The sequence below is a fragment of the Bos mutus genome, chromosome 25, assembly GCF_027580195.1.
Source record: "Bos mutus isolate GX-2022 chromosome 25, NWIPB_WYAK_1.1, whole genome shotgun sequence".
Lineage (NCBI taxonomy): Eukaryota > Metazoa > Chordata > Mammalia > Artiodactyla > Bovidae > Bos > Bos mutus.
In genome coordinates, this window is record NC_091641.1 from 34,251,971 (window position 1) to 34,499,896 (window position 247,926).

Sequence of the window (247,926 nt, forward strand, 5' to 3'; positions counted from 1 at the left end):
CCCAATCCCTCCCAGCATCAGAGTCTTTTCCAATGAGTCACCTCTTCGCATGAGGTGGCCAAAGTACTGAAGTTTCAGCTTTAGCATCATTCCTTCCAAAGAAATCCCAGGGCTGATCTCCTTCAGAATGGACTGGTTAGATCTCCTTGCAGTCCAAGGGACTCGCAAGAGTCTTCTCCAACACCACAGTTCAAAAGCATCAATTCCTCGGTGCTCAGCCTTCTTCACAGTCCAATTCTCACATCCATACATGACCACTGGAAAAACCATAGCCTTGACTAGACAGACCTTTGTTGGCAAAGTAATGTCTCTGCTTTTGAATATGCTATCCAGGTTGGTCATAACTTTCCTTCCAAGGAGTAAGTGTCTTGTGCTGCAGTTCATGGGGTCGCAAAGAGTCAGACACGACTGAGCGACTGAACTGAACACCTCAAAGAGAGGAGTTCTTAAAAAACAGTCTTTCCTGGGATGGTGATGCTGAAGGCCCTGGGACCATGCTCTGAGAACCTGCTTTGGGGTGACTTGTATAATGTGGATCAGAAAGTGCTAGAGAAGTTCTGGTGACCCCCGGGGGAAAAGGGGACAAAAGAGTTTTTCCATAGCGCCAGCCCTGGCAGAACCTGGGAGCCCATTGTACCCTGGAGGAGGCAACCAAGAGAAATGGTACTAGGGTGGAGGTCTCAGATAAGGGCCCCTTGGACCCCCCACCACCAACCAAGACTCGAGAGCCCTGGGTTCTCAGCCTTCTCATCTCAGGTTCCCTGGAGCTCTGCTCTAATGCTATATGGTTTTGATATGTTTCCTCTAGATGTTATTATTACAGTATTATATGCACATGATAAAATTATTATATGCACAGAAAAAATTCAAACAGTACAGCAGGAATCGACACACTTTCCATTAAGGGCCAAGTAAGTACTTGGTAAGTACTTTTGGCTTTGCAGGCCTTGTATATAACCTCTGATCTCTATTGCAGCTATTAATTTTGCCTTCATCTGGTGAAAGTAGCGATAGATAACACACATATGAATGAATGCTGTGTTCCAACAAAACTTAATTTTTTAAAATAATTTTATTTATTTATTTATATTCCTCTTTGGCTGTGCTGGGTCTACATCGCTGCCAGGGCTTTTCTCTAGTTTTGGCGAGCAGGGGCTATCTTCCGTTGCCGTGCACAGGCCTCTTGGGCTTCTCATTGTGGTAGATTCTCTTGTTTCAGAGCATGGGCTCTAGAGCACAGCCTCAATAGTTTTGGTACAAGGGTCCAATTGTTCTGAGGCAAGTGGGATCTTCTCGCATCAGGGATCGAACCCATGTCTCCTGCAATGGCAGGAGGATTCTTTACCACTGAGCCACCAGGGAGGCCAAAATTTAATTTTTTAATATGGAAATTTAAAACAATTTACTGGAGTTTAGTTCATTTACAATTTATGTTTAGTTCAGCTGCTCAGTCGTGTCTGACTCTGCGATGCCATGGACTGCAGCACGCCAGGCTTCCCTGTCCATCACCAACTCCTGGAGTTTGCTCAAACTCATGTCCATTAAGCCAGTAATGCCATCCAACCATCTCATCCTCTGTTGTCCCCTTCTCCTCCCACCGTCAATCTTTCCCAGCATCAGGCCTTTTCCAGTGAGTCAGTTGTTCGCATCAGGTGGCCAAAGTATTGGAGTCAGCTTCAGCATCAGTCCTTGCAATGAATATTCATGACTGATTTCCTTTAGGGTGGACTGGCTGGATCTCCTTGCAGTCCAAGGGATTCTCAAGACTCTTCTCCAACACCACAGTTCAAAAGCATCAATTTTTTGGCGCTCAGCCTTCTTCACAGTCCAACTCTAACATCCATACATGATCACAGGAAAAACCATAGCCTTGACTAGATGGACCTTTTTGGCAAAGTAATGTCTCTGCTTTTTAATATGCTGTCTAGGTTGGTCATAACTTTTTTTTCCAAGGAGCAAGTATCTTTTAATTTCATGCCTGCAATCACCATCTGCAGTGATTTTTGGAGCCCAAGAAAATAAAGTTTGTCACTGTTTCCATTGTTTCCCCATCTATTTGCCATGAAGTGATGGGACTGGATGCCGTGATCTTAGTTTTTTGAATGCCAGGTTTTCAGTCAACTTTTTCACTTTCCTCTTTCACTTTCCTCTTTCCTTTTTCAAGGCTCTTCAGTTCTTCTTTGCTTTCTGCCATAAGGGTGGTGTCATCTGCATATCTGAGGTTGTTGATATTTCTCCTGGCAATCTTGATTCCAGCTTGTGCTTCATCCAGCCCAGCGTTTCTCATGATGTACTCTGCATATAAGTTATTATTGTCACCCATAATAAGCAGGGTGACAATATACAGCCTTGACGTACTCCTTTCCCGATTGGGAACCAATCTGTTGTTCCATGTCTGGTTCTGACTGTTGTTTCTTGACCTGCATACAGATTTCTCAGGAGTAAGGTAATGTGGTCTGGTATTCCCATCTCTTTAAGAATTTGTGTTAGTTCAGGTGTATAGCAATTATCTACTTTATATATAGTAGTATTGAATATATGGGACTTTCTCAGTAGCTTAGCAGATCGAGACTCTGGTTCGATTCTTGGGTCAGGAAGATCCCCTGGAGGAAGAAATTGCAACCCACTCCAGTATTCTTGCCTAAAAATCCCATGGACAGAGGAGCTTGGTGGGCCACAGTCCAGTGAGTGGATAGGACTGAATGATTAAGCACAGCACAGTATATATATATATATATATGTCAAGCCCAGTCTCCCAGTTTATCTCTTACTCCTTGAAATAAACCTTATTTTTAAAAACAAGTACTTGCATTTTTGGCCAGTGGGCCTTAGTTTACTAATTCCTGTGGAAAAGTAAAGTTAAAAAAATTAATAAACAAACATGGAATCTCCTCCTGTTCCCAAATTCCTCCAAGGAAACCACTGTTAATTTTCTTGCATATTAGTATTGTGGCTAAAAGCGCAAAAGTCAAGTTTTTATATAAAGGCAAAATAAAACAAGCCAGGTGGCATCATAATTTTCAGTGAAACCCAAAAAGCCCAAACCATTTTTTTACTCCCTTAAATACCTTGAATGTAACAGAGATTAAAAACATGCTTTTTTAAAATGTATTTTTATTTGGCTGTGCTGGGTCTTAGTTGTGGTATATAGGATCTAGTTCCCTGACCAGGGATCGAACCCATCCCCACTGCCCGCGGAACACAAATTCTTAACCACATCACCATCAGGGAAGTCCGATTTTTTGTTTGTTTCATAATTTTACTTATTTATTTTTGGCTGTGCTGGGTCTTCGCTGCTGTGAGAGCTTTCTCTAGCTGCAGCGAGTGGGAGCCACTCTCTAGGTGTGGTGTGAGGGCTTCTCATTGCGGTGGCTTCTCTTGTTGAGCATGGGCTCTAGGGCTCGTGAGCTCAGTACTTGCAGTTCCTGGGCTCCGGAGATCAGGCTCAACCGTTGTGGTGCATGCGCTTAGTTATTCCCAAGCATCTGGGATCCTCCCGGATCAGGGATAGAACCTTTGTCTCCTGCATTGGCAGGCAGATTCTTTACCACTGAGCCACCATGGAAACCCCCACGTTATTATTATTATTTTTTAATTGATAAAGCAAGTCAGAGTTGATAAATAACAATGGAAACGATTTAACATAAATGGTTCCTATCTTTAGGATAACTTAGTAGGTGTTCCAAAAATGTGTGTTGCATCATTTGATTTTAAAAAATACTCCAGAATGATAAGCATTCTCCTACAGAATCAGGGCAGTTCAAGTTAAATTTGGCCCAGTTAATTTAACCCAACATTTGAGCATCCATGTAGATTTATTAATTGCAGATTTATCTTCTTTGTCCTCTGCTTTTGAATTTCTACTCTCAGAGTATCTAAGAACTGAATTCTGTATTAATTTACCACTGCCTGCTTGCATTTATCTTCTTGGGACATTACTTCAAGTCAATAGCAGAATTAATCCAGGAAAAAACAAGGTTTTTAGGACTCAGCTAACAAGGACAGTCTTTCTCTAGGCCTTGAACATTTTTATTGTAAGAAAAAAATATCTTGATAACACCAAATCCTGAAACACATTGTTCCTTGCCATTTAAAGACACTATACTTGTTTAAAAAAAAAATTCAAAAGGCTCTCTCAAAATGTAGATTCTTAAAATATTGACAAGAGTTTCCTTTCTACTTTCCTTTGGTTGATGTGCTGAGCAGGAGCAGAGATTATTTATGAACAAAAACTACTCTAAAGAAATAATTATTAATATGGGATATTATCTTAAAAAAAAAAAAGAACAATCCCCAGGGTGCCTGGCACATAGTAACTGCTTGATAAAAGCTGTCCATTTTGTATGTAATTTTCTTTAAAAGGGACCTCAGTGTTCTCAAGTTGGTTGCCTCAGAACCTGAGACTCTTTCCCTATCAACCTTGATACCAAATGCCATTATTTTAATTAATTTAAATTCCCTGAGATCCCATCTGGCAGATAAAATCCAGTTGCTGCTTGCAACAGTCACTGTACTCCAAACAGTGGTGCAAAAAATCTGCTTGTTGCCAGCATGTGTATTCATTGAGTCAATCAAAATATTACTCCGTGTAACCTCCCTGGTGGTCCAGGGGCTGAAACTCCACATTCCCAATGCAGGGGGTTCAATCCCTGGTCAGGGCATTAGATTCCCACAGGCCATGACTAGGGCTTCCCTGGTGGCCCAGACGGTAAAGAATCTGCCTCCAATGCAGGAGACCGGGGTTTCATCCTTGAGTAGGGAAAATCCCCTGGAGAAGGGAATGGCTACCCACTCCAGTATTCTTGCCTGGAGAGTTCCATGGACAGAAGAGCCTGGAGGGTTACAGTCTGTGGGTTTGCAAAGAGTTGAACACGACGGAGCGACTAACACTTTCACTTCACATGCCACAACTATGACCCAGGGCAACCAAATAAATAAACATTAAAAAAATTTTTTTCCTGAACAAGAATTATGGAAGGAAAGACCTATTTCCTGAGCAGCCATAGAGCCTAGTATTAATAGCTTAGCTGTGCCCTGTGTCTACGTGTCCTAAGAGATGGGAGACAGGGGATCCAAGGATGTGACAACCTCACTGGCCAGGGGACCCACATCACGGCCTTAAAGCAACGTTCCTTTTTTTCTGCCTTCATCCAGACCTTGAGTATGGAGGTGCCGGAGAAGCATTCTGCATTTGTTGCAAGAGTGAATGATTGTATGTGAGGTTAAATACATTTTACTTTGAACGCATGGATGTTCTCCACCTTCATTTTCAAATGTCTTTGAAAATAATTTTCCAGGTCTGCAGTTTATTTTTAGGCCAATTAGGAGAAGAGTAAGTTGAGTCATTGAACAAGCTAATGCCAAGTCTGGAGGCATTTGTGTTTGTCACAGCTGCCACCAGCATTCAGTGGGTGGACCAAGGATTCGGATAAACATCCTACAGCGTGCAGGGAAAAAGTGAAGTGTTAGTTGCTCAGTCGTGTCCGACCCTTTGCCCTCCAGGCTCCTCTGTCCATGGGATTCTCCAGGCAGGAATACTGGAGTGGGTTGCCATTTCCTTCTCCAAGGGATCTTCTAGACCCAGGAATGGAACCCTTGTCTCCTGCATTAGCAGACGGATTCTTTACCATGGAGCCACCCTGGTTCAAATCTTTACCTTATTTGTTTTTATTAAAGTACATAAGATAAAATTTACCATTAATGACATTTCATCCATTCACCATGTTATGCAATCATCACCAGTATTTCTGGAACATTTTCACTACCTTGCTCCCAGAAACCACATATCCACTCAGTAGTCATGCCCTCCATCCCCATACCCAGCCTCTAGCAGCCATTAATCTGTTTTCTGTCTCTGGATTTGGCCATTCTGGATATTTCATATAAATGCACTCATACAGTATGTGGCCTTTTGTGGCTGGCTTTTTACTCAATGTAATGCCCTCAAGGTTTATTGAAACAGGTATACATGCTTCCTTTTTAAGGGCTGAGTAATATTCTTCTGTAGGATACATCGCCTTTTGTCAATCTATTCATCTGTCCGTGGAAATTTGGTTGTTTCCATGGAAACAATCTTTTGATAGGAAACTATCATGCCTCCTGCTGCAATGAACATCCGTGTACAAGTTTTCATTTGAGACCCTGTTTTCCATTCTGCTGGGTACATCCCCACGAGTGGCATAGCTGGGCCATCCTGTGCCAAGTCTATGTTTAACCTGTATTAAGAAGCCCTTCCCTTGTTTTTTATTACCTCTTAGCCCTTTCCTTCTTTGCGCCTTGGTTTCCTCTCCTGTAAAGAGGGGTGCATGGTTTTATTTCAAAGGGCAGTTGAGAGGACTAAACGAATGAGTTCCTGTAAGCCCTTGGCCCAGTGCCTGGCACGGGGAAGCACTCAATAAACACAAGCAATTACTATTGCTCTTGCCTGATTGTGGGCATTAAGATGCTCAAATACAAAGCATGCTACCTGGCTCTTTGAGGAGTTACTTATTATTTGGTTTACAATTCGTGCTAAGAAAATTCTGTCAAGAATGTGTGTGATGTGACAAACTTCTAGGCTGATACTGGTCAAACACGAGTCAATTGCCTTTTAAAACAAAGGGATGGTGGAGCTTCACTGGTGGCCCAGTGGTTAAGACTCCATGCTTCCAATGCAGGGGGCGTGGGTTTGATCCCTGGTCAGGGAACTAAGATATCCAATGTGCTGTGAGGCCAAAAAAATAAATAAATGATAAAACGAAAATAAAACATGGCTTCCCTGGTGGCTCAGTGGTAAAGAATCTGCCTGCTAACGCAGGAGACCCAGGTTCAATCCCTGAATTGGGAAGATCCCTGGAGAAGGGAATGGCTACCTGCTCCAGTGTTCTTGCCTGGGAAATCTCATGGACAGAGGAGCCTGGAGGGCTACAGTCCATGGGGCCACGGAGTTGGACACGACTGAGCCAGTGATACTTGATTGGTAAATGGCAGAGACTGAATTTAGTCTTGTCTTGGCTGCACTTGGTTTTCGTTGCGGCACGCAGGCTTTCTCTAGTTATGGCGAGCGAGTGCTCAGGCTTCTAGAGTTCTATCCTTGCTCCAGGAAGATCCCACATGCTGCAGCTACTGAAGTTCTCACCTCCTAGATAGAGCCCGTGCTCCACAGCAAGAGAATCCACTGCATTGAGAAACCTGAGCACGGCAACTGGAGAGCAGCCCCTGCTCCCTGTAACTTGAGAAAAGGCCGCACAGCAATGAAGACCCAGCACGGCCAAAAAAATAAATAAAATAAAATTATAAATCAAATTTATAAGACTCACAGAAAGGAAGGTTCCTGAAGATTTGGCATGAGCAGTGCCATTGAAAGGTGGCCTGTATCTCTTTTCAGAATGAGAAGATAGTGTAAACACAGATTATGAGGGTCCTGATTCCAGTGGGGTGGGGGGATTTCACATTGCAGGTATCAAATGAGTTGCTTAGCAATGTTTTTTTTTTTTTTATTGTGGCAATTTGGAGCCACACTGCTTGGGTTCAAATTTGGACTTCTCCGTTATCAGCTGTGTGACCTTGAGCCTGTTACTTAACCGGGAGCCTCAGTGACCTCCTCCATGAAACGGGCATCAGAGCACCTGCTTCTCACAGGGTTGCAGTGAGAGTGAAATGAACTGGGTAACACATGAAGTGCTTCAACAAGTTCCTGCCTCACAGTAAGGGCTGTTTAACGGAGCACTTACATTGTTTTTTTTCTTTTTTAATTACCCCATTGTTCCATAGTCTTGGGTTTCCCTGGTGGCTTAGATGGTAAAGAGTCTGCCTGCAATGCGGGAGACCCAGGTTCGATCCCTGGGTCGGGAAGATCCCCTGGAGAAGGAAATGGCCACCCACTCCAGTACTCTTGCCTGGAAAATTCCATGGACAGAGGAGCCTGGTAGGCTACAGTCCATGAGGTCGCCAAGAGTCAGACACAACTGAGCGACTTCACTTTCACTTCCACAGTTTTACCCTTTTAAGAAGATCTGACCAAGAGGGGTGATAGTTGTCTGACAAATTTTCCTAAAACGCAAACAAACAGAAACAGGAAAAGAAGGCACCCACGGTCTCACTGTCTCTCATTAGGGCATCTTTGTCTTTAAACTTTGAGGCAACCCATTCAAAGCATCTTTTTGTGAGCTGTTTCTTTTTTTTTTTTTTTGAGTAAACGATATCCCAATATCTATAGCACACCAGCCAACCACAAAAAGAGTTTGCTTTAAGGTTTTGCGACTTCCCTGGTGTCCACTGGTTAAGTAGGACTTTGCCTTCCAATGCAGGAGGTGCAGGTTGGATCCCTGGTCAGGAAGCTAAGATCCCACATGCCTAGAAGCCAAAAAACCAAAACATAACACAGAAGGAATATTGTAACAAATCAAAAAAAACTTAAAAAAAAATGGTCCACATCCAAAGAAATCTTAAAAAAAAAAAAAAGAAAGGCATTAAGATTTTGTTGCTTCACAGCCCAGAAGCATATTGGCCACGTGACTTCATTAGCCACCCCCATGGTCACTCTTGAGAGTCCCTTGGACTGCAAGGAGATCCAACCAGTCCATTCTGAAGATCAGCCCTGGGATTTCTTTGGAAGGAGTGATGCTAAAGCTCAAACTCCAGTACTTTGGCCACCTCATGCGAAGAGTTGACTCATTGGAAAAGACTGATGCTGGGAGGGATTGGGGGCAGGAGGAGAAGCGGACGACAGAGAATGAGATGGCTGGATGGCATCACCGACTCGATGGATGTGAGCTTGAGTGAACTCCGGGAGTTGGTGATGGACAGGGAGGCCTGGCGTGCTGCATTTCATGGGGTCGCAGAGTCGGACACGACTGAGCGACTGAACTGATGGTCATTTTTGCCATTTGTTTAACTCAGGCAGCCCTGTCCTTTTCACACAGTGGATTAGGGTTAGGCCTATGAATAGTTTTGAGTGAAAGGATGATGTGTCAGGAATGGGGAGGGGCTGGGGTCTCATCCATTCTTTTACAAGAACCATCTCACAAGCTCTGGATGGGAAACTTTGGGAAAAGTTTTATCTTTTCACTTGGTTTCCATAACAGCCCCTTTAGACAGAAACTAGCCTCCCCATTTCCTTGATAAGAACCTTGAGTTCTAACAGGTTGGGTCAGTCTCCCAAGTTCAAGTTTGCGGAACCCCCTTGGACCACCTGGTTCCGCACCCTAAAGCCCCTTACCCTCCCGAACTGCTTACTGCTACACGATCTTTACCGAATGCCTTATCTCTATGCCCACATCCTCACTAACCTTATGGTTACGGGTTTAAGTTGTATCTTTCCAACTATGGATTATAACACTTACACTGAAAAAAAAAGAAAAAGAAAAAATGTGCTTGGTACTCCCATTTCTTCTTTGACATGTCCATTAATTTATTTTAGACTCTGATGAGAACAAGTAGGTAAATAGTCTGGGTGGGTCTCAAGAAAAAAAAACCTGACCAGCTGTTTATGCCGAGTCATGGCTGGGGCCCTGGGAGCAGCAAAATATGTTTTGCTCAGACAGTAGTGATAGGGCGGCCCCTCCCTACTTGGCTCTACCTACTGACAAGGCAGCTGGTCCAGAGGTTCCAGTCTCCCCAGTTTTCTCTCTCTTTCTCTGGTCCCTTGTTTCTCGGAACCAGGGTAGGGGTTGTGAAATTTAAAACAAATTGGCAGTGATCAGAAATAGTGCCAATCCTCTTGCCCAAACAGAGTTCTCCAAACAGCTTCTTTGAAGCATCTTGGCATTAAGGCTCCCAGGAAGCAGGCTTTCCGCAGCTGATTCACATCTTCTGCGGAGTTCTTTCCCAACAACCCCTTCTGCGTGTAAAGGGGCTATAATAATTCCACTGGGCAAAGAAGAAAACACACTAGCATAGCCCTCAGGAATAACTGAGTCTGGGCCTTCTTGGTAGGCCTCAAAATGCACTGGTCTTGCTTTCCTAGTAGCCATGGGGGCCTAGGGATAAATTCTCCACCTGCCATCCACTCCTCTGTGAAAGATGGGCAAAGGAAGAAAAGAGCAAATAAGTATGAAAATCCATCTGAGATGCCTTGAAAGCAAGCAGGCACTGTCTTTCCCATCTTTGCCCCAGATGGCTCCTAGCTCCTCACATGCAGTTAGTAAGCATCAGCTGGGGTGGAAGCATTGATTCAACCTTTATTGAGCATCTGCTATGTGGCAGGCACTGTGCTAGGTTCTGTGGACAGAGCTGTGAGAAAGATAATTTCTTTCATCAAGATGCTTCTAGGAGTGGACAGAGATTATTTACACATGTTCATTTTGTTTGTTTGTTTTTCTCTTTTTGCTGTACAATGCGTGCATGCTAAGTCGTTTCAGCTGTCAGACTCTTTGCAACCCCATGGACTGTAGCCCACCAGGCTCCTCTGTTCATGGGATTTCCCAGGCAAGAATACTGGAGTGGGTTGCCATTTCCTTCTCCAGGGGATCTTTCTGACCCAGGGATTAAACCCTGGTCTCCTGCATTGCAGGCAGATTCTTTACCACCTGAGCTACCAAGGAAGCCATCTAGGATGAAGGCTGTAGGGAATAAGAGAATGCTAGGAAGTACTATGAAAGTAAACCAGTTCCCAGAATTGTCGTCTACTCTGTGGGTCCATCTTTGTATCAGCATATGACTGTGGCCCACATCTGCTATATATTATATATCCCCACCTCCCTAAGTGACCTCTAGGCTCTCATACCATCTCCACACATTTCTACCCCTCAGTCCAGACTCCTGTTGAACTAATTTCTTCACACCTCCATATGGATAATGTCTGGGGCTTCCCAGGTGACTCAGTGATTTAAAAAAGAAAAAAAAAAAATCCACCTGCCAATGTGCAGGGGACTCAGGAGATGCAGGGTCGATCCTTAGGCTGGGAAGATCCTCTGGAGGAGAAAACAGCAACCCATTCCAGCATTCTTGTCAGTAATATCCCATGGACAGAGGAGCCTGGTGGGCTACAGTTCATAGGGTCGCAAAGAGTCGGACATGACTGAGCAGGCATGCACAGATAATATCTAACAAGCACTTCAAATGTAATACAGTAAAAAAAGAAGAAAAGGCAAACACAAAAACAACAACCCCCTCCCAGCTCCCTAAAGCAAAGCCAGAAAAACCTCTCAATTTTACTTCCAAACCTGTGCCTCCCCCAGACTTCTCCCCCATGTTGGTAATTGGCACCATCATTCACTTAGTTGCTGAAAACAGAAATCTGAGAGTAATACTTGATTCTTCTCTGTTCTGTCCCACCCAACTCCAGGCTATCAGCAACTTGACCTGCCTACAGACTAACCTGTTTTCTCCATCTCCACCCCCGCCCCAACCCCAGGCCACTCCATCTCTAGCACTCTCCTAGACTATGAACAGCTTTCACTCAGGTCTTTTATTCTCATTCTCATCTTTTTATTTTTAAATTTTATTATATGTTTATTTGACTGTGCTGGTCTTAGTTGTGGCATACAGTATCTTTAGCTGCAGCGTGTGGGATCTAGTTCCCTGACCAGGGATTGAACCCGGGCCCCCTGTGTTGGGAGTGTGGAGCCTTAGCCACTGGACCCCCAGGGAAGTCTCCTCATCTTGTTCTTTTTTAAAATTTTATTGCAATCTGACCCATACCATATAATTTACCCATTTAAAGTGCACAATTCAGTATCACTATATTCACCGAGTTGGATAATCACCAGAATCAGATTTTAGATATTTTCATCACCCCGCCCCCCTGAAGAAACCCTGTACTTTCTAGCAGTCACTCCCCAAACCCTTAACTGTCCTTAATCTATCTCTCATCTCTATAGGTTGATTTTCCTGCTCTGGGCATTCCCTGTCATTGGAATCATCATACACTATAAGATCCTTTCTGTCTGGCTTCTTTAACTCAGCACAGTGTTTTCAAGCCTCATCCAATTTTTTAAAAAATTAAATTTATTTTAAATGAAACGATGAATATTTTTCACGATAAAAGGTATAATTCACAAAGATAGGCATCATAAATCATTAAACACCTAACAACAAAGAAACAAAGATACATATAGCAAAAAATCAGAATAAGAGGGAAAAGAAAAAATACATAATCATAGTGAGACATATTAACATTTCTCTGAGAATATTTTATCAAGTGCAGAAAAAATAAGAATAGGAGCATCTTGAATGATGTCATTAATAATTAAAATATAATAGATTTACATTTAATTAATTTAAATTAATCCATTCTTCATTGCCAAATAGTATTTTACTGTACTGGGTGTACCACATTTAGTTTAACCATCATGCAAGGTATTCCCTACTCTTATCCTTTTTTAATTCCCGGGGTTGGTTCTGAACCCAAGTGATGAAGATAAGGTTGGCCAGTGTGGAACCCGATAGGCACCATTATCGTTGCCTGCCACCCCTTCCACCAGAGCGGTCCTGTCTGCCCTCCCCCAAGTGAGAAGGGTTCATTTGCATCTGAGAACCTTTCATTAGCATTTGTGGGAATAACAACACCTCTTCCTAATCTGGGGGGTGATGCTGGGGCTGGACTGATTCGTCGTGAAGTGGTTCCTTCCCTCTTGAATGTCACTGCTTGGGTCCAGCAAGAAATTTACTGGTGGGAAATGCTTGAGGGGTGGGAGGTGGGGGGCTGGATCTCATCACATTTTAATTACACATTCATTCAACAAATATGTATCTGAGTACTTGCTCTGTCTCAGGGTGCTTGGGATACCACAGAGAACAAAACATTCTTTTCCCGGAAGGGAGACGGACAGTGAATCAAGTAGAGAAAACCAGAGAAAAATGCAGGGACAGAAGATGAGCAGATAGAAAATCTTCCTGGTCATTTGAGGGCAAAATTATATTCTCCCTGGAGACGGTCACTAAGACATACAGTAGAGACGCAGAGATGTACGTATCCTCCACTCCCTTCTTCATCCACACTGCCTTGGATCTCATCAGAAAGTTGAGACCCCTATCGCCGGTCTCCCAAGGAATGGGAAGGAGGCAGGCCCTAAAGGATCTAAGCCAGATTGGGTTGATGTGAAGGGAATCAATTGATGCCAGATCAAGAGATACTTTGGCTGGTTTTGAGGGGACCAAAACCTGGTGTCTGGTTTGGGCTACAGTGAGAAAAGTTCTCGCACAGCGCGGTACTGGGTTGAATGAATTACACATCTGTTTTCAAAGAGGTAAAATAATCATCACCAGGACCAGCAAGGGCTGACCGGCACCGGCCACTCGCTCCGATCGGGCCGTCTTCTGCCGAGTCCCCGGGCGACATCAGCCAACCTTCCCGCGGTCACCGGGCCCCGGGCAGGGTTTCGGCCCCTGCATCCCCCGCCCCCCTCCCCGGACTGCCCTGGGCTTCCTGGATTGACCACACGCCCGGCCGGGCACCTGCCGGGGCCACTCGCCCCGCTAGGGCTGGGGCCCCCGGGCGCGCACGCCGGGGCTGGGCCGCGAGGCGCCGGGGCGGGCCCCTCGGGTCGGGAGAGGCCGAAGCGGGCGGCGCGGGGCGCGAGGCCGCTGCGCTGAGGGCCGCGAGCGGGCGGGCGGGCGGACCCAGGCGGCGGCGGCGGCGGCGGTGGGCTGGCCGCGCCCCGCTCCGCCTCCCCGCTCCGCCTCCCGCTCCCGCTCCGCCCTCCAGCGCGGCGCCCTCCCGCCCGCTCGCTGCGCCGCCCGCCCGCCCGCTCTCGTCGCTCGCAAGCTCGCTCTCGGGCCCCCCATGCGGATGTGACATTTCACGCCGCCGCCATTTTGAGAGCGAGCCGAGCCGAGCCGCCGGGCGCCGCGTCCGCTGCCGGAGCCCCGACGACGACGCCGATAAGGCGGAGGCCACAGCGCCCCGAGCGCGGCCGGCCCGTCGCCCGCCCGCGCCGCCGCCGCCGCCGCCGCTCCCGCCGGCCCCCCGGCTCCGCAGGCCCGCCGCGGCCGGCCAGGCCTCCCGCCCGCCGCGCCCGGCCCGAGGCGGGGCTGACTCCGCGGCCCCCGCCCGGCCGCCCTCCGCCCCGGCCGGCCCGCGGCCCCGCAGCCCCGGCCCCGGCGGCGGGAGGCGGGACCCGCGGCGGCGGCGGCGGCGGCGGAGCGGCGGCTGAGGCGGCGGCGGCCGCAGCAGCGAGCGACGAGGCCGCCCGGCCCGACCCGCCGCCCGCCCGCCCGCCTCGGCGCCGAGATTGGGCGAATCGCGAGCAAGCGCGTGCGCGTCTCCCTGCCTCCGCCGCCGCCCGCCGTGGGCCGCCCCGGGGCCGCCGCCGCCGACGACGCGCGCGAGGAGGAGGAGGAGGCCGCCCGCCGCCGCCGCCGCCGCCGCCGCCGCCCCGGCTCGCCGCCGCCGCCCGCCCGCCGGGCCCGCAGCCCCGGCCCCCGGCCGCAGGCGAGGCCCAGGCCGCGGCCGACATGAACCACCAGCAGCAGCAGCAGCAGCAGCAGAAAGCGGGCGAGCAGCAGCTCAGCGAGCCCGAGGACATGGAGATGGAAGGTGAGGCCCCGCGGGCCAGCCGCGGCGGGGGCCGGGGGGCGCCTTCCATTGTGGCCGGGGCGGGAGGGGCGGAGAGCCGCGGGAGCCACGCGAGGGGCTCGCCATCTTTACGCAGGCCCCGGGCGGCCCGCGGGCCTCGGCCCGGCTGCCCCGGCCCGGGCGAGGCTGCACCGTCATGCCGGGGGCCCGGCGGGCGGGGGGCGGGCGGCGTGCGCCCCCCCCTCCCCTGCGCCTCCCCGCCCGCTGCATTGTCCGGCCCGCGGGGCCCCCCGGCGCCCTTCCTCGCCGGCACAAAGCGTCCGGAGCCCCCCGAGTTGTAAAGGAGGGCGCTCCGGACCCGGCCGCGGGGGGACGCGGGCGCTTGCGGGCTCTGCCGTGCGCCCCGGCTGGGGAAGCCGGGCTCCAGGGAGCTGTGTCCCCCACGGCCCCGGTGGGGCGTCGCGTGGTTTCCCCGCTTACGCTCGGGAAACGAGATCTCCGTGGGCTCCGGGGCTCGGGCCGCACCTGCTCGCGCACGCTCTCTCCCCCTTGGAGAGCTCACCGGGGACTTCGAAGCGGGCCCCCCCGACCCCCCACCCCCACCCCCACCTCGATCGCTCCGTAGCAACACTTGCTGGCCTCGGGCTTGGTTTGGAAACACCTGCAAGGGGCGCAGAGGCTCGCAGCCTCTGGACTGGCCCAGAATTCGGAACCGGGCGCGCTCTTCGTTTCCGAGTTAAGCCGTTTTGCGGGGAGTTAGGTAACCTGGCTGTGTGAGGTGCCTCCGGCCAGGTATGCGTTTGAAACTACGTGACCCCCCTCCCCGCCCCGCCCACAACACACACACACCCTCTCCCCAGCCTACGACTCCTTACCTCTGAATTCAACCTGACTTTAAAGGTAACTTAATTTTTTGCCTAGGTGCCGGCAGTTTGTTTCAGAGTACCCAGCTTTGAGATGATAACAAGGGCTTGGTAATAGAGGTTTGATGTAGAGGGTCTGGACAGGAAAGGGTCTTGCTTAAGCTTACATAGCGCAATCAGTGCTGGTGGTTCGAAGGCTCGTGGCCCAAGTGCTTGAAAGGGCAAAGTGTAAGAAGTATTCAGAGAGGGTCCTTAGCTATTTCGAGAGGGGGACAGACAGGCAGGAGTCAAAAAGAGGGCTTCTGAATGAAGGGGGTATTGAATGAGCTGTACTTATGTTGCTTTTAGCCAGAGATTTTGAGCTGCGGAAATGAACAGGGGCGCTAAGGAAGCGTTCCTACCGTGGGGTGCTGCACTCTGGTTGGTGGGAACTCTCACCGTGACTGATACTCCCCTGTGAATAACAAGGGGCGGCCAGCAATTCAGTGTGCCCTGAAAAAAATTGGTCTACAGGATGGCAAAAAGCAAAGTGGTGGAGATGCCGGCAGAAGGCACTTCCCACTGGGATTTCAGTGGCCACTAATGCGGGACAGGGCAGCGCATCCGCGGCCAGGCTGGGGCTGTGTCTGACTCCAGCAAGGCAGTAACTTCATAGAGCTTTTGTCATGTGTCACTAAGCCAACTAGCCAGAGGAGTACATTGCCCGGGAGGATTTTGAATATTAAAAAAAGGGGTTGCTTTTTAGTGTCCTTTTTAAGTATCAGCCAATCAAGACAAAAACCCAATATTTATGTTGTCTTAGCACTTTTTTAAGTCTTTTGAACAGGAAGGAGAGCTGATCAGCATGGACCCCACTGCAGAGCGGATTTCTGGTGTAGAGCTGTGTCTCTGGGAAAGTAGTCATGTCCACAAGTTTCAAGGGCTTTTCTCTAAGACCAGAGAGTGTTGAGTGGGGGAAGAATTTTCAGAAGTCATGCCTGCTTTTAAGACTACTTTATTTTTTCAAGGAGTTTTAGGTTCTCATATCCAAGTTTGCGTTGGAAAAGTCACCCATAAAATCACTAATCTGCAAATTTACTGCCATTTCAAACTGGATCGCAGAGGTTGTAGTTTATTACTACTCATTCCATAAACTTACAAGTCTTGTTTCTTTCAAGTGGGTCTCTGTCCTGGATTTATTTTCCAGAAGGTACCTTGTCTTTGTAGGGCTTACGGTCGTCACCTTGTCCTGGTAGGCTTATGGCTGTCAACACCCTGTGAGCACCTACAGGTGAGATAGCCGCCCCTGTCTCAGGCAATCTCTGTCAGCCTTTCTTAAGCCTTCCCACTCCTCAAGTGTGCTCAGTTTATATATTGTACTTTAGGGTCGGGAAGAGCAAAAGAATACTTCCTATTAAAAAGGGAGAAGGGTGGGTTTGTGGTGATCCACTGTGCCTGGCTTCATAAGCCAGGCTCTGAGAATGACTCGCACCTGTTTGGTGTTCACCTTGGTTCCCATAGACTCAGCAGCTGAAAGCTGTCAGGGCTCTGGTCAGCTTGAGGAGCTCTGCCCTTGAGGAGCATTGCTTTCCCACTGCTCCTAGGCAGGGTGGTTTCAAAGGAGCCGGGAGCCGGAGAGGCTGGTAAGATTGGCGCATTTCCCCTATCAACAGGTTAATTGGCTCTCCTCCTGCTCTGCTGTAAAGGGGTCGCATTTATTTATTTTTTTCTTGACTGACTCTGCACAGCCTTTGTATGTCTGCTGGAGAAAAACTGCCTAGGCCAAGTTATTTTTAAAATGTCTTGTTTTGAGCAGTTGGGAAAGTTCGGAAGGGCAGCGAGGGAAAAGATGGGGCGGGTATGGTGGCAGTTCATTGGGGTCGAGACCACATGTTTCCTTCCTGTGAGGCCTGTGCACGTTTTTCAGGTTGGGAGGCAAACAGCATCGTGGAGGTGTGGCCTCTGTCGGGGCCTGGCCAGGAATGAATTTGCTCGGCAGTTTATTTACGCTCCAACTCAGAGGTAGTGCAGGCCAGGGGGCTGCAGGAGGGACCCGCACTGGCCTCTGCCCTCTGGAGTACTTGAGAAGTGATAATCAGGGCTGTTCATGCCCCCTCGGAGTCAACAGGAAGTTTCCCCAAGGCCTGCCTCCTGCTCTGGGCTGGCTGGCACCAGTGTCGGTACCTCGATGTCTGCTCCCTGGTGAGACTCTGCTGCCCGTGTGAGCAGTCTGTTTCTGAGTGTCATCTTTGAGACTAATGGGGACAGACAGTTTCATTTTGTACTTTTGTACAAAACTTTTGTACCGCGCTCAGACCATTGCTATCAGGACACCAAGGTGGGAGCAAATGAATGAGTGTGGTCTACCGTTTCTGAAAAGAATTCGTCACTGACTGCTGTGTCTTTTTGTTTGGGGTGCCCCAGTGGTGGATTTCTTTTTCTTTCAAACCTGTGTGGGTAGATTTCACAGAGTTTCAAGTTACTTTTCTGCTGAAGCAGGTTTAGGAATAGAAGGTGAGTTGTCTTGTGTACATGCATCCCAACAGACTACACCTGGGCATTTTAGTCTAAAGCATGTTTCCTTTTCAGATAGCTCCGTGACAAGGCAAAAGTCAGATAACATGAGAATATAGGTTATCCCCTCACAGTAGCTTCAGTTGTAAAAGAACCCTACGAAGTGAGCATCAACTTGGAGAAACCAGGGGGAAAAAATGGAAGAATTTAGGCCAGACCTAGAAACATCTGACTGTGATGTGAGCCTGTCAGGTTTTGATGGGTTTGGAAGTTACTCACCACAGGCATTTACCCTCCTGATTCTGCCAGACTGCTGACTTAAGATAAACAAAAGATTGATCAAGTTTTATCACACGTATTGGGGAAGAAGTATATACCTTCATCTTGGCTTTTTTGGGGGTGGGAGTGTAGTCAGTTTTGTGGAAAGGGAGAAAGAAGCTATTAACTCAAGGAAGGCAAGTGGAGTGAGAGCGAGTACAGGCTTAGTGCCAGGCCCGAGTCTGAGCGTGGACTTTGCCATTTAATTACTGTGTGACCTCAGCACGTTGCTTAAGCTCTCAGTTGTTGCATCCTGGAAAAGGAGGTCGGTGGGACCCTGCAGGGTGGTCCTGAGGGTGGAGGCATAAAGCACGTGTGCAGTGCTGGGCACGGAGTGGGGCGCTGTCGCGTTCAGTCACGGTATGGTGATGGCGACAGGGTCGCACCTGGGCCGGCGACAGGCGCAGGTTAACCAGGCGCACAGGCGGGGCTGGTTGGCATTCGTGGTTCTGCAGTAATTATATCCTAACATGGATTAGGAAGCAAACTGACCAGCCTCGGTCCAAGCAGCATTGTTTATGAATGGGCTTGATGTTCCTAAGTAGATATTTAAACTTAATTATAGAATATTTTAAGAAAAGTGCAATGGGCTCAGGAGGAGAGGATGGTGGATTTGGTGCGGTGGGGCACTGCTGGTGACACCTGGGCAGCTTGGGGGCCTTCTGCTGAGGGTATTACTTAACCATTATCCGGTATCCAGAATTGACATGGTTGCCAATCAGGTTTGTCGCAGGGAGGCCAGGTCACAGGAGTGTCCCAACCTGGGAGTTGGCCCTGAATTCTTGTCTCTAAATCCCACATCCTGTTACCAAGCCCTTTTGGTGTTCCACCCGCCAGGCCCCTGTTGCCTCATGCCGGGACTTTGCAATAGGCCTCTTAATGTTCCCTGCTTCCTCTCTTCCCCCCACGGCTGCCTGGTCCCCGCCCTGCTTAAAGGACTCAGGTGGGCTGCCTTCCTCATGCAGGTGATGGCTAGTTGCCCAGGCCTACCGATGGGATCCCTGACCCGGTTTGTGCTTCAGGCTCCGAGTGCGCGCGCACACACCTGCACTGCACAGGGTTCAGCCGTGGCTCTCAGGCCCTGCTCTTGCATGGGTAGTGTCTGCCTCTCCCTGACTGCACACGGCACAGAGACCCCAGGAAAGAGGCTCAGAAGCCCGTCATTCATTTCCCCAAACTTGTCTGGTGTCTCAGGCACTAGCCTTGCATGAGAGCCATGTCTTTGACCTGTGGGATTGCCACTGTATCCTCATCTTCCTCACCCCAGGACTGTTCCTTTTCTGTTAAGTGTTTCTGTGGGAGACACTCATTCAGGAAACGGCAAAACAGTAGTACCGGAGGTGGCTGGCTGGCCAAGTCGGTGTGAAAGAGAATGCCGAAGCCATAAACCAATTTCGCTTTGATAGCTGCTAATTCAGTTTTATTGCTTTTAACGTTCAGTTGCTTCGATTGGCATTTTTGATCCTTTTGCCAGGAAAAAGTCCTTTTCCACACACAGGGCATCAATGAACCTTAATGATGTTTCCTTTTGAGTATTTTTGAGTTTGTTATTGTTTCTGTTTTTTTGCCTGAGTAGTTTGTAGCCTGGCTGCTTCTCCTTGATTTCCAAGGCAAAGGAACTTCAGAGACTGGCGTTGTAACATGGTTTTTCTTGACATGTACTATGACAGTTAAATGTTAAAATGTCACCTGCTTCACAAACTTCTTGTTTTGAACTAATTTGGACTTAGGAAAGTTGGAGGAAGCAGGATTTTTAAGTGTCAGGCGTAGGCAAGAAAGTCAGTTATGCCATTCTGGTAGTAAGTTAACACACGACTCGGCTAATGAGAAGTCACATGTGTTGAAACCCTCTTGAAGAGAAGCAGGCCTACTTCTGAGCGTTGGTGGTGTGGACTTGGAAGTTGGCAGTGGAGGTAACTGGGAAGTTTGTCGTGTAGGGAAATACACCGACCTGGATAAGAGTGAGTGCTTCCAGAACTTAACGAAGATGCTGGTGTGAACTAGAAAGAGCCAGGGTGTGGGGATGAGGGGAAGGGGCGTCCCGGGGTCACAGCTTGGGGAGGAGTGTCACTGTCATTGGTGCTGGGCAGAGAAGACCCCCAACTGGAGGGCGCACTGTTTGTGTGCGCTGGCGGGGGCTGGTGCTGCCTGCTGCCCCTTCGGCTGGGGCCCCTGTTAGCACGGGCACAGCTGTTAGTGTTCACAGAGATGCCCGGGTGTCCTTCCAGGGAGGGCAGGTCACCCGATTGACCGGGGCTTTCTCTTACCCAATGTGAGTGAGCACGATGTCTGAGTCTCAGGGTGGTGGGTGGTTTGCCCTTCTTTTTGTGTCATTTGGGGGGTTTGGGTGGACTCCGGGAGTTGGTGATGGACAGGGAGGCCTGGTGTGCTGCAGTTCATGGGCTCGCAGAGTCGCACACGACTGAACTGGGAACCTAAATGATAAAGAGGGAAGTTTCTTTCCTTGTGCAACCACAACAGTTCCACGTGCTTCTCCCGCCTGGCATAGGATATTTGAAACCCAGGCCGGCCCGCCCTCCCTGGGCGAGGGATGCCAGTGACTGGTTTCCCTGAGGTCTTGCTACTGGGAGGGCAGCATCCCGTGCGAGGTGCCAGCACCAGAATATCGACCAGGGGAAGGTCTGACTCGTGCAGTAAGTTGTTAAACTGGCCTGTGCTTGGGAGAGGGGTTGTGTGAGATTGTTGGGGTGATCTGTGATGCAGAGCACCGTCACATCCAGGGCGTGACTCCAGGTGTCTGGGTGGCAGTCTGACCTCGTGGCTCCCTCCCACCACCCCCTTTATGGTGCTTTCAGAAGGACTTGAGGGGGCTTTTCTCTAGGGTATATAGGCTGAGCAAACTAGGCTTATGCACCTAGAATTGCAAGTACATTTCATCAATATGACTTTGGGGAATAAATTACGTTTCAAGGCTCTTAATTGACCCTGTGCAATTGCGGTTTTCAAACAAGCACCTGTAATAGTCTTTAGCCTGTTACATGGTTAGATCTCCAGCTCCTCCTCTGAAATAGTGAAGGGCAGGTAGTTTTCTTTCTCTAATTGAAGTAGAGTTGGTAGTAGGTAATTTGGAAGTGCTTGCTTCTTAGAGTTGGTAGTTTGTCAGCTTGGAGGAGAAACTATTCAGTCAAACAAATTGGGTGTGAATTGGTTAAAGACATTCCTCAATCCCTAACCTCAGTTCCTCTTCTATAACCATCATAGATGGACCAGTAAGAGTTTTTACCCACGAATCTCAGCCTTTCCCTCCTGTCTTAAGCTTGTGCGGGCAGAGCAGATGGGGCTGGTGTGCCTGGCCCTCAGGATGTCCCCTAAGAAGCTGGTGGGTGAAGTTGCTGAGCTGAGCCCTATGCTTTGGGCAGTCCCCCTCCTCACACAGCTCTGAGTGACGTCCAGCCTGTGCTAGCCAGAGGGCTCCTCCTCTTTCTGAAGCACTCCAAGTCTCCTGCTGCTACTGATGAGGACAGATTAAACCTGTTTTCCTCCCAAGCCCCATGCTGCTGGAGAAGGCTGCTCGGGGTCTTGGGAGCAGGAGAGAGGATGCTCAGGGTGTCCCCTGCGTTGTGCAGTAAGGTGGCCACTGGCCACATGGTGGCAATCGCAGTCCTTCACTGACCAGCCATGCTGCAGGGCTTCGGTTGCCGCCCGTGGCCAATGCCACCACCCGGGACGAGCAGATACAGCCTGTGTCTGTCCTGCAGAAAGTGTTCGTGGTCAGAGTTCACCTAAACAGTCTGGTTGGAGCCTTAGCTAGCTGTGTTTCTGGTAGCGTTAGTGTCACGTTGGGTGTTGGGAAGACACAGTGTGTCCTGGAAAAGCTAAATTAAAATGAGTGAATAAATAGTTCCTGGGCAAATGCTACAGAGCAGGCTTTCTTTGGTTATTTGTGGTGAAGATCCAGTTTGTTTGTCTTTTTTAAATTTCCAGTCCGCTTGTGGACAGTTTCTTTCTGTGTTTGGTAAGCAATACAGGGTAAACAAATTATTTAAGAAATGAAATTAAAATGCATATACAGAATGCACACCCCACATCATTACTAAAAGTCACATTTCAGCAGTTATCACTTAGAACAAACACATAGGAAGAAAGACTGGCAGAAGTTCTATATGTCCACTGAAAGTGTGTAGAGGCCATTCGTATGTGGAGCTGTGCTGTGCCCCTGTGACTTTGTCATGCCCCTGTGGTAACTAAACAGTTTGGTGTGAAATAGCAATTCCCCATATTAAAAGCTTACTTGCGCACTTGGAAGGAATGCCACATATACGACTGGTCTTGTTTGTTTTGTTTTGATAATTTTGGCTGTGCTGGGTCTTCATTTGCCTTGCTGTACAGGCTTTTCTCTGGTTGTGGCGCGTGGGGCCGGCTCTCCAGTTGCGGGTTTTCAGGGTTCTCACTGTGCTAGCTTCTCCTGGGGAGCACAGGTCTAGGGCGCTTGGCCTTCAGTAGTTGCAGCATATGGGCTCAGTTGGGACTTGCAGGCTCTAGAGCACAGGCTCAGTAGTTGGGGCGCCCGGGCTTAGTTGCTCCTCCACGTATGGGATCTTCCCAGACCAGGGATAGCACCTGTGTCTCCTGCATTGGCAGGCGGATTCTTTACCATTGAACCACCAGGGAAGCCCACTGACTAGTTTTCAAAGTAACAAGTAATCTTGCTCCTTGGGGGCCACCCTTGCTCCTCGGGGAGCGTGTTGGTTCAGGCCATCTCGATGCCTGTTTTACCAGCCGTAAATGGTGTGCCCGTGAGTCCGGGGCTGTGGAGGTGTGCGTCGGGAGCCGTGTGGGCACATGGCGCACTCTCCAGTTTGACGGTGGGTAACTGGCCCGTGCTCGGATGTGTCAGCAAAGTCAGGTCGCTGAAAAGTCTCCTCCCTTGCTTCTCGTTTCTGTGAGGCCTGAAGACGGCACCAGCCTGCAGGCTCCTGCAAAGGCGCCCTTGGTCCTCCCCACCCCACTTTTTGCTGGGTCTCTCTGAGCACCAGGCCTGCTCCTGAGTCCGCCGCACCCTGAGCCTGCTGCAGGGCTTCTGTCCTCAGATAGAGGACCCTCCCGACTGGCGGTGCCATGCTGGCCGCCCCCTGCACTTGAGTGAGGGCTCCTGGTGAACATGTGCAGGGAGGGCTGGCCTAAAGGGGTGGGTCAGTAGAAGCATGAGGGTGTTGTGCTCAGGCGGGAGGTGGCGAACAGCACCGTGGCTTGGGACCCAGCGGGAGAGGATCTGTGGCCCCAGAATCGTGGCCCACAGAGTCTGTCCTGATCCCCTGGAAGCTGTGACCACTACTGCCTGACAGGGTGCTTCGCAGGTGTGGTTAAGTTCAGGATCCCTGCATGGGGAGATGTTGTTCAGTCACGGAGTTGTGTCTGACTCTTTGTGAACCCATGGACTGCAGCACGCCAGGCCTGCCTGTCCATCACCATCTCCCCGAGTTTGTGCAGACTCATGTCCATTGAGTTCATGAGGCCATCCGACCATTTCATCCTCTGTCGCCCCCTTCTCCTCCTGCCGTGTTTCTTTCCTGGCATCAGGGTTTTTTCCGGTGAGTCTATTCTTCGCATCAGATGGCCAAAGTATTGGAGCTTCAGCTTCAGCCCTTCCAGTGAATATTCAGGTTGATTTCCTTTGGCGTTGACTGGGTGGGGAGGTGATCCAGTGTTAGCCAGGTGGCCCCAGGGTGATCACAGGGCCCTCCTTCCCCTGAGAAAGAGGCTCGATGTGACGTGATGTGAGAGGCCGCTGCTGTCTTGAGGATGGGTAAGGAACCCAGGAGAAGCAGGAGGAGACCAGGAAGCAGGTCCCGCCTCCAGAAGGAACCTTGCCTTGCGGATACATTGATTGGAGCCCAGGGAGGCCCATTGTGGACTTCTGACCTCCAAAGCTGAAAGGATAAGTGTGTGCTGTTTAAGCCAGTGAGACTGTGGCGATGTGTTGAGCTGCCGGGAAACAGGTCAGGGTCCAGGGAGCGGATGAGATGCGGCAGGCAGGTGTCCTGGAAGCTGCACAGAGGCTGGGAGAGCATGGCCGCCCCTCCCGGGGCCAGGCCACTGGACGTGGGGGCTGTGCCTGCGTCCGCTCATTGGCTCCTTCCCACAGCTCTGACATAGAGGCAGCAGCATCCCCATTTCACCCCTGAGCAAAACAGAGGTGCTGAGCACACTCCACAGCCTACCAGGGCTTGGTGGCAGTGGCAGGCTTTGAATCAAGCCAGCCGGTGGCACAGAAATTTGCATCTCGTCACATTCAGCAGACACTTGGTCATGACGTCGTGGTCATCCCCCTGCTGCCCTCTCCAACGGTTCCTGTCTCCCCGCCCAAAGTGGCAGGCTGCAGGTGGGCTCCTTAGGTCGGAAGGTTTTTGTGTGGTTCACCACATGCTTTGAATGTAGAAGGCAGCTCACTGCAGAGTCAGCTGGGGCCGCCTTCTGCTTGAGCACGTGGAGTGTGGTGGGTGGCAGAGGGAGACTCGAGATGTTTCTGAAGGTAGATACCTGCCTTCCTCACTGAATCAGGTCCTCAGTAACGTGAGCCTGAGCCAAAGTGAATCACCCTAAACAAACCATTCAGGGCTCTGGGAGTCTGGAGAGATTTAAACTTGAGAAGGCAGGGAACCTTGTCTGCCAGGGCTCAGGGCACAGACCGCAGCTCTGTGGAGCCACAGGTTGGAGCCCCCGAGGCCGCTCATCCACCCCAGTCCTCCGGTCAGCTCACCCACACAGCCCTGCCTCCGCTCGTGAGCAGATGAGGCTCCTCCAGCCACGCAGATGGCACCATCCCGGCTGTCCCCTGACTCTGTCTCCAAGCTGTAGCCACTTGAATTCGTCTCCTCAGTGCCGCCTGAACCATCTGTTTCTTAAGGCAGCAGCTTTCACCAGGTGGAAAGAAGACAGGGTCGGAGGGGCCAGAGCCGGGTTCCTCAGCAGGCAGGGGCTGAGAGGCCAGCCAGACCCCTCACTCCTGACATCCAGCTAGCAGCGTGGGGGCGTATCCTGCAGGTCCTCCTGCTGGGCCTCTTTTCCTGACAGTTTTAAAGGTTTTAAACACAAGATGGATACACACATACTGCTAGTACGTTCACCGCTGGGTTGGCCAAATTGCGACCTTGAAGCACGTGGTTTGGGGGTGTCTGGAGAAGGTGGAGATAAGCGAGGTAACTCAGGGGCATCCTCGTTAAGACCCAGAACGCAAATGATCCGTAGAGGTGACTTGTTCCACCTCAAGGCATGTGGCGGGCAGTGATCCAGACACTGCCCCTCGGGGTCCGGACTGGTGGTGGCTGTGGGCTCCTGCCAGACGCCCAGGTCATGGGTGTGGTGATGTTACAGGCAGGGTCCCCAGGAGCTGTTAACAGTCCTCAGAATTCTCCTCTAGGTGGTCACTGCTTACCCCGAGGGCTCGGGGAAGGAGTGAGAATCACAGATCCGAGAGTTTTCTGTGATAGCCAGTATTTTCTTGGGAATCAGAGGTTATTATCTAAAATCTTAATTTCTCTTTTGATGAAGTTCAGTCCTATACTTTTTAAGGGCTGCTGTTCTTAAAATATTGCTTTCATTGTGGCTGTGTTATTGGAGGGCTCGTGGTCATGTGATTTTGCTTTAGAGCAGACTGATGATTACACCCCTCACTCCAGAGGCCAAGAGACCCAAGTCTCTGGGAGGGTGAAGTGATTGAAGACTCAGCTCTCCAGTCTCACCAGATCTGTTCAGGGGCACGTAGCACCCATGGTCCGCTGCTTCACAGCGGTGGATGGTCTCCATCGTCACAGACAGTTCTAGTGGCCAGTTGCTGCTCCAGATCCAGCCTGTGAACTGGTTTTGGGAGACTGCCTTGGAGTGGATTGCTCAGAGTAACAGAAAACCAAGCATTTTCTTCTGTAGAAAACCCAGGCAGAGGGATCTGCAGACTGACTCCCCTGAGCGCCTGTTCGCCCTTCGCCTCAGATCTCTACTTCAGGCGCTGGCCCGGGTGCTTGACACAGAGGAAGAGGGGATCAGGTGTCAGCCGGAGGGGAGTCCGCGGGATCTAGATGGCCCCGGAAACACACAGTTAATGGGGAGAGAGAGGGATGGCCGCCACAGAGGTGAGGAGCCCGGGCTCTGAGCGGGGAGGGGCTAGGATGTGAGCTCTGGCGACTCGAGGCAAGAGTGGCAGCGGTCTGGCTTTGGGTGGATGGAGGCAGAGCCCTCTTTGCTTCTTGCCCGGGCGCGTGGATCGAGCCGTGTTTCTCTGCTCTCCCCCGTTCGTCTCTGAGGCCAGCGGCATTCTGTTCTCTCCACTGTGAGCCGCCGTTACTACCAGATAACTGAACGCACTGCGTTTTTATGTTTTAGTTTCAGTAGGCCAGGAAGGGCCACCGTGCTCAGTGCCACTTAACCTTCATTTTACCTGCTTTGGGAACTATTGTAAAGGTTAGATTTGCATCTGCCTGTCTGCAAGTCTCTGAAAAAATGTCAGTCGTCACCACAAAATTTAAAATAACGAGTTATATTGATGATTCCCATCCGTCACAATTTAAACCACCCATTTAAAGCATCCAATTTATTGTGACAGTCAGCACAAATTTTGAACATTTCTGTTACCGCTAAAGAAGTCCTGTATTCAGCCCCAGGCAGCCCCCGGTCTGCCCTCTCCCTGCCTGTTGTGGACGTTGTGTAGCCGCCTCACACTTCGTGTGGCCTCTGGCGTCTGGCTCCTTTCTGTAGCACGAGAGGGAAGGATCAGCGTGCTGTCTGCTGTCCCTTTTTATTGCTCAATAGTATTCCGTCCTGTGGAGCCTCGCTGTGATTTGTGTGGGATCAGAAGATGTGCAGGCTCTCATGATTCTGTCATCTGTAAGAGGTTTTATTCAGTGTTTTTAAAAGGGACTTGGAACTTTGTTGAGGATGTGATTCACCGCCGAATCTAATCAGCCGGGTGGTGCGGGGTGGGGGTGTATCAGTGTCAGTGGAGGGCTGTCAGCAGCAGTAGAGCTGCATGGCGGCACTTCCTAGGTTTCTCCCGCGCACAGCTCTGTGAGTTGCTGACAGTCCACTGGCGCTGACACGGGAGGCCACCTGGCCCGTGGGCTGCGAAGGAAGATGGTGGCAGGTGGGTGAGCGAGGCTGGAGCACACCCCTGTGGGCTTCTCCCCGCCTGCTGGTGCTGTCCTCACAAAGCGAAGGGGCCAGGAGGCAGACCAGCACCGGGCGTCGGGCAACACAGGGCTCCCTTGCTGCACCCTCCTCACTGCTGGAGCTCCGCAGGGAGGGGCCTGGGGTGCAGGGTCGCTCGGGTGGCAGACATCCACCAGGCGGCCTGGTCTCGGGGCTGTCACTGCTGAGGACCCCGGAGAGCTGCTGGGTAGGTGGGTTATATCTATCATCATTTGCCAGGTTAGAAATTAAAAATTAGTTATTCATTTAGAATAAATCAGTATGTGGTAGCACATTTAATACAGTGGGTTTTTTTTTGGCCATGCAGCACAGCCGTGGGATATCAGTTCCCCGACCAGAGCCTCTGGCAGTGAGAGCACAGAGTCCTAGCCACCAGCTTGCCAGGGGACACCCACACGTGCAGGAGATGCTTTCCAAAACGAAGTTTAATGAGGAATGGCATTGTTCATACATTTTGCAGATTCATTGTCAGGCTTGATAGGAGTCAGCTGGATTTTCATATCTGCTTTTGCTGACAGCTGCAATGTAAATTTTACTGGAGATATAAAGAAACCCAGTCTTAAAAAGGTATATACTTACAGAGGTACAGCCTCGTCAGGTAATTGTGGCAGTTCGTTCATACTGCACCACAGTTTGGTAGCAGCTTAGGTTCATTGCAACATGCACTTTGAAAACTCTGAGTTAACTTTTCATGCTCTATTACATTAAAACTCATTGGTTTGTCTTGAACTTTGAATGCTGCATTTCTAATACCATTCATTGGTCATTTGAAAATTCTGATTCACAGTTTACAGACCTTTTAAATGTTGGTGTATTTCACTGTACAGTTACATTAAAAAGTCCTTAAAACATCACATTTTCATTCAGCCCATCACTGTTACCTAATTGGGAGCAGGGTTGTAGTTAAATCTCCAGAAAGCTCATGGCACAAAGAGTGGTGACTTTCTATCTATATGTTAGAGTCACCACTACTTGGCAGGTGAATATGAAAGTCACTCAGTCATGTCCAACTCTTCGAGACCCCATGGACTACACAGTCCATGTAATTCTCCAGGCCAGAACACCGGAGTTGGTAGCTGTTCCCTCCTCCAGGGGATCTTCCTGACCCAGGGATCGAACCCAGGTCTCCCACATTGCAGGCAGAGTCTTTACCAGCTCAGCCACCAGGGAAACCCAAGAATCCTGGAGTGGGTAGCCTATCCCTTCTCCAGGGGATCTTCCCGACCCAGGAATTGAACCGGGGTTTCCTGCATTGCAGTTGGTTTCTTTCCCAGATGAGCTACGGGGAAGCCCGCCCAGTGAAGATGGTTGGATGATAATTAGCGACTGGCAGCCGAGTTGTCCACAGCAGCTAATTCCAGGTTCAGGCAGTGTTGGGTGGTCCCCCGCAATGGGAAATTGTCCTGTGGTCCCACACACACACTTAAAAATATGTAGAATGTATTTTTATGGATACATAAAAATGTATAGGTTCCATTAAGATGAACAGATATTCTGTGAGAATTCAAGGAGAGGACAATTAAGTAGAAATAATTTGTAATTTTGATTATTTTGCTTCCTGCTCCTTCCTCATGGCCAGCATTCTACTTCCTATTCTCTTTGGGTCTTTCCCCTCACTTTCTCCGTTTTCCAGTGGCTTGTGTGGAACACTTGGAGGAACTCTGAATTTAAACATAGCTTTTGAAACAGCACACCTTATTTATGTACCCGAGTTCACTGGAGCAGAGTGTGTATCTGACCTCCCGTTTTCCTGGCTTCTTGACGTACCCGACTTCCCAGAAAAGGAGCTGTGCTGCAGTCATTTCTGTGCACGACCGCCCGCGGGTCCTGGGGTGGAAAGACTCAGACCTGCATCTTTTGTGCTCTGTTTTCTTTTCCCATGTGGATCAAGTTCTGAACTCATAACCCAAGGTGGTGTTTATTTAGAGAGTTGGTAAGTCACTTTCTTCTCCTTGCCCTACAGGTGTTTTTCCCTTGGTTTTACATATAGTGAGCTTGGCGGCTGGGTGTTGCAGCTCGGGGGCAGGTCTGTGTGTGCCCCCTGGCCCGGCGGGGCCTGGAGCAGCCCCTCACGCCTAGCTGCCCTTGTGTCTCTGTGCAGTCTTGTCATCTTGCAGAATCGTACAGCTTGTAACCTGATCAGTAGTTCGTTGCTTTTTATTGCTGGGCTCTATTCCACAGAGGGACATCTGGGTTGTCTCCAGTTTTTGGCAGTTACAAATGAAGCCACTATAAATACCCATGTTCAGGCTTTTGTGTGAACATGAGTCTTCCTTTCTCTAGAGGAAGGTGTCGAGTTGTTGGGTGAGGCGTGCTCCGTGGGGAACTGCCCACCTGCTTGCTGTCCGTGTGCCTGGGTCCTCTGCACCGCCGCCTCGGCCTCGCCAGAGGTTTCATCTCAGTCATCTTACAGGTGGCAGTCGTTTTAATTCACAGATATCTGATAGCTCAGGCATACATCTTTTTGCTTATTTGCCATCCTTGTACCCTGTTTCACGTGTCTGCTTAAGTATTGGGCTTTTTAAAATTCTTATTACTGTCAAGTTTGGGGAGCTCTTTACGTATTCAGTGTAAGTCCTTTGTCAGGTGGTCTGCAAATACTTTCTCCCAACCTGTAGCTTGTCTGTTTTTTCCCTTAATGGTGTCTTTACAGAAAAGTCCATTTTATCAAAATTCTCTTATTGATCTTGCCTTTTGGTGTTATGTGTAACAATTCTTTGCTGGGTATCACATGATTACTTTTTAAAGTTTAAATGTTTGTTCACCTAAGGTCCATTATGAGTTAGTATTTGAATGTGTGAGGTTGCAGTTTATTTATTTTTGCCTATGAACGTCCAACTGTTTCTTTACTGTGTGTTGAAAAGACTGTCTTTTTTCCTCTGAATTACTTGCACCTTTGTCAAGAATCAGGCAGTAATGTTGAAGTGGGCCTTTTTGTGGACTCTCCTGTTGTGTTCTGAGTCTACCCCTTTGCTAACACAGCTCCGTCTGAGCTACTGGAGCAACTCAACTTATCCTTTCAGAATTGTTTCCCTTACTGTGCTGGAATTTGACTGGAATCGTGTATCAACATACCAATTGATTTGGGGAGAACTGAGGTCTTCACCCCGCCTTCCAGCCCCTGAACGTGGTCCGTCTTCTGCTCTGGTGACTTTACGTGGGAAACTAGTCTTCCTCCCACTTTCTTTTGGCACTAGTTTTTTTAGAAGGTCTTGGATGTGAGTGTTCCTTGATAGTCTGGGTGGGCCCCCCAAAAAGTAGGGTCAGGCCTGAGTGGGAGTCCAATGGCATCAATGTGGGGAGAAAAAAAACATCAACCAGAAACAGCTTGGTCCTCCGTCCCAGACTGTTCTGTTTGTGGTTTTATACCAATAAAGGAACTCCCCTGACATGGGCTGTGCTTGACTGGCTTGTTAAAGTTTTAATTAGCACAGTCAGAGTATGTATTTTAAAATCTCTCCTCTGCTTCTGACCCCATTCTTCAGTCCCCGGATTTCCTTGTCTCTGTGAGTAGAAAATGCAGGCGTTTAAGGGCGGGTGTTGCTGTCTGCCCAGGTGTGCAAGGCCGACCCCCATGGTCACAGATAAGGGAGGCAGTCCCTCTGTGTGGGTCTGCTGGAGGAGCCCCTCCGCCTCTGCCCAGAAGGGCAGCTCCGCGCCCCTTCCTGCCTGCTGCAGCCTGGCTGGTGTGCTCAGGCTGCAGGCTGTGTTCTGCTCGTGCCTTTTCTCTGTACTGTGGGGTTACAGAGAGTCCTGGACAAGACTGAGCAACCCAACTGAACTGTAAAGGCATGTGTACTTGCTGAGGCGACAGGAGGGCAAGCAAGGCTCCGTCCAAGGGGTGAACACTGTGTACTTAATGCACGAGGGGTGTTGCTCTGCCCACACGCACTGCTTTCTCCCCTAAGGACTTCCTGCCCAGAGTCCTCTCTGGGTGGACATTCTCCCTTAATAGTCTTGCTTTCTTTAAAACTACACGAATGTGGGGTGAGTTCATACACACAAATAAATTTTATAGATAAATGGGTTTTTCAAACACCACAATGGATTTTTTTTTTTTTTAATTTTTGGCTGTACTGGGTCTTTGTCGCTGCGCAGGCTTTTCTTTAGCTGTAGTCACGGGCTTCTCACTGTGGCAGCCTCTCTCGTTGCAGAGCTCCCAGGCTCGTGGGCTCAGTAGTTGAGGCGCACGGGCTTAGTTGCTCCCCAGCACGTGGGGTTTTCCCCGACCAGAGATGGAACCCGTGACTCCTGCATTGGCAGGTAGATTCTTTACCACTGCACCTCCAGGGAAGCCCCAGAATGTTTATTTCTAGAGAAATAGTGCAGGAAGTAGAGCATTTACACCTGCCTCAGGTGTTTAGCTTCAGTTGGGAAAGAATCCGCCTGCAGTGCAAGAGACCTCAGATCAAGTCCTGGGTTGGGAAGATCTGCTGGAGAAGGGATAGGCTACCCACTCCAGGATTCTTAGGCTTCCCCTGTGGCTCAGCTGGTAAAGAATCCGCCTGCAATGCGGGAGACCTGGGTTGGATCCCTCAGTCAGAAGATCCCCTGGAGAAGGGAACGGCTACCCACTCCCGTGTTCTGGCCTGGAGAATTCCATGGACTGTATAGTCCGTGGGGTCGCAGAGAGATGGACGCGACCTCCACTTTTACTTTCAGGCGTTCAGTGCACACAGCAGTTGCAGGCAGAGCCCTCGGGACGGCTGTGCTTTCTGAAACTGGTTTGTCCCCATGCAGAATGGCCTGTTTCTATTCAGTTCTTGTGCCCTCCTCCCCCAAACAGTGCAGGTTTATTGAGATATTCCATATACCCTGCAATTCATCAGTTTTTAATAAACGTATTCACCCATCACTGCAGTCGGTTTATGTTGCCTAAGAGGAACCCTGTGCCCCTCAGCCATCGCCCTTCCGGTCTCCCTCCCAGCTCTGGGCAGCCACTGTTCTGCCTTCTAACTCTGGAAATCACTCTTCTGGACACCTGATATAAACGAATGGAGCCACACCACATATGGCCCTTAGAATTAATGAACACTTGTGTTTTATAAGGTTTTCTCTGTGAAGTATGCTGAAGTGTAAGAAACATGCTTGTGTACAATTTGGGGCATGTATGCTAGTTTTCTGAGAATAGGTGTCTAGAAATGACATTCTGAGTTATGACTTTGGCTTTCATAAATATCACCTTTGGGGAGAATGATTTGACTGTAAGTTTAGACTCTAGCCACTTGGCACCCATTTTATGATATGAGACCCTCCGCATCTGTGGGCATCTCCAGTATTTTTCACTGTTGATGTGGTAGTTGGAAAGGGGTGTCCTGTTAATTAGGGGGGGTTGGGCATACTTGTTACTTGTATTTCTTCGGGACCTCTCCTTGGCTGCAGTTGGCTTGTGTTGTCTTGGCTTCAGCATCTCGTGAACCCTCTGGCTGCTGTGGGCTGCTCGTAGTCTTCCTCCGTCCTGGAGCGTCCACATCGTGCCCCCTCCGCTGGGCTTGTTGGCGCTTGTTTTCCTCTCCGGCAACCGGACAGCCCTACGCAGTAGAGCAGATGAGACCGGACATGTAAGAAAGCAGCTGGGACGTAATTATAGGTTCCTCGGTTGGGCTGGGTGCACGCCCCTCTCTGAGCCTGGCCAGTGTCCACGCCAGTCTGCAGTCGTGGTTTGTGGGGCAGACGTGATGGCGGGTTAGCACGGTCCTCCAGAGAACAGACGATTTTTGCATAATGAAGCCAAACGGAGAGCCCCAAACAAATAATCTCATTTAAGGAACACAAGTTTATCCGTGGCCTTCCTTGGGGCTTTATTTTCCTATCACTGATGTAAATCTGAATTATTTAAGAGTGTGGAGCCCGCTGTTGGACTTCAGCACACTGCTTCTGCTTGGAACTTTCAGGCTCTCCGCAAGGCAGGAGCTGAGAAGCCCCGGTTTAGCAGGGAGTGGGCTTTCAGCTCCCTTCACGGAGCCAGAGCGCATAAAAATTAAACCCAGAGCACGTGTTAACACAACTTAGTGTTGATCAAGTCACGGTCTCACTGTTAACATGGCCAAAGGAAGTCCAGAATCGCTGGAGGCTGCCCTGCCCAGGGACCAGGGCACGAGAGCACAGAAGCTCTCATGCACGCATGCACACACACGAGAGCACAGAAGCACGCTCTTTCTCACAAACACCCACACGAGAGCACAGAAGCACGCGCTCACACACACACGTGTGCGCGCACACACGAGAGCACAGAAGCTCTCTCTCACACACACGCACACACTAGAGCACAGAAGTTCTCTCACACACACACGTGCACACATGACAGCACAGAAGCTCGCTCTCTCACACACACACACACACACACACACTCTCTCTCTCTCTCTCTCTCTCTCGTGAGAGCACAGAAGCTCTCTCTCTATCACACACACACACACACACACACACACACACCCACTTCCTCCCAGGATCAGCTACGGACGGATGCCTGGGCCCGCGGTGGTTGGACAGGCTCAGTCAGATGGCTGCCTGGGGCTGGCAGCCAGGTCCAGACCCGGGACCTCTCAGTCCTGACCCCCCTATTCCGAGTGTCACGTGCTTCCGGGCCACAGGTGGTTCCTCTTGGGACGGGTGCTTGTGTGCACTCGGGCGTTTTCAAGGCCCTGCCCGCCCTCTGCCCAAGCCTCACCGCCTACCTCCTCCCGTCCCCGCCCGCGGCCTGGCTCCTGTTCACTGTGGAGCCTGGCAGGTGCTTCTCGGGACCTCTGCCCGGCCGGCCCCGTCTCTGGTCCCGGCCTGTGTGTCTGTCTGCCCTTCTGTCACCTTAGCCCTTGTGTCCAGGATCTGCTTATCAGTTCTCCCCACCGCCCGGCCCAGCCTGCTTTTGACACATCTCGACGCTTGCTGGGAGAGGGACTAACCTCTGTGAGAGGAGGGCAGCCTGCTTCGCCTCCCAGGTGGGTCGTGTGTGCAGACCAGTGTCAGGAAGGGAGTCCACCCCCTGAGGGGATGGAGAGCCTGCTGGTGTGATAGTGGATTCGAAATGACTTTTTTGAAGTGTAGTCAAAGTTTTCCATTTCTAGGAGGTTTCACAGAGGGAGGGAGGGCGTTTCCTCACAGCCCACGGAAACTGTGGTCCTTGTCCGACTGGGCTGGGATGGGGCGAGCTTGTTGGCAGAGCCTGAGGGCTCTGCTGCCTGGTTGGCACTGGCTCTTTCCCACCCAGCGGTTGCCGGGGTCGTGAGAGCAGACAGCTCAGACTGGCCATCCCGCCCCATGTCTGTGTCCTTGGTGACCTCCATGTTCTGCCCAAGGATGCGTCCTCTGCCTCTTCCCGTCTGTGCGAGGCCTGGCTCGCCCCGAGACTCCCCCAGGGGGACCGGAGTTGACACCGAGCAGAGTTCTCCCACAGAATTGTAGGTTTTGTAGGAGTGTCCGGAATTGTTTCCCAACACCCAGGAGGTTCTGGCTTCTTGGGGAGTGTGACAGCTGACACCTGTGGGTCTCTGCTTTTGTGGAAGCCTTATCAGACCCCCTCCTCCCCATCCTCTGCTGGCAGCGGGGCCCCAGCTGTTGCCTGCCCCCCACCCCCACTCCCCACCACGCCTTCCTCTAACCAGCCTAGCCTCTCAGCCGGGCTCAGCAGGAGTGGTTCATCTTCTGTCTCTCACCATTGAGTTATTAGTTGCTTCTTTGAGCTCAGAGCCAGGGGTTTTGTGGATCAGAAGCTTTGGAAACCTAGTGTATCTGAATTCTTGAGAGAGAGCGATGGAGCTGAAACAGGATGTGTATGCACACCTCTGTTCGGACCTGTGCAAAACTCTGCTTCTGGACCACTTTGCCTTTTGAAGGTGATCATCTCAATTGATGGTTGCTTGATTATGTGTCTGGGCCTGATAACTGTGGGCAGCTTTAAAAAGAGAATGCTGAGCGAGAGCTCCTGGAGGTTCTATGCAGTCACTCTGATGTGGCTGAGAGAACCCTGCCCTCCCCTCCCCCCACCCCAGCAGATTCTGCTGCAGAGCCATGCAGACATGGCGGGGAACTGCGCACTTGGACCAGAAGGTGACTCGCAAGCCCAGAGGGGGCCTCATGACTCCGAGAGGAGAGGAGGGGGACCAAGCAGAAGCCTGGGGGCTCTGACCTGGAAGTCAGGGTGGACTGGTGGGGTGGGGCTTAAGCTGGGCTGGTAAGGCTCTGCTTGACCCATTCAAGGAGCCGTTCATGTCAAGGTCACCGTGGTGTCTGTGGCCCTCCACTTACCCTGTCTGCCCTTTTTAAACCGAGTCATGGGTTTTGCTCACGGGGTTGTATCACTAGTTGGGATTTTGAGGAGAAGTTTGCAGGGATGGGGCGTTCCTGAGCGGAGAGCGACTGAGGCATGGCTGGACCCTTGTGGCGCAACTAGCTCCTGGGGGCAGCACATGGACTTGGTTGGAAGGCCGTGAGGTGTTATTGGGATTGTTTGGTTCCCTCTCCCCAACCTTTTTGGGAGAAGTTTGTGAAGTGATGAAAGATGTCAAGGCCATCAAAGTGGAATTTTCTGTTTTTCTCCTCCTGGAGTGAGATTCAGGCGCTAAATCGGGACCACCTCATTTCCATAGCAATTGGCCGGCTCTGGGTTGTGACATCACAGAGGTCTGAGAAGAGTAAAGCTGGATATAGATAGGCACAGGGAGCCCCAGTAAAAAAGGAGGAGATACAGGCTTTGTAACTAAACAGGGGACCCTTTTGTGTTTCTAAAGTCACTCTTTTAAAAAGGTATTTTGTGCCATATGGGTATATTAAAATTTGCCACTGATACTATCACAGTGCTGTTGTCAAAAGGCCTACTAATCATGAGTAATGGAAATGATCTGTTGTATTTCTGGGCATCATGTGTATATTTCAGAATGATAATCACCCCCTTCCCCTCCCTGACACTTAAGTGTACCGGAGACTTGGTCTGTATATTTGAGGCATTCTCTTTTGTCAGTGGTGTTTCTAATCGTTGTGTCGTCGCTCATATTTGGCCGAATGAGAGTTAACATATCTGGGAAAATTCCAGCTGAGCAAGATAAGAAATTCAGAACAGGATCAGTTTATATGGTGATAAATAAACATAAATGCCAATCTTGCACTTCTTCCTTGATGATATAGATAGCCTTATCATTTAGGATATTTCTGGAAGCCTAGTTCAGATTGTGATATCAGGCACTTCCATCATTTAATTCTGGTCCAGGGATTTACTGTGTCTTAATTAAATTTTTAATCCTTTTGTTGAACTAACTCGTTTATGAGGAGCTTGTTTTAACTGGATACAGTCCCTTAGGAGCTAGACTTGAGTTGCCAACCTTTTCTCCAAGGGTCCCGTGCCAGTTGGTTGGGAGGGCCTGTTGCTGACAGTTTCCCCATGTACGTCATGGGCCAGCCAGGGGCCTTTTCTGCAGTTTGACAGCCACCGGCCTGGAGCACTGTCACCATGCCTGTGAAGTGTGGGAAATTGGTCAGCCCAGCAGGAATGTGTACTATGTACAAGATGGGACGGTGCTCAGGAGAACCTCATTCTAACTGTGGAACCCTACCCGCCTTGCCTTTAGGAGCCAACTTCACGTGTGCACTATAAACCAGCTTTAAAGCTCTTCTAAAGACCTGAGGAACTAAAGTCAAAGTACCAGGCACATGTCGAGCAAATGGCTTCAAGATTCCTAGTGCATTCATGTGACGGGGGTGTGTGTGTCTGTGGGGGAGTCACTCTACTGCTTCAGAACCTCGTGCTAGTTTGTGTTCTAGTCCGTGTTTGTTTATTGGTGTAAAGGGCAATAAGAATTTATATAGTCTTATTCCAACAAAACTTTTATCTCTTTGATAGCTGTGATGATAGATATGGCATCTTCATTTTTAAAAGTGTAATAGTATTAACTCAGGACCTCATATAGGTACACTGAGAACCTTTAGTTCCCCGATCAGGGATTGAACGTGGGCCCTGGGCAGCAAAGGTGTGAGTGCTAACCACTGGGCCGCCCGGGGATTCCCCAAGAACCTTAACAACCCGCTGTATAAGACTCCACTGGTGGGATGTGCTGTTTACTTCATAGGCCTTTGTAGGATTTTTCCTCAAAATATTTTTTGATGGTTTGAGGTAATTTAGGAGGGTAAATGTAGAAATTTCAGTCAAAGTACATTTTTAGCATATATGGCTCAAGCTAGATAAGCAACGGGAAAAGGAATTTCTACTTTCCTTCTTACTTTCCAGTTTTTTTGTCAGGGTGTCATGATTGGGGGGCCAGTTTAAAAATTGTGTTTTCATAAACAGCTTTTATTGATACCCTGACAAAATTAATTAAATGTATATATTGATATTTAGTGGCTCAGCTGGTAAAGAATCTGCCTGCAATGTGGGAGACCTGGGTTTGACCCCTGGGTTGGGAAGATCCCCTGGGGAAGGGAAAGGCTACCCAATCCAGTATTCTGGCTTGGAGAATTCCATGGACTATACATGCATCGCAAAGAGTCAGATATGACTGACTTTCACTTTGGGCTTCCCTGGTGGCTCTGCCTGTAATGTGAGAGACCTAGGTTCAATCTCTGGTTCGGGAAGATCCCCTGGAGATCCTTCTTGGCAACCCACTCCAGTGTTGTTGCCTGGAAAATTACATGGATGAAGGAACCTGGTGGGCTCCAGTCCATTGGGTCGCAAAGAGTCAGACACATCTGAGCAACTTCACTGGTTTATTGATATTTAATAAAACAAAAACATCAAGACTGGCAGTGGTCTAAATTTGGGTGGTAATACCTGTTTCTTGGCTTCCAAGGAACTCTAAGGTGTGTTTTGAGATACTCAAGGAAAAAAAGGACGGTTTATATTCAGGAATTATTTGAGAAATGTAACCTGAAGTTGAGGTCTGGAACTTGCCTAGAGGAGAAAGGGAAGGGTGCTGTCCATGGTGCTGAATCAGACCCACTGCTTGTTGGAGTGGTGGGAAGGCTCTGAAATACTGAAGTCCAAATACACAGCTATGTAGCTACTTTAAAAAAACCACATCTCCTGTTTGTAGCTGGTATTCTTAATTTCTGTTGGAGTGTTTGAATTGCCAGGGAAAGCTGACCATACAAGGAAACACAGAACATCATTAGTTGCAGTAAACTGTTCTATATGCCAGAAGGACAGGATTAAATTAAAAGTATGGCCATTTTGACCAGTCAATCAAGTCAAAGTAGTCAGAGTCACTCAGTCGTGTCCGACTCCATGGACTGCAGCCTGCAAGATTCCTCTGTCCATCAGATTTTCCAGGCAAGAATACTGGAGTGGGTTGCCATTTCCTTCTCCAGTGCATGAAAGTGAAAAGTGAAAGTGGCCCTCAACCCAGTGCATTTCAACTAAGGTGTCATCTACCACCTCCTTAACGTTTATCAGACACTTGAATAAGTAACGTCCAGCCACTCCTTGGAGATGGTTCCCTTTTTCAGACACTGGGCTGCTGAAGGGCTCAGGAGCCTCGTGGTCCTGGGCTCTATTACTAGAGCCTTTACAACCTTCCAGAACCTCCGTGTCCCCCTTTTCCTCACTCCTTTCATCCTCCGTGGGTTCTTAGAGGCTATTTAAATTCTAATTCCTGCCAGAAGTTTAAAAAAATTTTTTTTCTTTTAAACCATGGCCCTGTGTCTCAAAGAAGATTGTACTTAATGAATGAAGAGGGATGGGAGTGTTACAGTTGGAGTTTACACTTCATATTTGCCAGTTATTAGTTAAAAGTTTTAAATCCTCGCTTCTGATTTTATATAAATGTTTTCCAGGCCAGCCTTCAGCAAGCATTCTGCTAGTCTCAAGATCCTTTGTAGGATCTTTGTCCATTCCCATCCTCCCAGGGATCCCCTTTTCAAATTCCCCACACCCCAAAATGCCATTCCTGTTCTCTGGTATGGATACATACTTTATATGATTGAAGTGTCCAGTAACAGTTTAGAATGAGCTTGCTATTTTAAGGCACATGTATCCATGATGGAAGATTCTAACGTATGCTGTTTTAAACCCCCCACCCCCAAACAATATTTTCTCTAGGATTGAGTTTGAATGAGTAGAAACCTTTTTCAAAATAAATTTCATTGCAAATTCAGCAGAGTATTGTGTGTTCAGAACCCACTTAGCATTTTGAACGGAACAAAAGTTTGTTTCGCAAACATACCAGTAAGTATCTTTTGGGTTAGAGCACAATTATTTGGCGTGGTTGGAGCTTACTAGTGACTGGAAGTCGTCCAGAGTACACATATGTTTCTGTTTACTTGATGCAAGCCAGGAAGGTAAAAATCGTGGAATTTCTTTGTTTCTTTCAAAGCTGGAGATACAGATGACCCACCGAGAATTACCCAAAACCCTGTAATCAACGGGAATGTGGCCATGAGTGACGGGCACAGCAACACGGAGGAGGACATGGAGGACGGTGAGTACCCGGGCTTCGTCTCCTCGTGTCGGGCAAAAAGCGGTCGGAAGCAGACACCTCTTCCGTGAGGACTGTTGAGTCTCTTTAAGAGTAGCTAGTTTTCAGGAAGTTGTATCTGAGCAAAATTTAGGAGCCTGGTTTGGTTTTGAATTTCACGATTGCCCGCAAATGTCAAGGTAAGTTGATTCTCCCCAGCCTAGGCGAGAAGGTGGAAATACAGAAGTCTGTAATTGACGGGTATTTGCTCAGGCCTGCAGTTAATTTTCCAGCCACTCCTAGTACTCAGAACAAGTACCTTACTGTCCTTTCCTTTCCGTCTGCAGCACGCTACTTCTAGACACGGGAACGTGGCTTCCCATTGCACTCCTACTGTAGCAAGTGTATCAGTTGTAGCTGATGACCCCTCCCCCCTCCGGTTAGGTTCGAAAACCAGAATCGAGCTTTGGGCTTCATCCCCCAGACTGACTTTTGGTCTTTTATCTTCTCTGCGCAAAGTATACACATTTGTACATGCATGGGCATTTTGGGCCTAGGGAAGCACTTTCTCTCGAGGCTATTTCTTCGTTATGCCTTATCAGACGGGTGTGACCTGTGCGTTTGCCAGGTCAACCCCACGAGAAGGTAGCAGCCAATAGTCACTTTATGCGGCCCCCCGGAGTCTTGCAGTGTAATATGAAACCGTGTTCTGTCAAAAGCGTGTCCATCAATCCTCATGAGGGTTGTGTCCTTCCCAGGGGTGTAACGGGGCAGTTGAAAGAAACCGTCAGTCACGGGCTGCACCACCAGAAGGACTGCTGTTCAGACCTCCTGCCAAAAGTTCAGCCTCCATGAGAAACTGCAGCCGTAGTTGAGAGTTCTCTCACAGTGCGCTTTACCCCTGGCAGCGGGCTGAGGCCATATCTGAGGAAGGTAAAGAGGCGTGGTCTGACCCGCTGCTTTGTTACCTGTGGAGTGCGCTTTCCACCGCAGACGAGAGGGCGACGGTGTGGGGTGGCCCCCCGGCTGCGGGGGCCCTTTGGTTCCATCGCAGACCCTGGAGAGGCCAGCAGTGGTTCAGAGAGCGCCATGGGGAAGGCCCGAGGCAGGGGTCGATGGTAGCCTCTCCCAGAGCAGGGAGCCGCCCCAGCCAGCCAGAGCCCTGCCCTCAGCTGGTTCCACAGTGCAGGCTCGTCCTGGCGTCGCCCCAGGTGTCCTTGGGGAGGGAGGGCTCGGGAGGAGGCGCAGGTGTGGATCCAGGCACAGGCTTCCGAGGCCTCCATGGCCTTTTGGTGGGTCCTTCTTGCTCAGAAAGGGCCGTCCTGTACTTTTTAGGTTGCTGTGTTATCCCCTCCTCCCCCCGAGTCGTGACAGCTCCATATGTCTCTCATAGTGGCTAGAAGTTTCCCGGGGGCCCCAGATTGCCTCACCTGAGAACCAGTGTAAGGAGAGCACAGTGTACACAACACCCCTTCCTTTTAGGCCAGTTGTACTAAATTGTTAGTAGTCAATGATGGCGTTACGGAACCTAAAAGCAGAATGCTCCTACTGTGAATTATCAGCTGGAAAAAGCACTTTACAGGACAAAGTAGCAGTGGTCTTCAATACCCTTTGTTCCTGGTCTTCTCAAAGGCCCAGGGGCAGGAGAGTGAAAAGATGGTATCTGTGGGGTGGGGGGCCGCGGTGATAGTTATTTTGAACCATTTAATGGCAGAAATGTGTGTGTGAAATTGTTCAGAAATCTGCAGAAAGTGAGAGGAGTGCTGGGTTAAGCACGTGTCTTTACTGAGTATTTGTGAGCCGTTAGCCTCCTAACATGTTTCTCTGAAAGCCCTTTTTGTTGTTGATGATTCCCCAAGCCTCTGACACGCTAGCACCCTTTTTTCCCGAGTCTCCTTTGGCGGCATAATGTAGGGAGGGCACACGGTGTGGCAAACCGCAGGGTAGGAGCCTCAGTCCGCACAGAGACGCCTTCGTGGCAGGGAGGCTCTTACACGGCAGTTGAGTGGCTGACAGCAGTGGTGGGAGAAATATCCAGTTGAGGTAGAGGGATTGTAGATACAGGTGGTTGGTGCCCGTGGAGGATAGTTGTTTTTGTTTTTGTTTTCATGGGGGGGGGTGATTAACTGGGATGTGCAGAGATTGGTATTAGAACGAATAATTGAGGTTTGATACAGCTTCTGCCAGAGTGCCCTTTGGGGGAACCTCAGGCCCACCTTTTGGGGGACCAGGTTTTCTGCCAGGATATGTGAGGGCAACAGGCGGCACAAGCTCGCCGACAGACGCTGGCAAGGGCCAGTCAGTGCCCCGTGGTGCTCAGGCAGGTCAGAGTCTATTTGGATGAGGCACTAATCCGGCAGGGTAGGAGGTAGTCTTTATAATCCCAAGTGTACCACTTTTACCCACAAGGGTTTCACTTTGAAGCCATTGCAGATAGAGAAAGCTGCATAAATAGTCCATGGAGTCCTGGGTACCTTCCACCCGTTTTCTCTCCTACCTCCTCAGAGGACGGTCACCAGGCCAGCCCTGTCCGCCAGAGTGAGAGGGGCTTCCTGTCTGCCTGTCTGCCGCTCTGCTGTACCCCCGCCTGTCTGGACCTGCTGGTACTTAGTACAGGTTCTCAGCTGCTCCATTAGCGGGAAGAGCTTGGGGGGCAGCTGTGCTCTGGTCTCGGCCACCAATGCCATGGGTACAAAGGGCTTGAAGACGGGGTGGTGACATTTTTATTCACATGAAATCTCACATCAAACCTCCTGATTAGCATATTTTGGAAGATAATCCTGTGCCTTGGGTGTGAGGCAGCATCTCACATCTGGTGTGTGATTCAGTGAGTGTGAACTGTGTGGGGGAGGGGAGGAGAGGGGAGGAGGCAGGCTAGGGCGGCACCAGGAGCCCTGGGGGGCTGGCCTGCTTCCGGACCCACGCCAGGTTCCTGTGGTCCTGTTTGACTAAAGTGTGGGGAGGAAGAGCAAAAAGGCATTTTTTTGTATAAAACTCGTCCTACAAAAACCTAAATGGTAACTGAAAGTCACGTAGGTGGGGGCTTGTGACGTCATGTCTTTGGGTCCCCGGAACATGTCCTGTCATCACCAGATAGTGGCTGGTTTAATCGGGCTCTGGGTTTGGTCCCCTAAACTCTTAAGATGGCTTTGGTCACTGTGTTTAGTGTCCACAGCTCTTGGGTCCTGAGACCCCCTGTGATACCTTGGATAAGACAAGCTGCTTAACCTCAGCAAGCCTCGGTGTCCCCACCTGTAATGTGGGAGCTGAGTCGCACCTGCCTTGCCTGGCTGCGGGGTTTGGACACTGCTCAAATACGATGTGTGTGGCTGTGGAGGAGTGGCCCACTTCTCTCCCCAGCGTTCTGGACCACATTCTCTGCAACAGGCGTTTTGCCTTTTCCGTGGACTCTTATGTCGGGAACGGATGAGGGTGACCCCTGCAGAGGCCTGAATGCATCGCACGCCATGCAGCTGCTCTTGCTTTGAGGGCCTCTGCAAAGAGCCGGGTTATGGGTAGTAAAACAAGTGGGGACAGAGCCTTTAAATGGAGGGAAAAGCGCTGTTAGCACATCCTGTGGGGTTTTCTTTCTTTGGTGAAGAATATTACCCTCTCATGAGGATTGATGGACATGTTTTCTTAAGAACAAACTCAGCCACAGTGGAGGCAGTTTCTGTGTGCGGAGAAGTGAAGTGTGAAGGGCCTGGGCGTGTTCTCGGCACCCTTTCCCTAGGCCTGAGAACCCCACTTGTGCCTGGGCTCGGAGGTGACAAAGTAGCCCCTGCTGCTCAGCCAGAAAAGGCCCTCCTGTTACTCTGTAGGTCACGTGTGGCCCTTGGCCCCTGCGCCTGTGAACTGTCCCTCCTGCCATGAGACAGGCTTATAAAGAGCAGGGAACTGCTTGGAAAGTTGTGTAGCAATTTGTCCTCCCCGCTGCAGTTTTTGAATGTGCTGGCCAGTAACAGGTTTTTTTTTTTTTTTGGCGGGGTCGGGGGGGTGGTTGGACAGCTGCAGAAGGCTAATGGGTTATCAGCGCTTATTATCACTGCCTGGGGTCACTTGAAATGAGTAGTCACCAGCAGAAAAGGCTAGAATTCAAAATGTGACTTTTTAGTTTAATTCTTAACAATGCTTTGCTTTTTATTGGAGGAAACCTTGATTTCTTAAGTTGGCCTTTGGTCTTGCTGAGTAAATTTAACCGTTCATTCTGTTCATGTCCAAAGGAATACCAGTTTCTTCATTCTTTTTTTTCCCCCCAAATATTTCCCCTTAGAGAATCTAGTGTGCTATTTCACCGAAATGGTGAACTGGTGAAGTTAGTGTTTATTTTTAGCTAACTTCTTAGGAATGGTCTTATCTCTAAGCAGTGCTGCACTTCCCAGGAATGGGTGTCCCCACTCCTCGGAAGGCCCTGTTTGCCTGCACATCCATGTCTCTTCTCTACACTCAGCCCAGGTCTCAAGCCCTTTTCTTTTCCTCCCGAAGCCCTGTCCTTGAACAGATGTGACAGAAGTTTATTCCTTTCCTCCGGTCTCTCCACTCGCTGCGGATTACTTGGGAATTAAGACAGAGTAGAGTAGACGTTCTTAATCACACTGAGCCGGTCTGGTGGGAAGGCAGGTGTGTGTTGCTGGCCCTCTGAATCTGGGGTTTTATTCACACAAACTGTATGTCATCTCACAGTTTAGACTGATACTGAATTGGAGATGATGCTCTCCTTGCCCCAGAGGGGTAGGCTTCAGCAGTTGAATCGCCATCGTAGAGAATTGTTTATCCCAGGTTTGTCCTGCTTTCAGTGTTGTCCGGCGGTCCCCGGGCCCTGTGATTGACAAAGCGTTCTCTTGCAGACACGAGTTGGCGCTCCGAGGCAACCTTTCAGTTCACTGTCGAGCGCTTCAGCAGACTGAGTGAGTCGGTCCTTAGCCCTCCGTGTTTTGTGCGAAATCTGCCATGGAAGATTATGGTGATGCCACGCTTTTATCCAGACAGACCACACCAAAAAAGCGTAGGATTCTTTCTCCAGTGCAATGCTGAATCTGATTCCACGTAAGACAGTTTAAATGATGCAATTACAAATCCACAATTAGTTATAAGCCAGATTGGCCTCTTTGAATTTTGGATTTCTCTGTGAATTTCCTTGCTGCCTCTACATAGCAATTTGATTTTCAATTAGATTCAATACATTTCCCTCTTTAAAAACTCACTGGTAGGTATTATCTCCAAACTAGAAAAGGTGTATATTTTTCCTGCAAATAAAACACTAAACTTTGTGTATGTGAGAATCTACCTGCCCGTGTAACATGGAATTAGGGCCTCTCTGGACTACCGTAATTCTTATCCTACCAATAACTGCCAGAGGGGAAGACGATAGTTAAGGAAAACTCTCCAGGCAGACCTCCGCACTGTATGTTAACTGACTCTGTGGGTTATTTGGAAACTTAAAGACCAAGCTCTTGCTGCCCAGTGCTTCTCAGCAGCGGAGTTGAGTGATTGTTTGAGGGGATCCCAGCTCACTTCGTCTCCTTGCCTCATTCTCCATTGACCAGCCCAGGAGAAGGCCGCCTCCCTGGCCCACATCTGCCTGCCGCCCCCAGATCGTGGCCCTTGGCACCTCAATGCAGATCCTCCCGAACTGGCTCCAGCAGTCTGCTGCGGCCCTGGGGGGACCCAGCTCCTTTCATTTTTCCTCTTTACCTGAGTATTTCAGAAGCCAGTTTTAAGGAGCAGTCAGGGCCTCGGCTGTGTTTTTACTTCTGTGTTCAGTTCACATTACAATCTGACCTGATCGGACAAGCCTTTGGGCTGGATTTGTTTAGTCCAGCAGACAGCCTGAGCCTGAGCAACAGCTGGTTCAGGCGCAGCCCGCACAGGGGGCCCGAGCGGACAGCAGTTGCTGCCCCTGTGCTCTCAGGTGTGCGGCATGTCAGAGGTCGTTGAAGCCATCCTGTGAGCTCTGAGTTGGGTCTCAAGCATTTAACGTGCAGTCTGCCCCGGACGTCTGCACCTGCAGTCGCTCCCCAGCGGCGGGGTCCTTCTCGGGGCCCCCTGCACAGCCCAACCCGGGAGCCTCGCAGCCCCGGGGGAGGGGCAGGAGTGACACTTTAGAACCTGGGGCTTTAGGTCTGTCCATCTGACAACCAAAGGTTCATCATTCTTCAGTGCTTTTCAAGCAGCCCAAGCGTATGTGATACTAGAACTGCTATCTGACCAAAAAGCTATCGTCTCTTGTCAAATCTCAGGACGCTATTTGAAGTTCAAACGCTTGTGTTTTATAGATATCAAGAAAAAACTTGAAACCTTTTAGAAATCAAAAAGACATAAAACGTAGACTGAAATCCCTCCAGACTACACAGGGGCACCCCGGGACCCTCTTCACTTCTTTCTTCATTAAAGATCGACATGTGTGCCCTTTATTCCATCTAAAAAAAAATAGAAGGAAATGATACGGGCGATTTTGTGTGCTCTTAAAAACGGGGTCGGTGTGGGTCAGCCTGTGGACTGAGGCTCAGGTCGCCCTCCTCGCACAGGTCTTGGTCCTGTCACGCGCAGGCGGTGCTGAAGATCATCAACTACAGAGATGACGAGAAGTCGTTCAGCCGGCGCATCAGTCACTTGTTCTTCCATAAAGAGAACGACTGGGGATTTTCCAATTTCATGGCCTGGAGCGTAAGTAGCAGTTACTCAGACTGAATCATCCGAGCCCTGATCCTCGCTCCCTGATCCTTGATTCTTCAGCTCCTCTGTCCATTCGTTTCGGAATCAGAAACATTTGCTCTTCGAGTTGGATAGGTAACTGAAAACGGGTTTCCTCCCAATTCCTTGCTGAGGTTTTCAGCAGCCAGTGTTCTAATCAGACATTGTAAGATAAAGTAGTCTAGCGCTTTTTGGATAGGCTAGATTTCCTTTAAGAAAAATAATACTGAGGCTGGCACGGTGCGGGGAGATTCCAGTAACCAGTGAATTCTCACGTCAGCGCTTTGGGGCTGCTTTTGCAGGAGCAGAAGCCAGTAGGACGTAGGAACACCCTGCTCAGCTCTCTAGAGTGTTCTTGGTGGCCTCCTGGGACCCTGCCTGCTAAGCAGACATGGAGGCCTTGGGTCTGAGATGTGGTCTCCCCCAACTCCTCCAGGAGGCATCCAGACTTTGGCTGATTTCATTCAGAGGACAACATTATTGAAAATAGGCCAGAGCACTGCAGAACTAGAAAGCACAACTTCAGTGTTTTGAAAAAGCAGTATTTTAATCTGTTAAGTACCAGGCACCAGGGTGATTGTTTGAAATGAAGCGAGCATTCACGTGTTCTCATGCAAGTTGGACATTCTTTTTTTTTTTATAGGAAGTGACTGATCCTGAGAAAGGATTTATTGATGATGACAAAGTTACTTTTGAAGTCTTTGTACAGGCGGACGCCCCCCATGGAGTTGCGTAAGTTTTCCTTTGATTGGGTGCTGTAGTGAAAGGAGTGAGCAGAGGTGCCTCTGTCAGGAGAGACGCACCCTTTCTGTGCTTACCCTGTGGCACACACACGTGTGTGCCAGCTTCACGTCGGTGCCTTTGTGTGGCACATTTATCAAGCAGTTTGTATGAGCCTGGGCTTCCCTAGTGCCTCAGATGGTAAAGAATCCAACTGTAATGCAGGAGATCTGGGTTCCATCCCTGGGTCAGGAAGCTCCCCTGGAGGAGGGCATGGCAACCCACTCCAGTATTCTTTTCTGGAGAATCCCACGGACAGAAGAATCTGGTGGCCTACGGTCCATGGGGTCACAGAGTCGGACACGACTGAGCAAGTAACACAGTTCCGTGAGCCAAACACACTGCTGGGCTCTGGTGACTGTAACTGTGGTGAACAAGGCAGCTACGGTTTTACAGCCTCAAAGAACTTGGGGACCCGTCGGGCAGAGGAGTTAATAACAGTAACTACGGCAGCATATGCGCTTGCTATTTTGTTGGCGGGTTGGGCAGCGCTATGATGTGATGGTGGGGAGAGGGTGGGCGGCTGGGAGGATGCGCTCCTTTCCCAGGTCTGGGAGGGCTGTGTACAACAGCAGGGTTTTGGCCTTGAAGAATATGGAGCTTTGGGTCCTTGATCGGTAAGAAGGGAGAGGAATGGGCAGGGTGTCAGGGGAGTCTGCAGGGGCCACCGGAGGCTGAGCTGGTGCGTTGGGATCAGGTTGGAGCTGAACGGGTGTCCGAGGCCAAGCACTACAGCAGCACAGTGCCGTCTAGGAACGAGGCGAGCTCAGGTGCCCTGCCTGCTCACGTGTGTTCTCTTCCCACGTGGCCCTCCTCTGGCAAGAGTGCGTAGACTGACCTGGGTGGCTTGGTGGCACTGGGAATTTTAAAAAACAAATGAGATTTGTTGGTTTTCATATTAATTGGGCTACTTTCAGAGAAATCAGACTCTCCTTTTTGAAACACACACTTGAATTGTACACTTGAATCCTGTTCAGATATCCGGGGTCAAGGGTGGGCAACGAGGTGGTATTTCTAGTTTTTTGTGGGGGTTTTTTGCCCTCGTTTTAAAAACGTGTTCCCCTATACTTACGATATGTCTTTTAACCAACAAAAATAGCAGATTGGGTTTTTCAGACTTAGCAGTCAAAACTGTCTTAAGAAAACCTAATACCCGCAGTGTTAGAGTCTTTGCTGACGCTGACCTCACAGGAAACGTCTAGCATCGGCCACGTGTTCGCATTGTGCAGAGAGCGAGGGCTCCTCTGCTTCCTGTTACTGCGGGGGCTTGTGGGGGTGCTGCAGACGGTTCGCTGTCCTAAGCAGCCAGAGATACAACGGACTCGAGAAAAGGCTCTAGGAGTTGAGGTCTGATCCTGTCACCATACCTGTCCTCGCTCGTGTATGTGATACTACAGAAAAGAGGGTTTCAGCGGTTTCTGCCTTGTACGACCAACGTGTGTGTGATGCGTGTGCGAGGGAGCCAGTCTGATCGCAGTATAGCTTGTATGTGGGAGCAGTGCCCTGGGTACATGACGGTCACGCAGCTGCTCCAGTCAGACTGAGTTCCCCCTAGTCCCCGCACTTGGGTGGACCACATGGGTGACGTTGGAGGGAGCCGGGTGAGCAGGACTCCTGGCTTTGCGACCAGTTAACTCCCTTGGAGGTGGGTGCTCAGACGTCACCCCGTGTCAGGAGAGGGGCGGAGGTGGTTGCACAGAGCAGCCGGCCCCAGCCATGTGGCAGAAGCGTGGGGGCGCAGCCTTGCCTGAACCTCAAACTGGTTTTGTAGGTGGGACTCAAAGAAGCACACGGGCTACGTCGGCTTAAAGAATCAGGGAGCGACTTGCTACATGAACAGCCTGCTGCAGACTTTATTTTTCACAAACCAGCTACGCAAGGTAAATGGATGGTGTTTCTCTCGCTCAACCTTCCCCAGCCTGCCTTCTCTGTGCAGGATTCTGGGGCAAGAACAGCCCAGCCCCAGGCTTGTCTCCAGGGAGGGCCCTGCCTCATGCTTACACGTAGCTTCATTCCTCCGTGTTCAGACACTTGTGAAGCCAAGTGGTGTTATGAAAAGCTTAGTACAGCCAGCAAACCTAACTTTATTAGGCTAGAAATAATCAAGCTTTTTTTTTTTAATATGAGTCAGTAGTAGCAAGATATGAAAAGTTTTATATGGAGGGTGATGAGTTGAAAGACTGCTGACCAGTAGTCTGATTTTTCAGTTTTTATAGATAAAATGTAAAGTCTAGCAGGATAGTTCCTTGTACTTTAGGAAGGCCATGAGAAGCACACACACATTGGCGGGTCCGCTGGCACTCCTATTTGCATCGCACTGGTCTTCCAGGGAGCAGTAATTACCTCGATAGGATTAGATCAGAGGCTGTGTGGGTAATTTCAGTAGCGTTGAAGATTTCATCAGTTCTTTTTGTTCACATGTCAAGTTATGTTAAAATGTTGCTCTAAGAAGTATGAAATAGAAGTGATTCTCGTTGGATGGTACGCAATGACTAATGTTTAAAATTGTTTTTGCATTTTCTTGTAACTTCTAGATTATCTCTAAAGACGTCCATGATTGTTGGAAGACTATTCTGGCTCTGGGGGGATAGTGAGAAGCTCTGCCCATCTACCTGAGTTGTTGTGGTAGAAATGATACTTTCACATAAGATTCCATTTTTACTTCTGAATTGCTTCTTTTAGGCTGTGTACATGATGCCAACAGAGGGCGACGATTCATCCAAAAGTGTCCCTTTAGCATTGCAAAGAGTGTTCTACGAGTTACAGCACAGCGATAAGCCCGTAGGAACAAAGAAGCTGACCAAGTCATTCGGGTGCGTGTGGGGAGACCTTTCCAGCTAGTGGGCGCAGAGGGGTTGAGAGCAGAGCACAGGCGCGCAGTGGTGTCGGGGCATTTTACCAGTGTTCTTGGTTTGACCTCTTTGTAAATGGGGGCTCTTAGAATTTTGCTTGAGAACTAATGCACCACTTAGGTTTGCCTGTCAGGAAAAGGATACGTAATGGTCTTCAAGCTTTCTGTGCGTGTACTTGCAAACTCGACCTCCTCGCGCAGTAAGACGTTCAGAACAAGAGAAAGTTGGGAGCGTTTTGGTGTCCGGATACAATTCAACTTGGCTTTGAATTATAACCCCCCAAATAATCCTCTAAATTAGTTTAAGAATGATGACTGGTGATACGGTGTAGTTTGTTAACTTAATCTTGTGTGAAATTTAGAAGTTTCAACGTACATTCATTTTATCTTTCTAAGGTGGGAAACGTTAGATAGCTTCATGCAACACGATGTTCAAGAGCTCTGTCGAGTGGTGAGTTTCCTGCCGTAATTTTTTCCCTCTTACATTTCATATTTCGAAGCACTGTCAGAAGTTGTTACCAAACAGAACCTCAGACCTACTTTAGTCACTGTTATTCCAGTTATGCCCGTCTTTGTTCAGGACCAGGACTAGGCTAGAAAGAAAAGATGGCGCATATCTCATTTAAAGGCCAGAAAGACAGAAAATGATTTGGTAGGAAAGTGTGAGGGGAAACCATACAGGTAGTGGACTGTTAATTTGTTAAATTGGCGTAATCTACCAGTTAGTAACCCGAGACACGAGTCCTGGTGGAGGCAGACCTTTGTGTGGGTGATTCCCCCCCAAACCGCCTCTGGTCCCTAGCAGGCACCCACTCTTCCAGTCGTGATGCAAGACACGCACACACACGCGAAATGGCAATTCAAGGTGATTGGCTGGGCAAGGTGTGTTTTCTTTTTTGCAGCACTAGCTGGATTGAATCCAGTTCATTAAATATCCATGGACAAACCAGTCAATCCTGTTGACAGGCTCAACCTCATTAATCTCTTGGTGTGGACCAATACGAGTTAAGTTTAGTGCTCAATTTACATGCTTTCCCCAGAGGTAAAATGATATAAAGACGCTTCTGAAGGCGCTACAAGTTACTAATTCATTCCGAAGGCTGTATAGGGGGTTAATCCCAACTGTTGCATGTAGTTATTTTTGTAAATATCCAACCAAGAAAGAAGATTTTGTATGTTTTTGATAATTGCATGCTAAAGGTCATAATATTTATAGTCTAGAATTTCTTTGACCATTGAAATTTCCTAGTCACGTTTCAAATTACTGCATAATGCTTAAGCGTAACATTTTCTGAAAGCCAAAACTTTCTCTTCCAGTTGCTTGATAATGTGGAAAACAAGATGAAAGGCACATGTGTAGAAGGCACCATACCTAAATTATTCAGAGGCAAGATGGTGGTATGTGATGACCAGTTTTAAACAATGATTTGTGTAAAAATGTTTCATTGTCCGTATTTTGACGCTTAATGCTTAAGCCACCTTATTTTCCTTATTTGTAGTCTTATATCCAGTGTAAAGAAGTAGACTACCGGTCTGATAGAAGAGAAGATTATTATGATATCCAGCTAAGTATAAAAGGGAAAGAAAAATAGTAAGTTCTGTGTACATATAGCACAACCTTTTCATAATTCATTGTAATGCTTCATTGATGCTAGTGGTTTTTATTGAAATACACTATAGAGAATGGCCCAAATGACGAATGTATCTCATGAACACAGACAGATAACCCCACTCAGGCCAAGAAACTAAAACGTTTGCTAATTAAGGAAGACGTTGGCCCTTTGCTGCCACTGCCTGCCTCTCCTCCCGGGGAACTCGGCTTCTAACATCCTTTGCTGGGTTAGTTTACAAGGACAGAGCACATAGGACATAGTCTTGTAATTGTCGGTTTGCTTTCTCTCAGCGTTGCCTCCGTGCACTTGTGACAGCAGTTACCTGATCGTTTTCCTTGCTGTGTAGTATTCCGCTTTGGGGATATAACACAGGACTTTGCAAGCCATTCTTTTTGAGCTTAACAGAAGCAGCCATTTATCCCTGCCACCCCTTAGCAAGGTGTGAACACTTGTTCCACATCCAGTTAGTCATCAGGATGGTGGAAGATGGTGCTGTCTTGGGTTTGATTTGCATTTGCCTAGAAGTCAGGGAGAGTTCACCTCTTCAAAAGCTCATTGGTGATTTGGATATCTCCTGGAACGTGTGGAATGTCGTTCACGGTAACTTGATGTCCGTGTCTGCTAATCCTATGATTTCTGGATCTATCTCCGTCGACTCGTTTTTCATCACGGGCTGTGAGTTCCAGCCCTGTTGCCTGTCCAGTTGTCTTTCATCAGATGCCAGCTGTCGTGATTTTTATCTTGTTTGTGTTGGCTGTTCTTCACCTCTGTTCTGGGGCACATTTCAGTTATATGGAGATAGTTGATGCTTTCGAGGCCTATTTAAGCGTGGTCTCTTGCTGCAACTGTGGGGTTCAGTTGTCCCCACAACTGAGGCAGTATCTGGCAGGTTTTCTGCCCGAGGTCCCGTCCCTGTGGGGCTTTCTCACTGTGGCTGCAGAGGGCAGGGCTGTTCCAGGCTGGGGTGAGCTGTGGGGACTGACCCTCCCTGGTCAGTGCTCAGCAAGGCTCTCGGAGAAGCCTCAGCACATTGCCTGCGCTCTCCTGGGCCCTCTATCCTGCAGAGGCCAGCTGCCTGGGGCCTCTATAATCCCCACACTCTCTGCAATTCTGGGGTTTCCCTCCTCAGCGCTGCCACCTGGAAGGTCCAGAAAGTGAGCTGGGGCCTTGGAGGCTCACGGGGGTCCTGCACTGCCTTCACTCGGCGTATGAAAGAGGTTGTTGCCCTTGTAATAAGGTCCAGTGCGGGGGGCGCGCTGCTTGCTCCGCATCACGACCACCGTGCTGCTGCTTCCTCATGGCCTCTGGACGCTGGGCTGGGTTTTGGGGCTCTTCCCGCATCTGGGGCTCACTTTTTTTGCTCTTGCCATCTAGCCATTTGTTTAACAGAATTTCATAATTGTGAAATCCAGTGTTTCACTCTGCTTTTTGTGCCTAAGAATGCCTTCCCTGAAGTCATCAGACAATTCTTTTATCTTTTCTGTTGATCTCCAATCCACCCAGAGCAGTTCCTTTCTACTTGGGGCCAATGTGGCCCTGAGGTGTTCTGCCTGCCCCTGTCAGCAGTGAGCCCTGTGTATCTGTGTAGGCCTGTTTCTAGACTCTTGTGCTGGTCCATTGGCTACCATCCTTGGATGAATTCTGGGTTCTTCCTTTTCAGCTTTCTGGTGGTATAACTGATGCAATCATAAAGGGTTAACAAGTATTCATCATGATTTGATGTGCATGGATATTGTGAGGGAGTTACTCCCTGTCTAGTCAGTGGACCCATCCATTATTTCACTACCATTTATGTTTTAAATTTAGGGGGTGAGAACACTTAGGTTCTAGTGTTCAGAGTTACACGTGGCCGCATTCTCGGCTGTTTCTAATGTTGCTGATGTTGTTATTAATAAAACATCCACTCCATGTTATCATAAGACAAGATAATGTTGTAAGATATTACGAAAAAGCCAAACAAATTTTCTGGCCAACTCAGCAGCACCCTGTTTGCTTAAGAGTGTACACATTTCCCTGGGTCAGTGAAGGCGCAGACCTGGGAGTTCGTGTTCACGGCTGCGGTTGTTGGTATGTTCGTTCCTCTCTGGCACCTGAATTGAGCGGTTGGCTGTGTTATAATCGAAGCTTAAGTGATAACTTTGGCTGACTTTCCTCCCTCTCTCTCCTGAAAGTATTTGAATCGTTTGTGGACTACGTGGCGGTAGAACAGCTGGACGGGGACAATAAATACGACGCCGGGGAGCACGGCCTGCAGGTAACTGAGACTGTGGGCTGCTGTCCCCTCCGGTCCTGGTGCTCTGTGTTCAGACCCCGCGCTTAACCACGAGCTGGAGACCTCCTAGAGTCTGTCCACGCGCTGCTGGTGTGGAGCGCGCAGAAGGATCGTGTTTCTCAGTCTGGACGTGACAGCAGAGAGCTGGTCTTGTCGCTGGTGCCCGGCTGGGGAGGCCGTGGGCAGGAGGTGGCTGAGCCTCCTGTGGATTGGAGGCGTGGACTGTCACCCGACTCCCCTGCCCCTCCCACTCCATCCTATGCTGCCCCTGACTCAGCGCGTCCTCGGCACTCTCCTGTCTCTCTGGGGCACAGGGAGAGCTGCTCAGTCACTGGACTCCACTTTTGGTGGCTGGTGGCGATGGTGCTTGGCCTGCCTTTCTTGCTAGTTTTCTGAGAATCCTGACTTCCAGCGTGAGGAGCGCGTTTCTGTTGTTGCACAAGCGCTCGGTGTCCCCGCCTCTCTGCCACTCGGCCTTGCAGGAACTCCGAGGGGCCCTGAGGGTGTGACCCAGCCACAGTCTGCGGTCACAGGGTGTGGCCTGCGGCCTGTGCAGGCTGCCGGTCAGGCTGCTTGGTGGATCAGCAGCGTCCACATGGGTCCAACCACCCGGCCCCGTAAATCTCAACCGACTGGCTCAGCTAATTCATGAGTGTTTCAGACTGCCCCGTGTTTACCAAGCTTGCTAAAGCAGTGTGTGTGCGAGTGAACCCGTGTTGCAGTGAGCCACAGACCTGCTGTCCTCCTACCGGGTCAGGCCACTCGGGGTGCTAGGGTGTAGATCAGGAAGTCTCTTAGGGAACATGCTGCTGTATACTTAGGAAACACAAGTCACAAGAAGCGCCCTTACCCACACTGAATGTTTTAGAGTCTGGGTGAGCAGTATGTGTATTAGAATCAGAGTCTCTGGAGACAGTGGCCAAGAAACAGGAGCCTTCTGTTATTCTCCCGAGTGGCCCCAAACCATGCCCTTCCTTTGCGTGGCAGTGGGTTCCTGGGTTTTTGGTTTTCTTCCCAGAACTGCCCTGTTCTCTAAATACGAGAATGTACATCAGAGAACCTTGCCACATAGGTGTGGCTGCTTGTGGACACCCGTTCCTCCAGGTGGGCGTTTCCTCACGGGTGTTGGACCTAAGGTTCACAGCTCAGAAGGAAGGGCTGATGGCCTGGTGGCGGCTGGATTCGGCCAAGGCTGCTTTTAGTGAGGAAAGAGCTGGCCGAGGCGGAGCGGAGGTGGGGGAGTGAGATGGGGGCTGGGCAGGGGCCGTGCCAGCGGGCAGGGGACCTTGCTGTTAGCAAGAGGGAGTGTGTTCAGAAGTGGGAGTGGACGGCCAGCACTGACGGCCCCGGGAACCAATAGTGCCCACAGGCAGCTTTCCTCTCTTCCTTTTGGTTTTCTCACACTCCAGAATTTCAGAGTCTAATGACTGTGTTTCTAGGGCAGCAAGCGAGACTGCGACTTGGTTTCCTTCCCCGTCCTTGTCACTGGGCAATAAGATAGTGTGATGCAGACTGAGAGGAGATCTCACACGTAGAGCATTTACAGGCCCCCGTACCTGTCTCCCCAGCAGACGTCCCCTGCGTGTTCCCATCCTGCTGTGAAATGCTTTGGTGGCTGGGAGAAGTAACCAGAGGCGAACTAAACCTGCGTTTCTTTTTCAATGTTCAGGAGGCAGAAAAAGGAGTGAAATTCCTGACGTTGCCCCCAGTGTTACATCTGCAACTGATGCGGTTCATGTACGATCCTCAGACGGACCAAAACATCAAGATCAATGACAGGTAATCTGGAGTGGGCTCGTGAGACTTAAGATTGGCCCAGCATCCTGGCTCGGGAGTAGGCTCGGTGGCTTGTTAAAGTCTTTGTATTCTCGCTGTCATCTCTCATTTGTTTAGGTTTCCCCTCTGCCTAGGTGTCCCGAGACAGACACCTCAGGACAAACTTTTCTGGGGGTGGAGGGGGGCAGTGCACTGGGAGGCCGAGCCTCACGGCACGTGGCATCTTCCCCGACTAAGGAGCGAACCCGTGCGCCCTGCACGAGGAGCGTGGAGTCCCAACCACTGGGCCACTGGGGAAGTCTGATCTCACTTTTGAAGGGATGGCTTCAGGGGCTGTGAACCCATGTTTGCTGCGCAGGGAGCACCTCTGTCTATCCTTAGGCAGATGATGCCCCGGGGCGGGTGCTTTCTGCTGCTCAGGCTCTGCTTGCCCTAGAAGTGGGGCTCGATATCCCTGTATTACTTTACCCAGGATTCTCCAATGGCTTGTTGTCTCTGGGTTCCTATCGACTTGCAGAATGTGCTGGAATTATCAGGGCTGCTGGTGTTGGTGGGTGTGCTCCCCCCGCCGCCCCATGTGTTTTCTAGGCCCTTAAAGCACCTGTAAAAGTTTGGTACCCCACACAGCTTCATCTGGTTCAGCAGACAGAACTCGGACCGGTGACTCTGTACCCCTTGGTCAGAGGGTACTGCCTGATAGTAACCGGCCTCCTGGACGTTGGCCGGTCACTGTCGGGGAGGGCGAGGCTCGACCACGTGGCCCGCAGCAGCCGGGCCTGCTAGTCCGCCCTTGCCCCTCACCGCGGGCCCTGAGATGGCGGAGCTCCAGACCAGCGGCCCGCAGGCTGGTCCACCCTGCCGCGGAGCTTTGTGGGGCCCTCACCTTGGTTTTCTTCCTGTTAGAATCAGTTGCCGACATTTTTTCACGTCATGAGCTGTCACATGGAAGTCCTGATTTCTGGCATCTGAGGCTTGATTGGAGAAAAGTGCCTGCAGAGTACTTGGTACATTGCATGATGCCGGCCCCGAGTCCCTGAGGGCGGTGTGAGGTGGGCTCTGCCTCCCACCACAGTCCTCCAGGAGATACCCACTCCCTAGAAAAGGCAGTGTGTTTTGTCGCAATATCCTGGAATTAGGGGATTCCGGTCAGTACTCTGCAGGCATTTTTCTCAAATCAAGCCTCAGATTTTTGTCAATGTGCGAGTCCTCTGAAGGAGTTCTGGGGACCTTGCATGTCAAATTCCCTGCCCTCTCCACATAACAAGGAGCCAATGAATTAGAGAGCCTGGTAGCAAATAAAACCTTACAGTGAAGTATCTTACCGGAAGTGAAACCTGGATTTCTCTTTAAATGCTTTTTTTGTTTTTAAATAGGTTTGAATTCCCTGAACAGTTACCACTTGATGAATTTTTGCAAAAAACTGATCCTAAAGACCCTGCAAATTACATTCTTCATGCGGTCCTAGTTCATAGTGGAGATAATCATGGTGGACATTATGTGGTTTATCTCAACCCCAAAGGGGATGGCAAAGTAAGTCTGGGTCCGGGGGTGGGGTGGTCAGGAGGCTGTGTGGGAATTCAGTGACGATGGCTTTAGATTTGGCGTTAGCGGCGAAGGATTCCTTCTTGGCCTCTGACGTGCCTACACATTCTGATCTGTGTTAACTGCTGATACTTTCAAAGTGGATTTAAGTTGTGATAGTCCTTTATATATACAATCTTAGTATCAGACATTGGATCTGACAGGATCCCTTTACGTCTGATGCTTATCATCTGTGGCCCTCGAGGGTGGGGCAGCGACTGATGCTTGTTCCCGCGTGTGCCATGTATAATGAATGCTCTGGCTTTGCCTGGTTCACGTGGATCCCATCACGTAACCTTCACCAGGCGGAGCAGATGCGGGTCTGGGGGGTCTGTGTCCACGCCCAGCGAGGAACAGAGCAGGCTGAGCCCTGCTAGTTTAGGCGGGGACCCCCACGGCCAGGTGCAGAGCCTGCAGCCGAAGGCGTTAGTGCCCGGTGGACTGAGATGGAGCCTGAGCTGAAGCTGGGCTGATACCTGAGCACCTTATAAAAACTGTCCGTGGGTGGATGTCAGCAATTTCCCCGGAGTTTGGGACGAGGAAGGCGAGAGCGCTGGCGAGTTTCTGCAGGTCGCCCGTGGCAGAGGATGTGTTTCAGGGAAACGCCACCTCCTCCTCTGTGTGCCTCACCCCTGTTGTTCCCGTCACAGTGGTGTAAGTTTGACGACGACGTGGTGTCCAGGTGCACGAAGGAGGAAGCCATCGAGCACAACTACGGGGGCCACGACGACGACCTGTCCGTGCGGCACTGCACCAACGCCTACATGCTGGTCTACATCCGCGAGTCCAAGCTCAGTGAGTGCGCCGGGCGCCTGCCCTTGCCGGGCCAGCTCCCCTCCGGACGGCGGGCGGACGCGTGCAGCTTGCCCTGCCTCCTGGCCGCCTGGGAGCAGCCGGCATGGGCCCGTGGGTTTGGATGTGGACTGAGGGTGGAGAGCGGCGCTGCCCTAAAGAATGGCTTTGTTTGTGCTGGCGTAACGCACAGAGGTGAAGGCAGGTGCCTTTGTCCCCCAGGTGAGGTTTTACAAGCTGTCACCGACCAGGACATCCCTCAGCAGTTGGTGGAACGATTGCAGGAGGAGAAGAGGATCGAGGCGCAGAAGCGGAAGGAGCGGCAGGAGGCCCATCTCTACATGCAAGTGCAGGTCAGCCTCCAGCTGGCACGGCAGCTCCGCAGACCTGGGCTTCCTCCCGAGTACGGTGCCAGGGCAGGCGAGCCCCGTGAGCACACAGCCTAGGGGACGCTCAGGCTAGTCCCCTGACCGTTTGGAGTATTCTTACCAATTCAGGGGGCGGCTTAGATGGATGGGAGAGGTTCTCAAGCTGCCAGAGAAGGCAGCGGTGTGCGAGCGTTCATGAAACGGGCAGGGGCCTGGAGAACAGCGGGTGAGCAGGGCCCGGGAGAGTGCTGTCGGGGTAGGCGAGGGCTCCTGTTGGTTCATGATTTAGTTGCAGTTAGAAAACAGGCAACTGTAACAAGTTGACTGACCATCTGGGTAAAAGGTACGTGTGCATCCTGGCTTTATAATTGGGGATTCTTACCCAGGTGAACTTGCAGTTAAAGCTTGCAGATAAGTTTAGACTGGCTGCATAGAAATGTTCGGTTTGGTCTTTTCTAAATAAATGAATATCTGACTTCATGCTTGGTCATTTGGGGTTTCTCTGCGTGGGGCTTCTGAAGAAGGCAAAAGACGAGTCGCTCTTGCTCTTAGCGTTAGAACCTTGGCTTCCGTCTGTGTGGCCTGGTTCTGTTCTGCCTTTTGGGTGTAAACCCTGGCCTGTGTTTCCACGCCTCTTGGCAGATTGTCGCAGAGGACCAGTTTTGTGGCCATCAAGGGAACGATATGTACGATGAAGAAAAAGTGAGATACACTGTGTTCAAAGTGCTGAAAAACTCCTCGCTTTCGGAGTTTGTCCAGAACCTCTCTCAGACCATGGTGAGCGCGTGTCCCCCTGCGGGTGGTCCTCTCCCTCCTCCACCCCCGCGTGTGGGTAGTCACCCCCGGGGCCGGCCCTGCTGGGCTCCTTCCCTTCCAGTTGTGCCCTCATCGGCTCCCCCTGCTGCCAGCGCACCGCCGCCCACACCCGTGGGGAGAGGTGTCAGCATCACTTATCCCCCTTCTAATCATAGAACCATCACCTTGATGTCAAATGAGATTACAAACTGATTGTGCTTCAATTAATTGAACTCTGAATATTTCCAGGGATTCCCGCAAGATCAGATTCGGTTGTGGCCCATGCAGGCGAGGAGCAACGGCACCAAGCGGCCAGCCATGCTGGACAACGAGGCCGACGGCAGCAAGACGGTGAGCGCGGCCAGCGGCTGGGCTGGGCTTGCGCGGTGCACGCTGCGGGCCCTGCTGTGCGGCCTGTGGCCCAGGGGCGAGGGATTGGACTTGTCAGTTACTCAAGTCTCTCTCAGCCATTTAAGTCTCCTAAACCCGGCCTCTCTCGGAAATAGATGATTGAGCTCAGTGATAATGAAAACCCCTGGACGATATTCCTGGAAACAGTTGATCCGGAGCTAGCTGCTAGTGGAGCCACGCTACCCAAGTTTGATAAAGATCGTAAGTGCCCCCCTCGCCCAGCCTGGCACCCCCAGAGGGCAGAGTTAAGTCCTGGACCATCGTTCTAAACACAGGGCTAAGCATTTTCTCACAAAGAAATCTCACTAGTCCCCAGAATACTCGTTAACATCTCTATGGTCAGGTCAAGTCAGACCGACTATGGGCTGTAGTATCTGGCGGGTGAAGAGAAGGTGGCGGCCACTGGTCATGTCCCCTGCTCTGCTGCTCTGCACGTGACAGGGGACGGAGCAGGGTCACTCTCAAGGGCTGGCAATAAATACTTGGCACTTTGTGGGCCATGACCCTCTGCCTGCCATTGAAGCAACCAAGTGGCCCTGCTGCAGCACAACTTTATTTACAAAACAGGTGGGTCTGAGTGTGCTCTTTTGTATTCCTTCAAGTGGTCACTTCTCTGGCAAAAACGCAGACACAACCCTGAACAGGTACCCCCTGGTAGCTAGTGAGTTTAGGGTCTCGAAACTAGGTTTCCTACGTTCTCTGCACTTTCTCTCATCTTCGCTGCTTCAAATGCAGCGCCTCCTTGGGGTTCATGTTTGAAATGACGCTCCAGTCCTGGGCGCAGCCTCTAAGAACCCTTGTGGCACGCAGTAACCACCAGTGCTCCATGCTGTCGGTTCAGTTGTTCCTGAAGCTTACTGTGGATATGTATTAGCATTGCACTGACTGGAAGATCCCAACACAGCCTGTCTGTTAACCCTGCAGATGATGTGATGTTATTTTTGAAGATGTACGATCCCAAAACACGGAGCTTGAATTACTGTGGGCATATCTACACACCAATATCCTGTAAAATACGTAAGTCTGACTGCAGTCGCCTTCCGAGCGGGTTTTGCTCAAGTCGCCACATGTCGCAGCCTTGGATTCCTTATTTTTCTTGAACCTAGGTGACTTGCTCCCGGTTATGTGTGACAGAGCAGGATTTATCCAGGATACTAGCCTTATCCTCTATGAGGTTTGGATCCTTATTTTTCTGTAATCCTCTTGTCGGTGGTGGTTTGGGAAGGACAGGTCCTGTCTGTGTGGCTCCCCTGAATTTGCAGTGTGAAGACCACAGCCAAGTGGGGTGGTGTCAGGATTCTCTCTGTCCACTTCTGACTGTCCCCTCTGGGTGTCCATGATTATTATTAAAAACGTAGAGCTGATGGAATTGGGTGTAGAGGAAGGACATTCAGTGTGTGGTGGTATTAAACACTGGACAGGTGTTGCGTTATAACCATACCGTTTCTTTCACTGCAGGAAGTTAAACCGAATTTAACAGAGAGAATTCAGGACTACGATGTGTCTCTTGACAAAGCCCTCGATGAGCTAATGGATGGTGACATTATAGTGTTTCAGAAGTACGTACCCTTTGAAGGGCTTTTCTCTCTTTGCACGAAGATCCAAAGTCCTGGAACCAGAAAACAGATCACCTCTAGACCCTGAGACACGTTTTGTTTGATGTTGGCAGCGTGTTGAGCCTCTTGAGTTTGGGAGTTAGGGGTGGTGAGCTTTTTCTTCACTGAATGGTTTTAGTTCCTAAAAATGGCGACAGTGAGCGTGATAACTATTTGCAGGGGGACAGAGGTCTTTATGGAATAGCGAAAGTGTTGTGTTTTCCTGAAAACATGAAATTCCTTAGCCTGCACCTAGTCGGGTAATCGCTTAAGTCTGTCTGCTTGAGAGCCAACAGGTGTGTGGTCTGAAGGCAGCCTGGTGACACAGCCGGGCTCCTGCGGCCTTCTGGCTGGGCAGGACAGTCCTGGACCCTGGCCACGGGGAGGCCACCGCACACGGGGCCAAGAGTGGGGCAGCAGACTTCTCCTTAAGGGCCAGGCAGTGAGGACTGTAGGTTTAGTGGTGACGGGCTTCCTTTGAAGGAAAGTGCCAGCCCACCGAGCCCCGGTCAGGGAGGGGACCCTGCACAGCTGGCAGGGTGGGCCCCGCCGTGCGTCCTGAGGCCTCCCCCTTGTCCAGAGGGCACCGTTGTGTTTCGGGAGTGAGATCAGGCGTGGAGAGCAGCTGCCCTATGCCGCTCAGGGCACACCTCTGTCCGCGGTGCCCTTTTCCTGGTGGCCGGGCAGGCTCCCGGCTTCGGGAAGCGCTGGCCTGAGTTCACATCTGCAGCGCTCGTGCCCCTGTTGCTTGGGAGACGGCGCCTTTTTAAAACAAGCGAACAGTGAACCTTGGCCTGGACTTCGATCGTCTGTGTTTCTCCCGCTTCCCCAGGGATGACCCCGAAAACGATAACAGTGAATTACCCACTGCAAAGGAATACTTCCGAGACCTCTACCACCGTGTCGATGTGATTTTCTGTGATAAAACGATCCCCAACGATCCCGGATTCGTGGTGACGCTGTCAAACAGGATGAATTATTTCCAGGTATTGGATCAAACACTCTTCCCTTCAGATTCCACACCAGGAAGACTGCCTTCTTACGTTAAAACTGTCTTGCCCATGAGGCTGTGCAGTGGATTTGGTTCTGGGGGAGGGGTTACTATCCACTGTCTGAGGAAGTTCCTGCTCCAGGCTGGTTGGTGTTGTCGGTGCCAGAGGACCAGAAGCAGTTGTCCCCTGACTCCCCCGCCCCCAGCCATGTTCTCTTCAAGATCCTCCCTACCCCTGGCATAAGGTGGTTTCAGAGATCATAATTTTAACAGCAGCTTTGCTTCTGTTTTAATATGCGGTGTGAGCTATTAAAATCGTCTAAAGAAAATATAGACGTCCCCATTTAAAGTGAAAAGTGCTTCTAAAGTTCTTCCTCAGATATGCTGTTCCCGTGGATACATACTAAGAAATATAGTTTATTCCTGTTAAATAGTAAATTTCTGGGGCATTTAAATTCTGGCAGCTTATGCCCCATTTTTTAAGAACATTAAGCAGTCAGTCAGTGCTAAGTGCATGGGCCTGGCTCAGTCTGCTCTGCGGATGGAAGCCTCACTCTCTGCTCCCCCCCAGGTGGCAAAGACGGTCGCCCAGAGGCTCAACACCGACCCGATGCTGCTCCAGTTCTTCAAGTCTCAAGGGTGAGCCACATGCGCAGATGCCCGCCGTCGGGTCCTGCCTGCATGCTTCCCGTAGCCCATCCGTTAGTTAGAGCCCTCGATGGACACAGCTCACAGCCGGCCACCTCGCCTTGCCTAGTTTCAGCATAGAATTGTCACCACTCACATCTTGAGCCCACTGTTCCAAGGCGTCAGAATAGCTGGCAGCCTTGTCTAACGCCAGCCTTACTCTAAAGACCGCACGCCTCCCCTCCCGTGTTCTGGCTGGGCCCGTCCCAGCCGGGACTCCGTGTACCGTTCAGAGAACGTTCACGTGTGACAGACGCAGGACTGGGGACCAGGGATGGGGGCCACGAGCAGGGCGAGGGGGCAGGGCGGAGTTTGCGTTGATGCTCACTCCCAGGTGTGTGTTTCAGGAAATGAACGAGCCTGTACTGACGCACTGTTTTCTCGTGTAGTTACAGGGATGGCCCGGGCAACCCTCTGAGACATAATTACGAAGGGACTCTGAGAGACCTGCTACAGTTCTTCAAGCCCAGGCAGCCCAAGAAACTGTACTACCAGCAGGTACGCGCCCGAGCAGCAGACCGTGGCCACGGAAGCCCCGGGTTTCTGTTGGGGCGGGCCTACAATGCCTTTCTCTTTTCTTAACAGCTTAAGATGAAAATCACAGACTTTGAGAACAGGCGAAGTTTTAAGTGTATATGGTTAAACAGCCAATTTAGGGAAGAGGTAAGTATTTTCGTGATATGAAATTTTATTCTTATTGTGGCTTGTTTATTGTTTCTCTCTACTTAGGCCTTGAAAAACTCCTGGTAACAGGGTCAAAGGGCTCCCCTGGTGGCTCAGCAGGAAAAGAATCTGCCTGCAATGCAGGAGACATGGGTTTTATCCCTGTGTCGGAAAGATGCCCTGGAGAAGGGAATGGCAACCCCACTCCAGTATTCTTGCCTGGAGAACCCCGTGGACAGAGGCGCCTGGTGGGCTACAGTCCATAGGGTCACAAAGAGTTGGACACGACTGAAGCGACTAAACAACAAGACCTTGATAACTGAAACAGCCAAAGAAAGCTCATAAGCCACTGCGTGTGTTAGAGACCCTGCCCCAGAGTCTGAGAACTAGATGGGAGGTGGGGTGAGCTCTGTCCTCCCCCGGCCCCCGGGGCTGCAGCGGAGTGACGGTGTGACGGTATCGGGGACTGCTGTCACCGACGGGGACCTGGATGCTCGGCCCTGGGGCCGGCAGCCTCTCCTGGCACCTTGCAGGCACCCTGCCCCGTGTTAGGTGGCTCTTCTGGCAAGTCAGACCCCTAGCCGTTCGCCTCTCTGGCCCCACTGGGTAGAGAGGGACCTGGAGCACACGGCATCAGTGTTGCCCGCTGCGTGCCCTGTCCCAGTGAGGACACAAGGTCCACCCTGGGCCTTGTCCTCTGTCTCAGCGTTGACAACTGGACAGGCTCTTAGTGACTGTTCGGGGGAGAAATTCTGAGGAGCTGTCCTGGGAACCGTGAGCTTTTTGCCTCAACATGGCCTTTGATAGATGCACAGCGCTGTGGGGTGGGTCCCAGGCTGGGCGGGTGGTCTGCGTGAAGGTCGGTGGGGAGGTGTTGGAGCTGAGTGCACAGGCCCCGCATGTGTCGTGGTTCCCCTAAAGCCTTGATCTTGTCATTTCTTAGGAAATAACACTATATCCAGACAAGCACGGGTGCGTCCGGGACCTGTTAGAGGAATGTAAAAAGGCTGTGGAGCTCGGCGAGAAGGCATCAGGGAAACTTAGGCGAGTATTTCCCTAAGGTGGAGAGGTTGGGGTGGCCCCAGCCCGACCCCACCATTGCCCCCGACGCATCATCACTGTACTCAGCTTTTCTGTCCTTGGCAGCAGTTTATTTAAATATTTCATGGTTTTTCCCTCCCTAATTCTTGACACTAATTAGCAGCAGTGCAAAGGGAAATTCAGGCAGAAAAAGCCAAGCAGAGAAGAGTGAACTCAAGCAGAATGATCAGCTGAAACTGGAAAACTTGGGGCTCGCTTGTGTTGGGGAGATCGGGTCGCTTCTCCTCCATTTCTCTCATGTTCGGGCCGAGGGAAGAAGCACCAGATTTGATGATCAGTTTTTATTTCCGAGAGTTGGGTGCGGTTCTTACCACTTGTCTTTTGGGCAGCACAGAGGATGAAACAGTCTTTCGGGCTGTTGGTCCCCGGAATGTTTTCTTTGCAAAATTAACAGAAGAATGAGGCCTTTATTATCTAACGAGTGAGAAGAATATCACCAACCCTGCTTACTCTGGAACCATTGTGGGAAAGGCCTGCACAGGTCCCTCCCCGGGCCCTGGCCTGAGGGTCCCCTTCAGACTGGCCTTCCCATGCTTTCCTAGGGGACCCGTGGCCAGTGTTCTGTCTGCTCCCCACGGATACCTGCTTTTGACACTTCAGATCTTCATAAGGACAAGCAGATCTCCATAACTTTGTAATAAAACCCTTGTAGAAAAGCATTTGTTGGTTTTTCCCCATGAGTTTGTATTTTCTTCCTTGCTTTGCACAGGCTGCTAGAAATTGTAAGCTACAAAATTATTGGTGTGCATCAAGAAGATGAACTATTAGAATGTTTATCTCCTGCGACGAGTCGAACGTTTCGAATAGAGGTGCGTGTTCTCTGACTGCAGTGGAGGGCGGGGGTTGGGGAGTTGGGAGGGGGTTGCTATGACCTGGTGGGAGGTGGGGGCCATGGCTTGTTCAGGTAACCAGCGACTCCCAGAACATGCTGCCATCCCTGGGGTTAATTCTCCCAGGTTTTGAAAATTTAAATGTTGATAGAGTAGACCTGACCTAAAAGCTGCTGTTTCAAGTGTCCGCTTCATTTGGTGACATGAGTACGTCCATATTGTTGGACAGTTGTCACCGCTGTCCATCTGCCCCCAAGGCCCCCGCCCCACTCCCCCACTCCCAATGCCTCGCTTGTTCGTGCTTAGAAATTTATTTTAGTGGTGGGTCACTACGTCTAGTCAGAAATTATCGAGCCCTGTTAATTGTAAAGCGGCTGAGATTGCCCCAGTAGCTGCAATGATTCACCATTTAGTTTCTTAAAACTCGGTGTTTTCTTTGAGGTTTAGATCTTTCTTCTGACTTTAAACCCTCATCATTCTCATGAGCCCCTAACGTGACCTTGTGGCAAAAATCTGCCCTCGCTTCCTTGCTGGAGGAACGAGTCAAGAGCTCGGGATTAAAACGTGCAGCGCTGTGTTGGCCTCAACCGAACGTCTGTCCACTGTGTGTGTCCCCAGGAAATACCTTTGGACCAGGTAGACATCGACAAGGAGAACGAGATGCTCATCACGGTGGCTCATTTCCACAAGGAGGTGTTCGGGACGTTCGGGATCCCGTTCTTGCTGAGGATACACCAGGTGAGGTGCCCTTCTGCCGGCTGCTGGCCGCCCCGGGTCCGCCCGCCTGGTGAGCCGTGTGAGCATACGTGCCCTTTGTGGTCCGCAGGGCGAGCATTTCAGAGAAGTGATGAAGCGGATTCAGAGTCTGCTGGACATCCAGGAAAAGGAGTTTGAAAAGGTACACGCTTCTTGGAAACCGGCAAGTCATTTGTCGGGTGGGATGCTAAAGTCTTGACTTTTTTTTTGCCCGCGGTGTGAGTTTCGCTGCTCTTTGGAATTAACGCAGTTTTCTGGTTTTGTCTGTCAGTTTAAATTTGCAATTGTGATGATGGGCCGACATCAGTACATAAATGAAGATGAGTATGAAGTGAACTTGAAAGACTTTGAACCTCAGCCTGGTAAGAGCCCTCCCGCGGAGACGCAGGCCATCGGGGCCCAGGGGGCAGGTGGCCCTGGGTTCGAGGGCCAGGCCTCCCTTTCCCGGCTGGGGAGTGAGCCTCGTTCTCGTCCTCTGCGGAGCAGGGAGGGACAGCAGCCTGCCTCCGGTGACTTTGGTGGGTGTCACACGATGGCAAATGGGGTAGCACCTGACAGTGCCACGCGGGGAGCCAGTGACCTTGGTGGGGTGCAGGGTCCCGGCTGTGGGACCCATGCTGCCCAGGAGGCCCCTTGACCTCTCCTGACCCCAGGGCCCGAGTGCTGGCTCAGTGGTCTGACTGTCTCCTCTCCCCACCAGGTAACATGTCTCACCCTCGGCCGTGGCTCGGGCTCGACCACTTCAACAAAGCCCCGAAGAGGAGTCGCTACACATACCTTGAAAAGGCCATCAAAATCCATAACTGACTTCCTCCCCGGGGGCGGGCGAGGCGGACCGCGGTGGGTGTGCCCCTTACCAACAGCCGGGAACTCTGGTGCGTGAGCACCACCCCACGTCTTCAGCAAGAGGATTTGCTGCTGGTGTTAATTTTATTTTGTTGAGGCTGTTCAGTTTGGCTTCTCTGTATCTATTGATTGCCCTTTTTGAGAAAAATGAAGGTGTTTTTATAAAGCTTGGATGCCAATGAGAGTTATTTTACGGTGACCACGATGCCAGGCGCTGTCAGCGTGTCGGGGAGCGGCCGGCGGGCGCGGCGCTGGGCGGGCGCGGCTGACCCCCTCCCCGGGGCCCGGCCGCCAGCCCGCAGCTAGGAAGTCTTCTGTTTAGGCTCGTCTGACGTCTTTCCCTCAGTTATACTTTCAATGACCTTTTGTGCATCTGTAAAGGCGAAGCAGAGAAACTCACAACCTAATAAATAGCGCTCTTTCCTTCACTGGTGTCCTGTCGCCCCTTCCTGGGTCTCCCCGGCTGCCTGGGTCTTTTTAATAAACTCGTCTCCCTTCCGTCAGCCCCCGCGTCCCACAGCCCGTTTGCAGAGCGGATGCACTGAATACAGGCTTGACCAGACACTTTGGGGTCTTTTTATTCAACTGAAAAAAAAAACACTGTTCAAATCCAATTAAGGTGTACTATGCTGCCTCTGGGCAAACCTAATGATCTCAAGAGTTCATTCAAGCAGGTGAAAAAATTATAAATAGACTCGTCTGCTTCAAATGGGACAGACGGAACCAGGAAAGGAGGGCCTTTTAGCTAAGAGGGTATGCCCACTGGTGTTCGCAAGCTGTTGACTTTGTATAAAAAAAAGTTAAAAAAAAAAAAAAAGTTAAATAAAAAAAAAAAAAAAAAAAGGAAAAATGAGATTGTATATTTAATGAATGAACATGTACAATTGACCATGGGGAGGAGGTGGTGGCTTCTGTCGGGTGACTCTGAGTGGCCCCCACTGATGTTGACATTCATCGTGTGTGGCTTTCTTTCAGTCCGGCCGTTTCCTTTGGAGCTGACGCCAGCCGCGTGTCTAGTTTTGAGTGCAGTAAAAATAGAATCAGCAGATCACACTTAGTTTTCATCCTTTTCCAGTACTTTTTTGTTTGTTTGTTTCTGTAGCAGCAGTGTACACCAACTCTTCCTGTATATTGCCTTTTTGCTGGAAAATGTTGTATGTTGAATAAAATTTTCTATAAAAATGATAATTCAGTGAGTTGACGTGGAAGTTGAGGGAGCCATCAGCTCTCCTTGCAGGTAGGCCCGGGGAACATTTAATCACTTCATGGCAAGGTTTTGGGCGTTCTTGCCTCCTCTTCCTCCTCCTGTGGAAGCTTAAGAGATTGAGGTTTTCCAGGCAGGAGTCTAGTGCACTAAGATGACCGTAAATACGGGAATGGCCGAAGGTGTGGTCCAGGGGGAGGTGGCCTCGCGACCCCCACCTGACACAGGGTGTCCGCTGGCTGCTCTCCACCTGGGGGAGGGCCTTCCTGCCCGGGGCCCCGCAGTGACCATAGATGGCGCTGTCTTCTGCAGAAAGTCACTCTCTGGGTGCGCAACTTTGAACATTTATTAACGTATTCGGGATTTTCTGGTTTTTAGGTTTTGGCCGATGGTAGATGATGGTCTTGGGTCACTGAAACTTACTCCCAAGTTATTAGAAGGCTTTTCTCAAAGGCCATTTCACAGTGTGGGTGGTCAGCACACATTGCATGCGATTCTTTTCCATTCCCTCCCAGCCATAGCCTTGAGTCCAAGTTCATAAAACCGATGGGGGTAGCGGGGGCAGGGTGGGGCTGAACCTGAAAATAACTCCTCGTTTGGGGACCCCAGAACCACAGTGTATCGTTCTCGAGGGGCTTGAGGTTCCTGTTACTACCAGAAGCAGTACAGTGGGACAGTCTCCTTGATTAGAGGAGCAAACTGTTTGCAAACATCCATTTCAAATGTCAAGGTCAAACCACAGATCCCTCTTGCGAGATGGGCGATACTGGCATTTCCTCAAATAGGAAATGGCAACCAACTTTAGGATTCTTGCCTGCAAAATTCCGTGGACAGAGGAGCCTGGCAGGCTACAGCCCATGGGGTCTCAGAGTTGGACAGGACTTGAGCGACTGAGCGTGTGCTGGCATCTCTGCCAGTCTAGGCCTTGGCGTCCTGACCACTCACTGCCCGGTAGAATGACCTAAGTCATGGCGGGTTGGGGGATGCTCTGTGCCCCTGCCCAGGGAGAGAGCCACATGCCCCCAGTGTCCACTGAGTATCTAAAATGTGGCTGAAGTAGCAGAAGGTGAATTTTGATCACTGATTTAATTTTTTTAAGTTTATTTGGCTGAGTCAGGTCTTACCTGTGCCATGTAGGATCTTCCAACATGGCATGGGCTTATGTTCCTGGTGGTGGTGGTGGTGATTTAGTCGGTAAGTCATGTCCAACTCTTCCTACCCCATGGACTGTAGCCTGCCAGGCTCCTCTGTCCATGGGATTTCCCAGGCAAGAATACGGGAGTGGGTTGCCATTCCCTTCTCCAGGGGATCTTCCCAACCCAGAGATTGAACCTTGGTCTTCTGCATTGCAGGTAGATATGTTACCCACTGAGCCACCAGGGAACAATCAGGCCAGAGTCCCTGGTACTGCAAGGCGGTTTCTTGACCGCTGGACCACAAGGGAAGTCCCTGGTTTAGTTGTAAATCGCCACATGTGACTGAGGCGTCCTGACCACATTTTCCTCGCTTTGTGTGGTGACGGTAAGATGAGCTCCTTGGAGCCGTCTTGAGTGAGTATATAAAGCCGTCATTAGTGCGTGAGAGTTTTCTTGACCTCCTCATTAGAGGAAGCCGTGGGGGCGTCCAGGGGCAGGGTGGGAACCAAATGAAATAAGGGCCCAGTTCCCCAAGGTCCTCCTTCAGCACCTCGTGCCCTCTGTTAACTTCTAATGAGACCTGGAAGCAGGGTCCCGGGCACCTTGGGGAGCAGGGTGATCAGAGTGGTGTCTGCACGTTCAGAGGCAGGGTCCCTTTTCAGCAGAGATCTGAGAGGTCGCTGACCTGCTAGCGTTGGAGGGGGGCTGGCAGGCATCATCAGTGGAGGGATCCCGGGTGGTGTGTGTGCAAAGTCTCTCAGTCGTGTCTGACGCTATGGACTGTAGCCCTCCAGGCTCCTCTGTCCATGGGGTTCTCCAGGCAAAATACTGGAGTGGGTTGCCATGCCCTGCTCTAGATCTTTCCGACCCAGGGATTGAACCCGCGTCTCAGGTCTCCTGCATTGACAGGGAGATTCTTCAGCACTAGCGCCACCTGGGAAGTCCCATTCACAGCAAGATAGAGCCAGTTTGATACATGTGCCGACTGCAGTATCCTCGCCTGGAGAATCCTGTGGACAGAGGAGCCTAGCGGGCTCCATAGGATCGCGAAGAGTCAGACACGACTGAAGTGAGTCAGCTCGCATGCAGAGTTCATGAGATGCTGTGGGAGAGAACCTGCACTCAGAGCCCCGTGGAGCCTCGCCCGGTCCCTTCCCCACAGCAGAGAGGCGGCCCTTCATCCGTTCAGACCCGGCGCTGCGAGGGTTGGGGCTGCTGTTGGGCTGGTTCGTTCTACCCCACCCCGTGCTGGGCAGGCGGTGGATACACGGGGTGGCAGCGAGGCCGCGCTTGGCTCTCCTGACCCTACGGTACCTCTGGCAGGAAGCTGTGGGAGGCATCCCCAGTGCCCGCCACACTGTGGCCCTGTGTTGGGGTGGGGGTGTTCTTTGTCTCGTCTCTGGGGGGCCATGTGGTTGGGAAGACCTGAGCAAGGGTCCTGATACCGGCTGTCACCACTGAGCACACCACATGCCAGCAAGGAGGCGAGTGACCAGGACAGGGAGTGAGTGAAGCCCCCTGGCTGGGCACTCGGCCTGCTGAGTGCAGAGCCGGCCCTGAGACCCACACTCTCTGCCACCCCTTTCTGAGTGCCGCCTCCCTGCTAGAAGGAGGGGAACCCCACTTTAAGATGAGAGCTTTGGGAGAAAGGGGCTGGGCCAACCTCCTCTGCCTCCCCCAGCCTGAGCCCCGGCCCCTCCTGGCCGGCCCCGGAGGTCGGTTCAGATGAAGAAGGAGCTTGGGAAAGCCTCAGGGAGAGAATGGGGTCCCATGCGCCCCAGCCTGGGTCTACAGTGAGGTCTGGGGACCCAGAACCAAGGCGTGGGACATCAAGGGGTGGGACTTCCCTGGTGGTCCAGTGGTTAGGAATCCACCTGGCAGTGCCGAGGATGCAGGTTCGATCCCTGTTTCGGGGACTAAGATCCCGCATGCCTTGGAGCAGCTAAGCCCACACACCACAACTAAGACCCAATGCAGCCAAATAAATATTAAAAAGCAACAAAATAAATAAACTAAGAAGTGGGAAGGGTGGTCTAGGTCAAGTCATTCAACGCAGTGAGTGAGGAGGCTCTGGGATGATGGGGACTTCAGGGGCTGGGCCAAGGGGACAGCCTGAAACCCACTGAACCCACCTGTGCACAGAGTTTGAAGCTGAAAAGTCTGGATTTTTTTTTTTTAAGTTGACACTGGGCAGTCTGAGTCAGAGAGGCCTGGAGTGGCTCCCTGGGCTCATGGAACACTGCTGGGGAGCTAGGCAGGGCCTCGTGGGTGGACCATGGGGACTGAAGCAGGCCGATCAAGGAGGGTCCGGGACACCACCCACAGCCGGCACTGTGATGGCCATGGGACTGAACGCTTCTGCCCATGGACCTCTCTGGAGGTCCGAGCAAAACCCAGCAGGTTGCCTGATGGGTGCAGAATCAGACCGCCGGCTGGAGCTCTGCAGATGGGTCTGGGTCCAGGCCCGGTTCTGGCAGAGCCAGGCAGGCCCAGTGACTCTGGGCTGCCTGGCCTGGGTGCCTCTGTGGGGCTGTGGGCCTCCAAACCACAGATTGACCACGTCCTAGCTCCACACCCCTTCCTCGGGGTCGTGGTGGCCCGTGAGCCCGCCTGGCCTCCCTGGTGGTCAGTACACACAGCTGGTCCACTTGGTGCCCCCCATCCTGATGTATTATGAATGAGTTGGTTCTCAGGGCTAGATGCCTAGTTTGTGTCAGATGTTTCATCTTCATCTTTATATATATACACACACACACACACTTTTTTTTTTTTTTTGGCTGCACTGCGTCTTCATTGCTGCATGGGCTTTTCTCTAGTTGCAGCGAGCAGAGGGCTACTCTCCAGCTGGGATGTGTGGGCTTCTAGTTGCGACAGCTTCTCTTGTTGCAGAGCATGGGCTCCAGGGTGACGAGCTTCAGTAGTTGCAGCTCAGTAGTTGTGGCCCCCAGACTTCAGAGCACAGGCTCCGTAGCGGAGGCAGGCGCATGGGCTTAGCTGCTCCTCGGCACGTGGGATCTTCCCGGATCAGGGATCCCCTGTGTCTCCTGCATTGGCAGGTGTATTCTTCACCACTGAGCCACCAGGGAAGCCCAGATGCTTCATCTTCTAACCTTAAAAATCTTAAGTCCCAGGGGCTTCCCTGGCGGTCTGGTGGTTACGACTCTGCGCTTCCTTTGCGGGGCGGGGGAGGGCATGGGTTCCATCCCTGGTCGAGGAAGTTCTGCATGCCTCCAGGTGCGCTGATAAACAGATGGGTCCCCGTTTGGGTGTGGAAGCCAGCTTCCCGTCTGGCAGCTGGTGCCACTCCCAGAGTTCAGGGCTCTCCCGGGTTTTCCGGGGCATCTTGGGGGTCCCCAAGATGGGGGGTTGCCGCCAGCCTCTCCGGGGAGGCTGACACCCAGATCCAGAGAAATCCGTCCCCTACGGGTCCTTTCCCCCTGCTGGCGTGACATGCTCCACCAGCGCCATCCCAGCAGCGCCAACCACCTGAAGGCCGCACGGTGCTTCCACGCCAGCTCACCGGCCACGTCTCCACTCTCCACACAGGCCATCCCACCCTGGCACCTCTTCTGCCTGTGCAGGAGCCTCGGGCCGGCAGAGCTGAGGGTCCAGCTCCCCGTCTGGTCACTGGATCCAGACTGGCCGTCTCTCGGCCTCAGCTTCTGCATCTGCCTTCCCAGACGGTGCTGAGCAGGGACGGAAGCAGCTGCCACCTTTTGGTGAATAAGCCATAGCTCAGTGACCATCCCACCTGACTACTCGTCCTCCTCTGCCTCTTAATTCTCCTGCTTCTGCCCATTCTCTAGCAAATTCCTTTTAATTGAAAAGAGGAGTGAGTAATATTTGTTATAGTTTGCAAAACTGAAAATATGCCTTCAGGGGATTCCCTGGCAACCCAGTGTTTAGAATTCTGAACTCTCAGTGCCAGAGGTCCTGGTTTGATCCCCAGTTAGGGAATTAAAAATCTCATAAGCTGTGCTGTGTGGCCAAAAATTAGAATAATAATAATAAAGACATGGGGAAATGCCCTATGATGCAAATTATTTTTTAAATTTATTTTTAATTGAAGGATAATTGCTTTACAATATTGTGTTGGTTTCTGCCAAACATCAACATGAATCGGCCATGGGTATATATACATCCCCTCCCTCTTGAACCTCCCTCCCACCTCCCACCCCATCCCAGCCCTCTTCATTGTCACAGAGCACCAGTTTGAGCTCCCTGAGTCATACAGCAATTTCCCACTGGCTGTCTATTCCTGGGTCGGGAAGATCCCCTGGGGGAGGGCATGGCAACCCACTCCTGTATTCTTGCCTGGAGAATCCCATGGACAGATGCGCCTGGCGGGCCAATGTACATGTTTCCATGCTAAGATAGAAATTCTTTTTTAAAAAAATCCCTTCATTCATGTGACGTTCAGCCCGTGCCCCACTTGGCCTTGGCCCCAGGCCAGCAACACGGTACCCAGGAGTGGCCCACTCAGAAGCCAACTTGGGACCTTTTTACGTCCTAAGCATTTGCCAGATTCCTCCTGCATAGCTTCCTTCACAGGACAGAAAAGCTGCTCTACTGTAGCCTCGAGGGAATTTAAGGGATTTAAAGGATTAAACCTCTTGTTGGGGACTGGGCACAGAGATTTGGGAAGACTGGTTCCCTCATCCCAGCTCCCAAAAACCCACCTGTCCCTGCCAGGACCTGGGGTCACCGGGGTCTGGGGAAGTGACAGAGACCCAGGAGCCAGTGATGGGGCTGGAAGGAATTGGTGGGGAGAGAAGGGGGCAGGCACGGAGTTGCAGGAGAGGCCAGGGACAGAGTCTGGACGCTTGGGTGAACACTTGGGCTCTCTTGGTTCTGGCTGGCTGGAGCTCAGGGGAGCAGGAACCACAAATGGCCTCAAAGGGACCCCATGTTAAGAGCCTGGTCCCAGGATGGACCTCCCTAGTGGTCCAGTGGTTAAGACTCCACCTGCCAGTGCAGGGGTCACGGGTTCAATCCCTTTGCAGAAAGATCCCACCTGCCGCAGAGCCACCAAGTCCCGGGGCCACGACTACTGAAGCCTGTGCTCCACCGCAAGAGAAGCCACTGCAGGGAGAAACCCGTGAACCGCAAGGAAGAGCAGCCCCCGCTCACCCCAACTAGAGAAAGCCGGCACACAGCAGCCAAGACCTGACCCAGCCAAACATAAGCAAACAAACATAAGCAAACAAAAAGGAGCCTGGTCTTGAGGGTGGTGAGTACTAACTGGGCGGTGTCAGAGCCAAAGGTCCTAACTCTTGCCCTGATAATCGCGCTTACTCTGTGCCAGCCATCGCCACAGGGGAGGACTAGGAGGCGTGGCCAAGGCTTGGGAGCTGGGAGACACCATCAGGGACTCTAGCCTCCTTTAAGGAAGAGAGGGGTAGGGGAGCAGGGAGGTAAAGAAATCACTGCAAGGCAGAGGGGACAGGACCCAGGGCTCGTGCAGAGAGGGGCTGAGGGCTGAGGGATAAGAGGAGGTGATGCAGAGAGGTGGCCGTGCCAGTCTCATCCACCAGGGGCACCTGAGGAGGTGGGAAGATGAGTGACTTGGAGATCTGATGGGTTTGGGGGGACCTTTGGGCATCCGGGGAGGGCTGTGGGGTACAGGAGGTGAGAATGGAAACCTCAGGAGTGGCTTGAATAGGGAAAGGGCTCAAGACAGGACCCTGGGGTGGGGGGGACAGCAGGCCAACAGGGTGTGCTGAGAGGATGTGCAAGACGTGGCCAGAGCATCACTGCCGGACAGGGGAGGCGGCAGGGAGGGCCCGGGCTGCCGAGGGTCCAGGCAGGTCAGGAAGTCAAAGTCGCTCAGTCGTGTCCAGCTCTTTGTGACCCCATGGACTATAGAGTCCATGGAACTCTCCAGGCCAGAATACTGGAGTGGGTAGCCTTTCGCTTCTCCAGGGGATCTTCCCAACCCAGGGATCCAACCCAGGTCTCCCGCATTGCAGGCTGATTCTTTACCAGCTGAGCCACAAGGGAAGCCCAAGAATACTGGAGTGGGTAGCCTGTCCCTTCTCCGGTGGATTTTCCCAAGCCAGTTATTGAACCCAGGTCTCCCACATTGTAGGCGGATAGTTTACCTCTGAGCCCCAAGGGTACCCAGACAGGTAGGGAAGAGAGCAAAGTGCCCGGAGGATGCGGGATTTAGCCAGGGGAGCTCACAGGCTCTCTGCCAGCATGAAGGGCAGGTGCGTCTCTGCAGGTTACCTGGCTGGAGTTGCAGAGACGTTGTCACAAAGACGATGGAGCTTGACTGATAGAAGAAGTGTTAGTCACTCAGTCGTGTCCGACTCTTCGTGACCCCATGGAGTGTAGCCCGAACCAGGCTTCTCTGTCCATGGAATGCTCCAGGCAAGAATCCTGGAGTAGATCGCCATTCCCTTCTCCAGGGGATTCTTCCCGACCGAGGGGTCAAGCCCAGGTCTCCCACATTGCAAGCAGATATTTTTTACCATCTGAGCCAGCAGGGAAGTCTGATGGGAAAGAGTCGTGAAGGAAAGAAGAGGGTGGAGCCTGAGAAGGGAGGGCCACTATGCACACCATCCATCGGTCAGCCCCTCAGTGGTCAGTCAGTACAGGGCACCTCCCGTGTGCCAGCGCTCACCGGCCTCCCCTGGCGGACAGACGTGGGCAGACAACAGTCACTTAGTCAGCATTTATTTCACAGGCGTTTGTAGAGGAAGAGCTCCTGCCGACACACGGGGCACGTGTGCCTCACGTCCATCAAGCTGTCCACGCAGAAGGGGACGAGGCAGCAGCCCAAGAAGCACCTGCAGCCTCGGAAGCAGCGGGGACTTACCGGGGGCCAAGCCAAGCCTGCGAGCCCCCCACCCCACCCCTGGGGCTGCCCGGCCAGCAAGGTGGGCTAGGAAACCACCCCTTCCTCCATGCCCCATGCCAGCACCCCACCCCAAACCAGCAGGCTCCCAGCACGGATGCCCCGGGCCCCGGCAGAGGCGAGGGGGGACCACTCACCCAGCCACGAAGATGCCGGTGCACAGGAGCCAGGTGAGCACGCCTGGGACCGGGGTGGTCACGGTGACGATCCGGTTCATGCAGTATGGACACGTGAACTGTACGGGGTCTGGGGAATGCAGCCTCGGCACCCTGAACAGTTCTTGGGGGAGGGACATGTCAGGCCCTACGGAACACCCCCATCCCCCTCATCCTGTATCCAACACGGGGGGCCCGCCCCACCTGCAGTTTCTCTGTGCTCCCCTGAGCCCCCCAGGCCGTCCCGATGGGCCCAGCTTCCCCCTTGCACTACCCCCTACCCACCAGCCTCCAGGGCTCAGGGCCCTCGCTCAGTTAAGACCTCCAGCATTTATTTCACAGGCGTTTGTAGAGGAATAGGTCCAATTTTTTTTTTAAAAAAGCAATAACTCTAAGTGACACCCTTGGGGACGCAGTAGCTTGAAAACAACAACCCCCTATAAAAACTTCCTTTTGGTATTCTTGCCTCTTCTTGCCCAAGCACAGCATTTTTCTGGGGTGGGGGTTCCAGAAAAAAAAGCTGATCTGTATTTAGCTTTTTTAAACAGAACAACCATTTTTATAGTCTTGGGTGTGCAGAGAGGTGAGGTCTTTGGTGGTGGCTGAATATTTTGTTAAGAAAATAGGATTCCAGGGAGTTTTCATGCTCTAGACGGAAGGGTTGGTGTCTGGTCCGGGTGGACTGTCAGGCCATGAGGAGGAGCCTATGACCGTTATAGACTTTGGGTTCCTGAGGGGCCGAGGGGAGGGGGTGCTGGGGTTTGGGCTGTAATGTGGGGTGCCACCCTCACCCCTAGTTTGGCAGGAAACCAAGGGAAAGAACTACGTTTGGCTAGACGGGGGTGACCCATGGTTTAAAGCTCACTCTCCCACACTAGACTTGACAACCCAGCCCACCAGCTCTCAAGCTTTTTCTTTATTTAGAAATCCCTCCCTCACCTCTGGATTTCCCTGGTGGTCCAGTAATTGGGACTCCACGCCTCCATTGCTAGGGGCACAGGTTCGATCCTTGATCAGGGAACTAAGATCCCAGAAGTCGCTAAGCAGTGCAGCCAAAAAAAAAAAAAAATCTCCCCAAAGCCCAGACCCTACACGGTTGGGTGGGTGGGTGGTGTCTGAATTCCTCTCTTTGGTTTCAAGAGCGATGGATTTGCAGAGTCGAGAACAGGGCTTCTTTTCATAGACATTTCCTGAGCACCTACTGTGTCCCAACCCCTTCCACCAACGTCTGCACATCAGAGAGAAGGCCGTGGGCAGTGCGGGGCTCACAGCTGTGGAGGGAGGGATCACACCACTCGGGAGGCAGGACATACACCTTCCCAGAGGAGGTGCTGTTCGGACAGTCTTGGCGAGTGGTCGGGGCGGTGCTGGGTGTAAGACAGGGAAAGCCTGGGGAAGGGGGTGTGGAGGCGGCGAGGGGGAGGACAGCAGGAACACTCACCTGGATAAACAGACATGGGGGGGGGAGGAGGAGGCGCTCCAAGTCCTGGAGGCGAAGGAGAATAAGGAGGAGGAGGCCCTTGGAGGAGGAAAGAAGGAGAAACACCCTTAGACCCTTAGAAGGCTGACTGCATGCCAGGTGCTGAGCTGAAAACTTGGCTGGTCTGAGGCAGCGACCCATTTTATAGGAGAGAAAGCTGAGGCCTGGAGGGATGGATCAAGTTGCCAGTGGGATTTCAGCCAGCAGATGGAAGAGCTTGGATTTGAACCCAGGCATTTCCTGACCCCACTCTGCTCTGGGTGTCATAGGATGCAAGCTCTTCTTGAAGGCAATGCCGGGGGCTTGAGGCTGCAGAAATAACACAGACCCCATAATCTATCCTTCTCTTTCTTTCCTTCTTTTTGTAATCCCTGGAGAAGGAAATGGCAACCCACTCCAGTATTCTTGCCTGGAGAATCCCATGTAGCTTGGCAGGCTACAGTCCATGGGGGCTGCAGAGTCAGACATGACTGCGTGACTAACACTTTCATAATCAGCCCTTATTATGTGCCAGACTCTGTGCTGAACACTTCACGTGCCTTACTTTGATTACTCTCGCCAGAACACCAATAAGGTAGATTGTGGCATTATTCCAATTTTGCAGATGTGGAAGCTAGGCTCAGAGAGGTTAAGCAGCTTGCCTGACATCACCCAGCACAGACGTCAGAGTCAAGGATGGAACTGAAGTTGGCCTGCTTCCTGAGCACAGGATCCTAAGTGCCATGTTCCTTGCCTCTGGTCAGGACGGCTCCAGAAGATGCAGCATTCCATCTGCTGCTTCCAAGAAGAACTGTCTGGGCCCCAGGCAGGCTTCCTTCTTCAGCCTTGTCTTCCTCCTGCCCTACCAGGGGCTCAGACCCTGCCTCCCAGGAGTCAGCCCTCGGCCCGCCCCCGGGGCCCTGGGAAGCCTCCTCTCCCAGGCCCTGGAAGCAGGAGTGAAGGTGTCTGGAGGAGGAAATTCTGGGATCCCAGGTATCCAGAGAGGGGTCTGGAGGGGAGGAGGGGAACCCCCGAATCTTAACCAGTGTGGCTGATGGGTGGGGTCCCTGTGTGTTTTCACTGGAAACCTCTCCAGGGCTTTGCATGGGGACCTGGTCCTCTCAGGAAAGGAGTCTCAAGGCTTGAGGAGGGCACCTGGGCTGTCCCCCACCCATGCCTCCTCCCAGAGTGGGGGCAACCGGAGAACAGGAAGCCCCTCCCCACTTCCCACCACTCAGTCTAGGCTCTGTGGGGCCCGGGTGGTTTCTCTCCCAATTGGTCCCTGCAGCCCTGCCTGGGCTGGAATTTGTACCCATTTTACAGATGCACAAACTAAAGGTCAGGAATTAAACCACCTGGCCCGGGACCACCAGCTGGAAAGTCCTTCTGAGCTCAGACCCGGTTACTGACTGCCCAGCCCTACATCCATCATCTCTTTGAACCCTCCTAACCCTTTCTCAGATGAGAAAAGAGGTTTGGGGACTTACCTGAGGCCATGGGAGCGTGGCCGGGACCTTCCTCCCCCCTAAACCCCCAGGGCATTCCAGGTTGCCTCTGGCCCCTGGGTGGGCTGTGGGTGGAGGGGCATGTCATACCTGATATGGGGGCGTCATCAGTCTATGGATAGTTTGAGGGTACAGGCCGTGCCCCACCCTGATGGGGCCCCACCTTGTCCCCATCAGGTCTCGTGGTCCCCGGGTGGGCGGGGGCAATGTGACTTGTGGGGTGAGGACGGGAATCAGACCCAGTTCAGCAAGGGGACCCGTAGCCTCCCTGCCTGGGGGCCCCTGCAGTCAGCGTGTCACCTGAACAAGGAGACCCTCACCTTGGGCGTAGTACCCTCCTGGGGCCCAGGAGGTCTGTTCCGGCAATGGTGTCGAGGCAGCTTTGGGTTCCAAGCTCGGAGCGGCCCGGTGCTGGCCTCGGGAGGCCCCCATCCTGCGGCCTGGCTGTCCGCAGGGGAGGGGAGTGCAGGTCACCCCAGGGCCTCTTGCTGGGCCTGGCTTGGGTGGAACAGCCATTGTGATGTGTATCCTCCCAGTGGCCAGGGGGTGGGGGGGGGGCTTGGTCCCCATTCCCTGCAGGAGGGGGCGGGGTCTCCACGGGCCCAGCTTGAGAACTCTTTAGAGATCAGATGACACCCCCTTCCCATGCTGCAGGCCCATCAGAAACTGGCCGGGATCAGAGGGCAGGGTGGGAGCCTTAAAAATATGAATCTGGAGGGCTCTCCCGGTGGTCCAGTGGTTAAGAATCTGCCTTCTAGTGCAGGGGACGTGGGTTCACTCCCTGGTCGGGGAACTAAGATCCCACATGTCGTGGGACTTCTGAGCCCATGCCCTACAACTAAGATCCAGTGCAGCCAAATAATAAATATTTAAAAAGATATATGAATCCGGGACTTCCCTGGTGGTCCAAGTGGTTAAGACTCGTCCGTCTACTGCAGGGTGCTAGGTTTGATCTTTGGTAACTAAGATGGTGCATGGCAGGGTCAAAGAAAAAAGAGCAAGTTATTCTGTTGTGAGCAATTCATTCATTCAGCCCATGGATGCAGAGATGTAGCTGTGAGGATGTTCACATCTTCTTTAGAAATGCTGGTAGGTGTATGTACACAGGTACACACGTGTATATAGACATATATGTGCTGAGTCACTTCAGTCGTGTCCGACTCTGCAACCCTATGGACTGTAGCCCGCCAGGCTCCTCTGTCCATGGAATTCTCCAGGCAGGAATACTGGAGTGGGCTGCCATTCATTTCTCCAGGGAAAATTCCCGACCCAGGGATGGAAGCTGCGTTTCTTAAGTGTCCTGCCTTGGCAGGCATGTTCTTTACCACTAATGCCACCTGGGAATACACACACACACACACACACACACACACACACACATATATATACACACACAGAGACACAAGCACACACACAGGTGTGTATGGATACAGGCACACAGTTGTGTGGATAAACACGCAGGTCCTATGCACGCACAAACGTGTCAGTCTATATGTCACCTCATGGGCTAGCTTCTGTTGTTTAGCTGTGAGTTAGGGCAAAACCCTAACTCCCTCTAACCCTCCATCCTGCGGCTTCCCCATCTGTAAAATGGGGGTAAGATAGCTACTTCATAGGGTTGTTATGGGATCAAATGCCATAACCCAGGTAGCGGGTTCGGCGCAGGGAGTAAAGCCAGCATTTTTACTGGGAGATGATCGGTGACATGAAACAGCCGGAAGAGATGGTCCTGACTGTAGGGGGCAATCTCCACGCTGGGGCTGGCTCTGAGCTCCACCTAGGGTCATGGCCAGGAAGCGCATAGCTGGGCTTCAGGCACGAATTGATGTCTGTGTGCTTGACCTGTGTACTTCACGGCTTCTCATTATGCCTCCAGAATGTCCAAGATAGTCTAAGATAGCCCTGCTTCTATCTGATTGGCAGAAACCAAAAGTTACGGTGAATGGGAAGGGGCGGGGAACCAGTTTTCCCATACAAGAACTAGAAAGTGGTGTTGGTCATATCCAACAGAATGCCCAGGTGGCACAGTGGGAAAGAACCCATTTGCCAAAGCAGAAGAGACATAAGAGACTCAGGTTCGATCTCTGGGTCGGGAAGATCCCCTGGAGAAGAGAATGGCTACTCATTCCAGGATTCTTGCCTGGAGAATTGCATGGGCAGAGGAGCCTGGCGGGCTACAGTCCATGGGGTGGCAAATATTTTGGATGCGACTGAGCACCTGAGCACACGTACATAATAGAATTACAGATGGGTGACCCTTTGACCATGCAATACTACTTCTAGAAATCCATCCTAAAGATTTGCTATTGTTCAGTTGCTCAGTCGTGTCTGACTCTTTGTGATTCCAATGGACTGCTAAGGATAGGCTAGCCAAAGTATCAGGTGAGGTAGGTGCCAGGCTATTCAGGGTAGCAACGAAAAACTAGAAATAACGCAAATGTCCATCCATATAGGGACTCTTCAGCTACCCAAAATAAAGGGAGAGAGGGAGGAGAGAAAGGGGTAAAGAGAGAAAAAAGAGGAAAATCTTCATATATTACTATGGAGCAACCTCTCCAGGATATCTTGTCCAAAAACAAACAAGAAGATATGTGTTTTTATGTATATATAGTACTCTTTTTTTTTTTTTTTGGTCATTACCATGTGGCTTGTGGGATCTTAGTTTCCCAACCAGGGATTAAACCAAGGCAACAGCAGTGAAAGTGTTGAGTCCTAACCACTGGACCACCAGGGAATTCCCTATATTTAGCACTCCTTTCAATGTAAGCAAACAGAGAAGGAGATAAATAATCTCCAAGAAGAAATAAAAGAAGGATTAATTAAGAACTAAAATGGTTAATGTTGAAAATGGAAGCCGGTTCTCTCTCTCTTGTTCACGAGTTTGACTTTGGAACCATATCATTATTTTTACTCATTAAAAAGGAAGTACATCAAAAAGAAAAAAGCAACACCAAAAACGGAAAGCAACTGAAAGCTAACAAATGTGATCATGTATCAAGAGTTCTTACACACCACGAGGCATGAAGCACGAGCTATAAAAGAAAAACTTGAAAGACTAGTTCATCAAAGCACCTGCTTCTTAAAAGATACCATCTATAGATGCAATAAAAAGGCAAGCTACAGGTCAGGAGAAAATATTTACAGGCCAAAGGACAAGTATACAGTGTATGAAAGAACTCCTTCAACTCAATAACTAAGAAAAACTCACAATATTAAAACTGGGCAGAAGACCTGAACAGACACTTCACAAAAGATACAGAAATGACCAACATGCACATTAAAAGATCCTCAGCATCCCTATTCAGCTAGGAGATGCAAATTAAAAGGCTGAGTTACCAATGGTTAAAATTTATTTTTTATTTATAAATAAGTTGGAGGGAAGTGGAGTCTTTTCACTTGGTTATTGATTGATCGATCGATTGATTTTTGACCGTGTGCCATATGGGATCTTAGTTCCCTATCAGGGATTGAACCTGCTCCCCCTGCAGTGGAAGCCCGGAGTCTTAACCACTGGACCACCAGGGAGGTCCCTCCATTGGTTCAACTTTTAAAAACAGACAATCCCGAGTGTTGACAAGCATGCAGAATAACTAGAACCCTCCTACTCTGCTGGTGTGAGTGTAAAATGCTTCATCATTTTGAACAAACCGACAGTTTCTCCTGAAGGCAGACATCCACACACCTGGGACCAGGAATTCCACTCCTAGGTCTTAGTTTTTTTATTTTTTTGCCATGCTTCATGGCTTGTGTGACCTTAGTTCCCTGACCAGGAATTGAACCCTGGTCCTCAGCAGTGAAAGTGCAGAGTCCCGACAACTGGACCGCCTCTAGGGAATTCCCTCCACTCCCAGGTTTTCACCCAGGAGAAATAAAAATACATGTTCAAAAAAAAAAAAAAGGGCCTGTATGAGAAAATTCATAGTAACTTGATTCATAATAGCCCCAAATCTAGAAACAACCAAATATTTGTCAACAGGTGGGTGGATCATCACATCATGTATATTTATTGCAAGGAATTCTGCACAGCAGTGAAAGGAATGAACTATTGGTATACTCAGCAAGATGAATGTGTCTCAAAAAATGATTTTGAGCACAAGAAGCCGGACTCAGAAAAGTATGTCTCCTATGAGCCTATATATTTGAAGTTCTGAAACAGGCCAAGCTGTGAGAGGCAGTAGATATGGAGGTGCCGCCTGCAAAGGCAGAGAATATGGGCATGAAGGTAGTTGTGCCTGGCATATCAGAGCCACTTACATCACAGACACGTTAGATTTGTGAATTGTTACGAATGGGGTTATTCAGCTGATGGAGAAAAAGCGCCTTAAGGAAGCCCTTTCCTGATTCCCACAGAGATTTTGTCTTCCTGGAAAAAAGGCATCTCCTTTGTGGTCTGGAGCGCCTCTTCCCGCTCCATCTCCCCTGCGAGGGGGCCCTCTGACCCTCTCTCTCTGCAGCTCTTTTACCGATTCCATGGTTTTCACACCCGAGAGTCTTGAAACAGCCAGTGAGGCGTGCCTGCTCAGTTCTTTCTGCCGCCGCGTGGTGATGCCTTGCCCACTCCCTCTTCTCGCTCTGTCCCCTGCCCCGCCCCGAGCCCCGCCCCCTCCCCCGTCTCCTTCGGACCACGTTATATCTCTGTGTGCATTGTGATCTGTGGTTTGATGCCTGCTTTCTGCCCTCTGCATGCCCCAGCTCGCATATAGAGGAGGAGCTGCACAAATACAGATTGACTGTGTGAATGAATGAATGAGCTGCCCACCCCATTTGGCTTAAAATCCTTCCGATTTTATGGCCCAGGGCGCAGGGGGCTTTGCATAGGCTTGAGGTTATACATCTCGGGATGGAGTTGGGGACCGCCTCCTTCTCTGGAGATTTTGGGGCAGTGGTCCCCATAACGCAGGGCTGGGACACCGGCTGGTGCGTCTGAGCTCGGACACTCTTAGGGAAATGAAGAAGATGCGCCTTGTTCTTGGTCTCCGGCCATCCCAGTCATCGCCACCAGGAGGCAGCACCAGGCTGCGCGGGGCAGCCTCGCTTCCTGCCTCAGGGCTCCGCTGGCGGAGAGGTCCAGCGTAGGGAGGCCCAGGATGCCGAGCCGCCCCTGCCACCTTCCCTTTAAGGCTGGCCTGGTGCCTTCATATTGCTCTGGGGCTGAAGTTTCCCGTCCTACGTTGTCCCTCCTCAGGCCAAGCTGCAAGAGGGCTAGAGGCCAGCCCCAGGCCACGCGGCCCCTTGGACCCCAGTCCTCGGCACCCAGATCTGGGCATGGGGCGGGCCTGAGGCCTGGCTGGGCTCCTCCTGGGCCTTTTTCCTGAGGATGAGTTCTCCGTAATCAGCCAGCCTACCTGGTTCAGTTTTGACAGCTCTTACCTCTGCCTGGGCTTGTCCCGTTCCTGTTTAGTTGGCTTGGTCATTGTTGACCCTAAAACTTCAGCTTTGTGAGGGCAGGCTCAGGGCTCCTGGAGGAGCCCTTTTGTTGTTGTTTCTTTGTTTGTTTTTCACCTTTGCATCCCCTATATAAGATCTGGCAGGGAGGAGGAAGAAGATGGTTAAAGCATGGGTTCTGTCTTTCCCAGCTGTGTAACCCAGGGCAGGAGTCTTCACCTCTCTGAGCCTCAGGTTCCTCCTCTGTAAAATGGGTATCAGTTCAGTTCAGTTACTCAGTCGTGTCCGACTCTTTGCGACTCCATGGACTGCTGCACGCCAGACTTCCCTATCCATCACCAACTCCTGGAGCTTACTCAAACTCATGTCCATCGAGTAGGTGATGCCATCCAACCAGCTTATCCTCTGTCATCCCCTTCTCCTGCCTTCAATCTTTTCCAGAATCAGGGTCTTTTCCAAGAAGTCAATTCTTCCCATCAGGTGGCCAAAGGACTGGAGTTTCAGCTTCAGCATCAGTCTTGCCAATGAATATTCAGGACTGATTTCCTTTAGGATTGACTAGTTTGAGCTCCTTGCAGTCCAAGGCACTCTCAAGAGTCTTCTCCAATACCACAGTTCAAAAGCATCAAAAGTAATAATAATAATCACTTATTGCTAAGAGTCTTAGGCAGAGAAGGCAATGGCACCCCACTCCAGTACTCTTGCCTGGAAAATCCCACGGAGGAGCCTGGTAGGCTGCAGTCCATGGGGTCGCTAAGAGTCGGACACGACTGAGTGGCTTCACTTTCACTTTTCACTTTCATGCATTGGAGAAGGAAATGGCAACCTACTCCAGTGTTCTTGCCTGGAGAATCCCAGGGATGGGTGAGCCTGGTGGGCTGCCATCTATGGGGTCGCACAGAGTCGGACACGACTGAAGTGACTTAGCAGCAGCAGCAAGAGTCTTAGGAGGGCTTCCCATGTGGCACAGGTAGTAAAGAGCCCGCCTGCCAATTCAGGAGACATAGGAGATGTGGGTTCGATCCCTGGGTCGGAAAGATCCTCTAGAGGAGGGCATGGCAACCCACTTGAGTATTCTTGCTGGAGAATCCCACGGACAGAGGAACCTGGCTGGGTACAGTCCATGGGATTGCATAGAGTTGGACACGACTGAAGCAACTTAGCGTGCACACAAGGGTCTTAAGAAGATTCAAGGAGACAGTTTTACCTTGCTGGCTGACCCTTCATCCATGCCTACCTTCTATTCCATTACTTTGGCCACCTGATGTGAAGAGTTGATTCACTGGAAAAGACCCTGATGCTGGGAAAGATTGAGGGCAGGAGGAGAAGGAGACGACAGAGGATGAGATGGTTGGATGGCATCACCGACTCAATGGACATGAGTTTGAGCAAACTCAGGGAGATGGTGAAGGACAGGGAAGTCTGGTGTGCTGCAGTTCATGGAGTCACAAAGAGTCAGACACGACTGAGCGACTGAACAACAACAATCAGGACAATAATACATGAAATAAGCAGAGTCCCAAAAGCCAAGGCGGGGGCAGAGGGGTGGACAGGCCATCCTGAGAATGGAGTGAACCTGGAGTTCTGACAGCCGGGACTCCTGGGGGGCCCTGGTCCTCTCCTGCTTGTGACCCTTGATACCTCCCTCACCCTCTCTGCACGCTGCAGAAAGAAAGACTCTGACAGCCGGGGTTGCTCAAGGGGAAAGGGAGATGGGATGTTTTTTTTCCTTCCTGCTCATTGTTTTCCCAGAAGGGCCCAGCTCTTGCAGGGAAGTGATGAGATAAGGAAGAAGGAATCTGGAGGAAGGAGTGGTAACTGTAATTATTGTGCAAGTGATGGAAGCCGGGCTGGTTTCCCAAGGGGCTGGGGGGTGTGGGTGGGGGCGGGGGGCAGATGGAGAAGCTCTAATCTAGGGAGTGGTTGTGCTTTGCCCAGTCCTCCTGTCCATCAGAGGGGTCATGGGTCAGCAAGAAGAGCCTGGAGCCCTGGGTTATACAGGGATGTCACCTAACGTCTCTGGGCTGCACTTCCAGCCCCTGTCTGCTTTCTCTTCCTTCCAGTTTGTGGTGAGCTGGGGGCAAGAGGCATGGGAGGTAGATGGGCTGCTTCTGACTCTTGGTGACCCCATGGACTGTAGCTTGCCAGGCTCTTCTGTCTGTGGGATTCTCCAGGCAAGAAGACTGGAGTGGGTTGTCAGTCTCTCCTTCAGGGGATCTTCCCAACCCAGGGATTAAACCCACATCTCTCATGTCTCCTGCATTGCCTGGGAGGCTCTTAACCACTGGTGCCACATGGGAAGCCCACTGTAGGTGCCTCCACTCTAGGTTCCACCGCTTCCTGGGCAGAGGGTTGAGAGTGGGGGGAATTCTTGTCCTCTGGGCATCAACGGAGGCCGAATCTCTGAAGAGTGAGCATACCAGATAGGGGTGACTTCTTCCCTAACGACTGCCTTCCATTCTCTGCCCTCAGAACTCTGAGACTGAACCCTGAGGTCTGCCTGGAGGAGGCGGCAGGGGGACTATCTCTAGATCCAGAAAACCTTTGGGGGAGAACCCAGAAAGCTGTGTAGTGGGACAGTGTGAAGTTTTACATGTTTTTAACTGTGTGTGTTTGCATAGGTGATATGTGTGTGTGTGTGGTGGGGGGATATGGGTGTTGTGTGTGGTGTGTGTGTGCATCAATACCTCATTGTCAACTTAAAAAAATGCAGAACATGAGAGTTGTAAGTTAAGTTTTATTTGGGGCAAAATGAGGACTGAAGCCTGGGAGAGAGCTCTGAGAAACTGCCCCAAAGAGATGGGGGGAAGGTCAGTATATATGCGATTTTGGTGAAGGGGGAGTACATGCGATCAAACACATATGTTTCCAAAAGGTTTCTACTGGTCTCCTGAGGCTTTTGGTAGTCACAAGGAGCAGTCATCACCATAAAGGATTTTAATGCTTTTCTAGATACAAGGGGATGCAAAGGATAAATACATATATATATATATATATATAAAGGGGATACAAGGGATATTGGGCTCCTAAAATCAGTTCCTGAAAATATTTAACTATCTGAAGACCTGTTCTGCCAGTTTTCCCCAGAGCATAGAGCACCTCCTTCCTGCTCTCCACCCTGAACTCCTTTCAGGGGGTGTTGAAGGTCAGCAGCACGTGATTTAACTCACTGCAGAGGTAGATAGGTAGATAGTTCAGTTCAGTCACTCAGTCACGTCCGACTCTTTGTGACCCCATGGGCTGCAGCACGCCAGGCCTCCCTATCACCAACTCCCAGAGCTTGTTCAAACGCATGTCCATTGAGTCAGACATGAGATAGGTAGATGGCCGCTGGCAGTTTGTAGGCGACAACATTCACATGGGGTGAAGGGTGAATAGTAGCCACGGGTGATGGGACAGACTAAGTGGGGGGCACGCACTTAGTTCAGGGTGGGTGGACGGTCCCCTCAGTGAGCTGTAATGACCAGAGTGAGGCAGCCTGAGAAGATGCAGGGGAAGAGAGTGTCCCCAGATCCAGATGCTGGTGGAGCTAAGTTCACCCACCATCTGTGGCCCGAGAACCTGCAATCCTAGCCCAGCACAGCTGGCTGGGGTCACTTGCCCTGCTCACCAAAACATCCTGAAGATATAAAGTGGCTCTTCAAAATGATGGAAGAATTAGAAGGAAACAGGAAATGCCACAGAGTATTTGTCTAACCTTATCAGCTGGGCAAAATCCCCAGAAGCAGCAAAAAAAAAGTTTGGCTGAATTTGACCACGTGAAGCTGGTGGGCCCTCCTGTGGCTGCAGGTGATAATGATGTCAGTGGTCAGTTGTAACCAGTAAATGTTACTAGTGTGGATGTTGCTAGTGGGGGAGATGTGGTTGTGTGGGGGGAGGTGATTTCTGACCACCTTGACCTGCCTTCAGCACAGATCCTAGCTAGCTAGTTCATCCAGAACTGTCCTTGACCTGTGATGTTTTTTCTCCTTAGTAATTTTCCATCCATCATGCTTCCAACCCACTTTGGCTATAACTTTCCACTTTTCCCTGCTGCATTTGGAGTTGAGCCCAATCTGTGCCAAAACCATCCTCGTTTTTCAGTGGTCCCTAACTTATCCCGATAGTCCTGAACAAAGTCTGCCTTACCTTTTTAACAAGTGTCATGAGTGATCTTTTCTTTAACAATGGTTGGCTTTATAAATGCTTTAGAAAGCTCATTCTGCCTGCTGCAAAGAAAATTGGAGCGTAGGCATGGATGTTAGGGGGAAGGTAGAACAACTGGGTGAAGGCTGCTGCTCCTGGTGAGATGGGAGAGGCTCAAGTCATGGGGGGAAGAAATAGGTACAAGTGGGCAGACATGGGGCACACTTTGGAGGGAGGAGTCTCCACTCATACCTGCCTTAAGCTCTCTCCTGGCTGCCATCAGTCCCTAATTGAGACACTTGAATTTAGTGCATTCTGACCCCATGCTCCCTTTTCTCTCTCTCTCAGCCCCACCAAACTCCTTCCCACCTCAGGGCCTTTGCACATGCTCTCATCGCTCTCAGGAATGTCCTTTTGTCTGTTTAATTCCTGACTTTCTGGAAGATCGGAGTTGTAATCACTGGACAACCGGGAAGTCCTGGGGAAGTTTTAAGTTAAGGGTACATGCCTATTCATGAAGAGGCTTGAGCAGAGGCGAGTACTGCATCAGATTCGGGCAAAGGTCAACAGAGGCCATGTTTTAGTTGACAGATATCAGGAAGGTCAACATCTTCATGTCTTTGAGGTGGTCTCTGTTTTATGGCTGAACTATTGTTTCTTAACTGTTTTTTCCCTCGTTCCTGCGTTCCCTCACTTCCCTTAAAATCATTAATTACCGAGCCCGGTTAAAGAACAAACACTGTGGCTAGGCTTCAGATCACAAAACAGCTTAGGCCCAAACTGGCTTCTCTTATGTCAAGGAAGCCGTACCTGTGTTCTTCTCCAGGGAACCCCTAACCTGACCATACAAGAGAGGCAGGGAGAGTTGGTGGGTTCCAGGAAGGACCCCTGTGCCACCCCAGTTCCTGGGCCCTGTTGTCCCAGACACTTAAGAATATCCCTCCCCGCATGCCGCCCCTCAACTACCAGCTGGAGCCTCCATCCAGGGTTGACTTTCCTTTCAGGGCCTGCTCTGACTTGCTGGGTGTGAGGAGATGGGTCACCTGTCTGTGCCTCGGTTTTCTCTCCTGTAAGATGGGAGTAAGTTCATTTACCTGCAGACACAGAGGACTCAAGGAGCTGAAACTAAAAACAAAAGGGATGAAATCAGTTCTCCCAGTTTCGTTGTTGTTCTTTCTTTGCATTTTTTTTGGTTTGCTTTTTCTCCCTTCGGCCACTCTCTTCATCTCTTCTCTTCATACCTGTATCTTTTTCTTTCTGCTAAAACGGAGGAGGTTCCCGGGGCCCATCAGGATTCTGGAGCGAAGGTCAGGTCGGGGACCAAATCCGACGCCCTCGGCTCGGGGAGGGACTCGCTCGGGCGCGACGACCAGATGCTCTCCTTTTTTCTCGGGAGACTTCCGGCCGGGGCTGTGCAGTACAGACGAGAGCCCGGGCCACCCCCTACCCACCCGCCCCAGGCCATGCGCCCCGCGCTCCCGCCAGTCCCGCGCGCGGACACAAAGGTCCCGTAGGGACTGGTCCCGCCCGCCCCGCCCCTCCTCGAGGCCTCGGCCCCATTGGCCGAGAGCTCCCGGGGGCGGGGTCAGGGGCCGGGGCGCGGCAAGCCCGCCCCGCCAACCACGCCCCCTCCCCAGCTCGGTTCCCCGCAGTTGGAGCTGAGCGCCTGGTGGAGCGGAGCGGATAGCCAGGTAGGGAGCTTCTCTGAGGACCCCAGAGGGGCGTGGTGGGGGTGCCCTCGCCCCGATGGAGGCCCAACATCCTCGGGCATGGGACCTCGGCCTCTTCTGCCCCCGCTGCCCCCCATTCACCCCCACTCTGGAGGGTCTTCCAGCTCTCCGGCTGGGTCTCTGGGCCCCTCGGAAATGGCCGGGCGGCAGTGGCCTGTTTGGGCAGCGCGGGTTACTCATCCCTGCCTGGAGGATGGTGGGTGTGGCAGCAGCCCGCGGGATTTCGGGCGGACGTCTGGTTGCATTTCCCGCCTGGCCACCTGTTTTCTTGGTGCAGAAAAAAAAAACCCTGTTCTCCTCCTCCCGCGCCCCCACCCCCACCCCTCCCCTTGCTTTCGCTGGATGGAGCTAGATGGGGTGACTCGCGCGGGGCGGGGGCGCCGCTCGGGGAGGTGGAGCCAGCCCCCAGCCAGGCCTGGCCGCGCCAGCTGCGGGCTCGGCGGTGGGACCGCTGCCAGGCCTGGCGAGGAGGTTGGGGAGGGAGGGGGGACATCCTGGCGCCGTGCGATTGGCCGCCTCTAGGGAGGAGGAGTCGCCGGGCGCTCACCCGGGGTGTTTGCGTCTGGATGGGGGGGCCCCCGGGGCTGTGCAGAGAAACTTCACTCGCGCCCACGGGCTCCCTCCCTGCCGGCCTCTTTGGCAGCCCAAGTTTTCAGGCCGGAAATGCAACGGTTTTTTGTTTTGATTTCTAAAAAGGAAGCCCCCAACAGCTTATCTGGGGTTGGAGTGGATGTATGTATTGGGAGTAGGGTGGGGGGCCGGATTTCAGCCCCCTCCAGGCGCGATCTCTGTTCCCACAGGCAGGAGGGTCTCACTGCAACATAGAGGGCTTCTCTTAGCCTCCGTTTCCTCATCTGTAGGCTGGGGATGTAAGTTTCCCTACCGTAACGGGGTGTGTGAGAATAAAAGGAGATGGCTGACCCAGGACTGCGGTGGGAGAGCTTTAGCTACTGTTACATTTTTCACTTGCTTTAAAAAAAAAAAAAAATATATATATATATATATATATATATATTTCTTGGTCTCTTCGTTCCCAGTCTTGCCCCTCCAATATTTTTCTCTACCCTGAACGCAGGGGGAACTTGTAAAAACAGGTTCAAATCAACCCCAGGCTTAAAATCGCCTATTGATGTCCTCGTTGTCGTTTCAGTCCCAAACTCTTCACCAGAGTTTTCTGTTATCTCCCTCCCCCAGCCAGACCGTCCCAGCCCTTTTCTGGCACCCGCTCTCCCTCCTTGTCCCTGAGCCTGTGTCCCTGCGGACTCCTCTGCCAGGAATGACTTCCCCATGGCCCCTGTAGGGCTTGAAGCAGGCGCCCCTTCCTCGGGGCCAGGGACCTTCTCCAAACCCCCTCTATGCTCGCCTTTCCCGGGCAGCCTTGATGGCCGTGGGTTCTTAATGCTGTGGTCTTTATCACCCTCCGGAGCCCCAACAGAGCAGAAACAGGGCCTGTAGTATCGCGAAGCCCGGCCCCGAGAAAAGCTCGGGAAAAGCTGGGCCAGGCCCATCGCCGGGCTCTGAGGGAAGAGGGAGGCCCTCTCGGGAGGGGAACGGTCTTTGTCTCACCGAGTGGCAAAGTCAGGGCATTCAGGGCATTCGGTTTGTGTCCCATCAGCAGAGACGGACGTGGGAGGGATTATTCTAGACGGCCGGAACCTGGCAGTGCTACCATTAGCGGCTCGACTATTGTTGCCTGAAGCCTTTGTATCTGGCACCCTCCTATACAACACCCTCCGTCCGCCAGGCTGGGAGGCTACACCAGGACCGTCCCATTTGACAGATGGGGAGACTGAGGCCAGGAACGGGGGAGGTCGCTTGCCAGGGGGGGTCACAGAGGGAGCGAAGAGCACAATTAGGCCTGAGACTCAGGTCTGATCGAAGCCCTGGATGGAGGCGAAGATGGAATACAGGAAGGCTGGAAGTGGGGGCGATGGGATGGGGATGCAGAATCGGCCTCGAGTTACCCACAGGGGCTTGGGCGCCTCCCAGGCCGTGGGCCGGGCCGTGCCGGGCACGCTAACGGCGGGCCTGTGCCGGAGGGCGCCTTGGCTTCCCGGTCGCTAGTCCTCGGGTTTCCGGCCTCTTCCCAGCACTCCCGGGCGGCCGAACAGTTCCCAGCTGGGCTTGCCCCCCACCCCCACCCCCACTGAGATGCACGGACATCTCAGATGCACCTCGGTGCCGTGTTCGTATTTCTCTCTGCTGCGGCGCGGCCAGCTCCAGCCAGGCCGCCTCTCCCTCGCGCTCCCTCCCCTGATTCCATCCCCCCAACTCCCCTGGACCCCTGACCTCCCCTCGACCCCTCCCACCTCCCGTTGCCAGGCTCCACTTCCCCCTCCCAAGTCCTCGCCCCTCTCCCAGGCACTGCCACTCTCCCTGGCCCCGCCCTTCCTGGCCCCGAGCCTCTCCCCTCTCCCTGGCACCGCCCCTCCCCTGCCACGAGCCCCGCCCCTCCATGGCCACGCCCTTCCTGCCCGAGCCCTGCCCCTCTACCTGGCCACGCCCTTTCTGGCACCTCGCCCCGCCCCTCGCCTTGTCCCCGCCCACTGGCCCCTCCCCTCCCCTTCTCTCTTTCCCCCTGCCCCCTGACCCCTCTCTCCCCGATCTGAGCCCCGCTCTCCCCAGCGCAGCGGAGGGCAATGCAGCCCAGGCCCACTTCGGGGCTCTTTTCGTGAACCTCTTCCTGTTTCCTGGGACCCCGCTGTCCTACTGACCCGTTCGGCCCAAGTGCCCCCAATCTGCGGGGTTGGGCCTCAGTTGCGCTGGAGGTGGAGAGGGGAAGGGCGGCGTCTCTTCCTCAGTTTACAGGTGAGGCACCTGGGTGGACTAGGGTGACTTTGTGACTCATCTGGTGGCCCTCTTATGCAGGCTGAGAGGTGGGCCGGGCCAGTAACCCCATAACCAGTACTACTCCATGTCAATCTTGCCTTGCTGGTGGGAGCTCCTTAGAAATGCAGAATGTGGGACCCCATACCTGTCTTAAGAAAGTGTTCTGTGCTGTTCCTATCCATCGTGTGGGTGGAACTCATTCCCACCTGCCGGCAGGGGCCTGGCCTCCTGGCTAGGAGGTATCTGAACATGGTACCCTGCCCTGGCCTCCCCCATCCAGAAACCCAGGGAAGGCTCCACACCCCATTTTTCAGAGTAGGCTTGATGGGATCTGGCTTTGCTGCCAGGCTGAGAAAGAAGCTCAGTTCTTTCTCCCACCCCTATCTTTCTGCCCTCCAGGGCCTGAAAGCTACCAAGAATGGAGGAGCCTTGTGAAATGAACTGCAAACGTCTCACTAAAGTGTAAATGATTGATAGCACTGCCAAGGATCCCTTCCTGGAGTCAGCAACCAGTTACATGGCTTAAGACAGACTTGTCCTTATTTATTTATTTTATTTTGGCTGTGTTGTGTCTTTGTTGCTGCGCGGGCTTTTCTCTCATTGAGGTGAGAGGGGGCTACTCTTTGGTTGTGGTGCAAGGAATTCTCATTGTCGCTTAGCTTCTCTTGTTGTGGAGCACAGGCTCTCGGGGACTGGGGCTTCAGAGGTTGTGGCTCCTGGGCTCTAGAGCACAGGCTAAATAGTTTTGGCACACGGGCTTAGTTGCTCCTCTGGACCAGGGATCGAACCTGTGTCTCCTGTATTGGCAGGCGGATTCTTATCCACTGAGCCACCAGGGAAGCTTCAGACTTGCCCTTGATATGACTGGTGGGGCTTGAGGCCCAGAGGGCAGGATGGCAGGGGCTCTGCAGGACTGGGTAGGTCTCCAGTCCCTGGATGTGTGGGTTGGTGGAAGAGGGGCTGGGAAGACCAGAGCCTGGTGCCCGGCTGAGCTCTGTGAACCTTCCTGGAGGACCCATAGGCCTGTGGGAAATTCCCAGGCTATTTTGGGCTGAGGCCCCCTTCCTGCCCTTTCCCAGGGTAAAGGCCTTGCTGGTGTTGGGGGCTGGGTGGCTCCCTGCACCCCTCCCTGCCCAGTCCATTGGTGTTCACATGTATGCACGCACTTGTGTGCCTGGCTTCACACACATGCATGTGTACACATACACGTGCACCACACACACAGCCACACACATATACACATGTGCATGCACTCATGCAGAAACGTGTGCACACAGCTCAGCAGCCGTAACAGGCCTTGGGCATGACACCTGGTCTGAATTTGCTGCAAGCCTGAAGCCCATCTCAGGTCTGGCCTAGAGCCTCAGTCTCAGGCGACCCTCTGCAGACTGCCTGCAGCTGTAGGGAGTTGATGAAGCTGTAGGGAGGTGAGAGGTCCCGGAGCAGGGGCTAGTGGCAGAGGGTGGGCCCTGCCTCCTCCAGGGTCAGCTTCAAGGCCCCCCGCTGGCGTTACTGGGAGAGCAGTTGCTGGTTGGAAGTGTGAGAGTGGGGGGGTGCTGCACACCCAGCGCCCCCATCTGTGTTTGGGGGGGGCCGCAGCCGACCCCAGAGCCGGCTTCTGGGTGACTGGCTCCCCGCTCCACGAGCTGGTTTCCTTATAGCTGGACTTTAACCCAGGCTTTCCCACACAGAGGCCCTTCACTCCTCCCTGTCCCTGTCCCCCACCCCCGCAGGCCGGTGGGGGTGGCTGGCTCCCGTCCAGGTCTACACCGGCTTCAGCTGTGCTCTGCACGGATGGCCCTCTGGAGGCGCGGGCAGGGTGGTGGTTGAAGCCCTTGCTCCCTTCCCCGACTCTCTCCTGGAGGCTCTGCAGTCCTCCGTGCCTCATTTTCTCCCATGGCCAAGTGCGCATGCGCGCAGCCCGGACCTGCGGCACAACTGTGCAGGGCGCCCAGCTCACGGTGCACGTGAACGCCAGTGGGGGCTCCCGGTCCTGAGGCTGGTCAGGGGGACCCTGCTCTGTCCCCAAGCCGGGGGCTTCCATTGGAATCTCTGCAGGACTGGGTGTCCTGGGAGAGTCAAAGGGGCTGGGGAGGAGAGAGAAGGGGGCCCCAGCTGAGACCTGCTTTACAGGGAGGTGGGGAGGGGGGAACAGTCAGATGGATGGACATGAGCAAGAAGAGTGGAGACCCGTGGGGATGACGATGATGCCCTAATTCCTGAGCTGGCCTGCCCCTCCACCCACCCATCTCCTGCCTCTCACCCTTCCTTCCCCAGCGATCCCCCAACCCCCAGTGTCCTTGCTGGCCTTTAGTCACACCTGCCCCTGCCAACCTCAGGGTCTTTGCACAGGCTGTTTCCACACTGGGAGAACCTGCCCCTGTTTTACAAATGGCCCACTCTTGTTTGTTTGCTTACCCTTTTTGGCTTTGCTGGGTCTAACTTGTAGTGCACGGGCTTCTTGTCGCGTTGGCTTCTCTTGTTGCCGAGCACGGACTCAGTAGTTGTGACTCGTGGGCTTAGTTGCCCCACAGCATGTGGAATCTTCCCAGACCAGGGATTGAACCTGTGTCCCCTGCCCTGGCAGGTGGATTCTTAACTACTGGACCACCAGGGAAGCCCTGCTGTCTGAGTCTCTACTGCCTAAAAACAGGGCCTGCCATCAGGCGCATGTTTGTTGAATGACTTTATGATTACGGTTATAACAACAATTGTAGCTGATCCTTAAATGCTCACTCGTACTGGGTGGAGGGTGTGCAGAATGCTTAAAACATGTATTATGTCATTTCAACTTACTGACGCTGGTGTAAAGTCAGGACTGTTAAAAAAAATCTCTAGGTTCCAGATACAGAAACCAAGGTCCAGAGAGGTCAAGTAACTTGCCCAAGAGCTGGAAGGGTGGGATTTAAAGTCAGAGGTTCCTGACAGCAGGGGAAAGAGGGAGATTTTGGGTGGGAGTGGGGAGGGCTGTTCCCCACCTCACCCTGGTGTCCTCAGGTTTCAGTGGTTCCTACCGGCTGTCCTGGGTGTGGGGCCCTCCCTTTTTCTGAACCGGCCCCCTTCCCAGAACCCCAGGCATTGGAACATTCTAGGACTCTATGACCTGTGCTGGTGGGTCATGCTGGAGCCTTGACCCCAAGCTGCCGGGGCCTTTCTGAGGTGGGGGCTCCCGGGACTCGCGGTCCTCCCTGGCCGCGGGCGCAGCTGAGAGAAGGGTCAGGAGGTACTATGTCGCTTCCTCCAGGGAGCCAGCTGGCTGTCTCCCCTCCCAGCCAGACGGAGCTGAGTCCTGAAAGGGGAGTGTGTAGGGGGCTTCGGGGCCACATGGAGGGAGCCAGTTCGTCCTCTTGGGGGGCAGAGGTGGGCCTGTCCCCTGAGGAATCAGGCCTGGCTCTCAGGCAGTTTGGGTTGGGGGCAGAGGGGCATTGCTGGGCGATGCAGATTGAAAGCTGGTGCTCTGGGCCACATAAATGCCTGCAGACCAGGAAAGCCAGGGCAGTGGCGGGGGATGGGGGTGGTGGTAGGGAGGTGGGCTGGAGGCTCTGGTTGTCAGAGCTGCTAGATTTCTCAAACCTAGCTGGAAACGTTGCCTGGGGGAGGGGGGCAAACCTCTGGGATGTTTAAAAGATAGCTCGTGCTTTAAATATGAAAACCTTGTGTGAACCTCTCAGAACCCAGCAGAGCAGCTCCTGCCCCACCACTCCCTGTGAATGGCGGGGGGAGGTGACATCCTGGGAATGAAGGGGGATGATATCTAGTCAGGCTCCTCTCCATCCTGGGGCCGGGGGGCCCGCACCTGCCCCACCTGAATCCCCGACACCAGCCCTGAGCAGGTGCTGCATGACGCCCACCCAGCTGCACCGATGTGCACAGTTGATCCCAGACAGCGGAAGGGACTCAGCCAAGGCCCTTTGGGTCTTGGGCTTTGGCTCTTTCTTCATGGCCTTGAGCCAAGGCCACCAGCAAGTTGGGTACAGTGGCCATGTGCTGCTCTCAAGACAGGAATGTAGATCCTCTCTCTCCAGCTGGGTCTGCCCCTGGCGTCTGATGTGTGTTAGGGGTCACAGAGGGAATTCCATTTCTCAGCAGCAGTCAGAGACTCAGGCTGGGTGGAAATGAACTTTAAGGCCTGGATCTGAGTCAGGGGCCTGGTGGCTGGAGATGCTGCCTTTGAAATGCCCCTGCCCACTCCCCCTGCCCCCTCAGGGTTCCTCCTGGACGCGGACTTGACTTGGGGTCCGAGCCCTTTTTGATTTGTGTCCCCGAGTTTCCTGAAGGAGCACTGAGTGCGAGTCCCTTTTTCGCTTCCCCTTCCCCATAGTGCCCGGCACTTAGTAGGAGTTGGGAAATGTTTGATGAGTGGCCGAGTCCTCATCCAGGTGGTTGGCACTGAAGCATTCCTGCGTGTCCTGTCTGCCTCCCTCCCTCTCTCCTTCCTTTTTCTCTCTCTCCCTCCCTCTCTTTCTCAAGAATTTGCCAAGTGCCTGAGTGTGCCAGGGCTTCCCGGGTGGCGCTAGTGGTAAAGAACCTGCCTGCTAATGCAGGAGACCTAAGAGACTCGAGTTTGTTCCCTGGGTCAGGAAGATCCCTTGAAGAAGGGAATAGCTACCCACTCTATTATTCTTGCTGGGGAATCCCATGGACAGAGGAGCCTGGTGGGCTATATAGTCCATAGGGTTGCAAAGAGTCGGGCACGACTGAAGCAGCTTAGCTCGCACGCACGCTGTGTGTGCCAGAGCCTGTGCTGTGTGTCCTGGGGACAAAGGGGGGGCCAGTGGTGTCCTCGTGGCGTTTTTGTGAGGAGCTGTCATAGAGGGAGGCACACGGCTGCAACAGGAGCGCAGACCAGGCGCCTGCCCCGACTGGGACGAGCGGGCACGTTTCTGGAGCAGGTGACGTCCACGCCGAGTGAGCCTGGAGCCTGCATTCCACAGCCAGAGGAATATTCAAGTCTCAGATGACACACTGTCTGGCGTGAGCGTGGGGAGGCATCTGGAGAGCCCCCCTAGCAAGGCGTGAGTCCCTGAGAGCCCCCGTCTCTCTCCAGGTCAGCCATGTCATCTGAGCCTCCTCCTCCATCCCAGCCCCCCACCCACCAGTCCTCGACTGGGCTGCTGGACACCCAACAGGCCCGGGATCGCTCACCGTCCCCCCTTCGGGGCAACGTGGTGCCGAGCCCACTGCCTACTCGCCGCACCAGGACCTTCTCAGCGTGAGTCTCGGGCTTCCCCGGACAGGTCGCCTCTGCGTCCCTGTCTATCACATGGGAAACTTGTGGATTGGGAAGGGGATGATGGTGAGAAGCTGGGCAGGCACCTTGTAAACCCCGCACCGCACCGCCCCCAGGCCCCTCCTTGAGCCTGTCGTGAGCTGTGGGTGAGGGGTGAGGGTGGCCAGAGATAGGAAATCGCTGGGGTCTTAGATCATCGGGCTTTAACCACACACCAGTCCCTTTTCCCTGGGAGCCCTTGACCTTATCAGCTGCAAAACGGGGACGGTAGCAGGGTGGCCACTGTGCTGCAGGAGACCCACATGGTGCCTGGCAGGTGCAAAGCTCAGGCCAACATGTGGAGGCTGTTGTTAAGTTAGCCTTCAGAGGGAGGGATGCTCAGGGGGATTTTGCTCAGACAGGGAAACTGAGGCCTGAGAAAAGTTTGCCAGCATCATTCAGAGAGTCACTGTCACCAGGGTCTCTGAGTGGCTCCCAGAGTTGTGCAGTGTGTAACCTGCACAACTGTGCATGGCGGCCCTGCCCAGAATGCCCTGGGGCACAGCTGTGGGTGGGAACTGGGAAGAGCTGGGTGTGCTCTGAGAGCAGGGGGCTGTCCTAGAGGGCTGGTGGGGGCCCCTCATGCTCTCCACACTCTCTGTCAGGACGGTGCGGGCTTCCCAGGGCCCGGTCTACAAAGGAGTCTGCAAATGCTTCTGTCGGTCCAAGGGCCACGGCTTCATCACCCCGGCTGACGGCGGCCCCGACATCTTCCTGCATATCTCCGAGTGAGTCAGCAGCTGATCCGGGTGCTCTGGGGCTAGGATGGGCGCCGTGGCCTGGAGGAGGCAGGGGGAGTGTGTGAACTCTGCTGGGTGGGTGCCAAGTGTGATGAGGTTGTGTGGGCCAGGCTTGTGTGACAGTGTTCAGGGCTGAGGGCGTGAGTCTGTACGTGGTGGTGGCAGCGTGTGAGACACTGGAGGCGACTGTGTGTGTGTGTGTCTGTGGGTGTGCACACGTGTGTGTCTCTGTGTGCATATGTCTGCGCACGTGTCTCTGTGTGTGTTTCTGCGTGTGTGCGTGTCTCTGTGTATCTGTGCGTGTGAGGTGAGAACCTCCTTTGGCTTTCCCTGGTGGCTCAGCTGGTGAAGAATCTGCCTGCAATGTGGGAGACCTGGGTTTGATCCCTGGGTTAGGAAGATCCCCTGGAAAAGGGAAAGGCTACCCACTCCAGTATTCTGGCCTGGAGAATTCCATGGATTGTAGTCCATGGGGTCACAAAGAGTCGGACATGACTTAGTGACTTTCACTTTCACTTTGGGGTGGGTCTGAATGCCTGTGTGTGTCTGGCGGGCAGGCCTGGGTGTCCCTGGGAGTCCTGTGAGCCTGTGTTTGGCCTGGGGGTGGGTGCTTGCACTCGCCCTGGGGGCCCTGCCCTGGTGAGGCTGGGGGGTGACTGAACTCTGCTCCAGGAAGGAAGTGTGGGGCTGGACCCTCTCTACTGCCTCTTGCTCACTGACGTCCTTCCTTCCTGAGTGTCTGAAAACCCTGGCAGGGAGAGGAGGTGGGGGGCACCCAGGGTGGGGCCCACACATCCTCAGCCTTGGGGCTGGAGGGCGCCCTGCAGGCTGGCCTCCACCTCTGGTCTTCTAAGCAGCCTGCAGGTTTGTGGGGACCTAATCGGCATCCCTACCCCATCCCCATCTTTGACCTCAGCAACCCCCACCCCAATCTTTTTGTCAGTGGCAGGCAAAGTACCCCACACAGCAGGCCTGACAATATGTAGAAACCATGTTTTGAAATTAGGCTCCTTTTGCAAATGTCTGCTGAGATGGGAGAGTTACCCTTTCTTACTCTCTTCCAACATCCCTACACACCTGGTCTTCATAGACCCCCTGTACAATGTAGACACGAGGACACTGCTAAAGCAACGCCTTTTGACATACATATGAATCATACGTGGATGTAGAAGTACATATCTATATTGGCTCTTATTCTGGAAGGAGTTATAGTGGTTGACAAGGATAGACACAATGAGCCAAGAAAAATTAGTAAGGAAAGCAGGGGGTTGGGGCAGAGAAGAAAGATGGCATTTGGTTTCACTGCTAGTAGTGGGCTGCACCTTTACTCCTGAGCTTCCTGGTGGCCACAGCAAAGAGGGCAGCTCCATTTGCAATGTGATTCTTCAATCAAGGCCATATTATAGTCCCAGGGGAGAGCTCACTGGACTTGGCCTTCAGGATCCGAAGGGGATATTCCTCCTGGGGGGTGGGGGGCAGTGGGTAAAGCCAAGGGGGCATCAAGATGGGGACCTCTTCATCCCGGGTGAGATGGTGGCTCATGTCCTGTAGAAAAAGAGGGAAAAGGACTTTCTGGAAGGCTCCATGGGATTCTGAGGAGCTGAACAGCAGAGGTGCAGCCTGGTTTCCAGGACTCCTGGACCGGGCAAGGGGTTGTGGCTGCTGCTCAGGAAACCCCCGTGGAGTCATTCCCCAACTCTGATTCTTAGGCTCAAGACTGTCTCTCCTGGCTCTTCCAGCCATAAGCCCCAGGGTGCCCATGTGTAACTGCCCTGTGAGCATACCTGGGGGCGGGGCTCCATCTCTGTCTCCACAGCAGAGGTCCCGGGAAAGGAGCTGATTGGGTCAGGGGACCCTCAGTCACGACCGAGGGCCCCAGTGGCTCCGCCTGGTGGTGGGGCAGGGTTGGGGGCAGCTCCTCCCCCAGGGGCAGGGGTGGGAGGGCAGCTCCTCTCCCAGGGCCGGTGTCCCGGCTTCTCCCAGCGCCAGCCCTGAGTGTCTCTCCTCGCCCCGCAGCGTGGAGGGGGAGTACGTCCCCATGGAAGGCGACGAGGTCACCTATAAGATGTGCTCCATCCCGCCCAAGAACGAGAAGCTGCAGGCCGTGGAGGTGGTCATCACCCACCTGGCGCCGGGCACCAAGCACGAGACCTGGTCCGGCCACGTCGTCAGTTCCTAGGAGCGGCCGGAGGCACCCTGGCTCCCCAGCTCTGGGGAGACACCCGGGGCAGGAGGCAGGACCAGACGAGAGAGGACAACTGTGCCACTTGAGATGGGGCATCTGAAAGGGGGGGGAGCGTGGTCCCTGTCAAGTGTCTCCTGGAGGAAGGGGTTGGAGACAGGGGAAGGCACGGGGGTGCCCTCGGCCACCAGCAAGCCTCCGACCACCGCAACCAACACCTCATCATCTGAAAAACATTAAAAGCATTGAAAAAGGAGAGGCGCTCCCTGGTGGCTGAGTGGAGGGTCTGAGCCCCGCCCAGGGGCCGGGTCGGGCGTCTTCCCTGGCCCGCAGTCCCTCCCACAACCGCTCCCCCCGCCCCTGCCCCCGCCCCCGCCCCGGAATTGAAGGCTGAGAACCCCCAGATTGGTCCTCTGGGTAGTGACATGGACCCTGAGTGATTTCCCAGGAAGAATTTTCACCCGGAGCATGCGCACCACCCCGCCCTCCGCCCACATGCGTGAGCCTCTCCTTGGCCCTGGGCAGAGCAGACTTCTGGTTCTGAGCTGGTTGTTCCAAGGGGCTGGGGGCGGGGAGCACGGGGCGTCTTGGTGTCTCTGCAGCAGGAGGTGAAACAGCTGCGCGTCTGGCAGCCCTAAGTCCTCCATGTGGCAGCCGTGTGCTTAGAGGCGAGTCCTCGTTCTCTTTGAAGCCTGGTCCTGCCTGTCTGTCTTTGGTTGAGAGATCCTGGCTCAGCCACCCATCCGGGAGGTGGAGGGGAGGGGTGGGGAGTGTGGAGAGGGGGAGGGTCTTTGTTTCCAAAGGGACCTTTCTCGGGATCCATCTAGAAAAGAGCAGGTGGTTTGCTTCCTGGGAGCCTGGCCAAGTCACAAGTTGAAGGAGAAATAGGCCTTTGGTGGTGTTTTCAGGAAAATTGGTGTGAACTGCTTAGGATTTTTTTTTTTCTTTAAGAACTCAAGCTCTCACCGGAGCCAGTTCTGTTTGCACTTTACTGTTGACATTGCAGACCTTTGTGGATATTTCCAGTAAACAGATCCTTAAGGCTTTCCTTTGGTGTGGCTTGGTTCGGCTTTAGTTGTGATTTAAAAATAGAAATAGCTGGGAAATATGGGAAAAACATATTTAACACATCTTGAAATATGTGGCCACACCCATGAAATATGTAGTCAAGGGTCCATTTGGCAATACAGGGAGGCGTGAGCCCTTGAAAGGTAGTGGGGCCTCATCCAGTGTATCTGAATTTCTGCGAGGGGGTCGGAGGCCAGAGCTATTTTGCTGAGGACCAATGGAGTTGTGTGTGTTTTTTAAAGTATGCCTGATTTACAACACAATGTTAGTTCCCCGTGCACAACACAGCGATTTGATATTTCCATACATCACGAAATGACCCCTGGAGTTGTTTTTAAGTAGGCGAGTAAATGTTGGTTACAAGTGCGCAGTGAAACGTCACAGTTAAGGAAGCTGATCTTTTTTCCCGGCCTGCAGTGCCCCCTTGAAGGGTCTTCCCCACTCTGCCTTCTGCTGGTCCGCAGTGGCCGTCTCCCCTCCAGCCTTGGACGGTCCCCAGGTGGCCCCCAGAGACCCCTGTCTGTTGGGTATGGACCACACTTTGAGTGAAGTCACTCATCCTTGAGAGACCCATCCTTGAGGTTGAGAGCCTGCGTCTTTGCCACCCGCTCCCTCAGGCGACTTCGCTGCCTTGCCCTCACCCTGGTACGTGGTTGGGGCTCCACGTGACCCCACCAGCCTGCTAGTGGGCTGGAAGTCGGATCTGCTCCTCCAGGTGACACGTGGGTCCTCTTGCTGGGAGACTCCTTTGTAAATGCTCCATTCTCACTTTGTGTTGTGAGGGCTGGAAGGGACCCCTCCCCACTCAAAGCACAATCTTGAGTTATCCCAGAGGCTCTAGGAGGATGGATAGTGTTGGTGACCAAGCTGGGGACAGAATCCGGATTCCTGACTCCAGGTCTTTCCTCTCACCAGCACCTTTCTCAATAAACTGTTTTGTTGGAGAGTCTGGCGTTCTGTGTCAAGGTGGAATCTGGCTGCGGGGAGTTCTTCCTTGAAGCCAGCAGGTGGGGGGTGGGTGGGAAAGGGGGGGTGCATCTCCCCAAAGGAGGCTGATACATTCAGTTTTTTTTCGGGGGGATGAGTAAGAAAGTGGGATCATCCATGCCTTGTTCCTTAATCAGTACCCTCACATGTAGGTGAGCTGAGCAAAGGGATATGGCTTCGTGACAACAGAAAATGCCACTTGGTTGGCCAGCTGTGAAGTGCCCTGCTGATGCATTTCCCTGTTTCCAGTGTGAGCACGCGCTGACAGGGGAGGTGGCCCAGGTTTGGGGTTTCCAAGGGCATGTGGGTGGGTGGGGGGATTGCAGTGGGGCAGGAGAGGCTGGGAAGGTCTTCCTTGGGCCCCCTGCCCCTCGAGAGGCAGGTGATGACTTTGGGGTGGTGCGCAGGCGAACATCTTTAATGTAAGAGCATATTGATTGTCAGAGCACATTAGGAAAAATTATGACCAGCCCATCGAACTCGTTCAGGGAGAGGCTGGAGCCGGCATTTAGCACGAGGGAGGGTTCGGTGGCAGCCAGGGTGCAGGAGACAGGAGGAGCTGCAGAAAGGGGTTTTTGGGTCTGTGGAGAACGGGCGGATGGGCAGACGTGGAGTCCCGGCCGAGGGGACCCTGCCTGGGGAGATGAGGAAAGAAGCCCCCGGAGAGGAAGTGAATCTGGGCCGCCGAGGCTGCCTCGCCTCGCCCAGACGCACCCAGATGTCTGCCCGGTCTGCCCGACTGGTTCTTCGGCCGGGCCTCCAGTCACTTCCTGCCCGGGAGCTGGACAGACCTGTCACGCAGATCCCTCCCTTGGGATCAAGTTCAAGCCCCCTCACCGAGGTTCATAAGGGCCTTCCTGGCACCGGTAGCTGCTGGTGTGGTCTTTCCCCTGAGGTTTCCTATGCCCTCGAGCCCAGGTCAGCTTCCAGAGTGCTGGGGTAGGGGTGGGGTGGGGCCTGGGGAAGGGCCAGAGGGAGGCGGGAAGCTTTCTTAACAGCCCCAGGCTGACCTGGGGTGACCTCTCTGCTTCCCTTTTGCTCAACACTGAGCTACTGTGTTTACATCTCTTGCCGCAGTGTCTACTGTCCTGGAACCTCGAAGGCAGGGAGGGACTTCCCTCACCTGTCAGGGTTCACACTCTGCCTCACAGGATTTTCTGGGGATGATGAAGTGAGCGGCGGCTCCCACTCTTCCAAGGCTCTTATGAAAAGTCAGTTCAGTTGTGTGTGTGGTGGGGACTATATCCCATCTGAGCCTCCATGCTCACTCTCGTCCAACTCTATGCTATCCTTTGCACCGTAGCCTGCCAGGCTCCTCTGTCCATGGGATTCTCCCAGCAAGAGTACTAGAATGAGTAGCCATTCCCTTGTCCAGGGGATCTTCCAGACCCAGGGATAGAACCTGGGTCTCCTGAATTGCAGGCAGATTCTTTACCATCTGAACCACCTGGGAGAATGTCTAAATAAAGAAGAGATGGATGACATAACTGGGGGAGCTTGGGCTGGGCTGGACCTGGGATAAGACTACAGAAGCAGAAGGATGGCGGGAGGTCCGAGGTCATCTGGAGAATGGGAAGCAGGTTGAGGGAATTCTGACAGTGCAGGGTGGGGGTGGGGCCGGCCTTGGGGACCTGCCCAGGGGAGCTCCAAGCAGGGCAGGGAAACAGCACACCCTCCACCTCAGTTATAAGGGTTGCGACAGTCTGAGTAAGGTTAAGACTCAACTGACATAAGAAGTTACAGAGACTTGTAGGGCCCACTGGGTACTAACCCAGAGGACAGAGAAGCATGAAGGGTCTGCGCCAGTTGCAGTTACCACCCTGCAACATCGGGGAAACCACTGCATCGAAAAGAGCGACTCTCAGGTCCCAAAGGGCTGAGCTTTTCCCCTAGAATCTGAGTAGGCACCGGCTCATTGAACCACCCAGGGACAAAACAGGAATCGGAATGAGAAACAGGAACCAATAAAATCACTTTAATTTGCTACTTTTCATTTTGAAAGATCATTACAGTATCATTTAAAATCCAGCCAGGAAAGATGCCCCAGGACTGCTGAGTCCTGGGGACCACTGAGAACGGTCACCCTAGCACGTGACTGCGGGCGGGGCCGGTGGGGGCTGACCCCCAGACTGGTGCTGCTTTTCTCTTCCAGGCTAAGACAAGCTGGGCTCAGGGGAGGCTAGGGCGGAACCAGGTTCCTCTGTGATGAAGGCACCTGGTGGGGACCAACTAGTGGGGTGGCAGAACACCCCTCTCCAGTTCCCCCACCCCCAGATTCAGGTTCAGGTCTGAGAGCCCCAGCAGAGGTCACGCCTGGACTGACCCCACCCCGGTCTGGAGGGACCAAAGCTGAACAATGATGTGTGAACCGTTTTCTTGGAAAGCTCACGTCCATGCTCTGGGTGAGGGCCAGAGCTGCTGTCCTTCCAGCCACAGGAACTTGCAGGAGGCAGGAGAGAGGGGAGACTGGGTTAGAGGCCTGACAGAGCTGCTCCAGCCCTGGGGTCAAAGTCTGGGTGAGGGAGTGAGGGAGGGGGCGGGCTTATTATTCAAAGACCGGGCTCCAGATCTGTTAGCAGCTCAGGCCCTTCCCTGATCCCTGAGGAGTGAAGTGTGAAGGCCTCGGCACTCGCGGGGCTGGGGCTCAGAGCAGCATCTCGGGCGGCCTGCGGGCCAGTTCTCGGCGGGGCTGTTGGTTCCACCGTCCATGTCTCCGGAACCAACGGGCTCCAATGTGTAGTGGATATGGAGCTACCCCGAGTCCTCAGCGAGTGACGTGCAAAGTCCCAGGGGTCAGTGGTCACTGGGCCAGCACAGACACTCATGGGCTTCATTTCTGGAAATGTCTTAACTGTCTGTGCTGGGGTCGGCCTCATCATAAACGTCCTGTCCTTTCTCATCAAGAGCCCCCTTCCAGTGCTGATGCAGGGGGTCCCAGCATGAACATCTGTTACATTTTCCACGAGACCCATGAAGAGGGAGGGTCCAGGCTCACTCATTTCATTCTCTCTGGACTGTTCTGGAATGATGGGGAAGTTTAAAAACAAAACCCCCAGGGGCACTGTGACTGCACGTATCGGGTAGAGTGGGGGTGGGTGGGGATGTAACTCTCTGCTGGAGGCAGTCCTGGGAACCGTTCTTGACAAGCCTTTTTCTCTGGCCCTGAAAACGGAGGGCGATTCCCCTGCCCAGCGGGGATGGTAGCGAGGACTGCAGGGTGGGCTGGGGGGAGCCCTCCCACAGGGAGCAACCCCTCCCATGGGGTGCAGGCCGGTCAGCAGAAGAGCTCCTCGCAGATCCTGCGCGTGTCCTCCGGCGCCGCCACCGTGTAGCCCACCGTCCTGGGGTCTGTGAAGATCTCGTGGTCATTCCCGCCCTGTGAAGACACGAGGCGGATGCAGGCGCCACCTGGTTTGTCCTGGGCCTTGGCCCCTGCCACCCCGGCCTGGGACCACCAGAGAAATGAGGACCTCGTGTTTTACTGGGAGCATCTCTCTGCAGCTACCATTCCAGGAGAGGAACAACCCGGTACAGTTGCTACCAAGAAAGGGTTTTTCACCTTCCCTTGAACTGCCTTCAGCTAGGAACATGTAATTATGCCTGTGGAAGAAATCACAATGTTCCCGAAGACCTGTCTAAGGCTTATTTTTCTATCAAGAAAGCAGCACAGTGGGTGACAGGAATCTCACAGCCATCGATTTGCTTTAACCGCACCCATATGTTCCTAACAGGTCACAGGGAAGGGCAGACGGGCCAGAGCTGCGCTGCCCTTGAACTTCCTGGGACCATGGACATGGTCCATCTCTGAGCTGACGCTGGCCACGCGTGTGGCTGGCCTGACAGATGCATGACTGGCCACGCGTGTGGCTGCGTGTGATTTATTAAGCTTCAACAGGCCCACGTGCCTGGAGCCCGAGCCTGCTGACCTGGGCTCAGATCCTGGTTCCAGCACCGGCGACGGGGGTGCTGTGGGCGGCTCTCCGTCTGTGAAGGGGGGATCGTGGCGGAACCGTGCCAGAGGTGCGGAGGCCACCGGTGGACGAGCGGTCCTGGGGCAGCCCCTGGGGCTCAGCGAGTGTGGGGACCTGTTTTCTTGCTTCCCTCACCCACTGCGCCCCCAGGAGTTGAGGGCACGTGTCTGGAGGACCTGGGTATGCTAGGGGGAGGGGGTCCGTGATCGTGGGTCCCCCCAGCCCCGGAGCCAGTGCCGCACCTTCCCCAGTCACACCTGTCTCAGGGAAATGCTGCTTCCACACCCCAGGCCCTGCCCCTGCTTTCCTTCTCATGGAAATTCCTACACTTTCCTTATAAAAATGGATAAGCAGCCTAATTCAAAAATCTTAAAAAAAAAAAAAAAAATCTGACAACTTTTTAAACGACTGACACCTGAAATTACAGCTGCTCTCGTCTTTGTAAGAACCAGCCACCCCCAAGCAGAAGGTGGAGGTAGTGAGGTTCACAGACCCAGAACAGTCAGCTGCCGGGGCCCAGGTGAGCTGGGTGGAGCCACTTTGGGAGCCGTGACCTTGGAGCCGTGCTGGGGAAGGTGCATTCCCAGAAGCTGGCCAGGCCTTACGTGGGCCTCACAAATTTATGTCCCACAAAAGGACTCTGGTCAGCCAGCCAGCTCCCACTTCATAGCCAGTGTCTCCTAGACAAATACGTGTGTGGGACTTCCCTGGTGGTCCAGTGGCTAAGACCCCGCTCTCCCAAAGCAGGGGGCCCGGGGTTCGATCCCCGGTCAGGGAACTAGATCCCACAGGCCTCAACTAAGGATACTGAGTGGCGCAACTAAGACGCAGCCAAATAAATAGACGAGTAAATATCTGAAAAACAAAACACCACCAAAACAAGTATGTGTGAAACCAATTCTTAAGATGAAACGAAAGGTTTCTCTTAGGGCCGCCCGGGTGTGGGGAAGCCAGCACATCGCACCTAACGGCATCTGACAACAAAGGGAGAACCAAGCCCTGCCCCGTGCAGACGCCCAGTGCCCCCAGGCATTCTCACTGCTGCGCCACTCACGGACCCTGGAGGGACCCTGGAGGGAGGCAGCACCCACGACCCGCCTGGCCTGGGCTCAGAAGCTCGAGGGACAGTGGCAAAGTCCACTGACAGGCTGCCTTCCGAGCTGGTCTCTGAGACCCACCCAGACGGCTCCGCTGGCAGCTGTAAAGAATGCAGGGAGGGGCCGAAGGAAGGGAGGCGACGGAGAAGACAGTGACCGCCCATCCGGGAAAGGCTGCCCCTGAGAACCCGCAGGGAGGAGGGGGGGTTCACGCCAAGCCTCCAGGGAGCCAGGCTTCACACCATCAGGTTCCCATCACAAGAGGGTCCTTCTGGAGAACGGGTGGGGGCAAGGTGAGGACTCCAAAGGGGGAGCAGAGGAGGTGCCTGCCGCCAGGCAGGGAGCAAGGCGGACAGAAGACACCACCTGGGGAGCAGGACCTCTGGGGCAACCAGGCTCAGAGCCGCCACACCCACCCCCTGGGGAGGGCGTCCCGTGCGGGGACAGCTGGGTGCCCACCACAGCCTCACTTGGCGTGAGCATCCTCCAGCCCTGATGGCGGGGGTGCGGGCAGGTAGGGGAGCTGTCTCTGGACCTGAGTCAGCCCCACTGCTATATAAGCCACTGGCTTGTATCGAGCCAAGGTCCAGATATTCAGATCACCTGTGAAAGCGGAACCGCCCACAGGCCTCTCCCGCGGGGACCTGGCCTCAGAGCACAGCAGGCTCCTCCTGGGCGGCACAGACCTCGCCAGCCAGACTCGGAAGGAGGTCGGGAGAAGCAGAACCCAAACACCAAGCTAGTGAGGGCACCGCCCTCGAGAAAAATATGGCTTCGGCTTCGGTAATAACGCTTCGGAGGACAGGAAATAGTGGAAATTTCAAAACTGGATTTACATATGCACCGAGGTTACCAGACTCAGCTTCCCCAAGCTCCAGAACAAAGCTCTGGTTTCCTGGGAGAAGAGGGAGGGGGCGGAAGGATGAATAAGCGGTTGTGTTTCCGTTGGGGTGAACCTGGCCGGCCTGAAGGAGAGGCCCTGGCTCAGCCCAGGCCGCCCATTAATATTTAATCCCAGAGAGGCCAAGGTCTGGGCTGCAGGGGAGAGGGTTCCAGTGAAACTTGATTATGCCGACGCTGGAGATAAAGAAGGGGAGCAGGGCTCAGTGTCCCCGACCCAGGTTCCCGCAAGCCACAGACGCGACATGACTTCCAGGGGGTCTGGGCTGCGTGGACACCCGCCCACTGCACAGCCAGGCTCTGCGGCTGCACGAGGATGTTTACCCCGGGGAGTCCAGCAGGCACTTGGCAAATCTCTACTTGTCAGGGGTACAAAGGCCTCCAAGACCAGGCCTCGGCCCAGAGCAGGGATTCGCCCCCTGGTGGCAGGTGACAGTCACTGCAAGAGCTTAAAAAATTCGTCAGAAAGACTGGGAAAGAACAAAAGATGGGGGGCCAGAGGCCTGGGTAACTCTGAGAGCTCCCACCTCAGGGTGTCTCCAGCCACCTGAGGGCCAGGCGCCTGGGGCTCGGGCAGCAGGCCGTGGGTCTGGGGGCTCCCCACCTGACTGCCATGTGTGCTGTTCTTCGTGGGTGAGAACAATCTCACTTTGCCGACAAAGGCCCGTCTAGTCAAGGCTATGGTTTTTCCAGTGGTCGTGTATGGATTGAGAGCTGGACTATAAAGAAAGCTGAGTGCCGAAGAACTGATGCTTTTGAACTGTGGTGTTGGAGAAGACTCTTGAGTCCCTTGGACTGCAAGGAGATCCAACCAGTCAATCCTAAAGGAGATGAGTTCTGAATATTCATTGGAAGGACTGAGGCTGAAGCTGAAACTCCAACACTATGGCCACCTGATGCGAAGAACTGACTTACTGGAAAAGACCTGATGCTGGGAAAGATTGAAGGCGGGAGGAGAAGGGGATGACAGAGGATGAGATGGTTGGATGGCATCACCGACTTGACGGACATGAATTTGAGCAAGCTCCACGAGCTGGAGATGCACACGGAGGCCTGGTGTGCTGCAGTCCACGGGCCAGAGTTGGACGCGACTGAACTGATTTGACCACAACCTCAAACAATTTTAATGTTTGAAAATGAATGCCCTTAGAGAATAGTACTGATTTCTTTTTTTTCCTAGAAAGAAGTAAACAGGGTAAAAAATAGTAAGAGCCTGGCACCAGGGACCTGAGGTTTTGAAAGGAACCAGGTGACTCCAATGTGGCCTCCAGGGCCGAGAACCAGTGGTTTCAGTCCTAGTGATTACCAGGCGGCTCAGTGGTAAAGAACCCACCTGCCAACACAGAAGATGCAAGACACGTGGGTTCGACTCCTGCATCGGAAAGGCCCTCTGGAGGGGAAATGGCAACCTACTCCAGTATTCCTGCCTGGAAAATCCCATGGACAGAGGAGCCTGGTGGGCCACAGTCCATGGGGTCACAGAGTCGGACATGACTGAACAGAACGTGCACACACAAGATGACCCGGCCAGGGGTGGTGGAAAGCGAGCTGGCTGTTGGGCTGAAGTCCCTGGATGACTGACCCTTCTGGTCTGCTGATGGCTCTGGCATATCCTACCTCTGATCCATAAAAAGGGGTTTAGAGCTGTGAGGGGTCCTGGCTCGGGAAGCTGATGCTGTGAACACCAGTGCCCCCTGGGGGCCCGCTCTCCCTGAGCAGGAATGCTGGGGCGGGCCTGGTCCAGTCAGCCACCGTCCTGTCCTCTGGCCCCGGGAGGCCATGGACTGTCGTGTCTGGAAGGAAGGCGGGCCCCTGGTGGACACCTGGAACCTGTGGCTCCTCTGCACCCCATTCTAGCTTTTGCTCTTCTCAGCGGGGGCACAAGGGTCTTCTCGGCCAGGCTGAGACCCTTTAATCTGGTCCAACCTCCTCCTCCGGGGGGCTCCCCTCACCCCGCTAACAAAGCCTGCCATCAGCCACCTGAGACCTAGTCCTTAGATTTCAGCAGACAAAGGAGTAGTGAGTGAGGCGGGTCTAACCCCAGGACACAGTGCTTTTGCTGGGGGTCCTGGAGATGCCTTGAGATGCTGGGCACAGCGAGGAAGTCCTGACTGAGGCTAAAGACCTACAAGCATCTCGAGGGTGGCTGGGTACCACTCACAACGGTGACGCGTCATCCGCCCTGTGGGCCCCAACCTCACAAAGCGTCCTCAGTCCCAGGTGAGCCTTATCCTAACTTCCTTAAAGGCAGTGGCTCCTGGATGCAGGCCAGGCTTACCCACTGCCTGCCCTATTAAGACCACACTTTGTTCTCGAGCCTTCGGAAGGGGACCCATAGCCCCAGTGGACGGCCCAGGGCACTGAGGCCCAGGAAGAGACAGACTCACTTGTGGTCACTGCGCCAGGCTTCTGGGGGCGCAGATTTGGGTACTCTCAAGCCCATTGCCCCTCTCCACCACGTGGGTTTTAGGGAGAGTGATCGCAGTGCTTTGGAATGAGGGGAGAGAATGACTAGGGAGGGGCTTCCAGAGCCCACTCAGGGGCTGACCCTCTGTGGGGCCCCAGCCTTCCCCAGCTGCGGTGGGGACGGGGCAGACCCCGTGGAAGTGTCCAGCTCAGGGTCTGGCGCTGAGGAAGTACTTGAGAAGTTTCGTCTTCTTCCCTTTTTCAATTAGACAGTTTAAAGTTTTAGTTTTCAATAGATAGCACCTTCAGGCAGTTCAGAAATGTAAAGAATCGGATCTGGTCACAGCGGGCAGTCCCTCTCCCCTCCTCACCCCTACCCTCACAGTTAACTCTGGAGTTTGTTTCCGGGTATCTTTTCAGACTCCCTGTGTGTCCGGACGTGCAAACGTGAGGAGAGAGGACTTCTCTGTCTTTAGACAAGTCATGCAGCCTGTTACCCCGCTCTAGCTGTTTCAGGCTACCTGGCATTGTGCTGTGTTCACTCTGTCTCCTCCTGTGAAGGGTGGGGTCCTAGCTGGGCCGGCCCCTCTCTGAAGCCCTTTCTACACATGGAGGGGAGAATTGCGAGCTGAATCAACCAGAGCGGAACTGCGGAGTCAGAGTCCATCAGTGGGTAGTGCTCACGAAGGGTTCAGATGTGTTTTCATGCTGTAGCGACTTAAAGCCAATATGTTTTTTACAAAAAGCATTAAACAAGCAGAAGCACTGTTGCCTGGGAATTCAGGAAGGCTGGGGATGATTTGGCAGCCCCCCAGAGAGCGAGGCAGAGTGGTCTGGGTCTTCTTCCCGAGCCCTGGCTGTCTCCCTCCCCATGGCAAACTGAGGCCCCAAGGCTGGACCCAGGGCCTTCAACCTGAACTCTGAGCTGGGTTTAGGACACTGGTTGTTGTGACTGCTGGAGAGGATGAGGGGGTTCCCAGCACTGACAAGAGTTTAGAAAAGCAAAGGCCAGCCTCTTACTTCTCCCCTCTGCTCTCTGGAGGTGCTCAGGGTGGGCTGGGGGTCGGGGAAGACATGGGGGACCCCATACAAAGTCAGATCCCATCAGAGGGAAACTGAATCTGCTGAGCTTGGCAGGGAAATGGTTTTTCACCCAGTACTCAGCTCAGGTGCCACCTCCCTGGAAGCCAGCAAAGACATTTGCCTGGCACAAAGGGAAAAAACAGCTTTCAGAATGTCTGTCACCGAATAGGAGAAGCGTAAAGCTAGCGCCTGAACTGCTCTGTGCGTCGGGACGGTAAAAGAGTTAGAGGGCTGGGCAGCTAACTCCCATTTCCGGGAAAACCACTGACAAAGAAGATCAGAGAAGAGGGCCAAGGATGACGCAAGAAGGGTTCACCACAGTGTTCGTTACGAGAGCAAAGAGCCGCAACCCAAAACGGCCTCTGCTAGGGAAGTGGGTCAACAGACTGTGCCTGAACGCTAGAATGTTATACGGCCATCAAACGTTTGTCTTCAAAATATATTCCCTGATGCAGGGGCGGGAATGAAGTATGTTGAGAAGAAAAGCAGAAACGAAACGAGTGCACGTGCCAGGTCCACAGCTGGGGTCATGGGCAGACGTGCGAACAGGCTGGGCGGCGGGCCAGCTGCGACTCACAAGTGCCTTCTACTTTCCTCCTCATGCCGCTTCTAATTTTCTACAATGAATGCCTATTAATTAAGGATTGAGTCGGGGGGAGGGGGACCTCCATTTCGCAGCACCCATTTTTTAAAGGTACGTAAGATTAAAAAAGAAGGTAACTGATACACTACTATGTGTAGTAAAGAATCCTCCCGCCAAAGCAGGAGACACAGGGATTTTTCAGTCCCTGGGTTGAGAAAATCCCTTGAGGAGGAAACGGCAATGCACTCCAGCGTTCTTGCCTGGGAAATCCCAGGGACAGAGGGGTCTGGTGGGTGACAGACCACGGGGTCACAAAGAGTCAGACATGACTCCGTGACTGAGCACGCACGCACGAGAACCAATTGCATAGCACAGGGCACCCTACTCAATGCTCTGTGGTGACGTAAGTGGGAAGGAAATCCAAAAGAGAGGGGTGATGTGTATACACAGCTGATTCACTGCTGTACTGCAGAAAGTAACAGAACATTAAAAAGTGACTATACTCCAGTAAGGGCTTCCCTGGTAGCTCAGCTGGTGAAGAATCCGCCTGCAATGCAGGAGACCCTGGTTCAATTCTTGGGTCGGGAAGATCCTCTGGAGGAGGGGATGGCAACCCACTCCGGTATTCTTATTCTGGAGAATCCCTGTGGACAGAGGAGCCTGGTGGGCTATGATCCATGGGGTTGCAAAGAGTCGGACACGACTGAGTGACTACGCCCAGCACAGCACATACTCCAATAAAAGTTAAAACAACAATAATAAACCACAAAACAGACTGATGTGTGGTAAGGCAGTGGTTAAACAGACAACTCTCTAATTCCTACATGAAAAATTCCCCAAAGAAGTAGTTTATTGATTACCTCAAGGAGTGCACTCCACTCTGCAAAGCCGCAACTAAGGCCTCAGATGGCTGTTTACGCAGCAAGAAGGCCATGGTCACAGAATATTCTGTCTTGGCCCGTCTGAAGAGCCTGCTTCTCAGACTACAAGGACCGGCTCAAAGCTGGGGGGACGGGGGAGGTCTCTGGCCATCCCTTAGATCCTGGGGGTAATATCATTCGCTCGCTTTGCCTCAGACAGTGACTTTCTTCCCCCAATTCTTTGCCTGAATTCAAAAGCACTTCTGCCTCAAAGCATTTCAACAAAAGGAGGTGGTTATAAACCGTTTCTCTCCATCACTGAGAGAAAGGCTCAGTGATACAGCTCCTGAGAAGCACGGGGTTTGCTGGGGAACAAGACAGAACTGGAGAGACGGTCTGTGGACTAGGAAGTGTACTCATTGTGGGGAGCTGGCTCTGGGGTCGCCAGCTCTATCGTTAGCTGTGTGACCTTGGGAAGGTAACCTCACTGAGACCCAGGTTTATAATTTTTTTTCCGGCCACGCCACTCCGTTTGTGGGATCTTAGTTCCCTGCCCAGGGACTGAACCCAGGCCAGTTCCCTGCCCAGGGACTGAACCCAGGCCCGCGGCAGTGGAAGCTTGGAGTCCCAACCGCTGGACCACCAGGCAAGTCCCCCAGTTTTATAATTCAGAAAGCAGGCCTTGAGACTATACTATCTGGAAGTCCTTTCCTGCAGGAAGACTAGCACGTGGAGCTCTTACTGAAAAAGGCAGGTCCACGTAGAACGCGTGTGCTACGTTGCCCAGTTGTGTCTGACTCTTTCTAACACCGTGGACTGTAGCCCGCCAGACTTCTCTGTCTGTGGGATTCTCCAGGCAAGAACACTGGAGTGCCATTTCCTCCTCCAGGGGATCTTCCCAATCCAGGGATCGCACCTCCATCTCTTACGTCTCTTGCACTGGCAGGTGGATTCTTTAGCATTAGCACCACCTTGGAAGCCTCCCATGTGGAACAGACTTTGGCAAAACAGCAAAACCCTGGGTTTTTGCTGGAGGAATTAAAGACTCCATCCATGCAGTCTTTCTGCAGCACTGGCTGCTGCAGTGCAGCCACAAAGCCTGAGACAGGAGCCTGACAGCAAGGTAGCTACCACACTGGGTGGCCCGTGGGGAAGCAGAGGGACACGAGGTGAGAGACGCTGAAGGGAGGCGGCCCTTGGCTGGGCAGTGGCCATTAGGGGTGCACCTCCTCGGGGCCTTGATGGCGGCAACGCCTCTTGGTCGGGCTCGCGGAGACCCGCCTGTCCTCAGGTGAGCCCCGAGGCTCTGGGGAAATCCCTTCAGCTGGCGCTGGCCTCTCCACACCGGGCTCTGCTCTCAGCCCCCAGTTCAGATTCAGTCCTGGACCCGGGGTTCCTGACCGTGCCCCCGGGACGGCCCCCTACCCTGTGAGTGATGCCCAGATCTGACCCTGCACCTCTCATCTCTCCTGAATGTCAGACCCACGAGATTCCCATTCTCCTACCATTCAGGGCTCCTCGAGCCTAATCAAGATGAATGCCTCTGGGAAAAATACGGTGAAAAATAAAAAGGGTAAGGGCTTTGAAACGCAAAGAGGGTATGATGACAGCCCCAGGTCTTGTTCTGGAAGGTGCTCGGGTGGGCGACACTCAACACCACACTGAAAGGCTCTATCCTTACCTCCAGAGGCGGCAGGTGTCTGAGCGCAGAGACACCCCGCAGGACAGAAGCCACCACCCAGTGTCAGCCAGGCTGCCGGGCGAAGTGTGTGTGGTAGGGGGAAAAAGCCCCTCTGTCTGTCCTTCCCCTCAACCCAAACTGAACAACATGGCTGCTAACACCCTTCCATACTTACTGGCATGGTTTTGTCACCGAAGAAATAGATGGTCTTATAGCCGTCCTTCTCCACATGTCCCAGGCAGTACCTCTTGTCCCAGCCATCGGGGAAGACATCGAAGCTGATCTGGCCTCCTGCCGAGCGGGGTGGGAGACACACAAGCCAGAGATGCAAAGGAGGTTAATGATGTGTCACTGAAAAAAACATGTACTTCAAGCTAGTCTGTAACTGGAGCCCCAAGGTTGACTTTTATTACCCTGGCTTGCTAATTACCATACTTTAGGGGTAACTTCAATCACTCCAGTGTTCTCGCCTGGAGAATCCCAGGGACAGGGGAGCCTCGTGGGCTGCCATCTATGGGGTCGCACAGTGTCGGACATGACTGAAGTGACTTAGCAGCAGTAGCAGTAGGGGTAAGTTCTAGGAATTTGTTTTTCCCCTAAATAATTGTTGCTGTGGTTGTCTTATTTTTAGTTAAGGTATGGATATATACATATATTTTTTGATGTGGCTCATTTTTAAAGTCTTTACTGAACTTGTTACAATGTTGCTTCTGTTTTATGTTTTGTTTTTTTTGGCCCGGAGGCATGTGGGATCTTAGGTCCCTGACCAGCGATAGAACCTGCCACCCCTGTATTCGCAGACGAAGTCCTAACCACTGGACCACCAGGGAAGTCCCTAGAAATTAATTTTGGCATTACACTTCCCCCGCTCCCAACATCATTTCACTTAAAATCTAAAAATCTGAAGTCTGAAGAAGAGACGCAGCATGCTGACTCAGAGTGAGAACCACATCTGCCTCTGCAGGGCAGGGTCAGACACTGAAGCAGCCTGGCACGCACGCTGCCAAGGGCCTGCTGCAGCCCTGCTCACCTCCAGCCACACCACGCTCTTGCTGCGTCCTCCCAACAGCAGGATGCACCCAGCTTGCTGTGCAGGAAAATGAAAATCCCACAGACAGCGATTTTCCACACAGCTTTCATGGGCAACAAAAAACCCTTTCAAGGCTTTGTCGGGACACTTAACAGCCCATCCATTTATCTTTTACACAGAGTCCCCCTGCAGCTCTAGTTTTCTGGCAAGTGTATGCTTGCTTATTAGAGCTGGTGAAAGGAGAGGGCTTTAAGAAACGGCTCACCAGCACTGACAGTAGAAACCTGTCTGCTTAAAGCTGGGCGTGTTCCACCTGATTGCAAGGTGGAGACGCCCAGCACTGCAAGAGGGGCTCTGCATCAGACACAGAAACAGCCGCGCGGGCCGGTCACTGTCGGCAGAAGCTCCGGGAACCTAGACGAGAGCCTGCTCCTTTCTGGGCCCCATTTGTTGATCTGTAAAATCAGCCCAAGTGACTTCTAAGGTTCTCTGCTGGTCACATATTACAGGATTTCAGACACATTTGACTTACTTGACCTAACGGGCCCCCTCCAACCCCTGCCCTGTCCCATCTCTTCTATGGAGTCACCCACGTGCTGTCCTCTGCCCAAAGGTGTGCGGATAAGTTCTTACTCTTCAAGCGCACGTGTGTGCCTGTGTGTGTGTGTGTGTGTTCAGTCAAGGCCTGTAGCCCTCTAGGCTCCTCTGTTCACAGGGTTCTCCAGGCAAGAATGCTGGAGTGGGTGGCCATTCCCTTCTCCAGGAGAGCTTCCTGACCCAGGGATTGAACCTGAGTCTCTTGCATCTCCTGCCTTGGCAGGTGGATTCTTTACCACAAGTGCCACCTGGGAAGCCCCTTCGTCACACACAGTTCATCAAGCAAGATGCTCTCGTTTTTGAGCAGAAGAAGCATTGGGAGGAGAATCCTGCTGGGTGAGGATTCAGAACCAGCAGCCTGGAATTCATCTTCTAGTCTGGCAAGTTGCTGCTACGGCTGATTCTGCAGGAGAGTGGTTTTTATTTTTCAAAAATTTATTTTAGGCTGTGCTGCAAATCTGGAAAACTCAGCAGGGGCCACAGGACTGGAAAAGGTCAGTTTTCATTCTAATCCCAAAGAAAGGCAATGCCAAAGAATGCTCAAACTACTGCACAATTGTACTCATCTCACATGCTAGTAAAGTAATGCTCAAAATTCTCCAAGCCAGGCTTCAGCAATACGTGAACTGTGAACTTCCTGATGTTCAGGCTGGTTTTAGAAAAGGCAGAGGAACCAGAGATCAAATTGCCAACATCTGCTGGATCATGGAAAAAGCAAGAGAGTTCCAGAAAAACATTTATTTCTGCTTTATTGACTACGCCAAAGCCTTTGACTGTGTGGATCACAAGAAACTGTGGAAAACTCTGAAAGAGATGGGAATACCAGACCACTTGATCTGCCTCTTGAGAAATCTGTATGCAGGTCAGGAAGCAACAGTTAGAACTGGTCGTGGAACAATAGACTGGTTCCAAATAGGAAAAGGAGTAAGTCAAGGCTGTATACTGTCACCCTGCTTATTTAACTTATATGCAGAGTACATCATGAGAAACGCTGGACTGGAAGAAACACAAGCTGGAATCAAGATTGCCGGGAGAAATATCAATAACCTCAGATATGCAGATGACACCACCCTTATGGCAGAAAGTGAAGAGGAACTAAAAAGCCTCTTGATGAAAGTGAAAGTGGAGAGTGAAAAAGTTGGCTTAAAGCTCAACATTCAGAAAACTAAGATCATGGCATCTGGTCCCATCACTTCATGGGAAATAGATGGGGAAACAGTGGAAACAGTGTCAGACTTTATTTTTTTGGGCTCCAAAATCACTGCAGATAGTGACTGCAGCCATGAAATTAAAAGACGCTTACTCCTTGGAAGGAAACTTATGACCAACCTAGATAGCATATTCAAAAGCAGAGACATTACTTTGCCAACAAAGGTTCGTCTAGTCAAGGCTATGGTTTTTCCTGTGGTCATGTATGGATGTGAGAGTTGGACTATAAAGAAAGCTGAGTGCCGAAGAATTGATGCTTTTGAACTGTGGTGTTGGAGAAGACTCCTGAGAGTCCCTTGGACTGCAAGGAGATCCAACCAGTCCATTCTGAAGGAGGTCAGCCCTGGGATTTCTTTGGAAGGAATGATACTAAAGCTGAAACTCCAGTACTTTGGCCACCTCATGCGAAGAACTGACTCATTGGAAAAGACTTGGATGCTGGGAGGGATTGGGGGCAGGAGGAGAAGGGGACGCCAGAGGATGAGATGGCTGGATGGCATCACTGACTCAATGGACGTGAGTCTGAGTGAACTCCGGGAGTTGGTGATGGACAGGGAGGCCTGGCGTGCTGCGATTCACGGGGTCGCAGAGTCGGACACGACTGAGCGATTGAACTGAACTGAACTGTGCTGTGTAACACGCAGGATTAGTTCCCCGACCAGGGATTGAACCCATGCCCCCCTGTTTTGGGAGTGCAGCGTCTCAACCACAGGACTGCCGGGGAAGTCCCAGGCGAGTGCTTTCCCTCTTATGGATGGGCCACCTGTAAAATCCTGCTGCCCATCAGCAAACTGAGCACTGAGTCCAAGAGCTGAACTTGGACTGGGCCGTATGGCTGTCACCAGCCCCATGTGGCTCATGAGCCCTGAACGTGAACTGAGTCCAAGTCCAGAGCACACTGGCCCACAGCCACCTCCCAGCATGAACCCCTCGGACATATGGTACCTATGGAAAACGTGAGGCCTTTCCCAGCAAACTCTTTTCGCAGATCCTCCACGAACTTTTGTCTTATGTTTTCTTTCTGAGGAAGACAAAAAGATACAGAGTCTAGAGCAGTAGACAGCAGGCTTTCTTGGCCACAGACAGGCACACCACGTGTCCGCATGCCCGGGCTATTTCAGGAAGACTCACCCGATCGAGCTCGTAGAACTCAATGCGTTCTTCCTGGCTGCAGCTTCTTCCGATCGGCGACACGTTCAGCATCCCGTTACGGAACTCTATGAAAGTGCCCCTGGGCGGGAGGGGAAGGGGAGAGGGGTCCCGGAGACACATTTGAGCAACATGGCAGAAGGACAGATGGGCTAAGAGGCAGCCAATTCCACAGGCAGAGGCGGGTGCGGTCAACATGTGGAGGAGCTGTGCTGGGCCGTGGGCCGTCACCAGCCCCACGTGGCCCGTGAGCCCTGAACTGTGGCTGATCCGATCGGAGATGAGCGTTTAGAGATTTCATGTGAAAAAGTGTAATCCTCACTAATAAGGCTTTCCTTATCTTTTAAAATATTTACTTATTTGGCTGAGCTGGGTCTTAGTTGCAGCATGAGAGACCTAGTTCCCTGACCAGGGATCGAACGTGGGCCCCCTGCATTGGGCGCGTGGAGTCTTAGCCGCTGGACCACCAGGGAGGTCCCGATAACGCTTTACATTGACTGCATTTGACATGACTGTATTTTGGATACATTTGGTTAAATAAAGCATATTAAAATGAATTTCACTTGTTCCTTTCTTTCCTAAAAACCAAAAAACCCAGGACCGCAGAAAGCTCAAAAAATATATTACATTTCAGCTGGACAGTGCTGCTCTTGGGCAGAGAATGTTACAGCGAGCAAAGAGCTATGGAAACAATTACTAGCTCTTCATGCTCCCCGAGGAATCTGAAAGTATCTATCCAGACATCGTGGCCAGTGATTTAGTGAAATGCTGCTTTTCACCAAGCAAAGAGACACAGGAAAAGCTGCTGAGGATCCCAGGTGAGCTCAGTAACACTACTGTGAAGATGAGCGCCAGGCATGGGGCTGGGACCAGATTCCAGGCCAAGGCAGGCCACAGTTTACCAGGTGACCTTGGGCACCGCTCTGAGCCTCAGAAAGGGGCTAAGGGCACTCGCTCTAAGCCCCCAAAGGAGCTCCTGAAATCTTTATGTAAAAGTACTTTGCTAACTGAGTAGCAATGGATACTCAATCAGGTAAAGTGAAAACGGCAAAGTCTCCCTCACTGGACCCTCCCCTGCTGTGCTCCACTTGCAGAGAAAGAGGCAAACACATGTACACTGGAGACACTATCCCAACCCCCGCCCAGCTGACCTGGACTCTCAACAGCCCGGCTGGTCCCCCACTCCGTCTACATGTACACGGGGGTGGGGGGCAATGGTTATCATTCGGGGGCAGGGATCCTAGGCCTGTGGGTCCTAAACTGTCAGTAAAAGAGCTCTATTGTTTCCCCAGCTCAAGGACACGTCATTACTCTCATTCCCGAGAAAGGGAGGGCGGCTGATCCGTTGTTGAATGGCTTCTAACACCAGGACTAAGGCAATCGATCAAGCATTCACTTCCCCCCTGATGATCTGGACTATGTGACATCTCACTGCACCTGCCTGACCTATGCGGGGCACAGAGTGAGGCCCACGAGAAATGTGGGCAAACGCTGCTCAGAGGGTCTCAGCTCTGCCTCCTGAACCCACCGGGAACCCTGGGCTAATTCAGTCGCAACTCTGCACGCTGGTCTCTCACTAGACGACATCCTCTCTGAGAACGGGAGTGGATCTTACCCTCTTTTTATTTTCCCTTAACGCTTAGCTCAAAGTAAAGACTGAACTGACCTGAATTTCTAATTTACGCAAATGTCAACACCACAGGGTAACGAACGCTCATAGGTCACCTCCCAGTTCCAACAAAAACGGATCTTAAGGTCCGTCCGCCTCATCCACCCCGCTTCCTGGGACAGACGAGAAAAGACGAGAAAACCAAAAGCCCCGCCCTCTGAGAGGAGGAGCCGAGCAGGGCCACCTGATTCAGGAAATCAGTCTTTAAAGCGCAGCATCTCTTGAGATTCAATTGCCGTTTCAGAAACGTTTCACCTCCTAATCACTAGGGTGTCACACAGTAAGTGCAGAAAACAGAAGAAAATGAAAAGTATTTCAAAGAAACCACCTGTAACCTCATTACCCAGAAACAGCCACCGTTAGCATCCGGTCCGTTTCCTGCCAATCTTTTAATTGTGGCATGTGTGCATGTTACTATTATTATTTAAAAATGGGAACTGAGATGATAAGTGTTTGGAGCAAGAGGCAGGTTCACAAATCAATGTCTAGAGAGGTCAGAAAAATGAGACAAACAGCCTGTGAAAGGCTGGAGATGGTGGTGGGGGGCAGCACTGTGCCTGTGCCGCTCGCCAGCTGCTGCCATGCTGAGGGCCGGCATTGAACTATTGGGTCTTCAGATGCAACAGAAACCGGGAGCCCGGACATTTAAAATCAGACTTTCAAATGACAGCCCTGGGACTTCTCTGGTGGTCCAGTGGTTAAGAATTCACCTGCCAAGGCAGGGGACACAGTTCGATCCCTGGTCTGGGAAGATTCCACATGCTTTTGGGCAATTAAGCCGGGAACTCTAGAGCCCTCGAGCTGCACACGGAGTCCAGTGCTCCGCAACAAGATGCCACTGCACCGCACCTGGGGTAGGCCCCGCTCGCCACAGCTAGAAAAAAGCCCATGCGTTGCGGCAAAGACCCAGCACAGCCAAAAATGAATGAATGAATGGATGAAAATGAAAAAACGACAGCACTTAATTCAGATTGTATTGAACAGTGGGGGCCAAGTGAACTTGGATCTGGGGGGTGATTTGGCCCGGGGGCCTCTAGTTTTGACCCCCCAGCTGGGGCTGATGCGTTTCCCACGCTGCTGTCACAGGCAGGGGCCTTGACTGGCAGTCTTTGAAAGCATTGAGCTTTCAATTCCTGTCATGTGGACATGCCATCATTTATATAATCATTTGTCCACTGCTAGGACTTCTCTGGCGGCTCAGACGGTAAAGCGTCTGTCTACAATGCGGGAGACCCAGGTTCGATCCCTGAGTTGGGAAGATCCGCTAGAGAAGGCAATGGCACCCCACTCCAGTACTCTTGCCTGGAAAATCCCATGGACAGAGGAGCCTGGTAGGCTGCAGTCCATGGGGTCGCAAAGAGTCGGACACGACTGAGCGACTTCACTCTCACTTCTCCTTTCACTTTCCTTTAGTCCACTGCAGGCCTTGCAGAAGGTTTCCGGTGGCCCCTTGTAAGCACTGCACTGTGGAGTTAACTGAGCCCCAACCCGTCAGATGACGTGACGCTATACTCCAGCAGCACCTCGTTGCTAAGAGCAAACCTACCTCTTCTTCGGGAGCTTGATTTTCGCGATGTAGCTCAGACAGTAGTTGATTAAATCCTGGATTAGGGCTTCACCCAGGTGACCTTGAATATTCTAGATAAAGAAAATGTTGATGTTACTTAACACAGTGGGAGATGTTTTCAAATGGCTTTCCAGCCAAGCCAGGTTTTCAGCCACCGCGGGCCGAAGGTCACCTGGCGGGGCTGGGTGACACCCACACTGCCTTCCTCCTCTCCCTTTCTTATTTGCTGAAAACATTGGGCAAACCAGAAAGGGCTTCAGTCAGAACCATTTCCTGCTTCATCACTCAAGATTTTTATGTCCATTATCTCTCAAAGTACTTCCTGGAAGCCCCAGAAGAGTTTATTCATTGCTGCTTTTATCCCATTAAAATATCTGCAGACACGGATAGAAAACATATTTGTTTCACTTCAGTTTCCTCTTCTGTCTGAACAGAATGATCCTAATGGTAATAAGAGCTACACAGGACTGCATGAAAAATGTCTGTAGCAAGGCAGCCTGCACTGGTCTCTGCTACCAGAACAGAAATATTAATTACCCTTAAAAAGCAATTGTAAAAATTAAGTTAGCAATTTGAAATGTGTAATCGTCGCATGGTTCAACATCCAAAATTTAAAAAACGAGAGTGAAAATTCATTACCATTCAGCCCCTGGAGGCATTTAAGTACCTTTCCAGAAAACATTTGACTAGTAGTCTGTCGTAGTCTGGATACTTACAAACCTACCTGTTTACACAAGAGTTTCCCATCTCTGTATGCTACCAAGCCATTTTCTGGAAACACGTAATCATATTTTTTAATAACTGCCAACAAAACAAAAGAAACTTTAGAATGCAATGAATTGAACCTTGTGTTTCTATTTCTTCATTAACACGTGGCCAACAAAACTGTTAAACTCCAACACTGACCTATCTTAACAGATTGGAAGGGTGGAATAAAGCTCCTTAAAAATTTTTTTAAAAGACGCTTTGTTATCAATTTAACAGATGACAACTAGGCTGCAGACTGGAGAGTTGGTGGTGGGTCACTGCGTGTCTCTGCCTTCCGCCTGTTCATTTGTAAAGGCAAGTGAAAGCCAACAATGGCTCCCAAACCCCACTGTAACCTGCGTCATCCGGACAGTGAGGAAAACCTGCCGAATTTGAGGCTATGTTCCCGGAGTTTCTGAATCAGAACCTGCAGGGGCCGGGTTAAGAATCAGATGATCTGTTTTCAAAAAAGCTCTTCAGGTGATTCTTAAGACCACCCACATCAATCTTGCCTGCGTTCACCCTGTCATTTCAGTCGTGTTCGACTCTGTGTGACCCCATGGACTGTAGCCCACCAGGCTTCTCTGTCCACAGGGGTTCTCCAGGCAAGAACACTAGAGTGGGTTGCCATTCCCTCCTCCAGGGGATCTTCCTGACCCAGGAATCGAACCCACACTTCCTTCATTGGAGGCAGATTCTTTACCGCTGAGCCATAGGGGAAGCCCATATCCATGGATGGTCTCAAACTTCAGGCGCTTGTTATAGTGCAGATTCCCAGGCATGGTGTGTTGGGTGGGGGCCAAGCGCTGCATTTGAACGAGGTCCCCAGGTGATTCTCATATAGGTGGGTCTTTCACTTTCTTCTGGCTCGTGACTATTTTGAATCTGGTGTTTCCACTCACACTCTGAAAGGTAAGACACTGTCCTACACTAACAAAACCTCTCTGAGCCTGTAGTTAAATACATGATCAGAGGCAGAAAGGGCAATCAGGACCAGGTAACAGGGTCTTAATGTGCCCCATTACGTTGTTTATACAGGCTTCCCAGGTGGGCTCAGTGGTATAGAATCCACAGGGTTGATCCCTGGATTGGGAAGATCCCCTAGAGTAGGAAATGGCAACCCACTCCAGTATTCTTATCTGGGAAATCCCATGGACAGAGCAGCCTGGTGGGCTACAGTTCATGGGCTTGCAAAGAGTCAGACATGACTGAGTAAATTAAACAACAAACAACAACATGTTGTTTATGGTGTTTCTAAACAGAGCACCTACAAGGACAATTAGTGAAAGAGGAACAGAAAGCTTTGTTTTGGGCGGCACCCCAAGACATGCGGGATCTTAGCCCCCCAACCAGAGACTTGAACCCATGACTCCTGCAGCGGAAGCATGGAGTCTGAACCACTGGGACCATCAGGGAAGCCCAGAACAGAGGGTTTTAAAGGGCCCCCACAGATTACTCTTTTAGTAACCGGTCGGATACATACAGCCCACACAGATTTTCACTGGAAGGTATTACGTCTCGAGGAGTGGTTCTCAACTGGGGGTGACGCTGCCCCGAGGGACATCTCTGGTGTCTGGAGGCACGTGTGGTTGTCACCCTGGGTGAGGGGGCGCTGCTGGCATCAAGTGAGCAGAGGCCGCAGATGCTGTTCAACAGCGTCCGATGCATCGGACAACAGAGAGTTCTTGGCCCCTGACGTCAATGGTGCCAAAGAGAAAGCTCAGGCCCTCGAGGTCTCCACCCACTGTTTCTCACAGGGCCCCATCTCAGGCACCCCAGCGGCCCTGGGGCCATGAAGATGAATAATCCGTAGTCCCAGTCTTCAAGACAGACAGAAGCAGACAGTCTCCAATACTCAGCACTACATAAGCAGCTCTAGAATCTCCTGAAGGCAGTTGCTGAAGTACGATTCCCAGGCCCCGCGGACCCACTGCGTCAGTCTCTGGCTTCCTGGGCCTGGGGGTCTGGATTCTGGTTCCCTAGTCAGGGAGGAGCCTTGGGTGACTCTGGGAAACACTGAGCAATCGGACAACAGAAGTAGGCGTGAAGACCCACAGGACCCCTCAGCACCCAGGTGAGCAGGGCGTCTGGATGGTGCCCAAACTGAGGCCAGGAAGGCAGTTAACAGATATCAGCAAGAAGGATTCCAGGCCGAGACACAGACACCATTCCTAGGTCCATCTGTCCACGTGTTTGAGTACCAAATGCTTCACCAGCAGCTCCAGAAATGTATTTATAGGATTAAAAAAAAAAAAAAAAAACAGAAAAACTAAGGGCAGAGAAAATGTTTCCCCATCGAGGAAGCAGGAAGGCTGCCCCACAGGCAGGAGGGTTCAGGGCTGTAACCACGACACTAAGTGGCGACAGGTCCCGATAACCTCACAAGAAGTTACTGTTTCACCAAACCTAACGAGCAACGCAGAGCCTACCGTCATCTCCCAGCTGCTCCTGAACTTTCTCAAAGTCCGACCCGCCGACGACACCAATTTTGATCTTCTGCCTCAGTTTTTGCAGAAAGCAATCCATGTCTTTGGTAATTTTCTGCATTTCAAAAAGGAAAATAAACAGTCAGGAGACATGCAGGAATCGGGAGATTAAGACCCCCAAGAGTAACGCAACCTTTACTCTCCTACTTGTCTATCTGCTTCTACATCTACAGGTAAGACCAACTGTTTGGCTGTGCTTTTTGGACACTGGGGGAGTCCCTGGTGGCTCAGATGGTAAAGCGTATGCCTGCAATGCAGGAGACCCGAGTTCTATCCTGGGTCGAGAAGATCCCCTGCAGAAGGAAATGGCTACCCACTCCAGTATTCTTGCCTAGAAAATCCCATGGATGGAGGAGCATGGTGGGCTACAGTCCATGGGGTTGCAAAGAGTCAGACACAACTGAGTGACTTCACTTTCACTTTTCACTTAGGGACATCAAGGTATCAGAAAAAAAAAAAAAAAAAAACTTGTTAAAATTTTTACCTGGCTTAAAACACACAAATAATACAGTAACAGCTGTTGTATTTTGCTCCAGCTTGTTTTTCTCCCTGTGCATTTATACTCTTGTCTGTAGGCACATACATAAAAAAAAGGTTCTACTTTTTGAAACACCAGTTGGACTCAGTGTCTGTCTTGCACAATGACTTGCTTTCTCAGTATTAAGCTGTGATCCTTCCAGAACGCACATAGACCCATTCCTTTCAAATGCTACACTGTACTGCATTTATGGATTCAAGTTGTGGCTAATTCCAACCCATGTGCTAATTCGAAATAAATTTTCAACTGAGATAAAGTGACATCCCTGTGTTAGGCAAACCACAAAGTATCTTTTAAACCCTTGTTTCATTGCTGCTGGCAGTCTTAATGGTACACTTACATGGACACATATCTTCATAAATAAAGCTGTGATTGTACACTTATCTTTACAAATAAAGCTACCAGAAACTGAAAGCAAAAAAATCCACTTAACTTCAGTACAAAAACGTCTAGAGTTCAATCTTCTCTTTTTCTTTAAAAAGCATTAAGAGTAGTACATGCATATGGTTAATAAAATTGTGCAGAAGGGCTTCTAAGAGAGTGCAATCTTTTCCACATCTTCCGGTGGAGTCTTGACCTAGTGGAAAGTCTAGTGGCCTCTGAGTCAGTGACTCAAAACGGGCCCCAGAGGCCCCCACAAGTTGTACTCAGACATGAGCTCAGAATGGGAGGAAGTGGGGAAGAGTCCTGTGATCGCAGAACATTAAAAACGCAACACTAACAACAAACACAACACCTACACCTTCACACAGAAGCCAAAGGTACCATTTATTTTTGTCTGGACCCTTGTGAGCGCCGATGAGCTGAATGGTCTGGCAGGTCAGCCAGGAGACATGCTCAACACGCATGGGTCAGAGAGGCACCTTCTCCCTTCCAGGTGGCAGCAAATATTTTTCGACAGGAAATAAGACCCAGCTGCTTCTGACCACAGTCGAGCATGTAAACTACCCCCCACCGCAGGAGAGAGATATGGAGTCAAGTAGCCACACAGCAAAACTGTCACAATGCTTCTTTTTGTGGGGGGAGGCGCACACCAGAGAGGCCTTTTTCCATTTATTTAAATATATTAAAAAAATGTTTTTACAATGTTGTGTTGATTTCTACCATACAGTGCAAGTCAGCCATAATCACACATCCACCCTCTCCCTCCCCTCCAGGTCATCAGAGTGCCAACTTCTCACCAGCTATCCATCTTGTTTATATGCTGTTGCAACTTTCTCCATTCATCCCACGCTCTCCCTCCCTCCCCCCGCGTCCACAAGTCCATTCTCTGTAGTAGCTGCGTCTTCATTCCTTCCCTGCAAATAGGTTCATCAATAGCACTTTTTAAGGTTCCATATAGGCACATAATATATTTGTTTTTCTCTTTCTGCCTCACTTCACTCTGTGTGACAGGTTCTAGGTTCATCCACCTCACTACAACTGACTCAAATTCATTCTTTTTTTATGACTGACTAATAGTCCTTTGTATATATGTATCTCAGCTTCTTTATCCATTCACCTGTCGACAGACATCTAGGTCGCTTCCATGTCCTGGCTGTTGTAAACAGTGCTGAGATGAACACTGAGACACAGTGTTATGGTTTTCTCAGGGTATATGCCCAGGAGTAGGGTTGCTGGGTCATATGGTAGATTTATTTCTAGTTTTATCTCCATACTGGTCTCCATAATGGCTGTATTAGTTTATACTCCCGCTAACAGTGTAGGAAGTGAAAGTGAAGTGAAAGTCGCTCAGTCATGTTTGAGTCTTTGTGACCACATAGACTATACATATCCAGTCCATGGAATTCTCCAGGCCAGAATACTGGAGTGGGTAGATGCTCCCTTCTCTGGGGTATCTTCTCAAGCCAGGGATCAAATCCAGGTCTCCTGCATTGCAGGCGGATTCTTTACCAGCTGAGCCACCAGGGAAGCCCAAGAATACCAGAGTGGGTAGGCTATCCCTTCTCCAGTCAATCTTCCTGACCAGGGTCTCCTGCACTGCAGGCGGAGTCTTTACCAGCTGAGCAACCAGGGAAGCCCTACCAGAGTAGGAGGGTTCCCTTTTCTCCACACCCTCTCCAGCATTTATTGTTTGTAGATTTTTTGATGATGGCCATTCTGACTGGTGTGAGGCAATACCTTATTGTAGTTTTGATTTGGATTTCTCTAATAATGAGTGATGTTGAGCATCTTTTCATGTGTTTATTGGCCATCTGTCTGTCTTCTCTGGAGAAATATCTGTTTAAGTCTTCTGCCCAATTTTTGATTGGGTCATGTTTCTAAATAACTCTTTAGTTATGAAAATTCAAGGAATCCTTTATAAGTCATCCCAGACAAAACAAAACACAAGGAGCCCAAAACTTGGAATTAATGTGAAAAAATATATATATAGAAGACTTCCTAGGGATAATTAAGGAAAATTAAGGAGCAGAAGAAGAGTCAGAAAACCAGGCCTGCGGGCCAGAACCAACCCTCTGCTTGTTTCTGTACAGTGACTGCAACACAGTCATATCCATTCATCTCTGTGGTGTCTGCAGCCATGACTACAGGGGTGAGCAGCTCTGCGAGCCTCAACCATTTCCTACCTCCTGTGGTGGGGCTAGGGGAGTTTAGATGCTCGATTGTGGTCACAAGCAGCTTTTTACAGAGCAAAGTTTGCTGACCCCTGTATAAAATCACTTTAGGGCACTGCTGATCATTTCCTTAGGTGTGATCACAAAGTTGTGGTTCCAACAGAGGTCCCTGTCAAGAGCTGCAGGTGTAAATATTCAGGGGTGAAGTACCATTATGACTACAGCTTCAGAAGTGATGCAGCAAAGATTAAAAAAGAGAGCGAGGACTTCCCTGGTGGTACATTGGGTAAGAGTCCACCTGCAGGAGACATGGGTTAGATCCCTGATCTGGGAAGATTCTGCATGCTGTGGGGCAACTGAGCCCATGCACCCCAACCACTGAGCCCACATGCTGCAACTGTTGAAGCCCATGCGCCCAGAGCCTGTGCTCCACAAAAAGCCGCCACAAAAAGTCACTGCACCCCAAGAAAAAGTAGCCCCTGCTTGTGGCAACTAGGGAGAGCCGGAGGGCAGCAACAAAGACCCAACGTGGCCAAAAATAAACCCATAATCAAACAAACAAACAAACAAAACCCAATTGTTGTTGAATCTAAGTGATGTGAATATGGTTCTTTGGGGTACTGTTTTTTTCCCCCAGCGATTCTGTTCGTTTGAAGCTTTTCATGAGAGAAAGCTGGAGAACAGTCCACCAAGGCTTGTGCCCTGCTTCTCTTTGCAGGCTTCTAAGAAGTCCAGTGGGCCTTAGAAAGCATCACTACGAACAAAGCTAGTGGAGGTGATGGAATTCCAGTTGAGCTATTTCAAAGCCTGAGGGATGATGCTGTGAAAGTGCTGCACTCAATATGCCAGCAAATTTGGAAAACGCAGCAGTGGCCACAGGACTGGAAAAGGTCAGTTTTCATTCCAATCCCAAAGAAAGGCAAATACCAAAGAATGCTCAAACTACCGCACAATTGCACTCATCTCACATGCTAGTAAAGTAATGCTCAAAATTCTCCAAGCCAGGCTTCAGCAATACGTGAACCGTGAACTTCCTGATGTTCAAGCTGGTTTTAGAAAAGGCAGAGGAACCAGAGATCAAATTGCCAACATCTGCTGGATCATGGGAAAAGCAAGAGAGTTCCAGAAAAACATCTATTTCTGCTTTATTGACTATGCCAAAGCCTTTGACTGTGTGGATCACAAGAAACTGTGGAAAATTCTGAAAGAGATGGGAATACCAGACCACCTGATCTGCCTCTTGAGAAATCTGTATGCAGGTCAGGAAGCAACAGGTAGAACTGGACATGGAACAACAGACTGGTCCCAAATAGGAAAAGGAGTTCGTCAAGGCTGTATACTGTCACCCTGTTTATTTAACTTATATGCAGAGTACATAATAAGAAACGCTGGACTGGAAGAAACACAAGCTGGAATCAAGATTGCCGGGAGAAATATCAATAACCTCAGATATGCAAATGACACCACCCTATGGCAGAAAGTGAAGAGGAACTAAAAAGCCTCTTGATGAAAGTGAAAGTGGAGTGAAAAAGTTGGCTTAAAGCTCAACATTCAGAAAACAAAGATCATGGCATCTGGTCCCATCACTTCATGGGAAATAGATGGGGAAACAGTGGAAACAGTGTCAGACTTTATTTTTCTGGGCTCCAAAATCACTGCAGATGGTGACTGCAGCCATGAAATTAAAAGACGCTTACTCCTTGGAAGGAAAGTTATGACCAACCTAGATAGCATATTCAAAAGCAGAGACGTTATTTTGCCAACAAAGGTTCGTCTAGTCAAGGCTATGGTTTTTCCTGTGGTCATGTATGGATGTGAGAGTTGGACTGTGAAGAAGGCTAAGCGCCAAAGAATTGATGCTTTTGAACTGTGGTGTTGGAGAAGACTCTTGAGAGTCCCTTGGACTGCAAGGAGATCCAGCCAGTCCATTCTGAAGGAGATCGGCCCTGGGATTTCTTTGGAGGGAATGATGCTGAGGCTGAAACTCCAGTACTTTGGCCACCTCATGCGAAGAGCTGACTCATAGGAAAGGACTCTGATGCTGGGAGGGATTGGGGGCAGGAGGAGAAGGGGACGCCAGAGGATGAGATGGCTGGATGGCATCACTGACCCGATGGACGTGAGTCTGAATGAACTCCGGGAGTCGGTGATGGACAGGGAGGCCTGGCGTGCTGCGATTCATGGGGTCCAAAAGATCTGGACACGACTGAACTGAACTGAACTGAAGTCTCATCTGCTCTTAGATGCAATGGCATTTCTTAGGAAAGCACTTAGAACAGCAACATTCTACTAGCATGCTGAAATGCGCAAAGCTCTGGACACCACTGGTTATATTTTACCTGATTAGGTCATATCCTGTTCCAGCAGCTGCAAGAAAAGATAATCCATTTGTTTGCTTTTGGATTGCCTTGTGCTTATCAGTGTTTGAGATGTTGTTTATTGAGGAAGGGAAAGGTTGTATAATGCAGATCTGTTGCTAAATTAGCTTTATTTTTTACCTGGAGCACCTAGTGCATAAAACTTAGATTTTTTTTTTTTTAAGTGTAAAAATCATGTTAACCAAAGAAATGTTTCAAATGTTTCAAGGGAATACACTGCAGGTTGCCTGGTTTTGCTATTTCATACTTTGTGCTTATATGTCCTGATTCCTTCTGGGAATCAGAAGCATGTTCCTGAATGGCAGACCTAGTAACCAGAACAGCCTCCACCTTGAAGCCTTGGCAGAAAATGGCAGACTTGGCAAATAACAATACCCTGAGGCCCAGAGACTTTTATCAGATCTTGTATGGAAACCAAGGTCATGGTTTCACTGTGTCTGTTTCCTCATTTAAAATGAAAATAACTACCCTATTTGGGATGAAAGAGGGAGAAAGGTTAAGAGGCTCTAATGATATTGTGTAAGAAGCCTTGGAATGTAAACCAAAGATCATTACAACCAAAGGGCCAAACTGAGCAGCAGTTTTATTAGAACACAGCTATAGTGTCTATGTATGGTCGATGGCTGCTTTTGCATTAAAGTCGAGTAGTTAGTACTGATCATATGGCGGGTAAACACAAAAGTATTTGCTACCTGGCCCTTTACAAACAATGAATTACTGACCTTGGCTCTGAACCACTATGGGTTTTTAACAACTTACAAGTGTGCGTGGATCGTGGACTCTCAGAGTCAAAAAGGGCCTTTGGAGAACTTACAGTTGAGTAGAGATCTCTTCAAAAAAATCAGAGATACCAAAGGAACATTTCATGCAAAGATGGGCTCGATAAAGGACAGAAATGGTATGGACCTAACAGAAGCAGAAGATATTACGAAGAGATGGCAAGAATACACAGAAGAACTGTACAAAAAAGACCTTCACAACCCAGATAATCACGATGGTGTGATCACTGACCTAGAGCCAGACATCCTGGAATGTGAAGTCAAGTGGGCCTTAGAAAGCATCACTACGAACAAAGCTAGTGAAGGTGACAGAATTCCAGTTGAGCTATTTCAAATCCTGAGGGATGATGCTGTGAAAGTGCTGCACTCAATATGCCAGCAAATTTGGAAAACGCAGCAGTGGCCACAGGACTGGAAAAGGTCAGTTTTCATTCCAATCCCAAAGAAAGGCAAATACCAAAGAATGCTCAGACTACCGCTGGTTGCACTCATCTCACATGCTAGTAAAGCAATGCTCAAAATTCTCCAAGCCAGGCTTCAGCAATACGTGAACCGTGAACTTCCTGATGTTCAAGCTGGTTTTAGAAAAGGCAGAGGAACCAGAGATCAAATTGCCAACATCTGCTGGATCATGGAAAAAGCAAGAGAGTTCCAGAAAAACGTCTATTTCTGCTTTATTGACTATGCCAAAGCCTTTGACTGTGTGGATCACAAGAAACTGTGGAAAATTCTGAAAGAGATGGGAATACCAGACCACCTGATCTGCCTCTTGAGAAATCTGTATGCAGGTCAGGAAGCAACAGTTAGAACTGGTCGTGGAACAACAGACTGGTCCCAAATAGGAAAAGGAGTTCGTCAAGGCTGTATACTGTCACCCTGTTTATTTAACTTATATGCAGAGTACATCATGAGAAACGCTGGACTGGAAGAAACACAAGCTGGAATCAAGATTGCCGGAGAAATATCAATAACCTCAGATATGCAAATGACACCACCCTATGGCAGAAAGTGAAGAGGAACTAAAAAAGCCTCTTGATGAAAGTGAAAGTGGAGTGATTTCTGGGCTCAAAATCACTGCAGATGGTGACTGCAGCCATGAAATTAAAAGACGCTTACTCCTTGGAAGGAAAGTTATGACCAACCTAGATAGCATATTCAAAAAAGCAGAGACGTTATTTTGCCAACAAAGGTTCGTCTAGTCAAGGCTATGGTTTTCCTGTGGTCATGTATGGATGTGAGAGTTGGACTGTGAAGAAGGCTAAGCGCCAAAGAATTGATGCTTTTGAACTGTGGTGTTGGAGAAGACTCTTGAGAGTCCCTTGGACTGCAAGGAGATCCAGCCAGTCCATTCTGAAGGAGATCGCCCTGGGATTTCTTTGGAGGGAATGATGCTGAGGCTGAAACTCCAGTACTTTGGCCACCTCATGCGAAGAGCTGACTCATAGGAAAGGACTCTGATGCTGGGAGGGATTGGGGGCAGGAGGAGAAGGGGACGCCAGAGGATGAGATGGCTGGATGGCATCACTGACCCGATGGACGTGAGTCTGAATGAACTCCGGGAGTCGGTGATGGACAGGGAGGCCTGGCGTGCTGCGATTCATGGGGTCCAAAAGATCTGGACACGACTGAACTGAACTGAACTGAAGTCTCATCTGCTCTTAGATGCAATGGCATTTCTTAGGAAAGCACTTAGAACAGCAACATTCTACTAGCATGCTGAAATGCGCAAAGCTCTGGACACCACTGGTTATATTTTACCTGATTAGGTCATATCCTGTTCCAGCAGCTGCAAGAAAAGATAATCCATTTGATTGCTTTTGGATTGCCTTGTGCTTATCAGTGTTTGAGATGTTGTTTATTGAGGAAGGGAAAGGTTGTATAATGCAGATCTGTTGCTAAATTAGCTTTATTTTTACCTGGAGCACCTAGTGCATAAAACTTAGATTTTTTTTTTTTTAAGTGTAAAAATCATGTTAACCAAAGAAATGTTTCAAATGTTTCAAGGGAATACACTGCAGGTTGCCTGGTTTTGCTATTTCATACTTTGTGCTTATATGTCCTGATTCCTTCTGGGAATCAGAAGCATGTTCCTGAATGGCAGACCTAGTAACCAGAACAGCCTCCACCTTGAAGCCTTGGCAGAAAATGGCAGACTTGGCAAATAACAATACCCTGAGGCCCAGAGACTTTTATCAGATCTTGTATGGAAACCAAGGTCATGGTTTCACTGTGTCTGTTTCCTCATTTAAAATGAAAATAACTACCCTATTTGGGATGAAAGAGGGAGAAAGGTTAAGAGGCTCTAATGATATTGTGTAAGAAGCCTTGGAATGTAAACCAAAGATCATTACAACCAAAGGGCCAAACTGAGCAGCAGTTTTATTAGAACACAGCTATAGTGTCTATGTATGGTCGATGGCTGCTTTTGCATTAAAGTCGAGTAGTTAGTACTGATCATATGGCGGGTAAACACAAAAGTATTTGCTACCTGGCCCTTTACAAACAATGAATTACTGACCTTGGCTCTGAACCACTATGGGTTTTTAACAACTTACAAGTGTGCGTGGATCGTGGACTCTCAGAGTCAAAAAGGGCCTTTGGAGAACTTACAGTTGAGTAGAGATCTCTTCAAAAAAATCAGAGATACCAAAGGAACATTTCATGCAAAGATGGGCTCGATAAAGGACAGAAATGGTATGGACCTAACAGAAGCAGAAGATATTACGAAGAGATGGCAAGAATACACAGAAGAACTGTACAAAAAAGACCTTCACAACCCAGATAATCACGATGGTGTGATCACTGACCTAGAGCCAGACATCCTGGAATGTGAAGTCAAGTGGGCCTTAGAAAGCATCACTACGAACAAAGCTAGTGGAGGTGACAGAATTCCAGTTGAGCTATTTCAAATCCTGAGGGATGATGCTGTGAAAGTGCTGCACTCAATATGCCAGCAAATTTGGAAAACGCAGCAGTGGCCACAGGACTGGAAAAGGTCAGTTTTCATTCCAATCCCAAAGAAAGGCAAATACCAAAGAATGCTCAGACTACCGCACAATTGCACTCATCTCACATGCTAGTAAAGCAATGCTCAAAATTCTCCAAGCCAGGCTTCAGCAATACGTGAACCGTGAACTTCCTGATGTTCAAGCTGGTTTTAGAAAAGGCAGAGGAACCAGAGATCAAATTGCCAACATCTGCTGGATCATGGAAAAAGCAAGAGAGTTCCAGAAAAACGTCTATTTCTGCTTTATTGACTATGCCAAAGCCTTTGACTGTGTGGATCACAAGAAACTGTGGAAAATTCTGAAAGAGATGGGAATACCAGACCACCTGATCTGCCTCTTGAGAAATCTGTATGCAGGTCAGGAAGCAACAGGTAGAACTGGACATTGAACAACAGACTGGTCCCAAATAGGAAAAGGAGTTCGTCAAGGCTGTATATTGTCACCCTGTTTATTTAACTTATATGCAGAGTACATCATGAGAAACGCTGGACTGGAAGAAACACAAGCTGGAATCAAGATTGCCGGGAGAAATATCAATAACCTCAGATATGCAGATGACACCATCCTATGGCAGAAAGTGAAGAGGAACAAAAAAGCCTCTTGATGAAAGTGAAAGTGGAGTGAAAAAGTTGGCTTAAAGCTCAACATTCAGAAAACAAAGATCATGGCATCCGGTCCCATCACTTCATGGGAGATAGATGGGGAAACAGTGGAAACAGTGTCAGATTTTATTTTTCTGGGCTCCAAAATCACTGCAGATGGTGATTGCAGCCATGAAATTAAAAGACGCTTACTCCTTGGAAGGAAAGTTATGACCAACCTAGACAGCATATTCAAAAGCAGAGACATTACTTTGCCAACAAAGGTTCGTCTAGTCAAGGCTATGGTTTTTCCTGTGGTCATGTATGGATGTGAGAGTTGGACTGTGAAGAAGGCTGAGCGCCGAAGAATTGATGCTTTTGAACTGTGGTGTTGGAGAAGACTCTTGAGAGTCCCTTGGACTGCAAGGAGATCCAACCAGTCCATTGTGAAGGAGATCAGCCCTGGGCTTTCTTTGGAAGGAAGGATGCTAAAGCTGAAACTCCAGTACTTTGGCCACCTCATGGGAAGAGTTGACTCATTGGAAAAGACTCTGATGCTGGGAGGGATTGGGGGCAAGAGGAGAAGGGGACGACAGAGGATGAGATGGCTGGATGGCATCACTGACTCAATGGACATGAGTCTGAGTGAACTCAGGGAGTTGGTGATGGACAGGGAGGCCTTCATGCTGCGATTCATGGGGTCGCAAAGAGTCGGACAAGACTGAGCGACTTATCTGATCTGATCTGATTATCACTAGATACAGCACTTGTGGCTCAGAAAGGTAAAATGATGCGGCTAAGGTCACATACATTCCGTGCGTGTGAATTCCAGAGCACACTCACCACTGCTACCATCCGGCCTGAACCAAGCAGGGTAGAGACAGAACTTGAAGACAGTGAGGCCACTTGGAACCAGTCCCAAGTTTGAACGGCTGCTGTTCAGTGACTGATTCATGCAAGGGGGAGGTCAGAATGAGCGTCATCCCAAAATTTGTGCCCATGGCAACAAAATCTGGAAAAGAGAAGTTTCCAGGAGTCCAAGGAGACTCTCAACAGGCAGCCTGTAGCAATCTAGGTCTTATCCATCACCCCACTCCACTGCAGGGCTGGACAAGGCAATGGTGGTGGTGGTTAATACTTATTGAGTATTATTGAACCCAGCCTACCGTCTTCAAGATACTTTCATGAACTTATATGATTTCATTCGACTCCCACAAACACCTCAAGGAACAGGTCACCTCCCCACTTAAAGCCATAGATACTGAGGTTAAGTGACTTGCTCAAGGTCACACAGTTGTCAGGAGGTAAAGCTGAGACTCTACTAGGCCGGTCTGACCTGAAAACCTGTCTTTCACATCAAGCTACAGGCACAGACCACAGTGATACATCTGAAAAGGGCACACAAGCTGGTAAAGGGGCTGAGCTGGGTTTCACAGTCAGGGCTGACGGTGAGAGTCCAGAATTTTTTCCAAGCCAACACAAGTTCCTTGCTCTCTTAGAGTTTTCGGCCTGTCCCATCTCTCCGAGCACCCTGAGGTCTTGCAGATCTGGCTAGGGCTTCCGTCTCAGCCCTCCAGGGAACACAGAGTAGAGTTCAGTCGCTCCAAAGGGAGGTGGGCGGTCCCTAGCCGCCCCAGATCGCCTGCCTGGGCGGTCTTTAGCCCTGCCTGGGAGTAGTAGGGGGCTCTGCACCGGCTACTGCCGGGCGCCTCTTACCTGCCGCGGGGCCGTCAGGGTCCCGTCCACGTCGAAAAGGCAGAGCGCTGGACCGGGCGCAGCCATGACCCTAGTTTCCACGCGCACCTAACAGGACTCGCTGGCACTTGGACCTCTGCCCGGAACTTCCGGGTCCGGCCCCCGTGCCGTAGGGCACGCCGGGAGGAGGAGACTCCACTCCCACAATGCCGGCCACTAGCGGCTCTGGGATGTGCCCTGGACTACAGGTCCCAGAATGCAACGCGCCTCTACCCTGTCCTATTAGGGCCCAGCACGCGCTCTTAGCGGTTCCGGGAGCAGGTGGATTCACTTCCGGCACCGGGCAGTGGTTCCATGGTAAGAAAGCGACTGGTGGGGAGCGAGGGAGGTGATGTGCTTTGGGGGTCCGGGGCACGCCTGGGGCAAGTATGCAGACGCCAGGGGTTCTCATTCGGAGAATGTGCCAGAGGGACATCCGCGTGGGTTTTAATTTTCTGCTTCCCGCCTTACTTTGCCCTCCGGTCACGTGGACCAACAGCTGGCAATAACTAAAACTCACTGAGCACTCGGAGTGCATTAAGTGCGTTTTGAAGTCTTTCAAACCATCATCACATTCAGTATATTCTGGATCCCCGTTTTTAAAGATGAAGAAACTGAGGCCCAGAGAGGCGGAGTAATTTGCCCAAGGATCCACAGCTGGTGACTGTAGCAGTCGGGATTGGAACCCAGATCTGACTCCACCGCCCAAAATATCTTTCACTGCACTATTCGAGGTGTGAAACTGCGCCTCATGAAACCCTAGCGCAGCGGGTTGATTCCTCCATCCCTTCCTCCTCCTTCGTTCAACCCCTTCTCAGTCTAGGCCAAGAAATAGCGTTTCATTTCAGACCCCAAGAAGACGCTTTAATCTAACCGAGAATTGGGAAGTTATTGTGATGACTATCTCCCGGGTTTGTTCCCCACTAGGACACTGATGGCGTTTCCTGCCTGAGGAAATGTCACACAGGCTATGGATTATTCAGTGGCAGCGTAGAGCTGTCCTTTCGCAGGATAACTGTTGAATGAATGAAGGTTGTACCTCCTTTCCCATATTTACTTGAACTACCTGGAGGAAGGAGGACCACTTTTAAAAATCAGACTCTGCCCCGCCGACTGACTGTGGGTCTTTGGGTACATTGCTTGCCTTCTCTGGGCTTAGTTTCCTCCATGATAAAGTAGAAGTGGTGGTTCCTGGGGTGCACAGCTTTCCTGAAGATCTGTGAGGTAAAGCAACAGAGGAGCCTGATGGGCTGCAGTCCATGGGGTCGCAGAGAGTCAGACACGACTTAGCAACGAACAACAGCAAACAAAGCCACTGGCTTTACCTTTCTTTCCATGTCTGGCAGTAATGCCGATCTCACAGGACTGGCCTCTGTGTGAGGGGCTTTGCACCTGTCCCTTGAGTGATCCGCATGGTTGAGTTCCCTGAGAGAAATGGTCTCCCTGTCTCCCTTCCAGGCTGCCGTCCTCCGAGCTGTGGCGCGGTCGCCAGGGCCAGCCGCCTGGGGCCGGCCCCTCCACCGGCTGTGCTGCTGCGGTGGGCAGGATCCCAGGAGGTGGGTGGGAAGCGGGCCGCCCCACTCCAAGGAGAAGCCACTGGGCCCAGAGACGGAGAAGTTCCAGATGGTGTACCGGTTCGACGCCATCAAGGCCTTCGGGTACCTGTCTCGGCTGAAGGTGGCACAGACGGCCCTGACGGTGGCCGCCCTGCCACCGGGCCTCTACTGCTACTCCCAGGGCCTCATGCCCTTCAGCTCCTTGTGCCTGGCGGGCGGGGTCGCCGGCTTTGCCCTGGCCATGTTGTGCTGGATGAGCCATTTCTTCCGGAGGCTGGTGGGCATCCTGTATGTGAACGAGGCGGGCACCGTACTGCGGGTGGCCCACCTGACCTTCTGGGGCCGGCGACAGGACACCTACTGCCCCGTGGCCGACGTGATCCCCATGACGGAGAGCCCGGATCGGCCCCAGGAGCTGTTCATGCGGATCCAGCAGTACAGTGGGAAACAGACCTTCTACCTCACCCTGCGCTACGGGCGCGTCCTGGACCAAGAGCGGTTCACGCAGGTGTTCGGGGTGCTGGACGCGCTCAAGTGAATGGCCTGGAGCCCAAGTGGATGCCGGGAGCCCAGGTGGATGCCGGGAGGCCCCGGTAGGAAGGCAGAGAGTGTGGGCGGGGCTGAAGGACTGGGTTGGGCTGCCTGGAAACTTATGTCTGTGAGAAAACTCACAAGGTAGGCGTTAGTAGCCGGGTTTAGGAAAGAGGCCCCGAGTGCAGATTCTTCACTGGACTTGCGTGTGGCATCGAGATAATGGCCAGAAGTTTCTGATAGGTTCTCGGAGAAAGCAATGACAGGTTTGCTCAAACCATCCTCTGCTGTGAAATCGGACAGGTATGGGGGACTTGTGTTCGACTTGTGTTCTGTTAGTTCTCAAAGCCAGGTTATGAAGTCTCTCAGAACCTTAGTTTTCACGTCTGTAAAGTGGGAAAAAAATCCTCCTGGTCTCCTGGGATGGTTGGATGTCACTGCTGATGCAGAGCTGGTGGCTTGTTGAAGGGGTCCCAGGCAACGGGGAGGGATTTCGCTCGCCCGGTGCTGCGCCTCCTGGTACACCCAGCGGCTGGAGGGGTTGATCATTTAGAATAGCCACAAGGGAAAAACCTTGTTAACTGTGCGAGATGCTGGATGTTAACTTACTGTAATTTTACTATATATATATATAAAATCATTATATTGTATATGTTAAATAATACAATGCTATATGCCAATTAGATCTCAAAATTAGAAAAAAATGGGGAGTATACCTTACAAATACATAAAAACAAAAGGCCCAGATTATTTGATTCTTTTAAATACTTTTTATGCAAAAAAAGAAAATGAGTAATTGCAAAATATTCCACTGAGTGGATGTAGCTGGTCCTTTTAAATGATTTCCATTTTCCATTGTTGTAAAGAATGTCATAAAGATCAAATATTTGGAGAGGTTTCCTTCCTCTGTGTAGACTGAAAAATGGCATTTTGAGAAAGATGACTTTATCATCAAGATAACATGAAACACGTTTTTTTTTTTTGCCTGTGTGTGCTCAGTCGAGTCCCACTCTTTGTGACCCCATGGGCTGTAACCCACTAGGCTCCTCTGTCCATGGGATTTTCCAGGCAAGAATACTGGAGTGGGTTGCCATTTCCTCCTCCAGGGGATCTTCCTGACCCAGGGATCAAACCTGGGTCTCCTGCATTAGCAGGTAGATTCTTAACCACTGCACCAAGTTAGATCTTCTTAATCTACTGCATTTCACAGAAGCAAGTAAAGCATATAATTCAAGATGGTTTGGGGCTTCCCTGGTGCCCCAGTGGTGGAGTTCGCCTGCCAGGGCAGAAGATTCAGGCTCGATTTGATTCCTGGTCCAGGAAGATCGCACGTGCTGCATAGCCTCTGGGCCCATGCGCCACAGCTGCTCAGCCTGTGCTCTGGAGCCTGGGAACCACATCTACCAAAGCCCACATGTCCTGGAGCACCTGCTCTGCAATAAGGGAAACCACTGCAGTGAGAAGCGCAGCTGGAGAGTAACCCCCACTCTGCAACAAGAGAAAAGCCTGTACAGCATCGAAGACTCAGCACAACTAGAAAAAAAAAAGATAATAAACAAACAAACACAGTTTGTTACCGAAGGCTTCCAAGTCAGCCAGTCATCCCAGACCTCTAATGCTGGGTGTAAGGCATCGTATGTAGTTCAGAAAACGAGGGGATTTGGGGCCTTTGTGGGGCCGACAGTGTCAGTGGGGAGGAGGCCGGATGCTAAGTGTATGTGTGTTAGAGACAGGGAAATGTGCAAGGCAAGAGAAGAGTAGGGTGGTCCAAAGCAGAACAACAGCAGGGGGTGAGTTGGGGAGCAGGGTTCAGATGGCCTGGGGCCCGGACCTTGAAGGGCACCCCAGGTGTGAGGAGGAGGTGGGCTGCGGGAGCAGCAAGACTGTCCTGCCTTGGACAGGAGCAGGATGGACACCCTTGCTCAGGGAGGACCCTGATTTGGATCCATATCACTGTGGGGAAGCTTTGCTGGTCAGAGAAAAAGAGAACTCTGAAAGCTTGGGAGCACTTCGGAACAAGAGGAAGCGGCTTTAATTTGTATTTGTCTTTAGTTAATGATGCAAGCGATAGGACTAGGCTTATTGTGGGTTTGTTGTTTCCTCTGTTAATTTTCTCCGTAGGTATCTACATAGAAGTCTCTCCTTTAACAGTTTCTTCCTCTGTGTTAATTTCTGCCAGTCAGAGGCCATGGTCTGGGTGGGTGGGGCTGTGATTGTGTGTCTCAGATGTTTGGGAATGCTGTCCAGCCCTCCCCTCACCCCCATTGTCAGCCACGGTGTGTCTGTGGGTTCCCTAGGTAGAGGGGCTGTGTGTGCAGTGGAAGGCATGACCCAGAGTCTGGTGGTGGGCCTGGAGGGTCCCAGAGGGCTTCAGACCCACTCAGAAGTGCCGGCTCTTCGGGGTAAATGGCATGTGGTTCCATTGACAGACTGTTTTATACCGACTTTAAAACAGCCAGAACCTGACTGCTCTCACCTCCGCCAGCCCCGCCACCCTGATCCACGCTGCCCTTGTGGCCTCTAGATTATTGCAGCTTGCTGCTTCCGTCCTTACCCTGCTAGAGCCTGTTCTCACAGCAGCCAAAGTGATCCTTTGAAAAAAGAGGATTGCATCACTTCTATAGAAGTTGAAATTCTTACTGTGGTCTATAGGTCCTGCCTGGAGCATGGCCTGGACTCTTCCCCCAGCTTCCTTGCCTCATCCATAGCTCTGTGCCAGTCACTTCACTCGGCTGTATTTCCCTTGCTCCTCTTCCAATAGTCAAGCACCCTCCAGCCTCAGGGCCTTTGTAATGACACAGTTCCTCTGCCTGGAAGCTTTTCTCCCCAGATATCTTCTACATAGAAGTCTCTCCTTTTCCAGTTTCTTTCTCTGACTTAACCCTCAAGAAGTTATAGTGTGGAGACTTCCCTGGTGGTCCAGTGGTTAAGACTTTGCCATCCAGTGCAAGGGGCGTGGGTTTGATCCCTGGTTCGGGAACTAAGATCCCACAAGCCTTGCAGCCAAAAAGCCAAAACAAGCAAAAAACAGAAGCAATATTGCAACAAATTCAATAAAGACAAAAAATGGTCCACATCAAAAAAAGACTTTAAAAAAAGTTTATGGTGAGGATTCAGTTATACAGAAGACTTGATTATATAGTTGGAGCCTGGCTCTACCCTTCCCTCACCTGCTCATCAGATGCCTTCAACGCCTGTGAGCCTGTTTTCCCAAGGCTGTGCTATTTGATAGTCTGTTCCTATAAAATGTCTTAAGGATTAATGGTTTGACCTTGACTTATTAGGGGCTTCCCTGGTGGCTCAGAGGTTAAAGCATCTGCCTGGAATGTGGGAGACCGGGTTTGACCCTGGGTTGGGAAGATCCCCTGGAGAAGGAAATGGCAACCCACTCCAGTACTCTTGCCTGGAGAAACCCATGGAGGGAGGAGCCTGGTAGGCTACAGTCCATGGGGTTGCAAAGAGTCGGACACGATTGAGTGACTGTACTTTCACTTTCACTTTTGACTTACTACAACCCAAAATGAACTCAAATAAGCCTATTAGGATACTTGTAAGCACTTCCCTGGTCAAGCTTGAGGCTAATTCTGCAATGCACCCAGGCTGGGAATTTCTGAAATAGATGGTCAGGATGGGAAGCACCAGAATAACGTGTCTCTGTGGATTTTGTTTCTCTCAGCCATTTTTTCCCCCCCTAAAGGTTCTCAATCTGGGCTCCACGTGTAGAATCACCTGGAGACCTATAAAAAAAACACCATTGCCGAGTATTCTTGCCTGGAAAGTCCTCTGAACAGAGGAGCCTGGTGGGTTACAGTTCATAGGGTCGCAAAGAGCCGGACATGACTGAGCAGACCCGCAGGCCCAGGCCCATGCCCAGCTTCCTTAGGTGATGGTGATTTCCATGGTCATCTAGGTTGACAGTCACAGCCCAGAAGTGTCAGCGCAGTGGGAGATGAGAGCCTAGATTCTCACCAGTTTTGGCGGGAAGAGCCAACTCTACCCACTCCAGTATTCTTGGGCTTTCCTTGTGGCTCAGCTGGTTAAGAATCTGCCTGCAATGCTGGAGACCTGGGTTCGATCCCTGGGTTGGTCCAATCTCTGGAGAAGGGAAGGCTACCCACTCCAGTATTCTGGCCTGGAGAATTCCATGGACTGTATAGTCGCAAAGAGTTGGACACGACTGAGCAGCTTTCACTTCAGTCCGCTTCCAGGATGTGTGGTTTGCTTGCACAGTACCAGCAGAGGGCGCACAGAGCAAATGCATCATTCCACCCCTTCATTCCTGCTGCGCCCCCCTCTCCCCGCAGCCCCCCACGATCCCGGGTCACCCTGTGGCAACAGAAATGGGTTAGGGCCTCTGCAGTGCACCAGCAGGGCAGCACCCAGGAGCTGTCCCCATGCCCCAGATTAGCAACAACAAAACCAACAGGAAATGGGGTGACCTGTAGCATGTGTTTTCACATGGTAGTTGCTATGGACTGAGTGTTTGTGTCCCCTCCTAAAATTCGTATGTAGAAACGCCCCCGCAGCCGTGTGATGCTGTTTGGAGGTGGGGCCTCTGGGAGGTGATTCTTGTTAGATGAAGTCATGAGGGTGGGGCCCTCATTATGGAATCAGTGCCATGTGAGGACAAGTAGGAAGAGACCCTCACCAAGGACCCAACCATGAACTTCCAGCCTCCAGACTCGTGAGAAATAAATGTTGGCTGTTTATGCTGCCCTGTCTATGGTATTCTTTTTTTTTTTTAATTTATTTTTGTTAGTATTTATTTTTTAAAGTTATTTTATTATTCTTATTATTATATTTTTTGGCTGTGCTGTGTGGCATGTGAGATCTTAGGATCTTAGTTCCCCAACCAGAGATGGAACCCATGCCCCTTGCATTAGAAGCCAGAGTCTTAACCACTGGACCCCCAGGGAAGTCCCTGCCTATGGTATCCTGTTTGAGCAGCCTGAGCTAAGACAGGGGGTCCTGCAGACTGCGGTGAGTCAGCTGCAGCCAGGGGCATTCACAGTGTGCAGAGCTGGGAACTGTTGTCTTTACTATGCCAAAGCCTTTGACTGTGTGGATCACAAGAAACTGTGGAAAATTCTGAGAGAGATGGGGATACCAGACCACCTGATCTGCCTCTTGAGAAATCTATAAGCAGGTCAGGAAGCAACAGATAGAACTGGACATGGAACAACAAACTGGTTCCAAATAGGAAAAGGAGTACGTCAGGGCTGTATATTGTCACCCTGTTTATTTAACTTCTATGAAGAGTACATTATGAGAAACGCTGGACTGGAAGAAACACAAGCTGGAATCAAGATTGCTGAGAGAAATATCAATAACCTCAGATATGCAGATGACACCACCCTGTGGCAGAAAGTGAAGAGGAACTAAAAAGCCTCTTGATGAAGGTGAAAGTGGAGAGTGAAAAAGTTGGCTTAAAGCTCAACATTCAGAAAACTAAGATCATGGCATCTGATCCCATCACTTCATGGGAAATAGATGGGGAAACAGTGGAAACAGTGTCAGACTTTATTTTTCTGGGCTCCAAAATCACTGCAGATGGTGACTGCAGCCATGAAATTAAAAGGCGCTTACTCCTTGGAAGGAAAGTTATGACCAACCTAGATAGCATATTCAAAAGCAGAGACATCACTTTGCCAACAAAGGTTCGTCTAGTCAAGGCTATGGTTTTTCCAGTGGTCATGTATGGATGTGAGAGTTGGACTGTGAAGAAGGCTGAGCGCCAAAGAATTGATGCTTTTGAAGTGTGGTGTTGGAGAAGACTCTTGAGAGTCCCTTGGACTGCAAGGAGATCAGCCCTGGGCTTTCTTTGGAAGGAATGATGCTAAAGCTGAAACTCCAGTACTTTGGCCACTTCATGTGAAGAGTTGACTCATTGGAAAAGACTCTGATGCTGGGAGGGATTGGGGGCAAGAGGAGAAGGGGACGACAGAGGATGAGATGGCTGGATGGCATCACTGACTCAATGGACGTGAGTCTCAGTGAACTCCGGGAGTCGGTGATGGACAGGGAGGCCTGGCGTGCTGCAATTCATGGGGTTGCAAAGAGTCGGACACGACTGAGCGACTGATCTAATCTGATCTGATCTGATGCATGTGTGTGTGCTAAGTCGCTTTCAGTTGTGTCCAACTCTTTGTGACCCTATGGGCCATAGCCCACCAGGCTCCTTTGTCCATGAAGATTCTCCAGGCAAGAACACTGGAGTGTGTTGCTATGCCCTCCTCCAGGGGATCTTCCCCGCCCAGGGATCAAATCCAAGTCTCTTATATTTCCTGCATTGGCAGGTGGGTTCTTTACCACTAGCTCCACCTCGGAAGCCCTGTCCTTCCTCTCTTGGTTATCGAAACTGAGCCTTACCTTGTTATAGGCCCAGGTAGTCCACCCCCATCCCATCATAAACAGGCACATTTAATGCAATCCCCAAAACAGATCTGATGGGCTTAGCTGCTTGCAGGGGGCCAGCCTGGGGCAAGTTACCCAAATAACTAGGAGCTTGCCCTAGGCTGCTTTAAGAATTCAGGACTCATGAGTCCTGAATGGAAAGCCACAGGGTCCTTTTGAAACCTGGGCAGAATCCCAACTTTTATGGCCTTGTTTTGACTGTGCAGCATTCATTCAACTGTAAATTCTTGCCTGATGAGGGTTAATCAGGCAGGGCCAATACCATCTGGCCGTGTCTGTACCAACCCTAGAGACAAAGCATCCATTTTACTGATTAACTGTTGTAAGCTACCCTGGGATCTGGTGGGACTTGTCTCCTTGTTGGGAAGTAGATTTTATATTTAGAGCTATGTGTGAACTCCATGCTTGGAGATCAAGTGGCCGAAGGAACCAGCATGTATTCAGCACCTGTTACTTGTCAGGCGATGATTATGTGCTTTTCTTGAATCCCCCAGCAACGGCTGGAGTTGGAGAGCCGGAAGTTGCACGAGTATGGAAAGCACCATGTTTGGAAGCAAGACTTCTAGCTGGTTGGAACCCCAGCCCTGTCACTCCCGGGCTGTGAGTTTGGGCCAGTCATTTAATCGCTCTCTGTGCTTTGGTTTCTTCCTTTGTGAATTGATGACACTCAAAGCACCCACCGAAGGTGGTTGAAGGGACTGACTTCCTACACAAAAAGCACTTAAAATAGCGCTTGGTCCAGGAAAGCCCTCAATAAGTGTCAGCTGCATTACCATGATCCGTCTCACTCTGCGGGTGATGCTCAGAGAAGTGAAGGCACTTGCTCAAGGTTGCCCAGCTAGAAAGCAGCTGATCATTCTCCTGCCTTGTCCTGCCTACTCCTGGGGGCATGCGGGAAGAAGGACAGAAAAATGGAAACAGTAACTGTTTTTAACAGAAGTCCTGGCACCTTCCACCTACCTGCCTTAGGGATATACATTCAGGAGCTTACACTAATGCTGGCCAGTTCAAGTCCACTTTCTTAGGCCAGTGGCCAGAATGGCAGAGAGAAGTGTCCTGAGTGGTCGCTCCTCAATCAACCCCATGCTGATGGAATGTGTGCATGCACACCCCCCGCCCCCCACCATGTCTCAAATCCCCGCTTCTAGGCTGCATGATGCTGGGCAGGGTCTCCAACCTATCTGAGCATCAGGCTTCTCAGTTTACAAACAGGCTGCCACATGCATAGGCGTGTTGTGACAATTACAAAGCCCCAGCAGAATATGGGCTCCCCTGGTAGCTCAGATGGTACCTCAGAATCTGCCTGCTATGCAGGAGACCTGGGTTCCATCCCTGGGTAGGGAAGATCCCCTGGAGAAGGGAATGGCAACCCACTCCAGTATTCTTGCCTGGAGAATCCCATAGACAGAGGAGCCTGGAGGTCTATAGTCCATGGGGTCGCAGAGTCAGAAATGACTGAGCAACTCACACTTTCACTTTCACCAGAATATTCTCACAGGTAGCAGATGCTCAAACAAATGATAAATATTATCATTACCTGTGATTATTCTTAAAAGCACATTTAATGGTAGATATTACTTTCCAAGTGCAATTATTTCATAGATGTGTTGGGTGTCCCAGCCAGAAGGAACACTGAAAATCCTGTGATCCAAACCATACATTTTCCACGTGAGAAAAATAAGGGCTGTGTAGGGTTACGGAGCCAGCTGGGCACAGAAGCGAGTCAGGAGCCCACGACCCCTGCCTGGTTCCAGGTCAGGACACCAGGAGGACAGGAGAGGCAGACTTTTTTTTTTATCTCTCTTTCTCCCCGCCCCGCCCCTGCCCCCCCCGCCCCCAGGTGCTGACTCAGCATCTCTTCCCCGCTTTCCCATGCTGCAACCTGCCTGTGGGCTGATGCCAGCTGGTCCTCAACTTAACCACCTCAAGCGGTGGCAGAAAGAATGTGGTTGAATTGGTTTGGGGTGGGGCACAAGCATTAGGAGTTTTACAAAGCTCTTTAGGCCGACTCCAAAGTGTGTCCAGTGTTGGGATTTCCCAGTGGCTAAGACTCCACACTGCCAAGGCAGGGGGCCTGGGTTCGATCTCTGGTCAGGGAACTAGATCCCACATGGCACAAGTTAAAAAAAAAGATCTCACATGGTGCAACGGAGACCCGGTGCAGCCAAATAAATTAAAAACATTAAAAATGAAGCAACACAAGGTACCTAGTGTGGACTGTCAGTGTCCTGGGCTCTGTGGGTTCTGTGCTCGGCCTCTCCCATTACTGGGAGAGATCCCATTGGATCTCCCAATCCAGCCCATTACTGCTGTCCTGGTCGGGCCACCCAGTCATTTCAAGGCCACAGATTCCCACCTGGTGGTCCAGGCGCTCTGATGTTCACAGTGGGCACTCGGGACATTCTTTCGAGAATGCACGTTGATTACCCCCTTACCCCAGCCCTTCGGTGACTCCATCACTGTGTGGCAGGCCCAGCCTGGCTCAGAAGGCCCTCTGGATCCGTGCCCTGCCTTCTTCTTTGGCCTGGTCTCCAGGCTCTTCCCGTCTCCCCTTCTTTGTGATACAGTCATGCTGAACGCCACAGACCTGCCTGCCTCACCCAGCCTTCAGCTGGCTGTTCTCTTGGTCTGGAATGCCTTCTACCCCTCCTCTGAGTCATTGGAGCCGTTCTCACTCAACCGTGAGGTTGAAATTCAGGGGCCTAACTTCCACCATGCCTCGGGCCTGTCTTTTTTTTTCACAAACAGCATCCTCCTGTATCCTGGTCCTTAGACAGGCCCATGGCAGGTGAGCCGAGGACCACACCTTGTCCACCCCCGACACGTGGTATACCTTAGATGAACTCTGATGAACTGAATGGCCTCAGCAGGCTTCCTGAGCCCAAGGCAGACTTAATGCAGGCACAGAATTACCCCAAGACATCCTGAAGAGTTATGATTAAGCACTTTTATCATACGTGCTTAATAAGAACTTGTCAAATGAGTCCTTACCAAAACCATTTCTAACCAAAAAGACCACTTATACGCAGATGTTTCCATTATAAACATTTTGTTTTTAATTTAAGAATACTGATGAACACAGGAAACAGATTGAATTCATGGAATTGGGCATAGGGTCATCCGTTACATCGTGACGCGTTAATTTCTTTATCATTTATTGGCACTGTCAACAGAATACTGTAAACAAGATCATTTTGTATGCGGGTAAGTCGGCGAGGTTCCCTAGCTATGGTTTTCTACCATGAGTTGATATATAGATAGATATAGACACGTATAGATATATAGACAGATGAATGTTGTACACAACTTTGCATGGTTACTGAGTGTCAGTAAAAATTGTAAAAAAAAAAACAAACACCCATTTATAATAAAAGTGAGGATGTGCTAAGATTTGCTATTACTGGACCTCGTTTTTCTGTAAAAGGGATGAGATTTCCTAGCGACATGTACTAAACTCCATGGCACTACTGTGGGATGGATTCATTTCCAGACCATAGGTCAAAAAAACTCTTCTGCACCTGTTTTCTACTCTCCCTGTGTTCCACTAACCTCTGACAAGTTTCTTGAACACTGCTGAGAATCTTTACCTTGAAGTTCTTCCAGCTAGACCCCCCACCTCCAAAAGAGGATGTCTCAGGAACTCACTCAGCCCTGAGTCAATGAGAACTGGCTGATAAATGGCTTAAAAAGTTTTCTAAGAAGTAACTTCCCTTGGTAAGGAGTGAATAAGTCTGGCTGTGACTCTCCAGATTAAAAAAAAAAAAAATTTCATTTATCTGTCCATGCCCTATGGGGAGAGAACAAAATATTGGAGCCAGTCTCTCCACCAAAGAGAGCCATGTTTCTGCTTGGGCACTGGCTTAAAAACCTTTTGGACTCCAGGAACCTCACAGTTTGTTTGGATCCGATGCTGTTTCTCCAGAGAAAGCATATGTGAAGTATGGTTTGGTTTGCATTTTGCTTGTTTGTTAAATAAGGCCTTGAATCTTGGGATATTGCCTGTGGAATCTGGATCCCCTGTGAAAGGTGTGAGGCTGTGAACGGACGTGTCTTTGCATATGCTGTTCCCTTTCTGCAACACTTCCTTGCCTTGTCTGCTAGGTGAACTCTTACGCATCCTGCAAAACCCTGCTTAAATGTCACTTTCTCCTTGGACCCTCCTCTGACCCTTAGGTGGATCAGGTCACACCCTCTGATTTCCTGATGTTCCCACACATACTGCTGTTATGGCACTTGCCATTCTGCATTGATTGTTGGTTTAAGAGTCTGTCGTTCCCAATGGGAGGGTGAGTCCCTTGAGAGCAGGGACTAGGTTTTATTTCACCTTTGGATTTCTAGTGCTTAGCACTGGGCCTGGGACAGAGCAGGTATTTAATGCAAGTTTCATGAATGAATGACTGGATAAATAAATGAATCTACAAGTGAGTGAAAGTTGTAGAGAGAGGGAACTCCACTTAGCTGGCAGTGCGCATGCCCTCGGACACAGCAGAGCTCCTTAAAAGCAACAGATTAGCACTGAGTGCAGGATGTGGGGTGAACCAGTATTCACGGATCTGTCCGTGTTCTTGTTAAACATGTGAGTTTGCCTTTCACTCTCGGCAAACATAGGTTGATGACCAAATCTGCTGAACAGTGGAAGCGGGAAGAAAAAAACCAAAGCACTTTGAGATCTTTGGATGATTAGTTATTAAAAGAGAAAAGTGCTGAATTGAGATTCTTGATCTGCCCGGCTCCCCAAAACAGTCAACCAAGGCATGAGGAGACCCCAATGGCTTCCTTTTGGACAGACTTCCTTCATCTACCCACTAAACCACACCTCATTGCTCTAGGATGACCTGCTGCTCTGTTTTAGAAGCAACTGAAGTCATATCAGTTGCAAATTGTCTCATCTCCAGGAGAGACCCCCCTGAACCTCAGCCATTGTCCAATGAAGCGTCCTCTAAGCATCACCTGCCTGGTCCTCTCACACTCACGCGTGGCGGGAAAATCTCACTCAGAGCAATAACGACAAGGAAATCGCCGCGCCCTGACAGGCTGCATTTTCCTGCCTGGAGCTCTGTGTGTTTAATGCATGACGCCTCCCGCAAGAAGAAACCTGGTCCTGTAACCAAGTCCCTCTGACGGAGCGGAAAACATTCCTGGGGCACTGCTCACATGTGGAGCAGAGGTGGATGAGCAGAAGCTAGAGAAAGGGTTTCCCCCCGACCAGGGGTCCAAAGTCAGACCCCAGAAGCTGGGAGGACAGGAAGGGGGGGGTGGTCTCTGCTGTCCCCGGCCTGGGCTGACACTCCCGGGAGTGTGTCCCAGGGTGATGGGCTACAGCTTTCCTTCCCAGGAGGGAGGTCTGGGCTGACGCCTAACAGGAGGGAGGGGACTTGGGGAATGAGAGTGGTGACTAAGACTGGTTGGTGATGCCGCCCAGAGATTCTCCCAGGATGAAACCCCATCAAGGAGAGAATTCACAGTTTGGAGAGAAATCCCCAGATGCATCGGGGGAGTGGCTAGAAGACCCCCTTCCCACAGCCCAAAGCTCAGTCTCATGTCCCTGCCATCCTGCCTTCCCATGCTCTGTCCTGCCCATCACTGCACTGCCCATGGGACATGCTCAGAGAGGGATGAGGGGGACATGAGACTGTTTGCATAGGACAGGGGAGGGAGAACCAGCATCCTCCCCTCTCTGAATGTGTCCCTTGAGTGGAACGGAACCCAGGAGCCCCAGCCGCCAGCCCCAGCAGCAGGTGTCATTCCCTTGACTGGCTTCAAAAGGTATTGGGGGGGTTCCTGGTGGGCAGTTATGTGGCCAGGACCCCCAGGGACCATCCTAAGACTAAGTCCAGGGCTCAAGCAGAATCTCTGAGCTGAAAATCAATGTGCGCCACCGGCTCCGCGGAGACGGAGACCCCAACCAGCCCCTCCCTGCCCCCAAGCCACCAGAGACATCCCCTCCTTCACAAGTAACCGTTCAGTTTATGCCTTCACCTCTGAAACTTTGAGTGAAAACATGAATTAGGCGAACTAATCAATTGGACAACGGTTGAGGTCAGGCCGTCCTCAGAGCGTGGAGGAGAGGGCTTCTTTACTTGAAGTCAGCTAGGATGTCACTAAAGATATTGAGGAACAGGTGGGCGTGGTGATCTCGGAAGACCAGAGTGGGACGGAAGCGGATGGACTTGTCGCCGCAGCCCCCCAGCATCAGGCCTGGAAGGAGAGGCAAGGGGTGGGTGGGTTAGGGGCTCGGGCTCAGAGTCACCTGCTGGGGGTCCCCTGGGGGCGCGGTCACACAGGGGTGCTACCATCCATCTGGACTGTTTCATCCTTCCGCTAGCCACCCATCCAGCCTTCTCACTGTCTCCCATCACCCAGCTCACCCACCTTCTCTCTTTCCTCCCTCCCTTCCAACTGCAAATGCCAGCTCTGTTGCCCCAAACTAGCCCTGCTGATGGAGAAACCCTGAGACCAAGTCCCTGCCTTCTAGGAACTCACGGTGCGGCAGGGAGAGAAAATAAGTAAAGAACTAAATTACAGCACTTCCCTGGTGGTCCAGTGGTTAAGAATCGGCCTGCCGGTGCAGGGGACACGGGTTTGACCCCTGGTCCAGGAAGATCCCACATGCCACGGAGCAGCTAAGCCTGTGTGCCACACGTGCTCTACAGCCCGTGCTCTGCCACGAGAGAAGCCACCACAGTGAGAAGCCTGCACACCACGCGGCTAGAGAGTAGTCCCTGCTCCCTGCAACTAGAGACAGCCTGAGTGCAGCCAAAAGTAACTGAATAAATACAATTATGAAAAAAAGTAAGTTACAAAAGTGTGGGCAGGTCAGCAGCATGTCCAAGAGATGGAATCTGCTTATTATTATTATTTTTTAGCATACGGGATCTTAGTTCCCCAATCAGGGAGGGAACCTGTGGCCTCAGCAGTGAAAGTGCCGAGTCTTAACCACTGGAGGCCAGGGAGTTCCTGGAATTTATTTTTAAAATCTATTTATTTATGGCCTACGGGAATCTTAGTTTCTCGGACCAGGGTTTGAACTCGTGCCCCATGTAGTGGAAGCGCAGAGTCTTAACCACTGGACCACCAGGGAATTCCTGGAATCTGCTTATTTTATTTTAAAAATCTATTTATTTATGGCCTGCGGGAATCTTAGTGTCCTGGACCAGGGACAGAACCTATGCCCCCTGCAGGGGAAGCGCAGAGTCTTAACCACTGGACCATCAGGGAGTCCCCAGAATGTGCTTATTTTAAAGGGTGACTTCACCTTTGACTAGATTGGGGTCCTTGCCTGGGTTGCACAGAGTCTCTGAAATTTGTTTTTTTTTTTTCCCATTCTCAAGAGGAGATGAATTACCCTGCCCTTCAGGGTTGCTGCTGGGATCCTCTAAGATGGTCCATGTGGAAGACACTGGCTTAGACACCCAGCAGGCACTCTGATCTCCCCCACTTAAAACTTCCAGGGCTCCCATAGCTCTCAGGAGAAAGTCTGGAATCTTGAACCTTACCCACCTGAACCTGATTCGCCCGCCGCCGCCTCTGTCCCTTGTCACACTCTAAGCCCCGTCTCACCCAGCTAAAGGAACACCTCCCTCCCTCTGCCCAAAATGCTCCTTCTCACCTTCTTCACCTGGCCAACCGGTATTCATCCAGCAAAATGCTGCTTCCTCCAGGAAGCCTCCCCTGATCTCCTGGACATTTTCCCTAGCTATTTGCTCTCTAGCTCCTTTTCTTCCATCCTAGGACTTAAAACTGTAATAGGTTGTTTCTGAAATATTCTCTTTGATGTCACCCCTTCCTGCTAGATTGAAAACTCCTTGAAGGAAGTTTTCCTGATCCTTTCCAGCATAGGCACCACTTACCTCGGGGAATATTGCCACATGAATCAACATACAAATAAAGCTCCCTGGTAACTTTCTCTTCTTTTGAGAAAGGAGATTCAGACTATTTTTAGTCCTGTGAGGGTTCACCTCTGTGCCCCAGTGGGCCCCCCACCAGGAACTGTGGTCACTGCCCCCGCCTCCCCGCCCCCCGCTGCCCAGCTGCCTTACCTTTGCTTCTGGCTACTGAAATGAGTTTATTCCGCACGGATTCGTCTGGAGTGTCGAAGGAGCAGAAGGTGCCTCGCCCTCTGACTCTGCTGATGAGCTGGGGGAACCGGGCCTGCAGTTGGGAGACAAGACCGGCATCAGTGCAAAGGAAGGCAAGACTTCTCTGGTGGTCCAGGGGTTAAGAATCCGCCTGCCAATGCAGGGGATGTGGGCTCCATTCCTGGTCCGGGAAGATCCCACGGCCTGTGGGGCAGCTAAGCCCCGTGCACCACAGTGACTGAGGCCCGCATCCCAGAGCCCGTGCTCTGCGGCAAGAGAAGCCACCGCAACAAGAAGCCTGCACGCCGCAACTAGAGGTTAGCCCCTGCTCACTGCAACTAGAGAAAGCCCACGCAGCAACGAAGACCCGGTGCAGTAAAAAGAAAAGAGCCAAGGCAGCCATCAGTCCATGTGGACCCCATGGCCACTGGGCTCAGGGCAGGGACAGCCTCAGAACAACAGGATCCTTGCAGAGCCCGGCCTGCCCTGACACGTCCACACTCCGGCACCGACAACTGCAATTGGGGCCCAGCTGTCCCCCCAGGGGACACAGAAGTGTCCGACATTTCCCCTGCCACCCTGGCAATGGGGGACGGAACGGGCAGCAGGTGGGAAGGTCCTTCTGCTCCCATCCTTCCCAGAGGCTTTTTCTAGCACCTGCTCCCACCCAGCCTCAGTCTAAATGCAAATCCAGTCCAAGAAAAGAAAAAGAAATCCCCCTTCAAGCTACACGCAGCACAGTTGGAGGGGCTCAGCTGTCTCAGCAGCCACACTTAACCCCTTCAGCGTCTACAATCAGGCAGACCTGGGTTTAAAGCTTCCCATTCCCATCCAGAAAATGAGAATCATATTCTTCTAACTTCAACTTGTTCTGGCTTAGGGGTGCCAGAAAAAAATACAGGACACCCAGATAAATTTCAGATAAGCAAGTTCTTTTCTAACTTTTATTTATTTATTTTTGGCTGTGTTGGGTCTTCCTTGCTGTGCGAGCTTTTCTCTAGTTTTGGTGCGTGGAAGGCTACTCTTTACTCGTGGCGCGTGGTTTTCTCATTGTGGTGGCCTCTCTTGCTGCGGAGTACTGTAGGGAATATGCTATGCACAGGCCTGTACTATAATTAACAGAGCTTCTTTGAAAAATAAGAATGACTTTCTCATCACCCCCAGGCAAAGCGCTAGGAGCAGTAAAAAGTACATCGTGGAAAAACATCTTGAAAACAAGATGGTGAAGTACTGATGTGACTGATGGAAAACCATTAGTGACTGTTCCCAGAGCCTTGAGGGAGTTGCTGAGAAAGGGTGTCACTAGCCGAAGGGCTAAATAAAGTCATGGAAGGCCTGAAGGTTTGACACTGAAGACTGTGCATTGTATATCTTTATCCTCGATTTGAGATTGTAAAGAACAGATATCTCTAGAGCACATATCAGGAAAGGAAAAAGGAAAGTGAAGTCGCTCAGCTGTGTCTGACTCTTTGCGACCCCATGGACTGTAGCCTACCAGGCTCCTCTGTCCATGGGATTTTCCAGGCAAGGGTACTAGAGTGGGTTGCCATTTCCTTCATTGGAAGGACTGATGCTGAAGCTGAAACTCCGATACTTTGGCCACCTGATGCAAAGAACTGACTCATTGGAAAAGACCCTGATGTTGGGAAAGATTGAAGGCAGGAGGAGAAGGGGATGACAGAAGATGAGATGGCTGGATGGCATCACCAACTCGATGGACATGAGTTTGAGCAAGCTCTGGGAGTTGGTGATGGGCAGGGAAGCCTGGTGTGCTGCAGTCCATGGGGTCGCAAAGAGTCGGACACAACTGAACAACGACAAGAGCTTGCAATCTGTCCCCCTGGAGAGCACTGCTACGGAGTGATCAGGGTGTAGAAGATGGTCCAGGGGAGGGAACAGGCGGCACACGGGTGGGAAGAAGAGAGGAGTGTTGGGGAGGTTTCTCAAAGGAGGGATGTCTGAACTCAGAGGAGGATGTTTGAACTCTCAGAGGAGCATCAGGAACCGGGAACAAGATTGGAAATGAGGGGTAGGAAGGCGCTCCCCTACAGAAATGGTGCAGCCCATTCAGAATCACTGGGGCAGTGGTGCGATGCCACCCTGAAGGGCTCAGCTGTTGCCCCAGGGGCCGTTGGGAGCCATGGGTGGGGTCTTGGAAGGTTGGGGTGGGGCTGGGGTGGTGGAGTACCTGGAGGTCAAGCAGTCCTGTGAGCAGGACCTTCCCAGCATGGGCTGCGTTGTTCAGCAGGTCCTCTCGCTTGATGACATTGATGACCTCGGCCAGCAGCAGGTTCTTGGATGGGTCTCCCAGCCACGTGTTGAAGATCCGGTAAGGCTGGAATCAGAATCAGATATCACGGGTATCAGAAAGGTTCCAGACGTAGCCTCAGACTCACTTCTCCCCATTTAAGAGGAGAGAGATCAACTCAGCAAGCAGCTGCTAAGGGCTGGGAGGATAACACATGGTCTCAACAAATTGTTTCCATCACAGCAATCTTGTAGGTCTTAAACACGTGTGTGCTAAAGTTGCTTCAGTCATGTTCGACTCTTTGCGACCCTATGGACTGTAGCCTTTCAGGAGTCTCTGTCCACCGGATTCTCCAGGCTAGAATACTGGGGTGGGTTGCCCTCCTCCAGGGGATCTTCCCCACCCAGGGATCGAGTCTGCGTCTCCTGTACTGCAGGCGATTCTTTACAGCTGAGCCACTGGGGAAGCCCTGTGGGTCTTCTAGTTACTCCTATTAGGGACACCAACTCATCCATGCCCTGGAAAATCCCTCAGTCCTGGGGAAACTGAGACAGTTGGCTCCTCATCACCACAATCCTTATTTTCACAAAGGATGAGCTGGGGTTCCAGGTGAAGTGATTTGTTTGTGAACATACAACACTTTGGTGGAGTCAGGAGTGGACCGATGGCAGCCTGGCCCTTAAAGGCCGCTCCTTTACTCCTCTTTCAGGCGTCAATGCAGCCCAGCTGAAACACACTGCCCAGCCCCTCTTGCAGTTAAGAGTGGCCATGTGAGCAGATCTTAGGCAAAAGCGGGAGAAACAGAAACGTTGTGGGATTTCTGGGAAAGCTGCTTAAGGACGAGAAGTGGGCCACTCTGTCCTTGCCTCCTTGTTCCTTCCTACTGCCTAAAATTGAAATTTGAGGGCTGGAGCCCAAGTAGCCATTTTGGATCATGAGGTGACCTTGAGGGTAGAAGCTATATGAAGGTATGATGGAAGGAGGGACCCTGGGCCCTGAGAGAGAGAGAGAAAGAGAGAATCTGTATGTACATATGGCATTCCAGTAAAGTGGTTAAGAGCATGAGCTCTGGGTTTATATCTTGACTTTGTCACTTAACCGGCTGTGTGACCTTAAACAACTTACTTAACGTCTCTGTGCCTGATTCCTCATTAGCAAAATGGGAGAGAAAAATAACATTTACTTGGTTAGATGTTGTAAGGATTAAAAGTACAAGCAGAGTATTTAGAACTGGGTCAGAGACAAAGGCGCTGTTCACGGCAGCAGCTATTGACAATATTTTTGCTTGTGCACAGAGAGAAAAATCAGAAGCCTGAAGATCGACTGCTATAAAGTCAACCCTGCAGAGAGAGCTGGGGTGACTGTAACCATTGCCTTTAAATTAGGTTGAGAAGAAATAAGGCTTCAGAAACTTCTGTGAGACATTTAGGTATTTACTGAGTGCCTTGTTGGTGAGAAAGAAGCAATTAAGAGAAAGCAACGCCCCCTGCCCTGGAAAGCAAAGGTGGGGACAGACAGGCAGGGTCCCCACTCACAGCGTTGGGCCGCAACTCCTCCTTGTGGAAGAAGCCCCCGGTCATCATCTTCTTGCTGAAGGTCATCACGTCCGCCGGGTCATCCAAGCCCCAGTGCTCGTGGGCCCAGAACTTGCCGGTGCAGCCTCCTCCAGTCTGAACCTCGTCCACCAAGAAGGCACAGCCGTGCTGGCGCAGGCGGGGTGAGGGAGACATGAACACCGCGCGCACCTCGCCCACCTCGGGCCCCCCCTCGGACCTCGGATCCCCGAATCCAGCCCAAGAGCCACTGCTTTCTGAACCTCGCACCCGGCCCGTGTTCTCAGGCTGTGCAAAACCAAACGAAGGCTTAGGAGGGCAGTTCCTGCAGGGCTGTGTCTGCGCGTGGCCTCCCACTGCCCAACTGGAACAAAATCGGAACATCAAAGGCTCCTTGATCCACTGGCTTTGGTTCCTGAGCAGGCCAACGTGCTCAGAAGGAGGCGTGCCCCGATGGTAAGGCGCTCCGTTTCCCAAACTTCAGGTGCCATGTTTGCCAGCTCTGCTCAGCACCTGGACTATTGTTATTATTGGTCTTAATTTTGGCCACACCATGCTATAGGCAGGATCTTAGTTCCCGGAGCAGGGATCGAATCCCTGCCCCTTCAGTGGAATCGCAGAGTCCTAACCAGTAGACCACAAGGGACGTCCACCTAGACTATTATTTACTTAGCATCTGTGTTTAAATAAATTTTTATCACCTTTATCTGTAAACTGACTGCTTGGATGGACCAAGACACATTAAAATAGATATGCAGGCATGCTAAATGCTTCAGTCGTGTCCGACTCTTTGCAACCCTGTGGACTGTAGCCCGCCAGAATCCTCTGTTCATGGGATTCTCCAGGCAAGAATACTGAAGCGGGTTGTCATTCCCTTCTCCAGGGGATCTTCCCAATCCAGAGATCAAACCCACATCTCTTATGTCTCCTGCATTGGCAGGCAGGTTCTTTACCGCTAGCGTCATTTGAAAGTGAAAGTCGCTTAGTTGTGTCCGACTCTTTGAGACCCCATGGACTACACAATCCATGAAATTCTCCAGGCCAGAATACTAGAGTGGGTACCCTTTCCCTTCTCCAGGGGATCTTCCCAACCCAGGGATTAAACCCAGGTCTCCTGCATTGCAGGCGGGTTCTTTACCAGCTGAGCCACAGAGGAAGCCCACAGGGTCATCTGGGAAACCCCAAATAGACATGATATTAAAGTTTGTTCATTTGGTTTCTGTGGAGAGTGAACCACAATGGGCTGAAAGATGAGGTGGGATCCCCAGAAAGAAAAGGGACGAGGGGGCTGAGGCTTTCCCTGGGACCTTCTCTTGTTTGAGAGTGTCCCTAAGATGGAACCTGCCTGCAAAGCGGGAGACCCGGGTTTGATCTCTGGGTTGGGAAGATCCTCTGGAGAAGGAAATGGCAACCCACTCCAGTATTCTTGCCTGGAGAATCCCATGGACAGAGGCGCCTGGCGGGCTACTGCCCATGGGGTCGCAAGAATTGCACACGACTTAGCGACTAAACCACCACCACCACCTAAGGTGGCAGGTTGGAGGCTGACTTTGGAAGAAGATTTTAGGGAAGAATTCCCTGTCCTGCCGTCAACCCCAAGTTTTCTATCCACGAGGCCCACAGGTGGCCTCTGAAACATCTGGAAGTTTACAAGGAGTCCAGGCTCACCCTTTGCCCTGGAAAACCAACTAACTGGCCCCGGGCACTGACCTTCCTGGAGATGTCTCTCAACTTCCGGAAGAAGTCGTCCGACGCGTGGTTGTCTCCGCCCTCAGACTGGATGGGCTCCACAATGATGCCGGCCACCGTCCTCTTCTTCTTCCTGTATTTCACGATCAGGTCCTCCACCTGGATTAAAGGGGGCCGGGACAAGGGCTCGTGGGGGCTCTTGGGCAGCCCCCGAGGAGGATGGGCATGGGGGTGCTGTGGACCCCTGGAAGTTATGCTGACGATGTCATGGTGTCTTATCATTAGAATATACAGTGGAGAAAAGACAGTTTCTCTTTAGCAAGTGGTGCTGGGAAACCTGGACAGCTGCATGGCAGTCAGTGACGTTAGAACACACCCTCATGCCTCACACAAAGTAAACTCAAAATGGCTTAAAGACGTAGACATAGACACAACACCACAAAACTCCTAGGACAGAACATAGGCAAAACATTCCCTGGTATAAATTTTAGCAACCTTTTCTTAGGTCAGTCTCCCAGGCAATAGAAATAAAAGCAAAAATAAACGGGACCTAATCAAATGTATAAGCTTTTGCATAGTGAAAGAAACCATAAGCAAAACAAAAAGACAACCAATGAACTGGGAGAAAATGCTTGCAAATGATGCAACAGACAAGGGCTCAATTTCTAAAATATACAAACAGCTCATATAACTCAGTAACAAAAAACCAAATGACCCAATCAAAAAATGGTCAGGAGGCCTAAATAGACATTCCTCCAAAGAAGGCATACAGATGGCCAACAGGCACATAAAAAGATGCTCAACATCACTAATTATTAGAGAAATGCAAGTCAAAAGTACAGTAACTTACAACCTCACACCAGTCAGAATGGCCGCCATCAAAAGTGTACAAATAATAGATGCTGGAGAGGATGTGGAGAAATGGGTACCCTTCTACATTAAAATCATTAAAAAAACATTGAAGCATAGTTAATCTACAGTGTTGTGTTAGTTGCTGGTATAAAGCAAACTAAGTTACACACACACAAACACACACATATTCTTTTTCAGATTCTCCTTCCCTATAGCTCATTAAAAGATGCTTACTCCTTGGAAGGAAAGTTATGACCAACCTAGATAGCATATTCAAAAGCAGAGACATTACTTTGCCAACAAAGGTTCGTCTAGTCAAGGCTATGGTTTTTCCAGTGGTCATGTATGGATGTGAGTTGGACTGTGAAGAAGGCTGAGCACCGAAGAATTGATGCTTTTGAACTGTGGTGTTGGAGAAGACTCTTGAGAGTCCCTTGGACTGCAAGGAGATCCACCCAGTCCATTCTGAAGGAGATCAGCCCTGGGATTTCTTTGGAAGGAATGATGCTAAAGCTGAAACTCCAGTACTTTGGCCACCTCAGGCGAAGAGTTGACTCACTGGAAAAGACTCTGATGCTGGGAGGGATTGGGGGCAAGAGGAGAAGGGGACGACAGAGGATGAGATGGCTGGATGGCATCACTGACTCGATGGACGTGAGTCTGAGTGAACTCCGGGAGTTTGTGACGGACAGGGAGGCCTGGCGTGCTGTGATTCATGGGGTCGCAAAGAGTCGGACATGACTGAGCGACTGATCTGATCTCTGATAGCTCATTACAAGAAAAAAAAGTTTTTAACTGTTAACAGTGATGGAGTAGTAAGAAAAGCATCTGATTTTCCCCAAGTGGTTATATTTCTTGGAGTCTTGTTCTAAAACAGGCATCATCTTATAAATAATTAAGGAATAGTAATTGTGATACTTCATTAATAATTTAATAATTATACTTAATCTAAAAAACCCAAACCACATACCCAGATAGAGTAACAAGTGCAATCTTTCTCTGTTATGCAGAATTAAAGGAAAATCATCTATGTGAATGATGTAATTTTGGTCTCTGCCTCACCAATGGCCCCATGGAAGTGGTCAGATGCTTTTTTTGCTTTGAGTGTCATTTGCAATTTGTCATTGCATGGCTATTTTTCCATTTATTTGTCCAGTGCTGTGTTTCTGACTAGTCTGCACTTTCTGATAGGATGCAGAAGAGACACATGTCTATCCAGCACTTGGAATGCAGCTGGTCCAAACTGAGATGTACTTTACGTCTAAAACACACCCAGCAGTTTGAAGGTTCAACACAAAAAAAGCATATAAAAATATCTCATCAATAATTTAAAAATATTAATGACGTGTTGACACAGTAATATTTTGGGATACACTGGGTTCAATAAAATGTTATTAAAATTATTCTCCCAGGTCTTTTTACCTTTTAAAAATATGACTAGGAAGGCTGTGAGGACTTGTGGCTGGCCTTATTTTGCTTGGACTCCATCATCTTGCTTCTTTTATTTACCACTAAATAGCCAGGTGGGTCAGCGGTAAAGAATTTGCCTGCAATGCAGGGGATGTGGGTTCGATCCCTGGATTGGGAAGATCCCCTGAAGCAGGAAATGACAACACACCCCAATATTTTTGTCTGGGAGATCTCATGGACAGAGGAGCCAGGAGGCTACAGTCCATAGGGTCGAAAAAGAGTCGGATACAACTTAGTGACTAGACCACGACAACAACGAAATACCTAGCACCTAGTTCACACCTAGTACACGAAACCTATTAATTCAAAAGAAAGATGTGGGTAAGAGGGAAACCAGCCTGATCTGAGCTCAAATCCAAATCTGAACAGGGATGAACAGTGATAGCCACTCCCCACCTGCCCCCTCAAACAACACAATCCTTTCAACATCTTACATGGAACCCTAATATCTGGGACAGATCAAGGTGGGGCTGTTGGTTGAAGTGAAGGCGTGGTGACCAGGGTCGCCCATCCTTAGCCCCCGACCCTGCAACCTCCAGGGCTCTCCCAAAAGCCCCAGGATTCTGGCGAAGACTGAGACACAGGGGATTAGAGGATCCCCTGGAATCAGTTTCCCTATGAGCTGTCCCATATTCTTTCCATCAGTTCGTTTTCTCTTATTCTGGACTCAGTGAAGCTTGTCCCCAAAGAAACTTAAATGATACAGAAGTTGGTACCAGAAGCCGGGTGATGGAGGCTGGGTGGCAAAATCAGTGTCTCATTGCTTTTCCTAACATGGAACATCGGGACACGTGGCTCCCTGTCCCTCTGACCCACCCAGGGAGTGCCACATGGATCCCCAGACACTCTGTGTGTATTCCTCTTATCTGGGCTAATTCTCGGTGTGCTGAGGGTCAGGAAGGGGTGTTGAGGAGAGGACCGGGAGGGTCCGGGTGTTACCTCTTCTAGACAGCGGGCCTCTTCTTGTTGGTTCTCTTTCACAAACTCTTCCAGAGGATATTTCAGCCGTGGGAACGGTGCGATGGGCCAGTCGAAGGAGGGGATGTCGATCTTGTGAATGGCTTTGGAGTGCGTGGTTGCTAAGCAACCTAAGCCCAGCAGAACAGAAGAGCAGAGGTTGGCTTGGGGAAGGAAGGTGGACCATTCTTTTTTTTTTTTTTTTTAAAGAATTTCAAAGTTTGTGAATTTATTAAATTTTATGTTTTGGATCACAGAAAATGAAGATTGGATTTCTCATAAACAGAATTAACTCCTCTATCCATTACATCATTACATCACTGACTCATTACATCACTATAGGACCGACTCAATGGACATGAATTTGAGCAAACTCTGGGAGGTAGTGAAGCCTGGTGTGCTGAAGTCCATGGGGTTGCAAAGAGTCAGATACTACTTAGCGACTGAACAACAACAACAAATCCATTACATGGTCTCTCTAAAGCTTCATGTATGCCTGGTTTTAATCACAGTAGTTATAAAAACTTTAGGGCAGGTCAAGATACACTCTTAATTCCCAAAGTCTTTATCTATTAGATTTTTTTAAGGCAAAGATTGTACTTTTTTCATTTCAGAACTACTGTGCCTTCAGTGAATGGTACCTTCAATAAAGCAGGACCACAGCAAATGCTTTTTAATTATTTTTAAATTTACTTTTTAGGTGGAGTAAAATTGCTTTACAATATTGTGTTGGTTTCTGCCAGATTGTTTTTGAGAATGATATGGGGCAGCCTGGGGAGACCCGGTGCCCGCAGAACCCCAGTTCTGGGAACATCCTGAAGCTGAAGGGGCACAGTTGTGTCCCTCTGTGTGTGTGTGTGTGTGTGTGTGTGTGTCATTGCTTTCTGATTTATCACAGACTAACTCTTTGAAGGCAGAGAGGCAAGGGTTTAAATCCTAGCTCTGCCACTGAATGGCCGTGAATGTTCCTTCCCTTGCTGAGCCTCAGTTTCCACATCTGCAAAGTGGGAACAGCCACCCCTAGTCTGCAGAGAATGGTGTGCAATCAAGGAGACCATAAGTAGAAGCCGCCACGCCCGATCAGAGGCAGCTATTGCTGTTGTTGTTATTGTTACTCTACCTGCTACCTCCGGATCCCACAGCCCTCCTTACCCATGGTCCTCCCGTGGAAAGCACCCATGAAGGACAGGATGCTGTAGTCAGGGCACCCAGGGGCCTGGAACCAGGAAACAACCATCGGTCAGGATTGTGAACTAGGAACCTAGGTGGCTGCTCCCATGAACCTCGAGGAGCATGAAATCTCAGAGGAACCAAGGGTCCTTCGCAGGGGGAAGTTACAAACTGGACACCAGAGGTCAAAATCCAGCCCGTGGATTTTTTTCTTTTTTGTAAATCAAGAGGTTTCATGAGATACATTTCTGAACCTCTGTCTTCTCACAAGTTCTGCATCACGGGCGCCCATCTTTCCCGGCCAAGCCCGAAGGTGGGTGGGCGTGCTGCCCCAGGGCCCCCACCACCCCCCAGTCTCCTTTCCATCACCACCCCCCAGTCTCCTTTCCATCACCACCCCAGCTGTCGACGGGCTCTTCAAGTTCCTCCCAGCCCCTCTCCTTTCCCTGCTTTGGTGGCTCTGGCTCCCACAGCCCACAGGTGGGCCAGGTGTGGGGGTGGTACCTGCCACCCATGACCTGATGCTGAGCTGGGCCCCTCACAGGACATGCCCAGGCTTTGGATCAGCAGGAGGGGAGGAACACCAGCTTTCCCTGGCCCTCCAGGGCTGCCCCTGGGAGCATGAGGAATTCACGAACACCCAGGCCTCTCCTGGCCCTAAGTGAACGGCACAGCTGCACTGCCTTCTGACTCTCCACTCAGCAAGGAAATCAGACCTGCCTCCAGGCGACTCAGGAAGAGCTGCTGGGGACATTGCAGAGGCCACCCTGGGGGCCCCTGAGTCTCTGGGAGGTTGACCTGGCTCAACTCCACTGGGTCCCCGAGACTCCCAGGAAAAACTCTAGCACCTTCTCCCACAAACTCCAGAATACCCTCAGGTCGTTTTCCTTTATTCATCTCCAAATGTGATATGAGATGCAGCTTGTTTTATTACACTTCACAGATGTTTTTGTTTTTTTTTTTTTTTTTTTTACAAACCGGGACACCCTCCGACTTGAGGAGGACAGCAGGGGGTGCTGGGCTCACCTGGTTGACCATGCACGTCTCCAGCTCCTCTTTGGAGAAACTCGACTGGCCCCTTTCCTTGCTCTGACAAGATGGAACAGAAAAGATTCTCAGAGATGCTCTGGGACAGGGAGAGCTGCTGCTTTGCACCCACATCTAAGCCACGAGGGGGTGCTTTCTGAAGAGCTGCTCACACATGTCAATGTTACATGTATGGATGGAGGCCCGAGACTGTTCATAGTGCTTGCGATGAAACAGATGGACGGATAAGGCTCATCCTTCTTCTGTTGGCAACAGTGAAGATCTGTGAGATGGTACGTTATTCCAGGTAAACTAGCGTAGCACACTGGGGAGGTTTTGTACCATTCTCTGCTGGGATGTTTAGAAAGCCTTGACTAGCCAGTGGCCTTCCCTGGATTTTGGACATGGTCACTGATGTCCAATATTCTGCCCAACTTGGGTGAATAATTGGACAAGGGCTGACTGTGCAGCTGGGGGCTGAGGAGTCTGTGTGTGTGTGTGTGTGCATACGTGCACACGCATGCATGCCCCAAACCTCACCCGGTACCACATGAAGATGGTCTTGAAGGCGTTCTCGTTGGAGCAGGAGCCACAGGCCATCGTGATGAGCTGGGACATCCCTTTGGGAGCCACCTGTGGAGAGGGAAACAGTTGTGGGCTCCCCACTCCCCACCTCCCTCCAGCTGACCGCTACGTGCGGGCAGGGAACCAGGTATGGAGTCCTGGACGCAGCCAGACTGGGAGGGTGAGCGAGAAGCCAAGAAAGGCCTGGGGACTGGAGGCCAGAGAGGGAAAAAGGTGAATGAAGCCCATAGGTCCCTCCTGATGGCCCTCCCCACCACTGCCTGTACATTTTACAGGTGGGAAGTCAGGATTCCGAAGGACACTGATCGTTGTGGCCACTGAAACCCAAAGTCAGGGAGGACTGAAGGACACAGGCAAAGCTCCAGTTGTGGGATCCATGCTAATTTAAGTTCCCCTGGGTTCCCTTTCCCCCTACCCCACCCCCTAGCACGAGAGGGATCCCAGCTTTTCTTGCAAGGAAAAATTTAAAAAGACTCATCCTGAAAGAAACAGCAGGAAGAGTGAGACTAATGCAGAAACACCCCATCCTTAACTGCTACGGATGCCAACCCTTTCCTTCTCAGCTACTCTGGCTTCCTGAAGATCAGAGCCAAGGGCCAGCAGTGGGGAGGGCGGAGGTGGGTCCTCATGTTGCAGTCTGTCCCCATGGAGTCACTCACCGAGAGCAGGGACTCCCGGAGCTTCTCCACAAAGTTCTCCGGAGGAAGGATTCCGAGGGCAGGTCTGTTGATGAATGTGCTCTGCAAAAAAGCCAGGATGCCAGCAGTGATTTCTTGCCTGACCCAGGTCCCGCCCACCGGCGATGCTTTTCAGAGTGGATGTGTTTCACACTTCCAGGAATGACAGATTTTCCTGCACTTTTAGAGAAATCCACTAGGATGGCTCTGGGTTGAAAACAAAGTGTCAGTTTCTTGACTGGGGTATGGCGCTATCACTTTAAAGAAAGAATTGGTGCTGAAGGATTGACACTTTTGAACTGTGGTGCTGGAGAAGACTCTTAAGAGTCCCATGGACAGCAAAGAAATCAAACCAGTCAATCCTAAACAAAATCAACCCTGAGTATAAACTGGAAGGACTGATGCTGAAGCCGAAGCTTCAATACTTTGGCCACCTGATGCGAAGAGCCGAGTCACTGGAAAAGACCCTGATGCTGGGAAAGATTGAAGACGGGAGAAGAAGGGGGCAGCAGAGGATGAGATGGTTAGATAGCATCACTGACTCAATGGGCATGAATTTGAGCAAACTCTGGGAGATAGTGAAGGACAGGGAAGCCTGGCATACTAGTCCATGGGGTCGCTAAGAGTAGGACACGACTTGGCGACTGAACAACACCAAAAAGTTTTATTTAAGAAGGATGCCTTGATGGCAGCCTCACGTTGACAAACTGCCCGACTGCTTTTCCAAAGATTCCCAGCACACCTTGCAGCCTGTGCTCTGCAACAGAAGAAGCCACCCCAAAGAGAAGCCTGTCCACTGCAGCTACAGAGTCGCCCCTGCTCCCTGCAACTAGAGAAAAGCCTGTGAAGCAATGAAGACCCAGCACAGCCAAAAAATAAATAGATAAATAAATAAAATTATTTTAAAAATTATCAAACAAATTTGAAAAAAAAATTTAAGTTTTATTTATTTTTTGGCCCCACTAAGTGGCTTGTAGGATCTTAGCTCCTTGACCAGGGATCAAACCCATGCCCCCTGCTGTGGAACCATGCTGGACTATCAGGGAATTCCCAGTTTATGGGTTTGTTGAAATCCATAGAATTGTACATGGCAAAGGATGGATCTGACCTCATGTGAATTATATTTTAATTAAAAAAAAAAAACAAAAACGAGAAAGAGGTCTCAGTAACTGTAAGTTTTAAAGAGTGAGGTGTAGGAGAGCAATCGGATGAAGAAGCTGGCTAATGAAAGAGCTGCCGATGAAGAGAAGTAGCATTAGAAAACTCCCTTTTTTTGATAGAGGCAGGTCTAGAGAAGGATTCCCTCTGTAAGGAAATCTACAGTGCATACCTGACACTACACAGACACTCGCTTCTGAAACCCAGGAAACGAGGGAGCGTCACTCAACCAAAAGGAGAACCACTCTAAATGCCAAAATTAGGTTAAGCAAACAAAGGCACATTCACTGATGATAATGTTGTGTTGCTGGTAAAATGGCATGTCCAAAGTCACAGTTGTATGTTAGGGTTCACTGAGTGGTGTACCTTCTGTGGCTGTTGATAAATGTATCAGCATGTGTCCACCCTTATGGAAAAGATGCAAATGGAAATGCAAATGGGGATAAGAACAGAGCTGATCTGTCTCTCCAGGTGCAGCCAGTGCCCCCTGAAGGATCAGCAAGAGTCTGAGTGGGGTCTGCACAGCGGATAAGCAATGAGGTCATCAAGAAGAGGATTGGGGGATTTTCCCTGATAGTCCAGTGGTTAAGACTCCATGGTTTCAAAGCAAGTGAAAGTGTTAATTGCTCAGTCATGTCTGACTGTTTGCAACCCCATGGGGCTATAGTCCACTAGGCTCCTCTGTCCATGGAATTCTGCAGGCAAGAATACTGAAGAGGGTTGCCATTCCCTCCTCCAGGGGATCTTCCTGACCCAAGGATCAAACCCACATCTCCTGCATTGCAAGCAGATTTTCTGCCATCTGAGCCACCAGGGAAGCCCTTCAATGCAAGGGGCCCAGGTTCAATGCCTGGTCCAGGAACTAAGATCCTGTGAGTCAAGTTAAAAAGTAAGGAAGGATTGACTGAGCCTGGAAATTCTCAGGCACCCTTCTCTCTCAGACTCAGCTATGTAAATAAACTCAGCGCAAATCCAAACAGGAGGAAACTCAAGGACAGGCGGGCCCCAGCACCCATCCTCCCGTGGCACTGTGATTCGGCGTGGCTGGCTAGACTTCGTGGTAGCCTCGTGTCTCGGTTGGTTTTTCTTCTTTGTGACTAGCTGCATAGGTCTAATAACAATGGGGGGGAGTTAACCCTTTTCACTGTAGAGCCGGGGAAATGGAGGACCAGAGAGGTCAAGCAACCTGCCTCAAGTCACACAGATAGAAAGAGGCAGAACCATGAGTCAAACCCAGGTTGGCTGACTTCCGATCCCATCCTCTGCCGGCACTGCAGGCAGCCTCCACCTGAAACTATAGATGCTGTTGGTAAGTAGGCTTGGCAGAGACCGGAGACCTTGGGTGGCCTGTGGGAGGTGCTGAGCGGTCTTTTGTTTTGGCTTCAAGACATTCATTATGTTCCCTGGAGAAGGAAATGGCAACCCACTCCAGTATTCTTGCCTGGAGGATCGCATGGACAGAGGAGCCTGGCGGGCTACAGTCCATAGGGTCACAAAGAGTCAGACACGGTTGAGCAACTAAGCACACACACACACAGTCAATGTGCCTCTGAGGAAACCAAACACATCATGAGTTCAGGGTGGAGGGGAATTGCCAGCACAGGTAGATGGCTGGGCCGACTGCCGCTCTGGGCCCAGGCAAGATGTGGGGGTGGTGTTCTTGTTCGGCAAAGCGTGGCATTCATTAGGAACAGAAGGTATCTGGGACTCTGGGTAGCAGAATCAATTGAGGACAGGTTTCTAGAATCCTCGCCATCAGACTCAGCAGCTGTAAAGTGCAGAAGGAGGAGAATGGGCTTTGGTTTAAGTGGCTGTGCAACCTGGGGCAAGTCACTTAACCTCTCTGGTCCTTATTTGAGAAAATGAGGATGCCTTCCTGGGTGCTCGTCAGGAGCCAGTGAGAGGACATAGCCTACAGATGAGGCAGGAGCTAGTCCTGAAGGACAGAATCACGCAGGTGGAAAGGCCTGGAGGTCACATTGATGTCTTAGCTGACAAGGTCAGCTGCCCTATGACCAGCCCAGCCAAAGACCACGGATGTCAGTCGGCACTCATCGTTCATTGCAGTGACCAGGTACATGCAATGACCAGTGATATTGTATAGCCTGTGAGCAGTGTGATGAGGCCGCCCCGGGGACATAAGAAGTTTTAACTGCAACCGGTTAGATCCAGGTGACCCAGGACATGAATTATAGATGATGTGGTTGGGGTATGAAAGGGTTGATAAGCACCATCTCAAGACTTCAATGACTTGGCAACAGCCTGCCCAGGACAGGTAAAAAACACCACGACCACCACCTGAGCGCATCTTGGGCTAAGAGTTTGGAAGACATCAATCAAGGTCGTCTTGTCTGACGCCTCAGATGTACTCTGCTGAGCTTGTGGCGGTCATCGGTCACTTCTCTGAGGCTCTGCCAGTCTCCCTGCCCCATACCCAGCCCTCTGCAAGAACGACATCAGCTCAGACTGTGATCTAGACCTTGATCCAGACTACGGTCTAGGTGGCAATCTAGGCAGATCTGATTTGTGATCCAGACACTGGTCCAGACTATTCTGGACTGTAGCCTAGACTGTGATCGTGTTATCGAGGTCAGCACCAAGGACAGTGCCCGGCACACAGTAGGTATTCCATCCATCATTAAGTGAACAGATGTTAAGGAATGAGGCTGGGACTTCCCTGGTGGTACAATGGATGGGAATTCGCCTGCCAATGCAGGGGACACAGATTCAATTGCTGTTCCGGGAAGATTCCACACGACAGGACCAACTAAGTCCACACGCCACAGCTATGTAAGCCTGTGTGCCTACAGCCTGTGCTCTGCAACAAGAGAAGCCACTGCATTGAGAAGCCTGTGTGTCACAAGGAAGAGTGGCCCCCGATCACTGCAACTAGAGAAAGTCTGCTTTGCGGCAATGAAGACCCAGTGCAATCAAAAAAATAAAAATAAATTAATTAATTTTTAAAAAAAGAAAGAAATGAGGCTGAAGAAGCAGGAGCCAGATCACAAAGGGCTTTGCATGTGAAGAGGAGGAGCTGGGAGGCATCCTGAAGGCAGTGGGTACCAGGATCGGGTTCCAGGCACAGAGCAGTTTGGAGGATGGTTTGGAGGAGGTGAGAATGGACATGGAGGTGGGAGGAAGGGATGGAGAGGGGCTGATGGGAAACTCCAACTGGAAGAGGGGGAGCTAGGACTGGTCCCCGCCTGGCTGGGGGAAGGGAGGATGAGGGGTGGTGTCCAGGTTCTTGGCAGGGATAGGTGGACGCAGGGCATTCCCCACGCCCCTGCCCCGGCAAATCAGAATCCCTGGGCCTGGAAATCACGTGCTGTTGGGGCCACTCTGCCTCCGGAGGCAGCTGACACGGCAAATGTGTCTGGCGTGTTTGTTGACACAGTTTTTTAGCACCAACTGCTGAGGCATCTGGGATCCGCAGAACGTTTCGAAACAAAGCCGGGCTCTGAATGTAAACACACGCTCGGAGACACCAACAGGCCTCGCCAGACACCCTGGGTTTGGGGGGTGGGGGGACGAGGCTTCTGCCAGAGCAGCTCCTGAACTTGTCAACCCATCAGAGGTGAGAGCCATCCCCAGGTCCCTCCCAGGCAGGTACACCGGCCCACAGGTAAAGAGGAGCTGAGTTCTTTCCTGTTATCTTCTGCTGCTTCTTTATGGCTGGAGAGGGGACTTCCCTGCTGCTCCAGTGGTTAAGAATCCTCCTTGCAGTGCAGGGACATGGGTTCGATTCCTCGCTGGATAACTAAGACCCCACATGACGTGGAGCTTTGCCCCAACTACTGAGCCTGTGCTGTAGAGCCCGCACACTGAACTAGAGAGCGTGTGCGTGCTCAGTCGCTTCAGTCGTGTCCAACTCTTCGAGACCCCATGGACTGTAGTCCGCTAGGCTCCTCTGTCCGTGGGATTCTCCAGGCAAGAATGCTGGAGTGGGTTGCCATGCCCTCCTCCAGGGGATCTTCCCATCCCAGGGATCAAACCTGCAGCTCCTGCGACTCCTGCATTGGCAGGCAGATTCTTTACCCATTGAACCATGATGGGGGGAAGCCCAGGGAGTCCTTGCACTGCAACCAAAGATCCTGAATGACACACACAAAGATCCACGTGCTGCAACTGAGACCCAAGACAGTCAAATATACAAATATTATAAAAAATAAGAGTTGGTTCCTGCCGGGGTCAGGCTTTCAGTCCTCCTGTCTTTCGTTGATTTCTTTTTGGGAATCACACCCCTTATGTGTGGACATGATGTCACACTCTGAGAAAAATGGAAACCCTAATGATGCGTGGCGCACGGGGTAGGGGGTGGGCTGGGGAGTGGCCAGAGGGAAAACTGTCCGGGGATCTGGGGATCTGCTGAGGCTGACCGTGTGTGCACACTGCTGTAGAGATGGACTGGCTTTGTCTACGTCTTGTATCGTGGGACGCATGACTGTGTCACCAACAGACACACTGGAAGGTCCACAGCAGTGGCCTTTGTGAGAAGTGACTCAGATGCTCATCCGAGGTAGGTAGGATGCTAATTACAGTGCGTTCACACAATGGAACGATTAAAGCCGGGAGGATGGATGCCCTGTGGCTACCAAGGACACATCTCCAGATGGATTTTGAGTGAGATAAGCCAGATGTGATAAAGAGCACACACAGTACGATTCTGTCCATGTGCTGTTAGAAGTAAGGGGAGGCTTCCATGGTGGCTCAGTGGTAAAGAATCTGCCTGCAATGCAAGAGATGCAGGCGCGATCCTGGGGTCAGGAAGATCCCCTGGAGAGGGAAATGGCAACCCACTCCAGTATTCTTGCCTGGAGAATTCCATGGTAGAGGAGCCTGGTGGGCTACAGTCCTTGGGGTCACAAAGAGTCGGACATGACTGAGTGACTAACGCTTCACACTTCTTCATACGTACAGACACACCATGCATCATAGGTGTGTTGTGGGCACCATTATGGCTTCCAAGAAGATACCTTACTCTTATCCCCTCCCCACAACTGTGACTGTTACACAGCAGAGGGGGCTTTGCAGGTCTTATTAAGCTTCCTATTCAGCTCAGAAAGGAGACAGTCCTAGATCTTCTGGGTGGGCTAACTGCAACCACACGAGCCCTTGGCTCAGGGCAGAGGCGGAGAAGGGATACAAAGAGAGCAGGATCATACACTGCTGGCTTGACGGTGGAAGGATCACGTGAAACGAACTCTGCCAACGACCTGAATGAGCCCCAAAGCAGATCCTCCCCCGGAGCCTCCAGCTAAGAGCTGACCTCAGCTTTGTGAGCTGCGAGGCAGAGCATTCAGCTTTGCTCACCGGATTCTAGACCCATAAGATCTGTGAGACCCCAAACGGCTGTTGTCTTAAATCCCTAGGCTGGTGGTAGTTTGTGATGCCAGCAACAGGAAACTAAAACAGGGTGGTTTTAAAGTTTCATGGTTGGGGAGGATAATTGGGGAAATAATGTCTAAAAAGCCTCTGGAGAGACTTCCCTGGTGGTCCCGTGATTAAGACTCTGTGCTTCTACTACAGGGGTTGTGGGTTCAATTCCTGGTTGGGGAACTAAGATCCCACATGCAGAATGGTGCGGCCAAAAAAAGACTCCTTAAGCGAGTGATAATGGGAAGAAAAAGTTGAGAAACACTGGGTAACAGGGGACAATTCATTCAGTAGTACGCTTCCCTGATGGTTCAGATGGTAAAGAATCTGCCCGCTATGCAGGAGACTTGAGTTCTATCCTTGGGTCGGGAAGATCCCCTGGAGGAGGGCATGCAACCCACTCCAGTATTCTTGCCTGGAGAATCCCGTGGACAGAGGAGCCTGGCGGGCTACAGTCCATGGGTCGTAGAGTCAGGCACGACTGAAGCGACTAAACGCACGCACACAGCACGCTGAGTGTGCACGCACATCTCCATGTGTGTTACAGCCAGCGTCATCAGTCAACAGCCCCGCCACCGAGAAGAATCTGGCTCCAAATGGTAGCGATGCCAAGGATGGGAAATTGCCCCAGCCCCTGCCTGCCACCCCACCACTCTTGGACCTTTCCTGCCTCTTCCGATCCGGCTGCCATGCCCTCTTTCGCTCCTGAAGCTCCTTGCACCTCTCCCTCCCACCCTCCACTCCCTACAGGGACCACTCTCCCCCAACCCTCAGCCCGTCCATCCTTAAAAAAGCCCAGCTCCCTTGGGTTTTTTATCTCCAGCACCTCTTCTGGCTGTGTGACTCTGGACAAATACTTAACCTCTCTGGGCTCAGCTCCCTCATCTGTAAAACAGGGATAACAACAGTAGCCGCCTCAGAGACTTGGCAATATTCGATCTGTGCCGGCCACAGTCTTTATACGTATTATGCTCTTAATTATTGCTCATTATTATCATGATCATTGTCTTGTGCCCACACAGCACTGATTGTCTCGCTCGGTGGCGTTTCCTATGGCTGCGATTCTCTGCTTATGTGTGTGGTTAACTGGCTGCCTCTGTGGGAGCAGGGCGCAGTGTTGGCAAGGCATTCCAAGGGCTTACCACACAGTATGGACTCAACAAATATTTCAGGGAGGACTGAATGGATGGACCATTTCCAAAGGCTGCCCCAGTCAGCCTCTGAATCTCCATGAACACAACCCGGGGCACTCACCATATTTTGAGGCTGTTGAACGAGTTTCATGAGAGCAGGATGGTTGTAACCTGGGGAGAGGAAGATACAGTTAGAGACCAGCATCGTATCTGGGGGTCCCCTGCCCTTCACCCCATCGCCTGCCTCCTCCCTTCCCTTCCAACCCTGCAACCCTTTTCACACACAAAGGCCCATTCCTGGGGCCCTGCCTGGGAAACGCCCTGTAACTTCACTCTGTCGGATGCAGGGGCTGTGGACTGGGGCAGTGGTGTGAGGACCCGGGGAGAGAGTGATTAACACTCTTCCTCCGTCTCTCCACCACTCACCCCACCCCCAGGGGTGCCGGGACCAAGGTTGGGAATTGCTTGTTCCTCAAGTAAGGAACACTCTGGGGGTTTTCCCAACTGACCTGTGGCCAGAGGTCTTTGGGCTCTGACTCTTAGCACGCTACCTGGATGTTGATAACTTTTCTGCCTCAGTAGATAAAGGCAGTGTCAGGGAATCACATTAAGCCACAGATGCAACTTTTCTTATTGGCTTCAGAAAGAAAGATGAAAGCAGAGCTAGCCCCTCTGATCAGGAAATCCTATTGCTGGATTTTTTTTTTACCACACCGAGCAGCAGGTGGAATCTTAGTTCCAGACCAGATACTGAACCTGTGCCCCCTGCGGTGGAAGCGCAGAGTCTTAGCCACTGGACCCTCAGGGAAGTCCCTGCACACCCGAGTCTTTGATGTCATGGGGCGCCCCCTGCCCACACCGCAGGGCAGGGGTAGCTGTCTGGAGGCTGCTATTATAGAAGTAAGCTTAGGAGGCAGAATCATTGGTGCAAACCTTCAGGCTCCTTGGATGGCCGTGGGGAACCCTGAAACCCCTTGAAACTGACTCCCTATTGATGGGCCTGAGGTGATATTAAAAGATCCGACGTTATAGGATGGTTGTAGGGATTAAGTGAGAGAACACGGAAGACATTATGCATGCAGGCTAGGTTGCTTCAGCAGACTCTTTGCAACACCATAGACTGTAGCCTGCCAGGCTCCTCTGTCCATGGGATTCTCCAGGCATGAATACTGGAGTGGGTTGCCATTCCCCTCTCCAGGGGATATTCTTGACCCAGGGATCCAACCTGAGTCTCTTACATCTCCTGCACAGGCAGGCAGGTTCTTTGCCACTAGGGCCACTTGGGAAGCCCTTGGAAGACACTATGCCAGACAGCAAATTTTCAATAATTATTAGTTAAAAAAAATTATTTCAATGACTACAGATGTAAAATAAAGGTGGCCAGAGACAAAACTTTTAGAACTTCTGGCCTTTTAAAAGAATAATTTTATTTATGTATTTATTTTGAGTTGCTCTGGGTTTTCGTGGCTGTGTGGGCTTTTCTCTAGTTTTGGAGAGCTGGGGCTACTCTCCAGTTGTAATGCGCGGGCTTCTCATTGCGGTGGCTTCCCTTGATGCGGGGCACAGGCTCCAGAGCTCGGGTTCACAAGCTGGGGCACACGGGCTTAGTTGCTCCAGGGCGTGTGGGATCTTCCTGGATCAGGGATCGAACCTGTGTCTCCTGTATTGGCAGGTGGATTCTTTACCACTGAGCCCCAGGGAAGCCCTGAACTTCTGGTCTTTTAACAACTGCTGCCAGTCTGATCAGCCCGATTCCCCTAGCCTCATAGAGATGCCGGCTGGCTGGGGATTTGAGCTGAAGGAGCCCTGGGTGGTGGTGGAGAGGATGTAGGGGTTAGCCAGGAAGAGACGGGCCCACGGTTTCGGGATAATGCGAGATTTTACCCCTTTCACTCTGGTAGGACATGGAGAGACAGATTCGTAAATCTCAGACTCCAAGTCACCTTCAGAGGCCAGCCAAGCTACAAACAGCCTGTGCCCATCCGCCCTGCCTCTCCCTCCTGCAGTAGGACAGCCTTGCTCTGGATGGCCAGGAGGTGAGCCTGCTGAGAGAGATACTTTCTTGGCCCAGCCACCCCTCTTCCAGCTGCTTTGTGTGCATGTATCCTGGGGGGAGGGGGACACTGAAAGTGGCTCCAGCCACCTCCTCTGGCAAATTGCCCCTGATGAATGGAAGCCGCGTTGCCTGAAAGATGGCATCCTTCCCCCTGGCAGCTGATGCGCGATGACCCGACTGGCCCAGGGGGGCCAAAAGATCAGCCTCTTCGCATTGGTCTGGGATTGACTTTGGGGTGCAATTCACATTCCAGAGCCCCCACTCCCACCGCCCTGTGGAATCAGGCTGTGGCTGGTCTCTGACTGAGACCTCATCCTTCTTCACCTCCCCTTTGCTCTCTGCTGTTTCTCTCCCTCTCCTTTCCATAGCTCTGCGCCACCACCCCCCCGCCCCCAGCTCTCCCTTAATTAACCACTGTCACTGAATCCCCACCTCCGACCTTCTTCCAGGAGTCCTAAGACTGCTGATGTTGGCCACGGGTTCACATCCTGCCTGTGCTTCCTCTCCAAACTCTGCTTATCTACCTACAAAATGGGTATATTCACCCAGACCCACACTTGTCAGGTTTTGGGGGAGGAGTAAATGAGAAAAGACACGTAAAGTTCCTTTTCTAATACACCCTCTGCAAATGACTTGTTCTTTTCCTCTGCCCTTGAGGGAAGTGTCTGGCCACACACAAGGATGTGTCTCTTGGAAGGAGGGACTGAAGTCCAGATAACCATGACTAACACAGAAAGAAGCTCCATCCAAGGCTTTATTTTCCAGCTCTTACCTATAGGGACCGAGGAGATCTGGGAATAAAGATCCAACATCCGGTTGCCGTCCACATCCACCAGGTAATTGCCTCGACTCTCTTCATAATTGCAGAAAAAGTGCACAGCCTCTGCATTCTTGAGGAAAGAAGAGACTGGATCAGGCTCACTGAAATTCCCTAGACCCCCAGTCTTTCAGGACTAAGCTTGAACTGCTGAAGTAAAGCGCCTCCCTGATGGCTCAGACAGTAAAGAATCTGCCTGCAATGCAGGAGTATGCATGCTTAGACGCTTCAGTTGTGTCCGACTCTTTGTGACCCCATGGACTGTAGCCCACCAGGCTCCTCTGCCCATGGGACTTTCCAGACAGGAATAATGGAGTGGGTTATCATGCCCTTCTCCAGGAGATCTTCCTGACCCAGGGATCAAACCCGTGTCTCTCATGTCTCCCTCACTGGCAAGTGGGTTCTTTACCACTAGCACCACCTGGGAAGGCCCTGCAGTGCAGGAGACCTGGGTTCAAACCATGTCCTGACCATTTAAAGACACATGGATGGGGTCTGTGGTTGTTGACAATGTAGGATTTTTTTGCCCTGCAGGTAATTATAAATACCTAGGTGATTTGCTTTATAATCATTTATGATGCTGTGGATTTGTATTTGATGATTTTTTTTCCTGTATGTGTTTTATTTATCCCAATAAAAAAGATTGAAAAATAAATCTGAAGAAAATTCTGGAAAGTTAAGATGTATATGGTAAGTTTTAGGGCCTAAGAAAACTAAAAAACAATAGTGATTATATATTGATAATATAATATATATATAGTATATAGTGAAAGAAATGAAAATGGTACACTAGAAGATTTTCACATTATGTACCAAAAATTAGTAGAAACCAAGGTGAGGAAGAAAAAAGACAAGAGAAAGAGAGAGAACAAAAAATAAAACTGGGGACTTCCCTGGTGGCTCAGCAGCTGACTCCTTGCTCCCCCTGCAAGGGGCCTGGGCTCAATCCCTGGTCAGGGAACTAGATCCCACATGCCACTGCCCCAGTGCAGCCAAATAAACAAATGTTATAAATTAAAGAAACCAGAAAATAAAACTGAACCTGTGAATACAACTACATCAATGGTAACATTAACTGTGCATGGATTAAGCAAGTCAATAAAAGAAAAATCAGAAACTATCTGACTGGATTAAAAGATTCAGTGATATGCCATCTACATGAGATATATTTTAAATTCTAGAATACAAATTAGGTTGAGAGTAAAAAGATAGGAAAAGCTACATAATTCTCACAGTAATCATAAGGAAGCTGGATGTTTTATACTAATATCAGATGAAACAGGTAAACAAACAAGACGTTTCTAGAGGTAAAGAGAGGCATTTTATGATGACAGAAGGGTCCATCCACAAAGAAGACCATAAACATGTAAGCGGCTGATATTGTTGTTTAGTTGCTCCATCATGTCTGGCTGTTTGGACCCCATGGACTGCAGCCTGCCAGGCTCCTCCGTCCATGGGATTCTCCAGGCAAGAATACTGGAGTGGGTAGCCATGCCCTCCTCCAGGAGTCTTCCTGACCCAGGGATCGAACCCAGGTCTCTGGCATTGCAGGCGGATTCTTTACCGCTGAGCCACCTGGGAAACCTGATATACAGCCCCAAATACATGAAGCAAAACCTGCCAGAACTGAAGGGAAATGATAATTCTGTAAGACTAGTTGGACACTTCAGTCCCTGGCTTTCAATAACGGATAGGACAACCAGGCAGAGGATTAATGAGGAAAGAGATGTGAACAACATTCAGAATCAGCAGATCTCACAAACACGTGTGGAACACCCCACCCAACAACAGCAGGGTATACATCCCTCTCAAGTGCATACAGAACATTTTCTAGAATAGACCACATGCTAGGCCATAAAAAAGGGTCAATAAATTTCCAAGGATTGAAATCATTCAAAATAAGTTTTCCAACCCCAGTTGAAGGAGATTAGAAATCTCAGAAGTTTGGGAAGTTCACCAAAATGTGGGAATTACACTATGTAAATAACCATTGAGGGACACCCCTCATTGGTGGTTCAGGGGCTGACTCCATGTTCTCAATGCAGGGGGTCAGATTCAATCCCTGGTCAGGGAACTAGATCCCACATGCCACAACTAAAGATCCCCCATGCTGCAAAGATCTAAGATCCTGCGTACTGAAACTAAGACCCACCTTAGCCAAACAAAAAATTAAAAAAAAAAAAAACAACCAAATCCCAATGAGTCAAAGAAGAAATAACAGATGAAATTAGGGGAAAAAAAAGGTTTAGAACAAAAGCATGTTTTATAAAAAGAATAAGCACAGATTAAGTTGTAACCAAGAAGCAAAGATAGGATTCCTCACTTACCTGAATTATATTCAACTGTTTCATTAGCTCCTGCAGGAGAGAAGAAAAAAAGCATCATAGCAAAGACACATACTTGCTTAAAATCTTTCATCTTTTCCCAAGTCTTGGGGCTTTTCCCCCTTCATGTCAATAACTTAATAGTTAGTCAACAATATTATACATATTTTTTTAAATCCTTAAGAGAAATAGTTGGTGGGAAATGGTTCTTGCCAGTTCAATTACCAGTACAACAGACAGCTTGGAGGGTCGGACACTTCAAAGATAACAATCAAGTAAACTAAAATATTTAACCAAAAAAAATTGAGCTGAAGATATTTATCTAATGTCCAGAAAAGCATGGGTTCTTTTTTTACTTAGGGAAAAAAAAAAAGCTCTAACACACCATTAGGAAAATAGAAATCTGCACCATTTATAATTATAATCTGAACATTCCATAAATCATTTGTACCATTATACTTAGCAACTGGGAATTATAAACTAGGGGTTTTACTATTACAAGGACTTCATTTCTGAAAAGAAGTCACAGAAAGTAAACTTTAGCAATTAGTGTCATAAAATCATATATTTCCATGTAAAAATACAAAATAATATTCATGATAAGAATATGAAATTTATTCCAGCTATTTTACTATTATTAAATTAAAATTCACCCCTCACCAATAGAAATATGCATGGAAAAAAGTCTTCTTTTGTTAGCAAAGAGCCATGCAAACTAGCTACAATCATTTACATCAGCACAAAGACTTCTAGTTTATTAAATAGTTTCAATGTCAAAAGAAACATGTTTTGACTTTTAAAAAACAAAGACACTGTGTATGGATAAAACCTGCAAAATATGCAGAGAAAAAATAAATTTGTATTACAAAGGTTTTCACTGTTATTTTTTAGATGCAAACATTAGAAACAGTATTGGACTCACAACCCAGAATCAAGGCTAACCAGACTTGCAAAGCGTGGTGTATGCAGATTTTGTAGCTTCTTTGGGGAGAAGCCGCAACACCCCTCGCCGTGTCTCTAACATCTATTCCATGGATTCTGAGCTGCCCAAAGTCTCTCACACACCATGCACTGTCACCCTGCGGGCTTGTCACCATTCCCCTTACCTAGAACAGAATGCACTCCTGCCAGTTCCTCCTTGTGGCCCTTCAAGATCAAGCTCAGGGAGGCATCTGCCATGCACGCCCTGGGCCACATCACACAGTCAGGTTCCTTCACTGTTGGTGGGATGCTCTGCCCCAGCCCCTGACTCTGGACTCAGAAACCAGCCATGTAACTTGCTTTGGCCAACAGAACGAGGTGGAAGTAATGGTGGGTCAGTGGGGAGCCTGGCTCAAGAGACATAGAGCAAGCACTCCTTTCCATCACCATGAGAACAAGCCCAGGCTGGCTGGCTGGAATATGAGAGACCCATGAGGCAGAGCCACATTACCACAGTGACCCAAGACAAGCCTAGCATAGATCAACTGGTGGGCAGTCATCCCTCAGGCACATAGATGAGCCCAACACAGCTGCCTACCCAACTGCCAGTTAACCATGGATGCATGAGCAACTTGTATGCTGTTGAGGTTTTGGGACTGTTTGTTATGCAGCACTATTACAGCAATTGATAACTGATACATATCCTCTAAGAAGACTTCTTTGACTTCTTATGGAAAGATGGCCTGGTTTAAAGTTCTGGATCTCTAGTAGTGAACTCTCTGAAAGCAGCTAAGGATACAGGGCCCTCAGCATGGCTGTGTTCTTGCCCCATGGGCCCTTTTTGCTCTTTTCTGAAACACACCACTCAAGTGTGCTCAACTCACCCGAGATCTAGGCCCTGGGACTTCCGTCTTCATCAAAGGTCCATCATAGTCAAATTCAACATCGACTTTGGCTGCAGCCTGACTGATGTGTCTGGATCCTGCAGTAAACACAGGTGGTGAGAAACCCCTGAGCACAGAGGATATGAGAATTCTGCGCTTACAACACTGGGAGTCCCCAACAGAGGCAGTGCCAGGGCCTGAGACCCACGCAAGCCTGACGATCCCAGAACTCTGAGTGTGGTCAGACATGGGTACCACAAGCACCCTGAGGATTTCAAGAAGTGGGAAAGCCTGGTGCCAGTGATGCTGTAGGCAAGCAGGCATGCTCACATCCCACTGTCGTGAGGCTAAGGTGATGCCGACTTCCTAGTCTTTTCGACTGAGCAAACTCAGTTTTCAGGATTCATCCGGAAAATAATTGGACCAGTGCAAAAAGATGTAGATTAAAAATATTCATCATAGCATTGTTTCTAACAACAACAGAGAAGAAACAGCCTACATGTCCAACAGGGAGGGTCGGTAAATAGAATGTGCCATGTCCCACCGTTTTCATGGACAGCAGGATATTGGGAATATTATGTATCCATAATAAAAATTATCCAGATTTTGTAAAAAAAAATTTATCTATATCCATATGTATTGTGTGTGTATGCTCAGTCATGTCTGACTCTTTTGCGACACCATAGACTGTAGCCTGCCAGGCTCCTCTGTCCACGGAATTTTCCAGGCAAGAATACTGGAGCGGGTTGCCGTTTCCTTTTCCAGGGGATCTTCCCAACCCAGGGATCAAACCTGTGTCTCCTCCATATGTATATATAGACTCAAATTTGTCAGCCCTGGAACTGCTGACACTGGGCTGGATGGTTCTTTGCTGTGGGAGGCTGCCCTGGGTGGTATAGGATGTTTAGCTGCATCCCTGGCCTCCGGCCACTAGAGGTCAGTGGCATCTCCTCGAGTTGTGCCCCAAGTTGTGTCAATTAAAAATCATCGAGGAGATGGGAATTCCCTGGCAGTCCAGTGGTTAGGAGTTTGATGCTTTCCCTGCCCTGGCCAGGGTTCAATCCCTGGTTGGGGGAACTAAGATCCTGAAAGTGGTGTGGCACACCCACTCCATTATTCTTGCCTGGAGAATCCCATGGACAGAGGGAGCTACAGTCCATAGGGTCAGAAAGAGTCAGACACGACTTAGTGACTAAACAATAAGATGTTTCATATAAATCATGTATGTGATCTTCACCCATCAGAATGGCTGCCATCAAAAAGTCTACAAACAATAAATGCTGGAGAGGGTGTAGAGTAAAGGGAACCCTTTACACTGTTGGTGGGAATGCAACCTAGTACAACCACTATGGAGAACAGTGAGGAGATTCCTTACAAAACTGGAAATAGAACTGCCATATGACCCAGCCATCCCACTGCTGGGCATACACACCGAGGAAACCAGAATGGAAAGAGACACGTGTACTCCAGTGTTCATCGCAGCACTGTTTATAATAGCCAGGACATGGAAGCAATCTAGATGTCCATCGGCAGATGAATGGATAAGAAAGTTGTGGTACATATATACAATGGAATATTACTGAGCTATAAAAAAGAACACATTTGGGTCAGTTTTAATGAGGTGGGTGAAACTGGAGCCTATTATATAAAGTGAAATAAGTCAGAAAGAAAAACACCAATACAGTATATTAACGCATATACATGGAATTTAGAAAGATGGTAACTACGACCCTCTATGCGAGACAGCAAAAGAGACACAAATGTAAAGAATAGACTTTTGGACTACGTGGGAGAAGGTAAGGGTGGGGTGACTTGAGAGAATAGCATTGAAACGTGTATATCACCATATGTAAAACAGATGAGCGGTGCAAGTTCGATGCATGAAGCAGGGCACTCAAAGCCGGTGCTCTGGGACAACCCAGAGGGATGGGGTGGGGAGGGAGGCGGGAGGGGGGTTCAGGACGGACAGACACATGTACACCGTGGCTGATTCATGTTGATGTATGGCCAAAACCACCGCAATATTGTAGTTAGCTTCCAATTAAAACAAATAAATAAATTTTTTTTAAAAAGAAAGATCATGTATGTGATCTTTTTTCATCTTTCCACAATGCTGAGGGGTAGTTGCTATTTATTGCATTACACAGGAGAGGAAACAAATACTAAAACATTCTAGTGTCTCTCTGTCATACACGCTGATGCGCGCACACACACGACCTGCCAAACTATAAAAAGCCATGACATTAGAAAACATAAATTCTTAATTTTTCACAATTGCTTGGAATATCAAAGGTTTCTGAATTAATTATGCAATAAAGTGGAGCCCTTTGAACATAAAATCCAGTTAAAATCCAATACCACCCTTATTTTCAGGCATGAAGATACCAGCTTTATTATCTTTTGTTTGATCTTACAATGAAAAAGGAATTCCTAAAGATCTGATTCCATCAGCAGAGAATTAAAAATCATGGACCATACTGATGACTTAAAAAAAAAACAACGCACACACACTCAACTGTTTCTCGTTTCCTTGGCCTGAACTCAGCGTTACTGGTCAAGACTGATTCCAACCAGAACTGCATTCAACAGGTCTATTTGGATAAACAGGGCTCTTAACCTGCCATTCTTCCTTTGTTTCCAGAAAAGGGGGGACAGTGAAAAATCTATAAGCAGTAAGTCATCCTCTCATGAGGACACACAAGTCCTCTCTTCCTTTCTCCAGAATATGTCTTGACATTGCATTGTAGCAATCAGATTTCTTGGGGGTTGCAGGAATACCAGGGGTGGAGGCAGTTGGCAGTGGGACCTGCAGCTGAAAGGACCTCAAAGCAGAGCATGTGAAGTCCCGGGGAGCTGTGGTTGCCAGGATGCCGGGACCATGAGTAAACAGGGCTGGGAGGCGGGGTCAGGGTAGGACCTGGGAGACACAGTGGAGACGGATGGGGCATGAGACAGGGATGCCAAGGCCAGGTGCGAGGCAGATGCATCTGGGTCAGGAACCGCACTGGTTCCTACCGTGTTCCAAGTCTTTCTGGGTGTGGATGGGAGAGGGACAAAAATGCTGGGTAGAAATCCTGAAAATCAGAGTCTGTTGAATTTTTTTTTTTTTGCAAATGTGCCATCAGAAAAAGGAAGATGGAGACGCTCACATATGTTTAGGCAAATGCTCACCTATTATTTTATTCTTTTTTTAAAGACTTTTTTTTTTTTGATGTGGATCACTTTTAAAGTTTTTATTGAGTTTGTTACAACATTGCTTCTGTTTTATGTTTTGGTGTTTCTGGCTGCTAGGCCTGTAGGATCTCAGCTCACTGACGAAGGATCGAACCTGACCCCCTTGCATTGGAAGGTGATTTCGTAACTGCTGGAATGCCCCTCACCTATTGTTTTGATTAATCCACAACCTTCTTGTGAGAAGATACTGTTCCCATTTCACAGATGAGGGTCAGAGAGGTTAAGCAAGTTTCCTGAGGTCACATAGCTAGTGAGTTTGCAAGGCCAGAACTTGAGTCCAGAAAACTTGTGCTTTTCCTACTATATCTTAATTGTGACTTTTGTGGAGGAAAATGACCAAATGCCAATACAACACTTAATGATGACATGTAGTGCCATAAACCACAAGAAAAAAGAACAAGATTTGAATGATCAAGAAAGCCTTTTCCAGGATCCTTTCTATCAAGCTGTGTGAGCAGATGTCCGTTTATTGAGCACTCACGGTGAACATACTGGACATTATTCCGAGTAATTTCCATGGATTACCTCGCATAATCCTCACAACCCCATCGGAGGTAAATGTTATTATGAGTCTTATGTTAAAGGAGACACTACGCTCAGAAAGGTCAATTAATTTGCCCAGAGTCACACAGATGGAAAGTGCTGAAGCTGGCAGTCTGTCCACTGGACCTCTCCTTTCCCAGATGCTGTGAGCATCATGTATGTATAGTCCATCTCATCTAGTGTGGGTTTTTGAAATAAAACATTTGCAGCAAAATGACTCACTTCTCTTAAAGGCAAATTACTACCAAAAGGAGGAAGAAGTTTGAATCAACACCGAATGACCCAACATTTCCATTCATGAATAAAATAGCACACCCAGAGGGCAGGGGTGTGCCCTGACAGGCAAGACCAGGCAGGGTGGGTAAATTCAACCCAATCCTCTGGGTCTGATAATGATGCTTACTATCCTCTGTGACTGTGCCAATCCACAGAGTCAGTTTTTAACTCCAAACTGTAAAAGCTGCCATCTGATGTTTTTAATGTCCTCTAGATCTTCTTCTGAGAGCAATGAATAAATGCCATTTTCCCAAACAGCAAGGGTTCTCTATGTGAGCCTAGCCAAAGTCAAGATTAAGTTCAACTGGAGTTATTTGCTCTGCTTTTGTTTAAAACAAAACACTTGGGACTCCTCTGCTGGTCCGGTGGTTAAGAATCTGCCTTCCAATGTGGGGAATGCAGGTTCAATCCCTGGTCAGGGGTACTAAGATCCACAAGCCGCGGAGCAACTAAGCCTGTGCTAGGTAGGTAGTCATGAGCCACAGCTAAGACCTGATGAATCTTCCATGCTAATGACTCTCCCTTCTACTTGGAACACAACAGACCTGTATCATTGGAGTTTATTTGTTACATAATTAGGGGTAAGCATTAATATGCTTATCTTCTAATTAAATAAAACAAATCCTCAAAACCCACTAATAACTTCTCAAGGCTATCAAGGTTTAAAAAGAAAGAGGAAAAACTGAGAAACTCATAGACCAGAGGAGACAATGAAACTGGATTGGACCCTGGAGCAGAAGGAGGCCCTGAGAAAAAGTTGCTGAAATTCACACACAAGTCTAGAGTTTGGTTCAGATCAAAGTACTAAGGTCAGTTCCTCAGCAATGACAAATGCATCCTGGTGATGTAAGATGATAAGACTGGGGAAAACTGGGTGAACAGCATGTGGGATCTCTTTGTCTTTGCAATTTCTCTGCACATCTAAAATATTCCAAGATAAATGTTTATTTAAAAATAAAGCCTGTGGGAGAGGAGACAACACTCCTGCTTTTTATCGCACTCAAGACAGAAACGTCTGCAACATTCAACAAGGAGACCAAGGACTCCACTGACAATTTGTCTTCAGAAGGCAGACGGGACACACAATAAGGAGACATCGTGATGACAAGCATGGAGCTCTGAGAACTGGGGGCAACCTGGAGGGGCAGGCATCCGAAGCAGGCTACCAGAGCTGCTGGGAGGCAAGCTGCATGCATGCTCAGTCATTAAGTCATGCCCGACTCTCTGCAACCCCATGGACTGCAGCCTGTCAGGCTCCGTGGGATTTCCCAGGCAATAATACTGGAGTGGGTTGCTGTTTCCTTCTCCAGGGGATCTTTCCCATCCAGGGATCAAACCCACGTCTCCTGCACTGGCAGGCAGGTTCTTTACCACAGAGCCACCAGAGAAGCCCAGGAGACACATTGAGGGAGTGGATAATAATCCAGTGTTTGGAGCTGGACTGATGTAAGAAAAACTTAAAAGTGGTCCATTTTCAAGGACAACTAGCCTAGAGGGACAGCTTGCTGATGTAATAGCCGTTAGGATCCTTGCATGGGAAAATCCAGACAAAGGGGGAGTAATAAATCCAGGTGACTTTCTCGGGAAGATTGTTAACCCAGTAGTACACAACCAATGAGGGGCTGGGGGAGGGGCTTGGCTGCCGAGAGGATAAAAACCCCACTGTAACTTGCCCACCAGACACCTGATCTGGCAACATCATCATTAAAGCCTTGCTTCTCGCTGCATCTTGTGTCTCCAAGTCCATTCCTTGGGTTTGGGTCAGTGGGCTCTATTTCCCACATCTGACTTGCATTCAAGGGGCTGTGTGACTTGGCTTCTCTGAGCCTCAGTTTTCTCATCTGTAAACTGGGATTCACCCTTTCCTTCCTTGTGGGAACTATGGAGGGAGGTCTCCTGAGATCATACAGGCAGGGTGCTCACTGGGCTATGCTGCCTGCACTCAGTGAGGCAGAGAGAAATGGAAGCCTCTGAGAGGGACTGCATATAAAAGCAGAGACATTACTTTACTGACAAAGGTCTGTCTAGTCAAGGCTATGGTTTTTCCAGTAGTCAGGTATGGATGTGAGAGTCAGACCATAAAGAAAGTTGAGCACCGAAGAATTGATGCTTTTGAACTGTGGTTTTGGAGAAGACTCTTGAGAGTTCCTTAGACTACAAGGAGATCAAACCAGGCAATCCTAAAGGAAATCAGTCCTGAATACTCATTGGAAGGACTGATGCTGAAATTCCAGTACTTTGGCCACCAAATGCAAGAACTGATTCATTGGAAAAGACCCTGATGCTGGGGAAGATTGAAGGTAGGAGGAGAAGGGGACGACAGAGGATGAGATGGTTGGATGGCATCACCGATTTGATGGACATGAGTTTGAGCAAACTCTGGAAGTTGGTGATGGACAGGGAAGCCTGGTGTGCTGCACTCCATGGGGTTGCAAAGAGTTGGACACGACTGAGCGGCTGAACTGAACTGAGAGGGGCTGTGGTGACAGCATGAGCTGCTGGCCATTTGGGTGTGGGGTGAGTGGAGGTAAGGGAGAGGGAGGGGCAGGGTGGCCGTTCCTTGGATAGGGCCCACTCTCTAGTGTCCTTGAAGCTTTTAGGTGAATTACAAGGGTTTTTGTAGTTTCCTTGTTTGTTGGCAGCAAACCTAGCTCTGTGTTTCCCTCAACAGTCCCTGTGGGGATGGCTTGGGCCCTTCTGGCCTCGGGGGCAAGCAGAGCAGCTCCAGGGCAGATCAGCTCCCTGCCCATTGCTGAGCTGTCCTCCGGGGCACAGGAGCACACGCTGGAGATGGGAGGGGTGGCCAAGGGGATAGTTTCATGGGGGTGGGTGGGATAGCAGGTCCCTTTGTCCCCAAGAACTCTTCCGGACCCCTAAGTCTCTAGTCTGGATTGCATCTTCCATTAGGACCAGTCCTTGCCAACATCCCCCAGGGCTTACCCGGCACCAACAGGCGGTAGTTGTGCTGGAAGCTGCAGACCAGCCGCTGGGTGAGCAACATGGAGGCCATGGTCCCCTCCGCTGGGAACAGAGACCCCTGTCACACGCTCCGGCCCTGAAAGAAACCAGAAACTCAGAGTCAGGCCAACAGAGGCCATGCCCTTGCTGGCCAAGTATCCCACTCCCCACCATTTCCCCACATGGTGAAGAAGGATCTGCTAATATCAGATCCTTTGCTTTCATGCAGAAGGTACACTCTATTTTTTATGATTTAAAAAAATTACAATTTAATTTTTTAGCTTTGCTGGGTCTTCCCTGCTGTGCAGCTAAAGGGCTTTCTCTAGTGGAGGCCACTGGGGCTACTCTCCAGTTTCGGCGGGCAGGCTTCTCAGTGCAGCGGCTTCCCTTGTTGAGGAGCACAGGTTTGAGGAGTTGTGGCACTTGGGCCCAGTCGCTCCCCGGCATGTGGGATCTTCCCGGACCAGGGATTGAACCAGTATCCCCTGCATTGGCAGGCAGATTCTTAACTACTGGACCATCAGGGAAGGCCTACACTATTTTTTAAAAAATTTTTGACTGCGTGGTTTGCGCGATCTTAGTTTTCCAACCAGGGATTGAACCCAGGCCATGGCAGTGAATGCGCATAATTCTAACTGCCAGGGAGGTCTCCAGAGTATATACACTTTAAATCAAAGCCTGTTCACCTTGTGTGTGTGTGTGTGTGTGTGTGTGTGTGTGTTTTAATATTTTCTTAGTTTATTTGGCTGCACTGAGTCTTAGTTGCAGCATGAGGGATCTTCAGTTGCAGTGACATGTGGGATCTAGTTCCCTGACTAGGGATTGAACCTGAGCCCCCTGCATTGGGAGCTGGAGTTTTAGCCATTGGACAACTAGGGAAGTACCCCACGTTGTCTTTTTCTTGACCTTGCATCTAGGTAGGATTATTACACCCACTTTCAAAGAGAGAGGACAGAGTTGGCTAGAAGACAGAGTTGGCTGGAGGACCCTCTGTGGGCAAGCTGGTGAGAGGGTCTCGTCCATCTGGATAAGCAAAGCAGCCTGTGTCCTACATGATGGAAAAACTCAGATGGAGGAAACTCTAGAGCAGACGTCCTGGTGACTGCTTAGTGGGGGAGGCCAGGAGGCCCCTGCCCTGTTCACATACAGAATGTTGGTGGCTGGGTCGCTGGGAACCCTGCAGATCCAGAGCAGTACCCGGGGCCCATTTTGAGGGGTGGACTTCTCCAGCACAACCAACCATCCCGAGTGTGTTCTGGACCAAGAGGTTCCAGGATGTGGAATTTTCAGGTTTTACCTTTTTTTTTTAAATAGAATTTTTATTCTCAAAAATGGCAATCACATGAATATGGGATGCCTTCATTTATTTTATTATTTTTCTGATTCTCATTGTATATGTATTCATTCATTCATTCATTTATTTTTATTGAAGTATAGTTGTTTTACAATGCTGTGTTGGTTTCTGCTGTGGTGTGGCATGTATGTGATTAGTCGCGTCTGACTCTTTGTGACCCCATGGACTGTAGCCCACCAGGCTCCTCTGTCCATGGGATTTTCCAGGCAAGAATACTGGAGAGGGTAGCCATTCCCTTCTCCAGGGGATCTTCCCGACCCAGGGATTGAACCTGGGTCTCCTGAACAGCAGATGGATTCTTTACCATCTGAGCCACCAGAATCCTCCAGGATGGAAGTGACTTTTTTTTTTAATGTTGTAACAGAAGGCTTCTATGAAAAAATATATCTTGCATGTGGACAAAGATTAGAAGGGAACACATAGACACACAATGAAAACCACTATTATCTGGAAGCTTGAATAGGAGTCATTTTGAAATTTTCCATCTTTTGCTGAAAGGTTATTATTTCCCTTTGCCACCCAAAAAAAAGTCAAAAGAGATAGGGTAGGACATATTAGCAACTCTAGGTGTGGGAAAGAAATAAGTGAGACTAGAGGACCCCCAGGGCAGTGCTTCTCAAACTAATTGATCATATCCCTCTCTAAAAACATATTGATGCATTTAATTAATGTGTGTGCATGCTCAGCCACATCCGACTCTTTGCGATTCCCACGGACTGTAGCCTGGGAGGCTCCTCTGTCCATGGGATTCTCCAGGCAAGAATACTGGAGTGGGCTGCCATTTCCTCTTCCAAGAAGTGACTGTTTTGAAGGGTATTTGATCCCCCTCAATCTGCTCAACCATCCAGGGAGTAGGGTATCTCCCCCTTCCGATATGAGGAGATAGAAGTTCAGAGAGGTCATGGTATATGGCCTTGATCATAGGATTGCTTGGGACTGCCTAACCCCAAACCCTTGCTCATGACAACATGGATTAATTCAGTGACTAACAAAACATCTAACTGTAGAAGCAAGGGGTTTGATGAATACAAATGTTCCTGTTAAGAGAGGAAATCTTGCTGCTTTTCACCTGAGAAAATATTATTGAGGAAAGCATGGTCTTGGAAAGTGTGACCATAAATTAACTGAGAAAGCAGACTCTTTCTGTGATAAGTCAATGGATTTTTTGATCTATTCCAGAACAGCTAACTCAATGCAGCCCTGTTAATTTAGCAGCCTGGTAACCAGGTAGTGATAGTGGTGAAGGCCTGCCTGCCAATGCAGGAGACGCAGGAGACTCAGGTTCAGTCCTCGAGTTGGCAAGATGCCCTGGAGAAGGAAATGGCAACCCACTCCAGTATTCTTGCCTGGGAAATCCCATGGAGCCTGGCGGGCTGCAGTCCATGGGGTTGCAGAGAGTCAGACGAGACTGAGCGACTAAGCACAACAACATAACAACTAGGCAGAAAGAGCGATTGCTCTCTCTCTTTGAAGACTATTTGTCTCAAATGGGGGCGCTAAGGACTCCACACAATTCAATTTCCATTAGATGTGTGTTTGAAAATGCGAGAATCTCGGAGAACTCGAATATTAACATTTGAATGCTATGCAAAAGTGAAAGTCACACCCGTACACTTTCAATTACAAAATGTCACATTGGGAAATATATCTTGGTGACATTTCAGTGGCCCGCAGTTGAAACTGACCTTATAACGAAACCTGATCTCTATCAGGCGTTGGTTCTCAGCACAATATATTTCCAACAATCAGAAGAGTTGATGTCATTCATTCACTTTCTCTGGCCCCCTAATCCAGTCAACAAAATTAATCAGGTACCTGTTTCACGGAAGGCACTGTATTATCTAGACACAGGAGAAAACGAAGATGAATAAAATGCTGCTCTCTTTCTAAAGCTCATAATTTAGTGTCAGAGGAATGAGGGGGAGAAAACAGGAGAATTTAATGTAGTAACTGCTTTACCCATCATGTCAATAAATCCTTAAAATAACCTGGCAGGAAATGTAGATGAAGAAATGCCCTGTTCACTGTCAACAGCTAATTCTACATAAGACAGAATGGAATCTTTACCTTCTGGTATAAACAAGCTGCCAGGGGAACAGAGAAATTAATTCTAGGTGTGTGTGTGGGGGGGTGCTGCCCCTTGAAAAGCTGCAAAGTTCCAGAAGCCATAGAAAGAAAGGGGAAGTAATGAATGAAGAAATGAATGCTAAGTTGCTTCAGTCATGTCGGGCTCTTTGTGACCCCATGGACTATAGCCTAATAGGCTCCTCTGTCCATGGAATTCTCGAGGCAAGAATATTGGAGTGAGTTGCCATGCCCGCCTCCAGGGGATCTTCCTGACCCAGGGGTCGAACCCGCATTGCGTATGTCTCCTGCTTTGGCAGGAGGGTTCTTTACCACTAGGGCCACCTGGGAAGCTGAGCTAATGCTCAAAGGCATGAAAGGATGTGGAATGCCCATGGACTCAAGCATGATATCTCAGAGCACTGAAATGGAAGATGCACAGAATTAGGTCACGGGACTCCCCCAGTGGTCCAGTGGCTAAGACTCCATGCTCACAATGCAGGGGGCCCGGGTTCTATCCCTGGTCAGGGAACTAGCCCCGGAAGCAGCAACTATAACATCCCACATGCTTCAGTAGAGATTAAAGATTCTGCATGTTACAACAGACCCAGCGCAGCCAAGTAAACAAATATTCAAAAAAAAAAATCTTCTAATTGCCAGATGGAACCCACTAGAGACCCTCCAAAGGAAGGAAGGTGCCAGTTGCTCTTGTCTTATCCAGAAGGAACCTCTTCAGGCAAGTCCCAGAGGGCAAGGAGGGAATAGGTACTCGGGATGTTAATGAGATGCTGGGGTCATTGATGAGTTGGGGAGGGGGACTTGCTGGGATGAGCTGAGTGGAGAACATCAAGTGGGGTGGGAGTTGATGGGGAGGAAGAAGCCAGGGACCAACTCCTAAACCCCTAGCCTTAGAGCTGGTGGTTTGAGAATTACGGGTCCCTCAAAATGTTAAACACAGAATTACCATATGGTCCAGCAGTTCCACTTCTAAATATACACCCAAAAGAACTGAAGACAGCAACTTGAAGAAAAACATGAACACGCGTGCTCACAGTAGCACCATTCACAATCACAAAAGGTGGAAACAGCCCAGTGTGCACCGATGGATGAGCAGATGAGCACCATGTGTCTGTCTATGCCTTGGACTATTATTCACCATAAAAAGGGAAGAAAGAAGCACTGACACAGCATGGCTGAACCTTAAAGACATCGTTAAGTGCAAGAATCCAGACATAAAGGGTCACCTATTGTAAGATTCTGTTTATGTCTGAAACTTCGATAATAGGTAGATCCAGGGATGTTCCTGGTGGTCCGGTAGTTAAGAACCTGCCTGCCAATGCCGGGGATACAAGTTCGATCCCCGGTCCTGGAAGATCCTACAGAACAACTGAGGAGCAACTAAGCCCTCGAGCCACAACTACTGAACCCATGCTCGGCAACAAGAGAAGTCGCTGAAATGAGAAGCCTCCACCCGGCAACCAGAGAGTAGTCCCCACACTCCGTGACTAGAGAAAAAGCCAGTGCAAAGCAATGAAGACCCTGCTTAGCCAAAAACAAAAGTAATAATTAAAAAAAATAATAAAATCAGTGAGGAGGTCTAAAATTCATGTTAAAATGGCAATTTAATAATAGTACTCCCCTCCCCCAACTCTGAAGTCACTGAATCTCTGCCTGTCCACCACAGCCCTTGTTTGGCTCTGGAATCGAAGACACACCCCACTTCTGGCCTCCGTTTCCTTGTGTGTAAAACGTGGGTGTTGGATCATGTTGTTTCTAAGGCCCCTTCTGACCCTGAGAAGCATCTGAGGAGCAGTTTATGGAGAATTCCTTGCAGCGCTACTCCCGGCCCCCACTCCTACCCCAGAAGTGGTACCAGCCTCCCCTCCACCGGGTCCCCCCATCTGCAATCTGCTGCACATCTGGAAAAGGGATGGGGAGGCCTGAGGGATCCTGGGCTGGAGGGGGAGCTTTCCGAGTACCAGCCCACCCTGAGGCTTGGGACCAACGTGGGGCTGGAGAAATCCCGACTCTGAATGGAAAACAGGCTGCTTGCCAGGAACCCCTGGTCCCTGAAATCCTTGTCTTTTTGGCCCCACCACGTGGCATGTGGGATCTCAGCTCCCTGACCAGGGTTTGAACCCATGCCCTGTGAAATGGAAACACAGAGTCTTAACCTCTGGGCTGCCAGGGAAGTCCCCACTTAATGTACTTCTTGAGATCAACTTGCTTTTTAAGCTTTCCTATTTAAAATTACTTTCCTACAGCTGGTGGTGGAGAAGACTGAGAGTCCCTTGGACTGCAAGGAGATCAAACATTCAATCCTAAAGGAAATCAACCCTGAATATTCATTGGAAGGACTGATGCTGAAGCTCCAATACTTTGGCCATCTGATGCCAAGAGCTGACTCACTGGAAAAGACCCTGATGCTGGGAAAGATAAAGGGCAGGAGAAGGGGGTGACAGAGGATGGGATGGTTGGATGGTATCACTGACTCAATAGACATGAGTCTGAGCAAACTCTGGGAGACAATGAAGGACCGGGAAGCCTGGCAAGCTGCAGTCCATGGGGTCACAAAGAGTTGGACAGAACTGAATGACTGATCAACAACAGCCCCTACTAATCACTCCCCAGCATCCTTCCCTCAAAGTTTCATTTGCTGCAAATAAAAGTGATAGGGGAAAGAATGTAATAAAAATCAAGGCAGGTTGTCAAATTAAAAGCTGGATGTGGTTGACTGCCCAAGGTTTCCAGCCTCTGCTGGGCCCCATCTTCTGCAGAGGGTCCCATCTTCTTGCTAAGATGGAGACGAGCAGCTCTCAGACAGGTGTTAAAAGCAGGCTAGCATCAGACAGGAACTTTTCTCCTTGCCATGATGAAAACCAAAAGAGAAATTTCAACCAATCAATAAACTAAAGAGAATAGGAACCATCAGAGCGCACGGTAGGTGGGGGGTGACCTTTGTTTCAGACACGTGGAGCCCCTACAAAGAACCTGTTTCTCAGTGTGCGTTTCAGTCAAAACAAGTTGAAACCCTGGTCTCACCAGATACTGGAGTCCTTGGGTTTCCACCCACTGCTCCCTATCCCGGTTCCTTTAATTAAAATGCTAATTAGTTCTCTCTGCTGCCTCTTATCTTCCTGGTGCATTTGGAGGGTGGGCTGGGCAGAAGCAATGTTTAAATCAATAGGGCGAGAGGAATTCAGGTGAAAGGGCAAAAAAAAAAAAAAAAAAAAAAAACTGATTTTTTTCTATGAATAAAAAGTCATAGAGAATAAAAAGACAGACACAGATGCTGGGAAAGATTGAGGGCAGGAGGAGAAGGTAGGGGGGTAGGGGGACAGAGGATGAGAGGGTTGATGGCATCATGGAGTCAACGGACATGAGTTTGAGCCAACTCTGGGAGACAGTGAAGGACAGGGAAGACAGGTATGCTGCAGTCCATGGGGCTGCAAATAGTTCGACTTAGTGACTGAACAACAACAATCGCAGCACTGCTTGCTGCTTATGGCTCCCCTGTCGTGTGCACTGTACCTTCTGTGTGACATTTTGTGTCCGCCTCGGGTGACAGGCTCAGGGTGAATGACTCCGCATGGTCTTGGGGCTCAAAAGCCAGTGATTCTTACCCTCGCTGCCGGCGAGAATCAGGGGAGCTCTCCATCTATGACACCCCCTCCCTCCGGGGACACCCACAAGTGTGACCTGGGATTGGTGACGCTCCTGAGGCAGGGTTACAACCACCTTCCTAAGGGGTAGACGGTGGGCCCTGCACTTCACCCAGGTCTGCACTGCCCCCAAATCTTTGGAAATGGCTTTGAAAGTTAAACATTCCAAAGATGGAAAATGAAGAGAAAAAAAATGAAGACCAAGGTGGCCCTTTGGGGAGCTGGAGTGCTTGATGTGAAACCAGCCTCTTTTGCCTGCTGTGTGACCTTGAGCACCTTAAGTAACCTCTCTGGGTTTCAGCTTCCTCCTCTGTAAAATGGGGAAACCCCAATTGCACCTGACTCATGGCCTAGCTGCGGGTGAACGGCTATCCCCAGCCCCAGTGCCGCACTGCAAATAGTCATTACATACATACTAAACACTCCAAACCATCCAATGAAGACGGACTCATCTCTCTACCATTTGCATATGTCACTGGCTGGAGATGGAACCCCTGGACTTCTCTGAGGCTCCCCCAAATACCCTTTCTCATTCTTCTATCTGCTCTTGGAACGGAGACAGAAACGCTGGCAGAGGCTGGGGACATTCCTTTCCCTGTCTGCAGCCCCAACTGTCGGCTTTTCTGCAGACTCAGTGGGACACAATGACCGGCTCAAGCTAAGTGGGCCTCCATTGTCAAGGCCAGGGGTCGCCATGGCAACCAATAAAGCCAGAGGCCTGGCCTTTGCAGATGGCTAACAGGGCCCCATTCAAGGGCCTGTGATGATGGCCTTGGGACAGAAGGTTTTATCTGGGACCTGGCTTTTCTCCTCCAGCCCCGCTCCCCACCCGAGCTTTCTCTGCAAAACAGACCCTGGCCCTTCCTCCCTGCATTCATAAATTCATGATTCCCTATAACCTGCTGGTGGAACACCATACAATCATTACTGACTTGTATAAGGGGAGAGGAATACTGTTCTTAGAAACAGGCAAGTGTTGACTCCTAAGACAGACCGAGGGTGCAGTTGAGAAAGTAACATCAGCCAGAAACTGGGCTCAGATGTGCCATCTAGTAGCTTGATGACTGGGCAACTTGCTCAGTTCAGTAATTCCTTAGTGGTCCAGCGCTCTTCCTGCCCAGATTCAATCCCTTGTTGGGAAACTAAGATTCCACAAGCTGTATGGCACGGCCAAAAAAAAGAAAAATGGTTGCTCAGCTCACCAGGGCCTCAGTTTCCTCATCTGTGAAATGGGAAGAATTAAACCTACCCACGCGGTCACGAGGCACAGAATTTGGCCAACTGAAGCCTGCACACAGGACGTAGAAGAGACTGCTCCTCGCAGGCCACGTTCTCAGTTTCCAAAGAAACCTCCACCTTGTAGGGAAGGCATTTCTTCTACAGTCTGACGTCCTGGGAGGGACCATTTGCACGTGCAAATCTGTGGCTCTGCTCGAGCCTGAAGATGTAGCTTCCATGAGACAGAAGCTGGTCTGCCCCAATCTCTCCATCCTTAGGTTTCTGTCTCCCAGTACACCTGCCCACACTGCCCCTGCCCCCTAGGCTCTATCAGGAAGAATGTGTGCGTGCGTGTTCAGTCACAAAGTCCTGTCCAGCTCTTTGTGACTACATGGACTGTAGCCCGCCAGGCTCCTCTGTCCATGGAATTTTCTGAGTAAGCATACTGGAGTGGGTTGCCACGCCCTCTTCCAGGGGATCTACCCAATCCAGGGATTGAACCTGTGTCTCCTGCACTGGCAGGCGGATTCTTCACCATGGAGCCTCCTGGGGAGCCCCGTCGTCAGGAAGAATAAGGTGAACTTAAATCCCGCACGCAGGCAGCATGGACATGGCGTCTCTAGAATAAAGGAGAAAATAACAGACAAGGCTTCGAATCCAAGCCCTGAATGGGAGAGGCAGAGGCTTCGATCTGGAGGCAAGACATAAGCGGAAAGACACGTCCTGGAAGTGCTGGGTGAGTTTCGGATTTCTGACCCCACAAGGGAGCGGGAGTGAGAGAACAGAAACTGGGCTGGGAAAGATGCCGTGCCAACGCGGAACACGCTGACCTGGGCCAGAGGACTGGAGTCTGTTTGCTCAGTTTCACGAATGTTTACCAGGTGTCAGTCCAGTGAGCACATGCTCTGCTCTGCCCTGGGGACCCAGTGTTCCTGCGAGAGGTGGGGGGGTGGGGGGCGGACAGGAAAAACCAGCAGATAAGGCCCACGTGATGAGAGGAGACACGTTCCCTGTTTAGAGAAACCAAATCATTTTAAGGACTCCAGGAACTGCTGAGGGAGCAAATACCACGGTGTGTTACAAACGAGCCATTTATTTTCTCCCCAGTCTGCACCGAGGACGACTTGGAAAAACTCTTTTGGTGATCGGAGTTACCACCTATGCCTGACAGTATTCCTACAATCCCTTGGAAATGCCTTAGCTTCACAAATTCAGAGGATCTGATGGAGGGTCTGCTATGATTCAGTGAACAAATGCCTGCGATGCCAAGCATGACCCACACCATCTCATCTACTCCCCAAATGCAAATTCTACTCTTCCCATTTTTCAGGTGAGGGGACAGGCTCAGAGAGGTTCAGACACTTGCACAAGGACACACAGCCAGAGATCGTGGAGCTGGGTTGGAACCAGGGCCTCTGGGCTTGAAGACCAAGATCTGGGAATATTACCAGTTTGGTGGTTGTCGTCCTTACCCAGAAACCTCATCAATCAACTGAGACCAACAAACACTTCCTTTATAGGGACAAAAAAACTTAATAGCTATCACTGTTTGCAGTCTTCCTAAAGATCTTCATCTTTTTTTGTTTGTGCATTTTTTTTTGGCTGCAGCACGTGGACACTTAGTTCCCTGACCAGGGAGCGAACTCACACCCCTGGCATTGGAAGCATGGAGTCTTAACCACTGGACTGCCAGGGAAGTCCCAAGAAAGTCTTCATCTTTTTTTTTTCGTTTCATATATGATATTATACATGTTTCAATGCCATTCTCCCAAATCATCCCACCCTCTCCCTCTCCCACAGAGTCCAAAAGACTGTTCTATACATCTGTGTCTCTTCTGCTGTCTCGTATACAGGGTTATTGTTACCATCTTTCTAAATTCCATATATATGCGTTAGTATACTGTACTGGTGTTTTTCTTTCTGGCTTACTTCACTCTGTATAATAGGCTCCAATTTCATCCACCTCATTAGAACTGATTCAAATGTATTCTTTTTAATGGCTGAGTAATACTCCATTGTGTATATGTACCACAGCTTTCTTATCCATTCATCTGCTGATGGACATCTAGGTTGCTTCCATGTCTTGGCTATTATAAACAGTGCTGCAATGAACTTTGGGGTACACGTATCTCTTTCAATTCTGGCTTCCTCAATGTGTATGCCCAGCACTGGGATTGCTGGGTCATAAGGCAGTTCTATTTCCAGTTTTTTAAGGAATCTCCACACTGTTCTCCATAGTGGCTGTACTAGTTTGCATTCCCACCAACAGTGTAAGAGGGTTCCCTTTTATCCACACCCTCTCCAGCATTTATTGCTTGTAGACTTTTGGATTGCAGCCATTCTGACTGGCGTGAAATGGTACCTCATAGTGGTTTTGATTTGCATTTCTCTGATAATGAGTGATGTTGAGCATCTTTTCATGTGTTTGTTAGCCATCTGTATGTCTTCTTTGGAGAAATGTCTATTTAGTTCTTTGGTCCATTTTTTGATTGGGTCGTTTATTTTTCTGGAATTGAGCTGTAGGAGTTGCTTGTATATTTTTGAGATTAGTTGTTTGTCAGTTGCTTCATTTGCTATTATTTTCTCCCATTCTGAAGGCTGTCTTTTCACCTTTCTTATAATTTCCTTTGTTGTGCAGAAGCTTTTAATTTTAATTAGGTCCCATTTGTTTATTTTTTCTTTTATTTCCAATATTCTGGGAGGTGGGTCATAGAGGATCCTGCTGTGATGTATGTCAGAGAGTGTTTTGCCTATGTTCTCCTCTAGGAGTTTTATAGTTTCTGGTCTTACGTTTAGATCTTTAATCCATTTTGAGTTTATTTTTGTGTATGGTGTTAGAAAGTCTTCTAGTTTCATTCTTTTACAAGTGGTTGACCAGTTTTCCCAGCACCACTTGTTAAAGAGATTGTCTTTTCTCCATTGTATATTCTTGCCTCCTTTGTCAAAGATAAGGTGTCCATATGTGCATGGATTTATCTCTGGGCTTTCTATTTTGTTCCATTGGTCTATATTTCTGTCTTTGTGCCAGTACCATACTGTCTTGATGACTGTGGCTTTGTAGTAGAGCCTGAAGTCAGGCAGGTTGATTCCTCCAGTTCCATTCTTCTTTCTCAAGATTGCTTTGGCTATTCGAGTTTTTTTGTATTTCCATACAAATTGTGAAATTATTTGTTCTAGCTCTGTGAAGAATACCCTAAAGACTCTACCAGAAAATTACTAGAACTAATCAATGAATATAGTAAAGTTGCAGGATATAAAATCAACACACAGAAATCCCTTGCATTCCTATACACTAATAATGAGAAAATAGAAACAGAAATTAAGGAAACAATTCCATTCACCATTGCAACGAAAAGAATAAAATACTTAGGAATGTATCTACCTAAAGAAACTAAAGACCTATATATAGAAAACTATAAAACACTGGTGAAAGAAATCAAAGAGGACAGTAATAGATGGAGAAATATACCATGTTCATGGATTGGAAGAATCAGTATAGTGAAAATGAGTATACTACCCAAAGCAATTTATAGATTCAATGCAATCCCTATCAAGCTACCAACGGTATTCTTCACAGAGCTAGAACAAATAAGTCTTCATCTTTTGGCCTCATGTTCATTTCCAACCTCAGCCCACACTTGGCACTTTCCCTACATCCCAATTCTTATCCCACCTTCCCTTTCAGGGTACAGAGGTCTGAATTCCATGAGGCACTCTATCCTACCCTAAGGCACGTAAGGTCCTTGGTGTGCAAGAAGCAACATCTCTGTGACTCTACGGCACTCAGGACAGCTCCAGGTAACAGAGAATGCTGCCGGCACATTTCAAACATCAGTATATGAGGGAAGTCCCTGGTGCTCCAGTGGTTAAGACTTTGCACTGCCAATGCAGGGGGCGTGGGTTCGATCCCTGGTCTGGGGACTAAGATCCCACATGCCATGTGGAATGGCCAAAAGATAAAATTAAAAAAAAAATCAATATATGACCAAGAGTTTGCCTATCTTTTCTTGCTTCCTAATTCTTTTAGCCTATGCTTTCAAAATTTTGGTGTGGGAGGGACAGCGAAGAGGAGGGGAGATCCAAGGACAGAGTCATGAAAAAGCCCCTGATGCACTGTCTTCTGAACCAATCAAGCTGTTGACTGGCACAATGGCCATCAATCACGTGACCCTGGCCAAGACCTGGGGCCTTCTGGATGACACATGTGTGTTGATTTCCAAGATCCTCATGCCATACACTGAGGAAACCAGAAGGGAAAGAGACACGTGTACCCCAATGTTCATCGCAGCACTGTTTATAATAGCCAGGACATGGAAGCAATCTAGATGCCCATCAGCAGATGAATGGATAAGAAAGCTGTGGTACATATACACAATGGAGTATTACTCAGCCATTAAAAAGAATACATTTGAATCAGTTCTAATGAGATGGATGAAACTGGAACCTATTATACAGAGTGAAGTAAGCCAGAAAGAAAAACACCAATACAGTATACTAACGCATATATATGGAATTTAGAAAGATGGAAACAATAACCCTGTGTATGAGACAGCAAAAGAGACACTGATGTATAGATCAGTCTTATGGACTCTGTGGGAGAGGGAGAGGGTGGGGAGATTTGGGAAAATAGCATTGAAACATGTATAATATCATGTATGAAACGAGTCGCCAGTCCAGGTTTGATGCATGGTACTGGATGCTTGGGGCTGGTGCACTGGGACGACCCAGAGAGAGGAGAGGGGAGGGAGGAGGGTGGAGGGTTCAGGATGGGGAACGCGGGTATACCTGTGGCGGATTCATTTCGATATTTGGCAAAACTAATACAATATTGTAAAGTTTAAAAAAAAAAAAAAAAGATCCTCATGCCAATCTTATCCACCTCCCCTGACGCCCCCTGCAGTCTGGCAGCATCTAAGACATCAAATGTAGCCTGTCTGTTTAGGGAGGCTTCCCAAGGTACCAGAGGGCAGATGGCTGAAGCTCTTAACCCTACAGCTTGCAATGCCTTGTTTAGCTTGTTTATTGAAAGGAGGGGGACCCCGAGGACAAAATAGAGCACCAAAGAAAGGGCTGGGACCTGAACCTGAGGAGGAAGGCTGATCCCAGCTGCTGGTGATTATCAGTGTGCAAAGTAGAGTGTCAAGCAAGTGCAAAACATCAATCACCTCTCCTGTCTTTTGTCCACATAGAGCCAGATATTCAGAGTAAATAAAACTGGGATGGGGGTTTCCTTGGTGGTCCAGTGGTTAAGACTGTGAGCGTCCACTGCAGGGGGCCTGGGCTCTATCCCTGGCTGGGGAACTAAGATACCAGATGCTGCATGCGTGCATGCCCAGTCGCTCAGTCGTGTCTGACTCTGCGACCCCATGGACTGTAGCCCACCAGGCTCTTCTGTCCATGGGATTCTCTAAGCAAAAATACTGGAGTGGGTTGCCATGCCCTCCTCTAGGGGACCTTCCTGACCCAGGGATTGAACCTGAGTCTCCTACAACTCCTGCATTGCAGGTGGATTCTTTACTGCTGAGCCACTGAGGTAGCCTTGTATACCTTATGGCACAGCTCCCCTCCCCACCCACCCCTCCAGCCAAAACAACAACAACAACAAAAAAAAAAAACCTGGGATGGAATTTATCCTGGTTGGCATGCTCCCTGGAGGAGAAACCCATCCAGGTGTCCAAACCTCCTTTGGTTTCCATCATCAGCAGTCATTCTCTGTCTTACTTCTACCTTACCTCCCGTTGAGAAAAATGCCTCCATTTTATGCCTTTAGACAATTTTAGGAAAACAGACTTGCTAGGTAAAAAAAAGCACATCTCTAAAATGATACTCCTTGCTTCTGTTCATTTACTCGGTTGTGTCCCACTCTTGCCATCCCATGGATAGCCTGCCAGGCTCCTCTGTCTGTGGGATTATCTTTTAAGCAAGAATATTGGAGTGGAGTGCCATTTCCTCCTCCTCCAGGGGATCTTCCCAACCCAGGGATCGAACCCAAGTCTCTTGCATCTTCTGAATTGGCAGGCGGGTTCTTTACCACTGAACCACCGGGGAAGGATACTCCTTGAGATGTGTACAAAACCCCCAGCCATCCTCCAGGCAAAAAGGTAAGGGTTGTAGGAAGGAATTAAAAGCTTTATATTGATATCATCTTAGTTTACACGGGTGCCCCAACATTCCCTGGCTCCCTGCTACCCTCAGGATAAAGCCCAGCTGCTTACCTGGGTACCCCCCACCCCCACCCCTGCCTGCAACCTGTATGTCCCGCCCCTCCCCCTGTTCCTTGGGCGCTGACTCACATATACTCTGCTCTTTGCTGCCTTCAGGTCATCTCTCACGAGATCCTGTCTGCTGGATTGTCCTCGCTGCCCCCTCCCCCTGTGGGTATTCCTTGAATCTTGGGTGCTTTTTCAGAGTGGCCACTTCTGGCCACCAACTCCAAGAAGCCTTCCTGACACTCAGCTCAGGGTTAGACACCACTCATCTGTATTTCTCCAGCAGTCATTCTTTTTTTTTTTTTGGCTGCACCTTGAGGCATGTGGAATTTTGTTCTTCAGCTGGTAATGGAACCCACGCTCCCTGCTTCCCACTGGGGCACCAGGGAAATCTCAGCAATCATTCTTTTCTTTTTCTTAATAAAAAATTTCAGGGGAATTCCCTGGAGGTCTAGTGGTTAGGACTCTGAGCTTCCACTGGAGGGGACCTAGGTTCAGTCCCTGGTTGGGGAACAAAGATTCTGCAAGCTGAATGGTGTGGGTCCCCCCCCGTGCAAAAAAAAAAAAAAAAAAAAACACACAAGATGAACTTAGCTCTACCTATCACCTTGTTCCAACTGTCAATATCTGTCATGATTAGATCAGCCACAGATTAATACACATATTCTTACGCACGCTCACCTGTACTGTGACAATCTGTTCACAATCCCTGTCTCTGCCTTTAGCCTGTGCAATGCATGTATTCACTCATCCATTCATTCACAGGTCTGCCATCAGGTTCTGCTATTTCCTGACTGCCTCTCACCTAAAGACACAACAGTAAATCCCGAGGACCCAGGCGGGGATGGTGGGACCACACTGCAGAGTCCTTGCCCTCTGTTCCGGCCGAGGAGACAGACGATAAATAAATAAACAAGGTAATTTCCCATTGTGATGAGAGTCATCAGCATCCCTTGACAGAGGGCAGCCCGTTCGTTCATCCCATCACCTCCAGCACGGAGCAGCACGTCACACGCTGGATGCTCCTCCGAGCACAGGGTCCCGCTGAGGCAGCCTGGGTTCTGTGGTCACTATGGTAACAGTCCTTTCCTTTCCCACCCCTCGAAAGGGGGACGTGGAGGGGAACCAGGGTGACTGAGGATCCACCCCAGCTGCTCAGGACTGAGACACGACCCCCCACCCACCCCCGGCCCCCACAGTCCACTTCTGGGATGACTTTTCAAGTGTGCGAACATCTGGTTCACAAAACCGAAAGGCCATGAGGGAACGGATAAACACTCCCGATCGAGATTCTTTCTCGATCACCCTGAGGCATTGCCCCTAAAACGTCAAGTGGTGAGAGTGACACCCAACAGACAAAACACAGGCGCCTGCCTCCAGCCTTTGGGGATGGACTTTGAAGTCTCTGGTGAGCTCATGGGCTTATGAGCTCTGACTAAACTGGTGTGTATTTCCCTAGAGGTCTTTACAGCATGCCTGAGAACTGGTTCGCAGGTGACTTGTGGAGGGCAGTTCTGCTGGGAAGAGGTGGTATAAGATGGCCTCTTACCACACCCCCCAACCCCAGCCTGATATCTCTGCAGAGACTGCCAGGGTCTAGAAAGCAAGCCAGGCCTGGGTGTGGAAGAGAAAGACCCCTCTAGGACCATCCATCACTGGCTGAGGCAAGGATGCTTGGTTTACAAGAGTAATAGCAACAACAATATTTAGTGATCACTTGTGTGTGTGTGTGTGGGGGTGTGTGTGTATGTGTTAGTTGCTCAGTCGTGTCTGACTCTTGTGACCCCATGGACAGTAACCGGCCAGGCTCCTCTGTCCATGGGACTCTCCAGGCAAGAATACTGGAGTGGGTTGCTATTCTATTCTCCAGGGGATCTTCTCAACCCAGGGATCAAACCCAGATCTGCACTGCAGGCAGATTCTTTACCATCTAAGCCACCAGGGATCACTTGCTTTGGGTCAAACCCTGTTTCAAGCTTTTACATATACTGCTAACTGCTACTGCTAAATCACTTCAGTCGTGTCCAACTCTGTGCGACCCCATAGACGGCAGCCCACCAGGCTCCCCCGTCCCTGGGATTCTCCAGGCAAGAACACTGGAGTGGGTTGCCATTTCCTTCTCCATATACTAGGGCTTTGAATTTTTAGAATGGCTCTCTGAAGCAGTTACAATTATCATCCTCTCTTACCAAAAAATAAATGGAAATACAGAGAGGTTAAGTGACTTGCCCCAAAACACAGAACCACTAAGTAGATGAGCCAGGCTACAAGCCCAGGCTGGCTCTTGATCCAGTGCTCTTAACCTGTACACCAGAGTGAAGATGTGAACTCACTCAGATTCAGACTGGAAGTGGGCAAGACTTCCCTTCGTAATTTCTCCAGAAGGGAGGCGGTAGAGCAGTGGCATTGTGTGGATTTTGGCTGGGGCTGGAATCTGGCTCTGCCTCTGTTTTCTCAACTGAAAAATGGGTATGACAGAGCTCCCCCACCCCGAGGCTGCTGTGAGCATTACATAAGGCTGTCCATAGACTGAGCTAGGCAGAATATCCAGCACGTGGTGGGGCTTCAAACCATCTCAAACCTATGGAAAAGTTGCAAGTTACTCAACAACCACCTGTAATCGCAGAATCACCAACCGTTAACACTGAGCCACATATGTACCTATCCCATCTATCAATCAATGTACTGATTATCTCTCTTCTGAATTCTTTGAGAGGTACTTGCGACTCTGTGATATTTCATCCCTAAATCCTCCAGTCTGTACATTCTGAAAATGAGACTTTGTCTCATAGAACTTTAGTACAAATGATCTGAGATACAAGGTATGTCACCTTCAGGAAATTCACCATTGACATAATTTGTTGCTGTTTAGTTGCTAAGTCGTGTCCAGCTCTTACGCAACCCCATGGACTGTAGCCCGCCAGGCTCCTCTGTCCATGGGATTTCCCAGGCAAGAATACTGGAGCGGGTTGTCATTTCCTTCTCCAGGGGACCTTCCCAATCCAGGGATGGAACCTGTGTCTCCTGAACTGGCAGGTGGATTCTTTACATAATAGTATCAAATATTTTCTGTATTCAAATTTCCCCATTTGTCCCCAAAACATCTCTGGTGGCTGTTTCTGTTTTTCAAACTCCCCCTGGGAACCACTCATCACATGCGCAAGGCTCTTTCATCTCTCTCTCTCTCTCTCATTTTTTTCTTTCTTTTCATCTCTTTTTAACCTGGGACCATTTCTCAGCCATTTGGCCTTTCATGCCACTGATATTTTAAGAGTCCAGGCTGGTCACTTTGAATGTCTTCATATTTTTCTGACTCCTTGTAAAATTAACTGTAGCTCATGGGTAAATGCAGAAAGTGGTCTACACGGTACCTGATGCCGGAGGTGCAGGGGACTCGGGGGCCTGCAGAGGAGGACATAGGGCATCAGGTCTACCTGGGTCTAAGAGGTTCCCGGAAGCAGTGACGGAGGATGTTTAAAGGTGATTAGAGCTTTGGCAGGTGGGCCAGGGTGGCGGGGCCTCTGCAGACAGAGGCCGTGGCATAGGGGAATGAGGGCGGCGACTTAGTCATGAGTAGCAGCGAGGCCTCGAGGGCAAGGTGCTGAATAAGCAGGGTCCGTGCCTACGTGAACTGGAACTTTCCTGAGGCTGGTCCTTGTCTTCGGATCTGTTCTTTCCTTCAAGATGCCAAGGGCACTGCCCAGCCCACCAGCAGCATTCACCCGTGGATACTGGCCGCCAAGCCTCCCAAACATTCAGGAACGGAGAAGCACAAAGAATTCCCTTCCAGGGGGCGACGTGGCCGCCTGCCCTCACGCACCAACCGCTCGATCTTAACCGGTAAGTTGCCAGGGTTCCCACATCTTGCCCTGCAAATTAAACCTCCCTTTCTCAACCTGCTTGCCTCTTGAGGCCTGGGCTGCTTCGGTCAAAAAATACAAAAGGAACTTCTAATCGACCACAGAAATAAACACTGTGGCATGTTCCAGCCAAAGTTTCCTACCTCTCCTCGTCATAAGCCCCCCATATGTCAAGCAAACCCCTCCTGTCTTGTGGAGGAAGAAAGTGAAATGTGCCCTGAAGGGGGCCCCTGAGCCTTTGAGTTTCAAAGAGGAAGTTGTGTGCGTGTGTACGTGTATGTGTGTGTGTGTGTGTGTGTGTGTGTGTGTATGTGCTGTTTTAGCGCTTATGACAAAAGGGAAGGATCTCTTTGGGGGGCTTGAGCAAAAATGCCCTTTCAAGGTGACCCTCACTTCATTTTCTAGGGCCAGAAGGCAGATGCATTCAGAAGTGGTTCTGCCAACCTACTGATGCAAATTAAATTCCTTACTTAGCATTTTAACATCCATCTTTGTTTATCTTGTTATCATTTGAAAGGGGCTCATACATCAAAAAAAAAAAGTCAACTATACGTCAATAAAAAATTAAAATAGGAGGGCTCATCCTGCCATGTTCTCTTGGCAAAATACCCTTGAAAAATCTGTCATGCCTGTTTGTGTGTCCTTCAGATAGAAAGTCACCCACAGGCACACTTGCACACGTGCCACAGGGCACACACTTACACACCCACTACCACAGATAACAGTGACACACCTCCATATGTCAGCAGATACGTGCAATACGTGCAAATACATGCACACACACACACACACGTCTGCACTCACAGTGCCCGGTCGTCAGGGTCCTGCAGCAAGCCCAGCTCTTGCCTGTTCACAATGTCTCCTCTATGCCATCCTGCAGAGTTTCAGGGACGCGGTCAGCTGGTTCATCCTAAGAGGCGCCGCCGGGTACCAGTTCCCCCCTTGGGAGGATGCTCTAGACTCCCAGGCTGTCCCCAGAACATTGGCTCAGATACTGGAGGGGGAACAGGGCTCCTCCGAAGCAAAGCAGCTTTGGAAAAGGATGCGCTCAGCTGGCTCCTAGCAAGCGATTAGAGGAGAGGGATGGGGAGAAGGTGAGGAGGAGGGAAGGGAGAGAGAGCGTGAGGTGGAAAGATGGATTCAGAGAGAGAGAGAAAGATTTCCGGACAGAAGCAGAAAGGAAAAGATCCACACGAACCACCTGCTCTGGGACTTTCTGAAATAGGCTGTTTTTGTCCCCTTGACCTCTTCCAGGAGCCTCTCTCTTGATTTTTCTCTAGCCAGCTCAGGAATTCCTGAAGCTACAAAGCACAGACCCAAGGCTGCGGAAGACTAAATGGCTTCCCCTGGATGGTGGTGGCAGAACCAGCCTGTGTCACAGCCCTGAGGGGCTCTGAGGGATGCCAGGTCATCTCTAAGACCTCCGGGGCCAGGGGGAGGGGCGGCTGCCCTGGTCCTTACAGTCCATCTGACCCCCCTCTGTGGAAGGGGGTCTGAGGGATTACTCTAGCCTCCCCATTACAGCCCAAGCTGGGTCAGTGCCTGTCAACGGGGTGGGCCAGAAGAGGGCGTGGCAATGGTCACAAGATGGGGAGGTTGAGTGGGGGGAGCCCAGAGCTTTCTATCACATGCTGCTCATCAGTTGCCATGACGACTGCAAGGAGGTGGGGTCGCCCAGACCGGAGGATGCAAGAGAGAGGGGTTGCTTCTAAATCACCGTGACAGCGCTTCAGTTGAGCTATTACGCCGTTGCCGTGGCAACCAATGAGATCAAATCGCAGAGGAAATCTATAATTATTACAAACCAGATACCGGCGAACTTGGGGCGATAATCAGCACGTTGGGGCAATTCAACCTGAACTTTGGGGGTGGCGTGGGGGACAATAACCCCTGCCCCCAGCCCCCAATTCTGGGAAGAATAAGGCTAGAGGAGTCTCAGCAAGGCAGATCTGTTGATGACACAGAAAGGAAACCTGGAAGAATCTTTTGGTGAAATGAGGAGTAAACACTCAGTGCAACGACACGAAAATGTCAACATTTGACCACTAGAAAACACTTCCCCTGAATTTATTATGGAAATTCCTAACATACAGCAAAGATGAATTTGACACTGAATACCTGTCCACCCACAGCCTGGCTTCTGCTGTTAACGTTTTTACCATAATCACTTCATCACAGCATCTACCCCTCTCTCCATCCATTAACCCTCCTGACTTGTTGATGCATTTCAAAGTAAATCGCAGACATCAGTACCCTTCCCCCTCAAGTGCTTCGGCCTGCAAAAAATTAAATATTTGATCATTTTTAACAACCAAAACAGCAATTCCACCTGATTCAATCTAAACAGAATACAATCTAGATTTCTGTCATCTAGCTGTCCATCCATCCATCCACCTATCTTTTCTTCCATCCATCCACCCACCCAGCCTCCGTCCTTCTATTCATCCTTCTATTCATCCATCCATCCATCCATCCACTCATTTATCCATCCATCCTCCCACCCATCATCCATGTATTCACCCATCTATCTATTCATCCATCCATCCATCCAGTCTCTCACTCATCCATTCATCCATCCACCCACTCAGCCTCCCACTCATCCTTCTATCCATCCATCCATCCATCCACTCATTCATTCATCTGTCCATCCATCTATTCACCCATCTATCTATTCTTCCATCCATCCACCCACCCAGTCTCCCACTCGTTCATCCATCCATCTATTCACCCATCTCTTTTTTTTTTAAAGGTTTCACAGTTTTATTGAGAAATAACTGACATACATCACTAAGTTTAAGGTACACAGCATGATGGTTTGATTCACATATACTGTAAAATAATCACTGTAGTAAGTTTAGTTATCATCTGTCATCTTACATAGACACAATAAAAATTTTCCTTAGGATGAGAACTCTTGGGGTCTGCTATCTGAACAACTTTCCTGTATATTATACAGAGTGTAAACTACCATCATCCTTGTACATTTCATCCCTAGTATTTATTTATAACTGGAAGTTCATAACTTTCAGCTGCCTTCTTTCAATTTTCCTTTCCTGTAGCCCATACCTCTGGCAACCCCAATCTGATCTTTTTTCCTATGAGTTTGGTGGGTACTTTTGTTTTATATTCCACATATAAGTGAGATCATACAGTATTTGGGTTTCTATGTTTGACTTACTCACTTAGCAACATGCCTTCGAGGTCCAGCTAGGAGAAAAATATTTGTATAATACATAATTAACAAGTTTCACATGAAAGGGAACTAGAAAGATTTAGATATATATGAGCCTCAACTCAAAACTAGTATCAGAGTATTGATTTTGAAAAAAAATATTCAAATTATATCAGAAATTTTCAAAGATCATTATACAAATCAGCTTTTCTACATACTTCCAGTTGCCTTCACCCATTTATCTTTTCTTCTATTCATCCACCCACCCAGTCTCCCACTAATCTAACTATACATCCATCCATCTGTCCACCTATCTATCTTTTCTTCCATCCATCCACCCACCCAGTCTCCCACTCGTTCACCCACCATCCATCCATCCATGCATCCCTGGGAGTGCTCATGTGTGCTCATGGTTTCCACACAGGATTCCCCATCCCTGAATCTTCCTCTTTGTTCCAACCCAGTCCTGCACATTAAGCTCGATACATTTCCAGCTAAACACCATCATTTTTTTCCCCTTCACCACTTCTATTCCATTCCCTGTGTTCAGCATAGCAGCAAGTAGAACCACTGTCTACCCAGTTATTCAAGCCGGAAACCCGAGACACAGCCTTGATCCCTCCCTCCCTCCCTTCACTCAGTAGTAGGCCCTGGCATTTCCCCTCCACACCAGCTCCAGCCTCCACCCTCTCCTCTTTCTCCTGTCCCAGTTGTGGTCCCCATTGTATCTTAGGTGGACAGCTGCCCCAGCCTCCTGACTGGCCTCCCAGCTGCCATCTCACTCTCCCTCTGCTTTCTCCACGCTGATTGATCATGAACTATCTGATCGAGCTGGTGGGGGCACACATTTCTACAATACGTGGGAGAGCAACTGATCAAAGTCTAAGCCAAAGAAGTTGCAAAGGAGCAGTACGGGACAATGTCCCCTGAGTCCCCAGCAGCTCTTAGACTTGGGTATCACATTCGTTTGAGACTTAAGTGGACCAGTGGGTCTGGGGAACATGGCTTTATGAGCAGTCACGAGTGTCAACACTAGCTCTTCATGAGAAACGCCGCCCTGCTTCGTGAACCTCCCCAGAAAACACATAGCTCCCCCACTGCACCCTCAGGGAGGTCAGCCATGCAGGGGCTGGTTGGTGCTAGATGATGGTCTTCTTCCCTGTTTCAGGAGGACGACAGAGTGTGTGTTAGTTCCTCAGTTGTGCCCGACCCTTTGCGACCCCATGGCCTGTAGCCCACCAGGCTCCTCTGTCCATGGGATTCTCCAGGCCAGAATACTAGAGTGAGTTGCCATTTCCTTATCTCTTGAGTCTCCTGCATTGACAGGCAGGTTCTTTCACCACTAGCGCCATACGTAACCAGAGGGTGAGGCAAAAACTGGAACACACTTCAGAGGTGTAGCAAATTTCAAGGCAGCACGACGGGGTTGACAGGAGGACACCTGGTCCGAGGTCATGTGCAGACCTTGCAGGGCCTCTGTGCCTCAGTTTCTCCAGCTCTGCAAGGGGCTGACTATACCTTGCAGGGTGGTTCTCAAGATCAAAGGTGGTGATAGAGGTGAAAAGCGTATCCCGAAGCCGTCTTGCTACACCCAGGGAGTTACCTTCAGATCTACTCAGCCCACTTCTTTTTATTATTTTTAGTTGTTTTAAAATTATTTATGGTTGTGTTGGGTCTTCGTTGCTGTGTGGGCTGCTCTCTAGTTGCAGTGCGTGGGCTCCTCATTGCAGTAGCTTCTCTGTTGCGGAGCATATGGGCTCTACAGTGTGCAGGCTTCAGTTGTGGCTCCAGGCTCTGAGCACAGGCTCAGTAACTGTGGTGCTGGGACTGAGCTGCCTCACAGCATGTGGGATCTTCCCAGACCAGGGATCGAATCCCTGTCTCCTGCATTGGCAGGTGGATTCTTTACCACTGAGCCACCAGGGAAGCCCCAGCCCACTTCCTTTTAAATTACAGTTGATTTACAATGTTGTGTTAATTTCTGCCGAACACTAAAGTGATTCAGTTACACCTATATGCGTGTGTATATGTATATTCTTTTAAAATATTCTTTTCCATTATAGTTTATCACAGGACACTGAATATAGTCCCCTGTGCTATATAGTAGGAGCTTGTTGTTTATCCATCCTATAAATAATAGTTTACATCTGCCGATCCTAAACTCCCAATCCTTCCCTCCCCCACGCCCCTCTTCCTTGGCAAGCACAAGTCTGTTCTCTATGTGTGTGAGTCTTTCTGTATCACAGATACGTTCCTTTGTGTCGCATTTTAGATTCTACATATAGGGGGTATTATATGGTATTTGTCTTTCTCTTTCTGACTTTGCTCAGCTTAATAATCTCTAGCTCCATGCATGTTGTTACAAACGGCATGATTTCATTCTTCCTCGTGGCTGAGTAGTGTTCTCTTGTGTCCATGGACCACATCTTCTTCATCCATTCACCTGTTGATGGACGTTTAGGTTGTTTCCCTGTCTCGCTATTGTGAACAGTGCTGCTGTGAACACTGGGATGCATAGGAGTGGGATTGCTGGATCATGTGGTAACTCTAGTTTTAGGGGTTTTTTTGTTCAGTTCAGTCGCTCAGTCATGTCCGACTCTTTGCGACCCCATGGACTGCAGCACACCAGGCTTCCCTGTCCTTCATCAACTCCCAGAGCTTGCTCAGACTCATGTCCATCGAGTTGGTGATGCCATCCAACCATCTCATCCTCTGTCATACCCTTTTCCTCCTGCCTTCAATCTTTCCCAGCATCAGGGTCTTTTCAAATGAGTCATTTCTTCGCATCAGGTGGCCAAAGTATTGGAGTTTCAGCTTCAGCCTCAGTCCTTCCAATGAATATTCAGGACTGATTTCCTTTAGGATAGACTGGTTGGATCTCCTTGCAGTCCAAGGGACTCTCAAAAGTCTTCTCCAACACCACAGTTCAAAAGCATTTCTTCGGTGCTCAGCTTTCTTTATAGTCCAACTCTCACATCCATACATGCTGTTGCTGCTGCTGCTAAGTCGCCTCAGTCGTGTCCGACTCTGTGCGACCCCATAGAGGGCAGCCCACTAGGCTCCTCTGTCCCTGGGATTCTCCAGGCAAGAATACTGGAGTGGGTTGCCATTTCCTTCTCTAAGGCATGAAAGTGAAAAGTGAAAATGAAGTCGCTCAGTAGTGTCCGACTCTTAGCGACCCCATGGACTGGAGGCCTACCAGGCTCCTCCATCCATGGCATTTTCCAGGCAAGAGTACTGGAGTGGGGTGCCATTGCCTTCTCTGCACATCCATACATGACTACTGGAAAAACCATAGCTTTGACTAGATGAACCTTTGTTGGCAAAGTAATATCTCTGGTTTGTAATATGCTGTCTAGGTTGGTCACAGCTTTTCTTCCAAGGAGTAAGCATCTTTTAATTTCATGGCTGCAGTCACCATCTGCAGTGATTTTGGAGCCCCCCAAAAATAAAGTCTCTCACTATTTCCATTGTTTCTCCATCTATTTGCCATGAAGTGATGGGACCGGATGCCATGAACTTTGTTTTCTGAATGCTGAGTTTAAGGAACCCTCATACTGTTCTCCATAGTGTGCTCAGCCCACTTTTGAATGCCAAACACCCGTAAGCAGCTGGAACAAAAGCTGTACCTGTTGCTTCTGTCTGAGCACCTATTTTGTGTCTAGGACTGAGGTAAGCACTTTTCCTATATAATCTCTTTTAAGCCTCAGAACAACTCCTTTCTGTTAGGGATTTTTCCTCCTATTTTGCAGATATGAAAGAGGTACAGACAGGTTAGCAAGCTTCCTGATAACAGAGGGGTGCTACCCGGGTACCCCCAAATCTTTCTGGCTGCCGAGTCCACAATTTTCTCATTCCTTAATCATTCCTACTTCTTAAGTCAGAACTTTGTGTGTGTGCATGCTCAGTCACTCAGTTGTGTCCGACTCTTTGCTACCCCAGGGACTGTAGCCCACCAAACTCTTCTGTCCATGGGATTCTCCAGGCAAGAATACTGGAGCAGGTTGTCATTTCCTTCTCCAGAGAATCTTCCTGACCCAGGGATCAAACCTGCATCTCTTGTGTCTTCTGCATTGAAGGTGGATTCTCTACCACTGTGCCACCTGGGGAACCCATTTAGATCAGTGCAGTTAAAAATATACACCTGACCCTCGAACAACATGGGCGTCACGGTCACCAACCCCACAGTCCAAAATCTGCGTAGTGCTCTCTCTGCCTCAAAAACAAAAACATAAATGACTCACCCAAGGGCAGGAAGCTGACATATGTGGATAGATTCAGGATTCAAACCTTAGTTTTTTTGTATTCCACATACTGTGAGCTCTAATCCTGCACAAACTCTCCACCACGCTTAGTTAATTCAAAGACCTATAAAGTGAAAATATAGGTACTGTACTTTTTAAAAGATATTTTTGATGCGGATCATTATTTTAAAGTCATTGTTGAATTCGTTACAATATTGCTTCTGTTTTACATTTTGATTTTTTGGCCGCAAGGCGTGTGGGATCTTAACTCCCCGACAAGGGATTGAATCACATCCCCTGCGCTGGAAGGCAGAGTCTTTAAACACTGGACTGCCAGGGAAGTCTCCAGGTTCTATATTTATTGAAAACAATCTGTGCAGTTCAATCTGTTGGTCAAGGGTCAATTCTAAATGCGAGTCAGGTATGTAATTTAAAATTTTCTATTAAATCAACTCTAATTTAATAAAGTTTTCAAAATAAATAAAAAGATATAAATCACTGGGAAATTCATAGATCACCTAACATCTAAAATAGGACACAATAAAGACCAGAGCTGATATACGTATAACTGATTCACTTAGCTATTGTAAATCAACTGTACTCCAACTAAAAAAAAAAAAAAAGACCTGAGCCATTCTCAAATGACTGAATATCCCCGTTAAAACTTTTTTCCCCCCCTACTGAACATGTTACCAAAAAAGGGAAAGAGATGAAATTTTAAAGTTAGTTTTATGTCCTATTTGGGGCTTCCCTGGTGGCTCAGACTGTAAAGAATCTGCCTGCAATTCAGGGGACACAGGTTCCATCCCTGGGTCAGGAAGATCCTCTGGAGAAGGAAATGGCAACCCACTCCAGTATTCTTTTTTTTGTTTTTTTTTTTTGTTTTTCTCTTTCATATCCTTTAATGACAATGAGGTAAACCCCATTGTTTTTAGGGGGATTTCAGTATGGAAGGATATATATGAAAAGTGGTGTGATGACAGCATCATGTTCTTTAGAGAGTTGATACAATGATTCCAGTTTTTTTAAGGTTATATATAAAGTTGTTTTTGTTTAGTTGCTAAGTTGAGTCTGACCCTTTTGCACCCCTGTGGACCACAGCCCACCAGGCTCCTCTGTCCATAGGGTTATCCCAGGCAAGACTACTGGAGTTGTGGAGAAGGAAATGGCAACCCACTCCAGTATTCTTGCCTGGGATAACCCTATGGACAGAGGAGCCTGGTGGGCTGTAGTCCAAGGGGTCGAAAATAGTTGGATACAACTGAGCTCACACACACACACACACACACACACACACACACAGAGGTCTCCAACATCACATGTTATCTCCTTGGAGAAGCTTGTTTTTTTTTAAACCTCATGGAAATATGCTTATCCTGCTGGAATTTCTCACCACTCCCTGTGTTATTATTCCTTCACATTTATCACAGATTGCATATCTACATTTATTCGTGTATCTTGCTTTTTAAAACTTTTATTGTGTGTTTATTTTGGGCTGTGCTGGGTCTTTGCTGCTGTGCATGGGCTTCCCATTGTGGTGGCCTCTCTTGTGGAACATGGGCTCTGGAGAGCCTGGGCTTCAGCAATTGTGCTGAATGGGCTTAGTTGCCCTGTGGCATTTGGAATCGTCCCAGACCAGGGATCCGTTGCACTGGCAGCTGGAATCTTAACCACTGGACCACTGGGAAAGCCCTGTGTATTTTCTTAATCTGTGTCTTCCAGGCCATTCCCCATTCCCCAGAGAAGGGGTGGGTCCCCAGCACAGTGCCTAGCACACGAGCACTATGTATGGAGTGGATCTTTACTATTCCCGGTTTATAGATGAGAGAGCTCAGGACTTGGAAGAAAACAAACTTCTCCAAAATGACACAACTATATTACAAAATTATTGATATCCATCATACGATATCACTTACATATGGATCTAAAAAAATGATACTAACAAACTTTACAAAACAGAAAGAGGCCCACAGACGTAGAAGGTAAATGTATGGTTACGAAAGGGGAAAGGGAGGCGGGGAGGGATAAACGAGGAGTTTGCGATTAGCAGATACAAACTATATGAAATAGATAAACAACAAGGTCTTACTGTATAGCACAGGGAACTATATTCAACATCTTATAGTCAACTAAAAGGGAAAAGAAAAAAAATAAATTACATCATCTTGTGTGCAAAATCCTAACCCAACGGGTCTATAAGTTCTAGAAATGTGGCCAATTTGCTAGCAAACAGTTAAACTCAAGAAATAGCACCTGTGAAATTAAGTGTGTGTGTTAACTCTGGAGTCAATTCCCTCTCTTTGAGATGAGACCCAGAAGGTAGGACCAACCAAGCAAGCAAGCACCTGGGAATTATGTTATTTGCATGTCCGATCTGAGAGTCAGAACATCATGCCTGCTGTCTCTCCAGACTGAGGTGTACGGTATCTGGGCTCAACACTTTTAGAAAACAATGGAGCCCCAAAGAGTCAAGAGATAGTAAATATTTGAATCCCAAATAATTCCACCCCCAGAAACATAGCTAATGCAGTCAATCTTAAAGAATGTAACAGTTCTGGGCTCTGTTGTTCAGAACAGTGTATTTTAGAAGAGTGGACCACTAAAAACGATGTGAACAAGCAACAGCAAAGGGCTGCTCAAATGAGTTGTGATATGACAATTATTTACTGAAAACCAGGTAAAAAGGCAGGGGAACGATTTCTGAAGTTCTGTAAATGAGAGTGAAAGACCATAAAATTTTATATGCAGTCTGGCCAGAATTTCATACAGACGCAAAAACAAGCCCATAAACCAATACACGAAAAAGGAAGGCTGGAAAGAAATGAAATTTCTGTTCAACACCATTTTGCCTTGGATATGGGGCTACGGAGAAGTCTACCTTTTTCTGCCTCTTGGTATTTTCTGAATCCTCGCTAATGATCTGAAAGCAGCCTCTCTCTTTCTCTAATAATACACAGAAAGAAATTATAACACGGGCAGCCTTGTGTTGATGGCAGCCGAATGTGTCTAGACATCTAATCGCAGGAAAATAAGTGCTGGGTAACTTGACATTATTGGCATTCACAGAGAGCCTCACAGGCACTGGGACATTGATCTGTGTTCCGTTTGGTTTCCGAAGGCGTGGGAAGAGATGAGCTCTCAGGTGGACTCCAAAGAGGACGTTTGTTCTCTGGCACTGAACCAGGTCAAACTGGATTCTGATCCCGGGTGTAAAATACTTGAAAGTTGAAAGTAGGTCAGCAGGGTCAGGGAGCACAGGGCACGTCTTGTCGCCACAGCTCGAAACTTCTAGACTCATCCCAAGGCACAGAAGGAAAGGGGAGCTTGGGAAAGGAAACCTGGGATTCCTGGAAGGCCAGGCAAGAGCATGTGCTGAGGCCTGGCAGCCCGGGGCTTCAAATTCTAGGCTATGAGTCTGCACACTGAGGCCAGCTGCGTGATTTTTGCAAATGAAGACTCATCTCTGCTCGTTTGTTTCTGTGGCTGCGACAGAAAGCATGTAGCCGCACTGCGGAAACACTGGCCATCTGGCCCTTCCAGAAAAAGTTAGCCGACACTGACTGATCCAAGCTTTCCAAGCTTTGAAACCACAGACTGATCCTATCTTCCTTAGGACTCAGCGGTGACGCACGCGTATCCAGGTTCAGGGTTCAGTTTGTAAAGAAAGCGCGCTGCGTGGGTTTGGCTGCGCCACCCGCTGCAGCACGCACCGGCTCTTTTTCCTGCTAACACACCGGCAGCGCTGGAGGTGTGTGTTTCTCTGGAGCCAGCATTTTCTGTCTGCCCCATTCTTCTGTCTTTACCAACATTTACAACACTCCCCCACACCCACCTTGACGTGATCTTGCTTTTTTTGTTTCCCTAGTTTTTGGCTCCTCCGTGTGGCCTGTGGGATCTTGGTTCCCTGATCAGGGATCTAACCGGAGTCCCCTGCAATGGAAATGTGGTGTCTTAACCACTGGACCACCAGGGACATCCTATCTTGCTTTTTTTTTTAAGAATTTGTTTGTTTATTTCTGGCTGTGCTGGGTCTTCTTTGCTGTGCAGGCAAGGTGGGGCTGCTCTCTAGTTGCGATGAGCGGGCTTCTCATTGAGGTGGCTTCTCTTGTTACCGAGCCCAGGCTCTAGGGCACTTGGGCCTCCATAGCTGTAGCTCACAGGCTCTGGAGCACAGGCTCAGAAGTTGTGGCACACCAGCGTAGCTGCTCCGTGGCTTGTGGGATCTTCCTGGACCAGCGATTGAACCCATGTCTCCTGCATTGGCAGGTGGATTCCTTACCACTGAGCCACCAGGGAAGCCCCCCATCTTGCTTTTTGACCAGGAAAAATTTTAAGTGAAAACCTGTACATCACTCTTGTGTCTGGAAGGTGGTATTATTTGCTGTAAATACTGTAGGTCACTGTAGAGCAGTGGTCCCCAACCTCTCCAGCACCAGGGACCAGTTTTGTAGCGAGGGCTGAACCCGAGAGATTGCTTTAAAGTGAAGCAGATCGCGTCACTCCGTGGTTAATAACCTACCAACGGTGTCTGATTGCAAAGAGGATAAAACCCAACCTTCTCACTATAACCTCAAAGTCCTTGGACGGGGTCCTGTGTGCACCTGCTATGCAGAGCCTAGCCCCCAACCTGGGAACATGCTTCCCTGTCTCTGAATGACTGGCATCTTTCACAGCTCAGAAAACACCCAGTCAGAGAGGCCTTTCTTTCTTTCTTCAGTTGCTCAGTTGTGTCCGACTCTTTGCCACCCCATGGACTGCAGGATGCCAGGCTTCCCTGTCCTTCAGTATCTACCAGAGTTTGCTCAAACTCATGGCCGTTGAGCCAGGGATGCGATCCAGCCGTCTCATCCTCTGTCACTCCCTTCTCCTCTTGTGCTCAGTCTTTCCCAGCATCAGGGTCTTTTCCAATGAGTTGGCTCTTCGCATCAGGTGGCCAAAGTATTGGAGCTTCAGCTTCAGTATCAATCCTTCCAATGAGTATTCAGGGTTGATTTCCTTTAGGATTGACTGGTTTGAGTTCCTTATTGTCCAAGGGACTCTCAAGTGTCTTCTCTAGCATAGCAGTTTGAAAGGATCAATTCTTTAGAGCTCAGCCTTCTTTATGGTCTGACTCTCACATGGCCTTGCTGACTGCCATTAATTCAAGTAACGGAATTTGATTTTCATTGAGGCCCTTCACCGTTTCCCATTTGTTCATGGATATATCTGTCTCCCTGCCCCAGGATGCAAGCTCCCCTTCACCTCTCTCTTACTGTTGATGCAAAATATAATTTATGTGTTGAGTGTTGCTCAGTCCTTGGGATGTGGACACCTCTGGGGCCGGGGCATCAGGCTCAGTGGTTAAGAATCCGCCTGCCAATGCAGGGGACACGGGGTCCATCCCTATTCTGGGAAGACCCCACTTGCTTCAGGGCAACTAAGCCCGAGTGCCGAAATTACTGAGCCCTAAAGCCTGTGCTCTGCGACAAGAGAAGCCACCGCAATGAGAGGCACGTGCACCGCAACTAGAGAGCAGCCCCCGCTCGCCACGACTAGAGAAAGCCAGTGCACAGCAACGAGGACCCAGCACAGGAAAAAAAAACTGCTCCACAACAAGGAAGACTTCTTCCCATTCAGTGGATAAGAAAGCCAGGCAAAGAAAGCTGAAGTGCCTCTTGATGTTCTCTGCTCTCTGATCAATGATGTTTGTAAACATCCTGTAAGGCAAAGGCAGAGCCTTGTTGCAGATGGGGACACTGAGACCCACGGAAGGTTCAGTAAGTCTCACCACCCCCCCTCCACCTTGTATTGAATAAGTGACGGTGGGCCTGCTTTTCTGCAGAATCACGAGCACAGTGCTATGGGGTGATACTACGCTTGCGGAGAAACATAATCTCTACCATCATTTGGCTCCTGCAGAAAATGAGACGTACAGCAAGTCACTGGCCTCTTATCGCAGCTACTAGGAACCATCTGCTTCTCATTCCTGTCTTTTCACAGACGTCTCCGAAGAGTTCTTGCTCCCATCGCCAGCTCAAGTGCGGCGATGCCTTGCAGACTCAGCAACTTCCCCCGATCACCATGTGGCACTGACATGCCACTTCTTTCCAAAGGATGTCCCCAAGCAAACCTGGGACTCTTCATTTCAGAGTTGAAGAGATGTGGGGAAAAAGTTCTCCTGGATACGAACTCGGGGTAGACACAGGTGGATGCCAGCATTCCCAGTACCAGCTCAGTGGCTCCCAGAGCACGGTCTTTGGTGGGGGATGGGGAGGAGCTCGGGGATGTGTGCCGTGTGGGTGGAGAACGGGGCACAGAGCTGTGTGAACTCACCCGCTGAGGGTCCTCAGTTGGAACTCAAGTATTAGGAGGCGGTGGCCTCCAGAGTTTCTTTCTCCTTCTCTGTCTGTGAGCACCAGCCCGGATGTGGCCCAAGGCCAGCTTTATTTCTTAATTAATTTTTATTGGAGTATAGTTGCTTTATTTCTCTTTGAGGTGACCTTCCCTGGCGGCTCAGTGGTAAAGAGTCTGCCTGCAATGAGGGAGAAGTGGGTTTGATCCCTGGGTCAGGAAGATCCCCTGGAGAAGGGAACTCCAGTGTCCTTGGCTGGAGAATCCCATGGACAGAGGAGCCTGGTGGGCTGCAGTCCACGGGGTCGCAAAGAGTTGGACACGACTTAGCGACTAAACAACTATAAAGAGAGGGTAACTGCAGCACCCAGCACACTGCCATGCAGAGTTGCTGCTGCTGCTAAGTCGCTTCAGTCGTGTCCGAATCTGTGCGACCCCATAGACAGCAGCTCACCAGGCTCCCCTGTCCCTGGGATCCTCCAGGCAAGAACACTGGAGTGGGTTGCCATTTCCTTCTCCAATGCATGAAAGTGAAAAGTGAAAGTGAAGTTGCTCAGTTGTGTCCGACTCTTAGCGACCCCACGGACTGCAGCCCACCAGGCTCGTCCGTCCATGGGATTTTCCAGGCAAGAGTACTGGAGTGGTGCCATTGCCTACTCTGCCATGCAGAGTAGGTGCTCAGAAAACAGAAGTGGGAGCCAGTATGGGAAGTACGGTTTGCAAATGGAGGGACTAATGGAAATCTGTAGTCTGGTAGCGTAGTCATCTCCACCCCCCACACATCCCACTGTGGAGGGGGAAGCGGATCCTTATTCCAAAACTACACCATCTTTCCAGACTCCAAAGTTTCTGCTTCTTTGTCCTCTGGCCAGCAAATTCCTTCAATAAGAACCCACAAGGAACACAACAGATGCCCAGTTTCATGAAAACATCATCAATCTTGTCAGCTCTGTCTGGATTTCCCATCCCCAAACAGTGCGTATTAAGTCACTTCAGTCATGTCTGACTCTCTGCAACCCTGTGGACTGTAGCCCACCAGGCTCCTCTGTCCATGGGATTCTCCAAGCAAGAGTACTGGAGTGGATTGCCATTTCCTCCTCCAGGGGATGTTCCGACCCAGGGATTGAACTCAAGTCTCCTACATCTCCTACATTGTTCTTTACCACTAGCGCCACCAGGGAAGCCCTCCCAAAACAGGGATGGATCCATTTAATGAGATTTTGAGTGCCGGCATAGATAGAGCTCTCTCCCTCCTCCTCCAGTTCTGTTAAAAACCAGCAGACATGTATCTTGACATTAAAATCTTCTTAATTATTCTACGTGGTGCAGAAAGAAACGAAACCCCATGCTGGGTACAAAATTGAAAAAGCAGTGCCAAGGGCAGAATGAGGGGTCTTAGGCAGAGATTTGGGGATATTTTAGAATCCAGACTCTAAACAAAGTTGGAATTCTTCAGGTGAAATTCCTGAAGAATTGGATCCACCATTTTGAAGAGGGGAAAAAAAGTACTATTCAAGTTTGGAAAATAAAATTTGTAGCAAGCTGAAAACTGTCATGGACTTCCCTGGTGGCGCAGTGGATAGGAATCCGCGTTCCAATGCAGGGGACTTGGGTTCGATCCCTGGTCCGGGAGGATCCCACATGCCACAGAGCAGCTAAGCTCGTGCACCACGATTATGGAGTCTGTGATCTAGAGCCGCAGCTACTGAAGCCCGTGAGCCTAGAGACTGTGCTGCACAGCAAGAGAAGCCGCCTCAATGAGAAGCCCGCATGACGCAGCTAGAGAGTAGCCCCCACACACCACAGCTAGAGAAATCCTGTGCAAAGCAGCAAAGCCCCAGCACAACCAAAAATAAGAAATATATAAAATTTAAAAAAAGAAAGAAAACCGTCACGTTTGCCCCTTGGAAGCTGTGTGGTCTTGGGCCAGTGGCTTGAGTGCTCTGGGCTGCTGTTTGCTCATCTGTGGGGTGATGAGCAGAGATGACAATGAATGAAGAGCACTGGCTCAGGTCCATGGCGCAGGGCCTGCCTCAGGCTTGTCCTGCAAATGCCCAGCAGGCAGGACATGCTCACTGGCGGGGACAGAAGGGTTCCAGACCTGATGTCGAGCCTGGCAGATGCTATCGCCAGCAGAACCCGGGCTGCCTGCGAGGAAAAACTGTCGCTTCCACTGCCAGCAAAACCAAGATGCTCAGAGCCAGGACCTGTGGGATGAGGTCACAGGACCCACGTGTTACTACAGAGGTAACAGATTCCCCAGCATGGAAGCAACCCTAGGACTTCCCTGGTGGCCCAGGGGATAAGAATCTGCCTGCCAATGCAGGGGACATGGGTTCAATCCCTGGGCCGGGAAGATCCCACGTGCCTCGGAGCAACTAAGCCCGTGCAGCACAACTACTGAGCCTGCGCTCTAGAGCTCCTGCTCTGCACAAGGGAAGCCGCCGAAATGAAGAGGAGCCCCCGCTCGCCACAACTAGAGAAAACCTGCAAACAGCAGCAAAGACCCAGCACAGCCAAAAATAAATAAATTAATTAATTAAAGAGTCTGTGATATTGGCTCAGTGGGATTATTCATATGGAAAGAAAAATTTATCATGATCTTACCTCATTCAATACCTAAAAACCAACTCCAGGCAGATGATAGAGATAAATATGAAAAACTAAATGTGACACCTTCTAGAAAACAGAGGGGCAACATGAATGACTTTAAATTTCTGAACTAGCACACAAAACCACAAAAAAAGATGAGTATGAGCTCATCTAAAAATTAAAGTCCCAATAACCCGAAGTCACCATTGAAAAGTAAATTCATGCCACAGAGTAGAAGATCCATAACACATAACTGGCAGAGGGATCTTTATCCAAATAGATTAAGAAAACTCTTAGAAATCTATAAGAAAAAGAAAAACAGACAAATGCAAAGAAAAATGGACAAGCGATCTTAATAGGCACTTCATAAAACAGGAATTCCAGGTAGTCAACATACATAATATAGAAAAGGTGATGAACTCAGTTAGTAGAGAAATGTTTAAAAAAAATACACAACTCCTGGAATGGCTGAAATATAATAGCAAGTTGAGGTGCTGGAGCTGGAGAGGTATGGAGGAAGGGGACTCCTCATACACACAGTTGGCAGAGTCTAAATGGGGCAACCAATTTGTTCTAGAATGTTCATGACAACACTATAATAGTCTTGCTATGGACAGAATTCAGTTTCTGGCCCTTTTTTCCTCTGTGATCTTGGCCAAGAAACTTAAAATTCTCTGTTTCCACGTCCACAAAGAAGGTCATTCCCACCTGGATTATTGAAAGCTTTAAATGAGATAATCCAAATAGAACCCAGTGCCTGGCAGGTAGAAAGCTTCCGACCACTCACTCTTATCATCTAATCTGTGTGTGTGTGTGTGTGTGTGTGTGTGCTCAGTCGCTCAGTTGTGTCTGACTCTTTTGCGATCCCATGAACTGTAGCCTGCCAGGCTCCTCTGTCCGTGGGATTTTCCAGGCAAGAATACTGGAGTGGGTTGCCATTTCCTTCTCCAAGGAATCTTCCCAGACCAGGAATTGAACTCAAGTTTCCTATATTGGCAGGCAAATTCTTTATCACTGAGCCACCAGGGAAGCCCTAATAATCACAAATACGCTATTTCAAAAGGCAGTATTGTTGCCATTTTACAGATGGGGAAACTGAGACCCAGAAGTCACAACTTCCAGGGAGCTCAGAAGGCCAGCTACACAGCTACTTTCCATAGGACTTCTTCCTTGACCCCCAAAGGAACAGCTAAGCAACAGACTCCAACCTAAGCCCATAGCAGGATGTCAAGGGGCTGCACAGGGTTGAATCTGATCAATTACTGCAAATGATCCAAATTGTTGGCTGCCTCTGGAAGCGCTTTGAACTTTGAACCCACTCACCACTAGCTTTATTCAGCATTTTGGACTTTCGAACACTGCTTTCTCATTTGCCATCGCAGCTGGTCTTCCCAAACTCTATTGTGATCATCAAAGGATAAGACAAGATTATTCCCCTTGATGGATGAGTAAACTGAGGCCAGAGTAAACAGCGGCATCCATGGGGCTTAGTATTAGCAGAGGTCCAGGTCCGTATGCCTGGGTTTCTCTCTAGACTTGATGTTTTTATTATGAGAGCCTGAAGTCAATCATCTATTCTGAGCCTGCATTTTCCGCCTCTGAAACCTGATCAGTCTTTCCTCTTTAGGTTGTTATGAGCAATGAGATGAGCAAATACACATGAAACCCTCAGAACAGCCCTAGCACCCCCTGAATGCTCGGCAAATATGAGCTGCCAGTGTTTATGGGCCGTTGCAATAGGATGGACAGAGCCTAAGTTGAAAGTCTGTCCAGGGTCCTCTGAATGTTTGCTCTTGTCCCTGAAACTTATCATTACCCTGGCAGCCCAGCCCTGGATCCCTCTGGGACCCTGACCCTAGGTCATCGCGTCCATGCTCTTCTGTGGGTGGCTCTTCTTTGAGTCCCGTTTTCAGCCCCTGGGAGGACTGTGCACTTACGACTGGGGCAGAACGCCAGCCATGCAAATCCGCATGCAGGCAGTAATTTGCACAAATGCTCCTCGGTGTGCTCATTTCCAGCCTGTCCCCAGAACGGCACTCGGCTTGCAAAGCCAGCAGAGAGCTATTTACAGCTCTGGGCAAAGAGAAGGGAGGCAGGCTCTGATCTCACATGGGAATGGCCCTGCTGAGGTGGTGGTGGCTTGCTCTTTTGGCTGCTTTAAGAGGCTGTTCAGCCAGTCTCGCCCTGAAGGAGCTTCGAGGTCCTGAAAGCTTTTGCTGAAAGGCCAGGGATCCGCCCCCATGATTGTCTGATTCCCTCAGGGAACCCACACGCAAAGTCAGGGGACCTGTGTCCCTGCTCCCGCTAACAGCTGCTGAGCCATCAGGGAAGCCTGACCAATAGCTGCCTGTAGACTCTAAACATCTAGAGAAAGGGATACAGGAGACCTGTCAAAACCATGGACAGCTCTAGCCGCTCTAGGTCAGGGATTGACAAACTAGTTGGGAGGTGGGAGACATCCGGCCCCCCCAGCCTGTTTGTGTAAATAAAGTTTTATTAGCACACAAACACATCCATTCATTTACATTTCACGGTACAGTCGAGTGGTTGCGACTATAGCTGCATGGCCCACAAAGCCTCAAATATTTACTATCTGTCCCTTAAAAAAAAAATCTGCTGAGCCCGACTCTACGTGAAGCCCCCACCATCTCATCTTCTAACAAACAGGCTCCTCCTACAGTCAGTCCACTTTCCATGAAGCTTCCTGAAGAGTATTTCTCAAGTGCTAATCAAATCAGGTCACCTCCTTACTTAAAACCCTTCCAGGTTCCCCAGGGGTCTCTGGGTCAAGTCTAAACTCAGCATCAAGGGTCACCAGGCTGTTTATGATCTGGCCTTCTCACAGCTCCCCTCTTCTTAGCCATCCACCCTGGGGAGCCTCTGCCAAACACCTCCCTGAACATTGGTTTTTTATTTAAAAAGCCATCTCTGGAAAACTATGCATTGTTTACATACCACACAAACTTTTAAGATATCTGATTCTAGCCTTGTTCATTACATTATCTTCCAGCTATTTTTTTTCCAACTCTTTCTAAGTTGTAGGAATCTGATGTGTGTATGCATGCTCAGCTGCTTAGTCGGTCCAACTCATTGCGACCCTATGGACTGTAGCCTGCCAGCCTCCTCTGTCCATGGGATTTTCCAGGCAAGAATATTGGAATGGGTTGCCATTTCCTCCTCCAGGGGAATCTTCCCAACCCAGGGATCGAACCCATGTCTCTTGCATTGGCAGGTGGTTTCTTTGCCAGTGAGTCACCTGGGAAGCCCAGGAATCTCACAGAGGAGCCAATTCTGTCTTGTCCAGTCATTTTTTTTGCCTCCATTTGCAATGGAGTTCACCATTCCTTTACTCCATAGACAACTGTGCTTTATTTGACTTTTCCTTTGAACCTCTTCCAACATCTGCTTGGTTCTTTCATTGAATGAACTTTACAGAATCATTAAGTGTTCATCTTTGTATCTCTAAGGGAGTCATGGTTTTATCACCACCCCCCCTTTTACTTTTTCCTGAAGATTTTAAGAGTTTTCCATGAAGTCTGTGAGCCCCTGTTTGTGTCCTATCTGTTGAGAATATCTTTCCTGTCTTTTCTGCCTTTTCCTCCAGAAATTTCTTTCCCAGCATGCCCAGGTGCAGAGACAGAGAACCTCTTCCTTCTCTGAGCTCCTCCCTCTATCTACTATCTACTCCCACCTTCCTGGTACTCTTCTCTCTGACTGGTTGTTTATGGGCCTGTTCCCTGATAGCTGGGCTTCCCAGGTGGCACTTGTGGGAAAGAACCCTCCTGCCAGTGCAGGAGACATAAGAGACTCTGGTTCGATCCCTGGGATGGGAAGATCCCCCGAAGAAGGGAATGGCAAACCACTCCAGTATTCTTGTCTGGAGAATCCCATGGACAGACGGGCTTGGCGGCCTATGGTCCATAGCGTCACAAAGAGTTGGACACGACTGAAGCGACTTAGCACACACAGCACATCCTGACAGCTAGCCTAGAAGATCCTCTGGTGTGGGAGACCTTGTTTTCCTTGTTAATACCATACACGGGATGCCAATGTCTGACATCTACAAAGTACTCAACAAACACTGGCTGAATAAATGAAAAAAAAAATACCATTTCAGGACTTCCCTGGTGGTCCAGTGGCTAAGAATCCGTCTGCCAATGCAGGGGACACGGGTTTGATCCCTGGTCCAGGAAGACTCTGCATGCCACGGGGCAAATAAGCCCGTGAGCCACAACTCCTGAACCTGTGAGCCCAGTCTCAGAGCCACAAGTCCTGAGCCCACATGCTCCCTGGAGCCTGTGCTCTTCAGCAAGAGAAGCCACCACAATGAGATGCCCGCGCACCTCAACTAGAGAGAACCCGCACAGCAACGAAGACCCAGCACAGGAAAGACAGATTAATTAATAAAAAAATACCATTTCAGTTCCTGTTCTTGGCCCACTTTTAAATCATCTCCCAGCTCTCCACGTGTGAAAAGCACCCCAGCAGCCTCTGAACGCTACCCTCCCGCCCTGTATTTTCACATGTCGTAACCGTGGCCTTTCAACTGCTCCCCTCTAGGAAACGGATGGCCATCTCTCCATTCTGCTTTATGGTCATCGCCTGACCTTGAGCAAGACGCCACCCCTCTGGCTTTCCAATGGGTGAAGCAAGGTCAGTTCAGGCATTCCAAGAGATAAAATACATCAGGCGGAGATACGGATGGCCAGTAACACCCTAATGATGTTCCCGCTCAGGCACCATTTACAATGTAACAGATGCTGTCAAGGTAACACATCAGCGAGGCTACAGGGGTTAACTTTGAGTTCTGAGGTTACAGAGATGGCCAAGGACGAGCTTCCCAAACTACCTGAAGGTGTACACGAACCCCCTTGTCCCACCAGGATAGTGTTAAACCGCAGACTGCACTTTGTAGGATGCTGGGTGGGGCCCAAGCGCCCACATTTTCCCCCCAGCTCCCCAGCGATGTCATGCCACTGGGTGCTGGACCACACTTTGAGCAGCAAGATGCCATGACACAGTGGGTCCCAGCTTTGCAGGAACTCTCCGAGCAGTGGCTGAAAGACAGATAACCAGTACGTGGCTGATGTGTTGTGTACTCAGTCACTTCAGTCGTGTCCGACTCTTTGTGACTCCATGGACTGTACCCTGCCAGGCTCCTTTATCCATGGGATTTTCCCTGCAAGATTACTGGCATGGGTTGCCATTCTCTCCTGCAGGGAATCTTCCTGACCCAGAGATCGAACCTGCGTCTCCTGTATCTCCTGCATTGGAGGCAGATTCTTTACTGCTGAGCCACTGGGGAAGCCCTGGTTGCTGATCGTTCAAAGTAATAAATGTTAGTGTCCAAGTGGGAGAGGCTGACAGTTAAGACTATGAGACTCCGAGGACGGACAAGTTGGTGAGCGGGGGTAGTCGGGTGCAGGGTTCCCAAGGGACATGGAAACCAGGTTGGGAGCATTCTGCCAGGCCGGTGACTCAACAGAGTGATAATTCTGGTGGTGAGACCTGTCGATCTCTGTTTTAATACATCCTCCAGGGGATTCTGATGTGCAAGTCTGAGAACCATTGTGCTAGGCAGAAAGGGGTAGAATATTCCAGTTGGAAGAACAATGTTTTGTTTCACATAGTCGACTTTCAGGCACATGTCCAGACCCTGTAAATTGCATTCATTATTTCATCTATCTATCCATCCACCCACCCATCCAACATCCAACAGATAAGTTGTGAGTGCCCACTAGGCATCTTGTTAGGCACAAGAAGTTGTAGATAGACATGCCTGTCTAAGCTCCTAAACCACTGATTTCCAACCAGGGGATATCTAGCAATGTCTGGGGACATTATTGCTTGTCACAACTTGGAGGTAAGTGTGCTACTGGCAATGAGTGGGATAAAACCCAGAAATGCCGCTGAACATCCCATAGTACACAGGACACCCCACCCGCCTCCATGCCCACCCCACCCCAGCCATGGCAACAGTGTTGTAAAAACACTTTGTTCTGGGAATTCCCTGGTGGTTAAGTGGTTAGGACTTGGTGTTTTCAATGCTGGAGCCTGGGTTCAATTCCTGGTTGGGGAACTAAGATTCTGAAAGTTGCAAAGTGTGGCAAAAAAAAGAAAAAGAAACTTTGCTCTAAACTAGGAACCCCTGGAGGGCAGGAACTGTACGGCAGTCACTTTGACATCCCAAAGTCAAGAGACAGGGCCTGACCCCCAGGAGCTAAGCGAATGTTTAAATGCAAGAGGAAATAGCAAGACAAAGATATACTTAGGTATATAAAGAATTCTTACAGGACAACAAAAAGACAAACATCCCAATTCAAAAATGTGCAAAGGACTTAAACGGACCTTTCCTCAAAGAAGATACACAAAAGGCCAATTAGCACATGAAAAGATGTTCAACATCACTATCATTCAGTTCAATTTAGTTCAGTTCAGTCGCTCAGTCGTGTCTGACTCGTTGCGACCCCATGAATTGCAGCACGCCAGGCCTCCCTGTCCATCACTAACTCCCGGAGTTCACTCAAACTCACGTCCATCGAGTCGGTGATGCCATCCAGCCATCTCATCCCTTGTCGTCCCCTTCTCCTCCTGTCCCCCCAATCCCTCCCAGCATCAGAGTCTTTTCCAATGAGTCAACTCTTTGCATGAGGTGGCCAAAGTACTGGAGTTTCAGCTTTAGCATCATTCCTTCCAAAGATCACCCAGGACTGATCTCCTTTAGAATGGACTGGTTGGATCTCCTTGCAGTCCAAAGGACTCAAGAGTCTTCTCCATTAGGGAAACATAAATCAAAACCACAGTGAGATAAAGTAAGAAAAAAAGATAACCACCCCTCCAATCAGATACTGCTTCATATCCACTAGAATAAGGTAATACATTGTAATACTAGTAATCAGAAAATAACAAGTGTTGACAAAAATGTGGGAAAAATTGGAACCCTCACACATTGCTGGTGAGCTTGTAAAATGGTGGAGTCTGGCATGGCGATTCTTCAAAAGGTTAAGCAAAGAGCTACCATGGGACCCAGCAGTCCCACTCCCCAAAGAACGGAAAGCAGATCTTCAAGCTGCAATTTGTACACACATGTCCACAGCTGCATCATTCATAGCCGTCAAGTTGGAAGCCCAAATGCCCCTCAGCTGACAGACGGATAAACCAACTGGCATATAATCCATGTGATAGAATATTATTTAGCCATGAAAAGGAGCAAAGTACTGATATATGCTACACAGAGAAGTCAGACCAATATGCCACATGTTGGATAATGCCATTTATATGAAATAGTCAGACCAGGCAAATCTATCGAATCAGAAAGCAGATGAATGGTTGGCAAGGGCTGGGGGAAGGGAAGGTGACTGCTTCATGGGGACAAGGTTTCCTTTCGGTATGATAAAAGAGTTCTGGAACTAGAGAGAGGTGACGATTGCACGACATTGTGAAAGTACTTAATGTCACTGAATTGTACCTTTTAAAATTATTAAGGGATGTAGCCGGCAGTCCAGTGGTTAAGATTCTTCACTCCTAATGCAGGGGACATGTGTTTGATCCCTGGTTAGGGAACTAAGATCCTATACACATTTTTTTTTAATCACCTGGGGCTTCCCAGGTGGTGCAGTGATAAAGAATTCGCCAGCCAATGGGGGAGATGCAAGAGATGCTGGCTTAAACCCTGGGTCGGGAAGGCCCCCTGGAGAAGGAAATGGCACCCCACTCCAGTATTCTTGCCTGGAGAATCCCATGGACAGAGGAGCCTGGTGGGCTACAGTCCATGGGGTTGCAGAGTCGGATACAAATGAGCACACAAGCACTCTCTTGCACACACTGCGCAGTAAACGCTCATCCAGTCTCTATTGTGTGGCAGGGACAGTGCTCTGCATTCAGGATGGAAGTGAAAGAGACTCGAATGTACGTCTACTCCCCAGGGAGACAGATGGGGAGGAAACCCAGCCAACAGTTACAGACCCAAGGAAGCCTCGGATGTTTAAGCATTCAGTTCTGAGGATAAACGGATCCTCGCTGGGGGAGGCTGGAGGCAGGAAGGGTCACGGAGACACCTTTTGAAGGAGGAGGGCAATTTGCCCTTGGGAAGTCGACCCCAAGACAGAGAGGATGTGTGATCAGAGGCTGTACCAGGCGATACCACTCCTGGGATGGGTAAGACAGTTTAAAATGCCTGGCGCCTCCAGGAAAGCGAGGCTAGTCAGACGTGGCGGAGACAAAGGAGGACATGCAGCTCAGAACCACTTCCTGGGCCTTCTGTAGGGGTGCAGTGGGGAGCGGGTGGTGCGTTCTGGAAGCCCTCAGGCTCCCCAGCTGTCACCCATGATGCTTTTGTCCCAGGCTTTCTGGCAAGGAGGGCAGACAAGGAGAGAGAGGAAGGGGGAGAGCAGGGCTCACACTACTGAAGAGGGACTAGGTACCAGGTGCTTGAACAAGGGTTTCAGCCAATCCTCACAGTAACTCAGAGCCGCGTTCTCCTTTTGCACCTCTGCCTACCTTCCCCCCCTTTCTCCCTTTCCTTCTTTTCTTTCTTTATTCCTTCCTTCTTTCCTCTCTTTCAACTACCATTGCCTTTCTAAAGATGGGAAAATGTGGCACTAACAAACAGAATGTCCATGGCCTAGGCTGTCATGCTGTGAGGGTAAAAAGTGAAGTGAAAGTGTTAGTGGCTCAGTCGTGTCTGACTCTTCATGACCCCATAGACTGTAGCGCCGCCAGGCTCCTCTGTCCATGGGATTCTCCAGGCAAGAACACTGGAGTGGGTAACCATTCCCTTCTCCAGGAGATCTTCCCCACCCAGGGATTGAACCCAGGTCTCTCGCGTTGCAGGCGGATTCTTTATCATCTGAGCCACCAGGGAAGCCCCCCTCATGCTGGTGGAAGCCCAGTTCAGCTCTGGTCAGTGTGACCTCAGGCCCCACCAGGATGCTGGTGACAAGAGTCCCCTGTGGGCAGGGCGGAGGCTCAGCCTGTGGACATGAGGCCTCAGATCTCTGTCTCTTGGCTCCAGAACTCTTAGGAAGCTCAAAGGCCTGAGTTCCGGTCACTGGCAGCTTCTGGCATGACCACTTCCCAGGAAAGAGGGACTGGGTGTGCAGGAATGTCCAGTCCTCAGACCCTGCCTGCCTCTCTTTCCTGGGGGCCAGGCAGCTGAAAGAGCCCCAGCCTGGTGTGCAGCGTGGATAAAGGACTCTGAGCAAGTCTCAGTCTCTGGGGGCTGTGCCTGGCTCACCTTTAATGCACGGTAAGCTGGCTAAAGGATCCTGTTTCCTCTTGCCCCCCATGGATAGACACACACACACACACACACACACACAGAGGCCCCTTTCATGTTTCTCGCTTCCCTATATGTATGTACATATACTTACTAAAATACCTATATATTGATCCTGTGACTTTTATCATTTTCAGTAAATGATGTCTTAGAGATCTCTCCAGGTCAGGAGCATAGTTCCACCCCATTCTCCTAAAAAGACGGCTCATTTTTCCACATAATGTAACCCCTTCCCATCTTGGATTGCCAAGCCCTTGGGTGAACATTCCTGCATTGGCCTAGCATTGCTACAGGAGATTCTTTCTTAGCTGAGGGATGGCTGGGCCCCAGAGCTTGCAGTTAAAATTCTGAGACTGCTAAAGGAACTGAGAAGGCTCCAGAACTAGGTTATTTCTAAAACTGTCTTTGACTTCCAGCAGGGACAGTTGCTTTGACTTCTAGCAAGGATGGGGGTAATGCTGTTAGCAGAGTCCTTCAACCTCCGTGGGCCTTAGCTCACCTGTAAAATGGGAAACCTACAGCAATGCACATGGAGGTGCTCTGGATTTTCCTGTTGAAATGTGAGGGGTTAATATTGCCCTCAACATCGGGAGGCTCAGCAGTTGACACATGACCTCTATGATGCACAAAGCGGAACGAGGAGCCTAAATAAGAAGGATGCTCTCCTAACATCAATCATCCACTATGAGTGGAGAATCTACCTGAGACCAGCAGTTCTCAATGCGGGGAGGGGGATTTTGCCCCCCAGAGGACATGCTTGGAGATTATTTTAGTTGCCATCACTAGAAACGGTTGCGACTGGCTTTAATGGGTAGAGGCTAAGGATGCTGCTCCACACCCTACAATGCGTGGGACAGCCCCCCTCCCCTGCCCCTGGCAACACAGAATGATCCGGCCCCAAATGGCAACACTGTTGCCCTGCTCTAGACCTATCTCTCTGGAGAATCCCAGGGACGGGGGAGCCTCGTGGGCTGCCTTCTATGGCACAGAGTCGGACACGACTGAAGCGACTTAGCAGCAGCAGCAGCAGACCTATCTCTTATCTGATGCCTAGCCTCTCCCCCCACCAACAAGCCCAATTCAAAGATGAGGAAACTGGGGCTCAGAGAGGCCTGCCCAGCTGCCCAGCCAGCGGTAACAGAAGTAGATCCCCGGCTCCATCTGACTTTAGGGTCTGGGGTGCATTCCACATCCCGCACCATCTCTGGGAAGACACCATCCTAGTCTCGAAGCAAGAGCTGACTTTTCGCTGCCTGACAGGTGATCTACATCTTGAGTCTTAAGTCTTACCTAAAAGCATAAGCCCCCTACCCAGGTTTAGAGGTTTTATGACTTGTCATAATCACTGCTTCCCCTCACTTGCCATATGCCATGTACTTTACCAAGATGAACTCATTTTACCGTAATAAGGACACTAAGGGAATTAGTTGCAGAGAGGTTAATAATTCCACCAAGACGCATACTAAGTAGCAAATCTGGGCTCTGACCCTGAATAGAGGGGCCAGAGATGGATCCCTCAACCCCCATTGCACTAAGCTTCTCCCTCATACTGTGAACTTTCACCTTGGCACCTTGAACTTGGATCCCTGCTCCAACTTGGAGCGCTGCCAAGCCCTCAGCTGGAGGCAGTGGGGAGTCCCCACCTCAAGACCCTCCCATCTGTAGGGACCTGGTTGCTGCTGCTCTGTGGGGGTTCAATGCCTCAGGAAAAGAAGCAGGCTCTGAGCTAGGGTGGGAGATGGCAGCAGAGAACTTGGGGTCACAGGGAAAAGGAAGCGATGGAGAGGGAGGGGGCCCTGGAGGGAGGGGCTGTGACTTCCATTGCAGGGGTGGGAGTGGGGGTGCTGTTCAAAGAGCCTGGAGCAAGCTTCACCTGCAACAGATACTCCAGCAGCAGCAGCAGCTCCAGACTAATACAACTGATCTCATTTGCCGTCCTGAGTCCATTCGGATTCTGGCAAGCCTAGACTTGGCAGTTGGCTCAATAAAAAGATGCTACGGGCTGAGCGGGGAAGTGCAGGGGCCCGGGAATGGATTCTATACAGCGACCTGCTGGGGGGCGGCACCGAGTTCCAGCTGTGTCCCCTCCCAGATGCGTGACATTGGCGGAGCCTCTGCACCACCTCTGACAAGTGGGGAGCCTGGTGCCCAACCACCTTGGTTCTAAATGTGAGGATGGGAGGTAGTATTCTGGACCCTGCCGGTCCACGAGTCCCAGAGAGGCTGTGACCAGCTTCGCCACCCACTGGCTGGGTGACCTTGAGCAAGTCTCTTCCCGTCTTGGTGCCTCTGCTTGCTCAACCGTCAAATGAAGGAGCAAGATCTTTGGTCTCAAGTCCCTGGGCGGTCTAAGGTCTCCAGGTAGCGCCATTTCTTTCTTTTCGGGGCTGACCTCTTTGGGCGTCTGGGACACACACTTCTCCTTTCTCCACCTCTCAGCTGCAGCTCCAAAGCAAAGCTCCTTGCTTTTTCTCCTCTGCTGCCACCCCTTACTCTGACCCACCGGATCAAAGCGGTTCCCTGCCCCCGTCAGGTCACCACCAACCTGTCCCTCAGTCCAGCTTCATTGAAGCCAGTCCGATGGATGGCTCCTGCAAGCATCTCTCTTGGCTAAGGGCCTAGGGAATTCCACCGGGCAATGTCCACAGGAGCTAGGAAGGGGGAGCCCCAGGAGGCAAATGGGGGCCCTTCTTTCTGCATGGACACCCTCTTCTCCAGAAGAGGGGTTGGTCTGTCTCAGGGGAGGATATTTGGGACACAGTCCTTTGTGTGTGTGTGTGTGTGGGGGGGCTCCTCACTGGTCCTGCTGCCTCAGAGGCCATCTCTGCTGGCAGTTTGGAGGCTCCAGGAATGATCTCTAGGCTGAGGAGCCCAGCTCTAAGGGTTTCAGTCTTCTAAACCTTCTTACTAAACCTCAACCTCTGCTCTTATCTCTGGCAATCGTGGGAGAGGAAAGGAGAGATGGGATCAGGTGGACTAGAGAGGTGGGAGGGATGGGACAGGGTAGGGGGGTGGTTAATGGGATGGGATTTGTGCGAAAGGGTTAAAGGGGTGGGGTGAGGTGTGTGGCTTCGTCCAGACCGGTGACCAAACCCTTGCCCTGTTTCTGAATGTGAAAACCCCTCCTCTTACATCTTGAGAAAGAGGAGTAATCTCCCAAATGCCTTAAATGTAAAGGTTTTTAAGGCAATCAGTCTTCTGTCTCTGATGGATGAAGGGGGACTGGGGGTGGAGATAGGCAATTGAGTCCAGTTTCTGAGTTGGTGGGGGGGGGAGTGGGTTACACGGAGGTCTGTATTGCACTTGAGGGTTACATGCAGAGTCTCTGGCCAGCGATATCCTTCTTTTAGGAAGGGGCTTATTTTCCCTCCTGGAGGAAGCACCCCGTTATCTCCGAGCTGAGAAGGGAGGGTGGGGAGAAGAATCCAAACTTAGTTTTTTAGGGACGGGGGAGAGGCATGCGTCTCCAAAGAAATGATGGGCCCTAGAAATCCGGGGAGGCTGGAACCCACTTTGGGGGCGGAGGGAAGCACGTTCCATTCCAAGGGGGAATGTGGGGAGAGCAATCTTATTTCTAGAGCCGGGGGGCCAGGAAGGAAGGGCCCATATCCGAAGGGCAAAGGAAACTATTTTGCTCTCTGGACGGTGGACGGCTCTGTCTTTTCGGGACAGAGGGACCCGCGTCTCGGAAAGATGAGGGCTCGGTCTCTTAAGAGAAGATGCCCCGTTTTTGCTCCCTGGGGGGCAGGGCCGAAGGATTCCATCTCAGCTAGCGCGCAAGGGCTCGCCTCACGCGACCCGGCGCCAGGTCCTTACCTCCAGGCCTCTGCTCCAATGTGCAGACTCCGATCCGCCGGGCTCCGACTTCAGCGATCCGCGCCCTGCGCTCCGGCGGCGCCCGGTCTCTGCCCCGCTTCCCCCAGCGACTCGCCGGGCTCCTGGGCTCCGCCGAGCCGCGCTGGCCAATCAGAGATGCGGGTCCCGGCCCTCGCGCACGCCACGGCCAATGAGCGCGCCCGCCACGGGCCACCGCCCCCGGGAGGGCGGGGGAAGGCGGGCCGGGGGCAGAGTCCGGCCTCCCGGGGGCGGAGGAGCCGGGGGCCCGGAGGAGGGGCCGCGAGGGCCTGGATGGAGGAGCCGGGTTGCGACCGCGGCGGCGAGGAGCCCCAGCCGAGCTGGGGTGTGAGGAGCCCGTCTCTGAAATGGGGGCGGGAGGGGGGGGGAGGCTCTCTAGGCTGGTTTAACCTAGACCTTAATTGCCCCCTGCCCCTTTTCTGGATACTGGGGGCTGCAGACGTGTGTAGCTGCCCCCTCTGCACCATGAGCCTTAGATCTCCGGCTCCGGGAAACCTAGATTCAGAGTTAGACAAGGTTCCGTAAGAAAGGGAGGGCGAAAGAGCATAGGGTCCCCTTCCACCCACCACCACCCCCCGCCCACGCACACCCTCCCTCCTTGCAAGTGCTCAGGGCCTTCTGGCTCTCAGCTCCCTGAGCTGCCATTCATTTAACACCTCCCAGCGAGTGCAGCCTTGGGGCAGTGCAAAAATCACTGGACTAGGCGTCCATGGTTCCTGCTGCATGTTCTCGGGCAGGTCACTCTGCCTCTCTGCTCCTCAACAGTAAGTGGAGACAGCAGTGATAACACCTCCTTCATGAGCACAAGTGAGAGGGTAGATGTGATGAAGCTGCCTTTACAAAAATTGAAGTGCTGTATGAAGACTGCTGCTGCTGAGTCGCTTCAGTCGTGTCCGACTCTGGATTCTCCAGGCAAGAACACTGGTGGGTTGCCACCCCATAGACAGTAGCCCACCAGGCTCCCCTAGCTAATACTAAAGTCCTATTTGGATTCAATCTAAAATCAGGCAAGAACACTGGACAGTGGGTTGCCATTTCCTTCTGCAATGCATGAAAGTGAGAAGTGAAAGTGAAGTTGCTCAGTTAAGTGTCAAAACAAAACAAAAGACTGGGGAGCTTAGGTGGCTCAGTGGACCCCTGTATGGACTGCAGCCTGGAAGAGGGCATACCAGGCAAAACATTGGTCCGTCCATGGGATTTGAGTCATCCAAATTGCAAGCCCTCTAGTACTGGAGTGTGGTTAGAACCTGCCAGGGGACTTTAATCCTGCCTGGGAAGATCCCACATCAAGAATACTGGAAAGGGTTAGCCTGTGTTCCACTAAAGTGTGAATAACTACCCAGGATCCTGGCCCAGTAGAGAAAACTTTCATTGCAGGTGGCCCCTTTGGAAACAAAGGAGCCATGCATTCACTGAACAATGGTAAAATCAAAGACACAATGAAATGATACCCAGACCTCAATAGAAAACAAAAAAGAGCCCACTGTCAAAGAAATGCTCATGATGAATAGCAAGTTAAAGTTCCAGAATTAAAAATGCCATTTGTGAAAAATAATGTTCAAAGCCTTTCTGGGTTTTCCAAAAAATCTGAAAAATAAGCTTACCCTTTGACCTAGCCTGAAACCATATAACTTATTTCCTTTGTTTGGTTTACTGTCTTTTGCAAAAATCTAGAAACAACTAATAAGTACTTATAAGAGTTCAGAAAGGACATTCCTTCCTGTCTTCCATTTTGCCAAAATCCAGGCTGCTAAATCTAGCGATAAATCAATGAACCCATGATGGTGGATCTCCGAGCCATAGGTGAGCAGGACTACAGTCCTGGAAATTAAGATAAATATAAAACAAAACAAAACAAAAAGTTGGATGGGGCTGCTTCTAAGGTGGCTCAGTGGGTAAATGTCTGACTTCACCTGTAATGGATTCTTTTAGGAGCCACAGGACTGCAGATGATACATAGATCAATAGATTGAAAAAAAAAATGCCCAGGCTCCCCGTCCTGCCTGGAAAATCCAGGCAAGAACACCATGGGGTCTCTAGTGGACACGACTGAGCAACATTTTCTTCTCAATTTCATGCATTGGAAAGTAAATGGCAAATGGCAACTGCAAGCAGTGAAAGTAGTTATCTCTGCATGTCGTTGTAGATGACTATAATTTTATCTGCATGTTGCTGCTGCTGCTGCTAAGTTGCCAGTCATGTCTGACTGCAGACTGCAGCCCACCAGGCTCCTGAGATTCTCAGGCAAGACTGAGGGGTTTTTCCAATGCAAGAAAGTAGAAAGCGAAAGGAAGTTGCTCAGTCGTGCCATTGCCTTCTCTGCAGCCTATCTGTCCATGGGATTTTCACAAAAGAGTATGTCCATTGCCTTCTTTTAAATGTCCCATTTTAAATATATATATATATATATATACACACACACACACACACACATTGCTTTTGTACTAAGAACAAATAGCTAACATGAAAAACAGAAAGCAAAAGTGTAAGTCAAATGCAACCCACCATCAGTTTACATGACCTGCAGTCTGGGCTATAAAATGGGGTTTACACTGTAAATGGTAGGAAAAAAAATGAAAAAAAGAATATTTTGTATCGCAAGAAAATCGCATACAATTCACATTTCATTGTGCATGAAGTTCTACTGGAACGTAGCCGCACCACCCACTTCTGGATGTCTGTGGCTGTCTTTGTGCTACCCCAGCAGAGCCGAGGAGCAGTTGCGACACAGACCATACAGCCTGCAAAGCCAAAAATATCTACCATCTGGCGTTTTCAGGAAAAGTTTGCCAAGCCCTGGTCTAAGGCAATCGGGGGAGACAAAGTGGGTGGCGTCGTCTTCATTCATGTTCATTCATTCATTCGTCTACGTATGGAGCATCACTGCAGGTTAGGGCCTGGCATAGGACATTCAGGAGGCGCTGCGTTGTTTCTGCTTGGGGGAGCCTGTGAGAAGGATTTTTAGAGCCAGGTGCTTCACAAGCTGGTTCTCAAATAGCTTCATTGTGACACTTGTGAAGAAAACTGTTGGCAGGTGGAGAAAGCCCTGTTCACCTTAGCTTTGCTTGCATTTCCCACAGCCCCACCATTTTCCTTGGGGCTCCAGATGTCTTCCAGAGGCTGACTGAGACCCAGGATTTGTTGTTCAGTCACCAAGTCATGTCCGACTCTTTGCAACCCCATGGATTGCAGCACACCAGGCTTCCCTGTCCATCACCAACTCCCGGAGTTTGCTCAAACTCATGTCCATTGAATCGGTGATGACATCCAACCATCTCATCCTCCGTCGCCCCCTTTGCCTGCCTTCAATCTTTCCCAGCATCTTTTCCAATGAGTCAGCTCTTCCCTTCAGGTGGCCAAAGTATTGGAGCTTCAGCTTCAGCATCAGTCCTTCCAGTGAATATTCAGGGTTGATTTCCTTTAGGATTGACTGATTTGATCTCCTTGCAGTCCAAGGGACTCTCAAGAGTCTTCTCCAACACCACAGTTTCAAAGCATCAATTCTTTGGTGCTCAGACTTCTTTATAGTCCAGCTCTCACATCTGTATGTGGCTAATGGAAAAACCATAGCTTTGACTATATAGACCTTTGTCAACAAAGTGATGACTCTGCTTTTTAATACACTGTCTACATTGTCATAGCTATTCTTCCAAGGAGCAAGTGTCTTTTGAGACCCAGGATGGGAACTCCTTAATATCTTTTTTTTTCTTCAAGATATTTTTTATTTGGCTGCACCAGGTCTCTGGGTTGTGGCAGGAGGGACCTTCCATCTTTGTTGCAGCATGTAACGTTGAAATATCCTCCACTCTCCTCTGCAGCCACAGGCAGGTGACAGCCCTACCCCCCCCCCCATGGTCCTATGTGTCACCAAGGGCCCGACATCTACCATGCTGGGTCCTGAGCGGAATGCCTGTGACCCTCGCCTCCTTGGCCCATCCTCCAGTCTGTGATACCGCCCAGCAAGTGCAGCTGGGTGGTTCCGTGTGAACCAAGGTGACCTTTGAGGTTTGGAGTCCTTAGAGGCTACAGTGGAGACCACTCACTGGGTGCCCACCCAGCCCTGCTGCTCACAGGCCCAGGGACCCCCGGGGGCCGCTCCTCCTCCCTTTCAGTTTTGCTGTTGTTTTTTGTTTAGTTGTTCAGTCACATCTCACTCTTTGTGACCCCATGGACTGTATAGCCTGCCAGGCTCCTCTGTCCATGGAATTCTCCAGGCAAGAATACTGGAGAGGGTTGCCATTTCCTTCTCCAGGGGATCTTCCCAACCCAGGGATCAAACCCACGTCTCCGGCATTGGCAGGCAGATTCCTTCCTGCCGAGACACCTGGGAAACCCTGACCTTCCGTTTCCTTGCCCATAAGAAGTGGTACTGCAAGATGTGTCTGCCCAGCAAGGAGGTTAGATGGTTGAGTTTCCCCTTGATTTCCCGTGTCCATCTGCTGGCTCAGGCACGGGGCTCACCCCCAGTTCCCAGGATCCTCACTGTTAAAAAGACCTCAAAGTCACACGATTGCATGGGATCCCAGGAGGCAGGTCCTCTGACAGAGCTTTACGGATGCAGTGTGCCCTACACGTGTACAGAAAGACTATTAACCTAGCCCAGGGTCAGCAACTGGGATGCCTGGCTGTGTCTGGAGCAGGTTTGGGTTGTCATGAGCAGGGGAGGAGGGAGGCGCTGCTGGAAGCTAGTGAAGGAGGCCCTGGATGCTGCTCAGTATCCACAGTGCACGGATGGGCTGCAACAAAGAGCTATCCGGCCCCAAACGGCAAGTCTTTCGTGTGTGCGTTTTTGTTTTTTTGGGAGGTGTGCTGGGTCTTCATTGCTATGAGGGCATTTCTGCAGTTGTGGTGAGCAAGGGCTGCTCTCTAGTTACAGGGCTCGGGCTTCTCACTGCAGTGGCTTCTCTGGAGGAACACAGGCTCTGGGTACTCAGGCTTCAGTCACTGTAGCTTCTGGGCTCTAGAGCACAGGCTCAGTGGTTGTGGTGTGTGGGTTTAGTTGTTCCGTGGCATGTGGGATCTTCCTGAATCGGGGATAAACTTAAGTCTCTTGCATCGGCAGGCGGATTCTTCACCATTGAGCTATGAGGGAAACACTGTTTATATATATATTTTTGGCCACACCAGGCAGCATGTGGGATCTTAGTTCCCAGACCAGGGATCGAACCGTGTCCCTTGCAGTGGAATCTCAGAGCCATAACCGCCAGACCGCCAGGAAAGCACGGCCTAGGCAAGTTTGAATCTCTCTGAGTTGCAGTTTCTTCATCTGGAAAATGTAATAGTGCTCAGTCCTGAAGGTCCTGACGAGGTGTAAAAGAGAGAACCTGTGTAACGAATCCTGCTGTACAAACGCAGCCAGGAAAATAGGCGGAGTAGGGGGGACCCCTCCCCATCTCTTGATTTTCGTTCTCGCTCTTCCCCCACGTGGCTGCCTTCCCCCTGGAACATCCAGGGGTGCGTTGTCGTGGAAACCTTTCAGGGATGGTGCACTCAAGAGCTCGAATGATTTTTTTTTTCCTCCCCAAAATAACCCATCCTGTCAGTCAAACAACACTTAGGCAAAATGGTTTTACATCGTTAGCTGCTTGGGGAGTTTCCAACCCCCACTGAGACAGGCGGTTAATAGAGGTGCGACAGTGGACACTTAATAAGAGTGATGCTGGTGATGGTGGTGGCAGCGGTGATGAAATGATGGCCGCGGCTCTTGCGCCTCTCCTGAATCGGGGGTGTGCCACATGCTTTACATGTCTTATCAAGTACCATCTTTAAGAGACACAAATATCAAGGCTGAGAGAGACGAGTGTTGGGCTGCCTTGAGCCCAGTTCAGACGTCAGGCGCCACGCTCTAGCCACCAATCTTTATTGCCTTTCAGGAGCCACCAGCAGAGGAGGGTAGGGGAAGAAGGTTCAGTTCCTTTTGTCCCTGACCCCTGCAACCCAAACCATCAGCTCCAGGCTCTCTTTGTGGTAAACTGGAAGCTGGAAATGCCTCGATCTGCCCACAGGACCCATTTCTGAGCTTGTTCCTTGGTCCAGACACTCCGGCCCCAGAGGAATGGTCTTGTGTGGCTCCCATGTGCACTGTTTCCTAAGGCCTGAGGCAGAATCATGTCTCAGTCCGGGCCTATCAGACCCTTGGATCTATCCCAGCACAACGTCATAACATTGTCTCCAATCCACAGGATTCCTGCTTGCCTTCAGACAAACAGTCCCCACCTTGGGCAAGAGGGTAATTGGAAGAATGCTGGCTACAGAGCCAGGCAGACCTGGGCTTAGATTCCACTCCTATTACTTCAGAGTCATGTGACCTCAGCCTGGGTGTGCTCTTTGAGCCTCAGCTTATCTACCTCTAAAATGGGTTCAGGGTTGGTGGGCTGATAAATGAGAGCCATGGTGTGTTAGTTGCTCAGTAGTGTCTGAGTCTTTGCGGCCCCAAAGACTGTAGCTTGTCAGGCTCCTCTGTCCATGGAATTTTACAGGCAAGAAGACGAGGGGTAGCCATTCCTTTCTCCAGAGGGGATCTTCCTGACCCAGGGATTGAACCTGGGTCTACCACATTGTCAGTGGATTCTTTACCATCTGAGCCACCAGGAAGCGAGGCTTGATCTGAATTAGAGTATGGGCTTAGCTGCGTTCTGGCTGCTCTGTAGCATGGGTTGGGTGGAGAGTCCCCTGTGACTCTTGGGGTCCGATTGGGAGGGGCTGCCAGTGGCCAAGGGGACAGACGACTGTGTACTGCTGTGGATTCATGAGGGTGGGGCGCCACCTCGCGGCGAAAGGCCTTCAGGGGCCAGGTCGGAGGCGAGGCGGGAGGAGAAAGGGAGCTTTCAGAACTCCTTTGTCACCTCGGGTTGGGGCGAGCAGGGAGGCCCGGGAGCCCTGGTTCCCAAGCGGTTCATTCATTCATCCGAATCTCCCAGAGGAGCGGTCTACTCAGATCTTTTTTTTTTTTTTTTTATTGGAGCATAGTTTATTAACAATATGTGTTGTTGTTGGTCCGTTGCTCAGTTGCATCTGACTCTTTGCAACCCCATGAACTGCAGCACACCAGGCTTCCCCTTCACTATCTCCTGGAGTTTGCTCAAACTCAAGTCTGCTGAATCGATGATGCCACCCAACCATCTCATTGTCGCATCTCATCTTAACAGTATGTGTTAATTACTTTAAACATTTATTAAGAAAAACAATGTAGTGTTAGTTTCAGATGTACAGCAAAGTGATTCAGTTATACATATATCTATTATTTTTCAAATTCTTTTCCCCATTTAGGTTGTTACAGAATATTGAGAAGCTTTCTCTGCTATATAGTAGGTCCTTGTCATCTATTATAAATATAGCAGAGTGTACATGTCAATCCTAAACTCCCGATCTATCTAAAGCATGGTTTTTTAAAAACAATTTTTTTTTTTTAACTTAAAGAGTTCTCTTTATTTATTTTGGCTGCACCTTGCAGCATGGGGGATTTTAATTCCTAAGCCAGGGCTTGAACCCATGCCCCCTGCATTGGAAGGGGGAGTCTTCACCACTGGCCCACCAGGGAAGTCCTGGCTCAGGCTTTCTCATGCTCTGAGGTCACCATCTTTTTAGGTGGCTCCTTCCTGCCCAGGTGTTTAGGGACTTCTGTGCTATGATCTTTTTTCAAGTCCCCATATTATGCTTAACTCCCAGTGGCTTGAGCCTTGGAAGTGATGGGGAAGCAAGTTTAGTGGGTTGAGTTCTAATTAATTAAGGTTTTACAACATGGGACAGGCTTCCCTGGTGGCTCAGATCATAAAGAATCTGCCTGGAATGCGGGAGACCTGGGGTCCATCTCTGGGTTGGGAAGATCCCCTGGAGAAGGGAATGGCAACCCACTCCAGTATTCTTGCCTGGAGAATTTCATGGACAGAGGAGCCTGGTGAGCTACAGTTCATGGGGGTCTTGAAGAGTCAGACATGACTGAGTGACTAACACACACGCGCACACATAATACAGAGGGCAGCTTAAGAATAAAGTTAGATTTTAATCATTATAACTCTGCTGCTTAAAGTCAGCAAGCTTTCCCTATGGGAAAAAAACTCAAGACCCATTTGGATCAGGCATCTATCAATCAACAGAGACTGATTTTTTCCCATTAATTCATTTGTCCACTGTACTTCATTGGTTTATTCCTATGCGTATAATCACCAATGGTGGGATTGTGTCTTTCTCTGATTCCTATGCTCTTTCCAATCATCCATCAACATTTTCTGATCAGCACAGAAATCAGTCACCAGGTACCAGATTGTTTTGATGAGAAGAGTGCCTGTGAGGGGACAGAGGACTGAGCATTTAGGGCTGCTTCCATCACACAAGCCCACAGGTCTCTTTTTGGTCTGAGGGGCTGACCTTGCCCTTTGTGGTTTTATTTTTTTAGAAATATTTTATTGGCTGTGCTGGGTCTTTGTTGCAGCATGCTAGATCTTTAGTTATGGCATGCAGACCCTTAGTTGTGGCATGCGGGATCTAGCTCCCTGACCAGGGATCAAACCTGCACCCCCTGCCCCTGCATTGGGAATTCAAAGTCTTAGCCACTGGACCACCAAGGAAATCTGTGGTTTTAACAGAGGGTTAAAATGCACAAAGCCATCAGGTTGATTTCTCAGTCTGCTGGTAGAGAGACCTTGCGTGTGTGCATGCTTAGTTGAGCAGTTGTGTTTGACTCTTTGCAGCCCTTTGGACTGTATGTAACCCACCAGGCTCCTCTGTCCATGGGATTCTCCAGGCAAGAAGTCTGGAGTGGGTTGCTATGCCCTCCTCCAGGTGATCTTCCTGACCCAGGAATCGAACCCGTGTCTCCTGCATTGCAGGTGGCTTCTTTACCCCTGAGCTACCAGGGAAGCGAGAGAGAGAGAGAGAGAGAGAGAGAGAGAGAGAGAGAGAGGAGACCGTAACATCATTTGCAAGTTTGCAGATTTCAAAACCATCCAGTGTTTTGGGGCAGAATCACTCATCAGGGCCAGATCTGCAAGTCCTGACAGATACTGGCTTTGGGGCACTGTACCGCCATGCCAGATGGGAAACAGCCCAGAATGAGGGGCCTCTCCCAGGTTCTTGCTGGGACCAGGGGTGAACTGCTGCCTTCTTTCCTCATCTGTGGGGTGACCGCCTGCTCAGCACCTGAGCCCGTGCGCTGGTCTAGTGGCTGAGGTGGGTTTGACCCTGTAGTCACACTCCTGAGATCTAATACCACTCTTGTGTGGCTTTCTAGAAGGCTGCGGGCAGGGAACACAGCATGCGCAGCACCGTCATCTCCTCAGATCAGTGCCGGGGCACCCCGGACAGCTGCTGCAGTTGAGCGCCCAGATGCCTAGGGGTCACCTTGACATAGAGACCAGCGAGCTGGGGCTCCTGTAAGGAGCTTTATGCCAGAGTCACAGAGGGCCAGGATCGGCCTGCCAGTGCATGGTCAGCCCCACACATGAGGGTCTCACCACAGATGGGCAGACACGACATCCCACTTCAGCTCCACCCTGTATGACGGGGGTCTCTAACCTCCGGGATCTAATGCCTGATGACCTCAGGGGGAGCTGATGTAATCATAATAGAAATATAAAGTGCAAAACAAATGTCATGCACTTGATTCATCCCCAAACCATCTAAGCCCCTGCCCCTTGCCCACTGCCTCAATATGTGGAAAAATTTTGTTCCATGAAACCCGACCCTGGGTGCCAAAAAGTTTGGGGACCACTGTTACTGTATGAGATACCTGGACCCCAAGATCGTTTCCCCAGGAAGCAGGTTTCCCTACCAGCAGTGTCGAGGGTGACTTGCCTGTTCCTCCTCTAAAGCCACCCAAGTCCTCTAAAGTGACTTTTGTGTGTAACATGGAGCCTGGGATTTTAGGCAGGTCTGTATAATGTGACTCTTCAGATTTGCTCTCTGTCCAGCTATTGTGTCTGGATTTTTTTTTCTCCCTGGCCGCACAGCTCGGTTTTCAGGATCTTAATTCTCCCACCAGGGACTGAACCCGGGTCATGGCAGTGAAAGCATGGAGTCCTAACCACTGAGCAACCCGGGAATTCCCAGGACCCCTTTTACTGACACAGATAGGAAGAGACGGCTCTCGGTGATTCCATCCAGCAGGAGAAGAGGACAATTAGACCAGATCATGCAGGCCACAGTGTACGAACTGAAAATGTTCCCACCCCAGCAAGTCTGCACTGAGCCAATACCTGCCATCTAGTGAAAACTTCCCCAGTTCATCTTTAAAAATTTTTAAATATATATATTTAACTATTTATTCAACTGTGTCAGGTCTCAGTTGTGGCATGTGGAATTGAATCATATGGGAACAACTCTAGTTGTGGCGCTCAGGCTCAGCAGTTGTGGCATTTGGGCTTAGTTGCTCCAGAATACGCGGGATCTTAGTTCCCTGACCAGAGATCGAACGTATGTCCCCTGCACTGCAAGGCGAATTCTCAGCCACTGGACCACCAGGAAGACTTCTGGTGCGTCTTCCTCGGCTTATCTATTATCACCTTTGCAGTAACTCCATGAAGATGGGGTCTTACCATTTTACAGATGAGGAAGCTGAGGCTCAGAGAGACTAGGTCATTTGTCCAAGGTCACCTGGCTGGTCCATGGCAAAGCTAGGACTGATCCCAGTTCTGCCCGACCCCAGAGTCTGTGCTCTCAAGAAGGGATGACCTGTGGTCCCTTGACCAGAAGCACCAGCATCACCTGGGAGCCTATTAAACTGCAGCATGGAGCCCCACCCAGGACTGAGAAGCTGTGTCTGTCAAAACCCTGGGGGATTCGCATGCATAGAATTTGAGAAGTGCTGGGCCCATATCATTCCTGTTTGTTGGTTTTACCAAATATTTCCCAGGCAGGCCTGAACCATCAAGTCCCCTCCCTGGGCTGTATATCTTCTGAAAATTTTAGAATATGTGCAAAAAAAAATTGAGTCCAATGGCCTGGATTAATTCCCTACCCTAGTACAACATCTTGATGCTCTGATGATTCTGAACTATCACTGCCAAACAGGCACTTCCAGAAGCTCAAGCAAAGCTGTAAAACACAGTGATAAGTGTGCATTTTGACTCTGAGGAATGATAATCTGATGATGCTTTGAATTATAGTGAATCAGGATTAATTCCAGGCTCCACTTAGAGGAAGCTTTCAGGCCGAGTGGTTTGCACATAAGAGCATGTCCCCTGATGCACCAGGTGAGAGGCATGATGACGCTATCGCTTGGCGTCAATTACCTTGATAGGCTTGTCCCCAGGAGTGCTGGGAAAGTCACTGGTGGCGCTCTGTTTTGAACACTTATTATTAATAAATCCTGTCTTTTTTT

At 50.2% G+C, this 247,926-nt stretch overlaps 6 protein-coding genes and 1 long non-coding RNA gene across 11 annotated transcripts; 4 read left to right on the top strand and 3 right to left on the bottom strand.

The window, feature by feature from the left end:
• Positions 1-13,670: 13,670 nt before the first annotated feature.
• Positions 13,671-67,476, top strand: USP7 (ubiquitin specific peptidase 7). The gene is given in 31 exon segments (XM_070362984.1): positions 13,671-14,458; positions 39,567-39,671; positions 44,495-44,693; positions 46,175-46,313; positions 46,984-47,072; positions 48,892-49,000; positions 49,803-49,933; positions 50,368-50,422; positions 51,289-51,369; positions 51,471-51,573; positions 53,756-53,838; positions 55,526-55,635; positions 57,006-57,162; positions 57,864-58,008; positions 58,228-58,358; positions 59,016-59,150; positions 59,418-59,519; positions 59,675-59,780; positions 60,504-60,596; positions 60,686-60,753; positions 61,038-61,138; positions 62,007-62,160; positions 62,737-62,804; positions 63,242-63,350; positions 63,438-63,515; positions 64,459-64,559; positions 65,326-65,425; positions 66,065-66,184; positions 66,273-66,344; positions 66,474-66,564; positions 66,903-67,476. Coding segments are annotated over 31 exon segments (3,324 nt in total). The 5' UTR covers positions 13,671-14,376; the 3' UTR covers positions 67,010-67,476.
• Positions 67,477-76,070: 8,594 nt separating this feature from the next.
• LITAFD (LITAF domain containing) lies at positions 76,071-79,798 on the bottom strand. The gene is made up of 5 exons (XM_070362580.1): positions 79,687-79,798; positions 79,349-79,431; positions 77,605-77,843; positions 76,385-76,516; positions 76,071-76,179 (listed from the first exon to the last, which is right to left on the bottom strand). The coding sequence occupies exons 1-5, from the start codon at positions 79,796-79,798 to the stop codon at positions 76,071-76,073; spliced, it is 675 nt and encodes a 224-aa protein (XP_070218681.1).
• A 10,664-nt stretch (positions 79,799-90,462) lies between these two features.
• On the top strand, positions 90,463-103,640 carry CARHSP1 (calcium regulated heat stable protein 1). The gene is made up of 4 exons (XM_070362311.1): positions 90,463-90,567; positions 98,483-98,647; positions 99,310-99,432; positions 101,461-103,640. The coding sequence occupies exons 2-4, from the start codon at positions 98,490-98,492 to the stop codon at positions 101,621-101,623; spliced, it is 444 nt and encodes a 147-aa protein (XP_070218412.1). The 5' UTR covers positions 90,463-90,567; positions 98,483-98,489; the 3' UTR covers positions 101,624-103,640.
• Positions 103,641-105,629: 1,989 nt separating this feature from the next.
• Positions 105,630-138,436, bottom strand: PMM2 (phosphomannomutase 2). 2 transcript variants are annotated; one of them, XM_070362270.1, is made up of 9 exons: positions 138,272-138,403; positions 137,399-137,567; positions 126,660-126,771; positions 124,208-124,284; positions 123,463-123,554; positions 120,230-120,329; positions 120,044-120,119; positions 116,438-116,553; positions 105,630-107,057 (listed from the first exon to the last, which is right to left on the bottom strand). In XM_070362270.1, the coding sequence occupies exons 2-9, from the start codon at positions 137,408-137,410 to the stop codon at positions 106,956-106,958; spliced, it is 687 nt and encodes a 228-aa protein (XP_070218371.1). In that variant the 5' UTR covers positions 137,411-137,567; positions 138,272-138,403; the 3' UTR covers positions 105,630-106,955. The 2 variants fall into 2 exon arrangements, with proteins under 2 accessions (XP_070218371.1, XP_070218370.1); XM_070362269.1 differs by lacking the exon at positions 137,399-137,567 and having other exon boundaries at positions 138,272-138,436.
• A 121-nt stretch (positions 138,437-138,557) lies between these two features.
• On the top strand, positions 138,558-150,145 carry TMEM186 (transmembrane protein 186). Its single transcript, XM_005904371.3, has 2 exons — positions 138,558-138,607; positions 139,748-150,145. Exons 1-2 carry the CDS (start codon positions 138,605-138,607, stop codon positions 140,381-140,383), a joined length of 639 nt encoding a protein of 212 aa, XP_005904433.2. The 5' UTR covers positions 138,558-138,604; the 3' UTR covers positions 140,384-150,145.
• Positions 149,823-236,687, bottom strand: ABAT (4-aminobutyrate aminotransferase). 4 transcript variants are annotated; one of them, XM_070362951.1, is made up of 17 exons: positions 236,571-236,665; positions 222,987-223,092; positions 188,755-188,869; positions 181,762-181,859; positions 179,960-179,989; positions 177,588-177,705; positions 174,881-174,930; positions 167,078-167,158; positions 166,374-166,466; positions 165,834-165,896; positions 164,790-164,853; positions 163,620-163,768; positions 160,380-160,517; positions 158,652-158,819; positions 157,057-157,203; positions 154,830-154,941; positions 149,823-152,988 (listed from the first exon to the last, which is right to left on the bottom strand). In XM_070362951.1, exons 3-17 carry the CDS (start codon positions 188,822-188,824, stop codon positions 152,867-152,869), a joined length of 1,503 nt encoding a protein of 500 aa, XP_070219052.1. In that variant the 5' UTR covers positions 188,825-188,869; positions 222,987-223,092; positions 236,571-236,665; the 3' UTR covers positions 149,823-152,866. The 4 variants fall into 4 exon arrangements, with proteins under 4 accessions (XP_070219052.1, XP_070219050.1, XP_070219051.1 ...); XM_070362949.1 differs by lacking the exon at positions 222,987-223,092 and adding an exon at positions 191,812-191,967 and having other exon boundaries at positions 236,571-236,659; XM_070362950.1 differs by lacking the exon at positions 222,987-223,092 and adding an exon at positions 207,944-208,013 and having other exon boundaries at positions 236,571-236,631.
• LOC138985626 (uncharacterized) lies at positions 197,558-227,683 on the top strand. The gene is made up of 5 exons (XR_011462675.1): positions 197,558-197,806; positions 198,178-198,400; positions 204,045-204,196; positions 206,964-207,119; positions 227,595-227,683. It is a non-coding gene; the product is annotated as an uncharacterized lncRNA (long non-coding RNA).
• Positions 236,688-247,926: the final 11,239 nt, after the last annotated feature.

What these genes read in the sequence shown, in the direction of transcription:
- LITAFD (XM_070362580.1), bottom strand. Translation starts at nt 79,798, where the DNA reads ATGGGGGCCTCCCGAGGCCAGCACCGGGCCGCTCCGAGCTTGGAACCC. An exon ending in AGGAGGGTACTACGCCCAAG is followed by an intron (nt 79,432 to 79,686) that starts GTGAGGGTCTCC and finishes CTCCACCCACAG; the next exon opens with CCCACCCAGGGGCCAGAGGC. An exon ending in ACCGGCATCTTCGTGGCTGG is followed by an intron (nt 76,180 to 76,384) that starts GTGAGTGGTCCC and finishes CCGAGGCTGCAG; the next exon opens with GTGCTTCTTGGGCTGCTGCC.
- CARHSP1 (XM_070362311.1), top strand. Translation starts at nt 98,490, where the DNA reads ATGTCATCTGAGCCTCCTCCTCCATCCCAGCCCCCCACCCACCAGTCC. An exon ending in CGCACCAGGACCTTCTCAGC is followed by an intron (nt 98,648 to 99,309) that starts GTGAGTCTCGGG and finishes ACTCTCTGTCAG; the next exon opens with GACGGTGCGGGCTTCCCAGG. An exon ending in ATCTTCCTGCATATCTCCGA is followed by an intron (nt 99,433 to 101,460) that starts GTGAGTCAGCAG and finishes CTCGCCCCGCAG; the next exon opens with CGTGGAGGGGGAGTACGTCC.
- PMM2 (XM_070362269.1), bottom strand. Translation starts at nt 138,337, where the DNA reads ATGGCTGCGCCCGGTCCAGCGCTCTGCCTTTTCGACGTGGACGGGACC. An exon ending in ATCAAGCTCCCGAAGAAGAG is followed by an intron (nt 120,330 to 123,462) that starts GTAGGTTTGCTC and finishes CCTCCCGCCCAG; the next exon opens with GGGCACTTTCATAGAGTTCC. An exon ending in AGTTCTACGAGCTCGATCGG is followed by an intron (nt 120,120 to 120,229) that starts GTGAGTCTTCCT and finishes TGTCTTCCTCAG; the next exon opens with AAAGAAAACATAAGACAAAA.
- ABAT (XM_014480994.2), bottom strand. Translation starts at nt 188,824, where the DNA reads ATGGCCTCCATGTTGCTCACCCAGCGGCTGGTCTGCAGCTTCCAGCAC. An exon ending in AGGAGTTGCGGCCCAACGCT is followed by an intron (nt 157,204 to 158,651) that starts GTGAGTGGGGAC and finishes TTCTGATTCCAG; the next exon opens with CCTTACCGGATCTTCAACAC. An exon ending in TTCAGTAGCCAGAAGCAAAG is followed by an intron (nt 152,989 to 154,829) that starts GTAAGGCAGCTG and finishes CTCTCCTTCCAG; the next exon opens with GCCTGATGCTGGGGGGCTGC.